The 288,358-nt window shown below is 43.8% G+C and overlaps 1 protein-coding gene across 1 annotated transcript; it reads right to left on the bottom strand.

Moving 5' to 3' along the window:
• Nucleotides 1-184,183: 184,183 nt before the first annotated feature.
• Nucleotides 184,184-188,825, bottom strand: LOC123407439 (protein ALTERED PHOSPHATE STARVATION RESPONSE 1-like). Its single transcript, XM_045100575.1, has 4 exons — nucleotides 187,281-188,825; nucleotides 187,037-187,185; nucleotides 186,246-186,469; nucleotides 184,184-185,553 (listed from the first exon to the last, which is right to left on the bottom strand). The coding sequence occupies exons 1-4, from the start codon at nucleotides 188,569-188,571 to the stop codon at nucleotides 184,803-184,805; spliced, it is 2,415 nt and encodes an 804-aa protein (XP_044956510.1). The 5' UTR covers nucleotides 188,572-188,825; the 3' UTR covers nucleotides 184,184-184,802.
• Nucleotides 188,826-288,358: the final 99,533 nt, after the last annotated feature.

Here is a 288,358-nt window from a genome sequence, read left to right as displayed (position 1 = left end):
GTTTGAGACAATGGTATGACACCGCGAAGAATTATCCTTGGGTTCATGACCAATGCTCGTCTTTGAAGCACAAGTGCCATTTGACAATGGCTAAAGTGAAAGAGTAGATTGATTTATGCATAATGGGGGGAGGGAAAGTTCATTGAGAGAACAACACTCCCCCTATGTCCATGCCTACATCTAGGCCAAGATGGAATGCAAAGTGAGGTACAATATGCCTAGTTTCAATCCACATTACTTGAATCAATGATATTTAGCTCATACCTTAACTCCCAGAAGCTTGCTTCATCTAGAGGCTTAGTGAAAATATCTGCAAGTTGCTCTTCAGTGTTGATGAAGTGAACCTCAATATCACCTAGCTTGATATGTTCACGAATGAAGTGATGAAGAATATCAATATGTTTGGTTTTGCTATGTTGCACTGGGTTGAGGGAAATCTTGATGGCGCTTTGATTGTCACATAGAAGAGGCACTTTGTCACAAGTGACACCATAATCCTTTAAAGTCTGCCTCATCCATAGCAATTGTGCACAACAACTTGCAGCTGCCACATACTCAGCTTCGGTGGATGATAAGGAGACGCAATTCTGCTTCTTTGAAGACCAACTTACCAAAGGGCGACCAAGGAATTGGCATCCTCCAGACGTGGACTTCCTCTCCACACAATCTCCTGCCCAATCTGAGTCAGAATAGCCAACTAGATTGAAGTTTGCTCCTTTGGGATACCAGAGGCCAAAGTTTGGGGTATGAGCCAAATATCGAAAGATTCGCTTAACAGCCATGTAATGACTTTCTTTTGGTGCGGATTGAAACCGTGCACATATCCCTACACTCAACATAATATCCGGTCTAGATGCACAAAGGTAAAGGAGGGATCCAATCATGGAGCGGTATACCTTTTGATCCACTGCTTTACCATTGGGATCACTGTCAAGCTTGCATCTTGTTGGCATGGGGAACTTGACCGGCTTGACATCTTCGAGCTCGAACCGTTTGAGCATGTCTTGTGTGTACTTGGCTTGTTTGATGAATGTCCCTTCTAGACATTGTCTAATCTCGAACCCGAGGAAGAACTTCAACTCTCCCATCATGGACATCTCAAACTTCTCAGTCATTAGTGCAGCAAATTCTTCATTGAATGAAATGTTAGGAGAGCCAAAGATAATATCATCAACATATAGTTGGCATATGAACAAATCCCCTTTAACCCTCTTAGTAAAAAGAGTGGGATCTATCTTCCCAATTTCAAACCCACGATCTTGAAACAACTCAGTAAGATACTCATACCATGCGCATGGGGCTTGTTTAAGGCCATAGAGTGCCTTATTCAGTTTGTACACGTGATTGGGGAGCTTGGGATGTTCGAATCCCGGGGGTTGTTTGACATAGACCAACTCATTCAAAGGACCATTAAGAAAATCACTTTTCACATCCATTTGCTGTAATTTGAAGTTATGATGAGAAGCAAATGCAAGTAACATGCGAATAGATTCTAGACGAGCAACAGGGGCAAAGGTTTCATCGTAGTCGATACCCTCGACTTGGGAGTAGCCTTGAGCCACCAATCTTGCCTTGTTTCGAATCACAATTCCATTGGCATATTGCTTGTTCTTGAATATCCATTTGGTCCCGATGACATTATGTTCCTCCGTTGGCTGAGGCACTAAATCCCAGACTTGGTTGCGCTCGAAGTTGTTAAATTCTTTGTGCATGGCCATAAGCCAATCCTCATCATTGAGCGCTTCCTGTACCTGTTGAGGTTCACAATACGAGACAAACGCGTGATGCTCACAATAATTCCAAAGCTGTTGACGAGTGGATACTCCCCTTTTTAAACTGCCAAGTACATTCTTCATAAGATGTGACTTGACTCTCAGCTTGTTCGCATTTTTGGCTGCTCGACGCTCCAAGAGTTCTTCATTAGATAATGGGGGAGCATTGACTTGTTTCTTTTGCTTGCCCTTGCGTCTTGAGCCGGTTGTTGGAGCTCTAGACGGGAATTGTGAGACAGTCTCCTGATCATCTTGTCCTTCGACTTGAGCAGGTTCACTAGTTTGTTCTTGTATTAGTGGTTGCTCTTGATCTTGATCTTGTGCTTCTACTTGGTCTGAATCTCGGGGTTGCACTTGATCTTGATCATGAACCGGTTCGGAGTCTTGGGGTAGTGCTTGAATATCATGGGACACATCACCATTGTTGGGCAATTGATGTTGACCTTGAGCTTGTTCAATTTGTTGAGAGTCTTCTCTTTGTTCATCGTAAGCGTGTGGGGCTTGTGGGGGTGATGGCTCCACTTGAGTAGAGCATTGTCCTTCTCCTTCGGCCACAAGGGGTTCCTCAATGGGGAGTATTTGACCAATCCCCATTCTTCTTATGGCTTCGGGAGGAATTTCATCACCTACATCACAAAGACCACTTTGCTCCACTTGGGAGCCATTATTTTCATCAAACTCTATATTACACGTCTCCTCAATTAGTCCGGTGGACTTGTTGATGACACGGTAAGCATGAGAGTTTGTAGCATAACGAACAAAGATACCCTTATGTGCTCTAGAATCAAATTTAGCTAATCGTGCTCCTTTCTTGAGAATGAAACACTTACAACCGAATACCTGGAAGTACTTGAGATTGGGTTTGTTTCCAGTTAGAATCTCATAAGGAGTCTTGTTCAAGCCTTTGCGGATGTAGAGCCGATTGGATGCATGACATGCTGTGTTGATGGCCTCTGCCCAGAAGTTATATGGAGATTTGAATTCTGCCATCATTGTTCTTGCACCGTCTATCAAGGTCCGGTTCTTCCTTTCTGCCACACCGTTTTGCTGAGGGGTATATGGTGCAGAATATTGGTGCTCTATTCCCTCATCACCTAGAAACTCATCTAAGGTGTAGTTCTTGAACTCGGTGCCGTTGTCACTCCTAATCATCAAGATCTTTGCTTCATGTTGATGTTGCGCTTCATTAGCAAAGTTGATGACCGTTTGTTGAGTTTCACTCTTCCTTTTAAAGAAATATACCCAGGTATATCTTGAGTAGTCGTCAACAATCACTAAGCAATATTTTCTGCCTCCAAAACTATCAAATGTTGGAGGACCAAAGTGATCCATATGGATAAGTTCCAATGGCCTCTTGGTGTAGATAAGAGTCGTTGGACGATGAGCAGTTTCATGAATCTTTCCTTCAATGCAAGCACTGCAGACACGATCTTTAGCAAAGCTCACATTTGTTAGTCCACGAACATGGTCCCCTGTCAGAAGACTTTGCAAAGATCTCATATTGACATGAGCTAAACGGCGATGCCAAAGCCAGCCCACATCAACTTTAGCCATTAAACATGTCGCAGTCTTAGTGGGTCGCTTTGAGAAGTTCACCACATAAAGACCATTTTCGACATGTCCAACATAGGATACTTTAAGAGTCTTGCTCCTCAGGAGGACCACAGTGTCAATATTAAAGAATGTGGAAAAACCCATAACTGCAAGTTGACGAACCGAAAGTAAATTGTAGGCAAGTGGCTCAACAAGCATGACCTTCTCAATAGATAAATCTTGAGAGACGACCACCTTACCAAATCCCAATACCTTTGAAGAGGATGCATCGGAGAATTGGACATGGGTGGGCATAGATGGAGAAGGATGCACATCCACCACTAAGTCCTTGCTTCCGGTCATATGATTTGTTGCTCCACTATCGAGCAACCATGACACCCCACCGGAAGCAAACTCCTGCAATAGATCAAGGCTTGGTTTTAGGTACCCATTTTTTAATGGGTCCTTTCATGTTAGAGACAAGGGTCTTAGGAACCCAGATAGCCCATTCAATATCTTCATCGTAGGAACCAACAAATCTGGCATAAACATGCCCATCACTAGCACAACATAAAACATAAGAAGAATTGAGTTTGCCGGCTGTGTTAGTAGGAACGGTTTTGCCCTTCTTGGGGTTCCCATAGTCCACCTTGTTCCTGTTCACCTTCTGAGTCCCCTCACCCTTTTTGACGAAGATGTCCATGAGGGTGAGAGATCGTTTGTTCTTGTTCTTCCTTTTACCTTTTGACTTGGAGGTAAGTCCAAGTCCTTCCTTTCCTACAGCACCCTTTTGAGTGCTCAAGAGATCGTTCAGACTCTTCTCACCTTGTATGCATGCCACAAGGCCCTTCTCAAGTTTCTCCTTTAACGTGGCATTTTCCTCCACAAGATGAACATGCTCACAACAGGGGTTAGTTGCACAAGTATTATCAATTAACACAAAGGGAGGACAAGTAGAGATCTCCTTGGTAAGCTTTGCTTGGAGTTGGTCATGAGACTCTTTCAGAGAGAAATGAGCACCTTTCAAGGCTTTGTGGGCCTTTTCAAGTATATCAAACTCCTCTTTGAGTCTGTCATGGCCAACCTCAAGAGCATACTTTTCAGATTTAAGCATGCGAGTAAGAACAACATCATGATCTAGTTGCTTTTGCATTTTAGCGCAGTCATTGTTACATGACTCCTCAAGAGCCAAACGAAGAGTGCGCTCTTCCTCTAGAGCACTAGATAATTCGGCAATTTCATCGGCATAGTCACGACTATGCCCCTGAAGCTCGGAGATGGTCTCCTCATGATACTCAATGAGGTCAGTGGCCTCACCCAGTTGTTCCAAGAGAGCAACAAAGTGCTTCTTGGGTTCTCCCTTAATAGTGCACAGAAACTTATCAAGATCATGCTCATTAAGTTCCCCAACATCACTATCTTCAACACAATTTAACAATGAAGGAGCAGAAGCAATGTTGGTCTTAATGATGGGAGTTACCTGATTGATACCTTTTGCCATGAGGCACTTGGTGATGTGGTTCTCGTTGGGGGCGTTGAAGAGAGACACCTTCTGGGAAGAGGTAGTGGCAATCGCAACAGTTGCCGTTGCCACTGTATCATCATCACCATCATCATCGGAAGGATACTCTTCCAGGGCCACCATCCCTTTTGGGTGAGGTTTCTTCACAAAGTTGTTCTTGATTGGAAATGATTTGGTTTTGTCTTTGCGAATGAGCTTGCCTCCGTTGTCTTCCCTTTTCTCATAGGGACATTCTGCCACGAAGTGACTCACGTTGCCACAGTTATAACATGTCCTTACTCGTTGCTTGGGTTTGAATCCACTCGAGTTGTTCTTGGTGAAGTTGGGCCTTGAGTTCCTTTTATTGCCCCATAATTGCCTTGATGCAGGAGCCATGTGCTCATGATAGGCATACTTTGTGTCTTCAGGGCAGCTCTCCTCTTCCTCATCTTCTTCTTCTTCTTCAAGCATTGCTCTTGCTTTCAACGCAAGGTTGGGTGAAGTTGTCTTTGATCGAACACGAGCAAGAGCATTGTCGGCTGTTTCGTTCATGATTGACATTGCTATGAACTCATCGAACACTTCACTGGAAGACAAGGAGTGGAAGTCTGGCCGCTGACGAATGACAGATGACATGGCTTTGTTGAAAGGCATGATGGCTTTGAGAAACTTGCGCTTGACCATGTATCGTCCACATCCTTACTCCCATGATCCTTTAGTGCCACAACAATAGCAGTCACCCTTCGATAGAGATCACGAGGGTCCTCGTCTTCCTTCATCACAAACTCATTGGCCTTATCAACTATCACTTCATAGTTGGATCGTTGAATGCTTGAGCTTCCCTTGTACAACACCATAATATGCTCCCAACAATCCTTGGCCTCCGAATCGGAAACGGTGGGTTTAACCACTATAGCCGGTTTGGGTGAACTTTTAAATCCCTCAATTAACTCTTTAAGCATGGTCTTGACCTCGTTCGTCAAGGACGTCTTGAGAGCGGCCATAGCCGTATTCAAGTCGTCCCTTGTGACCTAAGTCAAGTCCATGGCCTCGGGTTGCCCATGATTAATTCCCTCTTCGCCTTCCATACTCTTCGGGTGGTTAAACCCTTAATAAAGAGACGTGGCTCTGATACCAATTGAAAGGATAGATATGGTTGGCTAGAGGGGGGGTGAATAGACAACGACCACTTTTTAATTAATCTTAGCACGTTAAGGTAAACACCTACGGGTTCACAAATAATACGACAATGAGGTGAACCCTATAGAAGCTAACAACGAGAGCTATTAAGACAAGTAAGATATAGTCACAAGCATAAGCAAATACAAAGTAAAGGATAGAGATAACCACAAGTGGAACCGATGGAGACGAGGATGTGTTACCGAAGTTCCTTCCCTTTGACAAGAAGTACGTCTCCGTTGGAGCGGTGTGGAGGCACAATGCTCCCCAAAAAGCCACTAGGGCCACCGTATTCTCCTCACGCCCTCGCACGGTGCAAGGTACCGTGATTCCACTATAGGTGCCCTTGAAGGCAGCGACCGAACCTTTACAAACAAGGTTGGGGAAACTCCACACAAAGCTTGGAGGCTCCCAACTAAACCACAAAGCTTCACCACAATGGAATATGGCTTCGAGGTGACCTCAACCGTCTAGGATGCTCAAACACCCAAGAGTAACAAGATTCGCAAGGGATTGGTGGGGGAATCAACTTTTCTCTTGGTGGAAGTGTGGATCTAGGCCTTCTCAACCAATCCCTAAAGAATCAACAAGTTTGATTGGCTAGGGAGAGAGATCGGGCACTTTTGAGCTTGGGGCGCAACAATGGAGCTTAGAGAGGTAAGAGATAGGGTTCCTCAGCTAGAAGAACCCTTTATATAGTGGGGGGAAAATCAGACCGTTTTCCCACTCTCTGCCCGAGCTCCAGCGGTACTACCGCTGGCACTCCAGCGGTACTACCGCTGAGCGGGGGCGGTACTACCGCCGCCTGGCGGTACTACCGCTGGATGCAGCGGTAATACTGCTGGGACTCCAGTGGTACTACCGCTGACACCAGCGGTACTACCGCTGGCCCCTTGGTAGTGAAAAAGCACTACTACCGCCAAGAAAGTCTTCGCAAAAAGGTCTGTCCACGAACTACCGCTAGGTAGGTGGAACAAAGCACCTGGAGCGGTACTACCGCTAGCCAGGGGCGGTACTACTGCCAGCTAGCGGTACTACCGGTGGCTGCAGCGGTACTACCGCTAGCAGTCCAGCGGTACTACCGCTAGAACCAGCGGTACTACCGCTGGGGACCATTTTGCAAAGATGCGAGAAACAAAGTGGCGAGGGCCGCTCCAAAGATAAAGGAAAGGGAGAATGAAGTGTACGTGTGCAAAGATAGATTCCACCCAAACCTTTCCACTACGGATCCCCTCTTAATAGTACGACTTTCCTATGACTCAAATAAAGAGAATCGTAGAGAGCGTCGTGCTTCCGTTCCATGAGAGAGGAGATGTGTCGTCTTGTGCCATTGACGTGTGTTATCTAAAACCTTAACACACACGGTTAGTCCTGTACGGTACTGTCATCAATCACCAAAATTACTTAGGCATAAACTATGCCCCAACACATAGTAATCTAAATTCTTCTTCTGGAGCGGCTCATTATGTCAATTCCTTTTTCTCAAGTGTTCTTATCTTTTCTTTTCCGGAGTTCTAAGTTTTCTCAAGTATATCTTTGTGAGGCTTCATCTAAATCTTGTCAAGGTCATAATCTTATTCTTTTCTACCTTCATATTTGTGGCATCATTCTTTTGTATACGGAGGTCCTTCATGGTGATTCATCAAGATTTCAATTCATTCTGAAGTGTTCTTCAAGATTCTTGTTGGAGAACCTCAAGTATCCTTTCTCTCGCATTTATATGTGCAATTGTTCTTCCTTTATCATTTGAGGTGGTATTATAGCATTCTTGTTAGTGTAGGAGCCTCGAAGGGTTTTCCTTTCAAGAATGAGATAATTAAACGCACCAATTCTTTGATCATGAGATTATTCTTAACTCATGGTTTCTTCATTGAGCTATCTTGGTTTGGATTTCACCTAAAGCTTTTCCTTTGGATTGTGCTATCATGGTGCTTGTCATTAACCCAAGTTCTCGATGCATCCTCTTGGTGTAAGAAGTTTTGATATCTTCGCTTTCAACCATACTTGTTTCTTTTAGTGGTTGGTTGTCACCTCATAGATGTTGAGATGATTTTCATAAGCCCACTACTATCTTGTTCTGTTCGTTGTTGGTTTTTCCAACTAATACGTCAATTCTCTGTCCGAAGGTTCTTCAATTCTATTGTGATGGTAGTTGTCATTCTTTTCTTCATTCTCTTCTTCCGCTTGAGCTAGTTCCTATTCTATTGTTCCGGAGGCATTGTAATGTTGCTCTTTTGGGTCAATCTTGTTGTTCTACCAAGATCATGGTGTTCCCTTGCTCTACTTAGTTGTTTGTTATAAATATTGTCTATTTCTCCTACCTTTTCGAATTTTTTGTCCCATTTTCCTACCGAAGTGCTGCCGAAATTTTCCGTGAATTCTTGCTTCCTTCTCATATCAGTCCTCATCTCTTTGCAACCTTCAAGGATCGTTGGTTTCACTCGTTTGTCAAAGAAGCGACTAAGTTTTACCTCTTGTTCTTTCTCATCCTCTCCCCCTTTCATTATTGGATCTCGGGGCGAGATCCTCTTGTAGTGTAGGAGAGTTGTGACAGCCCGATGCCGACGTTCCAGAAGATTCCCCTTTTCCTTTCCGTTTCCGTCGTGTGGGTATTTTTACTTGTTTCATCATCATGTAGTTGCATCATCGCATCATGCATGGCATCTTGCATCGTCTGTCACGTGTGGTGTTTTGAGTGTTGTGCTTCGAGTGATCACCGAGTCGTAGTGCGATAGTAGCTCCCCCTCTCCCCTCTTATTTCGTTTTTGCGGTTTGCTAAAGATTCCCGTTTTAAACCCCTATTTAAAAGGGATTCGTCCTCTTCTTTTCAAAAAGAAAATCCTTTTATTAAATGTGGGTGCAACCCCTTGGGTTTTCTTTTTTTTCTCCTTTTGTTTTATTGTTAAAAAAACCGTCTCATTTTATTTTCTCTTTTAAAGCGCTTTTATTTTAATCTTTTGTAAAAAGGGTTTAATTTTATTCTTTTGTAAAAAAGGGTTTAATTTTATTCTTCAAAAGATTTTAGTTTTATTTGTTAAAAAAACCCAATCTATTTTTAGAGTTGGGGGTTTATTTTTAAAGGAGCAAAGGCATTTTCTTATTTTCTTATTTATTATTATGTTTTTCCTTTTCTTTGTTAAAAACCTTTTCTTTAGTTAAAACTTTCTGTTTTAAAAGTTAAAAAAACCGATAGGGAGAGGGAGAGGCCTAGCCGGCCAAGGCCCACGCCTCCTCCCCCTGCCCTAGCGACCACCCCAGCCTTGTGGCTCCTCCCCTCATGTCGTCCTCCCGATTCTCTCCCTCTCGTTCTCCCATGCCGCTGCCTCCTCCCTGTTCTCCCACCAGCCTGGAGCTGCTCCGCCTAGCCGTGGCCGCCGTGCTTCCCCCGCCTTCGACCCTACCGCGCAGCCTCGCCGCGTCCCTCGCCGCCATTCCGCCTCACTCCTCACCGCGCGAGCTCGCCTCCATGACTGAGGTGCCGCGAGCCCCATGCCCGTGCCAGCTTGCTGGTCCCCGCCGCCTGTGCCCTCTCGCCGGCCTCGCCCCTCGCGAGCTCGCCATGCCAGAGCCGGCGGCGTTCCCGGCGCCGCCTCCCCGAGATGCGCCGCCACGCTGGTTGCTCGCCTCGTGCCTGCCGGTGCCCGACCTCGCCCCATGCCGATCTCCCGGGTGCTCGCCGATGCTCCGCTGGCCGCCGCTTGCCGCCATTTTATTGCTGCGTGCTGTCTCTGCCTGGTGCTGCCAGCTGAAGCCTGAGCCGATGGTGTTGCTATTTGTTTGTGCTTGCGTTGCCTTGCTATAGCTGCTCCTCCTGCTGGTTGCCGTTGCCGAGTTGCTGCTGTGTTTGCATGCTGCGAGCAGTGCTGTAGGTGTCGACGTGTTGCTGCTGGCTGCCTCTTGCTGCCGTTGCGTGCTGGTGCTGCCACTGCTAGATGCTGTAGATGCTGCTTGCCTGCTTGCATTATGTTGCTGTCGGTTTAACTTGCTAGGCTGCTTGGAGATGCTCTGTGTTGCCTGTTGCTGTGCCGAGCTGCTGCTAGGCTGCCTGTCGCTGCGCCTGTTGCTGTCGCTGAAGAGCCAAAGCCTGCAGCCGTTTTCTGTTGCTGTTACTGCTAGCTGCTTGCCTGCTAGGTGCTGTAGGTTGTAGTTGTTAGCGATGCTGATAGTTGCTTGCTGCTGCTAGGTAGATGCTAGCTGCTGATGATTTCCCTGCTAGTTGTTGTTTGCCGCTGATGCTGAGGCTGCTGTCGCTTGCGCCGTTGATGCTAACTGTAGTTTGCTGCCGGCTGCAGCGTGCTGCTGCTGCAGATGGTCGATTATTGTTGCTTGCTTGCCTGCTAGGTTGTCTGCTTGCGTGCTTGCCATTGCTAGCTACCGTGCATGCTTGTTGTAGCCAGATGTGCTAGTTGTTGTTGCTAGCATTTCTAGTTGTAGCTGCTGCTTGCCTGGCTAGCTAGCTAGTTGCTGTAGATGCTATTACTTGCTTGCGTGTAGCTGTTGCTCTTAGTTGATGCCACTTGTAGCCGTGGCCTCCGTCGCTAGCTTGTGCTGCTGTTTACCGCCGCCGCGTGTGCCATTCCCTCCTTTATGGTTCCGACGAGACCCGAGTACCACGACGACAACTACGTCCTCGACGTCCTCGACGACCCCGGAAACGAGTTCGACTTCCTCGATGTCACCGAAGACCCGTGATCGACTACCGACGCCGAAGACCCGAGAACCACGACGCCGAGCGAACGACTACCGTCGATGAGACCGTGTACGACTACTTCCATGACGACCACGACCTCCACGACGTCCACTTCGACCGAACCGCTCCGATGTGCACGCTCCGAAGGTATACCGATGGGATGTGTTGTGTACCGAACACATGTGATGTATGAGTTGAATGTATGTTGGCGTCGTATGTTGCCCGTTGCACGTGCACCTCTTTTGTAGTGCCTCGACACATGGGAACCCGGTAACCGGGATCACCCCATCTTATTTACAGTTCTCGCATGCGTTCCCAGTACGTTGGCACGATTGCTCGCCGAGTTATCGGGATAGGAACGTTGCCGTGGCTTCGTTTCCGTTTTGCCGCCATGGCTCCCTCTCGCTCGCCGTGGCGACATATGATTCTTTCCCTTCTTGCTGTGATGTTGTAACTCGCATGCATGTCGCATTCATGGCATTTTATCGTGTGTTGCATGCCTCTTGTGCCGTAGCTCCGTTCTATGCTCCGCGTGTTAACCGACTAGGATGCCATGTAGGAACGTCGCTTCTCCCTTGACATGTTAACTACAATTTAGTATTGCCGTGTAAATAATCGGGGGTGAACTAAATAATCAATCGTGGAGTTTCGTCGATATGTAACCCGTTGAATATCGAGCTTCACTTAATGTGTAGTGTTTGTGTGAGGTGAATTTCCATGCCATCCCTTGCATTATGAACTGATCATGCATCATAGTAGGTTGTGCATCATGTTGTGCATCGTGTGATGAATATTTGTGTTGATGTTTGTTTCCGGTTTGCTCCGTTCCGATAGAGTTCCGCAAGCGTGTCGGAATGTGAGGACCTGTTCGACTACGATGGTTTGCCGACTCCACCGAGTTGTTCTTCTTCCAAGCGAGATCTCAGGCAAGATGATCATTTCCCCAGATACCATTACTATCATTGCCATGCTAGTTTATCGCTTCTATCGTTTATGTCTCGTTGCCTACCACCTGTTAAATATCAGCCTCTCAACAATGCCATGATTACCATCAACCTGTTCGACCTAGCAAACCACTGATTGGCTATGTTACGGCTTGCTTAATCCTGTTGTTAGCGTTGTTAGTTGCAGGTGCAGATGCTTCCATGCGAAAGCATGGGTTCCTTGTTATATCACCATATTTTAAATGCTATTTATTTTAATGCACCTATATACTTGGTAAAAGGTGGAAGGCTCGGCCTTTCTAGCCTGGTGTTTTGTTCCACCTTTGCCCCCTTAGTTTCCGGCTACCGGTGTTATGTTCCATAAATGAGCGCTCCTAACACGATCGGGGTTGTTATAGGGACCCCCTTGATAATTCGTTTTAGATTAAGACTGGTCTAGCAAGGCCCAACTTTGGTACTACATTTGCCTAATAACCTAATAATAATGCATAGGGACCCGCCGGCACCCGCGGACTATTTTAATCAACCCCCGGGCCAGTGCTCCTCATGAGTGTTGGTCCAAAACAGAGCACCGTGCGGGGCCACCGTGAGGAAACTCGAGGTTTGGCACCCGTACGCTTCGCTTATCTGTCGTGTCCTGAGAACGAGCTACGCGACTCCTATCGGGATCGTCGACACGTCGGGCGGCCTTGCTGGATTAGTTTTACCTTTGACGGAATATCTTGTGCATCGGGATTCCGGTGATGCTTTGGGTAATCTCAGAGTTGAGGTTTTCCACTAGGGAATCCGACGAGATCGCAAGCTTCGTGATTGAGGATTTCAATGCGGCTTGTGGTAATTTGTGATGGACTAGTTGGAGCACCCCTGCAGGGTTAAATCTTTTCGGAAAGCCGTGCCCGCGGTTATGTGGCAACGTGGAAACTTTGTTTAAGACCGGTTCTAGATAACTCGAAGTTAACTTAATTAAAAACATGCCGACTGTGTGCGTAACCGTGAATGTCTCTTTCGTGAGTTCCTTCTCCGATCGAGGACATGATGGGGTTATGTCTGACGTAGGTAGGTGTTCAGGATCATTCTTTTGATCAACAGTAGTTCACGTCCGCTATGCGTAGATCTTCCCCCTCTTACTTCTTGTACTCGTAAGTTTAGCCACCAAACATATGCTTAGCCGCTGCTGCAACCTGACCACTTAAACATGCCTCACCCATTAAGCTTTGCTAGTCTTGATACCTTTGGAAATGAGATTGTTGAGTCCCCTGTGGCTCACAGATTACTACAACACCAGTTGCAGGCACAGGTAAAGGTTACTTGACGCGAGCGCGTTGATTGTTCAATTGGAGTTGCTTCTTCTTCTTCTTCTTCTTCGATCTAGGATGGGTTCCAGGCCGGCAGCCTGGGATAGCAAGGATGGACGTCGTTCTTCTTTTGTCGTTTGTTTTCGTCCGTAGTCGGACCCTGCTCTTACCCTTGATGTTTATGTAATGTACTGATGTGACTCTGATGTAGCTTGTGGCGAGTGTAAGCCAATTCTTTATATCTCTTCATTTCAGTACATGTACTTGTAACGATATCCATTCTTGCGACACGACAAGATGCGCTTCTATCCCTGACGAGGCCCTCGTGCCAGATTGAGGATAGGGTCGCATCTTGGGCATGACAAGAAGCTATCCCCACTAGTAGTGCTGATCACAACACCTCTATCAAGATGCTGAAAGAAGGTATCTTCCCTAGATTTGGAGTCCCTAGATATCTAATGACCGACGGTGGTTCACACTTCGTTCATGGTGCTTTCCGTAAAACGCTTGCTAAGTACAATGTCAACCATAGAATTGCGTCTCCCTATCACCCTCAGTCCAGTGGTCAAGTAGAGCTAAGTAATAGAGAGATTAAACTGATTCTGCAAAAGACTATCAACATGTCTAGAAAGAATTGGTCTAAGAAGCTCGATGATGTACTGTGGGCTTATAGAACTGCCTATAAGAATCCCATGGGCATGTCTCCATACAAAATGGTGTATGGGAAAGCATGTCACTTACCTCTTGACCTAGAGCATAAAGCTTATTGGGCAATCAAAGAGCTCAACTTTGATTTCAAACTTGCCGGTGAGAAGAGGTTATTTGATATTAGCTCGCTTGATGAGAGGAGAACTCAGGCATATGAGAATGCCACGCTCTTCAAAGAGAAGGTTAAGAGGTGGCATGATAAGAGGATACAAAAGCGTGAGTTTAATGTAGGTGATTATGTCTTGCTATATAACTCTCGTTTAAGATTCTTTGCAGGCAAACTTCTCTCTAAATGTGAAGGTCCCTATGTTGTTGAGGAAGTATATCGTTCCGGTGCTATCAAGATCAACAACACGGAAGGTAATTGTCCGAGAGTGGTAAATGGGCAGAGAATCAATCATTATATCTAAGGTACTCTCATAAATGTTGAAAGCAATATCATCAATACCATAACTCCGGAAGAATACCTAAGGGACATTTATCATCCTGTTTCACACTATGAAAATGAAGAGGTATGTGATTCGGTAAGAATACAGAGTCCAAAACTTTTCCAGTAGGAAATTTTCTCCATTTTGGAATATTTGAAAAATAAAAAAATTGGAAGTAGTCCGGAAAGTGTGCGAGGAGGCGACAAGCCTGCACGGCGCGAGCCCACCCCCTGGCTGCGCCGTGAGGGCTTGTGGCCACCTCGTGCCCCTCCCGGACTTCGTTTTCGTGCAGGGGACTACTTCTGGTCTCGAAAAAAATCATTATATATACTTCCGTTTGGTTTGACCCCTGCATCAAGCAGATTTCCTCTGTTTTTCGTTTCGAGCCTCTTTTCTGCCGCAGATCTAGGTCAAGATGTCTTCTCAGGATTCAGAGGGGGAGAGCTATGTGGCTGATTACCTTGGTAACCCAAGGTCTATGGAGATTTTGATCCTTATGGCTGGACCTCTGATGAGGAAGAAGATTATGATCTGAAAGGGAAGGAACAAACAAGTTCCGATGAAGAGGAGGCTCCTCTACCTCAACGTGGACGCACGCATGTGGAGTTCAAGAAGTAGAGCCTCCCTGACTCAAGGAAGAAGCCTAAGACCTTGTTTATCCCTTCTTGGTTCTTGAAGGAGAGTAAGCAGGAATTATGCCAAAGAGTGTTGAAGCTGGAGGAGGAAAATGATGTTCTGAGGGAGCAGAACTTTATGCTCAAGTGGAAATTAGACAAGCTCAAGACCGCTTCAACAACTCCACCACCATCACCACCAAAGGAAAACAATTGAGCATTGGTATGGGAAATCCCCTTGGCTTTTGCCAAGCTTGGGGGAGTTGCCCCGGTATCGTATCACCATCACATCTTTTGCCTTTACCTTTGTTTTAAGTTTTCCTTTTCAGTTTTCTTTTTCTCTAGTAGTTTAAAAGTCTTAGTGTTTTAGTCTTGAGTTTTGCTTTGTGTCACCCCCGATGTATTCTTGCTCGTGAGCCATATAATAAAGAGTGTCTTAGTTGAAGGGCTTTGCCTCTTGCCATGATCAAAAGAGTGAGAATAGAAGAAAAGATCATGTAATGATCTTATGGGAAGTGATGGCTTCACATATAAAAAGAATGAGGATTGAAACTTGTTGAGGGTAGGCAAACGTAGACCTTGGTCATTGTTGCAATTAATAGTAAGTGATAAAGAAGGAGAGGTTCACATATAAATATATCATCTCTGACACCACCTATGATTGTGAACACTCACCAAACTATTGCATGCCTAAAAGTAGATGTTGGACAAGGAAGACAGCGTAATGGATTGTGTTTGCTTGGCTCTAAACAATGTTATATGATTAGAGATCCCTTAGCATGTGACGATTGCTTCCACCTCACATTAGCCAAACCTCCCGCGCCAAGGAGAGATACTACTTGTGCATCCATAAACTTTCAAACCAGTTTTGCCATGAGTGTCCACCATACCTACCTATGGATTGAATAAGATCCCTCAAGTAAGTTGTCATCGGTGTAAGCAATAAAAATTGCTCTCTAATATGTATGATCTATTAGTGTGTGGAAAATAAGCTTTATACAAACCCTTTGATGAGGAAGACATAAAAGCGACAAACTGCATAATAAAGTTCTTAATCACAGGGGCAATATAAAGTGACGTTCCTCCGCACTAAGAGGACACGCATCCAAACCTCAAAAGCGCATGACAACCTCTGCTTCCCTCTGCGAAGGGCCTATCTTGTACCTTTATTTTTTCCCTTGAAAGAGTCATGGTGATCTTCACCAATTCCTTATTGTGCCATTGTCTTGGCTACCGTCACATGCTTGGGAAAGATTTATATTCATATATCAACTTGGGGGTAAGTATTCATGAATTATTATTGTTGACATTACCCTTGAGGTAAGCAGTTGGGAGGCAAAACTATAAGCCCCTATCTTTCTGTGTGTCCAGCTGAAACTTTGATCTCATGAGTACCACATGAGTTGTAGCAATTGTAGAGAACGAAAGAATGATTGAGTATGTGGATTTGCTTTACAAGCTCTTATTTGACTCTTTCTGATGTTGTGATAAATTGCAATTGCTTCAATGACTAAAGGCTATCTGTTGTTACTTCTCGGAAAGGTTCTTGACCCATGCTTTACTTTGTGAAGGAATTATCACTTTAGCATGAGAGATTATATGTGGTATTGCTGTTCTGTTCTTGATCATGATGCATGCATGTTCGTATCTTGTTTTGTCGACACCTCTCTCCCTAAACGTGTGGACATATTTATTGAGCTCGGCTTTCGCTTGAGGACAAGCGAGATCTAAGCTTGGGGGAGTTGATACGTCCATTTTGCATCATGTTTTCATGTTGATATTTATTGCCTCTTTGGCTGTTATTTCACTTCATGGTACTATTCTTATGCCTTTTCTCTCTTATTTTGCAAGGTTTATATGAAGAGGGAGAATATCGACAACTGGAATTCTGGCCTGAAAGTGGAGCAAAGTTGAGATACCTATTCTACGCAACTCCAAATGCCGTGAAAATCAACGGGGATTTTTTTCCCAATTTATCAAAATTATTGGGTCGAAGAGGTGCCAGAGGGGCACCAGGGGGTGCCACAAGCCTGCACAGCGCGGCCACCCCCCAGGCCGCGCCATGGGGGCTTGTGGGCAGCCCACTAGCCCACTGCCCCCCCTCTTTCGCTATATGGAGGGTTTCGTCGAGGAAAAAATCACAAAGGAGCTTTTTCGTGGTTTCACCGCCGCCACGAGGCGGAACTTGAGCAGAACCAATCAAGAGCTCCGGCAGGACGATCCTGCCGGGGAAACTTGCCTCCCGGAGGGGGAAATCGTCGCCATCGTCATCACCAACACTCCTCTCATCGGAGGGGACTCTTCACCATCAACATCTTCATCAGCACCATCTCATCTCCAAACCCTAGTTCATCACTTGTAACCAATCTCCGTCTCGCGACTCCGATTGGTACTTGTAAGGTTGCTAGTAGTGTTGATTACTCTTTGTAGTTGATGCTAGTTGGGTTATTTGGTGGAATAGTTTATGTTCACATCCTTGATTCTACTCATTACCTCTCTGATCATGATAATGATTATGCTTTGTGAGTAGTTACTTTTGTTCCTGAGGACATGGGATAAGCCATGCTAATAGTAGTCATGTGAATTTGGTATTAGTTCGGTATTTTGATATGTTGTATTTTGTTTTTCCTCTAGTGGTGTTATGTGAATGTCGACTACATAACACTTCACGATTATTTGGGCCTAGAGGAAGGCATTGGGAAGTAGTAAGTAGATGATGGGTTGCTAGAGTGACAGAAGCTTAAACCCTAGTCTATGCGTTGCTTCGTAAGGGGCTGATTTGGATCCACTAGTTTAATGCTATGGTTAGACTTTGTCTTAATTCTTCTTTCGTAGTTGCGGATGCTTGCGAGAGGGGTTAATCATAAGTGGGATGCTTGTCCAAGTAAGGGCAGTACCCAAGCGCCGGTCCACCCACATATCAAACTATCAAAGTAACAAACGCGAATCATATGAACATGATGAAACTAGCATGACAGAAATTCCCGTGTGTCCTCGGGAGCATTTTTCCTCCTATAAGACTTTGTACAGGCTTGTCTCTTGCTACAAAAGGGATTGGGCCACTTTGCTGCACCGTTGCTACTTTTGTTACTTGTTGCTCTCTACGAATCATCTCACCACACAATCACTTGTTACCGACAATTTCAGTGCTTTCAGATATTTCCTTGCTGAAAACCACTTGTCAGATCCTTCTGCTCCTCGTTGGGTTCGACACTCTTACTTATCGAAAGGACTATGATTGATCCCCTATACTTGTGGGTCATCAGTAACTTAGGGTGGTCAGAGCTCCCTTGCGGGCGGCTAACCTCTTTAGTTCATCTACTTGTGGTGGCAACGTTGACAAGCAACCTAGCATATTATTTATGGACTTAATTGGCTCCTTGTTGCCCATCACCGCCTTCATCGTCATCATGCTCCCCGTATACAGCTCCTCCATAAAGCCGTGTTCGGTTCCTCCAAAATTGAAGGGGTTTGGAGGGGATTGGGAAGGATTAAATCCCCTACAAGTCAAATTCCACCTCAATCCCCTCCAATCCTCTTCAATCCCCTCCTCGGTGGGATTAACCGAACAAGCCCTCAAGGTGTAAATCGCCTTCAGCTTCAGGATGCAGTCGTTTTCGAGATTGGCGGCTCGCGAACCTACAAAGGATAAACTGTGACAATTAGTATTTGCAAACTAAATTGTGGCTTTTCTTTTCGAACAAGGGAATTGCTTCTTACCAAAGATGGCTTGGGTCATGTTGGAGACATGATTTTTTAACCCGGAGAGTTCCTGTAGGGCGGCTTCTAGATTTGCCTCGGCTTGTTCCGCCCGCTTGAGGATGGCGGCTTGATCAACATTGGATTTCTTCTCAATTTTTTGGTGGTCGGCTTTCATTTTCTCTATATCATCCAGGGCCAACCGATATTTTTCTTCAGATGCATTCCGAGCATTCTGCGGTTCGGCTAAGTTTTTCTTCAAGTCAGTAAGGGATGACTCGGCCCGGGTCACAGATTCCTGCACACAAATTTTGGGGAGACAAGTTTCAGAACTGTGGCAAGCAACATCCCTGACACTTGGGGGCTAATGTATGATTCTTTTCGAAGTCATACAAAATTCAAGACTCGGCTCATCTTTCAGAAGATGACCCGACCCTTGGGGGCTACAGGTTCAAGTTTTTATCTAATTCAAGACCCGGCTCATCTTTCAAAAGATGACCCGGCCCTTGGGGGCTACAGGTTCAAGTTTTCATCTAATTCAAGACCCGACTCACCTTTCAAAAGATGACCCGGCCCTTGGGGGCTACAGGTTCAAGTTTTTGTCTAATTCAAGACCCGGCTCATCTTTCAAAAGATGACCCGGCCCTTGGGGGGCTAAAGGTTCAAGTTTTTATCTAATTCAAGACCCGGCTCATCTTTCAAAAGATGACCCGACCCTTGGGGGCTACAGGTTGAAGTTTTTCTCTAAATTCAAGACCCGGCTCATCTTTCAAAAGATGACCCGACCCTTGGGGCCTATGGACAGATATGGGTCTACTAGATATTGCAACAAACATAATTCATCAAGCAAGACTAGTCTCCTGGAACGCTAATGGGTGAAAGAACACATAATAAAGGATGTACCTCATGTTTGACTCTCATCATGTTGATAAAGCTCTTCTCCATTTCATAACTCGTCTCCATGCGACTTACAAAGCCAGAGCAGAGTTGCTCAAATTCAAGCTTCTCGTAATCCGGAAGCTTCATCTTAGTGATATCTTGTTCCACGGAAGGATGGGACTATTTTGATGCATGTTTGGATAACACCGCTGTTGCAGGTTTGGAGTAGCCAGTACCAGTAACAATTACAGTATCTGGATCTTCAGTCGCCTTGGAAGAGCTCGGCGGGTTAACATTTTCAGTGGTTTCCTTTAGAGGGCCTGGAGAGTCGATCCGGACGTCAGGAATGTCATCCACAGTATCATCACGAGCCGTCGCTTGGTCTTCATCAAACTCTGGGGCAGAGGTGCGCATGCCTAACACCTCAGTCATCTTAGGAGTAGAAGACAAGTTGCCAGTTTTTCTCTTCTTTGCTTGTGCTCTGAGATGAAGACATCAAAGTTAGAACAAATATCATTATTGGGAAGGAAAAAGGTTAATAAAAGAACTTACCCCTGTACACGAATCATTGGCGGAAGAGCTGACATTACTGAGTCGCCAAATGAAGGAGGAGAGACCTGAAAGAATAAAATTTCGAGGAGTGAACGAGTTGTGAATAACATTTTCTACAACAAGGAGAATGTGCTAACAGCAGTATACCTCACTTGGGTGTTTCCGACCGGTTGTCTTTTCAGGTATCCCGGAAACTAAGTCGCCATAATGGCTTCGAGTTTTACGTTTGGGAGCATACCTCGCCTTCTTCAAAAGGAAATCAGGGTCCAAACAAGCATTTGGGGTGAGACATGGGAACTTTTCCACAAATCCGCCTGGCCGGCCTAGGTGAAGAGGAAGTTGAGTCGAAAGAAATAGAAATTTCCTCGACCACGTCATCTTGGCTCTCATAACCATCGTCCTACGCACAAAGGTATCAGGGCATAAGCATAAGTCGGAACATAATGATGACAAACAAAAGGGTAATTTTTTACCTCTGACTGTTCTTCGCCGGCTCGGGACTCGCCGACGACGGATGACTCCTTGACGGCGGGTTTTCCCTTGCTCTTCTTCTTCTTCTTCTTCGGTGGTGTCTTAGTTGTTTTCTGGACAGCCACCTTTGGCCTTCGAGACCAAAATGCTGATCCTTTCTGGTGGATAGAATCAAATTTCAAACCTGGAACATTGGCACATATGTTGAAAAGGTAAAAGGAGGCGACTTAGAATGTTACCGGTGGAGCCGGGTTGGAGAGGAAGAAAGGCTTGAGCCCGACCTTGGCACAGTTTTCCAAGGACTCGCAGGTTAACTTCTTGATTATGTCGACAATGTCTTGCTCGGTGTCTTGTATGAAAAAAGCATCGGGGATGGTTCTCGCTTCCATCGTACTCGCACATGACACCATCCCGACGACTCAGAGGAAGAATTCTCCACTCCACCCAACAACGGAATAGGTCAACTCCGGTGAGCCCATTATTGGTCAAAGACCTTAGATGGGAGAAGATCGGTTGAATTCCGATTCTTCTTCTTTGGTAAGTTTCTCCGGCAGCTTGAAGTCCATGGGTAAGCGATCTTCTCTATAACCCGGAAGTGGGTTCTCACCGGGAGGAGAAGTGTCACGACAATAAAACCATGACTCGGCCCACCCTTTGGGATGGCTAGGCACGAGGACAGACGGAAACCCATATTCACGGTGCCGCTGGATGTTGACCCCCCCCCCCTCCCGAGTTCCAAGTTGGGCCCGCTGGTAAATTCGGTCTGACGGTTGAGATGGAAGAAGTTCCAAAATAATAGAACTGTGGGCTCTGTCTGCAGATAGGCCTCGCAAAATACTTGGAATTGACAGAGGTTACTGATATAGTTGGGCCCCAGATCCTGAGGGTGAACATTGAGGAAGTGTAGAGCGTCTCTAAAAAACTTTGACCCGGGACGCTTGAAGCCTCGTTCAAGATGATCAACAAAAACAACTACTTCCCCCTCGGCAGGATTGAGAGTCACCTCGCCTGGGGCAGTCCGCCAACCAACAACTTCCTTATGATCAAGATAACCCGCCAAAACATATTTCTCGACAAAGGCGTCAGTAATCTTGGTTGGTAGCCAATTGCATTTCGAGATGCTGACCATGACTACAAGAATAAGGAACAAGGCGACTCATTAAAGACCATAAAACGTGGTAACTCGCCAGTTGGAGATCTACAATATGTCTGTAGGGACATTATGACTCGCCGTTAGGTGACCAAAGGTCTGGATATAAGGTTATTCTAACTTGCCAGTTGAGCGATTTACGGTATGTCTACAAAGGCGTTATGACTCGCCATCGGCAATCAAAGGCGTAGCTATGGTAATGTTCTAACTCGCTGTGGTGGAAGAAGGTGAGTGGTGACTCAGAAAGTATTTTTTTCCTTAGGGATATTCCCGGGAGTAGGATAAACAAGTTTCTAAAAGCAAGCAATTAAAGAGATAATGCTTGACGAAACTGCAAAGACTGCGAACACGAGAATGCGACAGGGATGCCGTATTAATCTATGAAGTACAAGCATCAAAATGGCTGGGAGATGCGGCGATACTACCGTCCTCTACTACTATGGAGGATCTACCGAAAGTATGATTGATGGATCTAAAATAGAAGGGAGATCTTCATTGCATTCCGAAGGTAACCTAGATGAACATGGCGGCGAGGTCTAACCCTAATGAAGGAAAGGTGCTTACCCGAAAGGGAAGGACGATTCCCGGAGGTGGATGCGGAAGATTTGCGGCGGATACTCCGCCTTCGTTCAGCCTGGAGATGTCTGGACCACGATGGCTAGCGACGAAGCTTCGGGAACGGTGAAGAGACAGAGGCGCAGGCACGAGGAAGACGAAGTTGATGGGGAAGACGAAGTGGGGGTAGGTGATGGCGCCCCCACTCCCCCTGCGGTTATTTAAAGGTCGGGCGCTGGAAACGAAACGGCGGGCGCGGGAATCGAGGCGACAGATTGAAGATTCGCAATGATGGAGCGTGAATTTTCGGGATAAGTAAATGACGGTGAGAAAGATACGTTGGGAGGTTACATCATTAAGTCCCGAAATTGGAGGGAAACGGTGATGTCATCAAAAATTGCTTGGCGGCTCAAACAATCCATGATGGAGGGCGGCTTGTTGTTCGTCAAAAGGTGGAGTTAATACGAGTCGCCCCAAAATGAGTGAAAGTTCATTGGCGTGAATAAATTCAAGTCAATCTGGGGCCTAATGTTGGGGATATTACCTATGGTATAACCCGCCCTAATTGGGCATGGTCACTGACGGGGCGACTCATCCTTTGTTAATACAAGCCTTAGCCCAGGGGCCCATGAGTCGGATGGCGGTTCAGGAGTGATGCAGAGGATAGGCCGCCAAGGAGGTTTCCGGTCTTGGAAACCACGGTGACTTGGAGATATGGAAGACCACGACCTGTAGCGTGGTTAGGACTCTTGTAAACCCTAGGGCCTCGACCTGTATATAAAGGTGAATCCCTGGGGAAGATAGGGCAGGTTAGAAATCATTGAGAGCCAGGTCAAGCGAGTTACGACCTCCTTGTAATTGAAACCATCATCAATCTACACAAAGCAAGACGTAGGCTTTTACCTCCACACGAGGGGTCGAACCTGGGTAAATCCGAGTCTCGCTTTCGCTCACCCCTTTGAGTCGCGACCAAGGTGCGATGGCTCCTTCATTAAGTCCTTTCACGAGGACATCTGTCGTGACAAAACCACGACAAGCATGATAGCTCTAGAGCTAAGGTAAGCACGAGCACGCCGAGAAAACACATTGTAGTTTTCGTCGAACGCAGTGGCAGTGCCTTGGAAAAAAGACAACGAGCTTTCGTTTATAGCAGCCAACTGACGCCAGCTGTGCTTCTCTGGCAATGGCTCCAGAAAAGTGTTGATCCTGCCATCTCTAGTGTTATCTAGACGAATGCTTATAACAACTAACCTTCTCCTACAACGGCACCAGAAGAATGCTGATAGCACTCCCCGGCAATGAAACTGGAAGAATGTTGTTGATGGCCCGCCAGCGCGTGGGTTCGCAGCAGGTTTCGAGGGTAGAGTATTCGACCCAAATTTGTTGGTATGCCAGACAGGAGGTGAGAGTATACTCTCAAGTATTAGCAGCTGAATTTGTCAGATTCAACCACACCTGAAAGATTAGTATCAGCAAGCACAATAGTAACAACGAAGTAGTAACAGTGAAGTAACGGGTATCGGCAGTGTAACGAGGAATAGCAGTGGCAAGGAACAACAGTAGTGACAGCAGTAGCAAGTAGCAACAGTAGCAAGCGACAGTAGTAGCAACAATAGCAGCAGAGAAAAACAAGTAACATCAGTAGCAACAGTAGTAGCACCAGAGCAAGACAAGTAACGACAGTAGCAACAGTAGTACAAACTCCTAGGCATTGGGTCGGTGATTTGTTTGGATGATATTCATCATGCAACAGCTATAACACGGAGAGATATGGGGCTAGCTCCCGTTCGTCAATGTGATGTAGGCATGTATTCCGTGTGTCGTCATACGTGCTTAGGGAAAAGAACTTGCATGACATCTATTGTCCATCCCTCCCGTGGCAGCGGGGTCCAAAAGGAAACTACGGGATATTAAGGTTCTCCTTTTAATAAAGAACCGGACCAACCCATTAGCACTTGGTGAACACATGAACTCCTCAAACTATGGTCATCACCGGGAGTGGTTCCGGTTATTGTCACTCCGGGGTTGCCGGATCATAACACATAGTAGGTAACTACAACTTGCAAGATCGGATCAAAAACACACATATATTGGTGACAACATAATAATTTCAGATCTGAAATCATTGCAATCGGGCCCTAGTGAGAAGCATTAAGCATGGCCAAGTAGTAGCAACATCAAATCTCATAACATAGTGGATATTAGGGGTCAATCCCCATCAAAACTAACTCGATTACATGATCTCAGCCTACTCATCACCGCCCAGCGAGCCTACGAGTATATTACTCACGAACGACGAAGAGCTTCATGGAATTGGAGAGGGAAGAAGGTTGATGATCACGATGGCGATGATTTCCCCTCTCCGGAACCCAAGACGGACTCCAGATCTGCCCTCCAGATGAAGAACAGGTGGTGGCGGCGTCTCCGTATCGAAAACGCGATGAAAACTTCTCTTTTTATTTTTTTTCTGGGACGAAAGACAACTTATAAAGCTGGAGTTGGGGGTGGCAGAGGCCTGCGGGCCCCACAAGCCTACCCACCGCCACCAGGGGTGGTGGCGGAGCAGGGGCTTGTGGCCCACTCGCCCACCCCCTCAGGTGGATTCTGGCGTAGGTATTTTTGATATTTTCCAAAACTACTCCCTGTGAATTTTCAGGACGTTTGGAGAACTTTGATTTCTGCACAAAAATAACACCAAGGCAATTCTGCTGAAAACTGCGTCAGTCCAGGTTAGTTCCATTCAAATCATGCAAATTATAGTCCAAAACAAGGGCAAACGAGTTTGGAAAAGTAGATACGTTGGAGACGTATCAACTCCCCCAAGCTTAAAACCTTGCTTGTCCTCAAGCAACTTAGTTGACAAACTGAGAAAGAAAGAAAAACCTTGATAAACTCTGTTTGATCTTGTTGTTGCAACTATGTCTAACTCATAACTAGAATTTCAGCAAGATCACAAGTTAACCACATAAGCAAATGACACAAAGGTCTCACGGTAAACTAATATCAATTGCATAATGAGCTAACGAGCAAATAATAATGAGTTTCAAATACCAACACTTCAATCAAAACAAGCATGAAGCAATATGAATAGGTGGTATCTCGCTAGCTCTTTCTGAGACCGCAAAACATAAATGCAGAGCACTTTCAAAGATCAAGGGCTGACTAAACATTGTAATTCATAGAACCGAAGATCTAATCGTAGTCATACTAAATATCAATCAAAAGCAAAACATAAAAATGACAGAGGTGCTCTCTAATTGGTGCTCATATAAGAGGAGGATGACTCGACAGGAAAATAAATAGACATGCCCTTCGCAGAGGGAAGCATTGATTTGCAGAGGTGCCAGAGCTCAAGCTTTGAAAACAGAGATAATAATTTTGGGTAGCATGCTTTCATTGTCAACACAATGACCAAGAGTTCTCAATATCTTCCATGCTACTCATGCTATAGGCGGTTCCCAAACAGAAAAGTAAAGTTTTAACTCCCCCAACCACCAATCAATCACACTCCTGGCTAGCCGAATCCTCGGGTACCGTCCATACTAACATCAATCCAGGGGGAGTCTTGTTTTACAGTTATGTTTTCAATTTAAGCGTCGAACTGGGCATCCCAAATACCGACCCCTTTCTCGTGAATGACTGTAAATAAACACATGTCGAGGATAACACTCCTAGCATGGAAGATAGCAATAGCCCTCTGTCACCACATGAGTGGTTCGGGCAAGCAAAACAAATTATTTCTTGAAGGTTTAGAGAATGGCACATGCAAATTTACTTGGAACGGCAGGTAGATACCGCAAATAGGTAGATATGGTGGACTCTCATGGAAATTTTTTTGGGTTTATGGAGGTGGATGCACAAGCATTATTCCCGCTTAGTACAAGTGAAGGCTAGCAAAAGACTGGGAAGCGACCAACTAGAGAGCGACAAAAGTCATCAAGACGCGATGAGTTTGACTAATATTGAATGCAAGCATGAACAGGATATATATCACCATGAACACGAACATCATAGAGGCTATGTTGATTTTGTTTCAACTACATGCATGAACTTGCGCCAAGTCAAGCCACTTGAAACATTCAAAGGAGAATACAATCCTATCATACTACATCATAGTCATCTCAAAATCTATGATGGCAATCAAGACAAACCATTATAAGCTCTCAGCTAAATAAGCATGGCATCAGAAACTATGATATCTAAGTTGTCATTGCAAACATGGTTCTCTCACAACAAAGCTAAATCTGGACCGACAAGCTAGTCATATTTACAAAAACAAAATAGATATAGTTCATACCAGCTTTTCAGTCTCAGTCACTTCATCATATATCATCATTGTTTCCTTTCATTTGCACGATCGAACAATGAAAACGATAATAAGCACATTGGACTAAGCTGAATCTGCAGGCAAACACAAAGGAGAAGACAAAATAGTATGGCTCTTTGAAAGCTGAACAAGTAACCATGTAAGAACCACTAAGCATTGTAACCAATATCTTCTACCTTGACCCAAAGAAAAATAAAACTATTTACACGGGAAAGCTCCCAACATGCAAAAAGAAGAAGAAAAAACTTTTTTGGTTTTCTCAAAAGGACACAAAACAAGAAAACAATAAAATGAAAAGAAACTAGCATGGATAATACTGTGGCAAAGTGTAAACACCGGCTAACAAAGTGAAAGCATAAGCATGAATGTAAAGTCGGTGAGAACACGTACTCCCCCAAGCTTAGGCTTTTGGCCTGGCTTGGTCTACTCCCATGGATGATCCTGGCGAAACCCAAAGTCATAATGAGTGTTATACGGGAGTGCTGCAGCCACTGCCTGAATAGCTGCCTCATGAAGTCGAGCAGCAGTCGCCTCCCTCTCATACTCCTCTGCCTCTCCTATTGTTATGTAGTATCTTCGTTTAACCTGAAAGTCAAAGAAAGTAGGAGCAAGAAGGGTAATATGGAAAACACGCTGCCAGTTAAATATCAAGCGGTATAGGAGAGATCCATGATCTCTCTCAAGGAACTGGTAGCGTGTTAGAGCGACACGATCAAGGTAGGCTGTATGGAGAGGAGTGTCTTCTGGACGGATGGTTACTCCAAGAAAATGCTAAGCGTGTAGCATAGACTCCACCAAAGAAATCCCCCTCACTGGCATTTTTATTCAGCCTCCTTGCTATAATGGTTCCCATATTGAAGCTCCTGTCACCTGTTACTGCGCTCTTAAGGGTACTAAGGTCGGAAGCGCATAGGTGACAATGTGCACCCTTGCCGTTAATGCACCTACCTATGAAGAGGGCAAGGTAGTGCAACGTAGGAAAATGGATGCTTCCTATGGTGGCTTGTGTGATATCTCTGGTTTCTCCAACAGTTATACTAGAGACAAAGTCTCTGACAGAAGACTTAGGAGGATCAATAACACTACCTCCATCGGGTATCTTGCAAATCCTATTGAAATCCTCCAGACCCACGGTATAGGATTTATCGTACAAATCAAACAATATGGATGATTCATGCCCAGCTAAAAATTTAAATCTAAGCACGAAAGAGGGAGTGAGCATAGCATACTGTTCACATTAGGGGTCAATCCCCATCAAAACTAACTCGATTACATGATAGATCTCATCCTACTCATCACCGCCCAGCGAACCTACGAGTAGATTACTCACGAACGACGAAGAGCTTCATGGAATTGGAGAGGGAATTAGGTTGATGATGACGATGGCGACAATTTCCCCTCTCCGGAACCCAAGACGGACTCCAGATCTGCCCTCCAGATGAATAACAGGTGGTGGCGGCGGCTCCGTATCGAAAACGCGACGAAAACTTCTCTTTTTATTTTTTTCTGGGACGAAAGACAACTTATAGAGTTGGAGTTGGGGGCGGCAGAGGCCTGTGGGCCCCACAAGCCTGCCCACTGCCACCAGGGGGTGGTGGCGGAGCAGGTGCTTGTGGCCCACTGGCCCACCCCCCTCAGGTGGATTCTGGAGCATGTATTTTTGATATTTTGCAAAACTGCTCCGCGTAAATTTTCAGGACGTTTGGAGAACTTTGATTTCTGCACAAATATAACACCAAGGCAATTCTGCTGAAAACAGTGTCAGTCCAGGTTAGTTCCATTCAAATCATGCAAATTATAATCCAAAACAAGGGCAAAAGAGTTTGGAAAAGTAGATACGTTGGAGACGTATCACCAACCGTGTGGCGGCATCCGTGCACAAGGCATCGATAGTCGCCTCCACGGTGAGGTCCTCCTCCAAGATCTCGGGGTCGGCATGCGTGGCAGTCATCGCTGCCTCATCCACGCGTGCAACCGTGATTTGCTTCTCCGATGCCAAATGCTCCATGAGATCATGGCTATAATGTGTGCACCATAGCTTTCAGCGGCGATTATTTGGAGGATGAGGTGGTGATTTGGATGGAAATTGGCGCGCCGACAATCGGGGCATGTGGGATGGAGAATGTCGGAGAGGGAGAGATCGGGTATTTAGGAGGTGTCGATTACCTGACTAGATGGACGAGGCCGAGCAGCAGGAAGGAGCATCGCCGGCGAGGAGGCGGAGCTGGAAGCAAGCAGTGAAGGTTTGAACTAGGAAAGGAACGAGGAAAAGGGGGGAAATGTGGCTTTTGATTGGTACCGGGGGGTGAAGGAGGTAGATATTTCCTCCGTAGCCCACCTTTTTGTTCGGTGCAATGAAAAATGTCGCTGGAAGTATCACCGGACATAGTTCCTTATTTAGAATAGTGTGAAATATCTGAACATTGCAAAAAAAACATGTACTTTACCCCGTATGTGATGCGCTTGAACGTGCAAATTATTCAAAATAGTTTGTGGTATCTATATATAAAAAACGAAGCATGTGCTATACCCCGTGCCTGATGAGCTTGAACGTGCAAATTTTTGTCTCCAAGCTTCCGACGTAAGATTCGATACTGCATTGCACATAGTTCGTGCCAACAAATTGTGTGCGATGAACTTGAATTTCATTTTTTCAATTGGAAGATGTATGGCGGCAAATTTTGGTCCTAATTTCTTTGGTTACAATGGTCATCCATGTCGTCGCATAATGTAACATCAATTGCTAATTTGGTTACTACAAAAAAGAGCCTACACCACAGCCTACACATACTCTAACATCCTTCACGACGCTCGTTCATTAAGCTGGTTGACCTTAACATTACTCTAACAAAAGAACATCGCTCTAAAAAAAGACTAATTTTCCGCGCGACGCTCGTCGATCTCCGTCGCATCCTTCATGACTAGCTCACGCTCGACGACCACGGGGGAAGGAGCTCCATGGCATCCATCGCCACATACTCCACAAGCATCTCGAAGTACGTTCCTTCCATCTCTTTGGAAAAGACCGCCACGAGCTGGCTGTCGGAGGCCTTGGTCCGGGCATTGACGGCCTTTGTCTTGGCTAGGGAGGCTGCTGATGAATGGGTGGCTACCTAAGCACTCTCGACGATTGCAAACTCTTCGGACTTAGGTTGTCGACCGGTGTCGAAGAAGGCCACTGCTATTTGTGTGGTGCTCGACATGAGATGGGCGTTTGCGGACTCAACATAGGCATGGGAAGCCGCCATCAAGGCTATGGCGGCCGCCGATAAACGGAAATATATTGTGTCGTTCTCGCCATTTGCTATCCCGACCGTGGATGTTGATGCCGCCATCTCAACAGCAGCCGCTCTGTGGGAGATTGCAGCCGAGCTCGGGGATATTGTGAGGGCGTTCATGGCTGATGCGGCCGTGCTTGAGCCGGAGTGGGTCACCGAAGTTGCCTTCATGACGCGGATCCACGTCCCTAGCTTCTGTCGGTTCTGTTTATAGTGGTCTTGGGGAGCAAGTGTGAGTGTCTGGTTGACGCACCGACGGTGGAGTGTAGCCGATGAAGATTTCGGCATAAAACATATATAAGAGGATTGGCCCAAGATATTTTATACCACATCACACACGTTTCATGATCAAGAACTGTTTGCGATATACTTGATTTTCATATTGTTTTTTAATCAAAAAATGAGGTTACATAAGCAATTGAAGGTGTTTGGATTGGAATATTATTTATCTGCAGTGAACGTGCAACTATATGAGTGTCTGTTAAATATGGATTATTCTAGGTTGTATAGGCCTTTTAAAACATTTGAGAGTTTTTAGACATTTCATGTGGATAGTTCAAATATGAACTATAGTTAAGCCCGTGCTAGAGGCACGTGGGTTGGTTGAAAATCATATATGTGTCACTAGATACATGTTTTGGTCCCATGCAAGAAATGGAAATGAATTTCAAACCTCTCAATTTTTGGCTTGGCCGTAGACATTGGGAATCCATGTGTTTGAAATTCCAGTAAATCCAAAATATCATCAGAAAATAATGAAACTTTGCATGGTGTCATGTCATGGATCACGTATGTTGTGGTAAGAAATTCCCAAATTGGCAAAAGTTTTGGCTCAAACCTCTTACAAATCAAAGATTCTCAGTAGAATCCATATGGTTCCGATAGGGAACGTTCACCTATTATGTCTGAAACAACATCCTTTCTCTCTCTTCTTGCCTTGAAGTTATTTCTAGAGTCACCATAGAGAAATATGACTGTCATGCTAAACTATGAATTTTCCAGGGTTTGTTTGGCCTTATTAATGCATTAGTTGAGCTTTCTATACATTTAGTGCATAATACAGATTTGAACTACAATCACAAGGTCCAGCACATGCAAATAGGATGAAAATTCATATACGTTTCCATGGATGCATATTTAGGTTCCACGCAAGAAATAGGAATGAATTTTAAATATCTCAACGTCTTGGCTCGGCCGCAAACATTGGGAAACTTGGTTTTCAAATTCATGCAAATCCAAACCTTGTCGGAAATTCATGAAACTTGGGCATGGTGTCATGACCTTGCCCTATTGTGTGTTGTGGTAAAAAAATTCCAATTTTGGTCAAGTTTTGGCACAAGCCTCATATGAATGAGGATTCTCAGAAGAAGCCATGTGGTTCCTATAGGGAACGTGCACCTTCTATGTGTGTAACAACATCCACGATCTCTTTTCGCCTTGAATTTATTTCTAGAGTAACCATAGAGCAACATGACCGTCATTCTAAACTATGGAATTTCCAGGGTTCGTTTCGCCTTTTTAATACATTAATTGAGTTTTCAGGGCATTTAATGTGCATAATTCAAATTTGAACTACAATCACAAGGTCCGGCGCATGAAAATAGGTTGAAAAATCATATATGTTTCCGTGGATGCATATTTAGGACCCACGCAAGAAATGGGAATGAATGTCAAACATCTCAGTGTCTTGCCTCGCCCACAAGCATTGAGAAATTTCGTTTTTAAATTCGTGTAAATCTAGAACTTGTCAGAAATTCATGAACTTGGGCGTGGTGCTATGACCTTGCCCGGTTGTGTGTTGTGGTAAAAAAATGCTTAATTTTGGACAAGTTTTGGCACAAGCCTCTTACAAACCGTAAATTCTCACAATAAAGCCATTTGGTTCTGATACGGAACGTTCACCTTTTAAGTGTGAAACAACATCCGTTGTCTCTTCTCGCCTTGAATCTATTTGTAGTCTCACCATAGAGCAACATGACTGTCGTGCTAAACAATGGAATTTTCCAGGATTTATTTGGCCTATTTAATACATTAATTGATATTTCTAGCCATTTAATGTGCATAATTCAAATTTGAATTGTAATCACAAGGTCCAATGCATGAAAATTGGTTGAAAAATCATATATGAGTCCCTGGATGCATGTTTAGGTCCGATGCAAGAAATGGGGATGAATTTCAAACAAATCAGTGTATTGGCTCGGCGGGAAACATTGAGAAACTTGGTTTTCCAATTCATGTAAATGCAAGACTCGTCAGAAATTTATGAAAGTTGGTCTGGTGTCATGACAAGGGAACATATATGTCGTGGGAAGAAATTGTCCAACTTGAACATGTTCTGCCACAAAGCCTCTAACAAACTAGAGCTTGTCACAAGAAGCTTTGTGATTTTGATAGGGAACATTATGAATGTCACATTTACGGTTGAAACAACATCCAATGCCTCTTCTCTCCTTTATTTTTTATAGAAACAACATAGAAAAATAGGTGCGAAGTACAAAAATATAAATAAATGAAGGGATCGTCTCACTTTTTAATACACTAATTTAGTTTTCCTTGCATTTAATGCGCATAATTCAAATTTGATCTACAATCACAAGGTCCAATGCATGAAAATGGGTTCAAAAATCATATATGTGTCCTTGGATGGATGTGTTATTTACCACGCTAGAAATAGGAATGAATTTCAAACATCTCACCATCTTGGCTCGGCGGCAAACATAGAGAAAATCAGGTTTTTGAATTTTGATAAATCAAAAACTCGTCATAAATTCATGAAATTTGGCATGGTGTCATGACAAGGCACAACTATGTCGTGGTAAAAAATACCAACCTGGATATGTTCTCGCAGGAGCCTCTTACAAACTGGAGCTTCTCACAATATGCTACGTGGTTTCGATAGGGAACATGCATGTCTCATCTAGTGAAACGGCATCCGGCGCATCTTCTCTCCTTGATTTGTTTTCTGAAAACAACATAAACGAATAGGTGTGTACTGCAAAAATATGAAATTATTAATGGTTCGTCTAGCTTTTTATACACTAATTGTGTTTTATGTGCGTTTAGTGTACATAATTCATGTATTGACCTAGAGTCACAAGGTCTATGTTGGGCAGGGCCTCGTCATATAGCACAAGTATGTTGTGGTATTTTTTGTGTCCACTTTGAGAGAAGGTACAAAATTATTAATAGCCAACAAAGGCATTTTGGAACAAAAAATTGTCACGTTACCATCGCAAACAAGCATATTATTTATAAATCATGGACGTTCTAGTGATCCGTGTTACCATACGTCGCACTCTGTATTGGTTATGAGGTAGCGTGCAAACAGGTGTTTGAGTCCACGGTAGGTGTGCGAGAATTTGTGACATCCTCAACTATTGCTAGAGTAAACCTATGCAAAGGATTCCACATCATCGTGATTGCTATCGTTGATCTCACGTTAGTTCCAACGGTTCGAATTTAAATTTAAAATAAAGTCAAGCGATAAAAGTTTTCAAATGTCAAAATAAAAATGTTTGGGTTTGTCGGATATTACCTAGGAGAACTGTTCTTTAGAAATTATTAATTTGAAGGGGATTTAATTTCACTGAACTAAAATAAATCTAAAACCGTAATAAAGAAAAGAAACCAAAACAGAAAAAAAGAACAAAACCCCCATCCCAAATTGGCCAGCCGGCCCGCCTAATCTACCGAGCAGCCCACCAACCTCACCAGGGGGTATAAGACCCCCCATGAAACCCGAAGCGGTCACCCACTCCCCATTCTCTCCCACCCACGCCGCCACTTCCTCCCCTGGTGCGCTCACGAGAGCCCCACCACCCCTCGCTCTCGTTCCCACCTCCCCATCCCGCGCGAGACCAGCCCCCCTCGCGAGCGCATTCTCTCCCTCCCTCGTTCCTTCCCCCGTCGCCTCCTCCCTCAGCGACCGCGCCGGCCCACCCCACCCTATCGCCCTGGCCCTCCTCGGCCGAACCCTTTCCTCGCGAACCCTTCCCACGGCCGGCCCTTCGGCCGAGGCACCATTGCCGGTCGGCCCTGCTTTCCCTCCAACCCTGCCCCGTTTCCCTCTCAATCCCGATCGAGCCCCTCCACTCCGCTCGATCCTGCGCCGCCCTGTCGGCGCCACTTCACTGCTGCACCGCCTCCCCTCCTCACGCCGCGGCCTCCCCGCCTCCCCGCTCCTTTGCTCGGCTAGAGCCCATGGCTGGGCCGCCCACACTTCCTCGTGGCAGAGCCGCTGCTCCTCCATCGCCGCTGCCGTCCACCACCGACCGACTCCTCCTTCCTCATCACTGCCGGCCGACCTCGCCATGCCACCAGCCCGATCCCCTCGCTCCATCGCGGGATCCACCATCGGACGAGCCCCTCCGGTGGCCCACCTACGGCCTCGTCCGCTCCGGCCTCCTTCGGCCGCCTCGCACGGGCCAGCCCCGCCATCGCCAGGAGCTTCCCCATTGCCCACCTGGCCCTAGCTACCGGCGCCAGACGCCTATCACCTCGCCTTGGCCTCCTCGAGCCTCTGCTACCCCTACAGACGCAAGTGAGCCTTGGGGATTAGCCCCGTAATTTGTTATAAAAAAGCATATGTATGTGAATGTATATAGAGATTTATGTATGTATGTATGTATGTATGTAAGAACGAATGGATGTATGAAAATAAGTGTGAATATATATGTGTGTACAATTGTGTGTGCACGTAGTGTAAGTTTGTGTTCTGCTTTCCAAATGACGTATGTGCCCCCACAACTCCCACCAAATGAAACGTGGGGCCCCTTGTAAAAACTTGCAGAAATAAAATTAAAAATAGTTATATATATATTATTAATAAATTAATTATTGGATTAATTAATTAGTTAAATAGTAATTACTGTTTTGGATATTTAATAATAATAAGTAATAAGTTTTTAGTTAATTGCAATGTTTAAGATTAGGTAAATAAATTACTTAAAATTGTTAACTAAATATGTTGCTAAGATAAATTAAATAGCCTAAACTCACAGCGGGTCCCACTCCTCAATAATTAATTTGATTAAATAATCTATTAACACTAATTAAAAAATTGTCTACGACACACGGGACCCACTAGTTAGTTGACCAGTCAACTCCTGATGTTAGCATGACATCATGCTCATGTCAGAATTCCATTTAATTGAATTAATTAAATCTATTTGTTAATTCCTAATATTAATAAAACTTTGAAAATTAATATAAAATAAACCGTAAGTCAGATCGAAATATTTTCAACATGAAAGTTGATCAGCACAGCGAGACGAACCTGGATACGCTATCTGTTCGCTTGTCACGCGTTCCTAGCATAGCAAATGTGAAACTTTTCCATTGTTTTTATCTGACCGTTAGTAGCCATAGACCCGGGAAATATCATCTGATATTTTCCCTACCCGTCTATGACGGATGTTACTGCGTTAGCTCATGCCTAGACCTGCATATTTCCATGTCATGCTTGGTGTTGCACCTGTTGCTATTATTTATTGTTTCTCCCCCCTCTTTTTATCGGTAGACCCCGACACTGACGTTGCTACCGGGTACATCTACCCTCCCGATGACCAGCCCTTTGCCATGGAGCAACAAGGCAAGCAAACCCCTTTGATCATTCCTATATCGCTTATACTTTCTCCCTCATGCTTGCATTAGAATTTTTCTACTCTTGTAGTTAGCTCCTATATGTGATGCGTAGACTAATTTTGATGAACTACTACTTTCAGTACTGTACTTTTAAACTGTTTAGTATAGGTGGAGCAGTCATCCCCTTTGACCCCTTTGTCCAGTTGCCCCGCTTAATTGTCGAGCCTCGATCCCAGATCGACGAGCCAAATACCGACATAACACTTACACCCCCTTAGTTGTGCGGCATTACAGAGCTACTATCGGGTACCGAGGGTGACACCTCGCGAAGTACTCAGGATGATATCTCTGTAGTACAGCTAGTCGATCGTGGTTATCGAGGGTGATTCCTCCTTCACCACTCCCGACGATGCCTCTGTCATGCAACCCCTCAAGTGTGGGACCCTCGCGGGTGATTCCTCTAGGTCCACCTTGACGGTTAAATCATTCGGAATCCAATGAGGGTGATACCTCGGATTCCCCCCGATGTGACAACCACACAGTTACCCGACCATGTTTGTGGGATGTTTGATGAATAGATGTTAGGCGGGTGGATTCCCACGTGGATGTGTCGATGACTTAATTAAAATGATAATGGATTTGGGTATTTGATCTGGGTTGGTCGGAAGGCCTTATTATGCACTAACCGTCAGCATGGGAAGAATTATGGGTACTCGACATAGTGGTATCAGCCGAAGCTCTTCAGACATCAGCATTGGAGCGGCGCGCGCCCGAGTGGTCCCGAGATGCATCACGCTTGTAATAAGGGGTGCTAGGACTGATATCGGCCGCCCTTGCATCGTGCAGGAGCGCAGAGGGAAAGTGGGCCCATGAACGCTTTGTGCTTAGGAGTTAGACCGGCGGGTTGGCCTCTCTGTTGAGATTAGGTGGGGCTGCGACGTGTCGATATTCCGAGGCCAGGCGTGACCCTGAAAAGTGTGTTTGGCCAGAGTGTTATCGAGCATGACGAGGATTATGTTGTGCACCCCTGCAGGGAAGAAATGAACTATTCGGATAGCCGTGGCCACGGTTACAGGACGACTTGGAGTTGTCCCCTGATCTTATACAACTACAACTGTTACTTAAGTGGAATTGTTGCCCTGGGATTGCTTCCTCGCAGGGAGTCGAGGAAGGATCTCTAGGCGTGACCTCATATTAATACTACTGCAACAATATGACTATTAATTGTGCTACCCCCTGTTCTACTCTCGTCTATTGCTGCAAGACCCCTGGAGGTGCTAGTCTTCGATAGGACTAGACCTTCTCTCTCTATTCTTGCCTTGCTGCAGTCAGTCCACCTATAAAACCCCTTCTTTTATACTGATGCATACTTAGCATAGTTCTGATATAAGTCTTGCGAGTACTTTGGATGAGTACTCACCGTTGCTTTGCTCCCCCTTTGTCCCCTTGATCCGTTGCTCTGACCAGATGGAGCCCAGGAGATGGAGTATCCCGCCAACGACGACTGCTACCCCCAACGGTGCCTACTGCTACATGGAGGCCGCTGAAGACCAGGAGTAGTTAGGAGGCTCCCAGGGAGGAGGCCTCGCCTCATTCGATCGTTGTATCTTTTGTGCTAGCCTTCTCTAAGGCACCCCATGTTTAATGTCTGTACTCAGATATTGTTGCTTCCGCTGACTCGTTTCTTTATCGAGCTTCCGTATTCTAGCCCTCGAGGCCCTTGTCTAGAGTTGTGTCGTGATATCTTCCCGTGAGTCCTTGAGTTTGATCGTACGCATTCGTGTGTATGATTAGCGTATGATTAAATCGAGGGCGTCATAAGTTGGTATCAAAGCCAACTTCCTGTAGGTAGCCCCCTTTCCAACTCCTTGGCCGAAGTTGAGTCTAGTGTTTGAAAAACTTTACTAAAACTAATGATGTGGCTTACTGGCCCACATCTCAATTGGGTGGTATTAGTATCTTTTACTCCTTTTCTATACTCTGGGTTCTACTCTCTCTTATCTTTCGGGTTAAAGATTTTACTAACTCTAACTCTAGGTTCTCGTAAAATACTTCCTCCCGGAGAGCCCCGTATTCCAGACGATGGCTTGATCCGTCAGAAGACTCCGATGATACTCTCCGATGTTTCTCTCAAGAACTTGTGCCCACCGCTCTTGCGATTTCCCTTCCTCCGTCAACCACTATGGATGTCTACATACAAATGTCGTTCATAATTTTTTCTCCAATTGCTCTTGTTTTACGAGATGCAACGAATTATTTTATCAAGGATTCGTCCATCATCAGTTGTCATGGGTTTCAAAAGTTATTCGAATTGCTATTCGGTCATTCAGAATCCTGAGTAGCGTATTGCTCTTGACTTTTCTCACATGCTTGCACTATGGTTAAAATCCATATGTCTAGCCTCATTCCTTAAAATCCTTTGTGATTTTCCTATGATCTTATTGATTTTACATGTGTGTGAATGCACACAATCATCTGTTGTTACTCATAAAGTGTCTTTCTGGCTCAGACGTCCTTCCAGACAGAGCTGGTTCTCGACAAATCAACTTTGGTTGGTTGTCCATCCAAGTCCATTCAACTTACTTGTATTTGATCGGAGCATCTACATCTAATACACCATCCTCGAAATCATCAAATTCCTTTGGTACTTAAGTATCAATATTATTCAGATGTTCTATAATCCGATGCCTTGCATTCTGTCTCCCTCTGATTGAGTACCGATACTCATATCGGTTCCTTTGTGCACCGCCAGACCCATGGTCGGATTATTATCCAATATCACCCTGCACATTCAAAAATTCTTTTGGTATTCTTCCCCTAATACATGATGCCATTGGTAAATTGTGTCTTCTCCCTCTGATAAGTTGTATCCTATACGTGCCTTGGTTAGCCATGCTCTTCAAGCATGTGTTAATTACTCTTAGATTTTGTGGTATATGTTCCTAAGATGCCCTAATGGGTTGAACCTATGCCTTCCTAAACAATATGGTGTGAAGAGTTTTTCATGAGTCTTACTCTACTGGTGTTTTGCCGGATATTCTATCAAAGCTACAACCTGATCAAAGGCGCGGAGTATATGGCAGGTGATGCATTGATCAAGTCAGAGTCGACCTTGAACTTTGTGTTCATGCCCATGGAAACGACATTGATCTTACCATAGAAGCTTCTCGTATCAATAACCATTCATTCTGTGGTTTAATCTGGTATGTGTGATCTTGTCCTTTATGACCGTGGTTCCGACCATGTTGTCCTACCTTGATTTCATTCTCACACAAGTTAAAGTACTTGTCTTCTTCAGATCAACACATCAACCCAAGCCTTAATGTTGATCTACCTTCGAGTATTATCCCACGTATCCCGAGAATATCACAGAGCTACATAACTTCTTGTGAGCTCCTCATCAACTATGATATTTCCATTAATTCCATATTTCCTCGTGTTTTGAGTTACTAGACACTCAAGGATACCGATAGCTGAGTCGAGTATCCATTGCAATCCAACAACTCTTAGTAATATTCTTTGTTTATGAGTTTGTACTCGATCATGTCATTCCAAGCTGTTAAGCTACATCATCATCGTCATGTTGGAGCTTGACCATGCTATCTATGTCCTCCATCCCTAGAGCACATTTCCGACTATGCCTTAAGCTTACATCGGGCTTTCAATATCATGTTGGTTGTCTTGAAAGGCAATCATGATTCGGAGCTAGCGGTCTTATTATGATTCTGACAACCTTTAGCTTCACCATTCCTTTGCTTGATGTCGTCGCTGATCGATTAAATCTTCGGGAAGCTCCTCGACAAATGTGTCGTGATCACCATAAGCATTCTGAGCTTTTGCAGGGTATCGATCGAATGCATGATGAGAAATACCATCCTTGCCCCTCGATGATTTGCGAAATCATCGTCAACCTTATTTCCTTCCCTCCAACACAAACTTGTTCATGTTTTTGTGTTGTCCTTTGAGTTCCTTGCTGATTCAGCTTATGTCACCTTCTACTTTAGAGTATTACCATCTTTTATGTCAAGAATGTCGTGGGGATTGATGCACCTCTTAATAATTCTTGTTATAGTGATACTTCTCACCGTCACCACTCATTTCTTGGTCACCGTATTGTTGTTTTAACCGGAATACCGACAAGTGAACGCTGATGTTTGATTCCAATGCTTCTAACAACCCTATCGCTCTGAAGTTAATGACTGATAGTTTCATCCTTTGTGTGTTGGCGGTTGACTCACCATTCTAGCATTGGTTGTGCTACTCAGTCTGTATTTCCGAGTGCACCCTTCGACCAATGATTTATTGTTGTTGTTTCCTCGAGCATACGTCATTATATTATTTGAGTTGACAAGTGCTATCTCCTTATTCTTATAATTTTGGACATTCATCCCTATCGAAATCTTGGGGGATGGTTACTGAGCCCTTCGGCCACACCCTCAACTTCTCCATGTTTCATAATGAATCTTTTGAAAGCACTATCTTTGTGCCCATGCTCATGAATAATATGTTTGATAGAAGAAGTGTTTTTCCCAAAGTTCATGTGCATTCCTATCAGCATGAATACGAGAAAGTTTTGTTTCACTTCCTCTCTGGTCATCCCAATTCATTCATGCATGTGCGAAGTGCTATATGTTTTGCAGATTTTCTATCTTCACTTCATATAACTTCACTTAGCACCCCAAGCCACTGATTGATTTGATCAAGGAAAAGAAGTTCCTTCATAAGAGCTAATCGAGGCTTACTCAAGGACCTCGATATCCTCGATGAGGGTTCTCAAATCAGAACTCGGTTGCATTGTGTTGTAAGAATTCCACGTGGGCACGAATTTCTTGACGTTGTGTTCATGTGTTTTACAATCCAACTCATGATCCAATACTTGCTTCCGTAGTTCATATCCCGGGAATCTTGCATTATCATCTCGTCTGTTTTTGGTGGTCCCACTTATCTCCTCAAGCATCATGAGACTGAGGTATCCTAACACAAACCAGATCTGAATCTCGGGAAGATATGGTGGTTGGAACATTTTCCAATAATTATAATTTTGGTCTTATGTAACCCGGTATGGTGATGTCTTGCCTAGCACACCGGGTCGAAGGACCTATTTTTATAAATTCTTCCATATGTAAGATTCGCCATTCTTCCATGCGGAAACTATATGACTTGTTTCATAAGTTGTTCCTCATGGATCCTCTTTGTATGCCCATAAGTCCAACCTTTATCTGATGACCATGTCGATGTTACCCCGAAGCACGGATGTGGTACTTCAAATTTCAACAGGAACATTGGAAGCGTCATGCTAAAGTGTTCCCGATCAATTATCCAAACTGTGTGGTATGGGTAAACATCATGGTTCCTCTTGCCTCTTTATCCAAATGGTTATGTACATGATGACCTATCGCGTATACCATACCCTATGTTTTCCTCGGGAATGGTATACTTTAAATTCTTGTGTGTGTGAACACGTTTTCCTTCCCATTGGTCTGTTTGACCTTTCTTGTGGCATAACTTATCTAAACATTTTTAATTCCCTGCTTGGGTAGAAATCCTGGTATACAACTCTGTCAGTAAAACCCTGTTAATATTGTGGATAACATTCCGGTAGCCGCCGGTTGACGAGAGCCTTACCTATTGGTCCGCCTCGTTTCAACGAGTAGGAAAAATGGTTCTATTCGTCCCACGCCCTTGGTACCAACGTTGTTCCCAACGTAACCGACATGCCATCCTCTGACATGTCTTCCTACCAATGTCGTACAATTGTCGCCCCTGTGCCTACTCTGGGCCCACATGGTGGACCCTGATGACTCACAAGTGTAGGGGATATATCATAGTCCTTTCGATAAGTAAGTGTGTCGAACCCAACGAGGAGCAGAAGTATCTGACAAGTGGTTTTCAGCAAGGTAATCTCTGCAAGCACTGAAATTTTCGGTAACAGATAGTTGTGTGATAAGGTGATTCGTAGAAAGTAGCAAGTAACAATAGTAAAAAAGGTGCAGCAAGATGGCCCAATCCCTTTTGTAGCAAGGGACAAGCCTGGACAAACTCTTATAGGAGGTAAAGCGCCCCCGAGGACACATGGGAATTTCTGTCAAGCTAGTTTTCATCATGTTCATATGATTCGCGTTCGCTACTTTGATAGTTTGATATGTGGGTGGACCGGTGCTTGGGTGCTGCCCTTACTTGGACAAACCTACCACTTATGATTAACCCCTGTCGCAAGCATCCGCAACTACGAAAGAAGAATTAAGACAAAGTCTAACCATAGCATTAAACTAGTGGATCCAAATCAGCCCCTTACGAAGCAACACATAAACTAGGGTTTAAGCTTCTGTCACTCTAGCAACCTATCATCTACTTATTACTTCCCAATGCATTCCTCTAGGCCCAAATAATGGTGAAGTGTTATGTAGTCGACGTTCACATAACACGACTAGAGGAAAAACAACATACAACGCATCAAAATATCGAACGAATACCAAATTCACATGACTACTTATAGCATGACTTATCCCATGTCCTTAGGAACAAAAGTAACTACTCACAAAGCATAATTATGTTCATGACCAGAGAGGTATTGAATAGCATCAAGGATCTGAACATATAATCTTACACCGAGTAATCCAACTAGCATCAACTACAAAGTTTAATTAACACTAGTAGCAACCTTACAAGTACCAATCGGAGTCGTGAGACGAGATTGGTTACAAGAGACGAACAAGGGTTTGGAGATGAGATGGTGCTAATGAAGATGTTCATGGTGATGAGTCCCCTCCGATGATAGTAGTGGTGGTGATGACGATGGCGATGATTTCCCCCTCTGAGAGGGAAGTTTCTCCGGCAGGACGACCCTACCGGAGCTCTGGATTGGTTCTGCTCAAGTTCCGCCTCGTGGCGGCGGCGATTCCTCCCGAAAGCCTCCTCTTGATTTTTTCTGGAATGAAACCCTCCTTGTAGCAAAAGAGGGGAGCCAGAGGGCCAACAGGGAGCCCACAAGCCCCGTAGGCGCGGCAAGGGGGTAGGCCGCGCCTAGCAGGCTTGTGGCCTCCTGGTGGCTCCCCTATGGTACTTCTTCCGCCTAGTATTTTTTATAAATTCCAAAATAATTCCTCATTGATTTTCACGGCTTTTGGAGTTCCGCAGAATAGGTATCTCAAACTTGCTCCTTTTTCAGGCCAGAATTCCAGCTGTCGGCATTCTCCCTCTTCATGTAAACCTTGCAAAATAAGAGAGAAAAGGCATAAGTATTGTACCGTGAAGTGTAATAACATCCCATAAAGCGATAAATATCAACATAAAAGCATGATGCAAAATGGACGTATCATACCCAAAACCCAAAGTTCCACAGGATTGAAACCTGACTATCATGTACATCTTTGACTCCAAAGTATCCTTACATTAGGCTTCGTATGAAATTCCAGAGCCACCGTTCAATGGACCGATCACTCTTCAGTTCGGATGTTATCCAACATGCTAAAGATCAAGTCCGCTTTATTCATGAGAATCTGAAGGCTGCTCATTCTCGTCAGAAAAGTCAGTATGACCGTCATCATCAAGATATGGTCTATCAACCTGGCGACGAGACTTATCTTTGTGTCACACCAATGAGAGGTGCACATCGTTTTGGGATCAAGGGAAAGTTATCTCCTCGCTATATTGGTCCTTTCATTGTTCTCGAAAGGCGTGGAAAAGTAGCTTATCAATTGGAACTACCAGCAAACATTTCTCAGGTTCACGATGTATTCCATGTGTCTCAGCTCCGCCGCTGCTTCAAGGATCCTTACTTACTTCGAAGTTGACATATGAATACAGATCTTTCCCTAGCATATGACGTTGGCCAAGATAAAGGCGAAATAAGGGATTGGTGTAGATCATCATGACTCTTTCAAGGGAAAAAACTAAAGGTACAAGATAGGACCTTCGCAGAGGGAAGCATAGGTTGTCATGCGCTTTTGAGGTTTGGATGTGTGTCCTCTTAGTGTGAATGAACGTCACTTTATATTGCCTCCTGTGATAAAGAACTTTATTATGCAGTTTGTCGCTTTTATGTCTTCCTCATCACAGGTTGGTACAAAGCTTATTTTCCACACACTAATAGATCATACATATTTAGGGAGCAATTTTTATTGGTTGCACCGATGACAACTTACTTGAGGGATCTTATTCAATCCATAGGTAGCTATGGTGGACTCTCATGGCAAAACTGGGTTGAAGGTTTATGGATGCACAAGTAGTATCTCTACTTAGTGTGGGAGTTTTGGGTGATATGAGGTGGAATCAATCGTCACATGCTAAGGGATCTCTAGTCATATAACATTGTTCGGAACCAAGCAAACATAATTCATTATGTTGTCTTCCTTGTCCAACATCTACTTCTAAGCATGTAATATTTTAGTGAGTGTTCACAATCATAGATGGTGCCCAAGATGATATATTTATATGTGAACCTCTCTTTCTTTATTACTTCCTATTAATTGCAGCAATGACCAAGGTCTACGTTTGTCCACCCACAATAAGTTTCAATCAACATTATTTTTTTATGTGAAGTCATCACTTCCCATAAGATCATTACATGATCTTTCATGCTTTTGCTCTTTTATCATTCTTTTCTTTTGATCATGGCAGGAAGCAAGGCCCTTAACTAAAACACTCTTTATTATATGTCTCACGAACTCGAATACATTGGGGGTGACACAAAGCAAAACTCAAACCTAAAACCCTAAGAACTTAATTCTACTATAGAAAGATAAAACCAAAAAGATCGAACTAAGAAAAGGTAAAGGCAAAAGATGTGATGATGCTACAATACCGGGGCAACTCCCCCAAGCTTGGCACAAGCCAAGGGGATTGCCCATACCCGTGCTTAGTTGTCTTCCTGGGTTTGATCCTCCGTCTTCCAAGGCATAGGTGCTCCATCATGGAAAGATAATCGAGTCTCCGAAATCCTCAAATCTACAGCCAACTGTATAGATTTAAATCTATATTCATACTCACAGTTTTGGTTCTGCAGGTCATAGATCTAGGCTTGGAGGTGATCAATTCTTTCATAGAGCTTGGAGAGGTGTTTCCCAATGTCATTGGCATCGATCTTGTTCTTGTTGGTGAACTCCGTGATCATCATGTGGTTGGCGTTGAGTCCGAGTTCCACCATCCCTTGGCACTTGAAGACTTGTTGCTCCATAGCTTCGAGCCTCGCCTCCACGCTTCCGGTCTTCTTGGGCCCCTCAACATCACGGATGTGCAACACCCCCTCACGATCTCGATAGATTGAGGGTGTTACAGTACTCCCGCGAGGTAGGGATTGATGACCTCCTCGAAGAACTAGTTCTTCGGAGCTTTTGGGGATGCCATAGCGATCTAGATTTGTCTGCACAACAACTCGAAATGAAAACAGAGGAATTTGTATGATACGAGGGTCAGACCTTTCGGGAGAATATATAATGATTTTTTTCCGACCAGAAGGAGTACTCCACAAGAAAACGGAGTCCGGGAGACACACGAGGTGATCATAAGCCCCCCAGGCACGGCCAGGGGGGTGGCCCGCGCCTGACAGGCTTGTCGCCTCCTCGGGCGCTTTCGAGACTACTTTAAATTTTCCTAATTTTCTTAAAATTCAAAACAGAGAAAAATTCCTACTGGAAAAGTTTTGGAGTTGGTTTACTTACCGAATCACATACCTCTTCGTTTTCGAAGTCTAAAACAGACTGATAAATATCCCTTATGTACTCCTCCGGAGTTATGGTATTGATAATATTGCTTTCAACATTTATGGGAGTACCTGAGATATAATGCTTGATTCTTTGCCCATTTACCACTCTCGGAAAATTATCTTCCGGGTTGTTGATCTTGATGGCACCGGAATGATATACTTCCTCAACAATGTAAGGACCTTCCCATATAGAGAGAAGCTTGCCTGCAAAAAATCTTAAATGAGAATTATATAGCAAGACATGATCACCTACATTGAACTCACGTTTTTGTATCCTTTTATCATGCCGCCTCTTAACCTTTTCTTTAAACAACTTGGAATTTTCATATGCCTGAGCTCTCCATTCATCAAGCAAGCTAATATCAAATAACCTCTTCTCACCAGCAAGTTTGGAATCAAAGTTGAGCTCTTTGATTGCCCAATAAACCTTATGCTCTAGCTCAAGAGGTAAATGACATGCTTTACCGTAAACCATTTTGTACGAAGACATGCCCATGGGATTCTTATAAGCAGTTCTATAAGGCCACAGTGCATCATCGAGCTTCTTAGGCCAATTCTTTCTAGACCTATTGATAGTATTTTGTAGAATTAGTTTAATCTCTCTATTACTTAGCTCTACTTGACCACTGGACGGAGGATGATAGGGAGATGCAATTCTATGATTGACATCGTACTTAGCGAGCGTTTTACGGAAAGCACCATGAATGAAATGTGAACCACCATCAGTCATTAGATATCTAGGGACTCCAAATCTAGGGAAAGTAACTTCCTTAAGCATCCTGATAGAGGTGTTGTGATCAGCACTACTAGTTGGGATAGCTTCTACCCACTTAGTAACGTAATCAACATCAACTAGGATATGAGTATACCCGTTGGATTTTGGAAAAGGTCCCATATAATCAAAACCCCAAACATCAAATGGTTCAATGACAAGTGAATAATTCATAGGCATTTCCTGACGTTTACTGATATTACCTATTCTTTGACATTCGTCACAAGACAAGACAAACTTACAGGCATCCTTGAAGTGAGTGGGCCAATAGAAACATGATTGCAATACCTTGTGTGCAGTTCTATCTCCCGCATGGTGTCCTCCGTAAGCCTCGGAGTGAAACTTCTGTAGGATCTGTCCCTGTTCCTGTTCAGGTACACAACGTCTAATAACACCATCTACTCCTTCCTTATAAAGGTGAGGATCATCCAAAAAGTAATGTCTCAAATCAAATAAGAATTTCTTCTTTTGCTGGTATGTGAAACTAGGTGGTATATATTTGGCAACCATATAATTTGCATAATCAGCATACCACGGTGTACTACATAAAGTATTGATGACATTCAATTGCTCATCAGGAAAGCTATCATCAATAGGTTGTGGGTCATCAAGAACATTCTCCAACCTAGACAAGTTATCTACTACGGGGTTCTCAACACCCTTCCTATCGACAACATGCAAATCAAATTCTCGTAGCAAGAGAACCCATCTGAAAAGTCTAGGTTTAGCGTCTTTCTTTTCCATGAGGTACTTAATAGCAGCGTGATCAGTGTGAATAGTGACTTTGGAATCAACTATGTAAGATCTGAACTTTTCACATGCAAACACGACTGCTAAAAATTCCTTTTCAGTAGTAGCATAGTTTCTTTGGGCACTGTCTAGAGTTTTACTAGCATAGTGAATAACATTCAACTTCTTATCAACGTTTTGTCCTAGAACAGCGCCAACAACATAATCACTAGCATCACACATGATTTCAAAAGGTAAGTTCCAATCAGGTGGTTGAACAATAGGCGTAGTTATGAAGGCCTTTTTAAGTATTTCGAAGGCTTCCTCACAATCATTGTCAAAAAAAAGGAATATCCTTTTGCGAGAGATTGGTAAGAGGCCTAGAAATCTTAGAAAAGTCCTTAATGAACCTTCTATAGAAACCAGCATGACCAAGGAAACTCCTTATACCTTTGATATCTGTAGGGCATGGCATTTTATCGATCGCATCAACCTTAGCCTTATCGACTTCAATACCTCTTTCAGAAATTTTATGTCCTAACACGATGCCTTCATTAACCATAAAGTGGCACTTCTTCCAATTCAAGACAAGATTGGTATCTTTACATCTCTGTAAGACTCGATCAAGGTTGCTGAGGCAATCATCAAAAGAAGACCCGTAAACGGAGAAGTCATCCATGAAAACCTCAACAATCTTTTCACAAAAGTCAGAGAATATAGCCATCATACATCTTTGAAAGGTATCAGGTGCATTACATAAGCCAAAAGGCATACGTCTGTAAGCAAAGGTACCGAAAGGGCAGGTGAAAGTGGTTTTCTCCTGATTAGATTGTGCAACATGTATTTGGGAGAAACCAGAATAACCATTTAGAAAGCAGAAGTGTGTGTGTTTAGACAGTCTTTCTAGCATTTGGTCGATAAAAGGCAAAGGATAATGATCCTTCCTAGTGTCCTTATTCAATTTCCTAAAATCAATCACCATCCTATAGCCAGTAATAATCCTCTGAGGGATCAATTCATCCTTATCATTAGGGACAACGGTAATACTTCCCTTCTTAGGGACGCAATGCACCGGACTTACCCAATCACTATGAGAAACATGATAGATAATACCTGCTTCCAGGAGCTTTAGTATTTCTTTTCTTACTACCTCTTTCATCTTAGGATTTAATCTCCTTTGATGATCGGCAACTGGTTTGGAATCAGGATCGGTTTTAATCTTGTGCCGGCATAGAGTGAGACTAATGCCCTTAAGATCATCAAGAGGATATCCAATAGCAGCACGATGCTTCCTCAGAGTTTTTAGTAGCTTCTTTTATTCATGCTCTGAGAGGCTAGCACTAATAATAACAGGATATATCTCTTTTTCATTAATACAAGCATACTTAAGAGTATCAGGCAACTGTTTAAAATCGAACACAGGATCACCCTTTGGTGGGGGTGGATCTCCAAGCAGTTCAACAGGCAAATTATTCTTAAGGATAGGATGTTGTTCAAACATAACTCTATTTATCTCATTCCTTTCATCCATATGAATATTATTTTCATGCTCAAGCAAGGATTTCTCTAAAGGATCAGTAGGAGGCACATCAATAGAAGCTAGGGCAATAATTTCAACCTTACTAGGCAACTCTTTTTCATGAGGTTGTCTACCAAACTTGGAGAAATTGAACTCATGTGACACACCTCCAAACCAACAGTGACAGTTTGCTTCTCGCAGTCAATATGAGCATTGACAGTATTGAGGAAAGGTCTGCCAAATATGATGGGACAAAAGCTATCTTGTGTGGTAGCAAGAACGAGAAAATCAGCAGGATATTTCGTTTTACCACACAAGACTTCAACATCTCTAACAATTCCCAAAGGGCAGATAGTACCTCTATTGGCAAGCTGAATAGTGACATCAATAGGTTCCATCTCAACAGGTGCAATCTCGTCTTTAATTTCATCATATAAGGATTGAGGTGTTGCACTAACACTAGCACCCACGTCACATAAACCATGATAACAATGACCTCCTATCTTAACAGAAACAACAGGCGTGCCAACAACATGCCTATATTTGTCTCTAGCATGTGGTTTAGCAATTGTAGTAGCATCTTCACAGAAGTGAATATCATGGCCATCAACATTGTTGGACAGGAGATCTTTGATAATAGCAATGCTAGGTTCAACTCTAATTTTCTCAGGGGGTGTAGGTGTTCTAATATATCCCCTACGTATCACAGCTGAAACTTTAGAATGATCCTTTATCCTAACAGGGAAAGGTGGTTTCTCAATGTAAGCACTAGGAACAACAAGATCATTATAAGCGATGACTTTCTCTTCAACTGGATTGGGTTTAACTACATTGACTTCTAAGGGAGGATAATATTTAAACCACTTCTATTTAGGGAGATCAATATGAGCAGCAAGTGATTCACACAATGAAGCTACTATCTTAGAGTCAAGTCCATATTTAGCGCTAAAATCACAAAAAGTATTTGTTTCCAGAAAGGATTTAACGCAATCAAACTTGAAATTCATACGTGACTCCTTACCTTCATCAAACTCCCAATCTTCAGAGTTGCATTAAATTCTTTCCAATAAATTCCATTTGAAGTCAATATCTCTCTTCATAAAAGAACCGCTACAAGAAGTGTCAAGCATGGTGCGATTATCATGAGAAAGCCGAGCATATAAGTTCTGAATGATAATTTCTCTCGAGAGCTCATGGTCGGGGCATGAATCTAACATTGATTTAAGCCTCCCCCAAGCTCGAGCTATACTTTCTCTGTCACAAGGCAAAAAATTATAAATATAATTCCGATCACGATGTACCAAATGCATTGGATAAAACCTTTGATGAAATTCCAATTTTAATCGGTTGTAGTTCCATGATCCAGTATCATCACATAGCCTATACCATGTCAATGCTTTATCCCTCAAATATAAGGGAAATACCTTCTTCTTGACCTCATCTTCGGGCAAACCTGCAAGCTTAAATAAACCACAAACTTCATCTACATAGAGTAGATGCAAGTCGGGATGTGATGTTCCATCTCCTGTAAAAGGATTAGCCAGCAGTTTCTCAAGCATACCTGAAGGAAATTCGTAGAAAATATTTTCAGTAGGTGCAGTAGGTTGAGGAGCAACTCCTTGTGCTTCCGTTCGAGGTGAAGATACCCCGAACAAGCTCCTCAAAGGATTAGTTTCCATAGTAACAAGTGACATTAAATTTCAGCACACTATATAAATGTTTCCTTACCAAATTCCACTTACCAAAGGCACTTCACTCCCCGGCAATGGCGCCATAAAAGAGTCTTGATGACCCACAAGTGTAGGGGATCTATCGTAGTCCCTTCGATAAGTAAGAGTGTCAAACCCAACGAGGAGCAGAAGGATCTGACAAGTGGTTTTCAGCAAGGTAATCTCTGCAAGCACTCAAATTGTCAGTAATAGATAGTTGTGTGATAAGGTGATTCATAGCAAGTAGCAAGTAATAGTAGTAACAAAGGTGCAGAAAGATGGCCCAATCCCTTTTGTAGCAAGGGACAGGCCTGGACAAACTCTTATAGGAGGTAAAGCTCCCCCGAGGACACATGGGAATTTCGGTCAAGCTAGTTTTCATGATGTTCATATGAGTCGCGTTCGCTACTTTGATAGTTTGATATTTGGGTGGACCGGTGCTTGGGTGCTGCCCTTACTTGAAAAAACCTCCCACTTACGATTAACCCCTCTCGCAAGCATCCGCAACTACAAAAGAAGAATTAACACAAAGTCTAACCATAGCATTAAACTAGTGGATCCAAATAAGCCCCTTACAAAGCAACGCATAAACTAGGGTTTAAGCTTGTGTCACTCTAGCAACCCATCATCTACTTATTACTTCCCAATGCCTTCCTCTAGGCCCAAATTATGGTGAAGTGTTATGTAGTCGACGTTGATACGTCTCCATCGTATCTACTTTTCCAAACTCTTTTGCCCTTGTTTTGGACTCTAATTTGCATGATTTGAATGGAACTAACCCGGACTGACGCTGTTTTCAGCAGAATTGCCATGGTGTTGTTTTTGTGCAGAAATGAATGTTCTCGGAACGTCCTGAAAATTTACGGAGAATATTTCTGGAAAATATGAAAAATACCTGCGCAAAGATCCACCGGAGGGGATGGGCCAGTAGGCCACAAGCCCTGTTGCCGTGGCCTCCCCCCTGGCCGCGGCAACCAAGCTTGTGGGGCCCACGTGGCTCTGCCGCCCCCAAACTCAGCTCTATAAATTCACTTTCGCCCAGAAAAAAATCAGAAGAGAAGATTTCGTCACGTTTGCGATACGGAGGCGCCACCACATCCTGTTCTTCATCTGGAGGACAGATCTGGAGTCCGTTTTGGGCTGCGGAGATGGGAAACTGTCGCCATTGTCATCATTAACCTTCTTCCCTCTCCAATTGCATGAAGCTCTTCATCATTCGTGAGTAATATATTAGTAGGCTCGCTGGGCGGTGATGAGTAGGATGAGATCTATCATGTAATCGAGTTAGTTTTGACGAGGATTGATCCCTAGTATCCACTATGTTCTGAGATTGATGTTGCTACTACTTTGCCATGCTTAATGCTTGTCAGTAGGGCCCGAGTGCCATGATTTCAGATCTGAAATTATTATGTTGTCACCAATATATGTGTGTTTTAGATCCGATCTTGCAAGTTGTAGTTACCTACTATGTGTTATGACCCGGCAACCCCGGAGTGACAATAACCGGAACCACTCCCGGTGATGACCATAGTTTGAGGAGTTCATGTGTTCACCAAGTGCTAATGCGTTGTTCTGGTTCTTTATCAAAAGGAGAACCTTAATATCCCGTAGTATCCTTTTGGACCCCGCTGCCACAGGGAGGGATGGACAATAGATGTCATGCAAGTTCTTTTCCTTAAGCACGTATGACTATACACGGAATGCATGCCTACATCACATTGACGAACGGGAGCTAGCCACATATCTGTCCGTGTAATAACTGTTGCGTGATGAATGTCATCCAAACGAATCACCGACCCACTGCCTACGAGTTTGTCCCACTGCTGCTGTTACTACTGTTGCTACTTGCTGCTGTTGTTACTACTGTTGCTACTTGCTGCTGCTGTTACTACTGTTGCTACTTGTTGCTGCTGTTACTACTATTGCTACTTGCTACTCCTGTCACTACTGTTGTTCCTTGCCACTGCTGTTACTCGTTACACTGCTGCTACCTCCTACAATACTTTTCTGGCGCCATTGATACAACCGTTAGAAATAGTCTATCGTGTCAACAGATCGTTTCTCGCACCGTTGCTATCATACTACTTTGCTTGCAGATACTAATCTTTCAGGTGCGGTTGAATCTGACGTATTCAGCTGCTAGTACTTGGGAGTATCCTTTCACTTCCCGTCTGGCGAACCAACAAATTTGGGTTGAATACTCTACCCTCGAAAACTGCCGCGAACCCACACACTGGTGGGACATTGCAAGACAATTACTAATTGTTGAGCAACTGGGAGCAGTTCTGGCTCTGTTGCCGCGGAGGCATCAAGTCAGGCACACGTCAACAACATTCTTATAGTGTCGTTGATGTGGACTGATAGCAAGCATACGTTCACATAACACCACTAGAGGAAAAACAACATACAACGCATCAAAATATTGAACGAATACCAAATTCACATGACTACTTATAGCATGACTTATCCCAGGTCCTCAGGAACAAAAGTAACTACTCACAAAGCATAATTATGTTCATGACCAGAGAGGTATTTATAGCATCAAGAATCTGAACATATAATCTTCCACCGAGTAATCCAACTAGCATCAACTACAAAGAGTAATTAACACTACTAGCAACCTTACAAGTAACAATCGGAGTCGTGAGACGAAGATTGGTTACAAGAGATGAACTAGGGTTTGGAGATGAGATGGTGCTGATGAAGATGTTGATGGTGATGAGTCCCCTCCGATGAGAGGAGTGTTGGTGATGACGATGGCGACGATTTCCCCCTCCGGGAGGGAAGTTTCTCCGGCAGGACGACCCTACCGGAGCTCTAGATTGGTTCTGCTCAAGTTCCGCCTCGTGGCGGCGGCGATTCCTCCCGAAAGCCTCGTCTTGATTTTTTTCTGGAAAGAAACCCACCTTATAGCAAAAGAGGGGAGCCAGAGGGCCAAAAGGGAGGCCACAAGCCCCCTAGGCGCGGCCAGGGGGGTAGGCCGCCCCTAGCAGGCTTGTGGCCTCCTGGTGGCTTCCCTGTGGTACTTCTTCCGCGCAGTATTTTTTACAAATTCCAAAATAATTCCTCGTTGATTTTAACGGCTTTTGGAGTTGCGCAGAATATGTATCTCAAACTTGCTCCTTTTTCAGGCCAGAATTCCAGCTGCCGGCATTCTCCCTCTTCATGTAAACCTTGCAAAATAAGAGAGAAAAGGCATAAGTACTGTACCATGAAGTGTAATAACAGCCCATAAAGAGATAAATATCAACATAAAAGCATGATGCAAAATGGACATATCAGACCCAAAACCCAAAGTTCCACAGGATTGAAACCTGACTATCCTATACATCTTGGGCTCCAAAGTATCCTTTACATTAGGCTTCGTATGAAATTCTAGAGACACCGTTCAATGGACCGATCACTCTTCGGTCTGGATGTTATCCAACATGCTAAAGATCAAGTCCGCTTTATTCATGAGAATTTGAAGGCTGCTCATTCTCGTCAGAAAAGTCAGTATGACCGTCATCATCAAGATATGGTCTATCAACCTGGCGAAGAGACTTATCTTCGTGTCACACCAATGAGAGGTGCACACCGTTTTGTGATCAAGGGCAAGTTAGCTCCTCGCTATATTGGTCCTTTCATTGTTCTTGAAAGGCGTGGAAAAGTAGCTTTTCAATTGGAACTACCGGCGAACCTTTCTCAGGTTCACGATGTATTCCAAGTGTCTCGGCTACGCTGCTGCTTCAAGGATCCTTACTTACTTCCAAGTTGACATATGAATATAGAGGTTTCCCTAGCATATGACGTTAGCCAAGATAAAGGCGAAATAAGGGATTGGTGTAGATCACCATGACTCTTTCAAGGGCAAAAAGTAAAGGTACAAATAGGCCCTTCACAGAGGGAAGCAGAGGTTGTCATGCGCTTTTGAGGTTTGGATGTGTGTCCTCTTAGTGTGAAGGAACGTCACTTTATATTGCCTCCTGTGATAACGAACTTTATTATGGAGTATGTTTTTTATGTCTTCCTCATCACAGGTCCGTACAAAGCTTATTTTCCACACACTAATAGATCATACATATTTAGGAAGCAATTTTTATTGCTTGCACCGATGACAACTTACTTGAGGGATCTTATTCAATCCATAGGTAGGTATGGTGGACTCTCATGGCAAAACTGGGTTGAAGGTTTATGGATGCACAAGTAGTATCTCTACTTAGTGCGAGAGTTTTGGCTGATATGAGGTGGAAGCAATCGTCACATGCTAAGGGATATCTAGTCATATAACATTGTTCAGAACCAAGCAAACATAATTCATTATGTTATCTTCCTTGTCCAACATCTACTTCTAAGCATGTAATAGTTTAGTGAGTGTTCACCATCATAGATGGTGCCCAAGATGATATATTTATATGTGAACCTCTCTTTCTTTATTACTTCCTATTAATTGCAGCAATGACCAAGGTCTACGTTTGTCCACCCACAACAAGTTTCAATCAACATTCTTTTTATATGTGAAGTCATCACTTCCCATAAGATCATTACATGATCTTTCATACTTTTGTTCTTTTATCATTCTTTTCTTTTGATCATGGCACGAAACAAGGCCCTTAACTAGGACACTCTTTATTATATGACTCACGAACTCGAATACATTGGGGGTGACACAAAGCAAAACTCGAACCTAAAACACTAAGAACTTAATTCTACTACAGAAAGATAAAACCAAAAAGGATCGAACTAAGAAAAGGTAAAGGCAAAAGATGTGATGATGATACGATACCGGGGCAACTCCCCCAAGCTTGGAACAAGCCAAGGGGATTGCCCATACCCGTGCTTAGTTGTCTTTTGACTAACGCATTTAAGTCTAACCCACTTCCTATGCATAGGGATTTTGTGAACAAACAACTTATTGGAGAAAGAATCATCTAGCATAGGAAGGCAAAATGAGCAATGCTTCAAAAATTTCAACACATGGAGAGGAAGCTGGATATTATTGCAATATGTAGAAGCATATGATCCTCTCTCATAATAATTTTCAGTAGCATCATGAATGAATTCAACAATATAACCAACACCTAAAGCATTCTTTTCATGATCTACGAGCATACAAATTTTACTACTCTCCACATAAGGAAATTTATTCTCATCAATAGCAGTGGGAGTATCGTAAAAGACTTGAACACTACGAATTGTTTCCACATTAAAAGAGTAATGTTCAGTAAGAGGGTACTCAAGAGTATGACAAGTTTTATCATCCCTCTTGTTTATAGCATAAGTATCATCACAATAATCATCATAGATGGGGGCATGCTTTCATCATAATAATTTTGATCATTCAAAGTGGGGGAACTAAAAAGATCATCTTCATCAAACATAGCATCACCAAGCTTGTGGCTTTGCATATCATTAGCATCATGGGTATTCAAAGAATTCATACTAACAACATTGCAATCATGCTCATCATTCACATATTTTATGCCAAGAATTCTATGTTATTTTTCTTCTAGCACTTGAGCACAATTTTCCTTCCCATCATTTTCACGAAAGACATTCAAAAGATGAAGCATATGAGGCAACCTTAATTCCATTCTTTTTGTAGTTTTCTTTTATAGACTAAACTAGTGATAAAACAAGAAACTAAAAGATTCGATTGCAAGATCTAAAGATATACCTTCAAGCGCTAACCTCCCCGGCAACGGCGCCAGAAAAGAGCTTGATGTCTACTACGCAACGTTCTCCTTGTAGATGTTGTTGGGCCTCCAAGTGCAGAGGTTTGTAGGACAGTAGCAATTTTCCCTCAAGTGGGTGACCTAGGGTTTATCAATCCGTGTGAGGCGTAGGATGAAGATGGTCTCTCTCAAGCAACCCTGCAACCAAATAACAAAGAGTCTCTTGTGTCCCCAACACACCCAATACAATGGTAAATTGTATAGGTGCACTAGTTCGGAAAAGAGATGGTGATACAAGTGAAATATGGATAGTAGATATAGGTTTTTGTAATCTGAAACTACAAAAACAGCAAGGTAACTAATAGTAAAAGTGAGCACGAACGGTATTGCAAAGCGTGGAAACAAGGCCTAGGGTTCATACTTTCAGTAGTGAAGTTCTCTCAACAATGATAACATAATTGGATCATATAACTAGCCCTCCACATGCAACAAAGAGCCACTCCAAAGTCACTAATAGCGGAGAACAAACGAAGAGATTATTGTCGGGTACGAAACCATCACAAAGTTATTCTTTCTGATCGATCTATTGAAGAGTCCATAGTAAAATAACACGAAGCTATTCTTTCCGTTCAATCTATCCTAGAGTTCGTACTAGAATAACACCTTAAGACACATATCAACCAAGAACCTAATGTCACCTAGATACTCCATTGTCACCTCAAGTATCCGTGGGCATGATTATACGAGTGCCCCGAAGTTTCTACCAGAGAGTCAAAACGTGTGCCAACCCATATGCATAGGTGTCAATGTCACGAAACCCGCAAGTTGATCACCAAACCATACATCAAGTACTCACATGAATATCCCATTGTCACCACAGATAGACACGTGCAAGACATACATCAAGTGTTTTTAAAGACTCAATCTGATAAGATAACTCCAAAGGGAAAACTCAATTCATTACAAGAAGGGAGAGGGGGAAGAACATCATAAGATCCAACTATAGTAGCAAAGCCCGCGGTACATCGAGATCAAGACATCTCAAGAACATGAGAGAGATCAAACACATAGCTAGTGGTACATACCCTCAGCCCCGAGGGTGAACTACTCCCTCATTGTCATGGAGATCGCCGGGATGATGAAGATGGCCACCAGAGATGGATTCCCCCTCCGGGAGGGTGCCGGAACGGGCTCCAGATTGGTTTTTGGTGGCCACAGAGGCTTGCGGAGGTGGAACTCCCGATCTAGGTTTCTTTTTGGGGTTTCTGAATTTATAGAAATTTATGGCGGTGGAATTACGTCGGTTGGGCCCACGAGGAGGTCACAAGCCTGCTAGGTGCGGCCTAGGGGGCGTGCCTCCTGGACTTGTGACTCCCTCGTGGCTCTTCTGGCCTTCTTCCAAAGCTTGGTGGGTCTCTTTTTGTCCAAAAAATCCTCGCGAAAGTTTTATTCCATTTCGACTCCGTTCTGAAAAAGGTCAAAAACTCGGAAAAAACAGAAACTGGCACTAGGCACTGAGTTAATTGGTTAGTCCTAAAAAAGATATAAAATAGCATATTCATGCGTATAAAACATCCAAAGTTGACAAGATAATAGCATGGAACCATAAAAAATTATAGATACGTTGGAGACGTATCACCCCCACCCCAAATGGGCCAGCTGATACGTCTCCAACGTATCTATAATTTTTTATGGCTCCATGCTATTATCTTGTCAACTTTGGATGTTTTGTATGCATGAATATGCTATTTTATATATTTTTTGGGACTAACCTATTAACTCAGAGCCAAGTGCCAGTTTCTGTTTTTTCCGTGATTTCGACCTTTTCCAGAGAAGAATATTAAATGGAGTCCAAACGGAATAAAACCTGTGGGATGATTTTTTTTCCATTACAGAAGATACGCAGGGGACTTGAGAACCAAGGCAGAAGACCTCGGCGGAGATCACAGGCCACCTAGCCGCGGCCTGGGGGCGTGCCTGGCGGGCTTGTGGGCCCCACGTGGCTCCTTTGCCCTACCTCTTTCACCTATAAATTCTCTAAAAATCCAAAACCACCAAATATCCACCGACGCAAGCTTTTGTCTCCGCAAGATCCCATCTGGGGACCGTTCTGGTGCCCTACCGGAGGGGGATTCGGACACGGAGGGCTTCTTCATCAAAACCAGTGCCTCTCCGATGATGCGTGAGTAGTTCACCACAGAGCTTCGGGTCCATAGCTAGTAGCTAGATGGCTTCTTCTCTCTCTTGGATCTTCAATACAAAGTTCTCCATGATCTTCATGGAGATCTATCCGATGTAACTTCCTTTTGTGGTGTGTTTGTCGAGATCCGATTAATTGTGGATTTATGATCAAATTATCTATGAATATTATTTGAGTCTCCTCTGATCTCTTATATGCATGATTTCGTATCCTTGTAATTCTCTTCGAGTTGTGGGTTTCATTTGGCCAACTTGATCTATAATTCTTGCAATGGGAGAAGTGCTTGATTTTGGGTTCATATCGTGCGGTGTCCTCAGCTAGTGACAGAAGGGGTAGCGAGGCACGCATCATGTTGTTCCATCAAGGGTAAAAAGATGGGGTTTATATCATATTGCATGAATTTATCCCTCTACATCATGTCATCTTGCTTAAGGCATTACTCTGTTTGTTATGAACTCAATACACTAGATGCATGCTGGATAGCGGTCAATGTGTGGAGTAATAGTAGTAGACGCAGAAAGTATCGGTCTACTTGTCTCGGACGTGATGCCTATATGTATGATCATTGCCTTAGATATCATCATGCCTTTGCGCAATTCTATCAATTGCTCGACAGTAATTCGTTCACCCACCGTAATACTTGCTATCATGAGAGATGCCTCTAGTGAACACTATGGCCCCCGGGTCTACTTCACATCATATTTTAATATCCACAAAATTACTTTGTTTCACTTTTCACCTTTCAGGTCTCATCTTGCAAATAATCGTGAAGGTATTGACTCTCAAACTGAGGGAAATACTTATTGCTACTGTGCTGCATCACCCTTTCCTCTTCAAGGGAAAAACCAACACAAGCTCAATAGGTAGCAAGAAGAATTTCTAGCGCCGTTGCTGGGGAGTATTCAAAGTGAAGCTTATCCAGGTAACTATCGCAAACTCATCTCTTGCATTTACATTATTTTCCTTTTGCCTCTCGTTTTACTCTCCCTCACTTATGAAAAAAAATTACAAACATATTTTCCTTTTCCGTTCGCCCTTTATTTTGCTTGCTTTCCGTTTTCTTGTGCGCTTGTCTGCCTGCTAAGACCTGTATGGCCCAACCAAATGATGATGATGCTTACTATAGAAGGTTGGAAGAGATTGAAACTAGTGTTAAAGGCTTCATGTCTACACAGTTTGATCATAATAGCTACTTTCGTAGAGAACTAAGGGAGCAAAATTATTTTATGGCTTATATGAATAAAGAGGTTGATGATATGGCCAAAGAATTCCTTGCGTTAAATTCTCAATTTGCTCGTCTTGAAAAATTGGTAGGCCAGATTTCTGATAAACAAGCTACCTTATTCAATAAAATGCCTGCTAAACCTGAAATTTGTGATGAGAATCACGAAGATCTTAAAGTGCTTGGTGTGACTCCTATTTAATCCTTGTTTTCTAATCCTAATGATGATGGGTCTGGATATGAATCCACTTTGGTTGAGAAACGCTACAATGATTCAAAGTCTATTTATCTTGATGCTAAAGGCACTGAAAGTGGAGTAGAGGATATCAAAACTTTGAGTAGTGATGAAATTACTACTTTGGATTTCAAGGAATTTAATTATGATAGTTGCTCCTTGATTGAATGTATTTCCTTGATGCAATCCATGCTAAACTCTCCACATGCTTATAGCCAAAATAAGGCCTTTACCGATCATATCGTTGATGCTATGATGAAATCTCTTGAAGAGAAACTTTAGTTGGAGATATCTATTCCTAGAAAACTTCATGATGAGTGGGAACCTACTATCAAAATCAAGATTATAAACTATGAATGCAATGCTTTGTGTGATTTGGGTGCTAGTGGTTCCGCTATTCTAAAGTCTTTATGTGATGTTCTAGGCTTCAATGAGATTGATGAGTGCTCTCTTAATTTGCATCTTGCGGATTCTACTATTAAGAAACCTATGGGAAGGATCAATGATGTTCTTATTATTGCAAATAGGAACTATGTGCCCGTAGATTTCATTGTGCTTGATATTGATTGCAATCCGACATGTCCCATCATTCTTGGTAGACCTTTCCCTAGGACTATTGGTGTTGTTATCGATATGAAGGAAGGGAATATTAGATTTCAATTTCCATTAAAGAAGGGCATGGAACACTTTCCTAGAAAGAAAATAAGTTTGCCTTATGAATCCATGACGAGGGTTCTTATGGTTTGAGCACAAAAGACGACGATACTTGATTCTATCGCCTTATGCCTAGCTAAGGGCGTTAAACAATAGTGCTTGTTGGGAGGCAACCCAATGTATTTATATTTGCTTTTTGCTTTTTGTTTTGTTGTGTCCACACCATCATAATTCTGTTATTATTGTGTTTTTATGTTTCTTTTAGTGTTTGTGCCAAGTAGAACCTTTATGATCAGTTTCGGTGATGGTTGTTTGATCATGCTGAAAAAGACAGAAACTTGGTGCTCCCGAAATTATTTTTATTTCCTATCCAGAAAGAGATTATGAGTTGATTCTTTTTGCTGATGGTTTATATTCAAATTTCCCTAATTTTCATAATCGTTCAGAATTTTTGGGATAAAAGAGGTATAAGAAGTATACAGATTGCTACCGACTGGTCTGTTTTTGACAGATTCTGTTTTTGTTGTGTTGATTGCTTATTTTGATGAAACTATGGATAGTATCGGGGGGGGGGGGGGTACTAGCCATGGAAAAGTGAGAATATAGTAATATAACATAATCTAAATAGAAATCAAGTTTACTATAGTACCTAAAGAGTGCTGGTTTGTTTTCTTATGCTAATGATATCACGAGTTTCTATTTAAGTTTTCTGTTGTGAAGTTTTCAAGTTTTGGGTGATGTTCTCATGGACAATGGGATAAAGAGTGGAAAGAGATTAAGCTTGGGTATGCCCAAGGCATCCCAAGACAAATTCAAGGACACCAAAAAGCCTAAGCTTGGGGATGCCCCGGTAAGGCATCCCCTCTTTCGTCTTCAATCCATCGGTAACGTTACTTGGAGCTATATTTTTATTCACCACATGATATGTGTTTTGCTTGGAGCGTCGTGTATTATAGGAGTCTTTTATTTTTGTTTTGTCACAATCATCCTTGCTGCACACCTTTTTGAGAGGGACATGCACTCATCGTGAATTTTCTAGAATACTCATTGTTCTTCACTTATATCTTTTGAGTTAGGCAATTTAGCTCGCATGTGCTTCACTTATATCTTTTGAGCTAGATAACTCTGCTCTAGTGCTTCACTTAGATATTTTTAGAGCACGGCGGTGTCATATTTTGAAGAAATAAGAACTCTCGATCTTCACTTATATCATTTTGAGAGTGCTCTCTCTAAGTAACTTGGTAATTGGCGTGTGCTATGAAAGTAGTCCTAAAGATGATAGGCATCCAAAGAGGATATATTAAAAACTTCCATATTCAAGTGCATTGATTAGTAAAGAGAAGTTTGATTCCCCACAATTAGTTTTCAGATATGGATATGGTAATATTAGAGTTATGTTAGTAGGGTGTTGTGAATCTAGAAGCACTTGTGTTGAAGTTAGTGATTCCCGTAGCATGCACGTATGGTGAACCGCTATGTTAGGAAGTCGGAGCATAATTGATTTATTGATTGTCATCCTTTGTGTGGCGGTCGGCATCGCGCGATAGTTAAACACTTACCAACCCTTCCCCTAGGAGTATGCGTTTAGCACTTTCTTTCGATTACTAATAAAACTTTCACAATAAGTATATGAGTTCTTCATGACTAATGTGAGTCCATGGTATAGATGCACTTTCCCCTTCCATCATTGCTAGCCTCTCTAGTGTCGTGCAACTTTTGCTGGTGCACAAACCCACCATATACCTTCCTCAAACAGCCACCATACCTACTTATTATGACATTTTCATAGCCATTCTGAGATATATTGCCATGCAACTCCCACTGTTCCGTCTCATGACATGTGCCGTCACTTTCATATTGCCATTGCATGATCGTAAGATAGCCAGCGAGATGTTTCGACGTCATACGCTAAGCTAAATTGTTGCACATCCCGGTACACTGCCGGAGGCATTTCATATACAGTCATCATTGTTCTAAGTATTGAGTTGTAAGTAAATAAAAGTGTGATGATCATAATTATTAGAGCATTGTCCCATGTGAGGAAATAAAAAATAAATAAATAAAGAGGCCAAAGATGCCCACCAAAAAAATGAAAAAAGAGGCCAGAGAGCCCAAACAAAAAAATGAGAGAAAAAGAGAGAAGGGACAATGCAACTATCTTTTTCCAAACTTGTGCTTCAAAATAGCACCATGTTCTTCATGATAGAGAGTCTCTTGTTTTGTCACTCCATATACTAGTGGGAATTTTCATTATATAACTTGGCTTGTATATTCGAATGATGGGCTTCCTAAAATTGCCCTAGGTCTTTGTGAGCAAGCAAGTTGGGTGCACACCCATGATACGTCTCCAACATATCTATAATTTTGGATGGTTTCATGCTATTATCTTGTCAAACTTTGGATGTTTTGTATGCCTTTTATATATTTTTTAGGACTAACTTATTAACTCAGTGCCAAGTGCCAGTTCCTGTTTTTTCGTGTTTTTGACCCTTTTCAGAGGAGAATTTTAAACGGAGTCCAAACGGAATAAAATCCCTGAAAAGATTTTTTCCGAAACAAAAGAAGATCGGGAGACGTGAGAACCAAGGCAGGGGGTCCCCAGGGAGCCCACAAGCCCCCCAGCCCCGGCTAGGGGGGAGGCCGGGCCTCACGGTCTTGTGGCCCCCCTGGACCTCCTCTGCCCTAGGTTTTGCGCCTATATATTCCCTAAAATCCCAGAAAAAATCAGGAGATCATCGAAAATACTTTTCCGCCACCGCAAGCATCTGTCTCCGCAAGATCCCATCTGGGGCACGTTGTGGTGCCCTGCCGGAAGGGGGGATTCGAATACGGAGGGCTTCTTCATCAACACCATGACCTCTCCGATGATGCGTGAGTAGGTCACCATAGACCTACGGGTCCATAGTTAGTAGCTAGATAGCTTCTTCTCTCTCTTGGATCTTGAATACAAAGTTCTCCATGATCTTCATGGCGATCTATCCGATGTAATCTTCTTTTGCGGTGTGTTTGTCGAGATCCGATGAATTGTGGATTTATGATCAGATTATCTATGCATCTTATTTGAGTTTCTTCTGATCTCTCTTATGCAGGATTTCATATCCTTGTTATTCTCTTCGAGTTGTGGGTTTTGCTTGGCCAACTAGATCTATGATTCTTGCAATGGGAGAAGTGCTTGGTTTTGGGTTCATACCGTGCAGTGACCTCACCCAGTGACAGAAGGGGTAGCGAGACACGTATCGTGTTGTTGCCATCAAGGGTAAAAACATGGGGTTTTCATCATTGGTTTGAGATTATCCCTCTACATCATGTCATCTTGCTTAAGGCGTTACTCTGTTCGTCATGAACTCAATACACTAGATGCATGCTGGATAGCGGTCGATGTGTGGAGTAATAGTAGTAGATGCAGAAAGTATCAGTCTACTTGTCTCGGACGTGATGACTATATGTATGATCATTGCCTTAGATATCGTCATGACTTTGCGCAGTTCTATCAATTGCTCAACAGTAATTTGTTCACCCACCGTAATACTTGCTATTTTGAGAGAAGCCTCTACTGAACACTATGGCCCCCGGGTCTACTCCACACTATATTTTCAGCCTTACACTTTTACTTCGTTGCACTTTCCGCCTTCAGATCTCACTTTGCAATCAATCTTGAAGGGATTGACAACCCCTTTAAAGCGTTGGGTGCAAGCTCTTTGTGTTTGTGCACGTACTCCAGACTTGACGAGATTCTCCTACTGGATTGATACCTTGGTTCTCAAACTGAGGGAAATACTTACTGCTCCTGTGCTGCATCGCCCTTTCCTCTTCAAGGGAAAAACCAACGCAAGCCCAAGAGACGACAGAAGGATCTCTCGCACCACTGCCGGGGAAGAACTTTTGTTGCCATAGCAGAAGAATTTCTGGGCCGTTGCCGGGGAGGATCAAGTCAAGAACTCATACAACTAAGTGTAGCAAACTCCTCTCTTGCATTTACTTTTTTGCCTATCGTTTTCCTCTCCCCCACTTCTGAAAAACAAAAATTTACAAAAAAAATCTTCGCCTTTTTCATTTGCCTTTTCGTTCGCCCTTTTCTCTCGCTTGCTTTCTCTTCGCTTGTGTGCTTGCTTGCTTGCCGAAGTCACCATGAATGAAAACACCAAACTTTGTGACTTCTCGAATACTAATAATAATGATTTTATAAATACTCCGATTGCTCCCACCACTAGTGCAGAGTCATACGAAATCAATGCCGCTTTGCTGAATCTTGTTATGAAAGAGTAATTTTCCGGCCTTCCTAGTGAAGATGCCGCATGCCATCTCAATACCTTCATTGAGCTTTGCGATATGAAAAGAAGAAATATGTGTATAATGATGTGATTAAATTGAAGTTTTTTCCTTTCTCGTTGCAAGATCGCGCAAAAACTTGGTTTTCGTCTTTGCCCAAAAATAGTATCGATTCTTGGGATAAGTGCAAAGATGCTTATATATCCAAGTATTTTCTGTTGGCTAAGATTATCTCTCTCCGTAATGATATCATGAATTTTAATCAACTCGGTCATGAACATGTTGCACAATCTTGGTAGAGAATGAAATTGATGATTAGAAATTGTCCCGCTCATGGCTTGAGTCTTTGGATGATTATACAAATCTTTTACGTTGGCTTGAATTTCGCTTCTAGAAATATCTTGGACTCCGCCTCCAGTGGAACGTTCATGGAAATCACATTAGGAGAAGCCACAAAACTCCTACACAATATCATGACGAACTACTCTCAGTGGCACACCGAAAGGTCTCCTACTAGTAAGAAAGTACACGCTATAGAAGAAATTAACTCGTTGAGTGCTAAGATGGATGAGTTAATGAATTTGGTTGCTAGTAGAAGTGCTCCTTTAGATCCTAATGATATGCCCTTGTCTTCCTTGATTGAGAGTAGCAACGCTAGCTTGGATGTTAATTTTGTTGGTAGGAATAATTTTGGCAACAACAATGCTTTTAGAGGAAACTATGTTCCTAGGACTTTTCCTAGTAACTCCTCTAATAACTTTGGCAACTCCTACAACAACACTCATGGAAATTACAATAGATTACCCTCTGATCTAGAGAGTAATATCAAAGAGTTTATCAACTTGCAAAAAAATTCAATGCGTGCATAGAGGAAAAACTACTCAAAATTGACGATTTGGCTAAGAGCGTTGATAGAATGTCTAGTGATATTGATGCTTTGAAAGTTAGATGTGCTCCTCCCAAGATCAATATGGATGAAACTTTGAAAGCTATGCGTGCTTCCATGATTGAGAGCAAAGAAAGGACCGCCCAAATTCGTACTAGACATGAATGGCTTAAAAAGGCGTGTTCTCATGATAAGAATCACAAAGATCTTAAAGTGCTTCGTGTGGCTCCCATTGAATCTTTGTTTTCTTGTGTCAAACTTAATGATGATGGGGCTGGATATGAATCCACTTTGGTTGAAAAGAGCCCCAATGATTCAGAGTCCATCTCTCTTGATACTAAAAGCATTGAAAGTGGAGTAGAAGATATTAAAACTTTAAGTAGTAATGAAATTACTACTTTGGATTTCAAGGAATTGAATTTTGATAATTGCTCCTTGATTGAATGCATTTCCTTGATGCAATCCGTGCTAAACTCTCCACGCGCTTATAGCCAAAACAAGACCTTTACCGATTATATCGTCGAAGCTATGATAAAATCTCTTGAAGAGAAACTTGAATTGGAAATTTCTATCCCTAGAAAGCTTCATGATGAGTGGGAACCTATTATCAAAATCAAAATCAAAAACTATGAATGCAATGCTTTGTGTGATTTTGGTGCTAGTGTTTCCGCGATTCCAAAGTCTTTATGTGATGTTCTGGGTTTTAATGAGCTTGAAGAGTGTTCTCTTAATTTTCTTCTTCGGATTCTACTATCAAGAAACCCATGGGAAGGATCAATGATGTTCTTATTATTGCAAATAGGAACTATGTACCCGCGGATTTCATTGTGCTTGACATTGATTGCAATCCTACTTGCCCTACTATTCTTGGTAGACCTTTCCTAAGGACTATCGGTGCTATCAACGATATGAAGGAAGGGAATATTAGATTTCAATTTCGTTTAAAGAAGGGCATGGAACACTTTCCTAGAAAGAAAATAAGATTGCCCTATGAATCCATGATGAGGGCCACTTATGCTTGAGCACCAAAGACGACGATGTGTGATTCTATCACTTTTATGCCTAGCTAAGGGCGTTAAACAATAGCGCTTGTTGGGAGGCAACCCAATGAATTTATCTTTTTCTTTCTGTTTTGTTGCGTCCACACCATCATAATTCTGTTATGGTTGTGTTTTTTGTGTTTCCTTTTGTGTTTGAGCCAAGCAAAACCTTTATGACTAGTCTTTGTGAGGGTTGTTTGATCCTGCTGGAAAAAGACAGAAACTTTTCGCTCACGAGATGATTTTTCATTTTTATTCAGAAAGAGCTTTTGAGTTGATTCTTTTTGCTGCTGGTTGATATGCCTTTTTCCCAGGCAGTCGTAATTGTTCAGAATTTTGAAGGTACCAGAAGTATACGAAGTATACAGATTGCTACAGACTAGTCTGTTTTTGTTGAGTTGGTTGCTTGTTTTGATGAAACTATGGATAGTATCAGGGGGGTACTAGCCATGGAAAAGTGAGAATACAGTAGCCCAACACCAATATAAATAGAATTCAAGTTTGCTACAGTACCTAAAGAAGTGGTAGTTTGTTTTCTTGTACTAATGTTATCACGAGTTTCTGTTTATGTTTTGTGTTGTGAAGTTTTCAAGTTTTGGGTGATGTTCTCATGGACAAAGAGATAAGGAGTGGAAAGAGCTCAAGCTTGGGGATTCCCAAGGCATCCCCAGCCAAATTCAAGGACACCAAAAAGCCTAAGCTTGGGGATACCCCGGGAAGGCATCCTCTCTTTCGTCTTCAATCCATCGATAACATTACTTGGAGCTATATTTTTATTCACCACATGATATGTGTTTTTCTTGGAGCGCCTTGTATCTTAGGAGTCTTTTCTTTTTGCTGTGTCACAATCATACTTTCTGCACACCTTTTGAGAGAGACATGCACTCATCGTGATTTTGCTAGAATGCTCATCGTGCTTCATTTATATATTTTTGAGCTAGATAATTTTGCTCTATGTGCTTCACTGAGATCTTTTAGAGCATGGGGTGCGTGACTTGGTAGTTGGCTTATGCTATGAAAGTAGTCCCAAAGGTGATAGGTACCCAAAGAGGATACAAAAACCTCCATATTCATGTGCATTGAGTAGAAAGAGAAGTTTTGATTCCTCTCAATTAGTTTTGAGACGTGGATTTGGTAATATTAAGAGTTATGTTTGTAGGGTGTTGTGAATCTAGAAATACTTGTGTTGAAGTTAGTGATTCCGGAGCATGCACGTATGGTGAACCGGTATGTTAGAAAGTTAGAGCATAATTGATCTATTGATTGTTATCCTTTGTGTTGAGGTCGGGATCGCGCGATGGTTAACACCTATCAACCCTTCCCCTAGGAGTATGTGTTTAGCACTTTGTTTCGATTACTAATAAAAACTTTCGCAACAAGTATGTGAGTTCTTCATGACTAATGTGAGTCCATGGTATAGATGCACTTTCAGCTTCCACCATTACTAGCCTCTCTAGTACCGCGCAATTCTCGCTGATGCACAAACCCACCATATGCCTTCCTCAAAACAGCCACCATACCTACCTACTATGGCATTTTCATAGCCATTCTGAGATATATTGCCATGCAACTCCCACCGTTCTGTCTCATGACTTGTGCCGTCACTCTCATATTGCCATTGCATGATCGTAAGATAGCTAGCGAGATGTTTCAACGCCATACGCCAAGCTAGATCGTTGCACATCCCGCTACACTGTTGGAGGCATTTCCTATAGAGTCATCATCGTTCTAAGCTTTGAGCTGTGAGTAAATAAAAGTGAGGAAAAAAAAGATGCCAAAGAGCCCAAATAAAAAAACAGAAAAAAAGAGGCCTAAGAGCCCAAAAAAAGAGAAAAAGAGAGAAGGGACAATGCTACTATCTTTTTCCACACTTGTGCTTCATAATAGCACCATGTTCTTCATGATTGAGAGCTTCTTGCTTTGTCACTACCATATGCTAGTGGGAATCTTTATTATATAACTTGGCTTGTATATTCCTATGATGGGCTTCCTCAAAATTGCCCTAGGTCTTCGTGAGCAAGCAAGTTGGATGCACACCCACTAGTTTTCCTTAAGAGCTTTCACACACTTATAGCTCTAGTGCATCCCTTGCATGGCAATCCCTACTCATTCACATTGATATCTATTAATGGGCATCTCCATAGCCCTTTGATACGCCGAGTCAATGTGACCATCTCCTTTCCACGCTTGTGCTTCATATTAAGCACTTGTGCTTCATATTAAGCACCATGATCTTCATGATTGAGAGTCTATCGTTTTGTCACCACCATATAGCTAGTGGGAAATTTTCATTATATAACTTGGCTTGTATATTGCTATGATGGTCTTCCTCAAAATTTCCCTAGGTCTTCGTGAGCAAGCAAGTTGGATGCACACCCACTAGTTTTCCTTAAGAGCTTTCACATACTCATAGCTCTAGTGCATCTCTTGCATGGCAATCCCTACTCATTCACATTGATATCTATTGATAAGCATCTCCATAGCTCATTTATATGCCTAGTCATGTGAACATCTTCTCCTTTTTGTCTCACAACCTCCACCACTCCATTCCACCTATAGTGCTATAACCATGGCTCACGCTCATGTATTGCGTGAGAGTTGAAAAAGTTTGAGAAAGTAAAGGTGTGAAAACAATTACTTGGCCAATACCGAGGTTGTGCATGATTTAAATTCGTTGTGCAAGGATGATAGAGCATAGCTAGACTATATGATTTTGTAGGGATAACTTTCTTTTGGCCTTGTTATTTTGAAAGTTCATGATTACCTTGCTAGTTTGCTTGAAGTATTATTGTCTCCACGTCAATAGCAAACTATTGTTTTGAATCTAACGGATTTGAACATTCATGTCACATAAGAGGAGTTATAAAGGAAATCTATGCTAGGTAGCATGAAAGCATCAAAAATTCATTCTTTATCACTTCCCTACTCGAGGACGAGCACGAGTTAAGCTTGGGGATGCTTGATACGTCTCCAACTTATCTATAATGTTTGATGGTTTCATGTTGTTATATTGTCAAACTTTGGATGTTTTATGTGCCTTTTATATCTTTTTTGGGACTAGCCTATTAATTCAGTGCCAAGTGCCAGTTCCTGTTCTTTCCGTGTTTTTGACCCTTTTTCAGGCGGAGTCCAAACAAAATAATTCTTTCGCGATGATGTTTTATGGAAAAATCAAAAATACCGGAAGAAAAAGATACCGGAGAGCGGTCCTGATACGTCTCAAATGTATCTATAATTTTTGATGGTTTCATGCTATTATCTTGTCAACTTTGGATGTTTTATATACCTTTTATATCTTTTTTGGGACTAACTTATTAATTCAGTGCCAAGTGCCAGTTCTTGTTTTTCCTGTGTTTTTGACTCTTTTCATATCTGATTTTGGAACGGAGTCCAAATGGAATAAAATCCCCGAAATAAATTTTTCCAGAACAGAAGAAGATCGGGGGACTTGAGGACCAAGGCAGGAGGCCCACAGGGAGCCCACAAGCCCTGACGCCGCGGCCAGGGGGCTGCGGCGACCAGGCTTGTGGCCTCCCTGGCGCTCCCCTGCCCTAGCTCTTTGTCCTATGTATTCCCTAAAATCCCAGAAAAAATCAGGGCATCCACGAAACCACTTTTCCGCCGCCGCAACCTTCCGTTTCCGCGAGATCTCATCTGGAGACCCTTCCCGGTGCCCTGACAGAGGGGACTTTGGAGTTGGAGGGCTTCTACATCAACATCATCGCCTCTCCAATGACTCATGAGTATTCCACTTTAGACCTACGGGTCCGTAGTTAGTAGCTAGGTGTCTTCTTCTCTCTCTTGGATCTTCAATACAAAGTTCTCCATGATCTTCATGGAGATCTATCCGATGTAATCCTCTTTGGCGGTGTGTTTGTCGAGATCCAATGAATTGTGGATTTGTGATCAGATTATCTATGAATTATATTTGAGTCTTTGCTGATTTCTTATTTGCATGATTTGATATCCTTGTAAGTCTCTCCAAGTCTTGGATTTTGTTTGGCCAACTAGATCTATGATTCTTGCAATGGGAGAAGTGCTTGGTTTTGGGTTCATACCGTGCGGTGACCTTTCCCAGTGAAAGAAGGGGCAGCAAGGCACGCATCATGTTGTTGCCATCAAGGGTAACAAGATGGGCTTTTATCATAGATTTGAGATTGTCCATCTACATCATGTCATCTTGCTTAAGGCGTTACTCTGTTCTTTTGAACTCAATACACTAGATGCATGGTGGATAGCGGTCGACGTGTGGTGTAAGAGTAGTAGATGCAGAAAGTATCGGTCTACTTGTTTTGGACGTGATTCCTATAGATATGATCATTGCCATAGATAACGTCATGACTTTGCGCGGTTCTATCAATTTCTCGACAGTAATTCTTTGACCCACCGTCTACTTGCTTTCATGAGAGAAGCCACTAGTGAACACTACGGCCCCCGGGTCTATTCACAACTATCATCTCAGCTTTCACTTTTACTTTGCTTTGTTTACTTTTTGCTTTCAGTTCTCACTTTGCAAACAATCTATAAGGGATTGACAACCCCTTCATAGCGTTGGGTGCAAGCTCTTTGTGTTTGTGAAGGTACTTGTGACTTGACGCGATCCTCCTGCTGGATTGATACCTTGGTTCTCAACCTGAGGGAAATACTTACCGCCGCTGTGCTACATCACCCTTTCCTCTTCAAGGGAACACCAACGCAAGGCTCCAAGGCCGCGGGGGAATCCTTTGCATATTTGCCAAGGAAGTCCCTATAGGCGTAGCCAGGAGCAGAAGGATTCCTGGCGCCGTTGCCAGGGAAGGTCTTTTGTTGTCGTAGCAGGTCCCGAGGAAGCCACAAGCCCTGTAGGCGCGGCCACGCCCCCCCCCCCCCCCCAGGCCGCACCTACCAAGCTTGTGGGCTCCTCAGGGGCCCACTTGATGCAACTCCACCGCCATCTGGTCCTATAAATCCAGAAACCTCCAGAAAGAAACCTAGATCAGGAGTTCCGCCGTCGCAAGCCTCTGTGGCCACCAAAAACCAATCTGGAGCCCGTTCCGGCACCGTGCCGGAGAGGGAATCCATCTCCGGTGGCCATCTTCATCATCCCGGCGATCTCCATGATGAGGTGGGTGTAGTTCACCCTCGGGGCTGAGGGTATGTACCAGTAGCTATGTGTTTGATCTCTCTCTCTCTCTCTCTCGTGTTCTTGAGATGTCTTGAGCTCGATGTACCGTGGGCTTTGCTACTATAGTTGGATCTTCTGATGTTCTTCCCCCTCTCCCTTCTTCTAATGAATTGAGTTTCCCCTTTGGAGTTATCTTATCGGATTGAGTCTTTGAGAACACTTGATGTATGTTTTGCACGTGTCTATCTGTTGTGATCAACTTGCGGGTTCGTGACATTGGGAACCTATGCATATGGGTTGGCACACGTCGATTCATGTGAGTACTTGATGTATGTTTTGGTGATCAACTTGCGGGTTCGTGACATTGGGAACCTATGCACAGGGGTTGGCACACGTTTTGACTCTCTGGTAGAAACTTTGGGGCACTCTTTGAAGTTCTATGTGTTGATTGAATAGATGATTCTGAGATTGTGTGATGCATATCGTATAATCATACCCACAGACACTTGAGGTGACAATGGAGTATCTAGGTGACATTATGGTCTTGGTTGATAAGTATCTTAAGGTGTTATTCTAGTACGAACTCTATGAAAGATTGAAGGGAAAGAATAGCTTTGTGCTATTTTACTACGGACTCTTGAATAGATCGAGCAGAAAGAATAACTTTGTGGTGGTTTCGTACCCGACAATAATCTCTTCTTTTGTTCTCCTCTATTAGTGACTTTGGAGTGACTCTTTGTTGCATGTTGAGGGCTAGTTATATGATCCAATTATGTTATCATTGTTGAGAGAACTTCACTAGTGAAAGTATGAACCCTAGGCCTTGTTTCCACGCATTGCAATATTGTTCGTACTCACTTTTACCTTTTGTTACCTTGCTGTTTTTGTAATTTCAGATTACAAAAACCTATATCTACCATCCTTATTGCACTTGCATCACCATCTCTTCGCCGAACTAGTGCACCTATACAACTTACCATTGTATTGGGTGTGTTGGGGACACAAGAGACTCTTTGTTATTTGGTTGCAGGGTTGCTTGAGAGAGACCATCTTCATCCTACACATCCCACGGATTGATAAACCTTAGGTCACCCACTTGAGGGAAAATTGCTACTGTCCTACAAACCTCTGCACTTGGAGGCCCAACAACGTCTACAAGGAGAAGGTTGCGTAGTAGACATCAGTAGCCCCGAGGATATGGTCTACTACTTCTCTGGAAAAAATTCCCTGCCCATAAGTAGCAATCTGCCTTGCAGGAAATATACAACTTTGCTCAAGCTGAAGAAGAGAGTCTCCCACAAGCTTGGGGGAGGCTCATCCAGCTGCTGAATGCTTTGCCTGATCACCCTCTTGAAAGAATGAAATACTTGATATCTTCTATCATGGACTTATCGATGCTTCCAAAGACCACCTAGATAGTTGTGATGGTTGTGTTTTTAGGGAACGAACTGTAGAACAAGATGAGATTCTACTGAATAACATCTCGTGCAATGAGAATGCTTGGACTATTCCTGAACCACCTCCTAAGCCAACTCCGAAGAAAAGAGGTATTCAATTCCTTAGTCCTGAAGGTATGGAAGAAGCCAAGAAATCTATCCGAGAGAAAGGCATTAAATCTGAAGATGTCAAAAATCTACCACCTATCGAAGAGATCCATGGTCTCGATAATCGGATACAGGTAGTAGAATTAAATTCTCTGCATAGGTTTGATGAGAGTGATATTCCTTTTGATAAACCTGCTAGCTTATGCATGGATGAATTTGATAACTTCGTTGTCAAACAACAAAGTTTCAATGATTATGTTAGCAGACAATTGGAAAAGAATGCTCGTATGCTTAGTCATTTAAGTGCTTGTGTGGACAGAAATGTCAATGATCTTAAACTTCTGAGTAAACATGCCTCTATGGTTACTACTCAGGTAGAAAAAGTACTTAAAGCTCAGCATGACTTGCTCAATGAGTTGAATGACAATTATGTTAGAGTCATTACTAGAGGTGGTAGAATGACCCTGGAACCTTTGTATCATGAGGGTCATCTGAACAGAATTGAACAAGAGTCTCAAGGAGTTAGCACTGACGCACCTAGTCATCCTAGAAAGAAGAAGAAAGATGATAGGGACCTGCATGCTAGCAACCCTGTTGCTGCTACACCTGAGAGTCCAAACGATGCCTCTATCTCTGATGCTGAAAACAATCTGGTGATGAACATGAGCCTAATGATAATATCAATAGAGATATTCATGAAGATGCTCAGCCTAGCAATGAAAAGGATGTGGAGATTGCACCTGATCTTGATAACCCACAACCTAAGACTAAGAGATACGATAAGAATGACTTCGCTGCTAGGAAGCATGGTAAAGAAAGGGAGCCATGGGTTCAGAAACCTATGCCCTTTCCTCCCAAGCCATCCAAGAAAAAGGATGATGAGGATTTTGAGCGCTTCGTTGAAATGATCAGACCAGTCTTTCTGCAGATGCGTCTGACGGATATGCTCAAGATGTCTCTGTATGCTAAGTACATGAAAGATATTGTGACTAATAGGAGGCGGATACCTGATCTTGAGAGCTCCGCCATGCTTGCCAATTACACTTTCAAGGGTGGAACTCCGAAGAAACTAGGTGATCCCGGTGTGGCCACTATACCTTGCTCCATTAAAGGCAACTACGTTAGAACAGCGTTGTGCGACCTTGGAGCCGGTGTTAGTGTTATGCCTCTCTCTATTTATCGTAGACTTGAGCTGGATAAGTTGACACCCACTGAAATCTCTATGCAAATGGCTGACAAATCAACGGCTTTCCCTATCGGCATTTGCGAGGATGTACCTGTTGTGGTTGCTAACACCACTATCTTAACAGACTTTGTTATCTTGGATTTTCCATAGGACAATGCCATGGCTGTCATCCTCGGAAGACCATTTTAAACACTACAGGGGCTGTTATAGATTGCAACAAAGGCAATGTCACTTTCCATGTCAACGGTAATGAGCATACGGTGCCCTTTCTAAAGAAACAATATCGAGTACATTGCATCAATGCTATCGAAAAAACTTCATCGATTCTTATTGGGAGCTTTGAATGCCCTATTCCTCATGTCAAAATGAACTATGATTTGCTTGTTGGGGAGATACACATCCCCATTGAGGTGACCTAATGACTATTCAAAAATTCTCCGTTCTCTTTTGCGATTCGAGAAAGTTTTGTCGAGGGGATTTGATCAACCCCATTGACGGATTTCTTTCGATGACCATGAGATGGATGAATCGAGGAGTCACAAACCTCTGTTCCAAGATTTCACTTTAGGTTGCTTAGAAGAAAAATTATAGATTTAGTTTAGTTTTCCATGTTTTCTATTTTAGCGTCCGGTGGAAAAGTACCCCGAATAAAAGTTCTCCGAACGCTGTGATAATCTAGTATGATTTTTTCTGGAATATTTGAAAAATAGTGGGATAAAGAGTCTGTCTAGGGCCCACACCAGTGGGCCACAAGCCCTAGGGGCGCGAGCACCCCCTGGCCGCGCCACCCAGGCTTGTGGGGCCCACAGGCACCCCCTCCACTCATTCTTGCTCCCATACAGTTCTCCTACCTCTAGAAAAAATCGTTTCGCAGCTCAAACCTGTGTTCTTGCTCCTCTTGCTGGGATTTTCAATCTCTTTGCTCAAATCACCGTTCTCCGAACTGTTTTGGGGAAATTACTCCGCCATTGGTCCAATTAGTTTTTGCTCTAGTGCCTTATACTCCGCGTATTTTTGCTGCCTTGGTGACCATGTTCTTGAGCTTTGTATGCTGATTCTAGCCGGTCCCAAGTAGTTTTGATGCGTAATATGGTCTCTAGGCACTTGTGGGAGTAGTTGCTACAAGTTTAGTTGAACCTTGTTCACCTTTCCTTTGGGTCACTAAAAATTTCAGAAAAGGAAGATGTTCAAGAGAAACTATCATGGTGGTTCCTCAAGCAAGAGAGGTCCCCGTCTTGCAATTCGGGAGCCTGATCCTTACCAACCTAGGGACGCGCAGGTACAACCATGTGAATGGACTTCTGATGAATTTATGATTGAGGCAGGCTTTAAAGATGAGTTTGATGCATTTGTTCGCAACGTGGGACTCGAAGAATTCATCTCCGATAAATGTGAACAGTATGTTGCTCTCACTGCCTCTTTTGTTCGTAGATTCAAATTTTCAGCTGGCCGTGAGCCATCGGTACTGTTTGATCTCTATGATAAATCGTATACCATGGATTTAGAGGATTTCAGTATAATTTACAAAATACCTATTTGTGGTAACCTCAATGATCCTTCTAAATCTTCGGTTAGAGATTTTTGCGGTGGTATTATGGTTGGAGAAACTAGAGACATTACGCAAGCTACCATGGGGAGTATTCATTTTCCTGCCTTGCATTATTTTGCCCTCTTCATAGGCAGATGCATTAATGGCAAGATTGAGCACTGTCACCTTTGCGCACCCGACCTTAGTATCCTTAAGAGCGCAGTAACGGGTGACAAAAGCTTCAACATGGGAGCTATAATAGCAAGGAGAATGAATAAGAATGCTACTGATGGGGATTTCTTTGGTGGGATCTATGCCACTCGCATAGCAAATTTTCTTGGAGTACCCATCCGCACAGGAGATCCCCCGCTCCATACAGCTTTCCTTGACCGCGTCGCTATGACACGCTACCAGTTCCTTGAGAGGGATGATGAATCCCTCCTATGCCGATTGATATTTAACCGGCAGCGTGTTTTCCATATTACCCTTCCTGCTCCTGCTTTCTTTGACTTTCAGGTAAAACAGGGATATTACATAACCAGAGGAGAGGCAGAGGATTATGAGAGGGAGGCGACAGCTGCTCATCTCCGTGAGGCAGCTATTCAGGCAGTGGCTGCAGCGCCCCCGTATAACCCCGATTATAATTTTGGTTTTCGCCAGGACCTTCCTTGGGAGTAGACGAAGTTAGGCCAAAAGCCTAAGCTAGGGGGAGATACTTGTTCTCACCGACTTTACATTCTTTCTTATGCTTTCACTTTGTTAGCCGGTGTTCACACTTTGCCATTGTATCATCCATGTTAGTTTATTTTCTTTGTCTCGTTTTATTTTCGTGTGTCTGTCTAGTTTGAGAAAAACCAAAAAGATTTTCTTTTCTTCTTTTGCTTGTTGGGAGCTTTACCATGTAGATAGTTTTCTTTTTCTTTGGGTCAAGGTAGAAGATATTGGTTACAATGTTTAGTGGCTCTTGCATGCATACCTGTTTAGCTTTCAAAGATCCATAATACTTTGTCTTCTCCTTTGTGTTTGCCTGCAGATTCCAGCGTAGTCCAATGCACGAGCACACTTATTATTGTTCACATCGTTCGGTCGTGCAAGTGAAAGGCAATAATGACGATATATGATGAAGTGACTGAGCCTGGAAAAGCTGGTATGAACTCAGCCTATTTTGTTTTTGTGGATATGACTAGCTCATCATGCCTGATTCAGCTTTGTCGTGAGAGAAACATGTTTGCAATGACAACTTAGAGATCATAGTTGCTTATGCCATGCTTGCTTAGCTAGGAGCTTACAATGGTTTGTCTTGGTTGCCCACATGAATGTTGAGATGCCTATGATGTAGTATGATAGGATGGTGTCCTCCTTTGAATGTTTCAAGTGGCTTGACTTGGCGCTTGATCATGCATGTAGTTCAAACAAAATCAACATAGCCTCTATGATGTTCATGTTCATGGTGATTTATGTCCTACTCATGCTTGCACTCAATGTTAGTTAATCTCAATGCATTTTGATGATTGTTGTCGCTCTCTAGTTGGTCGCTTCACAGTCTTTTGCTGACCTTCACTTGTACTAAGCGGGAATACTGCTTGTACATCCACTCCCATAAACCCAAAGTTGTTCCATATGAGTCCACCATACCTACCTATGTGCGGTATCTACCTGCCGTTCCAAGTAAATTTGCATGTGCCACTCTCTAAATCTTCAAGAAATAATCTGTTTTGCATGCCCGAACCGCTCATGTGGTGACATGGGGCTATTGGTATCTCCCATGCTAGGCGTGTTATCCTCGATATGTGTTTATTCACTATCATTCACGATAAAGGGGCCGGTAATTGGAATTCCCAGTTCCATGCTCAAATCGAAAAGATAATTGCAAACAAAACTCCCCCAGGATTGTTGTTCGTATGGACGGTACCCGAGGATTCGGCTAGCCGTGGAGTGTAATTGATTGGGGGTGGGGGAGTCAAAACTTTACTTTTCTGTTTGGGAACCGCCTATAGCATGTGTAGCGTGGAAGATATTGAGAACTCTTATTCATTGCGTTGACAATGAAAGCATGCCACCCAAAATTATTATCTCTGTTTTCAAAGCTTGAGCTCTGACACCTCTACAAATCAATGCTTCCCTCTGCGAAGGGCCTGTCTATTTATGTTCCTGTTGAGTCATCCTCCTCTTACAAAAGCACCAATTAGAGAGCACCTCTGTCATTTTTATGCTTTGCTTTTAACTGTGTTGAGTGTGACTATGACTGGATCTTCATTGCCTTGAATTACAATGTTTAGTCAGCCCTTGGTCTTCGAAGGTGCTCTTCATTTATGTTTTGCAGTCTCAGAAAGAGCTAGCGAGATACCATCTATTCGTACTACTTCATGTTGTTTTGATTGAAGTGTTGACACTTGAGGCTTGTTATTATTTGCTCGCTAGTTGATTATGCCATTGATATGAGTTTACCGTGAGACCTAGATGTCATTTGCTTATGTGGTTTTCTTGTGATGTTGCTGAAATTCTAGTTGTGAGTTAGACATAGTTGCAACAACAAGATTAAACAGAGTTCGTCAAAGTTTTTCTTTTGTCTCTTTCAGTTTGTCAATTGAATTGCTTGAGGACAAGCAAGGCTTTAAGCTTGGGGGAGTTGATACGTCTCCGTCGTATCTACTTTTCCGAACTCTTTTGCCCTTGTTTTGAACTCTAATTTACATGATTTGAATGGAACTAACCCGGACTGACGCTGTTTTCAGGAGAATTGCCATGGTGTTGTTTTTGTGCACAAATGAAAGTTCTCGGAACGTCCTAAAAATTTACGGAGATTTTTTCTGGAATAAAAGAAAAATACATGCGTAGAGATCCACGTGAGGGGGTGTGCCAGTGGGCCACAAGCCCACACGGCGCGGCCACCCGCCTAGGCCGCGCCATGCAGGCTTGTGGGGCCCACGTGGTACCACCGCCACCAATCTCAGTCCTATATCTTCCGTTTCGCCTGGAAAAAAATCAGAGAGAAGGTTTCATCGCGTTTTGCGATACGGAGGCGCCGCCACATCATGTTCTTCATCTGGAGGGCAGATTTGGAGTCCGTTTCGGGCTCCGGAGAGGGGAAATCGTCGCCATCATCATCATCAACCTTTATCCATCAACAATTCCATGATGGTCTTCATCGTCCGTGAGTAATCTCATCGTAGGCTTGCTGGACGGTGATGAGTTGGATGAGATCTATCATGTAATTGAGTTAGTTCTTGACGGGGATTGATCCCTAGTATCCACTATATTCTAGATTGATGTTGCTACTACTTGGCTATGCTTAATGCTTGTCACTAGGGCCCGAGTGCCATGATTTCATATCTGAACCTATTATGTTGTTGCCAATATATGTGTGGTTTAGATCATATCTTGCAAGTTGTAGTCACCTACTATGTGTTATGACCCGGCAACCAGAGAGTGACAATAGCCGGAACCACTCCCGAAGATGACCATAGTATGAGGAGTTCATGTATTCACCGCGTGTTAATGCGTTGGTCTGGTTCTTTATTAAAAGGACAACCTTAATATCCCGTAGTTTCCATTAGGACCCCGCTGCCACGGGAGGGATGGACAATAGATGTCATGCAATTTCTTTTCCCTAAGCACGTATGACTACATATGGAATACATCCCTACATTAGATTGATGAACAGGAGCTAGTCACATATCTCTTCGTGTTATAGCTGTTACATGATGAATCACATCCATCAAACTCACCCATCACCGGTCCACTGCCTACGAGTCTTTTACTACTGGTTCTCGCTATGTTACTTTGCCTAGGCTTGTCCCTTGCTACAAGAGGGATTGGGCCACTTTGCTGCTGTCACTGTGCTGCTACTGTTGCTACTGCTGTTACTTGTTACTTTGCTGCTGCTACTACTACTGTTCCTTGCTACTCCGTTGTTACTTGTTGCAAGACTTTGTTGGCGTTAACATCCCGTCAACGTGCCTTTTTCTGGCGCCATTGCTGGGAATTGCCAAAGCTTTTTCTGGTGCCGTTGCTATCATACTACCTTGCTACTGATACTTTGCTTGCAGACACTAATCTTTCAGGTGTGGTTGAATTGACAACTCAGCTGCTAATAATTCAGAATATCCTTTAGCTTCCCCTTGTGAGCGAATCAATAAATTTGGGTTGAATACTCTACCCTTGAAAACTGTTGCGATCCCATACGCTTGTAGGACATCAATGACCCACAAGTATAGGGGACCTATCGTAGTCCTTTCGATAAGTAAGAGTGTCGAACCCAACAAGGAGCAGAAGGATCTGACAAGTGGTTTTCAGCAAGGAAGTATCTGCAAGCACTGAAATTATCGGTAACAAGTAGTTGTGTGGTGAGATGATTCGTAGCAAGCAACAAGTAACAAAATTAGCAATGGTGCAGAAAAGTGGCCCAATCCCTTTTGTAGAAAGGGACAAGCCTGGACAAAGTCTTATAGGAGGAAAACGCTCCCGAGGACACACGGGAATTTCTGTCATGCTTGTTTTCATCATGTTCATATGATTCGCGTTCGTTACTTTGATAGTTTGATATGTGGGTGGACCGGCGCTTGGGTACTACCCTTACTTGGACAAGCATCCCACTTATGATTAACCCCTCTCGCAAGCATCCGCAACTACGAAAGAAGAATTAAGACAAAGTATAACCATAGCATTAAACTAGTGGATCCAAATCAGCCCCTTACGAAGCAACGCATAAACTACGGTTTAAGCTTATGTCACTCTAGCAACCCATCATCTACTTACTACTTCCCAATGCCTTCCTCTAGGCCCAAATAATGGTGAAGTGTTATGTAGTCGACTTTCACATAACACCACTAGAGGAAAAACAAAATACAACACATCAAAATATCAAAATATCGAACGAATACCAAATTCACATGACTACTATTAGCATGACTTATCCCATGTCCTCAGGAACAAAAGTAACTACTCACAAAGCATAATCATATTCATGACCAGAGAGGTAATGAGTAGCATCAAGGATCTAAACATAAACTCTTCCACCAAATAATCCAACTAGCATCAACTACAAAGAGTAATTAACACTACTAGCAACCTTACAAGTACCAATCGGAGTCGCGAGACGGAGATTGGTTACAAGTGATGATCTAGGGTTTGGAGATGAGATGGTGCTTATGAAGATGTTGATGGTGATGAGTCCCCTCCGATGAGAGGAGTGTTGGTGATGACGATGGCGACGATTTCCCCCTCCGGGAGGGAAGTTTCCCTGGCAGGATCGTCCTGCCGGAGCTCTAGATTGGTTTTGCTCAAGTTCCGCCATGTGGCGGCGGCGAATCCATGAAAAAGTATCCTCCTGATTTTTTTCCGGACGAAACCCTTCATATAGAAGAAGAGGGGGGCCAGAGGGCCAGCTGGGTGCCCACAAGCCCCCTAGGCGCGGCCAGGGGGCTGGCCGCGCCTAGTAGGCTTGTGGCCACCTGTTGGCGCCCCTCTGGTACTTCTTCGGCCCAGTATTTTTTATAATTCCCGAAAAAATCCTCGTTGATTTTTACTGTGTTTGGAGTTGTGCAGAATAGGTATCTCAACTTCGCTCAATTTTCAGGCCAGAATTCCACCTGCGGGCATTCTCCCTCTTCAAGTAAACCTTGCAAAATAAGAGAGAAAAGGTATAAGTATTGTACTATGAAGTGAAATAATATCCCAAGAAGCGATAAATATCAACATAAAAGCATGATGCAAAATGGACGTATCAATTAGCCCCGTAATTTGTTTAAAAAAAGCATATGTATGTGAATGTATGTAGAGATGTATGTATGTATGTATGTATGTAAGAACGTATGGATGTATTAAAATAAGTGTGAATATATATATATATGTGTACAATTGTGTGTGCGCGTAGTGTAAGTTTGTGTTCTCCTTTCCAAATGACGTATGGGCCCCCACAACTCCCACCAAATGACAGGTGGGCCCCTCGTAAAAACCTGCAAAAATTAAATTAAGAATAGTTATATATATATATATTATATATATATATATATTATTAATACATTAATTTATTGGATTAATTAATTATTTAAATAGTAATTACAGTTTTGGATATTTAATAATAATAATAAATAATAAGTTTTTTGTTAATTGCAATGTGTAAGATTAGGTAAATAAATTACATAAAAGTGTGAGCTAAATGTGTTGCTAAGTTAAATTAAATAGCCTAAAATAACAGCCGGGTCCCACTCCTCACTAATTAATTTGATTAAATAATCAATTAACCCTAATTAAAAAATTATGTTTATGACACATGGGACCCACTCGTTAGTTGACAAGTCAAGTGCTGATGTCAGCATGACATCATGTTGATGTCATAATTGCATTTAATTGAATTAATTAAATCTGCTTTTTTAATTCCTAATATTAATAAAACTTTGAAAATTAATATAAAATAAACCATAATTCAAATAAAAATATTTTCAACACGAACCCGGATACGCTATTCGTTCGTCTATCACGCGTCCCTAGCATAGCAAACGTGGAACTTGTTCATCGTTTTTCATTTGACTGGTAGTAGCCACACACCCGGGAAATATCATCTGATATTTTCCCGACCCGTCTATGACGGATGTTACTTCGTTAGCTCATGCCTAGACCTGCATATTGCCATGTCATGCTTAGTTTTGCAACTGTTGCTGTTATTTATTGTTTCTTCCCCCTCTTCTTACCGGTAGACCCCGAGATTGACGTTGCTGCCGGGTGCTTCTACCCTCCCGACAACTAGCCTTTTGCCACAGAGCAACAAGGCAAGCAAACTCCCTTGATCATTCCTATATTGCATATTCTTTCTCCCTCATGCTTGCATTAGAATTTTGCTACTGTTATAGTTAGCTCCTATATCTGATGCATAGCCTAATTTTGATGAACTGCTACATTCAGTACTGTACTTTTAAATTGTTTAGTATAGGTGGAGCGGTCATCCCCTGTGACACCTTTTTCCAGTTGCCCCGCTTAATTGTCGAGCCTCGATCCCTGATCGACGAGCCAAGAATCGACACAGCACTTACACCCCCCTTAGTTGTGCGGCGCTACACAGCTACTATCGGGTACCGAGGGTGACACCTCGTGAAGTACTCAGGATGATATCTCTGTAGTACAGCTAGTCGGTCGTGGTTATCGAGGGTGACTCCTCCTTCACCACTCCCGACGATGCCTCTGTCGTGCAACCCCTCAAGTGTGGGACCATCGAGGGTGATTCCTCTAGGTCCACCTTGACGGTTACATCATTCGAAATCCAATGAGGGTGATACCTCGGATTTTCCCCGATGTTACAACCACACAGTTACCCGACCATGTTTGTGGGATGCTTGATGAATAGATGTTAGGCGGGTGGATTCCCGCGTGGATGTGTCGATGACTGAATTAAAATGATAATGGATATGGGTATTTGATCTGGGTTGGTCAGAAGGCCTTATTACGCACTAACCGTGTGCGTGGGAAGAATTATGGGTACTCGACGTCATGGTTTCCGCCAAAGCTCTTCAGATGTCAGCAATGGAGCGGCGCGTGCCCAAGTGGTCCCGAGATGCATCGCGCTTGTAATAAGGGGTGCTAGGACTGACATCGGCCGCCCTTGCATCGTGCATGAGCGCAGAGGGAAAGTGGGCCCATGAAACCTTTGTGCTTAGGAGTTAGACCGGCGGGCTGGCTCTTTGTTGAGCTTAGGTGGGGCTGCGACGTGTCGATATTCCGAGGCCGGGCATGACCCAGAAAAGTGTGTCCGTCCAGAGTGTTATTGAGCGTGATGGGGAATATGTTGTGCACCCCTGCAGGGAAGAAATGAACTATTCGGATAGCCGTGTCCATGGTTACAGGACGACTTTGGAGTTGTGCCCTGATCTTAGACAACTACAACTGTTACTTAACTGGAATTGTTGCCCTGGGATTGCTTCCTCGTAGGGAGTCGAGGAAGGATCTCTCAGCGTGACCTCATATTAATATTGCTGCAACAATATGACTATTAATTGTGCTACCCCCTGTTCTACTCTCGTCTATTGTTGCAAGACCCCTGGAGATGCTAGTCTTCGATAGGACTAGTCCTTCTCTCTCTATTTTTGCCTTGCTGCAGTCAGTCCACCTATAAAACCCCTTCTTTGATACTGATGCATACTTAGCATAGTTCTGATATAAGTCTTGCGAGTACTTTGGATGAGTACTCACCGTTGCTTTGCTCCCCCTTTGTCCCCTTGATCCGTTGATGTGACCAGATGATGGAGCCCAGAAGATGGAGTATCCCGCAGACGACGACTGCTACCCCCGACTGTGCCTACTGCTACGTGGTGGCCGCTGAAGACGAGGAGTAGTTAGGAGGCTCCCAGACAGGAGGCCTCTCCTCGGTCTATCGTTGTATCTTTTGTGCTAGCCTTCTCTAAGGCACCCCATTCTTAATGTCTTTACTCAGATATTGTTGCTTCCGTTGACTCATGTGTTTATCGAGCTTCCGTATTCTAGCCCTCGCGGCCCCTGGATTGTAATATGAAGCTTGTATGTTTTATTTGTGTCTAGAGTTGTGTTGTGATATCTTCCCGTGAGTCCTTGAGTTTGATCGTATGCATTTGCGTGTATGATTAGCGTACAATTAAATCGAGAGCGTCACAGAAGTCCTCCACACACTCATTGAGGGGGCATGTCCTTTCACCATCATTCCAAACGTTTCAGATTGAATACATGTATACAAACCGAGGGCAAAGGTTCCTTTTCTACTAAACCAAGCCAAAATTTAGGGCGGAGGATTTTTTTTCATTGTGTCATCGCAAACGGTTGTGTATGATGACCTGTGTGCTTCATACATACAATAAGTTTAGATTTGCATTTGTCCAATTGTGTAAATTGATATTTGTCAAACTGGAAACATTGGCATTTGTAGATCTAGTAAAATTGACATTTAACATTATTGTAACACTGACATTTGTCAAATTTCGTAGGGAAAACATTACTATTATGGTGCAATTTGCAACTAAAATTCAGTACACATAGACTTCATTCATATATTAAGAAGTGGTCTTTGTACAAAACAGTTCAACTCGCCAGCTGAACCGAGCAAACTTTTTCCCAATTGTTGCCAACCACGTACTAAAATAACTAGTTCAACTATGTATACTAGCTAATTTAAAATACGTGGTACAATTCAACCATATCTATAGTTAGATGAACTGAACAAAATAGACCCTAAATACTACTAGTACTATGGAGGGGCTTTACTACTTCTAGCAGCCTCTCGTCTATCGAGCGCATTCAGTAGGAGGCAGAGGAGGAGGAGCCTACCAACGATTTAGAGGAGTCGAATTTGTTGCTTATCGCTGCTGCCCTCCGCTGCTCCTAACACGCCTCCTCAAAGTGGCGGTACTCAGTGTAGATCTCCTCATTTCACTCTATCGCTGCGGCGCCTAATGCGGACATGAAGGCGCTGAGCCTCTTTGCATGCTCGACCTGACCCTCCTCCTCCTCGTGTAGGAAGTAGATCTAACGTGCAAGGCCACTGACGCAAAAGCCAATCGATGGGAATTACCAACGACCTCCTCCTCCGGCCTTCGGGCCACTGTGATGCAGTGGGTGATGGCCCCGGTGGCGGACGGTAGGCTGGGGCCAAGGCGGACAATGCTGTGGTGGCGGCCGAGGCGGCCGCTGGTGGGGTGGAAACAACGCCGGACGAGAATGGGGTGGCAACCAGGGCGGTCACGGACAGCAACTGCATTTGGGCAATAGTGGTGGAGCGTGTGGTGGGTGGCGTGCGCACAACCAACAAGGACGCCACGCGCACTACACGCTTACACACACTCTACCACATATGTGGTGCAACCTCCTAGCTAGAGCTCTCCTCCGTCAGAGTAGCGGAATGGTAGAGCGACGACGACAGACGGGTGCCATTGACGACTGAGGGAGAAGAAAATTAGAGAAGCTACACGGAGAGAGGGGTTGAACCGCTATGCAGAGGCCAGTCTTGTGGGTTTATAAAGCAGGTGGCCAGGCGTTGGGGGTTGTTGGATTTCTGCGAGCCAGTCGGGAAGCTTGCGCGAGAACCTGCGCAGTTGCGCGGGAAAGAGAAGGCCAAAAGAAACACTTGCACGCTACCGAAGCGTGCACTGGAATCCTTGGGAGGCAGCGCGGTGACAAGACGAGACAAAGGAGGGAGAAATGACAAGTACACAAAGAGTTAACAAAAAAATTGTATTATTAAATAGGAAACGACCGTTATGTACGCACCGTCGTGAACTACTCTACGCATGAGTTGGCCCATTGAGGCGGCTGATACCTCCATTTAGCATGATGATTTATTATTGATATTTGTGTTATTCCTGTCCATTATTCCTTATTATCATACAATTCTTATGCCATTTCTCTCTGAATATGCAAGGTACATCACAAAGAGGGAAATGTCTAGAAACTGGAATTCTGGACCGCGAAACCGAGAAAAAGGCAGAAAAGTCGACATCCTCCAAATGACCTAAAATTTCACGGAGATTCCTTCTAAAATATTTAAGAATTACTGGACCAAAAATATACGACAGTGGGACCACATGTTGGCCCCAAGGCAACAGGGCCCTGATGCCTTGTGGCCCTATGTTGGTCCTCTCATGTCCCTCTTCTTCTATATGGTGTGTTTTGACCTAGAAAGAATCATAAGCAACCTTTCGGGATGAAGCACCGCCATCTCGAGGAGGAAACCTGGGCATAGGCCCTTTTGCTCTAAGGTAGAGAGATTCTGTCGAGGAAACTTCACTCGGGAGGGGGAAATCGAAGCCATCATTATCACCAACGCTTCCTCCTTCATGGGAGGACCAATCTTTATCAATATTTTCACCACCACCATTTCATCTCCAACCCTAGTTCATCTCTTGTAATTAATCTTTGTCTTAAAACCTCGGAATGGTACCAGTTGGTTACTACTTGTGTTCATTACATGTTGTAGTTGATGCTTGTTGGATTAATTGGTGAAAGATATTATGTTAAGATCCCTAATTATTATTATTATTACACCTCTGATATTGAACATGTTGATGGGATGTGAGTAGTAACTATTGTTCCTGAGGACATGGGAGAAGTCTTGTTATAAGTAATCATATAAAGTTGGTATTCATTCGATATTTTGATGATATGTATGACGTTACTTCTCTTAGTGGTGTCATGTGAACGTAGACTACATGACACTTTACCATGTTATGGGCCTAAGGGAAGTCATTGTGGATTAACAAGTAGATGATTGGTTGCGAGAGTGACAGAAGCTTAAACCCTAGTTTATCTGTTGCTTCATGAGGTGCTGATTTGGATCCACACATTTAATGCTATGGTTAGATTTAATTTAATTCTTCTTTCGTAGTTGTGGATACTTGCGAGAGAGTGTAATCATAAGTAGGCCGTTTTTTCAAGTAAGAACAACACCTTAGCACCGGTCCACCCACATAACAAATTATCAAAGTAGCAATTGCGAATCAACTCAATATGATGAACATGACTAGAAAAAAATCACATCTGTCATTGGGAGTGCTTGCTTTATATAAAGTACTATCAAGCATGTCCTTTTGTACAAAAAGGATCAGGATACCTTGCCGCACCATTGGTACTATTGCTACTTGTCACTTGTTATAAATTATCTTGCAACAAAACTATCTATCATTGTTACTTACAACACTTGTAGAGAATACCTTGCCGAAAACCGCTTATCATTTCCTTCTGCTCCTCATTGGGTACTTATAGAAAGGACTACGATTGATCCCCTATTCCTGTGGGTCATCAATAATCTTCTCTGGCATCGTTTCCGGGGAGTGAAGCGCCTTCGTTAAGGGGAAATATGTAAGAAAACATTTTTTTATGTGGTGAAATTTACTGTTGCTTGTCACTATGAACGGTCACCCTTTGAGTGGCTTGTTCGGGGCATCTTCGCCTCGAACGGAAGTTGAGGAAGTTTTTCCTCAACCTAATGAAGCTACTGAAAAAATTTATTATGAGATTTCCTTGGGTATGGTAGAGAAACTATTGGCTAATCCTTATAACAGTTCAACTCATTTTGATTACCGTTTGATATATGTCGATGAGATTTGCGGATTGTTTGAGCTTTCAGGTCTACCTGGAGACAAAGTTAAGAAGAAAGTTTTCCCTTTATCTTTGGAGTGAAAAGCACTAATGTGGTACATGCTATTTCATGATATTGGATCATGGGATTGGAATCGCTAGAAGCTGGAACTTCATGAGAAGTTTTACCCTATGCATCTAATTTGTCATGATTAGAATTTTACTTATAATTGTTGGCCTCGTGAAGGAGAGAGTATCCCTCAAGCTTGGGGAAGGATTAAATCTAGTATGCACACTTGCCCTAACCATGATCTCTCAAGAGAATTGATTATACAAAAAATTATGCTCGACTTTCTCACGATGATCAAACATTACTCGATTATTGCGCTACTGGTTTCTATATGAAGGAGACTATTGAATTCAGATGGGATCTTCTTGAAAATATTAAACACAAATCTGAAGATTGGTAACTCGATGAAGGTAATGAGTCAGGTATAAAGCTTAATTTTTATTGTGTTAAATATTTTTTGGAAACTGCTGATTTCCACGAGTTCAGCAATAAATATGGTCTTGACTCTCAGATAGTAGCTACTTTATGTGAATATTTTTCTACCTATGTTGATCTTGCAAAGGACAAGTGGTTGAAATATCATCGTACCATTTAAAAATTACCTCAGGAACCTATTAAAATTAATAACGAATAAATAATTGTTAACCATGTTGATACAATTGTTCCTATTACTTACATTGAGAAATCTCCTTTTCCTCTTAGGATTGGGGAACATGCTAAGGCTACAACTATGGTTAATAAAAGTTATGTTAGGACACCTAAATCTTTTGAACAAATAAATGTTGAGCCTAATGTTGCTACAATTAAAGATCTCCTACTTGATAATATTGATGGCTAGGTTATTTACCTCCGTGATCAAGCTGCTAGGATTGCAAAACATGTTGGAAACAAGCGAGCTGAACTTGATAAACAGAAACCAGTGGTAGACATGCATGTCATCTTAGTTAAAATTGGAGATCATTACTATCATGGCATGTGTGATATTGGTCCTAGTGTTAGTGCTATAACCTTTATACTATATAAACAAATTATGCATGATATAACACCGTGTGAGATTGAAGATATTGATGTCACTATTAAACTTACAAACCGTGATACTATTTCACCACTTGGGATTGTTGAAGATGTTCAAGTCTTGTGTGGAAAAGTCAATTACCCCACTGATTTCTAAGTGCTTGGTTTAGAACACGAGAACTTTTGCTCCATCATATCTGGTAGACCTTTCTTGAATACTATTAACGATCAAATTAATTATGCTACTGAGAAGGTCAAAGTGAGGTTTGGTGATATGTTTCATGAGTTTAATTTATCAAAGTTCAGCAAATAGCCACATGAAAAATAATTGCCTAATAAGGATGAAATAATTGGTCTTGCTTCTATTGTTGTGCCTCCTGCTGATCCACTACAACAATATTTTCTAGACCATAAGAATGATATGCTTCTGAATGAAAGGAATGAAATAGATAAGATATCCTTTGATCAACAACCTATCCTTCAGCACAACCTACCAGTTGATATTTTAGGTGATCCTCCTCTACCCAATGGAGATCCCGTGTTTGAGCTTAAGAAATTACCTGCTACTTTGAAGTATGCTTATCTTGTTGCAAAGAATATAAATCATGTTATTGTTGGTGCTAACCTTTCAGATCATGAGGATAAGGGATTGCTCAAAACTTTAAGGAAGCACAAGGCTATTGTTGTTTATACTCTTGACGATCATAAGGGCATAAGCCCCACCCTACGTCACCACAAGATTAATATGGAACCGGATGCTAAACCTACCGTTGATCATCAACACCATTTCTACCCTAAGATGAAAGAGATGGTAAGAAGAGAAATACTAGAACTTCTCGAGGCACGTATAATTTATCCAAGTGCTAATAGTATATTGGTAAGTCATGTTTAGTGTGTTCCTAAGGAAGGTGGTATAACTGTTGTTCCTAATGATAAAAATGAACTTATTCCATGAAGGATAATAACTGATTATATGATGGTAATTGATTTCAGGAAATTGAATAAATCTACTAGAAAAGATCATTACCTCTTGCATTTTGTTGATAAAATTTTAAAAAGACTATTTGAGCACACACGCTTTTGCTTCCTTGATGGATATTTTGGATTCTCTCAAATACCCGTGTCAAAAGAAAACCAAGAGAAAACTACCTTCACTTGCCCTTTTGGAACTTATGCTTATAAGTGTATGCCTTTTGGTCTATGAAATGCACCTCCTACCTTTCAAAGATGTATGACTGCTATATTCTCTTACTTCTATGAAAAGATTGTTGAGGTTTTCATGGATGATTTTTCCATTTACAAGACTTCTTTTGATGATTTCTTGAGCAACCTTGATCGAGTTTTGGAGAGATGTGAAGAAACTAATCTTGTCTTGAATTGGCAGAGGTGCCACTTTATGGTGAATGAAGGTATAGTACTTGGGCATAAAATTTCCAAACAATGTATTGAGGTAGATAAGGCCAAAGTTGATGTAATAGAGAAAATGCCATGCCCAAAAGATATCGAATGTATAAGAAGTTTCCTCGGTCGTGCTGATTTCTATAGGCATTTCAATAAAGATTTTTAAAGATTTCAAGGCCATTAACTAATATTATTTAGAAATTGTTCCTTTTGTTTTGATGATGATTGTGTAGGAGCCTTTGAAATACTTAAGAAAGCCTTAATCTGTTCACCCATTGTTCAACCACCTGATTGGAACGTACCCTTTGAAATTATGTGTAATGCTAGTTATTATGTTGTTGGTGTTGTTTTAGGGCAAAGAGTAGACAAGAAGTTGAATGCTATTCGTTATGCTATTAAGACCCTAGATACTGCTCAAACAAATTATGCTACTACTGAAAAACAATTTTAGATGTTGAGTTCGCATGTGACAAGTTTAGACCATGCATTGTTGATTTTAAAGTAACTATTTACACCGATCATGCTGCTATTAAATACCTTATGGAAAACAAAGGTGCTAAACCTAGACTTATTAGATGGGTGCTATTACTCCAAGAATTCGACTTGCATATCGTTGATAGGAAGGGAGCTGAAAACCCTATAGGAGGTAACTTGTCTAGGATGGAAAATGATCTTGATGACCCATTACCTATTGATGATAATTTTCCTGATGAGCAACTTCTTGTAATTAACACTTCACGTAGTACTCCTTGGTATGCAGATTATGCTAATAACATTGTTGCTAAATATATTTCGCCTAGCTTCACCTATCCGGAAAAGAAAAAAATTCTTCTATCATTTACGACACTACTTTTGGGATGACCCACATCTTAACAAAGGAGTATATGGTGTTATTAGAGGTTGTATACTTGAGCATGAACAAGAACATATCCTAAGGAAGTGTCATTCCTAGGCCTAAGAAGGACACCATGATGGTGATAGCACTGCACACAAGGTTTGACAATCCAGTTTTTATCAGCCCACTCTTTTTAAAGATACTTTTAATTATGTCCTTTCATGTGATGAATGTCAAATAATTGGTAACATTGGTAAACGTCAAGAAATTCCTGTGAATTATTCACTTGATATTGAACCAATTGATGTCTAGGGCTTAGATTTTATTGGACCTTTTCCTTCCTCTATGGGTATACTCATATTTTAGTTGCTATTGATTATGGTACTAAGTGGGTAGAAGCTATTCCAACTAGTAGGGTTGATCATACCACTTCTATTAGAATACTTAAACACATCATTTTCCCGAGGTTTGGAGTCCCTAGATATTTAATGATTGATGGTGGTTCACATTTTATTCATGGTGCTTTGCGTAAACTCGTAACTAGATATGATGTTAACCGTAGAATTACATCACCTTATCATCCTCAGTCTAGTGACCATGTTGAATTGAGCAAATGAGAAATAGAACTAATATTGCAAAAGACTACCAACTGGTCTAGAAATAATTGGTCAAAGAAATTTATGATGCTTTATGGGCTTATAGAACTGCTTCTAAAAATCCCATGGGAATGTCTCCTTATAAAATGGTTTATGTAAAAGCTTGTCATTTACCTATTGAGTTAGAACATAAAGATTATTCTGCAATTAAAGAACTTAACTATGAATTTAAACTTCTAATGAAAAGAGGTTATTTGATATTAGCTCGCTAGGTGAATGAAGGACATAGGCCTATGAAAATGCAAAGTTATTTAAATAAAAAGTTAAAAGATCGCATGGTAAGAGAATCCAAAAATTAGAATTCAATGTAGGAGATCCAGTGCTTTTGTACAATTCTCATTTCAGATTCTTTGCGGGTAAAATCCTCCTCTCCAAATGGGAAGACCCATATGTTGTCGAAGAGGTCTATCGCTCCGTCTTGATAAAGATCAATAACTTTGAAGGGAAAAAATTTGAGACTGGTAAATGGGCAAAGAATTAAGCATTACATCTCAGGTACACCCATTAATGTTGAAACTAACATCACCCAAGTGATAATACCGGATGAGCACATAAGAGAGACCTTTCGGAACGCTCGGGAAACGTGAAAATGAGGAGGTACGTTAAACGGTAATAAAACCAACTCCAAAAATTCCAAAAAATACGTTCTTTTGGTTTTGGTATTTTATAAAAGTTCCAAGAATAAAAATGAGTTAGGGGGGCGACGAGGAAGCCCCAAGTCAACAAGGCGCCGCCACGGGTGGCCGTGCCTTGATGCCTTGGGGGGGGGGGGGCTCGTGTGCCTCCCACAATATGTTTTCTTCACGAGAACATATTCTTACGTGGAAAAAATCATTATACATACTCCTGACTATTTTGACCACCGCATCGTGAGATTTTCCTCTTTTATTGTTTTGGGCTATTTTTCTAACAAATCTAGATCTCCATGACAACGCCAAACTCCTCCAAGGACAAGTCATTAGAGAAGGTCATCAACTCGTACCTTCCGAAGGTGATAAAACACCCTCGGTCCATTGAGATTCATGAGGGGGGTGCTTCACATGTGTGACGTCGAAGCACCAAAGAAGGAGGGAAGCGAGAAGGCGAGGCTTGCGGCGGTGGAGCTGGAGATCTTCAAGTGCCAAGGGATGGTTAAACGTGGTTTGAGTGCTATATGATCATAGACTTCATCCGGGTGAACAAGATGGACACCAAGAACGTGGGAGAGGCCCTCTTCAAGCTTCAAGAGCGGATTGAAAACCTCAACGCCGAAATCTTTGACCTCCAAAGCCAAAAGTGCGAGTATGAATTGAGGTTTAAGAGGATGTGTGTGGCTGCTTATTTCAGGGTCCCGGAGACAAGGTTTTCTTTCTATTATAGTGAGAAATGACTTGGAGGGCCGAAGATCAAGCTCTCGCATCATCACCATCATCACCCAGGACGAACACATGAGTACATGGGTGTGGGAACCACCCTTAGGTTTTTCCAAGCTTCGGGAGGTGCCCCGATATCGTATCACCAGCACTTTCATCATTACCATCTATCTTAGTTTGATCCTTAGTTGTTTCGTGATTTAGATAAATAAATTTAAGATTTTCTTTTCTTAGAATTTTTTCTTTGAGATCCATCTATCCTTGTAATCGAGTGTGAGAGTTATACAATAAAGATTAGTTGAGTGTGTGTTTTACTTCTGTGCACCCATCATCATAGCATTGCAATAAAAACGAAATATAAAGATCATATTCTTGTGTCATGAGAAGTATAACTTCACACGAAAAAGGGTATAAGTGATAAAAAATGTTGATACTAAACAAACATAGTATTAGTCATTGATGCATCTAAGAAAGATTATGATAGAGGAGATAAGACTCACATATAAATATACTATCTTGGACATCTTTTATGATTGTGAGCCCTTACCAAATATTATATAATGATCAAGTGTTGATGTTGGACATGGAAGACAACATAATGATTATGGTAGTTTACATTCACATAGAAGTTATATGGTTTTGGATCCTTTAACATGTGGTGCTTGCTTTAGATCCTTTTATAGCCCAAAGAAATTTCGTGCTAAGTAGAGATACTAATTTTGCATCCATAACCTTGAAACCCAGTTTTTTGCCATGAGAGTCCACCATACCTAACCATGGATTAAGTAAGATCCTTCAAAAAAGTTGTCATCGGTGCATCAAGGAATAAAAATTGCTCCTACACATGTATGGTCTTTTATTGTAAGGGAAAATAAGCTTTGTATGATCTTGTGATGGCAAAGAAATAAAAGCAACAAACTGCGTAATAAAGTTTGCTATCACAAGGGGGAATATAAATTGACATTCCTTTGCACTAAGAGTTTGCACATCCAAAAAGTTCAAAGTGCATGACAACCTTTGCTTCCCTCTACAAAGGGCCTATCTTTTATCTTCGTGAGATCATTCCCGTGTGTACTCCTCTTCCTACCTATTAACTATAGTGTAAAGCACCATTTGACATCCTCGACTTTTGCTACAGTGATGATTGTAATTAAGCGACAGTGATCCCGCGCTAATGATGCCATGGCACCATGGATTATATCAATGTTCTCATGTTGGTTGAAACCGAATCACAATTCGAAGCTTTGAGATTAAGTCAAACAAGAAAAGATTTCGGTTGCTGAAATGAAAATGTCACGGGAGTTATGAAAATTCTCTAACGAATTATAGAGGTGAATCGAGCGCTTTAGGAATTATTGGTAATCTCAATATATTTAAAAGTGGAGCTTTAAATAAAATAAATAAAAGAAATATAGTGAATGAAAATAAAGAATTAAAGTATATATAATAAATTATAAAAGAAAATTTAATAATAAAAAGAATAATAAAAAGAATTTTAAATAATAATAATAATAATAAAAGGAAAAAGCCCCTCACCCAACTGGGCAAGTTGGCCCAGCCGTCCAAGCTCCCACGAAACCCTAGCGAAACACCCGGCTACCCCCGCTCCCGTGGTCGCCGCTGCCAGGACCGAGCCCCGGCTCACCCTGGCCTCGCTGCCCCACCTAACCACCCCCACCTAACCTCTCTCTCCCCCCCCACCTAATCCCCACGAGGCACCGAGCCCTCTCCCTTGGCCTACCCCTCCCAGGACACCCCACCAACCGACACCTCCTCCCCCTCCCAGATCCCCCCGCACAGCCCCCCAGCAATCCCCCCACAGCCTCCCACCTTGCCTCCCAGATCAGCAGGAGCCCCGCCGACCGGCCCTCCCCTGCAATCCCTGCCGACTGGCCCTCCCCTGTAAGCCCCGTCGGCCTCCCTCCCGTGCACCGCCCCACCGCGGCCCCGGGAGCCCCTCCGTCGGCGGCTCCATCCCGGGGGCCCTCATCACCGGGGCCCCTCTCGGCGACCCTTCGGCCGGCTCCCCCTCGCCGGCATGACCTCACCGGCACCACCACCAGCGTCACCACCGTCACCGCTTCGTCCTACTCCTCGCCGTCACCTCCGCCTCCCGAGAACTCCGGCTTCACCGGGCCCTCTCGTCAACGTCGGTGAGCCCCTCCTCGGGATCTTCCCACCATCTCCTTCCTCGCGCCGTCCAGGTTCTGTTCCGGCAAACGGCGCTCCGTTCCGACGACGTGGTGCTTGCATAGGTGTTGATGGAGATGCTTCTTTTCTCTGTTGCAAGAGAGTCTCTGTTGTTAGCACACAGAGTTAGGAGAGGAGATGAAAAGAAAGAAATAAAAATAAATGATGTATTGCGTATGTATGTATGTATTAGATGTCGTGCGTATTTTGTATGTATGAGATGCACATATGTATGTATTTATGTATGTGGGTATGTGGAGAAATACGTGATGTTTTATTTGCGTAAATATGGGTATGTGGCCTAAAGCCACTTACCGGTGGGGCCAACTCACCCCGGTGTCTATGACAGGGAGGCCCCACACCCTCTTTTAAGAAATGTGAAAATTAAAATATAAAAATAAAAATAATGTTTTTATTAAATAAATAAATAGATATATTATTTAATTAATTATTTGGGTAATTAGAATAATTAGAGTATGACACGTGGGTCCCCCACTAAATTAATCTGATTAATTACTATTTAATCTTAATTAAAAACGTGTGTCTATGACGTTCGGGACCTACTAGTCAGTTGACCAGTCAACTGTTGATGTCAGCATGACATCATGCTGATGTCATAATTGCATTTAATCAATTTAATTAAATCTGTTTTTAATTCCTAATTATTGAATAAAACTTTAAAAATTAATATAAAATAATCCGTAAGTCAGATCAAAATATTTTCAACATGAAAGTTGATCAGCAGAACGAGACGAACCCATATACACGGTCCATTAGTTTGTCACGCGTCTCTAGCATAGCAAACGTGGGACATTTCCAGCATTTTCAGTCTGACCGGTAGTAGCCCGAGACCTGGAAAAATATCGTCAGATATTCTTCCGACCCGTCTGTGACGGATGTTGTTGCGTTAGCTCATGTCTAGCCTGCATCTTGCCATGTCATGCATTGTGTTGCACAGTTGCTATTATTTATTGTTTCTTCCCCCTCTTCTTATCAGTAGACCCCGAGACTGTCGCTGATGTCGGGTACATCTACGACCCTTTCCGATCAATCCTTTGCCGCAGAGCAGCAAGGCAAGCAAACCCCCTTGATCATTGCTATATCGCCTATCTCTTTCTTCCTACTGCTTGCATTAGTATTTTGCTACTGTTGTAGTTAACTCTTATATCTGATGCATACCCTGTTTTTGATGAATTGCTACTTTGAGTCATGTACCTTTAAATTTGCTTAGTATAGGTGGAGCAGTCATCCCTTCTGACCCCGTAGTCCAGTTGCCCCGCTTGATTTCAAATCTCGATCTCTGATCGACGAGCCAGACACGACACCACACATAGACCCCCCTTAGTTGTACGACGCTATAGAGATACTATCGGGTACCGAGGGTGACACCTCGCTAAGTACTCCTGATGATATCTCTGTAGTATAGCTAGTCGGTCGTGGTTATCGAGGGTGATTCCTCTTTCACCATTCCCCACGATGCCTCTCGCGTGCAACCCCTCAAGTGTGGGACCCCCGAGGGTGATTCCTCCAAGCCCACCTGGACGGATACATCGTTCGGAATCCAACGAGGGTGATACCTCGGATTCCCCCCGACGTTACAACCACACTGTTACTCGACCATGTTACTGGGACCATTGGTGATTCGTTGTAAGACGGGTGGATTCCCGCGAGATTGTGTCGTTGGCCTAATTAAAATGTTAATGGATTTGGGTGTTTGACCTGGGTTGGTCGGAGACCTTTTCGCACTAATCGGCTACGCGAGAAGAATTATGGGTACTCGGCGTCGCGGTATCAGCCGAAGCTTTTCAGATGTCAGCAACGTAGTTGCGTGCGACCGAGTGGTCCCGAGATGCATCGCGCTTGTGATTAAGGGATGCTAGGACTGACGTCAGCCGCCCTCGCATCATGCAGGAGCGCGGAGGGGAACTGGGCACATGAACCCTTTGCGCTTAGGATTTAGACCGGCGGGCTGGCCTCTGTGATTAGTCTTAGGTGGGGCTGCGACGTGTCGATATTCCGAGGCCGGGCATGACCCAGAAAAGTGTGTCCGGCGAGAGTGTATCGAGCGTGACGGGACATGTGGTGCACCCTTGCAGGGATGAAAATTAACTATTCGAATAGCCGTGTCCACGGTTATAGGATGACTTGGAGTTGTGCCCTCATCTTATACAACTACAATTGTTACTTATCTGGAATTAGTTGCCTCGGGATTGCTTCCTCGCAGGGAGCCGAGGGAGGATCTCTGGGCATGACCTCACTTTAATATTGCTGCAACAATATGACTACTATTTGTGTTACCCCCCTGTTCTATTCTCGTCTATTGCTGCAAGACCCTGAAGATGCTAGTCTTCGATAGGACTAGGCCTTCTCTCTCTATTCTCGCTTTGCTGCAGTCAGTCCACATATAACCACCCCCCTTCTTTGACATTGATGCATATTTAGAATAGTTCTGATGTAAGACTTGCGAGTACTTTGGATGAGTACTCACCGCTGCTTTGCTCCCCCCTTGTCCCCTTGATCCGTCTGCTGTGACCACATGATGGAGCCCAGGAGATGGAGGCCCCTGCCGACGATGATAGCTACCCCGACGGTGCCTACTACTACGTGGAGGTCGCTGATGATCAGGAGTAGTTAGGAGGTTCCCACGCAGGAGGCCTCGCCTCGTTCGATCGTTGTATCTTTTGTGCTAGCCTTCTCTAAGGCACCCCAATTTTTATGTTTGTACTCGGATATTGTTGCTTCCGCTGACTCGTGTGTTTATCGAGCTTCCGTATTCTAGCCCTCGAGGCCCCTGGCTTGTAATATGAAGCTGATATTGCTTTATTTGTGTCTAGTGTTGTGTTGTGATATCTTCCTGTGAGTCCTTGGGTTTGATCGTACGCATTTGCGTGTATGATTAGCGTATGATTAAACCAAGGGCGTCACAAGTTGGTATCACAGCCGACTGCCTGTAGGTAGACCCTTTCCAACTCCTTGGCTGAAGTTGAGTCTAGTGTTTGAAAAACTTTACTAACATTGATGTTGTGGCTTACGGGCCCACATATCAATTGGGTGGTATTAGTATCTTTTACTCCTTTCCTATACTCTGGGCTCTACTCTCTCTTCTCTTTCGGGTCAAAGATTTTACTAACTCTAACATTAGGTTCTCGTAATCACATCGACCCGGAGCGCTGGACTATCTACTCTTTTCTCCTGAATATATATTACACACACTGTCATTTGACATCCGTCAATCTTATTTTCACATGTGTCCCGCAAGACAGCACGTGCGCCTAACACAGGCCACTGAGACGACTGGGTTCCCGGCCATTTTGGTCGACCTCCTCACCTGGCTGGGATATCGCTGGCATCCCGAGTACACTCTGTTCGAGGATTTCCGCGAGTACAACCAGTACCAGTACCAGGCTGAGGTTCGCATCTTCGACAAGATGAGCGGCGAGATCCTCGAGCGCTACGTCTTCTGTGGTATTGGAGTTTCGTTCGAGATGGTCGTCCATGATGCGGCCGACATCGCTATCACCCGCCTCCGTGGAGCGTACCCTCACCTAGAGGAGAGCCCTTTTAGATACATCCCACATGCTGCTGTTGGGGATGAGACTGGGTCTGATCTCACTGCCTACGCTTCTGACGTTCGGGAGCACAGCGACCGATCCAACGTCACTGTCTTCGCCCCCTACGTGACGCGTCGGTACGACGCGCGGGTTCTGGTGCAGTACACTGAGGCACTGGATCGTGCTTTTCGAGCTCTAACTATGGAGATGTATGTTACGCGCGCACGTCTTTACAACGCGTTGACAGAGCTGCAGCCATCACACTGCCCGAGGGTTCCCCCTACTCGCATCCGCGAGCCGAGCAGGACAGAGCTACCATCAGCTCTCGAGTGGACTGATGTTGGGGGTAGAACCCCTGCACTTGGACCTCAGCTCCTCGACTGGATGTGGTGCCCTCACCAGAGTCACAACGGGACACAGGGTCTTGTCCCTACCTTCTATCACCGCCAGCTACCAGGATTCGTTCGTCCTCTCCGACGTTGATGTAGCCTTATCGCTATATCTGGTTGTGGTACTCTTCCACCACGTGTGTGCGTGCCGCCTAGTGAGTCCAGGTTATCGTCTAATGCGTCCAGGCTATCGCCAAATTTTGAATTTGTAATCGTTAGTGTGTAACCGAACTTATGTATGGGTTTGTATGTCGAACTCAACTACTATGGAGTATCTATCGCATTTTCCTTTCATCATGCTTGATTACTTCATGAATGCGTGCGATGCCTTTGCAATTACTTTAAGCTAAACTACCCCTGTTAAATATTTAACAGGATGGTTAGACCAGCTGGCCGCCCGCGTGCCCCTGCCAACGATGCACCACCCCCGCCTCCTGAGTATATGGCGGGGATGATCCAACAGTTTGAGCTGAACCGCCAGTTTATGCAAGGGCTCATGGATCAGTTCCAAAGGCCGAACATGAACCAACAGCAAGGCGTGACACTGCAAGACTTCTGCCACCTCAACCCTGCGATCTACCGCAGCTCAACTCAGCCTCTTGATGCTGATGACTAGCTCCGTGACATTTCTTATGAGCTAGAATCTGCCAATGCGCCCCTGGCGAGCTATGTCAACTTTGTCGCCTACTTCCTGAAGGGTCCCGCTGCTCAATGGTGGGACAGCCACAGGCGCTCTCAGCCTGATGGAACTATCATCACTTGGGCAGAGTTCAAGGCTGCTTTCCGTGCTCGATACATTCCTCAGGGAATCATGGACCGGAAGAAGCGTGAGTTCCGCAGTCTGGTCCAGGGCAACAAGACTGTCGATGCTTATCAGCGGGAATTTCCGGACTTATCTCGCTATATTGAAGAAGACATTGCAACTGATGCACGCAAACATGAGAAGTTCCGTGAAGGCCTCCACCCTGATATCAAGATGACACTCCTCGTTTAGGACTATGCTGATTTCGCCACCGTGGTGAACAAGGCTATTCAGGTTGAGACTGGTCTGCAGGAATACAAGGATAGCAGCAAGCACAACCGTGACATGGGCTCATCTTCGGGCTCATCTGCACAGAAGCGGAAGATTTGGATTCCCAATAACATGTACCGTGCACCTACTCCTGCTCCGAGGCCGTCTTATGCTGCACCTCGCCTGCCTCTTCCACCACCTAGGTAGCCGAGGCTTCCAGCTCCACCGCCTCGAGTTCCTCCTTCCCGTCCCGAGGACGGGCTGTGCTTCAAGTGTGGCCGACCAGGTCACCGTGCCAGAAACTGCAGGAAGAATCCGAATCAGTTGACACTTCCCTCAACTGGTAGTGGCAACAACCAGAACCGCAACTTCAACGCTAAGCCTGCTTATGTTCGTGGTCAAGCCAACAACATTGATATGGGTCAAGCTCAAGACCAGCCTGCTACCGTGATGGGTACACTCCTCGTTAACTCAGTACCTGCTTCTGTATTGTTTGATACAGGAGCATCGCATTCCTTTATGTCGGAAAATTTTGCATTCATTCATGGCATTAAGTACGAAGAGATGAACGTCCCAATAGTGGTAAGCACCCCCTCGGGCCAATGCCGACCCTCCATGGTCTGCCCCAATGTCCCCATTGAAATTCAAGGATTGGAATTCTTTGCCTCTCCCATGTTATTGACTTCTTCCAACATTGATCTCATACTGGGGATGGACTGGTTGAAAGCTCATACGGCATCGGTCGTTTGTGCAACCAAGACCGTCCACCTCCAACACCGATCAGATGAATTAATAAGCTACCATGCTCATCTCGTCCGAAATGCCGAGGCATGGTTGTATGCTTTGAATGCATTAAATGTGTCGCCTCTTAAAGGGATTGAAAACATTCCAGTGGTCCGAGAATTCCAAGATGTCTTTCCACAAGAACTTCCGGGGATTCCCCCTGCTCGAGCTGTCGAGTTTGTCATTGACTTGGTACCCGGTACAACTCCTATTGCTAAGCGTCCTTATAAAATGCCACCACATGAACTCCTTGAACTTAAGCAAGAAATTGACAACTCGCTTCGTCTAGGTTTCATTCGTCCGAGTTCCTCTGCTTGGGGAGCACCTTTTCTCTTTGTTAAGCAGAAGGATGGGACAAATCATTTGGTTCAAGACTATCGTCCTATCAACCAGGCCACTATTCAAAACAAATATCATTTTCCTCGGATAAATGATTTGTATGATCAACTTATTGGTTCCACCGTCTTCTCTAAGTTTGAATTGAGGTTGGGATACCACCAGATCTGTGTTCGCAAAGAGGATATTCCAAAGACCGCCTTTGTTACTCATTATGGATCATACGAGTACACCATCATGTCCTTCGGCTTAACCAATGCACCGGAAACCTTCTCTCGATTGATGAACTATATATTCACGGACAACCTCGACAAGTTCGTCGTGGTATATGGATGATATTCTGGTATTTTCGAAGAATAAAGAGGAACATGTCGAACATCTTCGTCTTGTACTGGATAAGCTTCGAGAGCATAAACTCTATGCGAAGTATTCCAAATGTGAATTCTGGCTAGACAAAGTGACTTACCTTGGTCATGTGATTTCCAAGGATGGTATTGCAGTCAACCCCGAATGAATTCAAGCTATTCTTGACTGGACTCCCCCGAAGAATGTCAAGCAAGTCAGAAGTTTTCTCGGACTCGCCAGCTATTGCCGTCGATTCATCGAGAACTTCTCCAAGATTGCGAAGCCCTTAACCAACCTGCTTCACAAAGGTGTTAAGTATGAGTGGACTGATAAATGTTAGGAAGGTTTCGAGGCACTCAAGGACAAACTGACATCCGCTCCAGTACTTGCTCCTCCGGATACAAAAAGGGATTTCGTCATATATTGTGACGCTTCTCGTCAAGGAATAGGTTGTGTCCTGATGCAGGATCGCAAGGTGATTTCTTATGCTTCACGTCAACTGCGTGCTCATGAAGAGAACTACCCAATTCATGATCTCGAGCTTTCCGCAGTTATCCATGCACTGAAAGAATGGCGACAATACCTTGTCGGTAATTGCTGTGAAATCTACACCGACCATCAAAGTCTGAAGTACTTGTTCACTCAGCCTGAGCTGAATCTACGTCAACAAAGATGGATGGAGCGTATAGCAGATTTTGACTGTAGTATATCGTATACCCCTGGCAAGGCTAACGTAATGGCTGATGCCTTGAGTCGCAAGTCATACTGCAACCACCTCCAGGTTCATAAGGTTCACGATCGTCTGCAAGAGGAATTCCATAAGCTGAACCTCCATATTGTTCCTCAGGGTTACCTTGTTCCCCTCCTGAAGAGTGTCAAAAGATGAACCTTCGTGTTGTTAATCAGGATTCCCTCAGTAACCTAGTGGTTGAACCAGATCTTGTGAGCTCCATAAAGAATCTGCAAGGCTTTGACGATGATGTCGACAGGATTAAGAGCTATATTGCGAAGGGTAAACCCTCCTTTTTCACTGTTGATGAAGATGGCGCCTTGTACTTCAAGGGTCGCCTATTCGTCCCAAATAAGAAGGAAAATCTCAGGAAGACCGGAGATGTGATGAAAGAAGCTCACGGCACACCATTGTATATTCAGCCGGGTAGTACCAAGATGTACCAAGACATTCGGCAAAGATTCTGGTGGCCCAATATGAAACAAGACATTGCACGCTATGTGGCAGAATGTGATATATGCCGACGTATCAAAGCAGAACATCAAAAGCCTGCTGGAACTCTGCAACCTATCTCTATTCCTGAGTGGAAATTGGACCATGTTGAAATGGACTGTGTCACTAGTTTTCCCAGATCTCAGAAAGGTAATGATGCTATTCTTGTCGTCATTGATCGACGGTCTAAAGTTGCACATTTCCTGGCCGTCAAAGAAACAATTAATGCTAGTCAGCTGGCAGATCTTTATATGTCAAGAGTTGTTTCACTTCAAGGTATTCCGTTGGTAATCAGTTTGGACCGTGGCAGCTTGTTCACTTCAAAATTCTGGGAAAGTTTTCAGAAGGTTATGGGGACTCATCAGTCCTTCAGCACTGCATTTCATCCTCAATCCCAGGGACAAGTTTAAAGAGTCAACCAAATTATCGAGGACATGCTTCGAGCTTGTGTCATTTCTTTCGGTAAGAAATGGGAGGAATCTCTCCCGTATGCCGAGTTCTCTTACAACAATAGCTATCAAGCTAGTCTGAAGATGGCCCCTTTCGAAGTATTGTATGGACGAAGGTGTCGAACTCCTCTGAATTGGTCAGAAACTGGGGAACAATCACTCTTCGGTCCGGATATTATTCAACATGCCGAAGATCAAGTCCGCATTATTCATGAGATTCTGAAGGCTGCTCAGTCTCGTCAGAAGAGTCAGTATGACCGTCATCATCAAGATATGGTCTATCAACCTCGCGAAAAGGCTTATCTTCGTGTCACACCAATGAGAGGTGCACATCGTTTTGGGATCAAAAGCAAGTTAGCTCCTCGCTATATTGGTCCTTTCACTGTTCTCGATAGGCGTGGAAGAGTGGCTTATCAATTGGAACTGTCGACGAACCTTTCTCAGGTTCACGTTGTCTTCCATGTTTCTCAGTTCCATCGCTGCTTCGAGGATCCTATTCGAGCAGTGGATCATGGTATGCTTGAGCTGCAACAAGACCTCTCTTATAAAGAGCATCCGGTCTGCATTCTCGACCAAGCTGAACGTAAAACTCGTCGCGAAGTCACCAAGTTCCTTAAGGTGCAGTGGTCAAATCATTCTGAAGATCAAGCCACTTGGGAACGCGAGGATCATCTTGGTAATGAATACCCCGGGCTCTTTCCTTCTACCTCTTAATTCTCGGGACGAGAATTCTTGTTAGTAGGGGAGAATTGTGACATCCTCGACTTTTGCTACAGTGATGATTGTAATTAAGCGACAGTGATCCCGCGCTAATGATGCCACGTCACCGTGGATTATATCAATGTTCTCATGTTGGTTGAAACCGAATCAAAATTCGAAGCTTTGAGATTAAGTCAAACGAGAAAAGATTTTGGTTGTTGAAATGAAAATGTCACGGGACTTACGAAAATTCTCTAACGAATTATAGAGGTGAATCGGGCGCTATTGCAATTATTGGTAATCCCAATATATTTAAAAGTGGAGGTTTAAATCAAATAAATAAATAAAAAGTGAATGAAAATAGATAAATAAAAGAAAGAATTAAAAGTATATATAATAAATTATAAAAGAAAAATTAATAATAAAAAGAATAATAAAAAGAATTTGAGATAATAATATAAAAAAGGGAAAAAGCCCCTCCCCCAACTAGGCCAAGTTGGCCTAGCCGGAGAGGCCACAAGGAAACCCTAGCGAATCACCCGGCTCCCCCCGCTCCCCTGGCCGCCGCCGCCAGGACCGAGCCCCCGCTCTCCTTGGCCTCGCTGCCCCACATAACCACCTCCACCTAACCTCTCGCTGTCCTCGCACCTAATCCCCATGAGGCACCGAGCCCTCTCCCTCGGCCTACCCCTCCCACGACACCCCACCAACCGACACCTCCTTCTCCTCCCAGATCCCCCCGCACAGCCCCCCAACGATCCCCCCCCACAGCCTCCCACCTCGCCTCCCAGATCGGCAGGAGCCCCGCCGACCGGCCCTCCCCGGCAAGCCCCGCCGACCGGCCCTCTACTGCAAGCCCCGTCGGCCTCCCTCCCCTGCACCGCCCCACCGCGGCCCCGAGAGCCCCTCCGTCGGCGCCTCCATCCCGGGAGGCCTCATCATCGGGGCCCCTCTCAGCGACCCTCCGGCCGGCTCCCCCTCGCCGGCACAACCTCACCGGCACCACCACCACCGTCACCGCTTTGTCCTCCTCCTCGCCGTCACCTCCGCCTCCCGAGAACTCCGGCTTCACCGGGCCCTCTCGTCAACATCGGTGAGCCCCTCCTCGGGCTCCTCCCACCATCTCCTTCCTCGCGCCGTCCCGGTTCCGTTCCGGCAAACGGCGCTCCGTTCCGATGACGTGGTTCTCGCGTAGGTGTTGATGGAGATGCTTCTTTTCTCTCTTGCAATAGAGTATCTCTTGTTAGCAGAGAGAGTTAGGAGAGGAGATGAAAAGAAAGAAATAAAAATAAATGATGTATTGCGTATGTATGTATGTATTAGATGTTGTGTGTATTTTGTATGTATGAGATGCACATATGTATGTATTTATGCATGTGGGTATGTGGAGAAATACATGATGTTTTATTTGCGTAAATATGGGTATGTGGCCTAAAGCCACTTACCGGTGGGGCCAACTCACCCCGCTGTCTATGACAGGGAGGCCCCACACCCTCTTTTAAGAAATGTGAAAATTAAAATAAATAAAAATAATGTTTTTATTAAATAAATAAATAGATATATTATTTAATTAATTATTTTGGTAATTAGAATAATTAGAGTATGACACGTGGGTCCCCCACTAAATTAATCTAATTAATTACTATTTAATCTTAATTAAAAACTTGTGTCTATGACGTTCAGGACCCAGTGGTCAGTTGACCAGTCAACTGTTGGTGTCAGCGTGACACAATGCTGATGTCATAATTGCATTTGATCAATTTAATTAAATATGTTTTTAATTCCTGGTTATCGAATAAAACTTTAGAAATTAATATAAAATAATTCGTAAGTGAGATCAAAATATTTTCGACACGAAAGTTGATCAGCAGAACGAGACGAACCCGGACACACGGTCCATTCGTCTGTCACGCGTCTCTAGCTTAGCAAATGTGGAACATTTCCATCGTTTTCAATGTGACCGGTAGTAGCCCGAGACCCGGAAAAATATTGTCAGATATTCTTCCAACCCGTCTATGACGGATGTTGCTGCGTTAGCTCATGTCAAGCCTGCATCTTGCCATGTCATGCATTGTGTTGCACTGTTCTATTATTTATTGTTTCTTCCCCCTCTTCTTACCGGTAGACCCCGAGACTGACGCTGCTGCCGGGTACATCTACAACCCTGCTGATCAGTCCTTTTCCGCAGAGCAGCAAGGCAAGCAAACCCCCCTTGATCATTCCTATATCGCCTATGTCTTTCTTCCTACTGCTTGCATTAGTATTTTGCTACTGTTGTAGTTAACTCCTATATCTTATGCATAGCCTGTTTTAGATGAACTACTACTTTCAGTCATGTACTTTAAATCTGCTTAGTATAGGTGGAGCAGTCATCCCCTCTGACCCCGTAGTCCAGTTGCCCCGCTTGATTTCAAATCTCGATCTCTGATCGACGAGCCAGACCCGACACCGCACATACACCCCCGTTAGTTGTACGGCGCTACAGAGATACTATCGGGTACCGAGGGTGACACCTCGCTAAGTACTCCTGATGATATCTGCTACGGCAACAAAAGTCCTTCCCTGGCGCTTAGGAATTCTTCTTGTTACTTCTCTGGTTTGCGTTGGTTTTTCCCTTGAAGAGGAAAGGGTGATGCAGCACAGGAGCAGTAAGTATTTCCCTTAGTTTGAGAACCAAGGTATCGATACAGAAGGAGGGCCTCGTCAAGTACAGAGTACCTGCACAAACACAAAAGAGCTTGCACCCAATGCTTCAAAGGGGTTGTCAATCCCTTCAAGATTCTTTGCAAAGTGAGATCTGAAGGCGGAAAGTGCAACGAAGTAAAAAGTGTAAGGCTGAAAATATGGTGTGGAGTAGACCCTGGGGGCCATAGTTCTCAGTAGAGGCTTCTCTCATAATAGCAAATATCACGATGGGTGAACAAATTACTGTCGAGCAATTGATAGAACCGCGCAAAATCATGACGATATCTAAGGCAATGAGCATGCATATAGGCATCACGTCCGAGACAAGTAGACCGATACTTTCTGCATCTACTACTATTACTCCACACATCGACCGCTATCCAGCATGCATCTAGTGTATTGAGTTCATGACGAACAGAGTAACGCTTTAAGCAAGATGACATGATGTAGAGGGATAATCTCAAACCAATGATGAAAACCTCATCTTTTTACCCTTGATGGAAACAACACGATGCGTGCCTCTCTGCCCCTTCTATCACTGGGTGAGGTCACCGCACGGTATGAACCCAAAACCAAGTACTTCTCCCATTGCCAGAATCATAGATCTAGTTGGCCAAACAAAACCCACAACCCGAAGAGAATTACAAGGATATGAAATCATGCATAAGAGAGATCAGAAGAAACTCAAATAAGATTCATAGATAATCTGATCATAAATCCACAATTCATCGGATCTCGACAAACACACCGCAAAAGAAGATTACATCGCATAGATCTCCATGAAGATCATGGAGATCTTTGTATTGAAGATACAAGAGAGAGAGAAAGCCATCTAGCTACTAGCTATGGAACCGTAGGTCTATGGTGAACTACTCACGCATCATCGGAGAGGTCATGGTGTTGATGAAGAAGCCCTCCGTATCCGAAGCCCCCCTCCGGCAGGGCACCAGGACGTGCCCCAGATGGGATCTTGCGGAGACACAAGCTTGCGGCGGCGGAAAAGTGATTACGATGATCTCCTGATTTTTTTCTGGAATTTATGGGATTATATAGGCGAAAGACCTAGGTCGGGGGACCTCCAGGGGGGCAGAAGCCTCGATGGCGCGGCCCCCCTGGCCGCGGGATGGGGGCTTGTGGGGCCCCTGGAGCTCCTCTGGCTTGGCTCCCAAGTTCTACGATCTTCTTCCGTTCCAGAAAAAATCTTTTCGGGGATTTTCTTCCGTTTGGACTCTGTTTCAGAATCTCCTCTGAAAGGGGTCAAAAACATGGAAAAACAGGAACTGACACTTGGCACTGAGTTAATAAGTTAGTCCCAAAAAATATATAAAAGTCATGCAAAACATCCAAAGTTTGACAAGATAATAGCATGAAACCATCAAAAATTATAGATACGTTGGAGACGTATCAAGCATCCCCAAGCTTAACTCCTTCTCGTCCTCGAGTAGGGAAGTGATAAATCATGAATTTTTGATGTGGAATGCTATCTAGCATAGTTCTCCTTTTCAACTTCTTTCATGTGACATGAATGTTCAGATACGTAAGATTCAAAACAATAGTTTCCTATTGACATGAAAACAATAATACTTCAAGCAAACTAACAAAGTAATCATGAACTTTCAAAATAACAAGGGCAAAGAAAGCTATCCCTACAAAATCATATAGTCTGGCTATGCTCCATCATCCTTACACAACTAATGTAAATCATGCAAAATCCCGGTATTGGCCAAGTAATTGTTTTCGGACTCTTATTTTCTCAAACCTTTTATAACTATCACGCAATACATGAGCGCGAGCCATGGATATAGCACTATAGGTGGAATAGAGTGTGGTGGTGGTTGTGAGACAAAAAAGAAGGAGATGGTCACATTGAGTCGGCGTATCAATAGGCTATGGAAATGGCCATGAATAGATATCAATGTGAATAAGTAGGGATTGCCATACAAGAGATGCACTAGAGCTATAAGAATGTGAAAGCTCAAGAGGAAAACTAGTGGGTGTGCATCCACTTGCTTGCTCACGAAGACCTAGGGCAATTTTGAGGAAGCCATCATTGGAATATACAAGCCAAGTTATAAAACGAAGATTCCCACTAGCATATGGTAGTGACAAAGCAAGAAGCTCTCAATAATGAAGAACATGGTGCTAACATGAAGCACAAGTGTGGAAAAAGATAGTAGCATTGTCCCTTCTCTCTTTTTTCATTTGGGCTCTTAGGCCTCTTTTTTTCTTTTCTTTTCTTTTCTCTTTTTTTGTTTTTGGGCTCTTTGACCTCTTCTTTTTTTCCTCACATGGGACAATGCTCTAATAATGATGATCATCACACTTTTATTTACTCACAGCTCAAAGATCACAATGATGATGACTCCATAGGAAATGCCTCCGGCACTGTACCGGGATGTGCAACAATCTAGCATGGCGTATGACGTTGAAACATCTCGCTAGCTATCTTACGATCATGCAATGGCAATATGAGAGTGACGGCACAAGTCATGAGATGGACGGTGGGAGTTGCATGGCAATATATCTCGGAATGGCTATGGAAATGCCATAGTAGGTAGGTATGGTGGCTGTTTTGAGGAAGGAGTTTGGTGGGTTTGTGCACCGGCGAGAATTGTGCGGCACTAGAGAGGCTAGCAATGGTGGGAGGTGAAAGTGCATCTATACCATGGGCTCACATTAGTCATGAAGAACTCACATACTTATTGCGAAAGTTTTTATTAGTAATCGAAACAAAGTGCTAAATGCATACTCCAAGGGGAAGGGTTGGTAGGTGTAAACCATCGCGCGCTCCCGGCCTCAACACAAAGGATGACAATCAATAGATCAATTATGCTCCGACTTCCTAACATAGCGGTTCACCATACGTGCATGCTACGGGAATCACTAACTTCAACACAAGTATTTCTAGATTCACAACACCCTACTAACATAACTCTCAATATTACCGAATCCACGTCTCAAAACTAATTGAGAGGAATCGAAACTTCTCTTTCTACTCAATGCACATTAAGATGGAGGTTTTTGCATCCTCTTTGGGTACCTAGCACATTTGGGACTACTTTCATAACATAAGCCAACTACCAAGTCATGCACCGCCGTGCTCTAAAGATATAAGTGAAGCACAAGAGCAAAAGTATCCATCTCAAAAGATATAAGTGAAGCACTAGATCAAAAGTATCTAGCTCAAAAGATATAAGTGAAGCACTATGAGCATTCCAGCAAAATCACGATGAGTGCATGTCTCTCCCTCTCAAAAAGGTGTGCAACAAGGATGATTGTGACACAACAAAAGGAAAATACTCCTGCGATACAATACGCTCCAAGCAAAAACACATATCATGTGGTGAATAAAAATATAGGTCCAACTAATGTTACCGATGGATTGAAGACGAAAGAGGGGATGCCTTCCTGGGGCATCCCCAAGCTTAGGCTTTTGGTGTCCTTGAATTTGGCTTGGGATTCCTTGGGCATCCCCAAGCTTGAGCTCTTTCACTCCTTATCTCTTTGTCCATGAGAACATCACCCAAAACTTGAAAACTTCACAACACAAAACTTAAACAGAAACTTGTGATAACATTAGTACAAGAAAACAAACTACCACTTCTTTTGGTACTGTAGCAAACTTGAATTCCATCTATATTGATGATGGGCTACTGTATTCTCACTTTTCCATGGCTAGTACCCCCGATACTAACCATAGTTTTATCAAAACAAGCAACCAACTCAACAAAAACAGAATCTGTCAAAAACAAACTAGTATGTAGCAATCTGTATACTTCCTATACTTCTGGTTCCTAAAAAATCTGAAAAATTACTAAGGCCAGGGGAAAAAGCCTATCAACCAGCATAAAAAGAATCAACTCAAAATCTCTTTCTGAATAAAAATGAAAAATCATCTCGTGAGCGAAAAGTTTCTGTCTTTTTCCAGCAGGATCAAAAAACCATTACCAATACTAGTCATAAAGACTTTGCTTGGATCAAACACAAAAAGAAACACAAAAAACACAATCACAACAGAATTGTGAAAGTGTGGATGCAACCAAACAGAAATAAAAAGATAAATTCACTGGGTTGCCTCCCAACAAGCGCTATTGTTTAACGCCCTTAGCTAGGCATAGGAGCGATAGAATCACGTATCGTCATCTTTGGTGCTCAAACCATAAGTGGCCCTCATCATGGATTCATAAGGAAATCTTATTTTATTTCTAGCAAAGTGTTCCATGCCCTTCCTTAAAGGAAATTTAAATCTAATATTCCCTTCCTTCATATCGATGATAGCACCGATAGTCCTTAGAAAAGGTCTAGCAAGAATAATGGGGCATGTAGGATTGCAATCAATGTCAAGCACAATGAAATCCACGGGTACATAGTTCCTATTTGCAACAATAAGAACATTGTTGATCCTTCCCATGGGTTTCTTGACAGTAGAATCAGCAAGATGCAAATTAAGATAACACTCTTCAATCTCATTAAAACCCAAAACATCACATAAAGACTTTGGAATCGCAGAAACACTAGCACCCAAATCACACAAAACATTGCACTCATAGTTTTTGATTTTGATTTTGATGGTAGCTTCCCACTCATCATGAAGCTTTCTAGGGATATAGACTTCCAATTCAAGTTTCTCTTCAAGAGCTTTTATCATAGCTTCGACGATATGACCGGTAAAGGCTTTGTTTTGGCTATAAGCGTGTGGAGAGTTTAACATGGATTGCATCAAAGAAATGCATTCAATCAAGGAGCAACTATCATAATTGAATTCCTTGAAATCTGCGGTAGTAATTTCATTACTACTCAAAGTTTTAACGTCTTCTACTCCACTTTTAATGCTTTTAGCATCAAGGTAGATGGACTCCGAATCATTGGGGCACTTTTCAACCAAAGTGGATTCACATCCAGCCCCATAATTATTAGGTTTGACACAAGAAAACAAAGATTCAATGGGAGTCATACCAAGCACTTTAAGATCTTCGTGATTCCCATCATGAGAACACGCCTTTTTAAGCCATTCATGTCTAGCACGAATTTGGGCGGTTCTTTCTTGGCTCTCAATCATCGAGACATGCATAGCTTTCAAAGTTTCATCCATGTTGATTTTAGGAGGAGCACATCTAACTTTCAAAGCATCAACATCACAAGAAATCCTATCCACGCTCTTAGCCAAATCGTCAATTTTGAGTAGTTTTTCCTCTATGGACGCATTGAAAATATTTTGAGAGTTGATGAACTCATTGATATTACTCTCTAGATCAGAGGGTAATCTATTGTAATTTCCATGAGTATTTTTGTAGGAGTTGCCAAAGTTATTAGAGGAGTTACTAGGAAAAGGCCTAGGAACATAGTTTTCCTCTAAAGGCATTGTTGTTGCCAAAGTTATTGCTACCAACAAAATTAACGTCCAAGCTAGCGTTGCTACTCTCAATTGAAGAAGACAAAGGCATATCATTAGGATCCAAAGGAGCACTTCTACTAGCAACCAAATTCATTAACTCATCCATCTTAGCACGCAACGAGTTAATTTCTTCTATAGCGTGTACCTTCTTACTAGTAAGTGACCTTTCAGTGTGCCACTGAGAGTAGTTCGTCATGATGTTGTCTAAGAGCTTTGTGGCTTCCCCTAACGTGATTTCCATGAACATTCCACCTAAGGCAAAGTCCAAGATATTTCTAGAAGCAAAATTCAAGCCAGCGTAAAAGATTTGAATAATCATCCAAAGACTCAAGCCATGAGCGGGACAATTTCTAATCATTAATTTCATTCTCTCCCAAGCTTGTGCAACATGTTCATGATCAAGTTGCTTGAAATTCATGATATCATTACGGAGAGAGATGATCTTAGCCGGCAGAAATTACTTGGATATATAAGCATCTTTGCACTTATCCCAAGAATCGATACTATTTTTGGGCAAAGAAGAAAACCAAGTTTTTACGCGATCTCGCAACGAGAAAGGAAAAAAGCTTCAATTTAATCACGTCATTATCCACATCTTTTTTCTTTTGCATATCGCAATGCTCAATTAAGGTATTGAGATGGGATGCGGCATCTTCACTAGGAAGGCGAGAGAATTGCTCTTTCATAACAAGATTCAGCAAAGCGGCATTGATTTCCTATGACTCCGCACTAGTGGCGGGAGCAATGGGAGTACTAATAAAATCATTATTACTAGTATTCAAGAAGTCACAAATTTTGGTGTTTTCCTTCATGGTGACTTCAGCAAGCGAGCAAGCACACAAGCAAACAAAGAGCAGGCGAGAAAAAGGGCAAATAAAAAGGGCGAACGAAAAGGGGAACGAAAAGGCGTACGAAAAAGGCAAATTGGTGAAGTGGGGAGAGGAAAACGAGAGGCAACTGGGAAACAAAGTAAATGCAAGAGATGAGTTTGCGACACCTACTTGAATGAGTTCTTGACTCGATCTTCCTCCCCGCAATGGCGCCAGAAATTCTTCTGCTACGGCAACAAAAGTCCTTCCGTGGCGCTTAGGAATTCTTCTTGTTACTTCTCTGGTTTGCATCGGTTTTTCCCTTGAAGAGGAAAGGGTGATACAGCATAGGAGCAGTAAGTATTTCCCTTAGTTTGAGAACCAAGGTATCGATCCAGAAGGAGGGCCTCGTCAAGTCCAGAGTACCTACGCAAACACTAACAAGCTTGCACCCAACGCTTCAAAGGGGTTGTCAATCCGTTCAAGATTGTTTGCAAAGTGAGGTCTGAAGGCGGAAAGTGCAACGAAGTAAAAAGTGTAATACTGAAAATATGGTGTGGAGTAGACCCTGGGGGCCATCGTGTTCACTAGAGGCTTCTCTCATAATAGAAAATATCACGGTGGGTGAACAAATTACTGTCGAGCAATTGATAGAACCGCGCAAAGTCATGACGATATCTAAGGAAATGATCATGCATATAGGCATCACGTCCGAGACAAGTAAACCGATACTTTCTACATCTACTATTACTCCACACATCGACCGCTATCCAGCATGCATCTAGTGTATTAAGTTCATGACGAACAGAGTAATGCTTTAAGCAAGATGACATGATGTAGAGGGATAATCTCAAACAAATGATGAAAACCCCATCTTTTTACCCTTGATGGCAACAACACAATGCGTGCCTCGCTACCCCTTCTGTCACTGGGTGAGGTCACCGCACGGTATGAACCCAAAACCAAGCACCTCTCCCATTGCAAGAATCATAGATCTAGTTGGCCAAACAAAACCCACAACTCGAAGAGAATTACAAGGATATGAAATCATGCATAAGAGAGATCACAAGAAACTCAAATAAGATTCATAGATAATCTAATCATAAATCCACAATTCATCGGATCTCGACAAACACACCGCAAAAGAAGATTACATCGGATAGATCTCAATGAAGATCATGGAGAACTTTGTATTGAAGATCCAAGAGAGAGAAGAAGTCATCTAGCTACTAGCTATGGACCCGTAGGTCTATGGTGAACTACTCACGCATCATCGGAGAGGTCATGGTGTTGATGAAGAAGCCCTCTGTATCTGAATCCCCCTCCGGCAGGGCACCAGAACGTGCCCCAGATGGGATCTTGCGGAGACATAAGCTTGCGGCGGCGGAAATGTGATTGCGATGATCCCCTGATTTTTTCTGGAATTTATGGGATTATATAGGCGAAAGACCTAGGTCAGGGAACCTCCAGGGGGCCCACAAGCTTGGATGGCGCGGTCCCCCCTGGCCGCGGGGTGGGGGCTTGTGGGGCCCCTGGAGCTCCTCTGGCTTGGCTCCCAAGTTCTTCGATCTTCTTCTGTTCCAGAAAAAATCTTTTCGGGGATTTTCTTCCGTTTGGACTCCGTTTCAAAATCTCCTCTGAAAGGGGTCAAAAACAAGGAAAATATAGGAACTCGCACTTGGCACTGAGTTAATAAGTTAGTCCCAAAAAATATATAAAACGCATGCAGAACATCCAAAGTTTGACAAGATAATAGCATGAAACCATCAAAAATTATAGATACGTTGGAGACGTATCAATATCTCTGTAGTATAGCTAGTCGGTTGTGGTTATCGAGGGTGATTCCTCTTTCACCATTCCAGACGATGCCTTTGTCATGCAACCCCTCAAGTGTGGGACTCCCGAGCGTCATTCCTCTAAGCCCACCTTGACGGATACATCGTTCGGAATCCAACGAGGGTGATACCTCGGATTCCCCCCGATGTTACAACCACACAGTTACTCGACCATGTTACTGGGATCATTGGTGATTAGTTGTAAGACGGGTGGATTCCCGTGAGATTATGTCGTTGGCCTAATTAAAATGTTAATGGATTTGGGTGTTTGATCTGGGTTGGTCGGAGACCTTTTCGCACTAACCGGCTACGCGGGGAGAATTATGGGTACTCGGCGTCGCGGTATCAGCCAAAGCTTTCAGATGTTAGCAACGTAGTGGCGCGCGCTCGAGTGGTCCCGAGATGCATCGCGCTTGTGATTAAGAGATGCTAGGACTGACGTCGGCGGCCCTCGCATCGTGCAGGAGCGCGGAGGGGCACTGGGCCCATGAACCCTTTGCGCTTAGGATTTAGACCGACGGGATGGCCTCTCTCATTAGTCTTAGGTGGGGCTGCGACATGTCGATATTCCGAGGCCGGGCATGACCCTGAAAAAGTATGTCCGGCCAGAGTGTTATCGAGCATGATGGGACATGTGGTGCACCCCTGCAGGGATGAAAATTAACTATTCGAATAGCCGTGTGCACGGTTACAGGACGACTTGGTGTTGTGCCCCGATCTTATATAACTACAATTGTTACTTAACTAGAATTAGTTGCCTCAGGATTGCTTCCTCGCAGGGAGTCGAGGGAGGATCTCTGGGCGTGACCTCACTTTAATATTGCTGCAACAATATGACTATTATTTGTGTTACCCCGCCCCCCTGTTCTATTCTCATCTATTGCTGCAAGACCCTGAAGATGCTAGTCTTCCATAGGACTAGGCATTCTCTCTTTATTCTCGCTTTGCTGCAGTCAGTCCACATATAACCACCCCCCTTCTTCGATACTGATCCATATTTAGAATAGTTCTGATGTAAGACTTGCGAGTACTTTGGATGAGTACTTACCGCTGCTTTGCTCCCCCCTTGTCCCCTTGATCTGTATGCTGCGACCAGATGATGGAGCCCAGGAGATGGAGGCCCCCGTCGAAGACGACGGCTACCCCAACAGTGCCTACTACTACGTGGACGCCGCTGATGATCAGGAGTAGTTAGGAGGTTCCAAGGCAGGAGGCCTCGCCCTGTTCGATCGTTGTATCTTTTGTGCCAGCCTTCTCTAAGGCACCCCATGTTTTATGTCTGTACTCAGATATTGTTGCTTCCGCTGACTCGTGTGTTTATCGAGCTTCCGTATTCTAGCCCTCGAGGCCCCTGGCTTGTAATATGAAGCTGATATTGTTTTATTTGTGTCTAGTGTTGTGTTGTGATATCTTCACGTGAGTCCTTGGGTTTGATCATACGCATTTGCATGTATGACTAGCGTACGATTAAACTGAGGGCGTCACACACCATGTATTGATGAAACATCCAGACTTATATATCCAAGTGGATGTAGCTGATCATGATTTATTATTGTTGACATTATACTGGAGGTAAATAAGTTGGGTGGCAAATCATTTAACCCCTATCTTCCTATGTGTCCTATGGAAACATGAGCCCCAAAAATATGTATTGAGCGTGAGCAATCATAGAATATTAAATGATAGTTGAGTACATGAACTTGAAAACTCTTACATAGACTCCTCTGAAATATGGTGAATTATGATTGTCCAATGGCTGAGAACATAGTTTGTTGACTGTCAATAAACTTTATGCTTCTTACTCCAATAGTTGTGAATGGATTGTTACTTGTTTATGAGGAGTTACATGATAAAATACTTGTTGCTATGCTAATATTCATGATGCTCTCATGTTCGTATTATGTTTTTATCGACACCTCTCTCTCAAATCATGTGTTCATAATTTTCGAGTTCGGCTTTCGCTTGAGGACAAGCGAGGTCTAAGCTTGGGGAGTTGATACGTCCATTTTGCATCATGATTTATTATTGATATTTGTGTTATTATTGTTCATTATTCCCTATTATCATTCTATTATTATGTCATTTCTCTTTGAATATGGAAGGTACATAACAAAGAGGGAAATATCCGGAAACTGGAATTCTAGAACACGAAACTGAGAAAAAGGCAGAAAAATCAACACGCTCCAAATGACCTGAAATTTCATGAAGAATTTTTCTAGAATATTTCAGAATTATTGGGAAAAAACATACTAGAGGGGGGCACCAGTTGGCCCCAAGGCAAGATGTCAGGACCCCGATCCTAAGCCATAGGAATCCAGCCTGTAACACATCGCATCCCTTTGTGGTCTCACGCACGGTTAACTCAACGGCTGCAGCCTTACCTTAGCCGGGACCGTTTGCGTCTTTTGACTCACGTATGCGAAGGTGTCGCTAGCAATCCAATGTCAAAGAACCCGGATCGACATGTCTAGTCATAAACCAAAGTGGCAGTACCGCACAAGGACAGGCAAACATGACCCAACAAAGCAGGTGTCGGTCATCAGCGAATGTAGACGAGTCATAGCAAGCTACAAGGACTCCATTACATCGCGTGACATTTCCCCAAAGGGGACAGACACAGCAGCTAAGAAGGACACATGCCGGTCAACCATTGTGTCCGGAGCAGTAGCGAACTACCAAGGCTCGTTGGATCACAAAGGGGCATTTCCTTGTAAGGAGTGCTACTAAAGTTCACGACTAAGTAATCGAACCCCATACATATCAAGTACAACACACGTACGCATGGCATACTGATATGTATAGATACATCGATGGCATCACAACATAACCATAAACATACAACCTTTATTTAAGAGGCTCGGAAGAGCCACACACATAATATTAAACATTAAGGGTCTCACGACCCATAATAGCAGTCATACAATTACAAGCCAGCGGAAGAGTTATAAACTGTCTGGGTACAGACAGGGCAACTAGAAGGCACATGGCCTGACTATACTACACAGCCGACGTAGGGCCAGATCGTAGCTGGGACACCAGCTACTCGTCGTCGTCGATGTCTACGAAGAACCCTCCATTAGGGTCTTAGCAACCTCTGCAACATTTATTAAGCAAACATGAGTACGAAGGTACTCAGCAAGACTTTAGGATGACTAACTACTCATGCAAGGTATCAAAAGGTATTGTGGGGTTTCATGCGGAAAGCCAGCATTTGACTCGTGGCTAGACAACTTGCATTTTTAAATAATTTTTACAACTTGATTTCTCGCACACGAGTCCACTAACACCACAACAATACACTATCGTGGAATCATTCCGTCTCCGTACGGAAATGCCGTCCACGACACTCACGCTTATCTTGGCAATTTTATGAGTAGCCATTGAAGTTATCTATGAACAACATATGTCTCCAAGTAGTCCATATCCGCGGACGCGGCTATTCGAATAGATCATAACCCTGCAGGGGTGTACTTCATCACACACGCTCTCGCCATTTATCGCCATGTGCACGTCATGCACCTCGGCAACCTTCAAGCGGAAGCCCAGCGAGGGAGTCGGCCACGACCGTTAACCACACTAGTACCTAGTCCAGGTTTATCGCCTATCTGAGAGTAACCCGTATGGAAGTCCGGCCGAGGTTTCAGCCACGGCCTCAAACGATGTGCGCAGGGTTCCCAAGCCCACCATCCGGGTGCCACTTGGTACACCATGCCACTGCCTACCGCATCATGGCCCACCTCTCAGGTCAGCACCATGCACGGCCTCCAGCATTACTATAAACACCAGAAACTACTTGCAACTCCTGGACCGAGTACTACGCGATTAATAGGCCGAGCGGGGTCATATTTCAGGAACCAGCATGTGGTAGTATCTATTCTTGGATTACATACACGAAACTCAGTTCCTAAGGACGGTTCCAATGAAACAACCCGCCATGTACTCCTACACAGCCTTTCACCGGTACCTTTACCAAGTCAGGTTCAACACACAACCTTTACTTACCAAACACATTCTCACAATTCTGTTCATCTCCCAGATGACAGACCATACACAACTCTAAGCATAGCATGCATAGCAGGATAAGGCACAACATAGCTCAGGCAACTACCAGGTATGCTAGGTTGCAAGGTTCGGCTATTTACTGTGACAAGGTTAGGTCATGCAAAGGAAGTGGGTTCAACTATCGTGGCAAAAGCAGTTGAAGCATTTGATCCTAATGCAATAGATAAGTGCAGGAGCAAGAACATGGGAATTATCGGGATGATCAAAAGGGTTGCTTGCCTTGTTGCTCACAGGAGGAACGATATCCGTCAGACGGATATTCGGTGGAATCCGGGGTTGCGGAGCCTACCGAAATAAATGGCAACATTCAATAACAATCATATGCAATCAAAATGATGCATGAGCATGGCATGAGAATGCAAGGTGATAAGTTATTATAATCAACATGTATTAGGTTTAGAGTTGATTTGAATCATATTCGGTATCACTTCAAACAGGGTATTCACGGTTACCGATTTAATTGATTCAACCTGATGCTCAGATCAACTTGATGTTATATTGCATGAGATGTCATGTTATGGTACTGATTTGTAACTAGGACAGTGTGTGATCATTGCATTCATAATGAAATTTGAATATTTTTCCAAATTCCATTTAAAAGTAATTATAAGAATTGAATTATTCCTTATTCCACATTTTAGGGTTCTGTAAATTTTTCAAACATGGTTGAAAATAGCATAATCAGAATCCTTGAATTTTTCTGATACTTTTTCATATATAAATTATTTTCATTGGAGTTACAGATTAATTTCTATGATTTTTACAAGTTTTAGCAATTTACTGGAATTATTTCTATACTGGAAATTCTATTTATTGCATCAGGCTGACGTCAGCAGGTCAGCCGACCTGTTCAGGTCAAATCTGACAGGGGGGCCCCACTGGTCAGCCTCTCTGGGACTAATCCCGCGCTGACCAGCCCCTAATTGGGGTTTGACCAGGCGTGGGGCCCTCTGGCAGCGATTGAGGGGAGGGCAATTACGCCCTAATGGTCGGCCACGTCGACGCCCACCAGAGGGTGGTCGCCGGCGACCAAGCCCGCGGCGGAGGGCTCGCCGGAGACGACCTAATCGGCGCTGCACAGCACCAATTTGAACGCGGTTTGCAGCTACAGAACGCTGGTGAAGTGGCCGATCTGGCAGGGGCATCAGGGGAGGCTAGGGTCGCCGGGAGAGGCGCCGGTGACGAGCCGGAGCGGCGGCCGAAGCTCGGCCTTCTACGAGCGATGGCTCTAGGGCACGGGGAGGGCAGCTGGAGGGCTCATCGCACTCCTGGAGGCTCCAGGAGCTCGAATCCTAGCTCGAGCGCGTGGATCAGACACCACAGCGACGGCGACGACATGACTGGCGGCGAGAAGCTCTCGGCCTTGGTGGGGAACGAGGCTACGATGCACGGGAGAGCGTGGGGCGAGAGGGGAAACGACGACGAGCTCACGGCGGTTCCGATTGTGCTGTTGAGGGGCTCGGGGATGCGCCGGAGGGAGCGAATCGACGGGAGAGGTCCGGCGGCCGGAGGTGGAAGACGATGGCGTTGGGGGCGATGCAGAGCTCGGGGAAGCTTCGGCTTCTGCAGAGATGACCAGGGCGACGAGGCGGAGCTAACAGACTACTCGGAGGAGGGTTCCCATGGCTAGAGGTCCTGCGGCTCGAGCTCGAGCTCGGCTCCAATGGCGGCAGCAGGAAGGAGGGCAAGATCCGAGAGGAGGGAGAGAGTTAGCGCTGGGAATGGATAGAGGAGGCCTCGGGGAGCTTATCCCCGGCCTTGCCAGCGCGAGGCGGCGGCCAGGCAGGCGCACAGGTGCGTGGCCGCGCCGGAGGAGGCGGCGGCCACCTCCTGCTCCTACTGGCGCGAGGGAGGGGACGAGCCAGGGAGATGGGCCGGGCCAGGCTAAGCGACAGGTAAGAGTTTCCCATTTTTTTTCTGTTTTTGTTTTTCTGTTTTGCTAACTATTGTTTTGCTATTTATTTCAGCTCCAAAACAAAAAGTAAAAACTATTTTAGACATCCTGAAATATTGTTATAATATTCCCGACCATTTCCAAAGTTTTCAACATTTTTGAAAATTTATAGTTTCTGATTTCAAATTTAAAATTTGAAACCAGTGGCTTTTTGCATTAATTTAAAATGCTTAAAGTGTCAAGAAAATAGTTTTCTCCAATGCTCATTTACTTTCATGATTTATCAGAAAGTTTGAACATTTCTTGAGGCCATTTTGGGTTCATTGATTTCAACTAGTTTGAGATTTTCTTTATTTAAAGTAGTGGCTAGGGTTTTGAGTTTTTCCTTTGCCACTTTCTTGTTCTTGTTGAAAAATTCTTAGATGCAAATGCAAAGAAGACATGAGCACAAGACTAACTTGCTTAAAGTGTCAGGGATGTGACAAAGAGGGTGCGGCCACCCCCTCGTGGCGCCATGATGCCTTGTGCCCCCTACTGGCCCTCTGTCATCCCTCTTCTCCTCTATGGTGTGTTTTGACCTAGAAAAAAATCATAAGCAGCCTTTACGGACAAAGCGTCGCCGTCTTGAGGCGGAAACCTGGGCAAAGGCCGTTTTCTCTTCGGTAGAGAGATTCTGTCGTGAAACTTCCCTCGGAGGGGGATCGAAGCCATCGTCATCACCAACGCTTTCCCATTGTAGGAAGACCAATCTTCATGAACATATTCACCAGCACTATATCATCTCCAACCCTATTTCATCTCTTGTATTCAATCTTTGTCCCAAAACCTCAGTTTAGTACCTGTGGATTACTAGTTGTGTTGATTACATCTTGTAGTTGATGCTTCTTGGATTACTTGGTGGAACATATTATGTTAAAATCCTTAATTATTATTATTACACCTCTAAACGTCAACATATTGTAGGAAGACATTGGAGAAGTCTTGTTATAAGTAATCATATAAAGTTGGTATTCGTACGATATTTTCATGATATGTATGTTGTTACTTCTCTTAGTGGTGTCATTTGAAAGTCGACTACATGACACTTCATCATGTTATGGGACTAAGGAAAGTTATTGTGGAGTAACAAGTAGATGATGGATTGCGAGAGTGGCAGAAGCTTCAACCCCGGTTTATGTGTTCCTTTATGAGGGGCTGATTTGGATCCACATATTTAATGCTATGGTTAGATTTATCTTAATTCTTCTTTCGTAGTTGTGGATGCTTGCGAGAGAGGGTAATCATAAGGTGGTTGTTTTTTCAAGTAAGAACTACACCTTAGAACTGGTCCACCCACATATCAAATTATCAAACTAGAGAACGCGAATCAACTCTATATGATGGACATGACTAGACAGAAATTCCCATGTGTCCTCGGGAGCACTTGATTCATATAAGAGTACTATCAGGCATGTCCTTTGCTACAAAAATGATTGGGCTACCTTGCTACACCTTTTCTACAATTTTTACTTGTCACTTGTTATGAATTATCTTGCTACAAAACTATCTATAACTGTTACTTACAACACTTGCAGAAAATACCTTGCTGAAAACCGCTTATCATTTCCTTATGATCCTCATTGGGTTCGACACTCTTACTTATCGAAAGGACTACGATTGATACCCTATACTTGTGGGTCATCAGCGAGTATGCATGCTCTGTTCGCGTCCATGTGCACACGCTTTGCCAACATCCCCCCACGTTTGGGCCGCCATATGCATGCCGTTGCGCCGCACCCAGCAACACCATGCAGTTATACGTGCGCCACCATGCAGTTAAGCACTGCAAAACTGTCACGCGGATGTGCTGAAATTCCAAGCCATCCGGTGCCCGCCCATTAATTTCGCGAACATTTTCCTTCATCTCTTCTACCTTTCAATCTCGCCTCACAACACAAGAAGCACATCAACTATGACAAACAATAGACAGAGGATGCACATGTCTTAATCGCTGCAACCTTCCTGTGTGCATCCAATGGCGGCCGCCGGTGCCGGGCGGCAGTTCACCATTGTTCTCAAACTAGACACCCACATTATGAAGGCGAACTTTGAAGTGTTGTACACCAATGACTCGGACATTGTGGAGAACTCCATCAACACGTTGGAGCAGCTGCTTGATGAGGATGACAAGTACAAAGTGGTCGGCTTCGATCTCGAGTACACCGGTGATCATGCCGGGCACGATCAGATGGTTGCCATTGACCAGTTATGTGTCTGCCAAACCATGCTCATCTACCACTCCTTCCTGGCTAAAAGACCTTGCGAGCGTTTCTCCAGGTTTCTCAACAGCCCCGACTATATGTTCGCAACGATGGACACCACCAACGATCTCAAGGTGCTCAAGACTTCGGGCTTGTCCTGCGAGAAGCATGTCAACATCCAAGGTCAGTACATGGTCTGGGGCAGCGAGAAGAAGAAGCAGAAGGACTCCCTGGTTGGCCTCCACTTAGCCATCATCAAACCCTACTACAGAGGCATGAAGGTTGTGTGCGAGAAGAACAAGTATGTCTGGCACAAGGCCTGGGTGAACGAACTGGATGAATAACACATCAAGTATGTGGAGAAGGACACGTACACAAGCTATGAGATGTATAGGAGGATCGTTGACATGAGGAATTGCCTCCTCGACGTTCCTCGCAGGTGCGTTGGTTCGTCGTCCAAGCTTAAATGGTGATGTAGCACAATGACGGCAAGTATTTCCCTGAGTTAAGAAACCAAGGTATCAATCTAGTAGGAAGATCCACAAGACTATGTAAGTAGTTCCTGCATACAAATAGCAAATCCTCGCAACCCAACACGTAGATGGTTGTCAATCCCTCGTGGGTAAAGTAAGGATAGATTGATAGATGGAAATAAGAGTGATAGAAAATGGAACGCAACACTATATTTTGGGGTTTTTTGATAATATAGATCTAAAAACAAAAGAGCAAATAAAGTAGAAAATCAAATAGCAAAGTAGAGATTGCAAATAGATGATGTGAAGTAGACCCAGGGGCCGTAGGTTTCACTAGTGGCTTCTCTAGATAAAATAGCAAGCGGAGGGTAGACAATTTACTGTTGGGAAATTGGTAGAAAAGCAAATAATTATGACGATATTCATGACAATGATCATGTATATAGGCATCACGTCCAAGATAAGTAGACCAACTTCTGACTGCATCTACTTCTATTACTCCACACATCCACCGCTATCCAGCATGCATCTCGAGTATTGAGTTTATGGAGAAACGAAGTAATGCCTTAAGAACAATGACATGATGTAAACAAGATCTATTCATGTAGGATTAGACCCCATCGTTTTATCCTTGATAGCAACGATACATGTGTGTCATGTCTTCTGTCATTGAGATTGAGCACCGCAAGATCGATCCCAGAGCACCTCTTCCCATTGCAAGATAAAAGACCAAGTTGGCCAGACAAAAACCAAATAGCCGCGAAGAAATACGAAGCTATAATTATCAAGAATGAATATGTTTCCATAGATCTGATCATAAACTCACAACTCATCGGATCCCAACAAACACACCGCAAAAGAAAGAGTTACATCATATGGATCTTCAAGAGACCATTGTATTGAGAAACAAAACAAGAGAGAAATCCATCTAACTACTGCCTATGGACCAGTGGGTCTGATATGAACTACTCATGCATCATCGGAGGAGAACCAATGAGGATGGTGAACCCCTCCGTGATCGTGTTCCTATTTGAAACACGCTCTAGATTAGATTTGGTGGCTCTCGAACTTGCGGCGGCTGAAAAGATCTTTCATCAACTCATCTAGGTTTTTATGAATATTGGGGGTATTTATAGATCTTAGAGGCGGTGGAGAAGCTTCTAGAGGGGCCCCATGTGACAGTCCGAGACCGACGTTCCAGAAGATTCCCCTTTTATTCCTTGGATCTCGGGTCGAGATCCTCTTGTAGTGTAGGAGAGTTGTGACAGTCCGAGACCGACGCTCCAGAAGATTCCCCTTTTATTACGTTGCTCGTGTGTGATTATTTTTATTTGTCGCATCATCATCGCACCATGCGCATCATCCGCATTGCATCGGCATCCCGTTGCCGCCAGTTTTCAAAACTTGCATCCGTTATTAGTTGTCGGTTCTCTCTGTTCTCATCGTTGACCGTGTTGATCCCGACCACACACGCACGTGCCCGCAACATCGTCAAACCTTGTTTTTAAAAGTGTGTATAAAACTTTCTCTGATTGGGTTGAAACTTGGCGTGCGGTCATATCCTTATTTTGGCACGAGGGCCTCGACAGGGATAGAAGCGCATCTCGTCATTTCGCAAGAACGGATATCGTTACAAGTACATGTACTGAAAGATGAGGATAAAGAGTTGTCTTACACTCACCACAAGCTACACCAGAGTCACATCAGTACAATACATAAATAGCATGAAGAAGAGCAGGGTTCGACTACGGACAAAAATAAGAGAGAAAAGAATGACGTCCATCCTTGCTATCCCAGGCTGTCGGGCTGGAATCCATCCTAGATCGACGAATAGGAAGAAGAAGAAAATCCAAATGAACAATCATCGCGCTGACGTCTTAATATCCTTTACCTGTACCTGCAGCTAGTGTTGTAGTAATCTGTGAGCCACAGGGGACTCAGCAATCTCATTTCCAAAGGTATCAAGACTAGCAAAGCTTAATGGGTGAGGTATGGTTAAGTGGTGAGGCTGCAGCAAGCGACTAAGCATTTATTCCGAGTGGCTAACTTACGAGTACAAGAACAAAGAGGGGGTTGATCTACACATAATGGACGTGAACTACTGATGATCAAATTAATGATCCTTAACACCTACTTACGTCAGACATATCCCCACCGTGTCCTCGATCGGAGAAGGAGCTCACGAAAGAGACAGTCATGGTTACGCACTCAGTTGGCAAGTTTTATTTAAGTTAACTTCAAGTTATCTAGAACCGGATGTTAAACAAAGTTTCCACGTTCCCACATAACCGCGTGCACGGCTTTCCGAAAGATTTAACCCTGCAGGGGTGCTCCAACTAATCCATCACAAACTACCACACGCTACAATGGAATGACCTCGATCTGGGAAACCCGTGGTCTCCTCGGGTTCCTATTGGAAAACCTCAACCTCAAGATAACCCAAAGCATCCTCGAAATCCCTCGCACAAGACGCTCGATAAAGGTAAAACAAGTCCAGCAAGGCCGCCCGACGTGCCGACAATCCCGATAGGACCCGTGTATCTCGTTCTCAGGGCACAATCGGATGAGCGCGGCGTACAGTGGCCTGATAGAAATCACCCGAGTTGCCCCGGGTTGGCCCCGCACACGACTCTATTTTGGACCAGCACCATCAGCACTTGCACTCCCTGTATTATGTTGAATTACTCCTCGGGTAGCGCTAACTCACTAAGTTTTTCAGTATTAACAAAATTATTATGTTGGGCAAGTATAGGACCAATGTTGGGCCTTGCCAGACGAGTTTTATCCCAAAAGGAGAATCTAGGGAGTCCCCATAACATCCCCAAGCATGTTAGCAGCGCTCATTTATGGAACATAACACCGGTAGCCAAAACTAAGGGGGTAAAGGTGGAACAAAACACCAGGCTAGAAAGGCTGAGCCTTCCACCTTTTACCAAGTATGTAGGTGCATTAAATTAAATAGCAATTAATATGGTGATATAACAAGGAACCCATGTTGTCACATGGAAGCAACTGCACCCGCAACTAGCAATACTAACACAATAGTTAAGCAAGCGGTAACATAGCCAAACCGTGGTTTGCTAGGTGGAGAACAGGTTGAAGGTTTTCATGGCAATGTTGAGAGGCTGATATTTAATAGGTGGTAGGCAACGAGACATAGCGATAGAAATGAAACAACTAGCATGGCAATGATAGTAATGGTATCTAGGGAAATGGTCATGTTGCCTGAGATCCCGCTTGGAAGAAGAACGACTCCATGAAGCAAACGAACCGATGTAGTCGAACGGATCCTCACTTTCCGACACGCTTGCAGAACTCTATCGAGACGATGGAAATCGGAAACAAGAATCAACACACGATATTTACCACACGATACACAACACACATGATGCATGAAAGGCTACAGTTATGCAGGGTATGGCATGGCGAATTACAACAATCAACCACTACACATTAAGTGAAGTTCAATATGCAACGAGTTGCATATTGACAAAACTCCACATACGAATTATTTAGTTCTATCCCGATTAGGTACACGGCAATATTAAATGTTGGTTAAACATGGCAAGATGTGAAGTGTAATTAAGCTACCTATCTAGGCATTTTAAATGAGGTCGGAAACGACATATAGCATCTCCGAGATGACCCCACACGTTCAATTAGAATTATGTCCAGATCTGAACTAACACGATTTAATATTTGTTAAACAGCAGAATGAAAATGTTCACGTGATTCTACGCGTCGTTCCAATCAATTTACAGATGGAGAACATCTCCAATGGAGCTACGGTTCAAAAGATACAAACACTTCAAGATATGATGATATGAATGCAATATGTATGCAATGACAGTCACAAGCATCCCAAGACATACAAACAACAAGATAATATGAACCTACACGAGATTATAAACAAGTTTCATATAGGACACGATCAAAACGGAGCAACAGTTCAACAAATACAAGCTACACAAGAAATAGTCATAATCTGCCAAAAAACATCAACATGGCATTTTCTACACCCTAAAACAACAAGCTACATAAATCTAAAATTCTCAAACAAGACATGACGCAATAGTGGTCAAGATGCACTACAAAACCCTACTAATAACATATAGCATGCCATCATGGATCACTAGGAAAAGAACTCACAAAATGGCATCTCACACACAGTTTCACACTTAGTGAAAATATCAGTTTGACAGTGCAGTTTTCGATCTGAAGGCATATTGACAGCAGCAAAACTATATGCTACAGGGCACCGAATGACACGAAAACTTACAGCATGCTAGACAATCTTAAGGACTACAAATAACTCCATTGTACCAACCTCAAAGGAGCCGTAGATCACTAGCAAAACTCATGGCAAGACAGCAACAAAATATAACAGATTTCAAACTTAGAAATATTTCAGCAGCTCCAAATCAGCACTATTTCCTAGCATGTTGGAAACAAGCAAACAACACCTAAACATGGACTTCTATTGCAACAAAAATTAGCAGGGGCTAGCATACATATCCAAGGGCATATCTCTAGTTGACAACTCATTCATATCATGCACGGAATAACTCACACAAAATAAACAAAAGGGCAACATGGCAAAATAACACGCGCACTAACTTGCTCAAAAGCTAAAACTAAATGCACAATTAAATTCTATGGATTTTTATACCCCGAAAACATATATAATATGTGGGGTTCGAACAATAAAACTAGCGCCACACATATATGCGAGAATGTGTCCTAAACACGACATAACAACTATTGACAGCTCCTACATGCAAAAATGCAAGCAACTACTCTAAAATAGATGACAAAGGGCCCGAATAACATGAACATTTTATCTATGGAATTTGAATAATCCGGACGCGCACGAAAATAACTACGCAACAGTTGACCTATTAGGACAACACGCAAATCTAGGCAAACGGCAGGTCAAACCACTCCAAACATGCATGCAAGTTGTAAAATCATAATCTACGCGAAAGTCTACATGAGTTGCATATTTAAATCATCGCGATCCGACGCACGGTTTAATATCTACGGACGATTGAAAATATAGCATTTTTCTGAAAAAGAATAATTCGCGGTAAAATAAGAAAATCTACGCGGGCCGAATCTCCTAACGGGATCAACAGGAACATGCGAGTGCAACTTAATAAAACGCGCGCGGGGGCGGGAGATAGCGGTGCAGAGGGGGCTGCTCACCACGGGCTTGGGCCCAGCTCGAAGAAGAAGGGCCGGCTACGGGCTCGGGCGAGCCCTGGTCGGCTGGGCTGAGGAGAGAGAGGTGGGAGGTGGCGGCTAGGTGGGGTTGGTGGTGCGGAAAACAAGGAAGACCTAGGGTTTGGTGTCTATTTAAAGATAAGTGGCTAGGGTTATTCGAATCCGGCTCCATTTTCGACCACGGGATCGCGGTCGGACGCCATGGACACGGGAATGGCTAGGTGGGGCTGTGCAAACCAAGACGGTTAAGAGAAGAGAGGAGTTTGGTGGCCCGGCACTATATTTTAAAACACCGAAAAAATATCTGGCGATACTCCGATGACGGTGTCGCTACGTACGACCATTCAGGTATCAAACGAACTCCGATTGCGACGAAAATTGGCAGACGGCCTACCTATATCTAAATAAGACCGCATGTTGATACGTCTCCATCGTATCTACTTTTCCAAACTCTTTTGCCCTTGTTTTGGACTCTAATTTGCATGATTTGAATGGAACTAACCTGGACTGATGTTGTTTTCAAGAGAATTTCCTTGGTGTTGTTTTTGTGCAGAAATCAAAGTTCTCCAAACGTCCTGAAAATTTACGGGGAGCATTTTTGGAAAATATGAAAAATATCTGCGCCAAGATCCACCAGAGGGGGTGGGCCAGTGGGCCACAAGCCCTGCCTCCGCTACCCCCCTGGTGGAAGTGGGCAAGCTTGTGGGACCCACACGGCTCTGCCGCCCCCAATCTCAGCTCTATAAGTTCACTTTCGTCCCAGAAAAAATAAAAAGAGAAGATTTCGTCGCGTTTGCAATACGGAGGCACCGCCACAACCTGTTATTCATCTGGAGGGCAGATCTGGAGTCCGTTTTGGGCTCCGGAGAGGGGAAATCATCGCCATCGTCATCATCAACCTTCTTCCCTCTCCAATTCCATGAAGCTCTTCGTCGTTCGTGAGTAATCTATTCGTAGGATCGCTAGGCGGTGATGAGTAGGATGAGATCTATCATGTAATCGAGTTAGTTTTGATGGGGATTGATCCCTAGTATCCACTATGTTCTGAGATTGATGTTGCTACTACTTTTCCATGCTTAGTGCTTGTCACTAGGGCCCGAGTGCCATGATTTCAGATCTGAAATTATTATGTTATCACCAATATACGTGTGTTTTAGTTCCGATCTTGCAAGTTGTAGTTACCTACTATGTGTTATGATCCGGCAACCCCGGAGTGACAATAACCGGAACCACTCCCGGTGATGACCATAGTTTGAGGAGTTCATGTGTTCACCAAGTGCTAATGCATTGGTCCGGTTCTTTATTAAAAGGACAACCTTAATATCCCGTAGTTTCCTTTTGGACCCCGCTGCCACGGGAGGGATAGACAATAGATGTCATGCAAGTTCTTTTCCCTAAGCACGTATGACGACACACGGAATGCATGCCTACATCACATTGACGAACGGGAGCTAGCCACATATCTCTCCGTGTTATAACTGTTGCATGATGAATATCATCCAAAAAAATCACCGACCCATTGCCTACGAGTTTGTCCTACTACTGCTTGTCTTGCTCTGCTGCTGTTACTTGTCTTGCTATGCTGCTACTGTTGTTACTACTGTCGCTTGCTCTGTTGCTACTTGCTACTGCTGTCACTACTGTTGTTCCTTGCCACTGTCGTTACTCGCTACTTTGTTGTTACTACTTTGCTTGCAGATACTGATCTTTCAGGTGTGGCTGAATCTGACATATTCAGCTGCTAATACTTGAGAGTATCCTCTCACCTCCTATAGGCGCACCAACAAATTTGGGTCGAATACTCTACCCTCGAAAACTGCTACGATCCCACGCGCTGGTGGGCCATCAACAACATTCTTCTAGTTTCGATTGCCGGAGAGTGCTAGCAGCATTCTTCTGGTGCCGTTCCAAGGGAAGGCCTGCTGTTACGGAGTCACCATTTTTCTCGCGCCATTGCCGGGGAAGGTCTGCTATTACGGAGTCAACATTTTTCTGGCGCCGTTGCCGGGGAGGTATTGCTATATTCTCTGAGTTACTTGGGATTTATATCTGCTGATCACTATGAAGAATCTGAAGGATCCAAAAACCAAAGTCTTGCTGTCGGGACCCCGATCGTAAGCCATAGGAATCTAGCCTGTGACCCATCGCATCCCTTTGTGGTCTCACGCACGGTTAACTCCACGGCTGCAGCCTTACCTTAGCCGGGACCGTTTGCGTCTTTTGACTCACGTATGCGATTGTGTCGCTAGCATTCCAATGTCAAAGAACCCGGATCGACATGTCTAGTCATAAACCAAAGTGGCAGTTCCGTACAAGGACAGGCATACATGACCCAACAAAGCAGGTGTCGGTCATCAACGAACGTAGACGAGTCGTAGCAAGCTACAAGGACTCCATTACGTCGTGTGACATTTCCCCAAAGGGGACAGACACAGCAGCTAAGAAGGACACATGCCGGTCAACCAATGCATCCGGAGCAGTAGCGAACTACCAAGGCTCGTTGGATCCCAAAGGGGCATTTCCTTGTAAGGGGTGCTACTAAAGTTCACGACTAGGTAATCAAACCCCATACATATCAAGTAAGACACACGTACGCATAGCATACCGATATGTATAGATACATCGATGGCATCACAACATAACCATAGACATACAAGCTTTATTGAAGAGGCTCGGAAGAGCCTCACACATATTATTACACATTAAGGGTCTCACGACCCATAATATCAGTCACACAATACAAGCCAGCGGCAGAGTTATAAGCTGTTTGGGTACAGACAGAGCAACTAGAAGGCACATGGCCTGACTATACTACAGAGCCGACGTAGGGCCAGGTCGTAGCTGGGACACCAGCTACTCGTCGTCGTCGATGTCTACGAAGAACCCTCCATTAGGGTCGTTAGCAACCTCTGCAACATTTATTAAACAAACATGAGTACGAAGGTACTCAGCAAGACTTTAGGATGGCTAACTACTCATGCAAGGTATCAAGAAGGTATTGTGGGGTTTCATGCGGAAAGCCAGCATTTGACTCGTGGCTAGACAACTTGCTTTTTGAAATTAGTTTTGACAACTTGATTTCTCGCACACGAGTCCACTAACACCACAACAATACACTATCGTGGAATCATTCCGTCTCCATACGGAAATGCCGTCCATGACACTCACGCTTATCTTGACAATTTTAGGAGTAGCCATTTAAGTTATCTATGAACAACATATGTCTCCAAGTAGTCCATATCCGCGGACGCGGCTATCCGAATAGATCATAACCCTGTAGGGGTTTACTTCGTCACACACGCTCCCGCCACTTATCGCCATGTGCACGTCATGCACCTCGGCAACCTTCAAGCGGAAGCCCAGCGAGGGAGTCGGCCACGACCGTTAACCACACTAGTACCTAGTCCAGGTTTATCGCCTATCTGAGAGTAACCCGTACGGAAGTCCGGCCGAGGTTTCCGCCACGGCCTCAAACGATGTGCGCAGGGTTCCCAAGCCCACCATTCGGGTGCCACTTGGTACACCGTGCCACTGCCTACCGCATCACGGTCCACCTCTCAGGTCAGCACCATGCACGGCCTCCAGCATTACTATAAACACCAGAAACTACTTGCAACTCCTGGACCGAGTACTAAGCGATTAATAGGCCGAGTGGGGTCATATTTCAGGGCCCAGCATGTGGTAGTATCTAGTCTTGGATTACATACACGGAACTCAGTTCCTAAGGACGATTCCAATGAAACAACCCGCCATGTACTCCTACACAGCCTTTCACCGGTACCTTTACCAAATCAAGTTCAACACACGACCTTTGTTCACCGAACACATTCCACATTTATGTTCATCTCCCAGATGACAGACCATACACAACTCTAAGCATAGCATGCATAGCAGGATAAGGCACATCATAGCTCAAGCAACTACCAGGTATGCTAGGTTGCAAGGTTCGGCTATTTACTGTGACAAGGTTAAGTCATGCAAAGGAAGTGGGTCCAACTATCGTGGCAAAAGCAGTTGAAGCATTTGATCCTAATGCAATGAATAGGTGCAGGAGCAAGAACATAGGAGTTATCGGGATGATCAAAAGGGTTGCTTGCCTTGTTGCTCACAGGAGGAACGATATCCGTCAGACGGATATTCGGTGGAATCCGGGGGTGCGGAGCCTACCGAAATGAACGGCAACATTCAATAACAATCATATGCAATCAAAATGATGCATGAGCAAGGCATGAGAATGCAAGTGATAAGTTATTATAATCAAGATGTTTTAGGTTTAGAGTTGATTTGAATCACATTCGAATAGTAATTCAAACGGGTATTCCCGGATACCGGTTTAATTGATTCGACCTGATGCTCAGATCAACCTAATGTTAAGATGCATGAGATGTCATGTTATGGTACTGATTTACATCTAGGGCAGTGTATGATCATTGCATTTATAAAGAAATTTGGATATTTTTGCAAATTCCATTTATAAAGTGATTAAAAGAATTGAATTATTCCTTATTTCACAATTTAGGGTTCTGTAACTTTTTCAAACATAGATGAAAATAGCATAATCAGTATCCTTGAATTTTTCTGATACTTTTTCATATATAAATTATTTTCATTGGAGTTACAGATTAATTTCTATGATTTTTGCAATTTTTAGCAATTTCCTGAATTAGTTTTAAACTGGAAATTCTATTTATTGCATCAGGCTGATGTCAGCAGGTCAGCCGACCTGTGCAGGTCAAACCTGACAGGGGGGCCCCACTGGTCAGCCTCTCTGGGACTAATCCCGCGCTGACCAGCCCCTAATTGGGGTTTGACCAGGCGTGGGGCCCTCTGTCAGCGACCCAGAGGAGGGCGATTAGGCCCTAATGGTCGGCCACGTCGACGGCCACCGGAGGGTGGTCGCCGGCGACCAAACCCGCGGCGGAGGGCTCGCCGGAGGCGACCTAGACGGCGCTGCACAGCACCAAATCGCACGCGGATAGCAGCTACAGCAAGCTCGCGAAGCGGCTGATCTAGCAGGACCAAGTGGGGAGGCTAAGGTCGCCGGAAGAGGCGTCGGCGACGAGCCGGAGCGGCGACCGAAACTTGGCCGTCGTCGGGGGCTTCGAATCAGGGGGATCCACGCTTAGTTCTTAGCTGCTACGGCATCTACACGTCGTCCTGGAGCTTCTGGTGCTCACGGGAGGACGAGCTGGACATCGGAGGGCTACCGGCGACGAGCGGCAGCGGCGGTGCTCGTCGGCCTCCGGTGAAACTAGGGCTAGAGAAGGGGATCGACGGGGAAAGCTTAGGGGAAACCACCGCATGCTCACAGGGAGTGCAGAGAAGAGCTCAGACGGCTCGGGGAAGGCCTGGGGGCGATGAATCGACGGGAGATGTCCGGCGGCCGGAGGAAGAAGACGACGGCGTTGCGGGCGTTGCAGGGCTCGAGGGGACTTCGGCTTCTGCAGAGACGACCAGGGCGACGAGGCGGATCTAAAGGCGTTCTCGGGGAGGGGTTCCTGTGGCCAGGGCAATGGCCAGCTCGAGCTCGAGCTCGGCTCTAATGGCGGCAGCAGGGAGAAGGAGGGGATCCGGGCGGAGGAGGACAACCGAGGCGGGGAATGGATAGGGGAGGCTCTAGGGAGCTTATCCCCGTCGTCGCCAGCGCGAACCGGCGGCCAGGCAGGCACGCAGGCGCGTGGCCGCGCCGGAGGAGGCGGCGGCCACCTCCTGCTGCCTACTGGCGCGGGGAAGGGGACGAGCGGCGAGGTGGGCTGGGCCTGGCGTGGGCGTCACGTAAGACTTTTCCTTTTTCTTCTGTTTTTGTTTTTCTGTTTTGCTATTTATTGCTTTGCTAATTATTTCAGCTCCAAAACAAAAAGTAAAAACTATTTTAAACCTCCTGAAGTATTTGTTATAATGTCCCCACTCATTTCCAAGACTTTCAACATTTTTGGAAAATTATAGCTTCTGTTTTCAAATTTTTAGATTTGAAACCAGTGGCTTTTGCATTTATTTAAAATGCTTGAAGTGCCAAGGAATTAGTTTTCTCCAATGCTCATTTACTTTCATGATTTATCAGAAAGTTTGAACATTTCTTGAGGCCATTTTGGGTTCATTGATTTTGAACTAGTTTCAAATTTCCTTTAATTGAAATGGTGGCTAGGGTTTTGAGTTTTTCCTTTGCCACTTTGTTGTTTTTGTTAAAACTTCTTAGATGCAAATGCAAAGAAGACATGAGCACAATGCTATCTAGCTTAATGTTTTAGGGATGTGACAACTCACCCCCACTCAAAAGAATCTCGTCCCGAGATTTAGAAGTCGTCGGGAATAACGCAGGATATTCAAGTCGGAGACGACCCTCTCTTTCCCAAGTTGCCTCCTTTTCAGAATGATTTGACCATTGAACTTTAAGAAACTTGAGGTTTCGACGTCGAGTGGTACGCTCAGCTTGATCAAGAATACGCACGGGGTATTCTCGGTAAGAAAGGTTATCTTGGAGACCAAGTGTTTTGTGGTCCACTTCACGGATAGGATCCGAAAAGCAACGCCTGAGTTGCGAGACGTGGAAAACATCATGAACCCTGGAAAGATGCGGAGGAAGTTCCAACTGGTAGGCAACTTCTCCTCGTTTGGCAAGAATGCGGAAAGGTCCAATGTAACAAGGAGCCAACTTGCCCTTGATACCGAAACGATGGGTACCCTTCAAAGGTGTAACCCGAAGATAAGCCTTCTCGTCAACTTCAAAGGTCACAGCCTTATGATGACGATCATATTGGCTCTTTTGACGAGACTGGGCTGTTTTCAACTTTTCACGAATAATGCGAACCTGCTCTTCTGCATCCTGGATCATGTCCGGGCCAAAGAGTTGCCTCTCTCCGGTTTCTGACCAATTAAGAGGTGTTCGACATCTTCGTCCATAGAGAACTTCAAAAGGGGCTTTGCCCAAGCTTGATTGATAACTATTGTTATAAGCGAATTCGGCGAATGGAAGGCACTTCTCCCAATTCATACCGAACGAAATAACACAAGCTCGGAGCATATCTTCTAGGATTTGATTCACTCTTTGTACTTGACCACTTGACTGGGGATAGAAAGCAGTGCTAAAAGATAAGTGAGTCCCCATGGCATTCTGAAAACTTTCCCAGAATCGAGAAGTAAAGATACTTCCACGGTCCGAGTTAATTTCCAGGGAAACACCATGAAGAGACACTATTCGAGAGATATATAACTCTGCTAGCTGGCTAGCTGTTATACTCTCACGAACAGGAAGAAAATGAGCCACTTTGGAAAGACGGTCAATGACCACAAAGATAGCATTATTTCCTTTCTTGGTCTTGGGAAATCCAGTAATGAAATCCATGCTAACTTTATCCCATTTCCATTCAGGAATAGCTAAAGGTTGAAGGGTGCCAGCAGGCCTTTGATGTTCTGCCTTAACTCGACGACAAACGTCGCAGTTAGCAACGAACTCAGCAATTTCTCTCTTCATCCTAGTATACCAGAACCTCTGGCGTAGGTCCTGATACATCTTAGTACTACCGGGATGAATGGTGAGAGGGGAATCATGAGCCTCCTTAAGAATTAACTGCCTTAGATGTGGGTTCTTAGGAACCACTAAACGATTCTGGAAGAATACCACACCTTGATCATTCATGGAAAATTCTTTAGCGTTTCCGCTAAAAATATTCTCCTTGATCCGTGATATACCCTTGTCACGCTTTTGGCCAGCTATAATTTGATCCTTAAGAGTAGGCTTCGCCACCAGGGTAGAAAGGAATCCTTGAGGAACAATATGAAGATTCAACTTCCGAAAGTCCTCATGGAGAAGTGGTTGACCTTGTTGTAGCATCAGATTGTTACAATAAGATTTACGACTTAGTGCATCGGCCATAACATTGGCCTTCCCCGGGGTGTAAGTTATCCCTAAGTCGTAATCCGAGATCAACTCAACCCACCGTCTTTGCCTGAGATTCAAATCTGGCTGGGTGAAGATATATTTCATACTTTGGTGATCAGTGAATATTTCGCAACGATTACCCAGGAGGTAATGTCGCCAGGTTTTTAGTGCATGGACCACAGCTGCAAGCTCAAGGTCATGTGTGGGATAATTATCCTCATGTGGACGCAACTGTCGAGATGCGTATGCGATCACATGACGATCTTGCATGAGAATGCAACCTAATCCTTGTCGCGAGGCATCGCAATAGATAACAAAGTCCTTAGAAAAATCTGGTGGTAGCAACACGGGTGCGGAGGTCAGGAGTCTTTTCAGTTCCTGAAAACTATGCTCACACTGTGGTGTCCACTCGAACTTTTTATCCTTCTTGAGGAGTTCAGTCAGAGGCTTTGCAACCTTGGAGAAATTCTCGACGAAGCGGCGACAATAGCTCGCTAAACCAAGAAAACTCCTAACTTGCTTAACCGATTCAGGTTGAGTCCAATCAAGGACAGCTTGAACTCTCTCGGGATTGACAGCAATACCCTTACCAGAGATTACGTGGCCTAGATAGGTCACTTCTGGTAACCAGAATTCACATTTTGAAAATTTGGCATAAAGGTGATGCTCTCGAAGTTTCATCAATACCAGCCTTAGATGCTCGGCATGTTCTTGTTCATTCTTGGAGTAGATGAGAATATCATCGAGGTATACTACGACGAATTTATCCAAATACTCCATGAAGATTGAATTCATCAGCCGAGAGAATGTGGCTGGGGCATTGGTTAAACCGAAGGACATAACGGTGTACTCATATTGGCCATAACGAGTAACAAAGGCCGTTTTTGGAATGTCCCCGTTCTTAATCTTGATTTGATGGTATCCCAACCTCAAATCCATTTTGGAGAAGACTGAGGATCCAGCGAGCTGATCGTACAGATCGTTGATCCTGGGGAGCGGATACTTGTTCTTTATGGTGACCAGGTTAACTGGTCGGTAATCTACAACCATCCGATCCGTTCCGTCTTTCTTCTTGACGAAGAGGACGGGACAAGCCCAAGGAGAAGAGCTAGGACGAATGAAACCCTTGTTCAAGGCCTCATCTAATTGCTTCTTAAGTTCGGCTAGCTCCAGGGGTGCCATCTTATAAGGTCTTCTGGCTATTGGGACAGTTCCCGGAACAAGATCTATTACAAACTCTACATCTCTGTCAGGTGGAATTCCTGGTAGTTCCTTTGGAAAAACATCCGGGAAGTCACGGACTACCGGAATGTCTTCAAGTTCCGGAAGAGGGTTGGCATTTAGGGAATAGAGTTGGCATTTGGCAACTCGAGTAGAGACATTTACTATCTCACCCGAGGGATGGGTAAGCTGGACATTTCTAGAGTGGGTATCAATCTTGGCATAGTGAGCTGACATCCAGTCCATGCCCAAGATGATATTAATATCCGAAGATTTCAATGCTATCAATGAGGCTAGAAAAACTAGCCTGTCTACTAGAATTTCATTGGCATAGGTTATCCTAGAGGTTTGCCATTTGCTACCAGGGGTTTGGACAACCAATGGGATTGGCATATCACAAAATGACATGTTATGCAACTGTGCATAACTTTCTGAAATGAAGGAATGAGAAGACCCAGTGTCAAAGAGAGCGGACGCTGGGTGATGATTAACAAGAAGCGTACCCAGCATGACGTCGGGATCCTCTGCAGCTTCTTCTGCTGACACATAGTTCACACGGCCACGTGCAGGAGTTGGCTTCACATAAAATGCTTTGCCCGACTTGGCCTGCCCGACAGACTTTCCGGGTTGCTTGGCACCCACATTCTGAGGACACTCACGAGAATAATGCCCTGGTTCCCCACACTTGTAGCATATCACCTGGTTGGCACGTGGTGCAGCATTGCTAGCAGGACCACCATAAGCTTTTGCTGGAGGGTTGGCCTGATTCGTCTGAGGCGCCACGTAGGATGGCCTCGGAGTGTATCTTGGCGGCAGAGAACTGTTTGGAACCCACAGCCTGCGTTTTGGAAACGCGGAACCAGAAGACGAGCCAAAGTCACGGGAGTGCTTCCTTGTGGCTTCGAAGTCAGTATGACCAGTCTCCGCACTGATCGCTTTGTTGACCAGGGCTTGAAAGCTTGCACACTCATGGAGGTGCAGATCTCGACGGAGCTCAGGGCTCAGACCCTTACGGAATCTTGCTTGCTTCTTGGCGTCAGTAGACACCTCCTATGTTGCATAGCGGGCGAGGTTACCGAACTCTCGGCTATAGGCATCCACAGACAACTTGCCCTAAGTGAAGGCACAGAACTCCTCTCTCTTTCTGTCCATCAGGCCCTCTGGAATATGGTGCAGACGAAAAGCTGCACTGAAGTCTGCCCATGTGGCCACTGGTTCAGCGGGACGCATAGCTTCAAAATTCTCCCACCACAGATTGGCGGGTCCCTCCAGGAAATACGTCGCGAAGGTCACCTTGTTGGCTTCAGATACATTTGCCGAGCGAATCTTGCGTGAAATGCTGCATAGCCAGTCATCAGCATCGAGGGGATCGACGGAATGATGAAACTTTGGAGGATTCAGCTTCACAAAGTCATTGAGGGATACTGCAGCATTCCTAGGCTGTCGAGCCGTATTCTGCTCAATACGCTCTAGCAGTCGGTTGGTCTCCCTTTTGTTTCTTTCTGCCTCAAGCATCACTTCTACCAGAGAAGGTGGGTGAGGCAGGTCTTCCTGCGACGCTTGACTACCCTCACCTTGCTCATGGGCTGGGGCACGGTTCAACCTGGTGAACACCATCCTGACAAACAAACTCATAGCTTAGACCAATATCATATCATTACTAGCTATGGATTAAGAATGTACTGAACACACGGAATGCGGAAATGAATATCCGAACAACATGGTAACAAGCAACTGCTATATATACACCATGGTTCATACACACCCTTACATAGTTCAGTACAAACTTACTCGAAGAGCAAACTACTGAAATGGTGGAACTACTCATCAGAGGCTTACAAGCTTCCTATACATTATTTATCTAGGCCTCCGGAATTCGTTTCACATTACTACCATACTCCACAAGTCACACAGGACTGTGAACATACGGCTACTACCATACTATCCTTCCGCTCACAGCTCAGGCATCCGCATAGAACATCTCATAGAGATTACCTCCATGACCTGGAAGCTCAACCTGCGGATCAGGAAACACTCTTGCCTGAGATCCCTGGGATCCATAAGGACACGGATGTGGCCTTGGTCCCCTGGCTGGTGGTAAGAGGGTTCCCCGAAGAGGTGTGACTCCTCCTATAGCTGGCCAGTCAACGTGGGCCGGAAGATGGGTCCTAACAGGGTTCAGCATCTCCATCTCTCCATACCCTGTCTGGACCTCCGGTGCCAGCTGCGTCAAAGCTGTCCATAGGCGGGCACGGGTAGCGTAAAGCTCCATGCGGAGAGCACGAGCATCCCTGTCTCTGTTCTCTAGCATCTCAACAGTGGACTGCAGAAGTGGGTCCTCCATGGAAGAATCAAAATAGACTCCACTGAGGTATCCCTCTTCACCAGACTGAGAGGCCGGAACATAGCAGAACTCTGAATTCTGCAGCAGTGCATGTCTCGCTCTCATAATAGTCAGCATTGAATAGGCAGCATCTTGTACTGCCATGTCAACAGTGACTCCCAACCCATAGGACCAATGGATTGGCTTCTCCGCTCCAGGGTAGTCTGGAAATACCCTAACAGTGCAGATGTACTGGCTCTGGTTGAAGTCTCGGTACTGTTCCTCCACTGTGTACTCGGGGTACCAGCGGTAACCACACACCGACATCATCCTGACCAGCATGGCCGTATGACCTAGTACATCAATGCATCTGGTCAGACGTACCACCTGACGAGAAGGACGGCCAGGCATCTGTAATTAGAGAGTAATGCAGAAGCATTAGAGCTCTGAATGCAAAATTGGGCAGCATAACGGCTGTAAGTGCTCAAAAACAAATTTTCAGACAACCCAAAAATGAAATAGAGTCACCACTCAACTATCAAATTCAACTCTCTGATCATCAAACTTACTTCCTGCTTCCTAGGAATAAAAGAAACCCAATATCTCTCGACCCGTAGTCCTATAATCTACCGATCAAAATCCGAGCCTAGGAGAAGATGAGTAACCTAGTCCTTAATTCCCGCAGAAAAGACGAGGATGACCAGAATAGAATACCTTGAGAAGAGAACAAGAGTGTTACGTTCCCTTCCACAAACAATTCCCTTATATATAACTAAGAAATTCTAGACTCAACTTCGACCAGTTTGGCTTAGTAATCCTACAGTCAGTCAGGCTCTGATACCAACGCTGTCGGGACCCCGATCCTAAGCCATAGGAATCTAGCATGTGACCCATCGCATCCCTTTGTGGTCTCACGCACGGTTAACTCCACGGCTGCAGCCTTACCTTAGCCGGGACCGTTTGCGTCTTTTGACTCACGTATGCGATCGTGTCGCTAGCATTCCAATGTCAAAGAACCCGGATCGACATGTCTAGTCATAAACCAAAGTGGCAGTTCCGTACAAGGACAGGCATACATGACCCAACAAAGCAGGTGTCGGTCATCAACGAACGTAGACGAGTCGTAGCAAGCTACAAGGACTCCATTACATCGTGTGACATTTCCCCAAAGGGGACAGACACAGCAGCTAAGAAGGACACATGCCGGTCAACCAATGCATCCGGAGCAGTAGCGAACTACCAAGGCTCGTTGGATCCCAAAGGGGCATTTCCTTGTAAGGGGTGCTACTAAAGTTCACGACTAGGTAATCGAACCCCATACATATCAAGTAAGACACACGTACGCATAGCATACCGATATGTATAGATACATCGATGGCATCACAACATAACCATAGACATACAAGCTTTATTGAAGAGGCTCGGAAGAGCCTCACACATATTATTACACATTAAGGGTCTCACGACCCATAATATCAGTCACACAATACAAGCCAGCGGCAGAGTTATAAGCTGTTTGGGTACAGACAGAGCAACTAGAAGGCACATGGCCTGACTATACTACAGAGCCGACGTAGGGCCAGGTCGTAGCTGGGACACCAGCTACTCGTCGTCGTCGATGTCTACGAAGAACCCTCCATTAGGGTCGTTAGCAACCTCTGCAACATTTATTAAACAAACATGAGTACGAAGGTACTCAGCAAGACTTTAGGATGGCTAACTACTCATGCAAGGTATCAAGAAGGTATTGTGGGGTTTCATGCGGAAAGCCAGCATTTGACTCGTGGCTAGACAACTTGCTTTTTGAAATTAGTTTTGACAACTTGATTTCTCGCACACGAGTCCACTAACACCACAACAATACACTATCGTGGAATCATTCCGTCTCCATACGGAAATGCCGTCCATGACACTCACGCTTATCTTGACAATTTTAGGAGTAGCCATTTAAGTTATCTATGAACAACATATGTCTCCAAGTAGTCCATATCCGCGGACGCGGCTATCCGAATAGATCATAACCCTGCAGGGGTTTACTTCGTCACACACGCTCCCGCCACTTATCGCCATGTGCACGTCATGCACCTCGGCAACCTTCAAGCGGAAGCCCAGCGAGGGAGTCGGCCACGACCGTTAACCACACTAGTACCTAGTCCAGGTTTATCGCCTATCTGAGAGTAACCCGTACGGAAGTCCGGCCGAGGTTTCCGCCACGGCCTCAAACGATGTGCGCAGGGTTCCCAAGCCCACCATCCGGGTGCCACTTGGTACACCGTGCCACTGCCTACCGCATCACGGTCCACCTCTCAGGTCAGCACCATGCACGGCCTCCAGCATTACTATAAACACCAGAAACTACTTGCAACTCCTGGACCGAGTACTAAGCGATTAATAGGCCGAGCGGGGTCATATTTCAGGGCCCAGCATGTGGTAGTATCTAGTCTTGGATTACATACACGGAACTCAGTTCCTAAGGACGATTCCAATGAAACAACCCGCCATGTACTCCTACACAGCCTTTCACCGGTACCTTTACCAAATCAAGTTCAACACACGACCTTTGTTCACCGAACACATTCCACATTTCTGTTCATCTCCCAGATGACAGACCATACACAACTCTAAGCATAGCATGCATAGCAGGATAAGGCACATCATAGCTCAAGCAACTACCAGGTATGCTAGGTTGCAAGGTTCGGCTATTTACTGTGACAAGGTTAAGTCATGCAAAGGAAGTGGGTCCACCTATCGTGGCAAAAGCAGTTGAAGCATTTGATCCTAATGCAATGAATAGGTGCAGGAGCAAGAACATAGGAGTTATCGGGATGATCAAAAGGGTTGCTTGCCTTGTTGCTCAGAGGAGGAACGATATCCGTCAGACGGATATTCGGTGGAATCCGGGGGTGCGGAGCCTACCGAAATGAACGGCAACATTCAATAACAATCATATGCAATCAAAATGATGCATGAGCAAGGCATGAGAATGCAAGTGATAAGTTATTATAATCAAGATGTTTTAGGTTTAGAGTTGATTTGAATCACATTCGAATAGTAATTCAAACGGGTATTCCCGGATACCGGTTTAATTGATTTGACCTGATGCTCAGATCAACCTAATGTTAACATGCATGAGATGTCATGTTATGGTACTGATTTACATCTAGGGCAGTGTATGATCATTGCATTTATAAAGAAATTTGGATATTTTTGCAAATTCCATTTATAAAGTGATTAAAAGAATTGAATTATTCCTTATTTCACAATTTAGGGTTCTGTAACTTTTTCAAACATAGATGAAAATAGCATAATCAGTATCCTTGAATTTTTCTGATACTTTTTCATATATAAATTATTTTCATTGGAGTTACAGATTAATTTCTATGATTTTTGCAATTTTTAGCAATTTCCTGAATTAGTTTTAAACTGGAAATTCTATTTATTGCATCAGGCTGACGTCAGCAGGTCAGCCGACCTGTGCAGGTCAAACCTGACAGGGGGGCCCCACTGGTCAGCCTCTCTGGGACTAATCCCGCGCTGACCAGCCCCTAATTGGGGTTTGACCAGGTGTGGGGCCCTCTGTCAGCGACCCAGAGCAGGGCGATTAGGCCCTAATGGTCGGCCACGTCGACGGCCACCGGAGGGTGGTCGCCGGCGACCAAACCCGCGGCGGAGGGCTCGCCGGAGGCGACCTAGACGGCGCTGCACAGCACCAAATCGCACGCGGATAGCAGCTACAGCAAGCTCGCGAAGCGGCCGATCTGGCAGGACCAACTGGGGAGGCTAAGGTCGCCGGAAGAGGCGTCGGCGACGAGCCGGAGCGGTGGCCGAAGCTCGGCCGTCGTCGGGGGCTTCGAATCAGGGGGATCCACGCTTAGTTCTTAGCTGCTACGGCATCTACACGTCGTCCTGGAGCTTCTGGTGCTCACGGGAGGACGAGCTGGACATCGGAGGGCTACCGGCGACGAGCGGCAGCGGCGGTGCTCGTCGGCCTCCGGTGAAACTAGGGCTAGAGAAGGGGATCGACGGGGAAAGCTTAGGGGAAACCACCGCATGCTCACAGGGAGTGCAGAGAAGAGCTCAGACGACTTGGGGAAGGCCTGGGGGCGATGAATCGACGGGAGATGTCCGGCGGCCGGAGGAAGAAGACGACGGCGTTGCGGGCGTTGCAGGGCTCGAGGGGACTTCGGCTTCTGCAGAGACGACCAGGGCGACGAGGCGGATCTAAAGGCGTGCTCGGGGAGGGGTTCCTATGGCCAGGGCAACGGCCAGATCGAGCTCGAGCTCGGCTCTAATGGCGGCAGCAGGGAGAAGGAGGGGATCCGGGCGGAGGAGGAGAACCGAGGCGGGGAATGGATAGGGGAGGCTCTGGGGAGCTTATCCCCGTCGTCGCCAGCGCGAACCGGCGGCCAGGCAGGCACGCAGGTGCGTGGCCGCGCCGGAGGAGGCGGCGGCCACCTCCTGCTGCCTACTGGCGCGGGGAAGGGGACGAGCGGCGAGGTGGGCTGGGCCTGGCGTGGGCGTCAGGTAAGACTTTTCCTTTTTCTTCTGTTTTTGTTTTTCTGTTTTGCTATTTATTGCTTTTCTAATTATTTCAGCTCCAAAACAAAAAGTAAAAACTATTTTAAACCTCCTGAAGTATTTGTTATAATGTCCCCACTCATTTCCAAGACTTTCAACATTTTTGGAAAATTATAGCTTTGTTTTTCAAATTTTTAGATTTGAAACCAGTGGCTTTTGCATTTATTTAAAATGCTTGAAGTGCCAAGGAATTAGTTTTCTCCAATGCTCATTTACTTTCATGATTTATCAGAAAGTTTGAACATTTCTTGAGGCCATTTTGGGTTCATTGATTTTGAACTAGTTTGAAATTTCCTTTAATTGAAATGGTGGCTAGGGTTTTGAGTTTTTCCTTTGCCACTTTGTTGTTTTTGTTAAAACTTCTTAGATGCAAATGCAAAGAAGACATGAGCACAATGCTATCTAGCTTAATGTTTTAGGGATGTGACACTTGCCCTCAACTACGAGTGGAGGTAAGGAATTGCCATCTAGCTCTGCACTTGATTCACCTTCAGTTATGAGTAAGTTTGCGACATCACCTCCTGCTAGAAATCTTGATATGTCGTCTGTGCTTGATGATGCTTATGATACTACTGCTAGAGATGCTATGCTTGATACTATGCCTGATGATCCTATGCTTGATACTGCTAGAGATGCTATGCCTGATACTGCTTTGCCTGATATTGCTAGAGATGTTATGCATGATGATACTATGCTTGATACTGCTAGAGATGTCATGTCTGATACTGCTTTGCCTCATATTGCTAGAGATGTTATGCCTTATGATGCTATGCTTGTGACATCCTCGACTTTTGCTACAGTAATTATTGTAATTAAGCTACAATGATCAACCGCTAATGATGCCACATCACCGAGAATTCCCATCTCAGACCCGCGTTGATTCAAGTCTATCCGGATTCAAAATTTGAAAACAAAAGAAAAGTACTTTATAAGTTCATTACAAATATTAAAAGAATATATATAAAAAGGAAAGTATAAAAAATAATAATGATAAAATAAAGTAAAAAAAAGTATTTAAAAAGAAAAATCGAATAGTAAAATAAATAATGAAAGAAACAAAAAAAAGAAATAGAAAAAAGCAACCCCCACCCCCCTAGCCGAGCTGGGCCAAGAGGCCCAACTGTCCAGCTCGTCCAAACCCTAGCGCCCCCCCTGGCGAGGGAGCCCCTGCCTCGCTCCCTCCCCTCCCCTTAGCGCCGCCGCCAGCCCCCTCCCGCTGGTCCCACTCCCCACGCCCCCCACCTCTCGGTCCCCCTTCTCCCGCCCACGAGAGCCCCCCCCCCCCCATGCACCAGACCCCATCTCTCACCCCCACGATCTCCATCTCCCTCCCCTCTCGGCCCCAACCCGAGCCTCCCCACGACCCTCCTCTCCTCCCGTCCCCCCCCCCCTCAGATCCACTCCCTCCCTGGCCGGCGAGCCCTCCGGCCGGCGAGCCCCCCCCCCCCCCCCCCCCGTCAGCACCTCCCCACCCCGACCTCCTCCCTCCGGTGCCCCCCCCCCCTCGGCCCTCCACCCCGCCGGTGAGCCCCTCCCGCTCGGTCCAAGAGGGACCGGACAGGGAGACTCCCTCTCCTCGTCACGCCGGTTGGCCACCTCCGGGAGGCTTCTCCGGCGACCGTCCTCACCGGCATCACCACCGGAACCGCGCCTCACCGTCACCGCCTCGTCCTCCTCCTCACTGTCACCTCCACTTCCCGCGAACTCCGGCTTCATCGGGCCGTCTCGTCAACGTTGGTGAGCCCCTCCTCGGGCTCCTCCCACCGTCGCGTTCCCCTCACCGTCCCGGTTCCGTTCCGGCAAACGGGACCCCGATCCGTCGACGGTAGTGGCCGGTAGGAGGATTTCAAGAATGGGTTCTCCTATGTTGAGTTAGCACAGAGTTGTGTTCTCTGTCTCTCTGTTAACAGAGAGAGAGATGAGAGTGTTGTTGAGTTAAAAGAAAATAAAATAAATGATGTATTAGATGCGTACGAATGTATGTATGTATGAGATGCGATGTACGTATTTGCGTATATGGATATTTGGAGGAATACAATATTTGTATGGTTATGTATTTGTAAATAAAAATGAGTATTTGGCCTAAAGCCACTTACCGGTGGGGCCAACGCACCCGCTGTCTATGATAGGAGGCCCCACGCGATAGATAATATAAATAATAAAAATATATGTTTTTATAAATAAATAAATAGATATAATAATTAATTAATGAGTTAATGAATTAGTTAAATAGATATATAAGTTAATCTGTTAATTAGAATAATTAATTAACATAATTAGAATATGACACGTGGGTCCCCCACTAAATTAATCTGATTAATTAATATTTAATCTTAATAAAAACTTGTGCCTATGACGTTCGGGACCCACTGGTCAGTTGACCAGTCAACTGCTGATGCCAGCCTGACATCGCGATGATGTCATAATAGGATTTTATTAAAATAGTTAAATCTGTTGTTAATCCCTAATTATTTAAAAAAAAACTTTAAAAATTAATATTAAATAATCCGTAAGTCAGATCAAATTAATTTCAACATGAAAGTTGATCAGCAAAACGAGACGAACCCGGATACACGGTCCATTCGTCTGTCATGCGTCCCTAGCATAGCAAACTTGGAACTTTTCCATCGTTTCCACTATAACCGGTAGTAGCCCGAGACCCGGAAAATATCGTCAGATATTCTTCCGACCCGTCTATGACGGATGTTGCTGCGTTAGCTCATGTCTAGCCTGCATCTTTCCATGTCATGCTTTGTGTTGCATCGGTGCTATTATTTATTGTTTCTTCCCCCTCTTCTTACCGGTAGACCCCGAGACTGACGCTGCTGCCGGGTACATCTATGACCCTGCCGATCAGTCTGTTGTCGCAGAGCAGCAAGGCAAGCAAACTCCCCTTGATCATTCCTATATCGCCTATGTCTTTCTTCCTACTGCTTGCATTAGTATTTTGCTACTGTTGTAGTTAGCTCCTATATCTCATGCATAGCCTATTTTTGATGAACTGCTACTTTCAGTCCTGTACTTTAAATATGCTTAGTATAGGTGGAGCAGTCATCCCCTCTGACCCCGTAGCTCAGTTGCCCCGCTTGTTTTCAAACCTCGATCTCTGATCGACGAGCCAGACCCGGCACAGCACATTCACCCCCCCTTCGTTGTACGATGCTACAAAGATACTATCGGGTACCGAGGGTGACACCTCACTAAGTACTCCTGGTGATATCTCTGTAGTATAGCTAGTCGGTCGTGGTTATCGAGGGTGATTCCTCTTTCACCATTTCCGATGACACCTCTGTCGTGCAACCCCTCAAGTGTGGGACCCCCGAGGGTGACTCCTCCAAGCCCATCTTGACGGGTACATCGTTCGGAGTCCAACGAGGGTGATACCTCGGATTCCCCCCGATGTTACGACCACACAGTTACTCGACCATGTTACTGGGATCATTGGTGATTAGTTGTAAGACGGGTGGATTCCCGTGAGACTGTGTTGATGGCCTAATTGAAATGCTAATGGATTTGGGTATTTGATCTGGGTTGGTCGGAGACCTTTTCGCACTAACCGGCTACGCGGGAAGAATTATGGGTACTCGGCGTCGCGGTATCAGCCGAAGCTTTTCAGATGCCAGCAATATAGCGGCGCGCGCCCGAGTGGTCCCGAGATGCATCGCGCTTGTGATTAAGGGATGCTAGGACTAACGTCGGCCGCCCACACCACGTGCAGGAGCGTGAAGGGGAACTGGGCCCACGAACCCTTTGTGCTTAGGATTTAGACCGGCGGGCTGGCCTCTCTGATTAGTCTTAGGTGGGGCTGCGACGTGTCGATATTCCGAGGCCGGGCAGGACCCAGAAAAGTATGTCCGGCCAGAGTGTTATCGAGCGTGACGGGACATGTGGTGCACCCCTGCAGGGATGAACATTAACTATTCGGATAGCCGTGTCCACGGTTACAGGACGACTTGGAGTTGTGCCCCGATCTTTTACAAATACAATTGTTACGTAACTGGAATTAGTTTATCTCGGGATTGCTTCCTCACAGGGAGTCGAGGGAGGATCTTTAGGCGTGACCTCACTTTAATATTGCTGCAACAATATGACTATTAATGTGTTACCCCCCCTGTTCTACTCTCGTCTATTGCTGCAAGACCCTGAAGATGCTAGTCTTCGATAGGACTAGGCCTTCTCTCTCTATTCTCGCATTGCTGCAGTCAGTCCACATATAACCCCCTTCTTTGATACTGATGCATAATTAGAATAGTTCTGATGTAAGACTTGCGAGTATTTTGGATGAGTACTCACCGCTGCTTTGCTCCCCCCTTGTCCCCTTGATCCGTTTGCTGTGACCAGATGATGGATCCCAGGAGATGGAGGTCCCCGCCACCGACGACTGCAACCCCGACGGTGCCTACTACTACGTGGAGGCCGCTGATGATCAGGAGTAGTTAGGAGGTTCCCAGGCAGGAGGCCTCGCCTCGTTCGATCGTTGTATCTTATGTGCTAGCCTTCTCTAAGGCACCCCATGTTTTATGTCTGTACTCAGATATTTGTTGCTTCCGCTGACTCGTGTGTTTATCGAGCTTTCGTATTCTAGCCCTCGAGGCCCCTGGCTTGTAATATGAAGCTGATGTTATTTTATTTGTGTCTAGAGTTGTGTTGTGGTATCTTCCCGTGAGTCCCTGGGTTTGATCGTACGCATTTGCGTGTATGATTAGCGTACGATTAAATCGAGGGCGTCACAATGCTTGATACTGCTAGAGATACTACTTTGTCTGATGTTCCACTAGGGGTGTTCCTTAATGCTCATATTGCTAGAGTTACTGCCAATGCTCGTGATGCTTCTGAAACGGCCGATACTATTGAGATAGAACCTGCTTTTGCTCCTGCTAGATCTAGCTCTCCTAGATATGAATTGCCTGATATACCTGAGGGTTACGTTATGGAGGGAGAGATAGCTGAGGATTTTCTTGCGTGTAAGGATGCCTATGACGCTGAGAAATTACTTCTCAAGTAGAAGGAAAAAATCTCTGAAAGCTAGGATGAAATACGACCCGAAGTTTGCAACTTCACCTATCTTTATCACCGATAAGGATTATGAATTCTCTGTCGATCCTGAGATAATCTCTCTAGTTGAATCTGATCCCTTCCATGGTTATGAGTCTGAGACGCTCGTAGCCCATCTTGCCAAACTACACGATATAGCCACCCTTTTCACTAATGAGGAGAAGTTCCGCCACTACTATATCCTTAAGTTATTTCCTTTCTCTCTAAAGGATGACGCTAAAGCCTGGTTCACCTCTATTGCTCCTGGATGTGTGAGTAGTCCCCAGGATATGGTCTATTACTTCTGTGAGAAATATTTCCCTGTCCATAAGAAGCAAGTTGCCTTGCAGGAAATATACAACTTTGCTCAACTCCAAGAAAAGAGTCTCCCACAATCTTGGGGAGGCTCGTCCAGCTACAAAATGCTTTGCCTGATCACCCTCTTAAGAAGAACGAGATACTTGATATCCTCTATAACGGACTTACCGATGCTTCTAGAGACCACCTAGATAGTTGTGTCGGTTGTGCTTTTAGGGAATGAACTCTAGAACAAGTTGAGACCCTACTGAATAACATCTTGATCAACGATAATGCTTGGACTATTCCCGAACCACCTCCTAAGCCAACTCCGAAGAAAAGAGGTATTCTATTCCTCAGTCCCGAAGATATGCAAGAAGCCAAGAAATCTATGCAAGAGAAAGACATTAGATCTGAAGATGTCAAAAATCTACCACCTATCAAAGATATTCATGGTCTCGATAACCCGATACAGGTAGTAGAAGTGAATTATCTGCGTAGGTTTGATGAGAGTGATATTCCTTTTGACAAACATGCTAGCCTATGCTTTGATGAATTTGACAACTTTGTTGCCAAACAACAGAGTTTCAATGATTATGTTAGCAGACATTTGGAACAAAGTACTCGTATGCTTAGCCATTTAAGTGCTTGTGTAGACAGAAATGTCAATGCTCTGAAGCTTTTGAGTAAACATGCCTCTATGATTACTACTCAGGTAGAACAAGTACATAAAGCTCAGAATGACCTGCTCAATGAATTAAATGACAACTCTGTCAGAGTCATTACTAAAGGAGGCAAAATGACTCAGGAACCTTTGTATACTGAAGGTCATCCTAAGAGAATTGATCAAGATTCTCAAGGAATCAATGCTGATACACCTAGTCATCCTAAGGAGAAGAAGAAGGATGATAGAAACCTACATGCTAGTTCACCAAATACTATCACACCTGAAGAACCAAATGATATTTCTGCGTCTGATGCAGAAACACAATCGGGTGATGAACATGAACTTGGGGACAATATGGACCGTGATGTTCATAATAATGCTCAACCTAGCAATGATGAGGATGTGGAGATTGAACCTTCGGTTAATCCTGATAACCCACAACCTAAGAGATACAATAAGAATGACTTTACTGCTAGGAAGCATGGTAAAGAAAGGGAACCATGGGTTCAGAGATCTATGCCCTTTCCTCCTAAGCCATCCAAGAAAAAGGATGATGAGGATTTTGAGCGTTTCGTTGAGATGATAAGACCCATCTTTCTGCAGATGCGGTTAACTGATATGCTCAAGATGTCTCCGTATGTCAAGTACATGAAAGATATCGTGACTAATAAACAGAAGATACCAGATCTTGAGATCTCCACCATGCTTGCCAACTCCACTTTTAAAGGTGGAACTCCTAAGAAACTTGGTGATCCCGAAGTGCCCACTATACCTTGCTCCATTAAAGGAAACTACATAAGAACTGTCTTATGTGACCTTGGAGCTGGTGTTAGTGTTATGCCTCTCTCTCTTTATTGTAGAGTTGAATTGGGTAAGTTGACACCCACTGAAATTTCTCTACAGATGGCCGACAAATCAACTGCTTTCCCTATCGGCATTTGCGATGATGTGCCTGTTGTGGTTGCTAACACCACTATCTTAACAGACTTTGTTATCTTCGATATTCCCGAAGACGATGCCATGGCTGTCATCCTTGGAAGACCCTTTTTAAACACTGCAGGGGCTGTTATAGATTGCAACAAAGGCAATGTCACTTTCCATGTCAACGGTAATGAGCACACAGTGCACTTTCCGAAGAAACGATATCAAGTACATTGCATCAATGCTATCGAAAAGACTTCATCGATTCTTATTGGGAGCTTTGAATGCCCTATTCCTCGTGTTAAGATGAAGTATGATTTGCTTGTTGGGGAGATACATATCCCCATTGAGGTGACTTAGTGGCCATTTGAAAATTCTCCGTTCTCTCCTGCGATTCGAGAAGGTTTTGTCATGAGGACTTGATCAATCCCATTGACAGATTTCTTTCGATGACCATGAAATGGATGAATCACAGAGTCACATACCTCCGTTTTGAGCTTTCATTTTCTGTTTCTTAGAAGAAAATGATAGAATTAGTGTAGTTTTTCCTGTTTTCTGTTTTAGCGTCCCGGAGAAAAATACCTCGAAAATAAAAGTTCTCCGATGGTCCTGAAAATTTAGTATGATTTTTTCTGGAATTTTTGAAAATTACTAGGCCTGAGAGCTGGCCTGGGGGCCAGACCAGTGGGCCACAAGCCCTGCCACCGCCACCCCCCTGGTGGCGGAGAGCAAGCTTGTGGGGCCCACACGGACCCCCTCCACTCATTCCAGCTCCCGGCCTTTTCTTCCACTTCCAGAAAAAAATTGTTTCGCAGCTCAAACCCGTGTTCCTCTCATTTGGCTGTGATTTTCGATCTCCTTTCTCAAAGCACCATTCTCCGAACCGTTTTGGGGAAATTACTCCTTGGTAAGTGACTCCTCCATTGGTCCAATTACTTTTTGTTCTAGTGCTTTATCCTTCGCGTATTCTTGCTACCTTGGTGACCCTGTTCTTGAGCTTGAAATGTTGATTTTAGCTCGTCCCAAGTAGTTTTAGCGCGTGATACGGTCTCTAGGCACTAGTAGGAGTAGTTGCTACAAGGTGTGGTGGGTCTTCATTCACTTTTCTCTTGAACTTCAAAAATTTCAGCAAAAGGAAATTTTGTTCAGGCGGAAGTTTCATGGTGGTTCCTCAAGTAAGAAGGGTCCTCGTCTTTCTTTTCGGGAGCCTGAACCTTTTCAACTAAGGGACGCACCGGTACAACCATGTGAATGGCCTTCCGATGAGTTCATGATCGAAGCAGGTTTCAAGGATGAGTTTGATACACTTGTCCGCAATGTCGGGTTAGAAGAGTTCCTCTCAGATAAATGTGAACGGTATGCTATGCTCACTGCCTCTTTCGTGCGTAGATTTAAATTTTCAGTTGGTCATGACTCATCCATACTGTTTGATCTGTACGATAAATCCTATACCGTGGATTTCGAGGATTTCAATAGGATTTGCAAGATACCTGATGGGGGTAGTATTAATGATCCTTCTAAGTCTTCGGTCAGAGACTTTGTCTCCAGTATAACTGTTGCAGAAACCAGAGATATCACGCAAGCCACCATAGGAAGCATCCATTTCCCTGCCTTGCACTACTTTGCCCTCTTCATAGCAAGGGTGCACATTGTCACCTATGCGCTTCTGACCTTAGTATCCTTAAGAGTGTAATAACAGGTGACAGGAGCTTCAATATGGGAGCTATAATAGCAAGGAGGCTGAATAAAAATGCCAGTGAGGGGGATTTCTTTGGTGGAGTTTATACTACACGCTTAGCAAATTTTCTTGGAGTATCCATCCGTCCAGAAGACCCTCCTCTACGTACAGCCTACCTTGATCGTGTCGCTCTAACACGCTACCATTTCCTTGAGAGAGATCATGGATCCCTCCTATACTGCTTGATATTTAACCGGCAGCGTGTTTTCCATATTACCCTTCCTTCTCCTGCTTTGTTTGACTTTCAGGTAAAACGAAGATACTACATAACCATAGGAGAGGCACAGGAGTATGAGAGGGAGGCGACGGCTGCTCGACTTCGTGAGACAGCTATTCAGGCAGTGGCTGCAGCACTCCCGTATAACACCCATTATGATTTTGGATTTCGCCAGGACCATCCATGGGAGTAGACCAAGCTAGGCCAAAAGCCTAAGCTTGGGGGAGTACGTGTTCTCACCGACTTTACATTCATGCTTATGCTTTCACTTTGTTAGTCGGTGTTTACACTTTGCCACTTTATTATCCATGCTAGTTTATTTTTGTTTTCTTGTTTTCTTGTTTTGTGTCCTTTTGAGAAAACCAAAAAGATTTTTCTTTCTTCTTTTGCTTGTTGGGAGCTTTCCCATGTAAATAGTTTTCATTTTCTTTGGGTCAAGGTGGAAGATGTTGGTTCCAATGTTTAGTGGTTCTTGCATGCTTACCTGTTTAGCTTTCAAAGAACCATATTACTTTGTCTTCTCCTTTGTGTTTGCCTACAGATTCAGCTTAGTCCAATGCACGAGCACACTTATTATTGTTCACATCATTCGATCGTACAAGTGAAAGGCAATAATGATGATATATGATGAAGTGACTGAGACTGAAAAGCTGGTATGAACTCTATCTATTTTATTTTTGTAAATATGACTAGCTTGTCATCCCAGATTCAGCTTTTTTGTGAGAGAACCATGTTTGCAATGACAACTCAGAGATCATAGTTTCTGATGCCATGCTTATTTAGCAAGGAGCTCATAATGGTTTGTCTTGAATGCCAACATAGATTTTGAAATGACTATGATGTAGTATGATAGGATGGTATTCTCCCTTGAATGTTTCAAGTGGCTTGACTTGGCGCATGTTCATGCATGTAGTTGAAACAAAATCAACATAGCCTCTATGATGTTCGTGTTCATGGTGATTTATATCCTGTTCATGCTTGCATTCAATGTTAGTCAAACTCATTGCATCTTGATGACTGTTGTCGCTCTCTAGTTGGTCGCTTCCCAGTCTTTTGCTATCCTTCACTTGTACTAAGCGGAATACTGCTTGTTCATCCACTTCCATAAACCCAAAAGTTTTTCCATGATAGTCCACCATACCTACCTATTTGCGGTATATTCCTGCCGTTCCAAGTAAATTTGCATGTGCCACTCTCTAAACCTTCAAGAAATAATCTATTTTGCATGCCCGAACCGCTCATGTGGTGACAGGGGGCTATTGGTATCTTCCATGCTAGGAGTGTTATCCTCGACATGTGTTTATTCACTGTCATTCACGAGAAAGGGGCTGGTAATTGGAATGCCCAGTTCCACGCTTAAATCGAAAACTTAACTGTAAAACAAGACTCCCCCAGGATTGATGTTAGTATCGACGGTACCCGAGGATTCGGCTAGCCGTGGAGTGTGATTGATTGGTGGTGGGGGAGTTAAAACTTTACTTTTCTGTTTGGGAACCGCCTATAGCATGAGTAGCATGGAAGATATTGAGAACTCTTGGTCATTTCATTGACAATGAAAGCATGCCACCCAAAATTATTATCTCTGTTTTCAAAGCTTGAGCTCTGGCACCTCTGCAAATCAATGCTTCCCTCTTCAAAGGGCATGTCTATTTATTTTCCTGTTGAGTCATCCTCCTCTTTTATAAGGACAAATTAGAGAGCACCTCTGTCATTTTTATGCTTTGCTTTTGACTGATATTGAGTATGACTATGACTGGATCTTCGTTGCTATGAATTACAATGTTTAGTGAGCCATTGATCTTTGAAAGTGCTCTGTATTTATGTTTTCCGGTCTCAGAAAGAGCTAGCAAGATGCCACCTATTCATATTGCTTCATGCTTGTTTTGATTGAAGTGTTGGTATTTGAAACTCATTATTATTTGCTCGTTAGCTGATTATGCCATTGATATTAGTTTACCGTGAGACCTTTGTGTCATTTACTTATGTGGTTAACTTGTGATCTTGCTGAAATTCTGGTTATGAGTTAGACATAGTTGCAACAATAAGATCAAACAGAGTTTGTCAAAGTTTTTTCTTTCTCTCTCAATTTGTCAACTGAGTTGCTTGAGGACAAGCAAGGTTGTAAGCTTGGGGGAGTTGATACGTCTCCATCGTATCTACTTTTCCAAACTCTTTTGCCCTTGTTTTGGACTCTAATTTGCATGATTTGAATGGAACTAACCTGGACTGACGCTGTTTCCAGCAGAATTGCCTTGGTGTTGTTTTTGTGCAGAAATCAAAGTTCTCCAAACGTCCTGAAAATTTAAGGGGAGCATTTTTGGAAAATATGAAAAATACCTGCGCCAAGATCCACCTGAGGGGGTGGGCCAGTGGGCCACAAGCCCTGCCTCCGCCACCCCCGTGGTGGCGGTGGGCAAGCTTGTGGGGCCCACACGGCTCTGCCGCCCCCAATCTCAACTCTATAAGTTCACTTTCGTCCCAGAAAAAATAAAAAGAGAAGATTTTGTCGCGTTTGTGATACGGAAGCGCCGCCACAACCTGTTCTTCATCTGGAGGGCCGATCTAGAGTCCGTTTTGGGCTCCGGAGAGGGGAAATCGTCGCCATCGTCATCATCAACCTTCTTCCCTCTCCAATTCCATGAATCTCTTCGTCGTTCGTGAGTAATCTATTCGTAGGCTCGGTGGGCGGTGATGAGTAGGATGAGATCTATCATGTAATCGAGTTAGTTTTGATGGGGATTGATCCCTAGTATCCACTATGTTCTGAGATTGATGTTGCTACTACTTTGCCATGCTTAATGCTTGTCACTAGGGCCCGAGTGCCATGATTTCAGATCTGAAATTATTATGTTGTCACCAATATATGTGTGTTTTAGGTCCAATCTTGCAAGTTGTAGTTACCTACTATGTGTTATGATCCGGCAACCCGGGATTGACAATAACCGGAACCACTCCCGGTGATGACCACAGTTTGAGGAGTTCATGTGTTCACCAAGTGCTAATGCGTTGGTCTGGTTCTTTATTAAAAGGAGAACCTTAATATCCCGTAGTTTCCTTTTGGACCCCGCTGCCACGGGAGGGATGGACAATAGATGTCATGCAAGTTCTTTTCCCTAAGCATGTATGACGACACACGGAATGCATGCCTACATCACATTGACGAACAGGAGCTAGCCACATATCTCTCCGTGTTATAACTGTTGCATGATGAATATCATCCAAACAAATCACCGACCCATTGCCTACGAGTTTGTCCTACTGCTGCCTGTCTTGCTCTGCTGCTGTTACTTCTCTTGCTCTGCTGCTACTGCTGTTACTACTGTCGCTTGCTCTGTTGCTACTTGCTACTGCTGTCACTACTGTTGTTCCTTGCCACTGCCGTTACTCGCTACTTTGTTGTTACTACTTTGCTTGCAGATACTAATCTTTCAGGTGTGGCTGAATCTGACATATTCAGCTGCTAATACTTGAGAGTATCCTCTCACCTCCTATAGGCGTACCAACAAATTTGGGTCGAATACTCTACCCTCGAAAACTGCTACGATCCCACGCGCTGGTGGGCCGTCAACAACATTCTTCTAGTTTCGATTGCCGGAGAGTACTAGCAGCATTCTTCTGGTGCCGTTGCAAGGGAAGGTCTGTTGTTACGGAGTCAGCATTTTTCTGCCGCCGTTGCCGGGGAAGGTCTGCTGTTACGGAGTCACACGCCAAGTTTCAACCCAATCAGAGAAAGTTTTATACACACTTTTAAAAATAAGGTTTGACGATGCCACGGGCGCGTGCGTGTGTGGTCAGGCTTGATGTCTACTACACAACCTTCTCCTTGTAGACGTTGTTGGGCCTCCAAGCGCAGAGCTTTGTAGGATAGTAGCAATTTTTCCTCAAGTGGGTGACCTAAGGTTTATCAATCCGCGGGAGGCTTAGGATGAATATGGTCTCTCTCAAGCAACCCTGCAACCAAATAACAAAGAGTCTCTTGTGTCCCCAACACACCCAATACAATGGTAAGTTGTATAGGTGCACTAGTTCGGCGAAGAGATGGTGAAACAAGTGCAATATGGATGGTAGATATAGGTTTTTGTAATCTGAAATTACAAAAACAGCAAGGTAAAAAATGGTAAAAGTGAGCACGAACGGTATTGCAATGCGTGGAAACAAGGCCTAGGGTTCATACTTTCACTAGTGAAGTTCTCTCAACAAAGATAACATAATTGGATCATATAACTAGCCCTCAACATGCAACAAAGAGTCACTCCAAAGTCACTAATAGCGGAGAACAAATGAAGAGATTATTGTCGGGTATGAAACCACCACAAAGTTATTCTTTCTGATCGACCTATTCAAGAGTCTGTACTAGAATAACACCTTAAGATACATATCAACCAAGACCCTAATGTCACCTAGATACTCCATTGTCACCTCAAGTATCCGTGGGCATGATTATACGATATGCATCACACAATCTCATAATCATCTATTCAACCAACACATAGAACTTCAAAGAGTGCCCCAAAGTTTCTACCGGAGAGTCAAAACGTGTGCCAACCCCTATGCATAGGTTCCCAATGTCACGAACCCGCAAGTTGATCACCAAAACATACATCGAGTACTCACATGAATCCACGTGTGCCAACCCATATGCATAGGTTCCCAATTGTCACAAACCCGCAAGTTGATCACAGCAGATAGACACGTGCAAGACATACATCAAGTGTTCTCAAAGACTCAATCCGATAACATAACTTCAAAGGGGAAACTCAAATCATTACAAGAAGGGAGAGGGGGAAGAACATCATATGATCCAACTATAGTAGCAAAGCCCACGGTACATCGACATCAAGACATCTCAAGAACACGAGAGAGAGAGAGCGAGATCAAACACATAGCTAATGGTACATACCCTCAGCCCCGAGGGTGAACTACTCCTTCCTTGTCATGGAGATCGCCGGGAAGATGAAGATGGCCACCAGAGATGAATTCCCCCTCTGGCAGGGTGCCGAAACGGGCTCCAGATTGGTTTTTGGTGGCTACAGAGGCTTGCGACGGCGGAACTCCCGATCTAGGTTTCTTTTTGGAGGTTTCCGTATTTATAAGACCAGATGGCGTCGAGAACAAGTCAGGGGGACCCACGAGGAAGTCACAAGCCCTTGTGGCGCGGCCAGGGGGTGGGGGCGCCCCCCAGGCTTGTGGCTTCCTCGGGACTCTTCTCCGGTATCTTTTTCTTCCAGTATTTTTGATATTTTCCAGAAAAAATCTTTTCGGGGACTTTCTTCCATTTGGACTCCGTTTCAAAATCTCCTCTGAAAGGGGTCAAAAACATTGAAAAAAACAGGAACTGGCACTTGGCACTGAGTTAATAAGTTAGTCCCAAAAAATATATCAAAGGCATGCAAAACATCCAAAGTTTGACAAGATAATAGCATGTAACCATAAAAAATTATAGGTACGTTGGAGACGTATCAGGGCTCAACACGGTCAACAATGAGAATGGAGAGAACCGGCAACTAATAATGGATACAAGTTTTGAAAACTGGCGGCAACGGGATGCCAATGCAATGCGGATGATGCGCATGATGCGATGATGATGCGACAAATAAAAATAATCATACACTAGCAACGGAATAAAAGGGGAATCTTCTCGAGCGTCGGTCTCGGACTGTCACAACTCTCCTACACTACAAGAGGATCTCGACCCGAGATCCAAGGATGAAAGGGGAAGAGGAAGAGAAAGAGCAAGTGGTAAAACTTAGTTGCTTCTGACAAACGAGTGAAACCAATCACTCTTGGGGGTTGCAAAGAAATGAAGAATGATATAAGAAACAAGGTAGAATTCACACAAAATTTCGGCAGCATTTCGGTAGGAAAAGGGGAAAAAATTAGATATAATGGAAAGATCTTGAGGAGATTCACAACATACTAACTAAATTGAACAAGGGAACAAAATGATCTTGAAAAGACAAAATGATAGATTGAAGAGAGCAACATCACAAAGCTTTCATTACAAAGAATAGAAACTAGATCTTGGCAAGAAAAGAAGGAAGAAGAAAATGAGAACTACTACCACAAGAATCTTGAAGAACACCTTGAGAATGAAGAGATCTTGAGCCGCCTAATAGAAAACTTGAATGAGGCACCGGTATAATTGAGAGACGAATGAAGAGACAACAATTGAGAAGAATTTGAGAACGAAAGCTGAAAGCTGAAAGCTGAGAATGACGAAGTCTTCTGAAATGATGGCCATCGGAGGATCAAGAATGAAAACAATTCAGAAAGCACCGGTTAGACAATAAAATTCGGAAGATCCTATCCTTATTTTGGCACGAATTATTCTTTTTCAGAAAAAATACTATGTTTTCAATCATCCGTAGATATTAAACCGTGCGTCGGATCGCGATGACTTAAATAAGCAACTCATGTAGAATTTCGCGTAGATTATGATTTTACAACTTGCATGCATGTTTGGAGTGGTTTGACCTGCCGTTTTCCTAGATTCACATGCTTTCCTAATAGGTGTTGTTTGCTTGTTGCCAACATGCTAGGAAATAGTGCTGATTTGGAGATGCTGAAATATTTCTAAGTGTGAAATCTGTTATATTTTGTTGCTGCCTTGCCATGAGTTTTGCTAGTGATCTACAGCTCCTTTGAGGTTGGTGCAATGGAATTATTTGTAGTCCTTAAGATTCTCTAGCATGCTGTAAGCTTTCATGTCATTCGGTGCCCTGTAGAATATAGTTTTGCTACTATCAATATGACTTCAGATCGAAAACTGCACTGTCAAACTGATATTTTCACTAAGTCTGAAACTATGTGTGAGATGTCATTTTGTGAGTTCTTTTCCTAGTGATCCATGATGCCATGCTATATGTTATTAGTAGGGTTTTTTAGTGCATCTTGACCACTACTGAGTCATGTCTTGTTTGAACATTTTAAATTTAAGTAGCTTGTTGTTTTAGGGTGTAGAAAATGCCATGTTTCGGTTTTTTGGCAGATTATGACTATTTCTTGTGTAGCTTTTATTTCTTGAACTGTTGCTCTGTTTTGATCGTGCCCTATATGAAACTTGTTTAGAATCTCGTGTAGGTTCATATTATCTTGTTGTTTGTATGTTTTGGGATGCTTGTGACTGTCATTGCATACATATTGCATTCATGCCATCATATCTTGCGTTGTTTGTATCTATTCAACTGTACCTCCGTTGGAGATGTTCTCCATGTGTACATTGATTGGAATGACGCGTAGAATCACGTGAACCTATATATTTTGTTGTTTAACAAATATTAAATCGTGTTAGTTCATATCTGGACATAATTCTAATTTAACGTGTGGGGTCATCTCGGAGATGTTATATGTCGTTTCCGACCTCATTTAAAATGCCTAGATAGGTAGCTTAATTATGCTTCACATCTTGCCATGTTTAACAAACAATTAATATTTTCGTGTAACTTATCGGGATAGAACTAAATAATTCATATGTGGAGTTGCTAGCAAACCACTGTTTGGCTATGTTACCGCTTGCTTAACCATGTGTTAGCGTTGCTAGTTGCAGGTGTAGTTACTTCCATGTGACAACATGCGTTCCTTGTTATATAACCATATTAATTGCTATTTAATTTAATGCACCTATGTACTTGGTAAAAGGTGGAAGGCTCGGTCTTTCTAGCCTGGTGTTTTGTTCCACCTTTGCCCCCTTAGTTTCAGCTACCGGTGTTATGTTCCATAAATGAGTGCTCCTAACATGCTTGGGCTTGTTATGGGAACCCCCTAGATTCTCATTTTGGGATAAATCTCGTCTGGCAAGGCCCAACATTGGTACTATATTTGCCCAACATAATAATTTTGTTAATACTGAAAACATAGGGAGTTAGCGCTACCCGAGGAGTAATTCAACATAATACAAGGAGGGCCAGTGTTGATGGTACTGGTCCAAAACAGAGTCGTGTGCGGGGCCAACCCGGGGCAACTCGGGTGATTTCTATCAGGCCACTTTACGCTGCGCTCACCCGATTGTGCCCTGAGAACGAGATACGCGGCTCCTATCGGGATTGTCGGCACGTCGGGCGGCCTTGCTATACTTGTTTTACCTTTATCGAGTGTCTTGTGCGAGGGAATCTGAGGATGCTTTGGGTTATCTCGAGGTTGAGGTTTTCCAATAGGAACCCAAGGAGATCACTGGTTTCCCTGATCGAGGTCATTCCGTCGCAGCGTGTGGTAGTTTGTGATGGACTAGTTGGAGCACCCCTGCAGGGTTAAATCTTTTGGAAAGCCGTGCCCGCGGTTATGTGGCAATGTGGAAACTTTGTTTAACATCCGGTTCTAGATAACTTGAAGTTAACTTAATTAAAACTTGTCAACTGAGTGCCTAACCGTGACTGACTCTTTCATGACCTCCTTCTCCGATCGAGGACACGGTGGGGTTATGTCTAACGTAAGTAGGTGTTCAGGATCATTCATTTGATCATCAGTAGTTCACGTCCGTTATGCGTAGATCATCCCCCTCTTTATTCTTCTACTCGTAAGTTAGCCACCCAAAATAAATGCTTTGTCGCTTGCTCCAGCCTCACCACTTAACCATACCTCACCCATTAAGCTTTGCTAGTCTTGATACCTTTGGAAATGAGATTTTTGAGTCCCCTGTGGCTCACACATTACTACAACACCAGCTGCAGGTACAGGTAAAGGATATTAAGACGTGAGCATGATGATTGTTCCTTTGGAGTTTCTTCTTCTTCCTCTTCGTCGATCTAGGATGGGTTCCAGGCCGACAGCGTAGGATAGCAAGTATGGACGTCGTTCTTTTCTCGTTTGTTTTCGTCCATAGTTGGACCCTGCTCTTCTTCGTGATATTTATGTATTGTACTCATGTGACTCTGATGTAGCTTGTGGCGAGTGTAAGACAATTCCATATACTCTTCTCTTCAGTACATGTACTTGTAACGATATCCATTCTTGCAAAACGACGAGATGCGCTTCTATCCCTGTCGAGGCCCTCGCGCCAAAATAAGGATAGGGTCGCATCTTGGGCGTTACACCCCACTAGACACCTGGTTGCGCTAGGGGCCTCTAGCGCATCGTGGTGTCGAGTGGGCCCCCTAGGCCTTGGCTGTTGCTCATTCTTGACCCCCAAGTTTCTTTCTCATCCAAAATAATCTCCATAAAGTTTCGTGGCAATTGGACCTCATCTGATATGGATTTTCCGCGAAGAAAAAAATTTGCAACTGGGAGTAGGCTCTATGTCAATAGGTTAGTACCAAAAAATGATATAAAATTGCTATAAAATGATTATAAAACATCCAAGAATGGTAACATAATAGTGTGGAACAATCAAAAATTATAGATACGTTGGAGACGTATCAGCATCCCCATGCTTAATTCCTGCTCGTCCTCAAGTAGGTAAATTATAAAAACAGAATTTTTGATTGTGGAATTCTGCCTCACATGTTCATGATATTATTCACTTTATGTACCTGCATAGGGAATCACAAACCTTAACACCAATTTTTTTAATAGATCATAATTACTCATCAACATAACTCACATATTACTATCTTCATATCGCCAAACTATTGCAAATAATCAAGTTTAATATCCAATGATTTTCCTGAAAGTTTTTATTGTATCTTTCTTGTACATGCATCATGTTGAAACTAATTTTTATTTAAATCAAATTTCCGTTGCAAATAACAAGCTCTCAAAAAAATTTAAGTGAAGCACGAGAATACAAGTTTCTTTAAAATTTTCATCTCCCAAAATTATATAAGTGAAGCAAGAGAGGATTTCTCCAAAATTCAGGAACTCTCAAAATAATATAAGTGAAGCATGAGAGTAAATTTCTTCACAATAACAGCACCACCATGCTAAAAAATATATAAGTGAAGTACTTGAGCAATTCCATGGCTCAAAAAATTGAAGTGAAGCATAAAAGCCATTCTAACAGATCATACCATAATTTAGCTCTCTCAAATGGGTGTGTCTAGCAAGGTTTATTATGACAAACTAACCAAAAAATAAATCAAAGACACAAAATATAAAAGACGCTCCAAGCAAAACTCATGATATGTGACGAATAAAAATATAGCTCCAAGTAAAATTATCGATGGTTTCTAGAAGAAAGAGGGGATGCCTTCCCGGGCATCCCCAAGCTTAGCTGCTTGGTTCCCCTTAGATATTTCCTTGAGTTGACATGGGAATCCCCAAGCTTAGGCTTTTATCACTCCTCATTCCATCATCCATCATGATCTCACTCAAAACTTGAAAACTTCAATCACACAAAACTCAACAAAATTTCGTGAGATCCATTAGTATAAGAAAACCAAACTTTACTATAGGTACTGTTGAAAACCCATTCCAATTTTGTTTTTGCATAATATCTAGTGTATTCTATCTTTACCATGGTTTATGCACCCCCAATATAAACCATAGAATCGTTAAAATAAGCACATAACACAAATAAAACAGAATTTGTTCAAAGGAGAACAGTCTGTAAAGGTTCGAAATTTACTTATATTTTTGTAACTAAAAAAATTCTGAAAAATTAGGACAACGTAGGACATTTGTATTTTAATCTTTTGTAAAACATTCAAATAGTTTTGACGTTTTTATTACTTTTAGGATTTTTTCTATTAGACGCAAAAGTTTATGTTTTACAACAGGATTCAAGCAACTAATACCCCATATGATCCCAAAGGCTTTGCTTGGTACAAACACTAAATAAACACAAAAATACAATTATAACAGCAGCATAATTGTGCAAACACTCAAGAACAGAAAACAAAAGTGAAAATAAATTTTATTTATTGGGTTGCCTCCCAACAAGCGTTATTGTTTTACACCCCCTAGCTAGCCATATAGGGTAGATTTAAGTGATGTCATCCTTTGCTATTGATCCATAGGTTGCCCTCATGATTGATTCATATGGTAATTTAATTTTTGTTCTAGGGAAGTGTTCCATGCCCTTTCTTAGTATAAACTGAAATTTAATATTCCCTTCTTTCATAGCAATCACAACTCCTATATTATAGAAGAATGGTCTACCAAGAATTATTGGACAATACAGATTGCACTCAAATAAAAACAATAAAATCTATGGGCACATAATTCCTATTTGCAAGAATAAGAACATTGTTAATTCTTCCCATAGTTTTATTAATAGTAGAATCCGCCAAGTGCAAATTGAAAGAACACTCTTCTATATTGGTAAGACCAAGCACATCACAAAGAGATTTCGGAATTGTGGAAACACTAGTACCCAAATCACATAAAGCATAGGACTCAAAATTCTTGCTTTTGATCTTAATGGTGGGTTCCCATTCATCATGTAATTTTCTAGGAATGGAAACTCTAGCTCTAACTTTTCTTCCAAGGTTTTAGTCACCGCATCCGAAATATGTTTAGTAAAAGCCTTATTTTGTTCATAGGAATTGGGTGAATTTATCATAGATTGCAACATTGAAATACACTCAATCAAGGAGCAGCTATCAAAATTAATTTTTTGCAATCCAAAATAGTGGGTTCATCGCGAGCTAATGTTTTTACCTCTTGAATCCCACTTTTATCAATTTTTTAAATAAGATTTTCACCCTCCAAATCATGGGAACGCCCTCTAACTAAAGTTGACACTTCTTCAGTTCCCTCATCATTAATTTTAACATTACTAAACAGGGAATCAATAGAAGAAACACCAATCTTTTTAATCTCTTCATCATTTTTATCCTCTAAAGATTCGGGCTTAGCTGCCATTTGATTTACTAACGTAGCTTGCACATCAAATATCTTTTCTAGCAGGTTTTCGATAAGAGCATATTGATATTAAAGATTGCAAACTTCTTTACTAACATGATCAAGTTGCTTTGTTATAGCATCAAGCAAAATATAATGTTCCTTAAGTTCTTCGGTAAAAAAATATTTTGCTCAAATTGCATAGTCATGTACTCCTTGGTACCTTTCTCAGTATCTAGCAAAATATTTGGATACAGAACATCATAGTACCTCCTTTGAGGCATCATGTCTACGCAAGCAAGAACACAAGAAAACAAGAATTCCGGCAAGAAAAATGCATGGGAAAGATGGAAAATAAAAAAGGCAAATTTTTTTGAAGTTGGGGAGAGAAAAAACGAGAGGCAAATGGAAAATAATGTAATTGCAAGGAGTTGAGATTTGTATGTAGGAACCTGATAAATCTTGACTTGATCTTCCCCGGCAATGGCGCCAGAAATCTTGATATTCCTCGCAGGTGCCTTCCTTCTCCCTATTATGAGATTATGTTCAGATTGTTATGAGTTATATATTTCATTATCCTTTTATATTATGTTCCTTAGTGATTCATACATGTTCTCCGTTGCTTTTTATTGCTTTGGCCAAGTAGTAGATTGTAACTCCAAGAGGGAGCGTTATGCATGATTGTGGGTTCATGCCCCTCGATATCTAGCTTGAGTGACAGAAACATGAGACTAGGGTGTGCTTGTTGCCAACAGGGAGAAAACAACGGTGCTTGTGACCACGGTTGCAAGGATTGTTTACCTTACACATAGTTCGTTAATGCAGTTGTCCATTGCTTTGAGTTTACACTTTGGGTGGGGCTCGCAACTTCATACCGGAGAGATGTTCTGGATAGATATCTCAAGGTGGATGATTAGTAAGTAGATGCTGATGAATAAACGGTCTACTTGTCTTGGCGTACTGCCCATTACTATAGAACCTCTAACTAAGCATAATTAGCATTGCGGTGCGATCATAATTTTGTCAATTGCCCAACTGTGATTTGTTTACCCAAGCATAGTTGTTTATCGTCTTTTGGGAGAGAGACATCACTAGTGAACATCATCTGACTCCAGCCATATTACCATCATTGTTACACCTCCATCATTTACTGCTTCCATTTACTTTTCCGTTGCAATCACTATTACCTTCCTGCTTGTGTTTTGATCCTTTGCAAACTACAAGGCCAGAGAGATTGAGAACCTTTCTGTACTCGTTGGGAGCAAAGTTATTTGTTGTTTGTGCAGGTTCACATCTTCTACTAGCGCCAGGATGGAAGACACCTACTTGTTGAGCCTAGTAGTCCTTCTCGTTCGATTAACCTTACGGTCTCCGTGTAAGGGAAATCTGCTGCTGACTACATCTCCACCTTCCACTTGGGGTATCCAACGAGGGGCGAGAAGTATATACATCAACTCGTCATCAAGAATCAGCTACGACGCTTTGCTTGGAACTGCACCGGCTTACCGCACCCCCGTTAAGAATAAATATGTATCCGGTTTGTGACTTAGAGTCATCTGGATCAGTGTCGAAGCTTGCATCGACGCAACCCTTTACGATGAGCTCTTCATCACCTCCATAAACGAGAAACATTTCCTTAGTCCTTTTCAGGTACTTTAGAATATTCTTGACCCCCGCACAATGCTCCACTCCTGGATCACTTTGAAACCTGCCTGCCATACTTATGCCAAGGCTGACATCCGGTCTTCTCCCAGGTCCTTCATTGAAAAACTTTTATTCAAGTAATCATTTATGCTTTCCAAAAACTCTACATTGTTACCAATTAGCAATATGTCATCCACATATAATATTAGAAATGCTATAGATCTCCCACTCATTTTCTTGTAAATAAAAGCTTCTCCAAAAACTTGTATAAACCCGAACGCCTTGATCACCTCATCAAAGCGATGATTCCAACTCCGAGATGCCTACACCAGTCCATAAATGGATCGCTGGAGCTTGCATACTTTGTCAGCTTCTCTGGATCGACAAAACCTTTGGGTTGCATCATATACAACTCTTCCTTAAGAAACACGTTAAGGAACACCGTTTTGACATCCATCGACTGGATTTTAGAATCGCAAAATGCAGCTATTGCTAACATGATTCGGACGACTTAAGCATTGCCACGGGTGAGAATGTCTCAACATAGTCAACTCCTTGAACTTGTGAAAAACCATTTGCCACAAGTCGAGCTTTATAAATAGTCACATTACCGTCCGCGTTCGTCTTCTTCTTAAAAATCCATTTGTTCTGAATAGCCTTTCGGCCTTCACGTAATACTTCCAAAGTCCATACTTTGTTTTCATACATAGATCCTATCTCGGATTTCATGACTTCTAACCATCTGTTGGAATCTGGGCCAACCATTGCTTCTCCATAATTCGCAGGCTCATTGTTGTCCAACAATATGATTAACAAGACAGTATTCCCGTACCACTCAGGAGCAGTACGTGCTCTTGTCGACCTGCGAGGTCCGATAGAAAATTGATCCGAAGCTTCATGATCACCATCATTAGCTTCCTCCTCAACTGGTGTTGCCTCGACAGAAATTTCTTTCTGCCCCGCGCCACCATCCTGTTGAAGTAGAGGTTCCACAACCTCATCAAGTTCTATCTTCCTCCGGCTCAATTCTCTCGAGAGAAACTCTTTCTCAAGAAAACCTATGTTCTTAGCGACAAACACTTTGCCCTCAGATTTGAGATAGAAGGTATACCCAACTGTCTCTTTTGGGTAACCTATGAAGACACACTTTTCCGCTTTGGGTTCCAGCTTTTCATGTTGAAGCTTTTTGACATAAGAATCACATCCTCAAACTTTAAGAAACGATAGCTTTGGCTTCTTGCCATACCGAAGCTCATATGGTGTCATCTCAACGGATTTTTATGGTGCCCTATTTAAAGTGAATGCAGCTGTCTCCAGTGCATAGCCCCAAAATGATAAGGCAAATCGGTAAGAGACATCATAGAACGCACCATATCTAATAAAGTACGATTACGACGTTCGGACACACCATTGCGCTGTGGTGTTCCATGCGGTGTCAACTGTGAAACAATTCCACATTGTTTTAAGTGAGCACCAAACTCTCAACTCAGATATTCACCTCCTCGATCAGATTGTAGGAACTTGATCTTCTTGTTACGATGATTTTCAACTTCACTATGAAATTGCTTGAACTTTTCAAACATTTCAGACTTGTGCTTCATCAAGTAGATATAACCATACCTACTCAAATCGTCAGTGAAGTGAGAAAATAACGATATTCGCCGGGCGCCCCTATGCTCATCGGTTTGCACACATCAGTATGTATGATCTCCAACAAGTCACTTGCACGCTCCATTGTTCCGGAGAACGGAGTCTTGGTCATCTTTCCCATGAGACATGGTTTGCATGTGTCAAGTGATTCAAAATCAAGTGACTCCAAAAGTCCATCAGCATGGAGCTTCTTCATGCACTTTACACCACTATGACCAAAGCGGCAGTGCCACAAGAAAGTGGTGCTATCATTATTAACTCTACATCTTTTGGTCTCAATGTTATGGACATGAGTGTCATCACAATCGAGATTCAATATGAACAAACCCCTCACATTGGGTGCATGACCATAAAAGATATTACTCATATAAATAGAACAACCATTATTCTCTGACTTAAATGAGTAACCGTCTCACAATAAATAAGATCCAGATATAATGTTCATGCTCAACGCAGGCACTAAATAACAATTATATAAGTTTATCACTAATCTCTATGGTAACTGAAGTGAGAGCGTGCCAACGGCGATCACATCAACCTTGCAACCATTTCCCACGCACATCGTCACTTCATCCTTCACTAGCCTTCGTTTATTCCGCAGTTCTTATTCTGAGTTGGAAATGTGAGCAACAGAACCGGTATCAAATACCGAGGCACTACTACGAGAGCTGCTGAGGTACACATCAATAACATGTATATCAAATATACCTTGTTTGGCATTGGCCGCCTTCTTATCAGCCAAATACTTGGGGCAGTTTCGCTTCCAGTGACCAGTTCCCTTGCAATAATAACACTCAGTTTCCAGCTTAGGTCCAGCCTTGGGTTTCTTCGTCGGAGGGGCAACAGGTTTTCCACTATTCTTGGAGTTACCCTTCTTTCCTTTGCCATTTTTCTTGAAACTGGTGGTCTTATTGACCATCAACACTTGATGCCCTTTCTAGATTTCTGATTCTGCGACTTTCAGCATCGCAAACAGCTCGGTGAGTGACTTATTCATTCCTTGCATGTTATAGTTCAACACGAAGCTCTTATAGCTAAGTGGTGGTGATTGAAGAACTCGGTCAGTGTTGGCCTCTTGTGGGAGTTCAATCCCCAGCTCGGCTAGACGGTGAGAGTACCCAGACATTCTGAGTATGTGTTCACTGACAAACTCGTTCTCCTCCATTTTGCAAGCATAGAACTCATCGGAGGTCTCATACCTCTCGATCCGGGCATTAATCTCAAAGATAAACTTCAACTCCTTGAACATCTCATATGCTCCATGATGTTCAAAACGTCTTTGAAGTTCCGGTTCTAAACCATAAAAAATTGCACATTGAACCAATGAGTAGTCATCCTAACAGGACTGCCAAGCGTTCAAAACATCTTGGGTCGCCGTAGCGGGTGGTGCATCACCTAGCGCAGCATCAAGGACATATTGCTTTTGCCATCTGTGAGGATAAGCCTCAGATTACGAGCTAGTTAAGAAAGTTGCTTCCACCATCTTTCAGCTTAGCTTTCTCTAGGAACGTATTAAAATTCAGGGTTGCTACTGTGCGAGCCATTGATGTACAACATAAAATTTTGCAAAGATTACTTAGACTATGTTCAAGAAAATTGAGTTTAGATAATCATATTACTAATAAACTCCCACTCGAATAAACACCCCTCTAGTCATTCGAGTGTCGCATGATCCAAATCCACGAACTCAAGTCTGATCATCACATGAGTTGAGATTAGTTTCAATGGTGAACATCTCCATGTTGATCATATCAACTATATGATTCATGCTCGACCTTTCGGTCTCTTGTGTTCTGAGGCCATGGATGTACATGCTAGGCTCGTGAAGTTTAGCCCGAGTGTTCCGTGTGTGCAACTGTTTTTACAGCCGTTGTATGTGAACGTTGAGTCTATCACACCCGATCATCACTTGGTGTCTCGAAACGACGAATTGTCGCAACGGTGCACAGTCGGGGAGAACACAATTTTATCTTGAAATTTTAGTGAGGGGTCACCTTATAATGCTACCGTCGTCCTAAGAAAAATAAGGTGCATAAAAGGATTAACATCACATGCAAATCAAAAAGTGACATGATATGGCCATGAACTTGTGCTTCTTGATCTCCATCACCAAAGCACCGACATGATCTCCATCGTCACCGGCGCCACACCATGATCTCCATCATTGTGCTGCCATCGAGGTTGTCGCGCTATCTATGATGTTACTACTAAATCTACTCCCTAGCAATATAGCAAGAGCATCCGCAAGCACAAAATAAATTTAAAGACAGCCCTATGGCTCCTGTCGGTTGCCGTAGCATCAACGCGCAATTTGATATTTAACTATTACAACATGATCATCTCATACATCCAATATATCATATCATGTCATTGGCCATATCACATCACAAGCATACCCTGCAACAACAAGTTAGATGTCCCCTAATTTGTTGTTGCATGTTTTATGTAGCTGTTATGGCTATCTAGTATGATCGCATCTTACTTACGCAAAGGCACAACGGTGATATGCAAATTGCTATTTAACCTTCTCCAAGGACCGCCTCGGTCAAATCCGATTCAACTAAAGTTGAAGAAACAAACACCCGCCAGTCATCTTTATGCAACAAGTTGCATGTCAGTCGATAAAACCGGTCTCTCGTAAGCGTAGGTGTAAAGTTGGTCTGGGCCGCTTCAATCCAAAAATGCCGCTGAATCAAGAAAAGACTAAGGAGTGCAGCAAATTGAACAACAACGCCCACAAATTCTTTTGTGTTCTACTCAAGATATCATCTACGCATGAACCTAGCTCATGATGCCACTGTTGGGGAACGTTGCATGGGAAACAAAAAATTGCCTACGCACACGAAGGCCTATCATGGTGATGATCATCTACTAGAGGGAGATCGGATCCACATACCCTTGTAGATCGCTAAGCGGGAAGCATTAAGAAACGCGGTTGATGTAGTGGAACGTCTTCGTGATCCAAATCGTCGCCGTCCCACGATCCTACCCGATCTAGCGCCGAACGGACGACACCTCCGCGTTCAGCGCACGTATAGCTCGACGATGATCTCCGCCCTCTTGATCCAGCAAGAGGGGCGGAGAGGTAGATGAGTGATACGTCTCCATCGTATCTACTTTTCCAAACTCTTTTGCCCTTGTTTTGGACTCTAATTTGCATGATTTGAATGGAACTAACCCGGACTGACGTTGTTTTCAGCAGAATTGCCATGATGTTGTTTTTGTGCAGAAATGAAAGTTCTCAAAACGTCCTGAAAATTTACGGAGAATTTTTCTGGAAAATATGAACAATACCTGCGCAAAGATCCACCGGAGGGGATGGGCCAGTGGGCCACAAGCCCTACTGCCGCGGCCACCCCCTGGCCGCGGCAACCAAGCTTGTGGGGCCCACGTGGCTCTGCCGCCCCCAATCTCAGCTCTATAAATTCACTTTCGCCCAGAAAAAAATCAGCAGAGAAGATTTCGTCGCATTTGCGATACGTAGGCACCGCCACATCCTGTTCTTCATCTGGAGGACAGATGTGAAGTCCGTTTTGGGGTCCAGAGACGGGAAATCGTCGCCATCGTCATCAACAACCTTCTTCCCTCTCCAATTCCATGAAGCTCTTCATCATTCGTGAGTAATCTAGTTCTAGGCTCGCTGGGCGGTGATGAGTAGGATGAGATCTATCATGTAATCGAGTTAGTTTTGACGGGGATTGATCCCTAGTATCCACTATGTTCTGAGGTTGATGTTGCTACTACTTTTCCATGCTTAATGCTTGTCACTAGGGCCCGAGTGCCATGATTTCAGATCTGAAATTATTATGTTCTCACCAATATAGGTGTGTTTTAGATCAGATCTTGCAAGTTGTATTTACCTACTATGTGTTATGACCCGGCAACCCCGGAGTGACAATAACCGGAACCACTCCCGGTGATGACCATAGTTTGAGGAGTTCATGTGTTCACCAAGTGCTAATGCGTTGTTCCGATTCTTTATTAAAAGGAGAACCTTAATATCCCGTAGTATCCTTTTGGACCCCGCTGCCACGGGAGGGATGGACAATAGATGTCATGCAAGTTCTTTTCCCTAAGCACGTATGACTACACTCGGAATGCATGCCTACATCACATTGACGAACGGGAGCTAGCCACATATCTCTCCGTGTTATAACTGTTGCATGATGAATATCATCCAAACGAATCACCGACCCATTGCCTACGAGTTTGTCCCACTGCTGTTGTTACTTGTTTTGCTCTGCTGCTGTTACTGTTGTTATTTGCTCTGCTGCTACTTGCTACTGTTGCTACTTGCTACCGCTGTCACTACTGTTGTTCCTTGCCACTGTTGTTACTCGTTACACTCCTGCTACCTGCTACAATTCTGGTTCTCTCTTCGTTGACGGGAAAAGACAATTTCCGTCAACGGGAAACTTCTGGCGCCATTGATACAACCGTTAGAAATAGCCTGCCCTGTCAACAGATCATTTCTGACACCGTTGTGATCATACTACTTTGCTGCTGATACTTTGCTTGCAGATACTAATCTTTCAGGTGTGGTTGAATCTGACATATTCAGCTGTTAATACTCGAGAGTATTCTCTCACCTCCTGACTGGCTTACCAACAAATTTGGGTCGAATACTCTACCCTCGAAAACTGTCGCAAACCCACGCGCTGGTGGGCCATTGCAAGACAATTGCTAATTGTTGAGCAACTGGGAGCAGTTCTGGCTCTGTTGTCGCGAAGGCATCAAGTCAGGGACTCGTCATCAACATTCTTCTAGTGTCATTGCCGGGGACTGCTAAGCAGCATTTTTCTGGCGCCGTTGCCAAGGAGATATTGCTATATTCTCTGAGTCACTTGGGATTTATATCTGCTGATCACTATGAAGAATCTGAAGGATCCAAAAACCAAAGTCTTGCCCTCAACTACAAGGGGAGGTAAGGAATTGCCATCTAGCTCTGATTCACCTTTAGTTATGAGTAAGTTTGCGACATCACCTCCTGCTAGAAATCTTGATATGTCGCCTGTGCTTGATGATGCTTATGATGCTACTACTAGAGATACTATGCTTCATACTGCTAGAGATGTTATGCCTGATACTGCTAGAGATGCTATGCCTGATACTGATTTGCATTATGATGCTAGAGATGCTATTTTCCTGATGATGCTATGCTTGATACTGCTAGAGATACTACTTTGCATGATGTGCCACTAGGGTTATTCCTTGATTCTCATATTGCTAGAGTTACTGCCAATGCTCGTGATGCTTCTGAAACTGTCGATACTATTGAGATAGAACCTGCTTTTGCTCCTGCTAGATCTAGCTCTCCTAGATATGAATTGTCTGATATACCTGAGGGTTACTTTATGGAGGGAGAGATAGCTGAGGATTTTCTTGCGTGTAAGGATACCTATGACACTGAGAAATTACTTCTCAAGTGGAAGGAAAAATCTCTGAAAGCTAGGATGAAATACGACCCGAAGTTTACCACTTCACCTATCTTTATCACCGATAAGGATTATGAATTCTCTGTCAATCCTGAGATAATCTCTCTAGTCGAATCTGATCCTTTCCACGGTTATGAGTCTGAGACGGTCGTAGCCCATCTTACCAAACTACACGATATAGCCACCCTTTTCACTAGTGAGGAGAAGATCTGCCACTGCTATATCCTTAAGATGTTTCCTTTCTCTCTAAAGGATGACGCTAAAGCCTGGTTCACTTCTCTTGCTCCTGGATGTGTGAGTAGTCCCGAGGATATGGTCTATTACTTCTGTGAGAAATATTTCCCTGCCCATAAGAAGCAAGCTGCCTTGCAAGAAATATACAACTTTGCTCAACTCAACGAAGAGAGTCTCCCACAAGCTTGGGGGAGGCTCGTCCAGCTACAGAATGCTTTGCCTGATCATCCTCTTAAGAAGAACGAGATACTTGATATCTTCTATAACGGACTTACCGATGCTTCTAGAGACCACCTAGATAGTTGTGCCGGTTGTGTTTTTAGGGAACGAACCGTAGAACAAGCTGAGACTCTACTGAATAACATCTTGATCAACGATAATGCTTGGACTATTCCCGAACCACCTCCTAAGCCAACTCCTAAGAAAAGAGGTATTCTATTCCTCAGTTCCGAAGATATGCAAGAAGCCAAGAAATCTATGCAAGAGAAAGGCATTAGATCTGAAGATGTCAAAAATCTACCACCTATCGAAGAGATCCATGGTCTCGATAACCCGATCCAGGTAGTAGAAGTAAATTCTCTGCGTAGGTTTGATGAGAGTGATATTCCTTTTGACAAACCTGCTAGCCTATGCTTTGATGAATTTGACAACTTTGTTGCCAAACAACAGAGTTTCAATGATTATGTTAGCAGACATTTGGAACAAAGCACTCGTATGCTTAGTCATTTAAGTGCTTGTGTAGACAGAAATGTCAATGATCTGAAGCTCCTGAGTAAACATGCCTCTATGATTACTACTCAGGTAGAACAAGTACTTCAAGCTCAGAATGACCTGCTCAATGAATTAAATGACAACTCTGTCAGAGTCATTACTAGACGAGGCAAAATGACTCAGGAACCTTTGTATCCTGAAGGTCATCCTAAGAGAATCGATCAAGATTCTCAATGAATTAATGCAGATGCACCCAGTCATCCTAAGGAGAAGAAGAAGGATGATAGAAACCTCCATGTTAGTTCACCAAATATTGTCACACCTGAAGAACCAAATGATATTTCTGCGTCTGATGCAGAAACACAATCTGGTGATGAACATGAACCTGGTGACAATGTGGACATCGATGTTCATAATGATGCTCAACCTAGCAATGATGAGTATATGGAGATTGAACCTACGGTTAATCCGAATAACCCACAACCTAAGAGATACGATAAGAATGACTTCACTGCTAGGAAGCATGGTAAAGAAAGAGAGCCATGGGTTCAGAGACCTATGCCCTTTCCTCCTAAGCCATCCAAGAAAAAGGATGATGAGGATTTTGAGCGCTTTATTGAAATGATAAGACCCGTCTTTCTGCAGATGCGGTTAGTTGATATGCTCAAAATGTCTCCGTATGCCAAGTACATGAAAGATATCGTGACCAATAAACGGAAGATACCAGATCTTCAGATCTCCACCATGCTTGCCAATTACACTTTCAAGGGTCGAACTCCAAAGAAACTTGGTGATCCCGGAGTGCCCACTATACCTTTCTCCATTAAAGGAAACTACGTAAGAACTGCCTTATGTGACCTTGGAGCCGAAGTTAGTGTTATGCCTCTCTCTCTTTATCGTAGACTTGAACTGGATAAGTTGACACCTACTGAAATCTCTCTGCAAATGGCCGACAAATCAACTCCTTTCCCTGTTGGCATTTGCGAGGATGTGCCTGTTGTGGTTGCTAACACCACTATCTTAACAGACTTTGTTATCTTGGATATTCCCGAGGACGATGCCATGGCAGTCATCCTCGGAAGACCCTTTTTAAACACTTCAGGGGCTGTTATAGATTGCAACAAAGGCAATGTCACTTTCCATGTCAACGGTAATGAGCATACCATGCACTTTCCGAAGAAACGATATCAAGTACATTGCATCAATGCTATCGAAAAAACTTCATCGATTCTTATTGGGAGCTTTGAATGCCCTATTCCTCATGTCAAGATGAAGTATGAATTGCTTGTTGGGGAGATTCATATCCCCATTGAGGTGACTTAGTGGCTATTCGAAAATTCTCCGTTCTCTCTTGCGATTCGAGAAAGTTTTGTCATGAGGATTTGATCAACCCCATTGACGGATTTCTTTCGATGACCATGAAATGGATGAATCAAAGAGTCACAAACCTCTGTTTTAAGATTTCACTTTCTGTTGCTTAGAAGAAAAATGATAGGTTTAGTTTAGTTTTTCCTGTTTTCTGTCTTAGCGTCCCGGAGAAAAATACCCTGAAAATAAAAGCTCTCCGATGTCCTGAAAATCTAGTATGATTTTTTCGGGAATTTTTGAAAAATACTGGGACAGAGAGCTGGCCTGGGGGCCACCCTAGAGGGCCACAAGCCCTGTCACCGTGGGCTACCCCCCTGGCCGCGGGGAGCAAGCTTGTGGGGCCCACAGAGGCCCCCTCCACTCATTCCAGCTCCCATCCTCTTCTTCTTCCTCCAGAAAAAATTGTTTCGCAGCTCAAACCCGTGTTCTTGCTCATTTGGCTGTGATTTTCGATCTCCTTGCTCAAAGCATCATTCTCCGAACCGTTTTGGGGAAATTGCTTCTTGGTAAGTGACTCCTCCATTGGTCCAATTAGTTTTTGCTCTAGTGCTTTATCCTTCGCGTATTCTTGCTACCTTGGTGACCCTGTTCATGAGCTTGAAATGTTGATTTTAGCTGGTCCCAAGTAGTTTTAGCGCGTGATACAGTCTCTAGGAACTAGTTGGAGTAGTTGCTACGAGTTGGGTTAATCTTTATTCACTTTTCTTTCGAAGTCTCTAAAAATTTCAGAATTTTTCAGAGCTAGAAAAGGAAAAAGATGAGGAGGTTCTTGAGAGGCTCTTCAAGCCGTAACCCCAAGGGGGACGAGAAGAACCTCCCCAAGTACGTGGTTCCTCGAGTCACGGAAGTTCGAGCTTGCGAGTGGCCAAGTGATGAATTTTTGCGCACCGCCGGGCTTTATGAAGACTTTTATTACTTGGTGGAGAACGCGGGTCTTACCGCGTTCGTTGAAGATAAGTGCTCACAATACCTCCTCCTCACCAATATTTTCGTTCAAAGCTTCAACTTTTATCCGAGGAAGAATCCTCCCATGGTTGAGTTCATGTTGTACCATATCCCCTAGTGCATGACACTAGAGGATTTTTGCAATGCATGCAAATTACCTTATGTTGGGGATATTCGTGATCCTCGTCCACGGGACTTGGAGGATTCCATTGGTACTATTGCTGTTGGGGAGGAGAGAGGAGTGTCTCGCGCTAGAATTGCTAGCATACATTTTCCTATGCTTCGGTATTTATCATTATTTGTGGGAAAATGTTTGATTGGCCGTGGGGAGGCTGGATCACTTAGCTCTCCAGACCTTGCGGTTTTGCACGAAGGCCTTTATAGCACTAAGACTTATAGCCTAGGTGCTATAGTAGCTCAGCGGTTGAACACAAACCGTTCCAAAGGTGTCGTCTATGGAGGTATCTATGCTACTTGTCTTGCTAGACACTTTGAGATACCCATTAGACCTCGTGAGGAAGAAGAGATGCTTCTTCCTGAGAAATATCTGGATTATGACAGCATGGTTCGCCATGATTTTCTGGATAGAGATGCTAGTATACGGATGATTTATAACCTGGTATTTAGTCCGGGTACTCGAGAGACTATTACTTTGCCTGCTCCTTCTTTGTTCGATCTTCATGCAGAAAGGTACACTATTATGCCCTCGGACATCTACGCATATTGGTGCTTAGCCCAACCACAGGTGCCCGTGCCCGAGCCGCCAGTCGAGTACCAGACGCCAGTTTATCAATGGGAGCCAGAGGAGCTCACACAGTAGTGGCATCCACAGTCTGCTCCGGAGTATCCCGGAGCTGGTTATTTCCCGCCTTATGAGTAGACCAAGCTAGGCCAAAAGCCTAAGCTTGGGGGAGTACGTGTTCTCACCTATCTTACATTCATGCTTATGCTTTCACTTTGTTCGTTGGTGTTTACAATTTTCCACTGTATTATCCATGCTAGTTTATTTTTGTTTTCCTGTTTGTGTCCTTTTGAGAAAACCCAAAAATATTTTACTTTCTTCTTTTGCTTGTTGGGAGTTTTCCCGTGTAAATAGTTTTCTTTTTCTTTGGGTCAAGGTAGAAGATATTGGTTACAATGTTTAGTGGCTCTTGCATGCAGACTTGTTTAGCTTTCAAAGAGCCATATTACTTTGTCTTCTCCTTTGTGTTTACCTGCAGATTCAGCTTAGTCCGTTGCGCGAGCACGCTTATTATTGTTCACATCGTTCGATCGTGCAAGTGAAAGGCCATGATGATGATATATGATGAAGTGACTGAGACTGGAAAAGCTGGTATGAACTCTATCTATTTTGTTTTTGTAAATATGACTAGATTGTCATCCCAGATTCAGCTTTGTTGTGAGAGAACCATGTTTGCAATGACAACTTAGTTTCTGATGCCATGCTTATTTAGCTAGGAGCCTATAATGGTTTGTCTTGAATGCCAACGTAGATTTTGAGATGACTATGATGTAGTATGATAGGATGGTATTCTCCTTTGAATGATTCAAGTGGCTTGACTTGGCGCATGTTCATGCATGTAGTTGAAACAAAATGAACATAGCCTCTATGATGTTCGTGTTCATGGTGATTTATATCCTGTTCATGCTTGCATTCCATGTTAGTCAAACTCATTGCATCTTGATGACTGTTGTCGCTCTCTAGTTGGTCGCTTCCCAGTCTTTTGCTAGCCTTCACTTGTACTAAGAGGAATACTGCTTGTGCATCCACTTCCATAAACCCAAAAGTTTTTCCATGAGAGTCCACCATACCTACCTATGTGCGGTATTTACCTGCCGTTCCAAGTAAATTTGCATGTCCATTCTCTAAACCTTCAAGAAATAATCTGTTTTCCATGCCCGGACCGCTCATGTGGTGACAGGGGCTATTGATATCTTCCATGTTAGGTGTGTTATCCTCGACATGTGTTTATTCACTGTCATTCACGAGAAAGGGGCCGGTAATTGGAATGCCCAGTTCCACGCTTAATTCGAAAACATAACTGTAAAACAAGACTCCCCCTGGATTGATGTTAATATGGACGGTACCCGAGGATTCGGCTAGCCGTGGAGTGTGATTGATTGGTGGTGGCGGAGTTAAAACTTTACTTTTCTGTTTGGGAACCGCCTATAGCATGAGTAGCGTGGAAGATATTGAGAACTCTTGGTCATTGCGTTGACAATGAAAGCATGCCACCCAAAATTATTATCTCTCTTTTTAAAGCTTGAGCTCTGGCACCTCTGCAATTCAATGCTTCCCTCTACGAAGGGTCTGTCTATTTATTTTCCTGTTGAGTCATCCTCTTCTTATAAGCACCAATTAGAGAGCACCTCTGTCATTTTTATGCTTTGCTTTTGATTGATATTGAGTATGACTATGACTGGATCTTCGTTGCTATGAATTACAATGTTTAGTCAGCCCTTGATCTTTGAAAGTGCTCTGCATTTATGTTTTGCGGTCTCAGAAAGAGCTAGCGAGATACCACCTATTCATATTGCTTCATGCTTGTTTTGATTGAATTGTTGGTATCTGAAACTCATTATTATTTGCTCGCTAGCTGATTGTGCCATTGATATTAGTTTACCGTGAGACCTTTGAGTCACTTGCTTATGTGGTTAACTTGTGATCTTGCTGAAATTCTGTTAAGAGTTAGACATAGTTGCAACAACAAGATCAAACAGAGTTTTTCAAAGTTTTTTTTCTTTCTCTCTCAGTTTGTCAACTGAGTTGCTTGAGGACAAGCAAGGTTTTAAGCTTGGGGGAGTTTGATACGTCTCCATCGTATCTACTTTTCCAAACTCTTTTGCCCTTGTTTTGGACTCTAGTTTGCATGATTTGGATGGAACTAACCCGGACAGACACTGTTTTTAGCAGAATGAAAGTTCTCGGAACGTCCTGAAAATTTACGGAGAATTTTTCTAGAAAATATGAAAAATACCTGCGCAAAGATCCACCGGAAGGGATGGGCCAGTGGGCCACAAGCCATGTTGCCGCGGCCACCCTCTGGCCGCGGCAACCAAGCTTGTGGGGCCCACGTGGCTCTGTCGCCCCCAATCTCAGCTCTATAAATTCACTTTCGCCTAGCAAAAAATCAGAAGAGAAGATTTCGTCGCGTTTGCGATATGAAGGCGCTGCCACATCCTGTTCTTCATCTGGAGGACAGATCTGGAGTCCGTTTTGGGCTCCGGAGAGGGGAAATTGTCGCCATCGTCATCAACAACCTTCTTCCCTCTCCAATTGCATGAAGCTCTTCATCGTTCGTGAGTAATCTATTCGTAGGCTCGCTGGGCGGTGATGAGTAGGATGAGATCTATCATGCACTCAAGTTAGTTTTGACGGGGATTGATCCCTAGTATCTGCTTAATGCTTGTCACTAGGGCCCGAGTGCCATGATTTCAGATCTGAAATTATTATGTTGTCACCAATATATGTGTGTTTTAGATCCGATCTTGCAAGTTGTAGTTACCTACTATGTGTTATGACCCGGCAACCCCGGAGTGACAATAACCGGAACCACTCCCGGTGATGACCATAGTTTGAGGAGTTCATGTGTTCACCAAGTGCTAATGCGTTGTTCCGATTCTTTATTAAAAGGAGAACCTTAATATCCCGTAGTATCCTTTTGGACCCCGCTGCCACGGGAGGGATGGACAATAGATGTCATGCAAGTTCTTTTCCCTAAGCACGTATGACTACACACGGAATGCATGCCTACATCACATTGATCTCCGTGTTATAACTGTTGCATGATGAATAACTGTTATAACTCCGTGTTATAACTGTTGCATGATGAATATCATCCAAACGAATCACCGACCCATTGCCTATGAGTTTCTCCCACTGCTGTTGTTACTTGTTTTGTTCTGCTGGTGTTACTTGCTACTGTTGCTACTTGCTACCGCTGTCACTATTGTTGTTCCGTGCCACTGTTGTTACTCGTTACACTGCTGCTACATGCTACAATTCTGGTTTGCTCGTCGTTGACGGGAAAAGACAATTTCCGTCAACGGGTAACTTTTGGCGCCATTGATACGACCGTTAGAAATAGTCTGCCGTGTCAACAGATCGTTTCTGACACCGTTGTTATCATACTACTTTGTTGCTGATACTTTGCTTGCAGATACTAATCTTTCAGGTGTGGTTGAATCTGACATATTCAGCTGCTATTACTCGAGAGTATTCTCTCACCTCCTGACTGGCTTACCAACAAATTTGGGTCGAATACTCTACCCTCGAAAACTGTCGCAAACCCACGCGCTGGTGGGCCATTGCAAGACAATTGCTAATTGTTGAGCAACTGGGAGCAGTTCTGGCTCTGTTATCGCGAAGGCATCAAGTCAGGGACTCGTCATCAACATTCTTCTAGTGTCGTTGCCGGGGACTGCTAAGCAATGAGTTCTCCGGCAGCGCGACGCCGTGACGGTGATGGTAGTGGAGCTAGTCCAACAGGGCTTCGCCAAAGCACCATTGAAAACTAGACTAGAGAAGAAACGGATCTAGAGAGAGGGCAGCACGTGGCTGATTATTGTGTCTCAAGAACCCTCAAAACCTCTAGTATATATAGGAGGAGAGGAGAGGAGGCTGCCTTGGCCCCTCCTCCAAGGAGAGGGGTCGGCCGAACCAAAGGAAGAGTCCACCTTCCTTGTGGGAAGGTGGATTACTTTGGGAGGACCCTTCCTTTTAAAAGTCATTTACCCTTTTATCTCTTCTCCTAACCGCATGGGACTTTGAGAGAGGCTTTGCCCAGCCCACCAGGGGCTGGTCCACCTCTTCTCACAGCCCACAAGACTCTTGGGTCGTCACACCCCTCCCGGTGGTCCCCGGCACCCTCCCGGCACTCCCGGTACACTATTAATGAGCCTGTAACCTTTCCGATGACCAAAACAGGACTTTCTATATATCAATCTTTACCTCCGGACCATTCTGGAGCTCCTCGTGACGTCCAGGATCTCATCCGGGACTCCAAACAATCTTCGGTCACCAACTATACCGAAATATCATCGAAACTTAAGTGTGCAGACCCTACGGTTTCGAGAACTATGCAGACATGACCCAGACACTCTCCGGTCAATATACAATAGCGGGACCTGGACGTCCATATTGGATCCTACATATTCTACGAAGATCTTATGAGTTGAACCTCTATGTCAAGGATTCACACAATCCCGTATACCATTCCCTTTGTCCTTCGGTATATTACTTACCCGAGATTCGATCGTCGGTATCGACATACCTATTTCAATCTCGTTACCGGCAAGTCTCTTTACTCGTTCCGTAATACAAGATCCCGTGGCTAACTCTTTAGTCACATTGCTTGCAAGGCTTGTTTGTGATGTTGTATTACCGAGTTGGCCCCGAGATACCTCTCCGTCACACGGAGTGACAAACCCCAGTCTTGATCCATGCTAAGTCAATGGACACCTTCGGAGATACCTGTAGAGCACCTTTATAGTCACCCAGTAATGTTGCGACGTTTGATACACACAAGGCATTCCTCCGGTGTCAGTGAGTTACATGATCTCATGGTCACATGAATGTGTACTTGACATGCAGAAAACAATAGCAACAAAATGACACGATCATATGCTACATTTATAGTTTGGGTCTTGTCCATCACATCATTCTCCTAATGATGTGATCCCATCATCAAGTGACAACACTTGTCTATGACTAGAAAACCCTAACCATCCTTGATCAATAAGCTAGTCAACTAGAGGCTCACTAGGGACATTGTTTTGTCTATACATCCACACATGCATTTATGTTTCCATTCAATACAATTATAGCATGGATAATAAACGATTATCTTGAAACATGAAATATAATAATAACAATTTTATTATTGCCTCTAGGGCATATTTCCAACAGGAGTTTGCAATACCATGGAGGGGAAGGAAAGGAAATGCTTTGCCACAGTTTCCTAATTTATGGATTAACTTCCTAGCCATATTAACAGTAACGCAGGTGGCTTGGATGGTCTTTACCTAGCATAGATGGCAACATAATCTTTGGACTGGTGCACCACCTCCTTCGACAAAGGCACAATGGTCGTCCTATATGATCCTCTTGTTGCTTTTTTGAAAAGGGGGATGTACCCCCGGCCTCTGCATCTGGACGATGCATGCAACCATTTTATTAATTATTCACAAAGACCATACAAGGTAATACATTAGTAAGCCTGAAGCCACCATCTTGGCAACACCGATCGCTACTCATTTCCCCGTGATGAATGGACGTTGAATGTCCGAGTCTAATACTAAACAGACATCACGACAACACCTAAGATCCAATGTCGGATGCCCCATACAAGCCACAATACATCGACTGGGTTACACACCGGTCCGGCGCACTTACAGTGGGCACCACAAATGCATGTTGTAAGGGTCATTACCTCCTTCATCCATCGATCCATCCTCAGATCAGATACTGATGGATCGACCTTGCCAGGTCTCTGTGTCATCGACACCACCATGACGCCAGACATCGTCGCCCTCATGCACGAGCCCATCGCCACCCATCGGATGCCGAGTCTCTACTGTGCCACGCTGCAGAGATCCGCTGCCATCAATGTGTAGGATGAAGCACCGCTCCACCACCTACTAACGCCCAACCACCAAGTTGTCCACATGTTCGTCCAGCCGATGAATGTCTCCAAAGATGATGCCCCCACGGGGGTGACGACGAAGATGTTGCCATCATCTGATCTAACATGCCCCTCAACGCCTCCAACGAGGGCTACGACGCCCACGGCCGTTGCCGTCAGTGGTAGCCTCCTACAGATCTGAGGTTTTCCCCGGAAACAATGGAGCGAGGGACGCCCCCATCATCGCCTCCAACGAGAAAAACGACACCCACGGGCGGCGCCGACAATGGTGGCATCCTCACCCACTTCAGCAGCTTGGCCATCATCTCCTCCTCCACTTGATCCGTCGCCGGGAAGCCACCACGAGGCAACACCCACCGACCAGATCCCTTTGGACCGACGATGAAGACAACCAAAGGTAGAGAAGGTCACATTACTACGTGACCAGCGCCATGGCCACACACACATCGTCCCGAGGCGCCCGCTGAAGATCCACCGTCACAGCCACGCCTTCAAGCCGGGACGGAGGGACGCCCCGCCGCCGCCATCATCCCCCACACGGGCTTTGCTCAACTGGGATCCGGCAACGATAGGAGGGGAGGGGAGGAGGAGGAGATCGGGAGGGATCTGGAGGAGAGGCAGACGAAAGGCGAAGCTGGCCTCGAGACAGTCACGCTCACGCCTCAACCCTCCCTAGTGTTCGTCCTATATGGTCCTACTGTTGTTGCTGGTATGCGTCGTTTTATCTTCTTGTAGTTTTTTTTTGTTTGCTGTGTTTTATCTGTGCATTTTAATTATGCAGAGACCGAATGTTCCTGGTTTGTATCTGCTTGATGCTACATTTTGAGTCAATAAAAATGCCCTTTTTGGAAGAAAAAAAACAGTAACGCAGTGACAAAAAAATAAGAGTAGAAAAAATGTTACAAAGGCTCAACTTATACCATAGCTGGACAAAATTCACAATTACAATTGAAATCATATGAATTTCGATAGAATCTGCAAGCGGTGCCAGGACCTTTGTCTATACTAAAAAGCTCAATCCCTGGATAACTTGGGCACGAAGCTGTAGCAGAGCTCCACAATGAGCACCAAACATGTATCAGGATCATGCATTGGCTAGAGAATACCAAGTTCATACACCGACAATTGTAGGGTTTTCATCATGAATGATAAAAGATCTCTATTCCGATCAGCGCCTTCTATTTCTCCTCGTCTTTGACTCTTTCTTCTTTCCGGCGACAACGCCGTTGACCATTGGCATTGGTATGACAATTGATTAGGAGGAGGAGCAGATGATCATCAAACCCTGAGAGGTTGCAGGTTTGGTAAGAACAGTGGCAATCTGATCGTGAGAACTCATCTTAGCACAAGCTTTTACATCGGCTGCTTAAAACCCAGTGACGATCCCAGAACCCAACAGAGGGAAAAAGACAGTGCAATTTGAATCTGTGATACTGCTGCTATGTGCACCTTTGCTGCTCATCCAAACCACAGGATCGGTTGCCTCTCACCGTACAAGCAAAATCTGAGAATGCCACTAGGAAACTTTGTCAGTCTCTTGGGCAGGCCGAGTTCTCTCTTCTTCACAACGAAGATGGAGATCCTTGTACGCATTTGCGCAGGCGGCGGAGAAGCTCTCCATTGCTTCGAAAAACCTGCTCATGCATGATTGCAAACCCACTTCAGAGGATGGATCACCATCCCGTACAGCCTGTGCAGATAAGGATACGCCGCTCTGGTTCGAAACAAGCACGAGCTTATTATTCTGTGCTTCGAGGGCCTTGCGCATCGACGTTTCATCCCTCTCCATCACTCTAAGCTCCCTGTCCATATCTCTGTTGGCCATCATCCCCTGCCTCCACTCTAACCTGTGCTTCTCCCACAGGTGCAGAACCTGGGAGGCAAAAGCCTGCATGGTGTCTACTACTCCCGTCTCGGGTATCCTCGCGATTCCGGTCGCCCAATCATTACAGATGATGAAAATGGGGGGTGCTCCCAGGCGCCCTGGAGAGAAGGGAGGAGTGCCGTCATCGGTCACTTCAGGCACATAGTCAATCCCCTTCTTCAGCCAGTCATTTATAGTGCCAATGTAGCTCGTTTGTCCATTAACCCATGCAGCAAAACTGGCAACCAAATCCAACAACTCAAGCTCTAGGCGCTTGATTAAGTCGATATGAGCTTCACTGAATCTTGTAGCTGCGACAGTAGAGTCAATGTTTTTAGCTTGGGACATGGCATGGCACTGGATTTTATGGCATTCTGACATGGCATGCCACATTTCCATCAACCTGAAAATGCATCAAAGTTAACATACAAGGTGCCAACATAGAGATGCATGACAACGCCCTCAGTGTCTTAAAAATTAAACTTAATAGTCGAAACAACTTGAAGCTCCAATAAACCTTCCGGGTCAAACACTAGTCAGGCCTTGAAATTATCTCATTGGATCTGACAACTTACCAAGATACCCAAAATTTTAACAAACTGTGGTGCTTCAACAGAGGAAATAATCCGTCTATTTCTAGTGACATGTTTGAAGCCACAGAACCAGAAAGAGAATGGTGCAATTAATTTAATGACCTCCCATTTATGCTTGTTCGTGGATGCCCGGAATGAAAAAAAAATACTCTGTATACTAATAAAGCTGTACTAAATATGTACTCCCTCCGTTCCTAAATATAAGTCTTTTAAGCAATTTCACTAAGGGACTACATACAGAGCAAAATGAGTGAATCTACACTCTAAATTATGTCTATATACATCCGTATGTAGTCCTCTAGTGAAATTTCTAAAAAGACTTATATTATGGAACGGAGGGAGTACTAGAGAGTCATCTAACATATCGGTTGCCTGCAGAGCCAACGCTACATCTACGCCACCTACCATCAATCCACTCGATTCATTAAAAATATGTACGCATTGTGAGCATTCATCTGAAAATTATTGTTATTACTGCCCAAAAGAAATACATATTACATACCCTTGAATCAGCTCATTTGTCTGCGGCCATAATTCTTCATCTCTCAGCTTATTGATCTTCTTTGAAATAGTGTTGACAACCTGAATGGCAACGCTTATTTTTGTCGATAGCTTCCTGGTATAAGTTTCAATTGCCTCAAGTTTATGAGCTTCAGCACCTCTCTCACACAGAACTTTTAGCTCCTCACATTTTTTATCATACAGCACCCTCATCTTCTCCTCGGTCTAGAATAAACAATAGTACATGAGTATAACCAACAGAAGAGAAAATAGATGGAGAGAAATCAAGTACTTTTAACAATGAATGACAATTAAGTAAAATCCTTGTACTGCATGACAAGGAAAGCAAAGGAACGGTGAAGGAAAAGCATTAGAAACATAAACCTCTCAAGCATAAAACAATAAAAACGATGATTGCTTCAGAAGGCAGTTATCTCTCTGAATGGTAAAAATAAAAGGGTTGCGTAAATCATTGAAAAAGAAAACTGAACAGCCTACAACTACTACGAAAATTTATACAAAGCTAAAATGGACTTATTCATAGCATAAGATTCCCAGTTGTCTATAATTGACTACCGGCAATATTTCCGAGAATACTCGACAACTAGTAGCTGACATTCAAGTTTGTTAAACATAGTACGTTACTCAAGAATCCTGCAACTGAGTCAGCTTGGATCATATCAAGCAAGTAGCAAAGCTAATGAATATTCGACGTCACAAGCATAAAGACAGAATTGCACACAAATAACATCACTCAACTAGAAAGTATAAAAGGTAAAGCATGCTGAGAACCTTGAGTTCTTCGAGAAGCTTCTTCTCCCACATGTAGAGCTTCTGCAATGTAGAAGAAAGGTTGCCATGTTCTGTAGCTTTGTCCTCCACAAACTGCAGGAACTCCTCGCCGATTGAAGGCCGCCCACAAATCATCATTGATGAGGATACTACAGACAGAAGCAATTGAGTTGGCCGGAATTCCTATTTCCATCACATGGCCAGCATAAAAATTGAAACTCTGGAGAATGCGTCAGAAATAAACCTTTCAGTGCTGGGCTCTTGTGGTGGTAAGGCATCTTCCCAACTTCGAGCACCTTGGACACATTGGCTGCAGAATTCGCAGCATGCTCGAACTGCGACCTGATCTCCTGTGACACCTCAATATCATCATTGTAGGCCTTCCCGGGAACCGCAGGGGCATCTGAATGATCTTCCACAACACTTTTCTCCACTACATGGACATCATGAACCATAGTGCTACTGCTTGCCTCTGACGACTTGGACTTCCTGTTCGGCTCCTCGCCGACACTGCTCCTCCTTTCGTCCTTGTCGAGCGCAGCTCTGTCGCCTTCACTGTCGTGGTTGCCAATGCTGCGTGCTTCCTTGACGACCACTTCTTCCACCTCCGCGTTGTTCAATTCCGGGTTTCGGCCCCCCTCCTGCGCGACCTTGGAGGTCCGGTTAGGGGTATGGGCCGCCACGGCAGCCGGCTCCTCTCGGTAGTAGCTTTCGACTGACTCAAACGGGTTAAAGAAGTCCCAGCTCGACACCCGCGGCGGCGACGGCGCAGCCCCATCGACGGAGGAGGCTGGCGCCTCGTGGAAGCCGCCGTCGTTGGGGTACCGGTACTGGTAGCCGCCGTAGTAAGAGCCGTGCAGCGGTGTGCCGGAGGCACCATTGCCCGGGTAGTAATGGACGGTGGCATTGGTGGCTTGGGTGCGGTGCTCGTGTGACACAGACGGCGGCGGCGGCTGGCTGCGGGCATAGCTGATGTTGAAGAAACCATGTCCATAGCCGTCCATGTCGGGCCCGTACCCATACGCGGGGCCGGGGACGTGGCTGTAGAGGGGCGGAGCGTATTGAGAATAGTAAGGCGGGGCCACCTGCTGCGGCGGCGGCGGTGGCGCGGGCGGGAGGGGCTGGAGGCATGGGACATGCGGGTGGGCATCGTCGTCTTCGTCGTCGGACGGGAACCTGATGTGCGCGCCGTCGGAGCCGTCTTCGTCGTCCGAGTGGAAGCGTATGTGGCCGCCGTCGTCATCGTCCTTGTTGTTGGGCGCGTCGGCGGCGGGGAGCGGGTCACCCTTCCGGCGCTCGGGGAGGCGCGGCGGTAGGGCGGGGGGCTCGAGCGGCGGCGGCGGCTGCAGCAGGAGGAAGTCGTGCAGCGCGGCGGCGGCGGCGCGCAGCGAGGCGGCGTAGGCGCGGTGGGCGTGGGCGAGGGCGTAGCGGTGGCGAATGGCGTCGGCCAGCAGCGCGGAGCGGTCGCGGCAGAGCGCGACCGCCGCGTCCTGATCCCCACGGCCACGGGGCAGCTTGGAGTGGCCGCACCCCATGGCACCCAGACCCAGGCACCAAGCAAAACAGTTTGAAAACCTCAACGTTGGTGATTGCGGGTGGGGTGGGATAGGGTAGGATCCGGCTACTGCTGCAGATCTAGAGCAGAGCAGGTCGGGCGGGATTCTGCTCCTTTTGGGCAGATAGCGAGCGTGCGTGAGGGGTGCCCCGCCGGGGAGGGAGGCCCCTTGCACAGTCCAGAGGGTGGGAGGCGAGGCGGGACGGGAGGGCGGAAGAGCCGGAGTGGGGGACAGGATAGCCGTACGTGGCGGCGTGGAGGGCTTTTGGCTTTGCTCCGGTGGGGGTGGGGGTGGTGGTGGGAGTGGGACAGTCACGGGCTGGCTCACGGTCGAGTTTTGGAAGGATCCATGCCCACCCCATGCATATGAATCGATCATCATCGATTCATCATGCACGGTGATGACCGGTGAGTTGTGAAAAAAAAAGGAAAAGTTGGCTACTTTTGTGTTTGTCAATCTTGTAGCCTCCGATGGAACATGCGCTGCATGCCAAAGATTCCACGTCAAAAGTGTATATTTTTACGTGTAAATATGTACCGTACTTTTGGCCTTTTTGCACGTGGCACGAGTACCATGCCATGTACTACTGGCCGGCCACTACCATGCGCAAAACTACAAAATGCCACCTTCTTCACCCAATCACGCACCTCTCTCTCTCTCTATCTCTCTGGCATTTTGTTCCCAGGCTAAAAAGGAAACAAGCTAAGAGCAACTTGGTCCTTCCCCTGAAACATAATCTCTGAATTTCTTTGTGAACTTTAATCCCTTAAAAATTGGCAGAATACATAGGTCAACATGGTTTCATACGCACCTACGCAGGGACGGACCCAGAAAAAAAAACTAACATGGGGCAAAAAATGTATGACCATATTCATGAACAAGCAAGGCAAAAGCTTTCATAGCATTCATGTAAACAAAACACAAACATAATTGCTTCATTCTTCACGTGTTAACTATATTCATTGAAAAGTGAAAGAAGACTAAGCATTTGAGACAAAATGAATTACCTCTCATAATATCTTGTTTTGAAGTTGTAAAAGTGAACATTAACACATTGTTCTAACAATCTAACCTACAACCAGCAAGAAAAAACATATTATTAAATTGAGATAGAATGAAAACATTGAAGAAGGGTGGTACTTAAAGAAAGCTTTATCGCATTACCTTTCATTCTATCCCATGATGATTTTTCGTTGTATAGAAACATTTAACTAGCACTTTCTGTAGGAATCCTAGTCTTTTAGATGGATCCCTAGGAAGCTAGACAAATTTTTATACAACATACATGAAGATGAAGTTTGCTAAAAACTAGGAAGTAGTAATAGATGGTATAATTATTATTTTTGAGTCGAATAGATGATATGAATTAAATTGGATTAGCCATTACTTTCTTTTTAGGAGGAACTAGCCATTGCTGGTAACTACAAAATTGCATACTAAAATTAATATGTTACAAAAGAATTGTTTAAACCGACGTAATTAATCAGTTTCGCCATAATTGGTAAAATGTACACATAATTCAATAAGAATAAGTGAATTAGACGACGTACCTTGATGTTAGTTGGGACTAGGGAATTATGGAACGGAGATCTCTGTTTGTTGCTGGAGTAGTGCAAGGCAGCGACTGTACAAGGGACGGGCGATGGCAAGTCCACAATTTGGTGCAGCAAGCCGGCGAGGGCTGCGAGGTGACGATTTCACGGCGACCCGAGAGGCCGGGTCAAGGCTTCCCAAATTTCGTCTCGTGTGTGGCTGCGTGCGCGATCTTTCTCTGAATTCATGATGTGCGTGTGTAAATCTGGCCATTGAATTAATCTAGGCCAACATGCATAGGGTACATGAGGAAGGCATTTGGCGTACACTGAAGGTTGTGTAGCAATTCTTTTTCTTATTATCAAGCTTCTTCTTTAGGATTGGGCCTTTAAAAATAAAGAATTACTAGGTTGAGTGGGGGCGTGGCATTCGTCCAAGTGGGGGCACATCGAACGTACATCAGACCAACTTCAATCGGTTGGAAAAATTGAATGGGGGTAGCTGTCCCCACAGCATATAGGTTACGTCCGCCCCTGCACCCACGTGAATAATAAATTCAAAAAAGTAATATATAAAAATTGGATACTTTTGTGTATTAAATTCGGTCGATCATTTTGATCGCATATGAAGTTTCACTAGTGGGTGGGGCGCACTCATGGTGTGCCGCATGAACGGTGCATGTGCGGTGCTAGGGTTGCAAGTGCGTCTTAGGCCGCTTTTTCTTTAATTGATGCCACACATGCATGTATAACTGAGAACCTTCTTCATCAATGACTTCAAAGCAGGCCAATTCACTAGAGTAGTAATCCAAATTCATAAAGTTGAAAGCAGATCAAATTTGGAAAAATAACAATCAGCTGTGTAGGTGGTTAAACTACGCATTACACATATGCTAACAGGTTCAAAAGAAAGGGGACACGGTTTTGATCATGGAATGCATGTCGCACGTACTATCCAAATGTTGGAAATATGCCCTAGAGGCAATAATAAAGTAGTTATTATTATATATTTCCTTGTTCATGATAATTGTCTATTGTTCATGCTATAATTGTATTAACCGGAAACAGTAATACATGTGTGAATATATAGATCACAATATGTCCCTAGTAAGCCTCTAGTTGGCTAGCTCGTTGATCAACAGATGATCATGGTTTCCTGATCATGGACACTGGATGTCGTTGATAACGGGATCACATCATTAGGAGAATGATGTGATGGACAAGACTCAATCCTAAGCATAACACTAGATCGTGTTCTTCGTCTGCTAAAGCTTTTCTAGTGTCAAGTATCATTTCCTTGGACCATGAGATTGTGCAACTCTCGGATACCGTAGAAGTGCTTTGGGTGTATCAAACGTCACAACGTAACTGGGTGACTATAAAGATGTCTCGGTCATGTCTGCACGTCTCCCAAACCCGTAGGGTCTACACACTTAAGGTGCGATGACGCTAGGGTTATAGGGAAATTGTGTACGTGGTTACCGAAGGTTGTTCGGAGTCCCAGATGATATCCTAGATGCCACGAGGAGCTCCGGAATGGTCCGGAGGTAAAGAATTATATATAGGAAGTGAGATTTTGGACACCGAAAATGTACCTGGCGCGCCACCCCTCCTCTCCCTGCCCTGGCCGCCACCTCCTGACGCCAGATGGGGCTGTCGCCACCCTGAGGGTGGGAACCCTAGAGGTGGCGCACCCTCCTCCCTCTCCTCCTATATATACCCATGAGTTGGGGCTGTTTTGAGACGCACAAACCTCTCTCTCTCGACGCAGCCCTACCTCTCTTCTTCCTCGTCCTCCGCGGTGCTTGGCGAAGCCTTGCCGGAGTTCCACGTAGCTCTACCGCCACCACGCCGTCGTGCTGCCGGAGCTCTCCCTCAACCTCTCCTCCCTACTTGCTGGTTCAAGGTGTTGGAGACGTCACCGGGCTGCACGTGTGTTGAACGTGGAGGTGTCGTGATTCGGCACGTAGATCAGAATCACACCGCGATATGAATCGCTGCGAGTACGACTCCATCAACCGCGTTCTAGTAATGCTTCCGCTTGGCGATATTCAAAGGTATCAAGATGCTCTTCCCCCTTGCTCGTTTGTGGTCTCTCCATAGATAGATCCTTGTATGGCGTAGGAATTTTTTTGAATTTACTACGTTCCCCAACAGTGGCATCCGAGCCAAGATTTTCTATGCGTAGATTCTATGCACGAGTAGAGCACAAAAGGTTTTGGGCGCTGTTTTGTCAATTGCTTGTCGTTACTAGTCTTATATTTTCTGGCGGTATTGTGGGATGAAGCAGCCCGGACCGACTTTACACGTACGCTCACGTGAGACTGGTTCCACCGCCTGACATGCACATGGTGCATAAGGTAGCTAGCGGGTGTCTGACTCTCCCGCTCTAGTCGGATTGGATTCGATGAAAAGGGTCCTTATGAAGGGTAAATAGCTTTGGCATATCAACATTGTGGCAGTCACGTAGGTAAGAAGGCGTTCTTGCTAGAAACCCAAATCAGCCACGTAAAACTTGCAACAACAATTAGAGGACGTATAACTTGTTTTTGCACGGTTTGCTATGTGATGTGATATGGCCAAAGGATGTGATGTTACATGTGTGATGTATGAGATTGATCATGTTCTTGTAATAGGATTCACGACCTGCATGTTGATGAGTACGACAACCGGCTGGAGCCATAGGAGTTGTCTTAATTTATTGTATGAGATGCAACGCCATGTGTTTATTACTTTACTTCATTGCTAACGGTTCGCTATAGTAGTAGAAGTAATAGTTGGTGTGACAACTTCACGGAGACACAATGATGTAGATCATGGTGTCACGCTGGTGACGATGATGATCATGCGATGCCCCGAAGATGAATATCAAAGGAGCAAAGATGATAATGGTCATATCATGTCACTATATGATTGCATGTGATGTTTATCATGTTTTTCATCTTATTGCTTAGAACAATGGTAGCTCAATAATATAATCCCTCATAAAATTTCGAGAAAGTATTTCCCTAAGTGTGCACCCTTGTGAAGGATCATTGTCTCGAAGCACCACGTGACGATCGGGTGTGATAGATTCTAACATTCGCATACAACGGGTGTAAGCCAGTTTACACACGCAAACACTTAGGTTGACTCCACGAGCCTAGCATGTACAGACATGGCCTCGAATACGGGAAACCGAAAGGTCGAACATGAGTCGTATGCTTGATACGATCAGCATGGAGATGCTCACCATTGATGACTAGTCCGTCTCACGTGATGATCGGACACGGGCTAGTCAACATGGATCATGTAACACTTAGATGACTAGAGGGATGTCAATTTAAGTGGGAGTTCATTGCATAATTTGATTAGATGAACTTGATTATCATGAACTTAGTCTAAAAGTTGTCTTTACAAATATTGTAGATCCAATGGCAAACGCACCTGTCAACCTGAATTTCAACACGTTCCTAGAGAAAACAAAGCTGACAGATGATGGCAGCAACTATGCGGATTGGGTCCGTAGCTTAAAGCTCATCCTTATTGCGCCCAAGAAGGCTTATGTCCTTGATGCGGCGCTAGGTGATCTTCCCGCTGCCCCGACAGCCTAGGACGTTCAGAACGCCTGGCATTCGCAGAGTGATGACTACTCTCTGATTGAGCAACACGGGGCTCCAAAGGCGTTTTGAGCAACACAGTGCATATGAGATGTTCCAGGAGCTGAAACTAGTTTTTCAGCGTCATGCCCGGGTCGAGAGATATGAAGTCTCCGACAAGTTCTTTAACTGTAAGATGGAGGAGAACAGTTCTGTCAGTGAGCATATACTCAGAATGTCTGGGTTGCACGGTCGTCTGACTCAGTTTGGAATCGAACTTCCGGATGATGCTGTCATTGACAGAATCCTCCAGTCACTTCCACCTAGCTATAAAAGCTTTGTGATGAACTACAACATGCAAGGGATGGAGAAGACCATTCCCGAGTTGTACTCGATGCTAAAATCTGCAGAGGTAGAAATCAAGAAAGAGCATCAAGTGTTGATGGTCAATAAGACCACTAGTTTCAAGAAAGGCAAGGGTAAGAAGAACTTCAAGAAAGACGACAAAGCTATTGCCACACCCGGTAAGCCAGTTGCCGGGAAGAAGAAAAAGAATGGACCCAAGCCTGAGACTGAGTGCTACTATTGCAAGGGAACCGGTCACTGGAAGCGGAACTGCCCCAAATACTTAGCGGATAAGAAGGCCAGCAACGTCAAAAGTATATATGATATACATGTTATTGATGTGTACCTTACCAGCACTTGTAGTAGCTCCTGGGTATTTGATGTCGGTGTTGTTGCTCACATTTGCAACTCTAAGCAGGAACTGCGGAATAAACGAAGGCTGGCTAAGGACGAGGTGACGATGCGCGTTGGGAATGGTTCCAAGGTCGATGTGATCGTCGTCGGCACGCTACCTCTACATCTACCTTCGGGATTAGTTTTAAACCTTAATAATTGTTATCTAGTACCAGCTTTGAGCATGAACACTGTATCGGGATCTTTCTTAATGCGAGATGGCTACTCATTTAAGTCAGAGAATAATGGTTGTTCTATTTAGATGAGTGATATGTTCTATGGTCATGCCCCGCTGGTCAATGGTTTATTCTTGATGAATCTCGACCGTGATGTTACACATATTCATAGTGCGAGTACCAAAAAATGCAAGGTTGATAATGATAGTCCCACATACTTGTGGCACTGCCGCCTTATTCATATCGGCGTAAAGCACATGAAGAAACTCCATATAGATGGACTTTTGGAGTCACTTGATTTTGAATCATTTGACACATGCGAACCATGACTCATGGGAAAGATGACCAAGACTCCATTCTCTGGAATAATGGAGCGAGCAACCAACTTGTTGGAAATAATACATACCGATGTATGCGGTCCAATGAGCGTTGAAGCTCGTGGTGGCTATCGTTATGTTCTCACCCTCACTAATGATTTAAGTAGATATGGATATGTCTACTTAATGAAGCACAAGTCTAAAAACTTTGAAAAGTTCAAGGAATTTCAGAGTGAGGTGGAGAATCAATGCAACAAGAAAATAAAGTTTCTACGATCTGATCGTGGAGGAGAATATTTGAGTCATGAGTTTGGCACACACCTACGGAAATGTGGAATTGTTTCACAACTCACGCCGCCTGGCATACCGCAGCGTAGCGGTGTGTCTGAACGTCGTAATCGCACTTTATTGGATATGGTACGATCTATGTTGTCTCTTACCGATTTACCGCTATCATTTTGGGGATATGCATTGGAAACGGCAACATTCGCTTTAAATAGGGCACCGTATAAATTCATTGAGACGTCATCGTATGAATTATGGTTTGGAAAGAAACCTAAATTGTCGTTTCTGAAAGTTTGGGACTGTGATGCTTATGTGAAGAAACTTCAACCAGAAAAGCTCAACCCAAAGCGGAGAAATGCGTCTTCATAGGATACCCTAAGGAACCTATTGGGTATACCTTCTACCTTAGATCCGAAGGCAAAGTCTTTGTTGCTAAGAACAGATCCTTTCTAGAGAAAGAGTTTCTCTCGAAAGAAGTAAGTGGGAGGAAAATAGAACTTGATGAGGTCATCGTACCTCCTCTCGAATCAGAGAGTAGCGCAGCGCAGGAAAATGTTTCAGACGCGCCTGCACCGGCTAGAGATGAAATTAATGATGATGATCATGACACTTCGGATCAAGTTGCTATTGAACCTCGAAGGTCGACAAGGGTACGCTCCGAACCAGAGTGGTACGACAACCCTGTCACGGAAATCATGTTGTTAGACAAGAGTGAACCTTCGAACTATGAAGAAGAGATGGTGGGCCTGGATTCCAACAAATGGCTTGATGCCATGAAATCCGAGATAGGATCCACGTATGAGAACAAAGTATGGAATTTGGTGGACTTGCCCGATGATCGGCGAGCCATAGAAAATAAATGGATCTTTAAGAAGAAGACTGACACGGACGGTAATGTGACCATCTACAAAACTCGACTTGTCGCAAAGGGTTTACGACAAATTCAAGGAATTGACTACGATGAGACTTTCTCTCTTGTAGCGAAGCTGAAGTCAGTCCGAATCATGTTAGAAATTGCCGCATTTCATGATTATGAGATTTGGCAAATGGACGTCAAAACAACATTCCTTAATGGATATCTTAAGAAAGAGTTGTATATGATGCAACCAGAAGGTTTTGTTGATCCTAAGAGTGATGCCAAAGTATGCAAGCTCCAGCGCTCCATCTATGGGCTGGTGCAAGCATCTCGGAGTTGGAACATTCACTTTAATGAGGTCATTAAAGCGTTTGGGTTTATACAGGTTTATGGAGAAGCCTGTATTTTCAAGAAAGTGAGTGGGAGCTCTCTAGCGTTTCTCGTACTATATGTGGATGGCATATTGTTGATGGGAAATGATATAGGGTTATTGGAGAGCATAAAGGCCTACTTGAACAAAAGTTTTTCAAGGAAGGACCTTGGAGAAGCTGCATGCATATTAGGCATCAAGATCTATAGAGATAGATCAAGATGCCTCATAGGTCTTTCACAAAGTACATACCTTGACAAGATATTGAAGAAGTTCAATATGGATAAGTCAAAGAAGGGGTTCTTGCCTATATTGCAAGGTATGAGACCGAGCAAGACTCAATGCCCGACCACGGCAGAAGAAAAAGAGAAGATGAGTACCACCCCCTATGCTTCAGCCGTAGGTTCTCTTATGTATGCCATGTTGTGTGCCAGACCTGACGTGAACCTTGCCATAATTTTGGTAGGGAGGTACCAAAGTGATCCTTGTATGGAACACTGGACAGCGGTCAAGAATATCCTTAAGTACATGAAAAGGACTAAGGAGATGTTTCTCATTTATGGAGGTGACGAAGAGCTCGTCGTAAAGGGTTACGCCGATGCTAGCTTCGACACAGATCCGAATGACTCCATGTCACAAACCGGATACATGTATGTTTTGAATCGTGGGGCAGTCGTGCAGCTGCAAGCAAGATGTCGTGGCAGCATCTACATGTGAAGCGGAGTACATAGCTGCTTCGGAAGCAGCTCAAGATGGGATCTGGATGAAGGAGTTCATCACCGACCTTGGAGTGATTCCAAGTGCATCACGCCCGATGACACTCTTTTGTGACAACACTGGAGCTATTGACATAGCCAAGGAGCCCAGATTTCACAGGAAGACCAAGCACATCAAACATCGCTACAACTCCATCCACGACTACGTCGAGAAGGGAGAAATAGATATTTGTAAAGTACATACGGATCTGAATATTGCAGACCCATTGACTAAACCTCTTCGGTGAGCAAAACATGATCAACACCAGAATGATATGGGTGTTCGATTCATCACAATCTAACTAGATTATTGACTCTAGTGCAAGTGGGAGAATGTTGGAAATATGCCCTAGAGGCAATAATAAAGTAGTTATTATTATATTTCCTTGTTCATGCTATAATTGTATTAACCGGAAACAATAATACATGTGTGAATACATAGATCACAATATGTCCCTAGTAAGCCTCTCGTTGGCTAGCTCGTTGATCAACACATGATCATGGTTTCCTGATCATGGACATTGGATGTCGTTGGTAACGGGATCACATCATTAGGAGAATGATGTGATGGACAAGACCCAATCCTAAGCATAGCACTAGATCGTGTTGTTCGTCTGCTAAAGCTTTTCTAATGTCAAGTATCATTTCCTTGGACCGTGAGATTGTTCAACTCCCGGATACCGTAGAAGTGCTTTGGGTGTATCAAACGTCACAACGTAACTGGGTGACTATAAAGATACACTACGGGTATATTCGAAAGTGTGTGTTGAGTTGGTACGAATCAAGACCGGGATTTGTCACTCCGTATGACGGAGAGGTATCTCTGGGCCCACTCGGTAGAACATCATCATAATGAGCTGAATGCGACTAATGAGTTAATCACGGGATGATTTGCTACAAAACGAGTAAAGACTTGCCGGTAACGAGAATGAACAAGGTACAGGGATACCGACGATTGAATCTCGGGCAAGTATCATAGCAATAGACAAAGTTAATTGCATACGGGATTGATTGAATCCTTGACATCGTAGTTCATCCGATGAGATCGTCGTGGAACGTGTGGGAACCAACATGGATATCCAAACCCCGCTGTTGGTTATTGGCCGGAGAGATGTCTCAGTCATGTCTGCACGTCTCCCGAACCCGTAGGGTCTACACACTTAAGGTTCGATGACGCTAGGGTTATAGGGAATTAGTGTACGTGGTTACCGAAGGTTGCTCGGAGTCCCAGATGATATCCAGGACGTCACGAGGAGCTCCGAAATGGTCCGTAGGTAAAGAATTATATATAGGAAGTGAGATTTTGGACACCGGAAACATTTCGGGCATCACCGGTAACGTATCGGCACGTAGATAGGAATCACACCCTGATCTGAATCGCTGCGAGTACGACTCCATCAACCTCGTTCTAGTAACGCTTCCGCTTAGAGATCTTCAAAGGTATGAAGATGCTCTTCCCTCTTGCTCATTGCTGGTCTCTCAACAGATACATCCTTGTATGGCATAGGAATTTTTTTGAATTACTACGTTCCCTAACACCAAATATACATGAACAATTCCTCACAAGAAAAGGCAGAGTTAACGCCTTCGACAAGCTTAAGAAACACACACTACATTGAGTATCTATATATATATATGTGTGTGTGTGTGTGTGTGTGTGGGTGGGTGGGTGGCAATGGCAACAAGCTGTCTAGAGGCGGTGAACTGCAGCTTCTCAAAATAAAGAAGACATTGACGATGACCTGATGAACCATTCCACGACAAGCTTGGCGAGGAAGAGGTTGTCAGCGAGGAGGGTGCTCCCTGAGACCTTGAAGGTGCAACAATCACCAAGGCAGTGGCGAGTAAGCCTCCATCTCATCTCTTTGACGAGATCGGGCGACAGGATCTCAAGCTTCTCCTAGTCTATGACGCCCTCGATTTAATCATACACTAATCTTACACGCAAATGCGTACGATCAAACACAAGGACTCATGGGAAGATATCACAACACAACTCTAGACACAAATAAAACATACAAGCTTCATATTACAAGCCAGGGGCCTCGAGGGCTAGAACACAGAAGCTCGATAAACACACGAGTCAGCGGAAGCAACAAATATCTGAGTACAAACATAAAACGTGGGGTGCCTTAGAGAAGGCTAGCACAAAAGATAGAACGATCGAACGAGGCGAGACCTCCTGCCTGGGAGCCTCCTAACTACTCCTGGCCTTCAGCGTCCTCCACGTAGTAGTAGGCACCGTCGGGGTAGCAGTCGTCATCGGCGGGATACTCCATATCCTGGGCTCCATGATCTTGTTGCAGCAACGGATCAAGGGGACAAGGGGCGAGCAAAGCAACGGTGAGTACTCATCCAAAGTACTCGCAAGACTGACATCAAAACTATGCTAAGTATGCATCAGTATCCAAGGAAGGGTTTATATGTGGACTGACTGCAACAATGCGAGAATAGAGAGAGAAGGCCTAGTCCTATTGAAGACTAGCATCTTTAGGGGTCTTGCAGCAATAGATGAGAGTAGAACAGGTAACACGATTAATAGTCATATTGTTGCAGTACTAATTAATATGAGGTCACGCCCAAAGATTCTCCCTCGACTCCGTGCGAGGAAGCAATCCCGGAGCAACTATTCTAGTTAAGTAACAGTTGTCGTTGTATAAGATCGGGGCACAACTCCAAGTCGTCCTGTAACCGTGGACACGGCTATCCGAATAGTTAATTTTCATCCGTGTAGGGGTGCACCAAGTTTCTCGTCACGCTCAATAACACTCTGGCCGGACACACTTTTCTGGGTCATGCCTGACCTCGGAATATCGACACGTCGCAGCCCCACCTAGACTCAACAAAGAGGCCAGCCCGTCGGTCTAAATCCTAAGCGCGCAGGGGTCATGGGCCCATCACCCTTTGCACTCCTGCATGATGCCTGGGCGGCCGAGGTCAGTCCTAGCACCCCTTATTACAAGCGCGTTGCATATCCGGACCAGTCGGGCGTGCGCCGCTCCATTGCTGACGTCTGAAGAGCTTCGGTTGATACCATGACGCTGAGTACCCATAACTTCTCCCGCGTAGCCGGTTAGTGCGAAAAGGTCTCCGACCAACCCATATCAAATACCCAAATCCATTAACATTTTAATTAACTCATCGACACATCCACGCGGGAATCCACACGCCTAACATTTATTCATCAATGTTCCGAGTAACACGGTCAAGTAACTGTGTGGTTGTAATATCAGGGGGATCCGAGGCATCACCCTCGTTGGATCCCATACGATGTAACCGGCAAGGTGGACTTAGAGGAATCACCCTCGAGGGTCTCACACTTGAGGGGTTGCATGACAGAGTCATCGTCGGGAGTGGTAAAGGAGGAATCACCCTCGATAACCATGACCGACTAGCTGCACTACAGAGATATCATCATGAGTACTTAGCGAGGTGTCACCCTCGGTACCCGATAGTAGCTCTGCAGCGTCGTACAACTAAGGGTGTGTGTGTAAGTGTTGTGTCGGGTCTTGGCTCGTCGATCAGGGATCGAGACTCGACAATAAAGCGGGGCAACTGGACTAAGGGTCAGAGGGGATGGCTGCTCCACCTATACTAAATAGTGTAAAGTGCGGCACTGAAAGTAGCAGTTCATCAAAATTAGGCTATGCATTAGATATAGGAGCTAACTATAACAGTAGAAAAATTCTAAAGCAAGTATGAGGGAGAAAGAGTAGGCGATATAGGGATGATCAAGGGGGTTTGCTTGCCTTGTTGCTCTGCGGCAAAGGGCTGGTCGTCGGGTGGGTAGATGTACTCGGCAGAAGCGTCAGTCTCGGGGTCTACCGGTAAGAAGAGGGGGAAGAAACAATAAATATAACACCGATGCAAACACTAAGCACGACATGTCAAAGCAGGGTTAGGCATGAGCTAACGCAGTGCTATCCGTCATAGACGGATCGGGATAAATATCAGATGATATTTTCCCGGGTCTCTGGCTACTACCGGTCAGACGGAAAACAATGGAAAAGTTCCATGTTTGCTATGCTAGGGACGTGTGAGAGACGAGCGGATAGTGTATCCGGGTTCGTCTCGTTGTGCTGATCAACTTTCATGTTGAGGATATTTTCATATGACTTAGGTTTATTTAATATTAATTTTCAAATATTTAACCAATATTCAGAAATTAAAACAGATTTAATTATATTAGATAATTAGATATGACATCAGCATGATGTCGGCATGACACCAGCAGTCAACAGCCGTGTTGACTGGTCAAACTGATAAGTGGGTCCCATACGTCATAGACACAATTATTATTAGGGTTAATTAATATTTGAATCAAGTTAATTAGTGGGGTGGACCCACCTGTCCTACTGTTGAGGTTATTTAATTAACAGAATTAATTAACAACTTTAATTAATTATTCTATTTGATCTTAAACATTATTTAACTAATTAACACATTAATTAACTAGTCTAATTAATCCTTAATTATCTAATTAATTAATTAACTAAAAAAATAAATAATATAATATTTTTTATTTACTTTATTATTATTATTTATTTACTAAAACACACATATATATAATCCTGATTTTTTTAATTCCTATTTTTTAGTAGTTTAGAGGGGGGGTTCGTGGGCCCCCTCTGCCAGTCACGGTGGAAGGGGAAAAATGCCCCAAAACAATAATCCAAAGGGGGGGGGTAACCCCCCGTGTTACACGAGATGGCCTGGGCCAGCTAGGGCGAGGCCAAGTCCAGGGACGAGCGGGGCAACAGGGGCGCACCGACGCGGGCGGGGTGGTGCCAGCGGCCGACAGTTGCGAGGCCGCGAGCGGCGGCGTGGCGCGCGGTGGCGTGGTGGCCGGAGTTGGGGGAGGAGAGATGGAGGGAGGAGCCCTAATGGAGGGCTCAACGGGCCCGGTGTAGACGAAGTTCCCGTGAGGGGCGGAGGAGGCGGCGTGATCGTGGTGGGAAGGCCGGATCCGATGGCGAAGGAGCTCTAGCATGGGGTGGTCGACCAGATCCGGAGAGGGTCGACGGGGAGGAGGCGGCCGTGGCGAAGGAGGAGCTCGACCGGAAGAGAGGTGGAAGCCGAGGGAGGGCCGGCGGCGGGGTTGGCCTCCCCAACTCGATCCCTCCTGGATCGAGTGGGAGAGGGAGCCGACCGGTGGTGGGTCCGGCGAGGGAAGGGGGGCCGGGCGGGGTGGGTGCTGGTGGTGGTGAGGAGAGCGCTCGTGGGGGAGCGAGCTGGGGAGCTGGCGCTGGGGCGAGGTGGTGAGGAGCTGGGCGAGCCGGCAACATGGGAAGGAAGCGAGGGAACCAGCGCGCTAGGTGGAGCGAGGAAGAGAGGCGAGGTGGAGCGGGGCGACGTGGGGAGGAGCGGGGCTGGCGAGCGCTGTTGCTACGTCAACAAAAGTCCTTCCCCGACAGTGGTGCCAGAGATCCTTCTGTCGTCTCTTGAGCTTCCATTGGTTTTTCCCTTGAAGAGGAAAGGGTGATGCAGCACTGGAGCAGTAAGTATTTCCCTCTCTTTGAGAACCAAGGTATCAATCCAGTAGGAGAATCTCGTCAAGTCCAGAGTACCTGCACAAACACAAAAGAGCTTGCACCCAACGCTATAAAGGGGTTGTCAATCCCTTCAAGATTATTTGCAAAGTGAGATCTAAAGGCGGAAAGTGTAACGAAGTAAAAAAGTGTAAGGCTGAAAATATGGTGTGGAGTAGACCCTGGGGGCCATAGTTTTCACTAGAGGCTTCCCTCAAAATAGCAAATATCATGGTGGGTGAACAAATTACTGTCGAGCAATTGATAGAACCGCGCAAAGTCATGACGATATCTAAGGCAATGATCATACATATAGGCATCACGTCCGAGACAAGTAGACCGATACTTTCTACATCTACTACTATTACTCCACACATCAACCTCTATCCAGCATGCATCTAGTGTATTGAGTTCATGACGAACAGAGTAACGCCTTAAGCAAGATGACATGATGTAGAGGAATAATCTCAAACCAATGATGAAACCCCCATCTTTTTACCCTTGATGGCAACAACACGATACGTGCCTCGCTACCCCTTCTGTCACTGGGTGAGGTCACCGCACGGTATGAACCCAAAACCAAGCACTTCTCCCATTACAAGAATCATAGATCTAGTTGGCCAGACAAAACCCACAACTCGAAGAGAATTACAAGGATATGAAATCATGCATAAGAGAGATCAGAAGAAACTCAAAAAAGATTCATGGATAATCTGATCATAAATCCACAATTCATCGGATCTCGACAAACACACCGCAAAAGAAGATTACATCGGATAGATCTCCATGAAGATCATGGAGAACTTTGTATTGAAGATCCAAGAGAGAGAAGAAGCCATCTAGTTACTAGCTATGGACCCGTAGGTCTATGGTGAACTACTCACGCATCATCGGAGAGGACATGGTGTTGATGAAGAAGCCCTCCGTATCCGAATCCCCCCTCCGTCAGGGCACCAGAACGTGCCCCAGATGGGATCTTGCGGAGACAGAAGCTTGCGGCGGCAGAAAAGTACTTTCGATGATCTCCTAATTTTTTGTGGATTTTGTTTGGGATATATAGGCGCAAACCCTAGGGAAAAGGAGGTCTAGGGGGCCAACAAGCCTGTGGGCCGCGGACTCCCCCTGGCCACGGTGTGAGGGCTTGTGGGGCCCCTGGGCCCCCTGCCTTGGCTCTCAAGTCTCCTTATCTTCTTCCGTTATGGAAAAAAATCTTTTCGGGGATTTTATTCCGTTTGGATTCGGTTTCAAAATCTCTTTTGAAAGGGGTCAAAAACATGGAAAAAACAGGAACTGGCACTTAGCGCTGAGTTAATAAGTTAGTCCCAAAAAATATATAAAAGGCATGCAAAACATCCAAAGTTTGACAAGATAATAGCATGAAACCATCAAAAATTATAGATACGTTGGAGACGTACCATGCATCCCCAAGGTTAACTCTTGTTCGTCCTCGAGTAGGGAAGTGATAAAGGATGAATTTTTGATGTGGAATGCTACCTAGCATAGTTGTCCTTTGCAACTTCTTTCACGTGACATGAATGTTCAGATTTGTAAGATTCGAAACAATAGTTTGCTATTGACATGAAAACAATAATACTTCAAGCAAACTAGCAAAGTAATCATGAACTTTGAAAATAACAAGGCCAAGGAAAGTTATCCCTACAAAATCATATAGTCTGGATATGCTCCATCATCCTCACACAACTAATGTAAATCATGCACAATCCCGGTATTGGCCAAGTAATTGTTTTCACACTCTTACTTTCTCAAACTTTTTATAACTATCACGCAATACATGAGCGTGAGCCATGGATATAGCACTATAGGTGGAATAGAGTGTGGTGGTGGTTGTGAGACAAAAAAGGAGGAGATGGTCACATTGACTCGGCGTATCAAAAGGCTATGGAGATGCCCATTAATAGATATCAATGTGAATGAGTAGGGATTTCCATACAATGGATGCACTAGAGCTATAAGTATGTGAAAGCTCAAAAGGAAAACTAGTGGGTGTGCATCCAACTTGCTTGCTCACGAAGACCTAGGGCAATTTTGAGGAAGCCCATCATTGGAATATACAAGCCAAGTTATATAATGAAGATTCCCACTACCATATGGTAGTGACAAAGCAAGAAGCTCTCAATCATGAAGAACATGCTGCTATTATGAAGCACAAGTGTGGAAAAAGATAGTAGCATTGTCCTTCTCTCTTTTTCTCTCTTTTCCTTTTTTTCATTTGGGCTCTTAGGCCTCTTTTTTTTCCTTTATATATATATATATATATTTTGGGATCTTTGGCCTCTTTTTTTTCCTCACATGGGACAATACTCTAATAACGATGATCATCACACTTTTATTTACTCACAGCTCGAAGCTCAAAATGATGATGACTCTATAGGAAATGCCTCCGGCAGTGTACCGGGATGTGCAACGATCTAGCTTGGCATATGACATTGAAACATCTCTCTAGCTATCTTACGATCATGCAATGGCAATATGAGAGTGATGGCACAAGTCATGAGACAGAACGGTGGGAGTTGCATGGCAATATATCTTAGAATGGCTATGAAAATGCCATAGTAGGTAGGTATGGTGGCTGTTTTGAGGAAGGCATATGGTGGGTTTGTGCACCGGTGAGAATTGCGTGGCACTAGAGAGGCTAGCAATGGTGGAAGGTGAAAGTGAATCTATACCATGAACTCACATTAGTCATGAAGAACTCACATACTTGTTACGAAAGTTTTTATTAGTAATCGAAACAAAGTGCTAAACGCATACTCCTAGGGGAAGGGTTGGTAGGTGTTAACCATCGCGTGATCCCGACCTCAACACAAAGGATGACAATCAATAGATCAATTATGCTCTGACTTCCTAACATAGCGGTTCACCAAACGTGCATGCTACGGGAATCACTAACTTCAACACAAGTATTTCTAGATTCACAACACCCTACTAACATAGCTCTTAATATTTCTAAATCCACGTCTAAAAACTAATTGAGAGGAATCAAGACTTCTCTTTCTACTCAATGCACATGAAGATGGAGGTTTTTGCATCCTATTTGGGTACCTATCACATTTGGGACTACTTTCATAGCATAAGCCAACTACCAAGTCATGCACCGTCGTGATCTAAAAGATATAAGTGAAGCACATAGAGCAAAAGTATCAAGCTCAAAAGATATAAGTGAAGCACTACGAGCCTTCTAGCAAAAATCACGATGAGTGCATGTCTATCTCTCTCAAAAAGGTGTGCAGCAAGGATGATTATGACACAACAAAAATAAAAGACTCCTAAGATACAAGACGCTCCAAGCAAAACACATATCATGTGGTGAATAAAAATATAGCTCCAAGTAATGTTACCGATGGATTGAAGACGAAAGAGGGGATGCCTTCCCGGGGCATCCCCAAGCTTAGGCCTTTTGGTGTCCTTGAATTTGGCTTGGGATGCCTTGGGCATTCCCAAGCTTGACTCTTTCCACTCCTTATCTCTCTGTCCATGAGAGCATCACCCAAAACTTGAAAACTTCACAACACAAAACTTAAACAGAAACTTGTGATAACATTAGCACAAGAAAACAAACTACCACTTCTTTTTGGTACCGTAGCAAACTTGAATTCCATCTATATTGGTGTTGGGCTACTATATTCTCACTTTTCCATTTCTAGTACCCCCGATACTAACCATAGTTTCATCAAAACAACCAACCAACTCAACAAAAACAAAATCTGTCAAAAACAGACCAGTCTGTAGAAATCTGTATACTAGGTATACTTCTGGTACCTCAAAAAATCTGATAAATTACGACAGCCTGGGAAAAAGGCATAACAACCAGCAGCAGAAAGAATCAACTCAAAAGCTCTCTATGAATAAAAATGAAAAATCATCTCATGAGCGAACAGTTTCTGTCTTTTTCCAGCAGGATCAAACAACCATTACCAAGACTAGTCATAAAGGTTTTGCTTGGCTCAAACACAAAAGGAAACACAAAAAACACAATCACAACAGAATCGTGATGGTGTGGACGCAACAAAACAGAAAGAAAAAGATAAGTTCATTGGGTTGCCTCCCAACAAGCGCTATTGTTTAACGCCCTTACCTAGGCATAAAAGCGATAGAATCACGTATCGTCGTCTTTGGTGCTCAAACCATAAGTAGCGTGATCACTTATCATCTTAAGGTTTTCATATTTCTTGCTAGATGATTCACCACTATTTTTGGGAACAAAAACAGACTTGGTGACCTTATTGTGGGCAAATTTTGGAGTATTCTGCACAGCGGCAAAAGCGGAACCCAAGTTGGTTATAACATCCTCTAGTTTGCCAATCCTAACGGAGTCATGACCTTGTTTTTCGATAACTGTGGGTTCCTTCTCCTTTAAATTTTTCAAAACCATACCCACCTTGGATCCGTACAGAGTGATTTGATTGTGGATCTTTTTATCCAAATTCTCAATGAGTTCTATCGTAGCAACTTTATTTTCAATGACGTCCAGCCTACGCATCACATGTTCAAGAGTTAAGGTAGTTCCATTAACCATGAGTGTGGGTGAGCCTACCAAATTTATCACAGCTCCGTTAGAATCAACGGTATGGCTACCCAAGAAATTTCCACCTATGATGGTGTCAAGAATATACATATTCCAAGGAGAAACACCGACATAAAAACTGCAAAGCAGGACGATAGTGGATTGCTTATGAGTATATCTACTCTGAGCATTGCAAATCCTATACCAAGCGTCCTTTAAGTTTTCTTCCTCAATTTGTTTTAAACTGAGAACTTCGCTCTCGGGATTATCATTCGAAGTGGTGGATCTAGCCATGAGGACAGGTAGACTATCCCACACAGATGAACAGAAAACAAGCGAGAAAAAGGGCGAACGAAAAGGGAAACGAAAAAGGCAAATTGTGAAGTGGGGGAGAGGAAAACGAGAGGCAACTGGCAAACAAAGTAAATGCAAGAGATGAGTTTGCGACACCTACTTGGATGAGTTCTTGACTTGATCCTCCCTGGCAACGGCGCCAGAAATCCTTCTGCTACGTCAACAGAAGTCCTTCCCCGATAGTGGTGCGAGAGATCCTTCTGTCGTCTCTTGAGCTTGCGTTGGTTTTTCCCTTGAAGAGGAAAGGGTGATGCAACACAGGAGCAGTAAGTATTTCCCTCAGTTTGAGAACCAAGGTATCAATCCAGTAGGAGAATCTCGTCAAGTCCAGAGTACCTGCACAAACACAAAAGAGCTCGCACCCAACGCTATAAAGGGGTTGTCAATCCCTTCAAGATTGTTTGGAAAGTGAGATCTGAAGGCGAAAAGTGCAACGAAGTAAAAAGTGTAAGGCAGAAAATATGGTGTGGAGTAGACCCTGGGGGCCATAGTTTTCACTAGAGGCTTCTCTCAAAATAGCAAATATCACGGTGGGTGAACAAATTACTGTCAAGCAATTGATAGAACTGTGCAAAGTCATGACGATATCTAAGGCAATGATCATACATATAGGCATCACGTCCTAGACAAGTAAACCGATACTTTCTGCATCTACTACTATTACTCCACACATCGACCGCTATCCAGCATGCATTTAGTGTATTGAGTTCATGACGAACAGAGTAACGCCTTAAGCTAGATGACATGATGTAGAGGGATAATCTCAAACCAATGATGAAAACCCCATCATTTTACCCTTGATGGCAACAACACGATACGTGCCTCGCTACCCCTTCTGTCACTGGGTGAGGTCACTGCACGGTATGAACCCAAAACCAAGCACTTCTCCCATTGCAAGAATCATAGATCTAGTTGGCCAGACAAAACCCACAATTCGAAGAAAATTACAAGGATATGAAATCATCCATAAGAGAGATCAGAAGAAACTCAAATAAGATTCATAGATAATCTGATCATAAATCCACAATTCATCGGATCTCGACAAACACATCGCAAAAGAAGATTACATCGGATAGATCTCCACGAAGATCATGGAGAACTTTCTATTGAAGATCCAAGAGAGAGAAGAAGCCATCTAGTTACTAGCTATGGACCCGTAGGTCTATGGTGAACTACTCACGCATCATCGGAGAGGTCATGGTGTTGATGAAGAAGCCCTCCGTATCCGAATCCCCCCTCCGGCAGGGCACCATAACGTGCCCGAGATGGGATCTTGCGGAGACAGAAGCTTGCGGCGGCGGAAAAGTACTTTTGATGATCTCCTGATTTTTTGTGGAATTTTTGGGGATATATAGGCGCAAACCCTAGGGCAAAGGAGGTTGATACGTCTCAAACGTATCTATAATTTTTGATGGTTTCACGCTATTATCTTGTCTTCTTTGGTTGTTTTATGTACCTTCTATATCATTTTTGGGACTAACTTATTAATTCAGTGCCAAGTGCCAGTTCCTGTTTTTTCCGTGTTTTTGACTCTTTTCAGATCTGATTTTGGAACGGAGTCCAAAGGGAAGAAAAACCCCGAAATGATTTTTTCCGGACGGAAGAAGACCAGGGGCTTTTCGGCCAAGCCAGGTGGGCTCCAGGGAGCCTACAAGCCCCCACTCCGCCACCAGGGGGGAGGCGGCGGTAGGCAGGCTTGTGGCCTCCTTAGCCGCCCCCTGACCTAGGTTTTTGGCCTATAAATTCCCAAATATTCCGCAAAAAATTAGGGGAGCCTCGAAAATACTTTTCCGCCGCCGCAAGCTTCCGTTTCCGCGAGATCTCATCTGGAGACCCTTCCCGGTGCCCTGCCAGAGGGGACTTTGGAGTTGGAGGGCTTCTTCATCATCATCATCGCCCCTCCAATGACTCGTGAGTAGTTCACTTCAGACCTACGGGTCCGTAGTTAGTAACTAGATGGCTTCTTCTCTCTCTTGGATCTTCAATACAAAGTTCTCCATGATCTTCATGGAGATCTATCCGATGTAATCTTCTTTGGCGGTGTGTTTGTCGAGATCCGGTGAATTGTGGATTTGTGATCAGATTATCTATGACATATATTTGAGTCTTTGCTGATTTCTTATATGCATGATTTGATATCCTTGTAAATCTCTCCAATTCTTGGGTTTTGTTTGGACAACTAGATCTATGATTCTTACAATGGGAGAAGTGCTTGGTTTTGGGTTCTACCATGTGGTGACCTTTCCCAGTGATAGTAGGGGCAGCAAGACACACATCAAGTAGTTGCCATCAAGGGTTAAAAGATGGGGTTTTTATCATTGGTTTGAGATTATCCCTCTACATCATGTCATCTTGCTTAAGGCGTTACTCTGATCTTATGGACTTAATACACTAGATGCATGCTGGATAGCGGTCGACGTGTGGATTAATAGTAGTAGATGCAGAAAGTATCGGTCTACTTGTTTTGGACGTGATGCCTATAGATATAATCATTGCACATATATCGTCATGACTTTGCGCAGTTCTATCAATTGCTCGACAGTAATTTTTTCACCCACCGTCTACTTGCTTTCATGAGAGAAGCCACTAGTAAACACTACGGCCCCCGGGTCTATTCACATCCATCGTTTACACCTCCGCTTTTACTTTGCTTTGTTACTTTGTTGCTTTCAGTTCTCACTTGGCAAACAATCTATAAGGGATTGACAACCCCTTCATAGCGTTGGGAGCAAGCTTTTGTGTTTGTGCAGGATCTTGAGATACTCCTCCACTGGATTGATACATTGGTTCTCAAACTAAGGGAAGTACTTACCACCGCTACGCTACATCACCCTTTCCGCTTCGAGGGAACACCAACGCAAGGCTCCAAGGCCACGGGGGAAATCCTTTGCATACTTGCCTAGGAAGTCCCTTAAGGCGTAGCCGCAGTAGAAAGATCAAGCCAAGTATTCTCCTGTCGACGTGCCTATTTATGGCGCCGTTGGAAGGTCTTTTGTTGCAGTAGTAGAAGTATTTCTGGCGCCATTGCCATGGAGGAGAAATCAAGATCTATCCAAGTAGATCTCACAAACTCTTCTCTTGCATTTACTTTTGTTGCCAGTTGCCTCTCGTTTTCCTGTCCCCCACTTCACATTTGCCGTTTTCATTCGCCTTTCGCCTTCGCCGTTTTCTTTTGCCTTTGCCAGTTTTCTTGCTTGCTTGTGTGCTTGTTTGTTTGTTGAAGTCATCATGGCTGAAAACACCAAACTTGGCGACTTCTCGAGCACTAATAATAATGATTTTATTAGTACTCTGATTGCTCACGCCACTAGTGCGGAATCGTATGAAATCAACGCAGCTTTGCTGAATCTTGTTATGAAAGACCAATTCTCTGGCCTTCCTAGTGAAGATGCCGCATCCCATCTCAATACCTTCATTGAGCTTTGCGATATGCAAAAGAAAAGAGATGTGGATAATGACTTGATTAAGTTGAAACTTTTTCCTTTCTCGTTGCGAGATCGCGCAAAAACTTGGTTTTCTTCTTTGCCTAAAAATAGTATCGATTCTTGGGACAAGTGCAAAGATGCCTACATATCCAGGTATTTTCCGCCGGCTAAGATCATCTCCTTACGTAATGATATCATGAATTTCAAGCAACTTGATCATGAACACGTTGCACAATCTTGGGAGCGGATGAAGCTTATGATTAGAAATTGTCCCGCTCATGGTTGAGTTTGTGGATGATTATATCTTTTACGCTGGCTTGAATTTCGCTTCTTGCAATATCTTGGACTCTGCCTCAGGTGGAACATTCATGGAAATCACGTTAGGAGACACTACAAAACTCCTAGACAATATCATGACCAACTACTCTCAGTGGCACACTGAAAGGTCGCCTGCTAGCAAAAAGGTGCACGCTATAGAAGAGATTAACTCGCTTAGTGCTAAGATGGACGAGTTGATGAATTTGGTTGCTAGTAGAAACACTACCGTAGGTCCTAATGACATGCCACTATCTTCTTTGATTGAGAGTAGCAACGCTAGTTTGGACGTGAATTTTGTTGGTAGGAACAATTTTGGCAACAACAATGCTTTTAAACGAAACTATGTTCCTAGGCCTTTTCCTAGTAACTCCTCTAACAATTGTGGAAATTCCTACGACAACACTTATGGAAATCACAACAAATTACCCTATGATTTAGAGAGTAATACCAAAGAGTTCATCAACTCTCAAAAGATTTTCAATGCTTCCATAGAGGAAAAACTACTCAAAATAGACGATTTGGCTAAGAGCGTTGATAAGATGTCTTGTGATATTGATGCTTTGAAAGTTAGATGCGCTCCTCCCAAGGTCAACTTGGATGAAACTTTCAAAGCTATGCGTATCTCCATGAATGAGAGCAAAGAAAGAACTGCCCAAATTCGCGCTAGACATGAATGGTTTAAAAGGGTGCGTTCTAGAGATGCAAATCACGAAGATCTTAAAGTGCTTGGTGTGTCTCCTGTTGAATCTTTGTTTTCGCGTGTCAAACCTACTTATGGAGGGGCTGGATATGAATCCACTTTAGTTGAAAGGCGCCTCAATGATTCGGAGTCCACCTATCTTGATGATAAAGGTGTGGAGAGTGGAGTAGAAGAAGTCAAAATTTTGGGTGGTAATGAAACTCCCACTTTGGATTTCAAGGAATTCAATTATGATAATTGCTACTTGTTTGAATGCATTTCTTTGAGGCAATCCATTGGAAACCCTCCACATGCTTATAGCCAAAGTAAAGCCTTTACCGCGCATTTCGTAGATGCTATGATGAAATCTCTTCAAGAGAAGCTCGAACTAGAAGTCTCTATACCTAGAAAACTTCATGATGAGTGGGAACCTACTATCAAAATCAAGATCAAAAACTATGAGTGCAATGCTTTGTGTGATTTGGGTGCTAGTGTTTCCGCAATTCCAAAGTTTTTATGTGATATTCTTGGTTTTCATGAGATTGAAGAGTGTTCTCTTAATTTACATCTTGCGGATTCTACTGTCAAGAAACCCATGGGGAGGATCGATGATGTTCTTATTGTTGAAAATAAGAACTATGTACCCATGGATTTCAGTGTACTTGACATAGATTGCAATCCTTCATGTCCCATTATTCTTGGTAGACCTTTCCTAAGGACTATTGGTGCTATCATCGATATGAAGGAAGGGAATATTAGATTTCAATTTCCTTTAAATTAAGGGCATGGAGCACTTTCCTAGAAAGAAAATAAGATTGCCTTATGAATCTATGATGAGGGCTACCTATGGTTTGAGCACCAAAGATGACTATACGTGATTTCATCACCTTTCGCCTAGCTAAGGGCGTTAAACAAAAGCTCTTGTTGGGAGGCAACCCAACGAATTTATCCTTTTCTTTTTGTTTTGTGTTTTCCACACTTTCATAATTCTATTATGATTGTGTTTTTGTGTTTATTTTGCGTTTGTGCCAAGCAAAATCGTTATGATTAGTCTTGGGGATGATCGTTTGGTCATGCTGGAAAAGACATAAACTTTCTGCTCACGAAAAGAATTTTCATTTTTTTTATGTAAAAGCTTTTGAGTTGATTCTTTTTTCTGTTGATTTCTACACAAATTCTTCAGACTTTCATACTTGTTCAGAATTTTTGAAGTACCAGAGGTATACGAAATATACAGATTGCTACAGACTGGTCTGCTGTTAACATGTTCTGTTTTTGTTGTGTTGGTTGCTTATTTTGATGAAACTATGGATAGTATCGGGGGGTATTAGCCATGGAAGATTGAAAGTACAGTAACCCAACATCAGCACAAGTAGAATTTAAGTTTGCTACAGTACCTAAGGAAGTGGTGGTTTGCTTTCTTGTACTAATGTTATCACAAGTTTCTGTTTAAGTTTCGTGTTGTGAAGTTTTCAAGTTTTGGGTGAAGTTCTTATGGCCAAAGAGATAAAGAGTGGCAAGAGCTCAAGCTTGGGGATGACCAAGGCACCCCAAGAGATTCAAGGATGCCCTAAAATCCTAAGCTTTGGGATGCCCCGGGAAGGCATCCCCTCTCTCGTCTTCAATCCGTCGGTAACGTTACTTGGGGCTATATTTTTATTCACCACATGTTATGTGTTTTTTGCTTGGAGCGTCTTGTATCGTAGGAGTCTTTTATTTTTTGTTGTGTCACAATCATCCTTGCTGCACACCTAGAGAGAGAGATACATGCACTCACCGTGATTTTGTCAAGCTTCACTTATATCTTTTGGTAGACAATTCAGCTCACATGTGCTTCACGTATATATTTTGAGCTAGATACTTTTGCTCTATGTGCTTCACTTATATCTTTTAGAGCACAACGGTGCGTGGCTTGGTAGTTGATCTATGCTTTGAAAGTTGTCTGGAAAGGGGTAGTGATCCAAAGGGATACAGAAACTTCCACCTTCATGTGCATTGAATAGTTAGAGAAGTTTGATTCATCTCAATTAGTTTTGAGTTGTGGTTATGGTAATATTGAAAGTCATGCTAGTAAGGTGTTGTGGATCTAGAAATACTTGTGTTGAAGTTAGTGATTCCCGTAGCATGCACGTATGGTGAACCGCTATGTGATGAAATCTGAGCATGATTAGTATATTGATTGTCAGCCTTTGCGTCGCGGTCGGGATCGCGCGATGGTTTATACCTGCCAAACCTTCCCCTAGGAGTATGCGTTGAATGCTTTGTTTCGATTACTAATAAAACTTTTGCAACAGGTATATGAGTTCTTCATGACTAATGTTGAGTCCATGGTTTAAATGCACTTTCACCTTCCACCATCACTATCTTCTTAGTGTCGTGCAACTTTCGCTGGTGCACAAAACCCACCATTAGCCTCCCTCAAAACACCCACCATACCTACCTACTATGGCTTTTTCAAAGTCATTCCAAGATATATTGCCACGCAACCACCATGACATGTGCCACCACGTCTACATTGCCATTGCATGATCGTAAGATAGCTAGCATGATGTTTCCATTGATGTCTATGCCATGCTAGATCATTGCCTCGGTACACTACCGAAGGCATTCCATATAGAGTCATAGTTGCTGTAAGTTTTGAGTTGAAAGTGTGATGATCATCATTAATGGAGCATTGTCCCATGTGAGGAAATAAAAGAGGCCAAAGAAGCCCACCAAAATAAAAAAAGAAAGAAAAAAGAGGCCAAAGAGCCCACCAAAAAAAGAGAGAAGGGACAATGCTATCACTTTTTCCACACTTGTGCATATTAAGCACCATGATCTTCATGATTGAGAGTCTCTCGTTTTGTCACCACCATATAGCTAGTGCGAAATTTTCATTATATAACTTGGCTTTTATATTCCAATGATAGGCTTCCTCAAAATTGCCTTAGGTCTTCGTGAGCAAGTAAGTTGGCTGCACACCCACTAGTTTTCTTTAAGAGCTTTCACATACTGGTAGCTCTAGTGCATCATTTGTATGGCAATCCCTACTCATTCACATTGATATCTATTGATGAGCTTCTCCACAGCTCAATGATATGCCTAGTTAATGTGAATATCTTCTCCTTTTTTGTCTTGCAACCTCCACTACATTCCACACCATCTATAGTGCTATAACCATGGCTCACGCTCATATATTGCGTGAGAGTTGAAAAGGTTTGAGAAAGTAAAGGTGTGAAACAATTAATTGGCCAATACCGGGGTTGTGCATGATTTAAATTCGTTGTGCAATGATGATAGAGCATAGCCAGACTATATGCTTTTGTAGGGATAACTTTCTTTTGGCCTTGTTATTTTGAAAGTTCATGATTACTTTGCTATTTTGCTTGAATTATTATTATTTCCACGTCAATAGCAAACTACTGTTTTGAATCTAATGGATCTGAACATTCATGTCACATAAGAGGAATTACAAAGGACACCTATGCTAGGTAGCATGAAAGCATCAAAAATTCATCCTTATCACTTCCCCACTCAAGGACGAGCAGGAGTTAAGCTTGGGGATGCTTGATACGTCTCAAACGTATCTATAATTTTTGATGGTTTGACGCTGTTATCTTGTCTTCTTTGGTTGTTTTATGTACCTTTTATATCTTTTTTGGGACTAACTTATTAATTCAGTGCCAAGTGCCAGTTCCTGTTTTTTCCGTGTTTTTGACTCTTTTCAGATCTGATTTTGGAACGGAGTCCAAACGGAAGAAAAACCCCGAAATGATTTTTGTCCGAATGGAAGAAGACCAGGGGGCTTTTGGGCCAAGCCAGGTGGGCTCCACGGAGCCCACAAGCACCCACTCCGCCACTAGGGGGAGGCGGCGTTGGGCAGGCTTGTGGCCTCGCTGGCCGCCCCCTGACCTAGGTTTTTGGCCTATAAATTCCCAAATAATCCGCAAAAAATTAGGGGAGCCTCAAAAATACTTTTCCGCCACTGCAAGCTTCCATTTCCGCGAGATCTCATCTAGAGACCCTGCCGGAGGGGACTTTGGAGTTGGAGGGCTTCTTCATCATCATCATTGCCCCTCCAATGACTCGTGAGTAGTTCACTTCAGACCTACGGGTCCGTAGTTAGTAACTAGATGGCTTCTTCTCTCTCTTGGATCTTCAATACAAAGTTATCCATGATCTTCATGGAGATCTATCCGATGTAATCTTCTTTGGCGGTGTGTTTGTCGAGATCCAATGAATTGTGGATTTGTGATCAGATTATCTATGATATATATTTGAGTCTTTTCTGATTTCTTATATGCATGATTTGATATCCTTGTAAGTCTCTCCGAGTCTTGGGTTTTGTTTGGCCAACTAGATCTATGATTCTTGCAATGGGAGAAGTGCTTGGTTTTGGGTTCTACCGTGTGGTGACCTTTCCCAGTGACAGTAGGGGCAGCAAGGCTCACATCAAGTAGTTGCCATCAAGGGTAAAAAGATGGGGTTTTTATCATTGGTTTGAGATTATCCCTCTACATCATGTCATCTTGCTTAAGGCGTTACTCTGTTCTTATGGACTTAATACACTAGATGCATGCTGTATAGCGGTCGACGTGTGGAGTAATAGTAGTAGATGCAGAAAGTATCGGTCTACTTGTTTTGGACGTGATGCCTATAGATATAATCATTGCATAGATATCGTCACGACTTTGCGCGGTTCTATCAATTGCTCGACAGTAATTTGTTCACCCACCGTCTACTTGCTTTCATGAGAGAAGCAACTAGTAAACACTACGACCCCCGGGTCTATTCACATCCATCGTTTACACCTCCGCTTTTACTTTGCTTTGTTACTTTGTTGCTTTCAGTTCTCACTTGGCGAACAATCTATAAGGGATTGACAACCCCTTCGTAGCGTTGGGAGCAAGCTTTTGTGTTTGTGTAGGATCTTGAGATACCCCTCCACTGGATTGATACCTTGGTTCTCAAACTGAGGGAAGTACTTACCACCGCTACGCTACATCACCCTTTCCGCTTCAAGGGAACACCAACGCAAGGCTCCAAGGCCACGGGGGAAATCCTTTGCATACTTGCCTAGGAAGTCCCTTAAGGCGTAGCCGCAGCAGAAAGATCAAGCCAAGTATTCTCCAGTCGACGTGCCTATTTCTGGCGCCGTTGGAAGGTCTTTTGTTGCAGTGGCAGAGGTCCAGGGGGCCCACAAGCCTATGGGCCACGACCTCCCCCCCTGGCCGCGGGGTGAGGGCTTGTGGGGCCCCTGGCCCCCCTGCCTTGGCTCTCAAGTCTCCTGATCTTCTTCCGTTATGGAAAAAAATCTTTTCGGGGATTTTATTCCGTTTGGACTCTGTTTCAAAATCTCTTCTGAAAGGGGTCAAAAACATGGAAAAAACATGAACTCGCACTTGGCACTGAGTTAATAAGTTAGTCCCAAAAAATATATAAAAGGCATGCAAAACATCCAAAGTTCGAAAAGATAATAGCACCAAACCATAAAAATTTATAGATACGTTGGAGATGTATCAGCTGCGCGCTGGGTAGCAAGCGAGAGACGAGGGAGGACGAGGGCCTCGTGGGTTCGGGCGAGCGAGAGGTGGGCACGAGGGAGCGAGGGGATTCAGTCCTCGTGTCCAGGGTCTTCTGGCGGCGGGGTGAGGGATGGAGTGGGAAGGGGCTGATTAGGTTTAGGGTTCCTCGGGGGTTTATATACCCCAAGGGATATTAGATGGGCTGGAAATGGGCCGGTTTAGGTGGGGGGGGGTTCCTTTTTTCTACTATTAAACAATGCATGTCTTAAATATTTAGAGGCTCTAAATTATTTCTAAAATACCCGCTCCAATTTTATAAAATCCTAGAGAATATTTGCAACCTATTTCTATTTCCAGTTTCGTAAAACTTTTAAATTCCACTTTTCAAACAAATTAAATTTGCAACGAAATTGAGCGGGGTTTGAACCGATGCGAGTTTAACAAAAGAAATCATGGTGATGTGGCATCATTAGGATGGGATCACTGTAGCTTAATTACATACATTACTGTAGCAAAAGTTGAGGATGTCACACCTGCGCAAGAACGTTCCTCACCAAGAAAGAGTTGATAAGCTTGTCTTGTTACTAACCGAAAAGCTAAAAATAAGAATGAGGCATTCCAAATAGCAAGAAGCATGTGCCATACAACTATCCCAAGTGCGACAACAATGTGATGGAAGTAACAGGAAGTGAAGTGGAGTGTTGTGTCCCCTCCTCGTATCATATTCTCCCAACGCCTCACATAGCAAGTGTGAATATACATTAGTATTTGGAAGAAAACCTGCAATGACAAAGAACAAAAAATTTAACTTCTTCAGCTACCCGTGAATCAAACTTTGCTCCTAGGATGCACAACCTATACAAAATACTATTTTTGTAAGCTACAAACCATTGTGCCGTGAAGCACAATCAACATGATGGACCTACCTCCTAATTTATTGATGGATCATTACTAAGTGACAACCATATCTTCCTTACATTTACACTTGACCGAAAAAATGAAACAAAGTACAGTGTTGTGTGGCGCATTGTATTCACCAAATACAACAAACTATTGTATTCACCACAAGATCATGATGTTTACACTTTATTAATCCATAACAACGGCAATTGAAGTGGATCTTTGAAATTTATACTATAACACCTTGAAATAAAATGAAAGTTCATCCTATTGCATCCATACAAATTGGAGGAAACCTCCTTCTTAGTGGAACTCCTATTTTAGCTGCTTCATGATGAATACCAAAAAACATCCACATTTCCATCATATTCAACAATAATAGTCATGTATAGAGAATAGTATATAGGAGTTGAAAAGATAGAGCATATCTACACTTATCATATTCACACTTTTGGCAATGGATCTTTGAATTAACCTCAAGAAAACTAAAGTGAATTATGAGTGATTCAGAGAAGCAATTTTTCTATGAACTTCTACTTATGGATTGTGAAGACTAAAAGTTGTACAACGAACCGACTGAATAAGATGTATGTATACCGGCGAGGAGGACAAGGTGAAGATTGAGTTGGGGTGTGGAGAAACCACCATTTCCGGCATGATGTCAGGGCCAACCATGGGGGGTGGAGGGGGAAGCCGCCCCGGGCCCCCACCCAGGTACTACATACATAGCTAGCTAGGCGCACAAAGACGAACACGTCTTCATGGGCTTGAAAATATAGACCCATGTAGCTGCTCGGTCCTCAACTCCTCGTCCGATGTAGTAGGTTCGAACGCGCACCTGTTAGGTTTCCAAATTCCCTTCCAAGATGGTCAGATCTGATCCCCAGTTTGTATCTTCAAGAGGATAGCCATCCTTACCCAGCGTCGAACTCTAATCACGAGTCGTTGTTTCACCAGTGAACTCAGCTCTCTAATCACCAGTTCTCCACTCGAGGTGTCATCCATCATAGCCAAGCGTAGATGTACCGATGCACATGGGGAGGTCACGCTAACGGTCCACCCCCATCCTCGGAGCGGTTGATCACACCATCACCAATGCTAATCCCATTTGTCCAAGGTATACCATATTTTCCGTTTTACTATTCCCTATGCTAATTAAGTAATTTTTCTTTGCATACATGAAGGTAGCTTTCGCACGTTCAACTTATGATGTATTTTTTTTCAAAATTGTGTGTATTTGTCGTGTGTAAATTATTACTCCCTTCGTAAACTATTATAAGAGCGTTTAGATCACTAAAGTAGTGATCTAAACGCTCTTATATTAGTTTCAGAGGGAGTACATATCAATATTGGTTGTGGATGGATTTAAATACACACACACGTACAAGAAAAGTGGCCATTCATTGCAATGGATTCAAAATACTCTGATACTCCCCTTGTAAAGAAATCTATGAGTGTTTTCTTATATTTCTTTACAGAGGGAGTACATGTTCAAAAAAACATCTAATTTATTATATATATCACCAAAAATATGGTTAGCTTTTTAAAAATATATGGTAAGTTTCATAAAGTGTATTCCTCTTATTTGTTGGATGATGTGTGGAAGGGTTGTGGTTTGTTTGGGGAGACCAGGGGATTTTCTGCAAATGTTGTGCACGGTAGTTGGGGTCTCTTTTGCAATACCAAGCCTTCCTCGCATGCGTTAAATGCAAACCGGATAGGTACAAATCGGAGATGAAAAATGATGACACATAACTATAGGGGATCTATCGTAGTCCTGTTGATAAGTAAGAGTGTCGAACCCAACGAGGAGCAGAAGAAAATGACAAGCGGTTTTCAGTAAGGTATTCTCTGCAAGCACTGAAATTATCAGTAACAGATAGTTTTGTGAGAAGGTAACTCATAACGGGTAGCAAGTAACAAATGTAACAAAGGTGCAGCCAGGTGGCCCAATCTTTTTTGTATCAAAGGACAAGCCGGGACAAACTCTTATATAAAGCAAAGCGCTCCCAAGGACACACGAGAATTTATGTCAAGCTAGTTTTCATCATGCTCATATGATTCACGTTCGTTACTTTGATAATTTGGTATGTGGGTGCACCGGTGCTTGCGTGCTACCCTTGCTTGGACAAATATCCCACTTATGATTAACCTCTCTCGCAAGCATCCGCAACTACAAAATAAGGATTAAGATAAATCTAACCATAGCATGAAACATGTGGATCCAAATTAGCCCCTTACGAAGGAACGCATAAACTAGGGTTTAAGCTTCTATCATTCTAGCAACCCATTGTCTACTTATTACTTCCCAATGCCTTCCCCTAGGCTCAAATAATGGTGTAGTGTCATGTAGTCGATGTTCACATGACACCACTAGAGGAGAGGCAACATACATCTCATCAAAATATCGAACGAATATCAAATTCACATGATTGCTTATAGCAAGACTTATCACATGTCCTCAGGAACAAACGTAATTACTCACAAAGCATATGCATGTTCATAATCAGAGGAGTATTAATAATCATTAATTATCTGAACGTATGATCTTCCACCAAGTAAACCAACTAGCATCAACTACAAGGAGTAATAAACACTACTAGCAACCAACAGGTACCAATCTAAGGTATTGAGAGAAAGATCGGATACAAGAGATGAACTAGGGTTTGGAGAGGAGATGATGCTGATGAAAATGTTGATGGAGATTGACCCCCTCTTGATGAGAGGATCGTTGGTGATGATGATGGCTTCAATTTCCCCCTTCGGGAGGGAAGTTTCCCCGACAGAATAGCTCTGCCGGAGCTCTAGATTGGTTCTGCCGAAGTTCCACCTTGAGACGGAGGCGCTTCGCCCCGAAAGTTCTGATATGATTTTTTCCAGGTCAAAACCCTTCATATAGCACAAGATTGGCACCGGAGGCCTGCCAGGGGGCCCACAAGCGTACAGGGCGCGCCTAGGGGTAGGTCGCGGCCCCTGGCTTTTGGCCACCTGGTGGGTCCCCTGATGTATTTCTTTCACCCAATATATTTATATATTCCAAAATAATTCTTTGTAAGTTTTCAGGAATTTTGGAGTTGTGCATAATAGGTCTCTCAGATTTGCTCCTTTTCTAGTCCAGAATTCCAGTTGTCGTCATTCTCCCTCTTCATGTAAACATTGTAAAATAAGAGGGAAGAGGCATAAGTATTGTCCCATAATGTGTATTAACAACCCATAATGCAATAAATATAGATATAAAAGCATGATGCAAAATGGACGTATCAACTCCCCCAAGCTTAGACCTCGCTTGTCCTCAAGCAAAAACCAAGATCGATAAATATGCCCACATGTTTAGAGATAGAGGTGTCGATAAAAATAAAATACGGACATGAAGGCATCATGGTTATGTTTAGAACAACAACACATATTGGCATATAATTTCTTATGCTAGAGTAACAATGCATTCACAAGCTAAAATATGAATCAAGAACTCTATTGAGAACTAACAAACTATGATCTTAGTCATTCAACCAATTTTAATTTATCATAACGTAGGAAAGAGTCAATATAAGAGCTTGTAAAGCAAATCCACATACTCAATCATCTTATAGTCTTTCATAATTGAGAACACTCACGCGGTACCTATGAGGTCAAAGCTTCAATCGGGTAGAGAGAAATATAGGGGCTTATAGTTTTGCCTCCCAACTATTTACCTCAAGGGTAATGTCAACAATAATAACTCCTGATCACCCACATCCGAGTGGATATAAATTTAGCAATAATGTAGTTAGCATAATCAGCATGCCAAGGAGCACCGCGCGAAGCATTTATGATAGCTAATTGTTCATCAAGAATGCTATCATCAATAGGTAGTGGGTCATGAAGAACATTCTCTAGTCTAGACAAATTATCTGCTACGGGGTTATCATCACCCTTTCTATCAATAATATGCATATAAAATTCTTGTAGCAGAAGAACCTATCTAATAAGTCTAGGTTTAGCGTCTTTCTTTTCCATAAGGTATATAATAGCAGCATGGTCAGTGTGAACAATTACTTTGGAATCAACAATATAAGGTCTAAACTTATCACAAGCAAACACCACTGCTAAAAATTCCTTTTTCAGTAGTAGCATAGTTAATTTGAACATTGTCTATAGTTTTACTAGCGTAGTGGATGACATTTAATTTCTTATCAACTCTTTGCCCTAGAATAGCACCAACAACATAATCACTCGCATCACACATAATTTCAAAGGGTAGGTTCCAATCAGGTGGTTGCACAACAAGTGCAGTCATCAAGGCTCTCTTAAGAATTTCAAATGCTTCTACACAATCACCATAAAAAACCAATGGAATATCCTTCTGCAAAAGATTTGTGAGAGGCTTAGAAACATTAGAGGAGTCTTTAATAAATCTCCTATAGAAACCAGCATGACAATGAAAACTTCTTATACCTTTGATATCTGTTGGACATGGCATTTTTTCAATAGCATCAACTTTACCTTTATCAACTTCAATACCTCTTTCAGAGATTTTGTGTCCCAGGACAATGCCTTCATTAACCATAAAGTGGCACTTCTCCCAATTCAATACAAGATTAGTTTCTTCATGTCTCTGCAAAACTCGATCAAGGTTGCTCAAGCAATCATCAAAAGAAGTTCCGTAAACGGAAAAATCATCCATGAAAACCTCAACAATCTTTTCACAAAAGTCAAAGAATATAGCCATCATACATCTTTGAAAGGTAGCTAGTGCATTTCATAAACCAAAAGGCATACGTCTATATGCAATGGTACCGAAAGGGCAAGTAAAAGTGGTCTTCTCTTGATCCTATTTTGACACAGGTATTTGAGAGAAACCAGAATAACCGTCTAGAAAGCAAAATTGTGTATGTTTGGATAGTCTTTCTAGCATTTGATCAATATAAGGTAGCGGGTAATTATCTTTCCTAGTAGCCTTATTTAATTTCCTAAAATCAATTACCATTCTATATCTTGTAACAATTCTTTACGGGATCAATTCATTTTTATCATTAGGAACAACGGTAATACCTCCCTTTTTGGGGACACAATGAACGGGACTAACCCATCTACTATCAGCAATAGGATAAATTATACCTGCCTCCAAAATCTTTAGTATTTCATTTCTTACCACTTCCTTTAGTTTAGGATTTAATCATCGTTGGTGATCAAGAACTGGTTTAGCATCTGGCTCCATATTGCTTTTGTGCTGACATAGAGTGGGACTAATGCCCTTAAGATCATATAGAGTATATCCAATAGCAGCATGACAATTCCTCAAAGTTTTCAATAATCTCTTTTCTTCATGCTCTGAAAGGTTAGCACTAATAATAATAGGATATATCTATTTTTCATCAAGATAAGCATATTTCAGAGTATGAGGTAATTGTTTAAGCTCAAACACGGGATCTCCCTTGGATGGAGGAGGATCCCCAAGTATTTCAACACGCGGGTTGTGTTTAAAAATAGGCTGTTGATCAAAGAAAATCTTATCTATTTCATTTCTTTCATTCATATGCATATCATTTTCATGATCTAGCAAATATTGTTCTAAGGGATCAGTAGGAGGCACAACAATAGAAGCGAGACCAATAATTTCATTTTTATTAGGCAATTCTTTGTCATGGGGTTGTCTACGAAATTTAGAGAAATTGAACTCATGAGACACTTCCTCAAAACTTACAGTAACCGTTTCTTTCTCACAATCAATCCTAGCATTAACAGTATTCAAGAAGGGTCTACCGAATATAATGGGGAAAAATCATCTTATGGGGAACCAAGAACAAGAAAATTAGTAGGATGCTTTATTTTCCTACACAAGACTTCAACATCTCTAACAATCCCAATTGGTGCAATGGTATCTCTACTAGCAAGCTTGATGGTAACATCAATTTCTTCTAATTCAGCTGATGCAATATCATTCATAATTTCTTGGTATAAGGTAAAGGGAATTGCACTCACACTAGCACCCACATCACATAAGCCATGATAACAATGATCTCCTATTTTAATAGAAACAACAGGTTCGCCAACAATAGGTCAATGTTTACCTTTAGTATGAGGTCTAGAAATTCTAGCCGCTTCATCACAGAAATGAATGACATGCCCATCAATATTATCAACCAAGAGATCTTTAACCATAGCAATATTAGGTTCAACTTTAATTTGTTCAGGAGGTATAGGTGTTCTAGTACAACTCTTACGAACCACAGTTGAAGCTTTATTATGTTCCTTTATTCTAATAGGAAAGGGTGGTTTCTCAATATAAGCAGTAGGAATAACAGGATCAACATTATAAATAATAGTTTCTTCTTCAACTTTAACTGGTTCAGCCACTTTAACTTCAATGCGAGGATGGTATTTAAACCACTTCTCCTTGGGGAGATCAACATGAGTAGCAAAAGATTCACAGAATGAAGCTACTACCTCATAGTCAAGTCCATATTTAGTGCTAAAATCACGAAAAGCATCGGTGTCCATAAAGGATTTAACACAATCAAACTTAAGGCTTATACCTGACTCATTACCTTCGTCGAGTTCCCAATCTTCAGAGTTGCGTTTAATTATTTCCAATAAGTCCCATTCGAATTCAATATCTTTCTTCATAAAGGAACCAGCACAAGAAGTATCGAGCATGGATTGATCATTATGAGAGAGCCGGGCATATAAATTCTGAATAATAATTTCTCTTGGGAGCTCATGATTGGGGCATGAATACAACATTGACTTAAGCCTCCACCAAGCTTGAGCAATTCTTTCTCCTTCATGAGGCCAAAAATTATATATATAATTCTGATCACGATGGACCATATGCATAGGATAAAACTTCTGATGAAATTCCAATTTCAATCGGTTGTAGTTCCATGATCCAATATCATCACATAGCCTATACCACGTCAACGCCTTCTCCTTCAAATATAAAGGAAATACCTTATTCTTGACATCATCCTCGGGCATACCTGCAAGCTTAAATAATCCACAAACTTCATCCACATAGATTAGATGCAAATCACGATGTAGTGTTCCATCTCCTGCATAAGGATTAGCTAGCAACTTTTCTATCATACTTGAAGGAATTTCATAATAAATATTTTCAGTAGGTGCCGCAGGTTAAGGATCATCTCTTTGTGCTTCTGGTCGGGGTGAAGATATCGCGAACAAGCCCTTCAAAGGATTATTTTCCATAGTGACAAGTGATAGTAAATTTCAGCACAATATATAATTTTATTCCATACCAAGTTCCACTCACCAAAGGCGCTTCACTCCCCGGAAACGGCGCCAGAAAAGAGTCTTGATAAACCACAAGTATAGGGAATATATCATAGTCCTTTTGATAAGTAAGAGTGTCGAACCCAACAAGGAACAGATGGAAATGACAAGCGGTTTTCAGTAAGGTATTCTTTGCAAGCACTGAAATTAAAGGTAATAGATAGTTTTGTGATAAGGTAATTTGTAACGGGTAGCAAGTAACAAATGTAACAAAGGTGCAGCAAGGTGGACCAATCCTTTTTTAGCAAAGGACAAGCCTGGACAAACTCTTATATAAAGCAAAGCGCTCCCGAGGACACATGGGGATTTCTGTCAAGCTAGTTTTCATCATGCTCATATGATTCACGTTCGTTTCTTTGATAATTTGGTATGTGGGTGGACCGGTGCTTTCGTGCTTCCCTTACTTGGATAAACATCCACTTATGATTAACCTCTCTCGCAAGCATCCACAACTACGAAAGAAGAATTAAGATAAATCTAACCTTAGCATGAAACATATGGATCCAAATGGGCCCCTTACAAAGCAACGCATAAAGTAGGGTTTAAGCTTTTGTCACTCTAGCAACCCATCATCTACTTATTACTTCCCAATGCCTTCCCCTAGGCCCAAGCAATGGTGAAGTGTCATGTAGGTCGACGTTCACATGATACCACTAGAGGAGAGACAACATACATCTCATCAAAATATCGAACGAATACCAAATTCACATGATTACTTATAGCAAGACTTATCCCATCTCCTCAGGAACAAACATAATTACTCACAAAGAATATTCATGTTCATAATTAGAGGAGTATTAATAATTATTAAGGATCTGAACATATGATCTTCCACCAAGTAAACCAACTAGCATCAACTACAAGGAGTAATCAACACTACTAGCAACCCCAAGGTACCAATCTAAGGTTTTGAGACAAAGATCGGATACAAGATATGAACTAGGATTTGGATAGGAGATGGTGCCGATGAAGATGTTGATGGATATTGACCCCCTCTCGACGATAGGAACGTTGGTGATGACAATGGCTTGGATTTCTCCCTCGGGAAGGGGAGTTTCCCTGGCAGAATAGCTCCGCAGGAGCTCTAGATTAGTTATGTCGAAGTTCCACCTCGAGAAGGCGGTGCTTCGCCCCGAAAGTTTTGATATGATTTTTTTCAGGTCAAAACCCTTCATATAGCAGAATATGGGCACCGGAGGCCTGGCAGGGGCCCCACAAGCCTGCAGGGTGCGCCCACGGGGGTAGGCTGCGCCCCCTGGCTTGTGGCCACCTGGTGGGTCCCCTGATGTATTTCTTTCGCCCAATATTTTTTATATTTTCCAAAATAATTCTCCGTAAGATTTCAGGACTTTTGGAGTTGTGCAGAATAGGTCTCTCAGATTTTCTCCTTTTGTAGTCCAGAATTCCAGCTGCCGGCATTCTCCCTCTTCATGTAAACCTTGTAAAATAAGAGAGAAAAGGCATAAGGGCCCCTTTGTTTGGGCTACAGATTCCTGAGGATCACTTTGCTATGTATTCCTGAGAATCAGTTGTGGCTGTGGATTCCTGAGAATTAGAATCTGGTTGTTTGTTTACTCTATTGTGTGTCAGCTTTAGGAGTTGTGGCTGTTGTGAAATGTCAGTAACGCCCTCGACTGCTGACTATGATGCTTATATGCAGATTAACTGCATGTTATCTGTTTTGACTTGATAAAGTGTGAATTAGCACAAAAACACAATATATTTCAAATATGCACTAACCATAGTCTTACATACGTACACATATCATCCAAAATATTTACCATTCATCAAAGTCTCATCAAGTAATATGTGAAACTATACTTGATCCGCCATCAATCCATCAACAATCGCCTCACGAGTTGCTTTCATGGTCGCATCATCACCAACCACAATGTTCGATACATGTCCTGTGGGTAGGGGATGTAAATTCCCTAGCATGTAGTTATCATCATGATCACATTTGTCAAACTCCAAGTCTCTCAAATTCCTTTCTCTAATGCAATTATGAAGTGCCATGAATGCAATGATGATTCGAGCTTGCTTCTCAGGAGAGTAACTTGGCATATTTTGTAAAATACGCCATTTCATCTTCAATACACCAAATGAACGCTCAATAGCATTGCGTAGAGATGAATGTGCAAAGTTAAATGTTTCCTTATTTCCATTTGGTGGGAGACCTTCACGAAATTCTGGCACATGGTACTTTTGCCCTTTGTATGGAGCTAAATATCCATCACAATTGGGATAACCCGAGTCAACAAGATAGTACCTCCCTGCATAAAGTAATATTCATGACAACAAGGGATCAACAAGGTAACTAAAATAATATTTTCATGCACATGTAAATGAAGTGGATACCTATAGGTGGATGTGGAAACCTATCTGCATACTTCACCAAAGTATCTCTGGATATCCTTGTGTCATGTGCTGACCCTAGCCATCCCACAACAATAGAAGTGAATCTCATGTCAAAGTCACACACTGCCATGATATTCGGTGTTGGATATCCATGTCGACCAATATGGTTGACGATCTCATCATTTGGTACTATTACAGGAATATGCAACCCATCAATTGCACCTATGAAACCATCAAAGTGAGGTGCAAATCTCGCATCTCGAAGCCTATCATGTACAATTCTTAACTCTGGATCACTTGGTCGAATGATCTCTACAGCCATGTCATCCAAGCATTTCAATACTGCATTGAATTTGTGATGTATAACTTCAGTTGATCTCTTGAAACGATTCTCCACTTGGCTTACGGATTGAGGGTCCCCTACCATCCAAAGAAAGATACCTAATGCTTCTTCCGAACTCATGTTTCTTGTTCCTTTCAAACCATATGTGTGTACAAGTGTATGATGCAATCTATCAAAGCAAGGCTTGTACATCCTGAACATGTTATAGCAATGTTTTGGAGTACTCAAGTTTTTGGTAACCCTGTGTTGTCCGGTCATAATAAGAACTCTTCTCTTCTTTTTCATGAGATACTTCTCACTGTACATGATACCAACAAGTGCAACCATCATGTATTTTCTTTTCCTTTGCCTTCTTGAGGTTGCCATAGCATCAGAATCAGTTTCAGACTCTTCACTATGGCTGCCACTTGTGCTCATCTACATAGAGACAGAAATATAGTCAAACAAGTCTTAAGTGACATAACATAAAGGGAAATATAGTTCAACAAGTCTCAAGCGACATAACATAAAGGGAAATATAGTTCAACAAGTCTCAAGCGACATAACATAAAGGGAAATATAGTTCAACAATAAAGGGAAATATAGTTCAACAAATCTCAAGCGACATAACATAAAGGGAAATATATTCGTTATCACACGTCTAATGTGTAATCCTAGCGCCTATTTCGATCTTCATGCATCCTCCTAAGCCAATTAATCTTCCCTTTGCTAGTCTTCATATTGTTAAAGAAACAACGATTTTCAAACTTTGCAAACTACTTGGTTGCTATGAAGTACTCATCACTTTCTTCATCTGCTCCACATGCGACAACGTCTTCCATTATCTTCTCAATTTGAGTAGCAACACTATTCTTATGTGAGTTCATTGCCACATCTTCACTAATCAAGTGGTCAACCATGCGCTTGAAGTCCGTTTGATAGGGATTCCTTTTACTAGAGGTACCATCTATCTTCAATGGCCCTTTCTTTGACTTCTTGGCTTGGGTAGGATATAGTTATATCTCCTCTGTTTCATCCTCTTCAAGATCAGGCACTTCATGCTCACAACCTGGCATCATAGTACTTTCTCCAGTAACATTGATATTCTCGCACATGATACTCATTTCCTCTAAATTATCTGGACCACATTTACGAAACTGCAAGAAGTCCTTGTTCTCCTAAATAAATAAACCACTCGACACATGTAAACAAACAATTCTAGTGAAATATTAGGTACATAACTATTTGATCTTATGAATATGATTTACTTCACCGACTTTTTTCCACCATTCACCATCACCTATCATTGTGTTTGTTTCATCATTCCAACCTAGGACAGTTGATGTGTTCTTGAGGATCAGCCAGTCTGTTGGGGATATTACCTGCGGTGTAACCCGCCCTAGCTGGGCCGGGTCACTAAAGGGGCGACTCAGTTATTGGTAATACAAGCCTTGGCCCAAGGGGCCCAGGAGCCGGAAGGCGGTTCAGGAGCTATACAGAGGATATACCGCCAAGGAGGTCTCTGGTCTTGGAAAGCACGGTGACTTAGAGATAAGGAAGACCACAATATGTAGCGTGGTTAGGAATCTTGTAAATTCTAGGACCTCATCGAGAGCTAGGTCAGGCGAGTTACGCCCTCCTCGTAATCAAAACCATCATCAATCTACACAAAGCAAGATGTAGGCTTTTACCTCCACACGAGGGGCCGATCCTGGGTAAATCTGAGTCTCGCTTTCGCTCACCCCCTTTGAGTCGCCACCAAGGTGCGATGGCTCCTTCATTAAGTCCTTTCACGAGGACATCTGCCGTGACAAAACCATGACAGTTGGCGCCCACTGTGGTGCTAGCGCACGATGGAGTTGAGTTCTCAAAGGGAGCCCTACCAGGGTCAGAAAGCTATGCGGTCGGCATCATGACGAAGAGCCGCCGTGGAAGGTACTACATCGATAACTCGTTGTGGGGGGGGGGGGCAGAAGCCGATTCAGTCGAATCTGGTTACAGAGTCCCCTTAGGCAAGATGAACATCTTCATCGGCATGATTGGAACACCCGTGCCTGAGCCGGACACCTCCACCGACATCGTCGAGCCGGCTAGGTACGTCCTCCCCATCACACGACAGGACAGGAGAAACCATGTTTTTGTCGGTTTTACGCAGGGAGCCAGCGTACAAGACGAACCGGCAGTCCAGGAGGTCAACCCCATAAATTATGATGGTGAGTCATCCATGGGCGAGACAAATTCAATTCATCCCCTTCACGAAGGACAACTTGGAGGGTTATCACTGGTGATGGACCCCGAGATCCTTGAAAGATCCCGTCGACAAATCGCCATCTACATGGCAGGGGCGGCACAACCTCAGCAAAACCTGACCGGCAACAATGAGACTGGCGGGACGTCGAAAACCCCGGCTCAAGCCATGGTGGACTTAACGTTGGAGGTCACCAGGCTCATGACAATCGATTTGACGGCAGAGAATCAGGAAGCGATCAATGCTGAGCTGGCGAAGCTGCAGGAAGCGATGGCCAAAGCTCAGCGAGACGTGGAAGCGGAAGCCGCCAGGATGGCGAAACAGCAGGCCAGGATCACTGCGGAGACGGAACGGTTGAACACCGAAGGCTGGCGGCTCGAGAGACAATAGTGCACGTCCGATGCTTTTCACCAGAGGAGGCATCACGGGCGCCTCCCGGCTGACTTACATCCAACTCACCTCTTCGACACCCCACGCACTCGTGGGGCGGGACCTGATCGACCTTTGCAAGCCGCTCCAGGGGAGGTCCGGTTCAACCACCTAACCCACCACCGCCTCAACCAATGGATGCCCACGCAACTCGCTTCCATACACCACGAGGTCACTTCTCAAATCCCATGGATAATGTGCTGGCGGCAACCCACCACTTGGAGTCCCTACCGATCTACGGAAACTCCCCGGCCGAGGTGGAGGCAAGAAACTCCATCGAGATGCTGAAGACAACAGTGGTCCAACATGCGCAATACTCACATAACCTTGACTGGTTACACTCCACGCCCCAGGCGAGTCACACCAGGAGTCGCCACGAGGACCAACCCGCAGTGACCAGTGGGCAACGACGTTTGCCTCAGACCAATCCGCTCGAGGTGCGTGATACGCGAGCCCAAGACATTGTGGATGCAGCGCGAGCCGCGCGTCAGATGGAGACGGCAGCCGCGGCGGGTCAGGGCTATTCGGCTTAGGCCGAGACACCTCCCGCACCGCTCGATGCTGGAGGCAGGCACATTGGGGTGGCGTGTCTCATGCCCGCAATGAGCAGATGCCGAAGGATTTCAAAGGACCAAGGAAGGTACCCAATTACACACCAGATCTTGAACCAGGGTCATGGATTGAGAGTTACGAACTTGCGATGGACATGCTCGATGTGAACAAGGCGGTTTGCGCCAAGTATTTCACTATGATGCTCGAAGGAACGGTGCGTGAGTGGTTGAAAAACCTGCCACCTAACTCCATCAACACTTGGGCAGAGTTAAAGGAGAGTTTCATCAAAAAATTCTGAGGGACTTGCAAACGCCCGATGACCATCGTCGACTTACAACACTGCGTTCAGCGACCGGACGAGTTGGCCCATCATTGGACATGGCGAGTTGCGGAGGTCATTCATTTGTCGGACGACATCTCGGCAGCTCAGGCAGTGTTGATTCTGGAGAAAAATTGCCATCACGAGCCTCTGGTGCAGAAGCTGGGGCGACTTAAGCGTAAGGTTCAGGACATGGGCAAGTTGATGGACACCCTCACGAGATACGCCGAGTCAGATGACACCAAGGATCCTGTAGAGGACGATGACAAGGTTAGTGTTGGAGAACGTTGCATGGGAAACAAAAAATTTCCTACGCACACGAAGACCTATCATGGTGATGTCCATGTACGAGAGGAGATTTGGATCTACGTACCCTTGTAGATCGCACAGCAGGAAGCGTTAAGAAACGCGGTTGATGTAGTGGAACGTCTTCACGTCCCTCGAACCGCCCCATGAACTGCCTCGCGATCCGTCCCATGATCCGTCCCGCGATCCGTCCCACGAACCGTCTCGTGATCCGTTGCACGAACTGTCTTGCGATCCATCTCACGATCCGTTTCGATCTAGTGCCGAACGGACGACACCTCCGCGTTCAGCACACGTACAACTCGATGACGATCTCCACCTTCTTGATCTAGCAAGAGGGGTCGGAGAGGTAGAAGAGTTCTCCGGCAGCGTGGCGGCGCTCCGGTGGTGGTGATGATATAATCCTGCAGGGCTCCGCCTGAGCTCCGCAGAAATACGATCTAGAGGAAAAACTGCGTGGTATAGGGTCGAGCAGCACGTGGCAAAGTTGTGTCTCAAAACCCCTCAATACCTCTAGTATATATAGAAGGGAGGGAGGGAGGAGGCAGCCTCAAACCCTGAAGGTTTGGCCAAAATTGGAGGTGCAGGAATCCTACTCCAATCCTACTTAGAGTAGGATTCCACCTTCCCACTTGGAAACTCCTTCCACCTTGTGTTTTTTCCTTCTCAAACCTTATGGGCCTTAGTGGGAATTATTCCAGCCCACTAGGGGCTGGTTTATCTCTTCCCATAGCCCACGAGACCCCTTGGGGCGTGACACCCCTACCGGTGGTCTCCGGCACCCCTCCCGGCACTCTCGGTACACTACCGATGAGCCCGAAACTTTTCCAGTGACCAAAACAGGACTTCCTATATATCAATCTTTACCTCCTGGATCTCATCTAGGACTCCTAAAACTTTCGGTTACCAACACCTATAACTCAACTATACCGAAACGTCACCGAACCTTAAGTGTGCAGACCCTGCGGGTTCGAGAATTATGTAGACATGACCCAAGACATTCCTCGGTCAATATCCAATAGCGGGACCTGGATGCCCATATTGGATCCTACATATTCTCCGAAGATCTTATCGGTTGAACCTCGGTGTCAAGGATTCATATTATCCCGTATGTTATTCCCTTTGTCCTTCGGTATGTTACTTTCCGAAATTTGATCGTCGCTATCCGCATACCTATTTCAATCTCGTTACCGGCAAGTCTCTTTACTCGTTCCATAATACATGATCCCGTGACTTACACTTAGTCACATTGCTTGCAAGGCTTGTGTGTGATGTTGTATTACCGAGTGGGCCCCGAGATACCTCTCCGTCACACGGAGTGACAAATCCCAGTCTTGATCCATACTAACTCAACGAACACCTTCGGAGATACCTGTAGAGCACCTTTATAGTCACCCAGTTATGTTGCGACGTTTGATGCACACAAGGTATTCCTACGGTGCCAGTGAGTTATATGATCTCATGGTCATAGGAACAAATACTTGACACACAGAAAACAATATCACTAAAACGACACGATCAATATGCTGCGTTCATAGTTTGGGTCTTGTCCATCACATGATTCTCCTAATGATGTGATCCCGTTATCAAGTGACAACACTTGCCTATGGCCAGGAAACCTTGACCATCTTTGATCAACGAACTAGTCAACTAGAGGCTCATTAGGGATAGTGTGTTTTCTATGTATCCACACATGTATTTGAGTTTCCAATCAATACAATTATAGCATGGATAATAAATGATTATTATGAACAAGGAAATATAATAATAACTAATTTATTATTGCCTCTAGGGCATATTTCCAACAGTTAGCACTGCCAGGAAGGGCGAGTCGTCAAAGGGTCTCTCCCAGTTTCAAGGACGGGGTAACCACAACCATGGCGGGCAAGGTAAAAGAAGACAACAGGAAGGTCCCATAGATTTCATCGCTAATACCAATACCGGCAACGGAAACCAGCGCAAGAAGAAGCGGGGTTTCAGCGGGAAGAATCCATGCAACTATCATGAAATGCTCAAGGGACCCTGCCCACAGCATGCTACGGCTGAGGGGCCGGCGACCCATTCTTGGGAGGATTGCTATGTGATGCAGGAGTTCCGAGCTGAGGCGCTCAAGAAAGGCCAAGGAGGCGTTCTGGGCCAGCAACAGGAATAGATCGGCGCGCCCGGGTCACGCCAAAGCCCGTTCGGTGGCTTCCCTAACCCGGGTCCACAGGGCGGGTCACAACCTAATAGCGTACAATACCAAGTTCACAACCAACAACAGTATAACCCGCCAGGAGTGTTTCAGCAACCACCCCCACAAGGAGATCTCCAGCGATAGGATGATCGTAGCGGTTTCCAGAATAACCCTAAGCACCTGAACAACGGGAAGTATCATGTGTTCACCACTAGCACCTGCAAACGGGACCAGAAGGTGAAACATAGAACTTTCAGCGTGGCTGAACCGGCGCTCCCCAAGTACCTTCATTGGTCCGAACAACCCATAACCTGGAGTAGGGAGGATCACCCGCCCCGAGTTGATAACCCTGGCGACTTCGTTTTGGTCGTGGCTCCCCAAGTCGGAGGATACACCCTTTCCAAAGTCCTTATGGATGGAGGCAGCATCATTAACATCCTGTACTTCGATACCTTTCGAAGGATGAATCTCTTGGAGAAAGACTTGATGCCGTCATCCACGGTTTTCCACGGCATTGTTCCGGGTAAGTCAGCGTATCCAGTTGGGCGGATTAAACTTAACGTGGCTTTTGGCACAGAGTCCAATTACAGGTGCGAGTCACTCATGTTCGAGGTGGTCAAAATCAAGAGCCCTTACCACGCATTGTGTGGAAGGCCGGCTTACGCGCGTTTCATGGCTCGCCCATGTTATGTTTATCTCAATCTCAATATGCCTGGTCCTAAGGGGCCTATTACGATCAGCGGAGACAGGAAGATAGCCCAAGAGTGCGAAGAAGGAGACGCAACTTATGCCGAGACGGCTTACGCGGCCGAGGAGCTCAAGTTTCACCAAGCCAATGTTGACCCGACAGACATGACGCCACTCAAGAGGCCAACAATTGACTCTGAGCCGCCCGTCAAGTTCAAGCCAACGGATGATACCAAGGTTATAGACTTCACGCCTGGTGACTCAACCAAGCAGTTCACTATTGGGACGGGTTTGGATCCCAAATAGGAAAGCGCGCTCATCGTATTCATCCTTGAGACTCGTGACATCTTTGCGTGGAAACCTTCTGACATGCCAGGTGTACCGAGAGAATTCGCTGATCACCATCTTAATACTGACCCCAAAGTAAAGCCAGTTCGGCAGTACCTTCGTAGGTTTAGTGAGGAACGACGTAAGGCGATTGGAGAGGAAGTCGCCCGGCTTTTGGCCGCAGGGTTCATCATCGAGGTTTTCCATCCTGAATGGTTGGCTAACCCGGTCCTAGTGCTAAAAAAGAACGGCACTTTCCGCATGTGCATCGACTACACCAACCTCAACAGATCATGTCCGAAGGATCCCTTCGCCCTTCCCCGCATTGATCAAATCATTGACTCAACGGCGGGTTGCGAGTGTTTGTGTTTCTTGGATGCTTACTCAGGATACCACCAGATCAATATGGCGGTGGTAGACCCGGAGAAAACGTCCTTCATAACCCCCTTCGGAGCCTTCTGTTACGTGTCTATGCCGTTCGGGCTCAAGAGTGCGGGGCCGACTTATCAGCGTTGCATCCAAAATTGTTTGCATAACCAGATCAGACGTAATGTCCACGCTTATGTTGACGACATTGTAGTCAGATCTCAGAAGAAAGAGTCGCTCTTGGAGGATCTCAAGGAGACTTTTGACAATTTGCGCATGTACCAGATGAGGCTTAACCCCACCAAGTGCGTGTTTGGTGTTCCTGCAGGAAAGTTATTGAGTTTTCTTGTGTCAGAACGCGGCATTGAAGCTAACCCGGACAAAATTGAAGCGATCACTTCGCTAGGAAAGCCGGCCAATATTAACCAAGTCCAACGCATGGCGGGTCGTATCGCTGCTCTAAGTCGCTTTATAAGTCGCCTTGGGGAAAACACCATTCCTCTTTATCAGTTACTCAAAAAAACTTATCGTTTCGTATGGAGGGACGAAGCCAACGAAGCCTTTGAAGCCTTGAAGCGACAACTGGCCAAGACGCCAGTGCTGGCGGCTCCGACGGACAAGGAGCCTATGCTCTTGTACATCGCGGCTAATTCTAAGGCAGTGAGTATGGCAGTGGTTGTCGAGCGGAAGGAAGAAGGGAAGGAATATCCGTTTCAGCGACCAGTATATTTTATCAGCAAAGTCCTGACCCTCTCCAAACAACGCTACCCGCATTGGCAGAAGCTGGTCTTTGGGGTGTTTATGGCGAGTTGGATGCTGAAGCACTACTTCCAAGAGCATCCCATCACGGTAGTCAGTTCTGCCCCCTTGGTGACATTATACAAAATCGAGAAGCAACTGGACGGATTTCTAAGTGGGCCATCGAGTTAGGGCCTCATCACGTGCGATATACTCCCCGTACGACCATTAAATCTCAAGCACTAGTGGATTTCATCAACGACTGGACTGAGTTGCAGATTCCAGAAGATAGGCCAAATCACACATATTGGACCATCTATTTCGATGGATCTAGGCAGTTGGAAGGCTCGGGGGCTGATGTGGTGTTAACTTCGCCTCAGGGTGATAAATTCGGCTACGTCCTCCAGCTCATGTTTCCCTGTACCTACAATGCAGCAGAGTATGAAGCCCCGCTCCACGGGTTGCGACTCGCCAAAGAGATGAACCTCACGCGAGTCAGATGTTTGGGCGACTCAGATCTGGTGGCACAACAAATTTCTGGCACCTGAGATTCTAGAGACCCCTTGATGGCGGCTTACAGGCGAGCTGTGTCGGACGTGGCGGGTCACTTTCATGGTTATCAAGTGGATCACATCGACTGGCGACTCAATGAAGCAGCAAATGCTCTTTCCTGTCTCGGTTCACAGTGTAAGCCGGTTCCTCCCAATGTCTTTTTGGATGTATTACATAAACCTTCGTCGAGGCTACCTTCATAGGAAGATTTGGCGGTGCCAGACCCTAAGTCTCAACTTGTGGCATCTCTTCGTGCCACCCCAGATTGGGCGATTCCCTACATGGCGTATCTCACACGAGGCGAGTTACCCGCGGATGAGTTATTTTCTCGCCAAATCGTCCGCCGGTGCAAATCCATGGTCATACACAACAACGAGTTGCATAAGCGAAGCACTTCAGCGGTATTTCAAAGGTGTGTCTCTTCCGAGGAAGATGTATGATCCTCAATGAAATCCATGCGGGCGACTGTGGTCATCATGCCGGGTCATGCTCCTTGGTTTCTAAAGCCTTTAGGCATGGGTTTTATTGGTTGACGGCTCATGCAGACGCGAAAGAGATAGTTCGCCGATGTGATGGTTGCCAGAAATTTGGACGCCAGATGCATGTGCCGGCTCAGGAGTTACGGATGATTCCAATCACTTGGCCGTTTGTAGTCTGGGGGTTGGACATGGTTGGTACTTTCAAGATGTCGTCCAATAAAAAGACTCACCTACTAGTGCCGGTTGACAAGTTCACTAAGTGTGTTGAAGCAGAACCTGTTAGTAGCTGTGATGCATATACGGCTGTCAAATTCTTGAAAAAGTTGATTTTCCGGTTTGGATACCCTCATAGTATCATTACTGACAATGGTACTAACCTATCGAAGGGCGCAATGCAAGAGTTTTGCGGTCGAGAGCATATCCGGCTTGACGTTTCTGCAGTCGCACATCCCCAGTCTAATGGGCAGGCAGAAAGGGTGAATCAGGAAATACTGCGAGGAATCAAGCCCCGGCTTATGGTACCTTTGGAGCGTACTGATACGTCCATTTTCCATCATGTTTTCATGTTGATATTTATCGCTTCTTTGGCTGTTATTTCACTTCACGGTACTATTCTTATGCCTTTTCTCTCTTATTTTGCAAGGTTTACATGAAGAAGGAGAATACCGGCAACCGGAATTCTGGCCTGAAAGTGGAGCAAAGTTGAGATACCTATTCTGTGCAACTCCAAACGCCATGAAAATCAACGGGGATTTTTTTCCAATTTATCAAAAATACTGGGCCGAAGAAGTGCCAGAGGGGCACCAGGGGGTGCCCATAAGCCTGCACGACGTGGCCACCCCCGCAGGCCGCGCCATGGGGGCTTGTGGGCAGCCCACTGGCCCCCCTCTATTGCTATATAGAGGGTTTCGTCCAGGAAAAAATCAAGGAGGAGCTTTTTCATGGTTTCGCCGCCGCCACGAGGCGGAACTTGAGCAGAACCAATCTAGAGCTCCGGCAGGACGATCCTGCCGGGGAAACTTCCCTCCCGGAGGGGGAAATCTTCGCCATCGTCATCACCAACACTCCTTTCATTGGAGGGGACTCGTCACCATCAACATCTTCATCAGCACCATCTCATCTCCAAACCCTAGTTCATCAGTTGTAACCAATCTCCGTCTCGCGACTCCGATTGGTACTTGTAAGGTTGCTAGTAGTGTTAATTACTCTTTGTAGCTGATGCTAGTTGGATTATTTGGTGGAAGAGTCGATGTTTAGATCCTTGATGCTACTCATTACCTCTCTGGTCATGAATATGATTATGCTTTGTGAGTAGTTACTTTTGTTCCCGAGGACATGGGATAAGTCATGCTAATAGTAGTCATGTGAATTTGGTATTCGTTCGATATTTTGATGTGTTGTATGTTGTTTTTCCTCTAGTGGTGTTATGTGAACGTCGACTACATAACACTTCACCATTATTTGGGCCTAGAGGAAGGCATTGGGAAGTAGTAAGTAGATGATGGGTTGCTAGAGTGACAGAAGCTTAAACCCTAGTTTATGCATTGCTTCGTAAGGGGATGATTTGGATCCACTAGTTTAATGCTATGGTTAGACTTTGTCTTATATCTTCTTTCGTAGTTGCGGATGCTTGCGAGAGGGGTTAATCATAAGTGGGATGCTTGTCCAAGTAAGGGCAGTACCCAAGCGCCTGTCCACCCACATATCAAACTATCAAAGTAACGAACGCGAATCATATGAACATGATGAAACTAGCATGACAGAAATTCCCATGTGTCCTCGGGAGCGTTTTTCCTCCTATAAGACATTGTCCAGGCTTGTCCCTTGATACAAAAGGGATTGGGCCACTTTGCTGCACCGTTGCTACTTTTGTTACTTGTTGCTTGCTACAAATCATCTCACCCCACAATCACTTGTTACCGATAATTTCAGTGTTTGCAGATATTTCCTTGCTGAAAACCACTTGTCAAATCCTTCTGCTCCTTGTTGGGTTCGACACTCTTACTTATCGAAAGGACTACGATTGATCCCCTATACTTGTGGGTCATCACGTACTCCAGGATGTTGGGTGGAAGAGTTTCCCTCAGTATTATGGAGCATCAGGACCACCCCAAACCGCTCCACGGGTTTCACTCCTTTCTTTCTGGTCTATGGGGCAGAGGCGGTGTTGCCAAGTGATATCAGACACGATTCACCGCAAGTCCCCGCCTATGTGGAACATGACAACGAGCTGGCACGACAATATTTTTTCTTGACCGGCTACTGTAGGGAAAACCCCCCACAGCCATTTTCTGTATTGCAACTATGAAAACTGTATGTACAAGAGGTGGCACGACAATATTTGTTGGATGCTTTGGAGGAAGAGCAAGACTTGGCTGCGTCGCGATCGGCGATCTATCAACAGGACTTACGACGCTATCACAACCGCCGTGTCAAGAGATGGACTTTTCAAGAGGGCGACTTAGTGCTCCGGTTGATTCAACACCACACTGGTATGCATAAGTTATCACCTCCATGGGAAGGACCGTTTGTCACCAGCAAGAATCTTCAGAACAGCTCATACTATTTGGTGGATCTTCGCCCTGACCGGCCAACTACAGAGGTTGAGACAACTCGCCCCTGGAACATAGCCCACCTGTGGCCTTACTACACCTCGAGCCATGGGCTCCTTTCTTTTCTGCAAATCTCAGAACTTGTAATCTTTTATTTATAAAGCAATAAATCCGGCACCCACGAACTTCGGGGTCCTTTGCCGTTTCAGCTTCTGGAAAGCATGAGTCTTTATTGTACTATGAGTTGTCCAAGCATGGACGCTATCAGTACCAAAGAGCATAAGTCGCCACGCTGCACTTGTTTCAAAACTGGGTACTGGTAAGCCAAAGAGGACCAAAGATTCCACGTTGCACATTTCAAACATGGGCGCCTTATATGGTTTTGAGAATTAAGTCAGCTTACTTGGGGGCTACTAGTCCCGAAGTCGTTTTGCGGTAAGAGTGTAAAACGCTTCTGCAATCCTATGTTCGACTTTTCCCTAATCATAGGTCACTTGGGGGCTTCCACTCACTAAGTTCAGCCTGGATACCCTCTTGACTAGCGACAAATTACTGCATTACAAATGGTTATACTGGACTATGTGTTGGACAAGTCGCCATATGGACCCATGTACTCTTGGCGAGTCAATCTGCTTTTTGGACCCTGAACTCGCCTTGGTTAAAACATGAAAGGTACTGGCCAGAGCCGCACATGGAAAATAGAGAAACCATTGGTTCACTGAAGCCTGACTCGCGCCTAATCAGCCGGTCTAAAAATTTGGGGGCTATTGCACATGCCTTCTTCAGATAGCACTAGAGTTTTGCAAACTCGTGCTATCCTGTCGTAGCTCATGGAGCTAACAAATGTTTATGACTATCTTCGTGGCACTACCACAAGGCTTCGTAAAACTTTATATGACTCGTCACGACTCACTGAGCCGGCTCCTTGCTTATAACTCGCCATGACTTATTGAGTCAACCTATGGCGTTTTTTCCTTGATAAACAGGTTGAAGAAGCTTTTTATTGTCGACATATGACACTTCTTAAACCACCAAGCACCAAGATTGGTAAAGGCGACTCATGATTCACATAAAGGATAAACTATTCAGCAATGTCAAGCACAAGGCATGGATGGAAGATTATTTCCCTAACAACTATTACATGGCTCACACTGCCATACAGGGTATCATCTCCCGGTCAAAGAAAGATCAAATTGTTTTTCCAGCAATGACTACACTTTGGTTAATCTTAAGCCGCCTCCGGGTCGCCTTGCCTTGAGCTCTCTCCATCTTCAATTTGTAAGTCGCCAAGTTTCCAATTGCACTTGGACAAGGCAACGAATTCATCTTCGTCCTTCAGAAAGACAGATAAGTCCGCTTCAAAATCAAAGGGATTCTTGGGACGGTGATTCCAAACGAAGGAGGAGTCAATTTTTTGTTGTTGTCATCATACGCAGCCTGGTATTTGTTCAGGTTCAAAGTGGCTGCCAGCTGAGTCCCCGCGGTACGAGACTCTTTCACAACCCGGTGGTAATCATCTTCAGTAAACTCCGACTCGTCGTCCTTAAGCTCAGGGTAACCAGCTGCTACTTCCTCTGGCTTGAGTTCAGGGGCATATGCCAGGCACCGGCTTAGGGTGATCAGAGCTCCCTTGCGAGCAGCTGACCTCTTTAGCTCCTCTACTTTCAGCATGCTCCCTGTATACAGCTGCGCCGTAAAGGTGTAAATCGCCTTCAGCTTCAGGATGCAGTCCTCTTGGAGATTGGTGGCTTGTGGACCTACAAAGGATAAACAATGACAATCAGTATTTGCGAAGTAAATTATAACTTCTTTTTCCAAACAAGGGAATTGTTTCTTACCAAAGATGGCTTGGATCATGTTGGCAACATGCTTTTTCAGCCCGAAGAGCTCTTGTAGGGCGGCTTCAAGTTTTGTCTCGGCTTGTTCTGCCCGTTTGAGGAGGGCTGCTTGATCAACATTGGCTTTCTTCTCAAAAAATTTATGGTTGGCTTTCATCTTCTCCATGCGAGGCAGAGCCAACTGATATTTTTCTTCAGGCGCAGTCTGAGCATCCTGCTGTTCGGCTAAGCTTTTCTTCAAGTCAACAAGAGATGACTCGACCTGGGTCACAGATTCGTGGAAACAAATTTTGGGGAGACAAGTTTCAGAACTATTGCAAGCAACATCCCTGACACTTGGGGGCTAATGTATGATTATATTTGAAGTCATAGAAAATTCAAGACTCGGCTCATCTTTCGAAAGATGACCCGGCCCTTGGGGGCTAGAGGTTGAAGTTTTTTCTATTAATTCAAGATCCGGCTCATCTTTCAAAAGATGACCCGACCCTTGGGGGCTACAGGTTGAAGTTATTTCTATTAATTCAAGACCCGACTCATCTTTCAGAAGATGACCCGGCCCTTGGGGGCTACACGTTGAAGTTTTTTCTATTAATTCAAGACCCGACACATCTTTCAAAAGATGACCCGACCCTTGGGGGCTACAGGTTGAAGTTTTTCTATCAATTCAAGAACTGGCTAATCTTTGAAAAGATGAGCTGGCCCTTGGGGACTATGGACAGATATGGGTCTACCAGAGATTGCAATACATATTATTTCATCAAGCAACACTAGTTTCCTGGAAGGCTAATGGGTGGAAGAACGCATAATAAAGGACGTACCTCATGTTTGACTTTCATCATGTGGATCCAGCTCTTATGCATTTCATAACTCGTCTCCAGGCGACTAACGAAGCCAGAGCAGAGTTGGTCAAATTCGAGCTTCTCATAATGGGGAAGCTTCAGCTTAGTCTTGTTCTGTGGAAGGATGGGTTTCTTTTGATGTGTGTTTGGATAACGCCGCCGCTGCAGGTTTGGAGTAGCCAGTACTAGTGATAATCACGGTATCTGGATCTTCAGTCGCCTTAGAAGGGCTCGGTGGGTTAACATTATCAGTGGTTTCCTTTAAAGGGCCTGGAGAGTCGTGCCAGACGTCAGGAATGTCATCCGCGGGATCATCATGAGCCGTCGCTGTCTCCTCATCAAGCCCTGGAGCAGAGGTGCTCACGCCTAACACCTCAGTCGTCTTAGGAGCAGAAGACAAGTCGCCAGTTTTCCTCTTCTTTGCTTGTGCTGTGAGATAAGGACATCAAAGTTAGAACAGATGTCATTATTAGTAAGGGAAAAGGTTAATAAAAGAACTTACCCCTGTACACGAATCATGGGCGGAAGAGCTGACATCACTGAGTCGCCAGCTGAAGGAGGAGAAACCTGTAAGAATAAAACTTCAAAGAGTGAATGAGTTGTGAATCACATTTTTACAAGAAGGAGAGTGTGCTTAAGAGGAGTATACCTCACTTGTGCACTTCCGGCTGGTTGTCTTTTCAGGTAACCCGGAAACTAAGTCGCTAGAGCGACTCCGGATTTTACGTTTGGGACTGTATTTCGCCTTCTTCAAAAGGAAATCAGGGTCCATATAAGCATTTGGGTGAGACATGGGAACTTTTCCACAAATCCGCCTGGCTGGCCTAGGGCAAGAGGAAGTTGAGTCGGAAGAAATAGAAATTACCTCAACCACGTCATCATGGCTCTCATAGCCATCGTCCTACGCATAAAGGTAGCATGCTATAAGTATAAGTCGAAACATAATGATGATAAACAAAAGGGTAAATTTTTACCTCTGACTGTTCTTGGCCGGCTTGGGATTCGCCGACGATGGATGAATCCTTGACGGCGTCTTTACCCTTTGCTCGTCTTCTTCTTATTATTATTCGGTGGAGACTTAGTTGTTTTCTGGGCGGTCACCTTTGGCCTTCGAGACCAAAATGGGCCACCTTTCTGGTGGATAGAATCAAAATTCAAACCTGGATCACTGGCACACATGTTGAAAGAGGTAAAAGGAGGCGACTTAGATTATTACCGATGGAGCCAGGTTGGTGACGCAGAAAGGCTTGAGCCCGACCTTGGCATAATTTTCCATGGACTCACTGGTTAACTTCTTGATTATGTCAGCAATGTCTTTCTCGGCGAGTCTTTTATGATGAAAGCATTGCGGATGGTTCACGCTGCCATCGTATTCACACATCATACCATTCTGGAAACTCAGAGGAAGAATGTTCCACTCCACCCAGCAACGGAATAGGCCAACCCCGGTGAGCCCATTATTGGTCAAAGACCGCAGCTCGGAGAAGATGTGGATGAATTCCGATTCTTCTTCTTCGGTAAGCTTCTCTGGCAGCTTGAAGTCCATGGGTAAGCAATCTTGTCTATAACCCGGAAGTGGGTTCTCACCGGGAGGAGAAGTGTCACGACAATAGAACCAAGACTTGGCCCAGCCTTTGGGATTGCTGGGTAGGAGGACAGACGGGAACCCGCGTTGATGGCGCCATTGGATGTTGACCCCCCAAGTTCCAAGTTTGGCCTGTTGGAAAATTCGGTTTGGCGGTTCAGATGGAAGAAGTTCCAAAATAATGGAATTGTGGGATCTATCTGCAGATATGCCTCGCAAAAAACTTGGAATTGACACAGATTACTGATGGAATTGGGTCCCAGATCCTGAGGGTGAACGTTGAGGAAATGCAGAGCGTCTCTAAAGAACTTTGAACCGGGCGGCTTGAAGCCTCGTTCAAGATGATCAATGAAAATAACTACTTCCCCCTCGGTAGGATTGGGAATACCCTCGCCTGGGGCGGTCCGCTAACCAATGACTTCCTTGTTATCCAGATGATCCGACTTGACAAATTTCTCAACGAAGGTGTCATTAATCTTGGTTGGTAGCCAATCGCATTTTGAGATGCTACCCATGACTACAAAAAAGAACAGGGTTGCTTGTTAAGGACCATAAGACATGGTAACTATCCAGTTGGAGATCTACGATATGTTTGTAAAAGCCATATGACTCGCCATTAGGTGACTAAAAACCTGGATATGAGGGTGTTCTAACTCGCCAGTTGAGCGATTTATGGTATGTCTATGAAGGTGTTATGACTCACCCTTCAATGATCAAAGGCGTAGCTTTGGGGATGTTCTAACTCGTTGTGGTACAAGATGGCGAATGGCGGTTCAGACAAGGTTCTTTCCTTAGGGATATTCCCGGAGTGGGATAAACAAGTTTCTAAAAACAAGCAATGAAATACGGATCTATGGGTGGATCAAATTAAGGAGATAATGCTTAAACAAAGCTGTGAAGACTACGAATGCCCGAAAGTGACAGGGGTATCTCATGAATCTATGCAGTAAAAACATTGAAATGGACAGCAGAGGCGGCGATGCTACCGTGCTTCAAAACTTCGAAGGATCTATTAGGAACATGACGGATGGATCTAAGATAGGAAGAGGATCATCACTACATTCCGAAGCTAACCTAGACTAGACATGGCAGCAAGGTCTAAACCCTAATGGGGGAAGAACGCTTACCTGAGAAAGGAGGACAATCCTCGGAAGAAGATGCGAAAGGTGTGCGGCGGATCTTGCTCCTTCGGTCGGCCTGTAGATGTCCCGGCTGCGATGGCTGGCGGCGAAGCTTCGGCAATGATGGAAGTCGATGGGGAGGCCGAAGTGGGGGTAGGTGACGGTGCCCCCACTCCCCCTGCGGTTATTTAAAAGCCCGGAGCTGGAATCGAGGCAGCGGGCGCGGGAATAGAGGCGACAAACTGAAAATTTGCAATGATGGCGCCTGGATTTTTGAGATAAATAAATGGCGGTGCAAAAGATCCGTTGGGTGGTTGCGTCATTAAGTCCCGAAAATGGAGGGATAAGGTGATGTCATCGAAAACTACTTGGCGGCTCAAAAAATTCATAATGGATGGCGACTTATCGTTCGCCAAAAGATAGGAGTAATATAAGTCGCACCAAAAAAAGAGTGGAAGTTTATTGGCATGAATAAATTCAAGACAATCTGGGGCCTAATGTTGGGGATATTACCTGCCGTGTAACCCGCCCTAGCTGGGATGGGTCACTAAAGGGGCGACTCAGATATTGGTAATACAAGCCTTGGCCCAAGGGGCCCAGGAGCCGGATGGCGGTTCAGGAGCTATACAGAGGATAGACCGCCAAGGAGGTCTCTGGTCTTGGAAAGCACGACGACTTAGAGATAAGGAAGACCATGATATGTAGCATGGCTAGGACTCTTGTAAATCCTAGGACCTCGACCTGTGTATAAAGGCGAGTCCCTGGGGAAGATAGGGCAAGTTAGAAATCATCGAGAGCTAGGTTAGGCGAGTTCGCCCTCCTCGTAATAGAAACCATCATCAATCTACACAAAGTAGGACACAGGATTTTACCTCCACACGAGGGTCCGAACCTGGGTAAATCTGATTCTCGCTTTCGCTCACCCCCTTTGAGTCGCCACCAAGGTGCGATGGCTCCTTCATTAAGTCCTTTCACGAGGACATTTGCCATGACAAAACCATGACACAGTCCCTATACGAAGTCCTCAAACTGCCCCATTTATTTTTGAACTGCAACCTACTGTAAAGTTCTCTGGTCTGCTGTAAGAAACCAACTTCTACATTCTTGTACCAAGCTGGGTTCAAGAATTTTTTAGGCCTATTCCCCTTTAGCTTCTCATTGGCAGCGAGTTTACAAAAAATCGTGGTCATTTCTGAACTCCAATTGGCTTTCGACATCTATAAATACTCAACATGCAAATAATGTTAACAAGATGCATATTCTCTCAATTGGAACAATCCTATGGCACAACACATGCATGCTCATGAAATAAACGACATGAAACAGACCAGGAAATAAACATACGACATGAAAATAATGTTAACAAGATGCATATTCTCTCTTCACCTTGTTCTGATGGGGATGGGGCAGCCGTGCAGCAGGAGCTGGCGACGGGGAGGGCGTAGATGTAGGCTTGGGGGTGACGGGGCCGGAGCTAGAGGCGGGACGGTGGAGGGGCCGACGACAGGGCGGGCGCAACTGAAAGCTTGGGGGCTACGGGGCAGGCGCAGCTGGAGGTGACGGGGCTGGCGACGGGGCATGCACAGCTTGGTGGATGGTGGATGGGCCAGATCCGCACACCGGGGTGGCGACGGGCCCGATGATGACGGTGGCGGCGGAGGCGAAAACCTAGAGAACGAACGAGAGCCTTTGTCCCAAAACGAACGTGAGCTGTTTCGATGGAGAGATGGGTTTGGGCTGCTGTGGCATATCCATCGGAATAACGGTGAGAAGAATGCCAGTATTTGGAATGGGGTAAGTGACAGCTCGGGAATCAGCGAAATCGCTGATTCTGGCTTTCGGCTGCGAGTAGTGCATTTTTAAGGAATCGATTCTATGTAGCTGTGATGCAAATCTGTTGTTTGTTTCAGAACCTGATTCTGGAGGAGCTAGAATCTGGGAATCACTAGCTAAATCCCAAACAAAGGCCACCTAAGTATTGTACCATAATGTGTATTAATAGCACATAATGCAATAAATATTGATATGAAAGCATGATGCAAAATGGATGTATCAACAAATACTCTAGAGATACTGATTATTATTGTTATGATGGTCATAGTAAAAGGCCCCGTCTTTTTGTTTCATCCCGGGCCTCCAAAATCTTAGGACCACCCGTGATGGTTGTTGGCGGACTTGAAGTAGAATGTGGTGGTGAGGGAGCGAGGTTGCGCATACCAAAGGCTCTTCATCTACCAAGTATCCAACAAAGGTACAAGTCATTAAATCAATGAACTAATGCCCCTCCTAAAGATAACTAGATAATTCAACTGCAAATAGATAATTGGAAAATACTCTTCTACTTGAGTTTACCTTATATTATATCTAAAATATAGAAGTAGCATGCTATAACAAAAACATCCGGAAAACAAAATGTTCCCGCAAACAGACAAACAAACAAACACATAATGTAAATGAGCAGATCAGCACATCATGGTACATGGTGGGCTCAGAGGGAAGATCTTTGACGAGAAGCCTGTAAAAGCTATGGCAATGACGATAAAAATGAGAGGATGGGTTATTCAATACCTTTTATTGTGTATGTGTGACTGAAGATGTGTGTTGACAACCATCAAAACAAGGAAGGGTTACCAGTGCCTAACGTATATTAGAGTAATGCCAAGGAAGACATGATAGCGACACCTAGTACACATAAGAAGCAGATCACTATTGTGAAATAAAGACGAATGATATATAGCGGCATTATGATGTTGCTTGCTTCCATCAACTCTTGACTAGATATTTCCAGCATAAAAATAGTCAGAATATGATGGCATAAGAAGGACACCCACTAATAAAAAAACACATTTATTGTAGTCGATTGTATCCTTATTGTTAAGCACATTTAATAGGAATTTCCCAACCATTATTAAAGTTTTAACTAGAAATCTCAAAGGAAAAAACAAAAGAAATCCTGCCTAATAACTAAATTAGTAACCATGTAAGCATACAAAGGAACAATGTTGATCAAAGCAAAAGCAACCTAGAGTGTCCTATAAATTATAACATCAGGTCATAATGCATTTGAGTTGTGGATTTCTATTTACGGTCATGCCATAAGTGTACAACGCGCCCACACAATCAATAAAATATCTAAAAAGTGAAATAGAACTATTTTTTGTTTCTATTAGAAACTAAAACACATGTCCTACGCCCTTCGATTATTTTTAGTTGATCACAAAGCACATTGTCGATTATAGTAGTGCATCTCTAAAAATTCATGGTACTCAATTAATGTCACACTGGCATTGTGTAGATGGAAGAGGAGAAATCAATTCAAAGGCCTTGAAGTACTGCTACAACATAATAGATGAACTGATACGGCATGGTAAAGGTCAGTTTCTCTACCTGATCATAGACTTTGCTCGATCTTGCTTAATCATCACTAACTGACACATGCGTTGCAGGCATACAACCTCATTTCACCATCTACCATTTTGATGTCCCTCGATAAGCCCGAATGGAAGGACGTGGATGTCGTTTATAGTGGGAGTGTGAATAGACGCTTTAAGATAATTATAGTTTATGCTTGAATTAATGTGGAATAAAATTACATTTAATTTGTCAAGTATAAAACCTAAACGAACTAGGCTCATCTATGTGTACCAATAACTTATGCTAAGCAAGATAGACAACTAAATGATAGCAAGATATATAACATGAAACAGTATGGCTATCACAAAGTAAGTGCATAAGTAAAGGGCTCTGTTAAGAGATAATCGAGGTATGCGGAGACGATGAAGTATTCCGAAGTTCACACCCTTGCAGATGCTAATCTCCGTTTGGAGCAGTGTGAAGGCGCAATGCTCTAAAAAATGCCACTAGGTCCATCGTAATATCCTCATGCCCTTGCAAAATGCAAGATTTCATGATTCCACTAAGGGACCCTTGAGGGAGGTCACCGAACGAGTACAATTGGCAACCCTTGGGGGCAGTCATCGAACCCATATGGAAATCATTGGGGAGGTCATCGAACCCGTACAAATTGCTCGAGACAGTCTCCAGAACCTAATTGGAGACCCAGACGCTTGCAAGGAGCTTTACACCAATATGATTGAGTTACACGACACCCAAGAGGCAAAAAGCCCAAGCACCCAAGAGGCACAAACTCTAGGGTGCCCAAACATCCAAGAATAATAAGTTTCTCAACTTTTCACTTCCACGTATCATCATGGAGAACTCAAGCCAATGCAAATAATGCAGTGGCAAGAACACACGAAGTGGTCAGGTCCCTCACTCTTAAATACCACCACCACAACAAAATCTACGAAGGAATATGAGAGGAAGAAGATGGAGAACACTAAGAACTCTAAGGTCTAGATCCATGGGGTTCCCTCACTTAGAGGAGAAAGTCATTAGTGGAGATGTGGATCTAAATCTCCTCTCTCTTTTCCCTCGAGAAGGAGTAAGAATCATTTGAGGGATTGAGAGATAGGAAGCTAACATAAGGTCAACAATGGAGGGAAAACACGAGCTTAAAGGATATATACCATTAGGGAAGAAGGCACCCTTAAATAGGTACCCACGAATCCAACTGTTAGGCCCAATGGTTGTGCTCAACGGTACTACCACTCTGAGAATCGGTGCTACCGCTTAGTGAGGTAGTTTATGTCATTGACTGCGAGTACATGCGTACTAGAGAGGTAGTGTCACACTAAGCGTTACTACCGCTCTACTACCACTCTATTACCATTAATAAAATATATGTGCAACAGAAGGCTCAAAATAATAGGAAGTAGCCATGGTACTAGTATTTGGTAGTAGCACGCGGGCGGTACTATTGTACTACTGTCGTGCTACTACTGTGAAATAAGAGCATGCCTATAGAAGCATTTTCCCAAGCGAGAGTAGCAATGGTAGTCCATAGCGGGAGTACCAGCGGTAGTCAATGGTGAAAGTACCGCATAAGCGGTACTATCGTGGGATAGAGCGGTACTACCATGTGACAGAATGGTACTACCGCTTGGGTGCTGCAAAATAGCCCAAGAAAAATAGATGAAGCAAGTAAGACAAAAATCTCATAATTTTTGCGACTGGACTCCAAAATCAGCAAACTCAAGCTTGTTGGATAAATTAAGAACTAGTAATGGAGAATAAATGCTATTAGGAATAGGAAGAGAACCATCGCAAATATGAACCGACAAAATCTGTAAGACCAAAAATGCAAAGATGATGCATAAAAAAATTCATTTTCGATGAACTTGAGCTTGTCATGATGAAGACCATAAGCTCCAAAACTCACATGGATAAAACCAAACAAGAACCAAGAAAGATGATGCCTAGGATACAATGGTTTGAGCTCTCTACGAACAATATGGTCAAGCTACTCACTAGAGAGCACCCTTGATAGTATGACAAATATCCCTGAAATACGGTCTCCCAACTAACATCATGAGACCAGTAAAATAGAAAACCTATCGATAACAAACATTTTCCTTGCGCATAATCCACTTGAGCTAGGTGATGACGATCTTGACCTTCTCAAGTTGGACCACCTTTCTTGATTGCGCACGCACGGTGAAGACAAATAGATTGTTGCCCTAATCCACTATGAGTGAGCCTCTCTTAGACACATCTTCACATATCCATTATAACGATAATGGACGACAAGCTTCAAGCATGTTTTTTTTCATGATGCTCCACTTGAACTTGCACATCGCAACCTTGATGACGATCACCACTTGATGTCATCCTCCATGAGTTATATGATATCTTCCTTTTGATGCATGCCCATCGAAACATACCTAACCCCACAAAAAACTCTCACATAGACCATAGATTAGTACAAAAAGCATAATGGACAATGCTTGCCATACCATAGGATCACTTGATCCTTCTCGATATATCTTCTACACTTATGTGTTGATCCACTTGAATCACACTTCATACTTAGCCTTGACAAACCTTGTATCTTTCCAGTAGTATGACCAATGTTTGGATAACTCCTTCAATAACACCTTGGTAAACACACAATCTTCTTCTAATAACCTTCAAAACAACAAATGGTCTTCAAGGAATGACAATGGACAAACCCTTAAAAATAACTCAAGGCAACCATTAGTCTATAGGGATTGTCATCAATTACCAAAACAAAACATGGAGGGACCTTGCTATTTCAAGCATGAAAGAGCATTTCTATCTCTTATGGTTTTGATGATTGATGGAAATACCATTTGTGGACTAACCGTGTGCATTGAGCATTTAAGCTATTTATATATATATGGCGCAAGTTTGTTTTATCCCCCTCGATGATAGAAAGAGCGGAGACGGTGTTCTAACATTTCTTTTCAGTTGATTTGAGTCATAGAAAATATGTACTATTAAGAGGGGTCCGCTTTGTTAAGGTATGGGTGGAATCAACACGTACACAATCCCATATGCACCCACTTACCCTTCCCGCAACATGGAGGTCCATCTATTTGTCTAGGGAAATTTTATTGCACCCAAGAGCTAGGGTACCACAGTAGTACCGCTTATACGGTACTTCTGTTCTAGACTACAGTAGTCACCGCCACTTGGTAAAACCTCTGTGTGCAACTTTAAATTACCTCATTTATTTTAGCAGTAGTAGAGATGTAGTAGCGTGATAGTACTGCTTAAGGGTACTTCCGCATGCTACTACTACTTCTAGTACCGCTTGGGAATCTAGGGACGTGCAAGTTTCTATTACCCAAGTCGCTCATACTGTAGTTGGATGGTACTTGAACGATAGTATACTTCTAGTGGTACATCCGATCTAGTACCGCTCCACTACTGTTAGTTCCTATGTTACTGAGATATAGGTAGTACCGCTTAGGTGAGAGGTAGTATGTCTCCAGTACCTTCGCACTCACAGGCAAACGAGTGGAACTACCACACTAAATGGTAGTACTGCTCCGGAGAGCGATAGTGTCGCTTGAGTGTGGGATGTGGGCAGAAAATGGTTGGATTTTCTCGCCACTACATACACAGGTTCTTCTTCCCCAAGACGACGCACCTCTTATAATTAAGCTCCATTGTTGCCCCCAAAGCTCATTTTATTCTCAATATCTCTCCCTAGCCATCAAAACTTGTTGATTCTCTATGGTTTGGAGGAGATGGCCTTGATGTACACTTCCACCAAGAGATATTTGATCCCTCCGCCACTAATACCTTGTGTATCTTGTTACTCCTGGGTGTTTCGGCACCCTAGATGGAAGAGGTCATCTTGTAGCACTACAAGAAATATGTTAATCCATGACAGATACAAACCGTCACATTTGTGTGCAAAACCGTCGTGGTAGGTCGTCCGTGACGGAATACAAATTCATCATGTATATCGCGTCATAATTTAGCAACCATGCACTCCATGATAGATTACAAGAACCGTCACGGATCCATGACGGTTCTTGACTGTCACAATTTACATGTCAAAAGATGTGTTAATCATGCATTCCACGTCATCATATGACATGGAAGCCAACAAGGAACTGACATGGCAGCCCATGTAGTAGTCCGCCCAACTAGAATTCCGGCCCACAAAATTTCAACTCATTCTAAGACCTTCAACCCAACATTAGAATTTTAGCCCGTTAAATTTCATGTCGATCCAAGACACACCAATTTCAACTAAGACCTTCAGCCCATCGCTTTGTTTCGCTTGGAGCCTTGGACCATGGGAACTTTGAGTCCATACCAATTTTTCTGATTATATATGCTCATTGCCTTATAAATAAAAAAGCAAATTGCATAAACATATCATATAAATAAAAGAATATGAAATGAAGAAATACACAACAAAAAACCTTAGAATTACAAATATTTTCCAGATCTGGCCAACTACTCACTCGGACCTCCACTATTTTGCATTCACCACATCAAGCACCACCCAACACTCACGGGGCATCAATCGGAGTTCATAGCCATGACCTTGCTAACCACAGATCTGGCAAAAAATTGTAAAATGATTCTTTTTAATAATCCGCCGGAGAAGCCCTTGTCGACGCGTTCATGGCTGCTGCTCATGTTGGTAGGGGCGGTGTGGGGACGTCTCGTCCAGGCGAGGAAGAGATGATGACGTGACGATGACGATCCCGACAAATTCAAAGGAGGACGATGACTGGTAGGTGAGTTCGGGCGACGCCATGGGTGCTCGGCCTCCAATGCTGCAAAGAGAGGCAGAGAGAGATGAGTAAGGAGAGCAAAGGAGAGAGAGACGACGCAAGGCGGCTCACCCGCATGCTACGGTGGGAGGCGCGGGTGGCGGTGCATCGCGCGGACGGTGGTGCCCGACGGCTGCGAGTTATGGAGTTCCTCAGGCGCGGTTACTGCGAGCTATTGAGTTCATCAGGTGCTCGCGTTCCTTTGACCGTGAGAGGATAAGAATCAGCGGAAGCACAGATAGAGAGTGGAAGAAGTAGGGACCGTTGGATCGGATAGGAATGGACGGTGAAAACCCATGATCCGTGGGAGGTCTGGTTCATCCAATCACAACACAACACGCTGGGAAAAATATTCGGTCCAATAAATATTTCTAGTGTCGATTTTAGAGAAAACATCCCAACGTAATACAATGGTTAAGTTCCGTTAACCCTAAAACATGTTCGAAACTTACATGCTCCTCTATCTATCATTTTATTTTATTTTGCATATTTCTTATTTTTATTTTACAAAATTTACTTCATTCTTGGACATGGATAAATAAAATGGAATCTACTTTTTTCTATTAAATTTGGAGGCAAATATATGAACATATTTTCCAACATGATTTATCATGCTTTTTAGAGTTCGTTTGCATTTCCAAAATTAAAAACAGAACTTCATGTTCGCGGTCGAGTCTTGGTGTTATCATGTTTGAACTTGATTTCCTTTTCTTGTTTAAGGCCAAACCATAGGCACAAAATCACAAATAAAAATTTCAACCTAATTTTACCAACTTTTTCAATCACTTGTAGTTCAAATTTGAATTATATTCGCTAAATCTCTATAAATGCACTTACTGACTTAAATATAGCAAACGGATTCTGACAAAATGTGAGGTTTTGGCATTGATCATGTAATGGTGTATCTTACTGTAGAAAAAAAATCAATGCCAATGGAGGAAGCATCGATTGCTTCACCTTCAAACTAGATCCATTCTCTCTCTAAACCATGTGTCTTCCTTGGAGTCGGTTCGATTTATAAGCAATGTACATCATAAGTTTTGTAAAACTTTCTCAAAATTTTACCACACCATACAGGAATCATATGATGACACCCTGACAACTTTCATGGTCTTCGGAGTTCGTTTTCATTTTCAGATTTAGAACCCCAATTATATTTTTGTATTAAATGAATTTCTAGGAATAATGATTAGTTTTTTCACATTGCATACAATCCTTTTCGGTTCCACATGTTCAACTTCTTCATTTACCTTTTCATTTTTCTTATTCATTTTAATTTTTGGCCCATTTCCCTTTCCCATTAAAAAAATACATGTAATTCATTTTCATTTTATTTTGAAAAAAATACATGTCAACCTTATCTAATAGATGTTGTATATTTTCCTATGCACACTTAACATTTTATTGATACATGTTGAACATTTATCAAGTACATGATTTTCTTTCAAAATACATGTTTGAACGTTTAAAAAATGTAATTTTTATAAAATAAAAGTTGCCAATTGGGAAGGTGCTAACCGTTTAAAGTCATGTCTCACTTTTGAGTTCCATTCATGCGCTATTCTAGTTTTTAATTAAATTAAACTTGTGGCGTACCCCTATAGAATTGTCACATGTATTATTATATTTCGAAAAATGATATTTAAGGAATTATATTATATTTGAGCTAATATCATAGAAAGATGAAAATGTCAAAAGATACGTAGGGATAAGTCAAACTTCTATTTGCAACCTATTAGAAAAAATGATTAAAATATCAAATATGGTAGAAAATTATTACAATTAGGCATGGAACAATGTTATAGATTTAAGATGGGCACAATTTTTTTAAGAGATTTCACCAATGTTTACTATACATTGACGTTAAGTAGTACAATACAATACATCTTGCGCCAAAAAAGCAGTACACTATATAACTATTGTTGTCTTTTAAAAAAAACATATTATTGTCTACGCGTGAGAAGTAATCTAAAAAATAAAAATAAAACTTAGCTCGTTGCACGTAAGAACTTGGCTAGCCTATTTGTTCCATCATGGTGAAGATTCGTGGTGGTGTTGGGAGCCTTCAATTAAGTTGTGGAGATTGCCCCAACCTTATTGGCAAATGTTTGATCGCCGCCTTCAAGGGCACCACTAGTGGAATCAGAACATCTTGCATTGCGCGAGGGAGTGAGGATAATATGATGGCCCTAATGGATTCTTGGGGAGCATTGCACCTCCACACCGCTGGGAGACGTACCTCCCCAAAAAGGAAGGGAACTTTGGTAACACATCCTCCTGACCATCAACTCCACTTGTGGTTATTTCTGTTCTCTACTTTGATTAAGCTATATTGTGTTTTTATATTGTGCGTACTCGTGTTGTTTTTGTTGATCTCATCATATAGGCTTCCACCGAATTGCATTTCTGGACAACCTATTTTATTGTTAACCCTAAATTATTAAAAGATGATAAAAATTAGTAGTTGCCTATTCACCCCTTCCTCTAGTCAACCATATTGATATTTTCAATTGCTACAGAGCCTTCTCACTTTATTAAGGGCTTCACTACCTAAAGAGTATTATTGACAACGGGGATGTGGTCGGGGACACATCTGCGGCAGTGGATTCGACTATGGTTACCCGCGGCATCTTAAACGAGGCTATGGCCGCCCTTAATACAACTATGACCGATGAAGTCAAATCCATGTTAAAAGACCTCCTTGAGGGCATGAAACCTTCCACTAGTCCCAAGGTACTAGTTAATCCTACTTCCTTGGAAACGGATGCCGACACTGCCCAGGAATTGGCCAATAGCTTAAGTCATAGCTCCTCTCAAGGAAGGAATGGGTCGGGCACCCATGTCACGCTTGCCCTTTTCCCAGTCTATGGAGGACCGATGCCTCACCTCATATAAATCCTCATGGCCCGCCTCCTAAGCTTGATTTGGCTAACTTTCTTAATTTGGTTTTTCGTATTAAGTCTCATTTGAACCATAGCTCAACTCAAGTTTGGAGGGTTATCGAACACGACTTTTACCCTCATGATCCAAGCAACATGTCCCCAAGAGAAGAAGTGGTCAATCAACTTAATGCTTCCACTTTGTTCAACCTTCAATCTGGCATGCCTCTAGAAGAGATTTCCCACTTATGCCCTTTCACTATTGCAAATATGTATGGAAACACACCAACACTTTGAACAAGCCAAGCTCGAGCATTCAACGCTCTAACTTTGTTGTCATTCTTCATGAGGCTGATGAGTTTGTGATGAATGATGATGAAGATCCTCGTGAGATTTACCGGAGATTTACCACTCTTGCGATCTCGCTCCGAGATCGTTGGAGCAAGGACACATATGAAAATTGGGTCAAGTGCAAGTTCCTCAAAGCAATCGTTGATACATCTCGAACATATCTACTTTTCCAAATACTTTTGCTCTTGTTTTGGACTCTAATTTGCATGATTTGAATGAAAACAACCCAAGACTCATGCTGTTTGTAGCACAACTACCATGGTGTTATTTTGTGCGAAAATAGAAGTTCCCCGAACTGGATGAAACTTTTTGTGATTTTTCTGAAATATATAAAGAATTCTGGAGTGAAGAACCACCAGAGGGGGACTGTCACTAGGGCACAAGCCATTAGGGCGCGCCCACCCCCTAGGCACATCCTCATGTCTTGTGGGGCCCATGTGGCCCCTCAACCCAAATTCCAGTCCTATAAATTCACATCCTCGAGGAAAAAATAGGAGAGAAGATTTTATCGCATTCTACGAGACAGAGCTGATGGAAATATGTCGTAGGGGAAATAATAAATTAGTTATTATTATATTTCATTGTTCATGATAATCATTTATTATCCATGCTACAATTGTATTGGTCGTAAACTCAAATACATGTGTGGATACACAGGCAACATACTCAAATACTAGCTCGTTGATCAAAGATGGTCAAGGTTTCCTCACCATAGACATGAGTTGTCATTTCATAGCGAGATCACATCATTAGGAGAATGATGTGATGGATGCTACTGCGAAATAGGTGTGTCGACGACACCATGAATCCTTCTGCTACGGCTACGCCTTAAGGGACTTCCTTGGCAAATATGCAAAGGATTTCCCCCGTGGCCTTGGAGCCTTGCGTTGGTGTTCCCTCGAAGCGGAAAGGGTGATGTAGCGCAGCAGTGGTAAGTATTTCCCTCAGTTTGAGAACCAAGATATCGATCCAGTGAAGGAGTATCACAAGAGCCTGCACAAACACAAAAAGCTTGCTCCCAACGCTATGAAGGGGTTGTCAATCCCTTATAGATTGTTTGCCAAGTGAGAACTGAAAGCAACAAAGTAACAAAGCAAAGTAAAAGCGAGAGTGGAAACGATAGGTGTGAATAGACCCGGGGCCGTAGTGTTTGCTAGTGGCTTCTCACATGAAAGCAAGTAGACGGTGGGTGAATAAATTACCGTCGAGCAATTGGTAGAACCATGCAAAGTCGTGACGTCATCTATGTCAATGATTATATCTATAGGCATCACGTCCAAAACAAGTAGACCGATACTTTCTGCATCTACTACTACTACTCCACACGTCGACCGCTATCCAGCATGCATCTAGTGTATTAAGTCCAAAAGAACAGAGTAACGCCTTAAGCAAGATGACATGATGTAGATGGACAATCTCATATCTACGACAGAGCCCACCTTGTTACCCTTGATGGCAACTACACAATGTGTGCCTTGCTGCCCCTACTGTCACTAGGAAAGGTCACCACACGGTAATAACCCAAAACCAAGCACTTCTCCCATTGCAAGAATCATAGATCTAGTTGGCCAAACAAAACCCAAGACTCGGAGAGACTTACAAGGATATCAAATCATGCATATAAGAAATCAGCAAAGACTCAAATATATATCATAGATAATCTGATCAAAAATCCACAATTCATCGGATCTCGACAAACACACCGCCAAAAAAGATTACATCGGATAGATCTCCATGAAGATCATGGAGAACTTTGTATTGAAGATCCAAGAGAGAGAAGAAGCCATCTAGCTACTAACTACGAACCCGTAGGTCTGAAGTGAACTACTCACGAGTCATTGGAGGGGCGATGATGATGATGAAGAAGCCCTCCAATTCCAAAGTGCTCTCCGACAGGGCATCGTGAAGGGTCTCCAGATGAGATCTCGCGGAAACGGAAGCTTGCGGCGGCGGAAAAGTATTTTCGTGGATCCCTTTATTTTTTTTTGATTTCTAGGGAATATATAGGCGGAAGATCTAGGTCAGGGGTGCGCCAGGGAGGCCACAAGCCTGCCCATCGCCGCCCCGTGGTGGCGGAGTGGGGGCTTGTGGGCTCCCTGTAGCCCTCCTGGCTTGGCCCACATGCCCCCTGATCTTCTTTCATTCGGAAAAAAATCATTTCGGGGATTTTATTCCGTTTGGACTCCGTTCCAAAATCAGATCTGAAAAGAGCCAAAAACACAGAAAAGACATGAACTGGCACTTGGCACTGAATTAATAAGTTAGTACCAAAAAAGATATAAAAGGTACATAAAACATCCAAAGATGACAAGATAACAGCATGAAACCATCAAAAATTATAGATACGTTTGAGACGTATCAAGCATCCCCAAGCTTAACTCCTGCTCGTCCTCGAGTAGGGAAGTGATAAAGAATGAATTTTTGATGCTTTCATGCTACCTAGCATAGATGTCCTTTGTAACTACTCTTATGTGACATGAATGTTCAAATCCGTTAGATTCAAAACAATACTTTGCTATTGACGTGGAAACAATAATAATTCAAGCAAACTAGCAAGGTAATCATGATCTTTCAAAATAACAAGGCCAAAAGAAAGTTATCCCTACAAAGGCATATAGTCTGGCTATGCTCTATCATCATTGCACAACGAATTTAAATCATGCACAACCCCGGTATTGGCCAAGTAATTGTTTCACACCTTTACTTTCTCAAACCTTTTCAACTCTCACACAATACATGAGCGTCAACCATGGTTATAGCACTATAGATGGTGTGGAGTGTGGTGGAGGTTGCAAGACAAAACAAGGAGAAGATGGTCACATTAACTAGGCATATCAATGAGCTGTGGAGATGCTCATCAATAGATATCAATCTGAATGAGTAGGGATTGCCATACAAATGATGCACTAGAGCTAAGAGTATGTGAAAGCTCTTAAAGAAAACTAGTGGGTGTGCATCCAACTTGCTTGCTCACGAAGACCTAAGGCAATTTTGAGGACACCTATCATTGGAATATACAAGCCAAGTTATATAATGAAAATTTCCCACTAGCTATATGGTGGTGACAAAATGAGAGACTCTCAATCATGAAGATCATGGTGCTTAATATGCTCAAGTGTGGAAAAAGTGGTAGCATTGTCCCTTCTCTCTTTTTCTCTCTCATATATATATATATATATATATATATATATATATATATATATATATTTGGTGGGCTCTTTGGCCTCTTTTATTTCCTCACATGGGACAATGCTCCATCAATGATGATCATCACACTTTCAACTCAAAATTTAGAGCAACTATGACTCTATATGGAATGCCTTCGGTAGTGTACCGTGGTAATGATCTAGCATGGCATAGACATTAATGGAAACATCATGCTAGCTATCTTACGATCATGCAATGGCAATGTGGACGTGATGGCACATGTCATGGTGGTAGTTGCATGGCAATATATCTCGGAATGACTTTGAAAAAGCCATAGTAGGTAGGTATGGTGGCTGTTTTGAGGGAGGCTAATGGTGGGTTTTGTGCACCGGCGAAAGTTGCACGACACTAAGAAGATAGTGATGGTGGAAGGTGAAAGTGCATCTAAACCATGGACTCAACATTAGTCATGAAGAACTCATGTACTTGTTGCAAAAGTGTTATTAGTAATCGAAACAAAGCATTCACCGCATACTCCTAGGGGAAGGGTTGGTAGGTATAAACCATCGCGCGATCCCGACCGCCACATAAAGGATGAAAATCAATAGACTATCATGCTCAGATTTCATCACATAGCGGTTCACCATACGTTCATGCTACGGGAATCACTAACTTCAACACAAGTATTTCTAGATCGACAACACCTTACTAGCATAACTTCAATATTACCAAAACCACAACTCAAAACTAATTGAGATGAATCAAACTTCTCTAACTATTCAATGCACATGAAGGTGGAAGTTTTCGTATCCCTTTGGATAACTACCCCTTTTGAGACTACTTTCAAAGCATAGATCAACTACCAAGCCACGCACCGCTGTGCTCTAAAAGATATAAGTGACGCACATAGAACAAAAGTATCTAGCTCAAAAGATATAAGTGAAGCACATGTGAGCTGAATTGTCTACCGAAAGATATAAGTGAAGCTCGACAAAATCACGGTGAGTGCATGTCTCTCTATCTAGGTGTGCAGCAAGGATGATTGCGACACAAAAAAAATAAAAGACTCCTACGATACAAGATGCTCCAAGCAAAAACACATAACATGTGGTGAATAAAAATATAGCCCCAAGTAACGTTACCGATGGATTGAAGACGAGAGAGAGGGGATGCCTTCTCGGGGCATCCCCAAGCTTAGGCTTTTACGGCATCCTTGAATCTCTTGGGGTGCTTTGGGCATCCCCACGCTTGATCTCTTGCCACTCTTTATCTCTTTGTCCATAATAACTTCACCCAAAACTTGAAAACTTCACAACACAAAACTTAAACAGAAACTCGTAATAACATTAGTATGAGAAAGCAAACCACCACTTCCTTAGGTACTGTAGCAAACTTAAATTCTACTTATGCTGATGTTGGGTTACTGTATTTTCAATCTTCCATGGCTAATACCCCCGATACTATCCATAGTTTCATCAAAATAAGCAACCACAACAACAAAAAAACAGAATCTGTTAACAGCAGACCAGTCTGTAGCAATCTGTATATTTCGTATACTTTTGGTACTTCAAAAATTCTGAAAAATTACGACAATCTGAAGAATTTGCGTAGAAATCAGCAGCAAAAAGAATCAACTCAAAATCTCTTACAGAAAAAAATGAAAATTCTTTTTGTGAGCAGAAAGTTTCTGTCTTTTCCAGCATGACCAAACGATCATCCCCAAGACTAAGCATAACAGTTTTGCTTGGCACAAACGCAAAAAGAAATAGAAAAAACACAATCATAACCGAATTATGAAAGTGTGGAAAACACAAAACAGAAAGAAAAAGGATAGATTCGTTGGGTTGCCTCCCAACAAGCGCTTTCGTTTAACGCCCTTAGCTAGGCAAAAGGTGATGGAATCACGTATAGTCATCTTTGGTGCTCAAACCAGAAGTAGTGTGATCATTTATCATCTTAAGATCTTCATCTTTATTGTATGACTCACCACTAGCTTTAGGAACAAAAACAGGCTTGACGGTCTTTTTGAGAGTGAGATTTGGAGTATTTTGCACAGCGATAAAAGCGGAACCCAAGTTGGTTATGACATCTTCTAATTTGCCAATTCTAGAAGAATCATTAACTATAAGTTCCTTCTCCCTTCAATTTTTCAAAAAATTTCCCACTTTGGATCCGTACTGAGTAATTAGATTGTGGATCTTTCTATCCAAACCCTCAATAAGTTCAACTGTGGCAATTTTGCTTTCAATAGCGTCAAGCCTTTGCATCACGTGTTCCAAGGTTAAGGTAGTTCCATTAACCATCAGCGGGGGTGAACCTACCAAATTCATGATAGCTCTATAGGAGTCAACAGTATGGCTCCCCAGAAAATTCCCGCCTACAATGGTGTCAAGGATATACCTATTCCAAGGAGAAATCCCAACATAGAAACTGCGAAGGAGGACGGTAGTGGATTGCTTACGAGTAGATCTACTCTGAGCATTGCAAATCCTGTACCAAGCATCCTTTAAATTTTCTTCCTCATTCTGCCTAAAATTGAGAACTTCATTCTCAGGGGTGTCGTTTGGATTGGTGGGTCTAGCCATTGATAGACTATCTCACGCACAAACGAGCAGGAAGAGAGAGTGCAACGGGCAAAAGAAAACGACAAAGGAGAAAGGCAAATGAAATCGGCAAATGTGAAGTGGGGGAGAGGAAAACGAGAGGCAACTGGCAAAAAAAAAGTAAATGCAAGAGATGAGTTTGTGAGACCTACTTGGATATATCTCTCCACCCCGGCAACGGCGCCAGAAATACTTCTGCTACTGCAACAAAAGACCTTCCAACGGCGCCAGAAATAGGTGTGTCGACGACACCAGGAATCCTTCTGCTACGGCTACGCCTTAAGGGACTTCCTAGGCAAATATGCAAAGGATTTCCCCCGTGGCCTTGGAGCCTTGTGTTGATATTCCCTCGAAGCGGAAAGGGTGATTTAGCGCAGCGTTGGTAAGTATTTCCCTCAGTTTGAGAACCAAGGTATCGATCCAGTGAAGGAGTATCACAAGAGCCTGCACAAACAGAAAAAGCTTGCTCCCAACGCTATGAAGGGGTTGTCAATCTCTTACAGATTGTTTGCCAAGTGATAACTGGAAGCAACAAAGTAACAAAGCAAAGTAGAAGCGATACTGGAAACGATATGTGTGAATAGACCCGGGGGCCGTAGTGTTTACTAGTGGCTTCTCTCATGAAAGCAAATAGACGGGGGGTGAACAAATTACTGTCGAGCAATTGATAGAACCACGCAAAGTCGTGACGTCATCTATGGCAATGATTATATCTATATGCATCACGTCCAAAACAAGTAGACCGATACTTTGTGCATCTAATACTATTACTCCACACGTCGACCGCTATCCAGCATGCATCTAGTGTATTAAGTCCAAAAGAACAGAGTAACGCCTTAAGCAAGATGACATGATTTAGATGGACAATCTCATATCTACGACAGAGCCCACCTTGTTACCCTTGATGGCAACTACACGATGTGTGCCTTGCTGCCCCTACTGTCACTAGGAAAGGTCACCACACGGTAAGAACCCAAAACCAAGCACTTCTCCCATTGCAAGAATCATAGATCTAGTTGGCCAAACAAAACCCAAGACTCGGAAAGACTTACAAGGATATCAAATCATGCATATAATAAATCAGCAAAGACTCAAATATATATCATAGATAATCTGATCACAAATCCACAATTCATTGGATCTCGACAAACACGCCGCCAAAGAAGATTACATCGGATAGATCTCCATGAAGATCATGGAGAACTTTGTATTGAAGATCCAAGAGAGAGAAGAAACCATATAGCTACTAACTACGGACCCGTAGGCCTGAAGTGAACTACTCACGAGTCATTGGAGGGGCGATGATGATGATGAAGAAGCCCACCAAATCCAAAGTCCCCTCCGGCAGGGCATCGGGAAGGGTCTCCAGATGAGATGTCGCGGAAACGGAAGCTTGCGGCGGCGGAAAAGTATTTTCGTGGATCCCTTGATTTTTTTTCTAATTTTTAGGGAATATATAGGTGCAAGATCTAGGTCAGTGGGGCGCCAGGGAGGCCACAAGCCTGCCCACCGCTGCCCCCTGGTGGCGGAGTGGGGGCCTGTGGGCTCCCTGTAGCCCTCCTGGCTTGGCCTACAAGCCCCCTGATCTTCTTCCGTTCGGGAAAAAATCATTTCGGGGATTTTATTCCGTTTGGACTCCATTCCAAAATCAGATCTGAAAAGAGCCAAAAACACAGAAAAACAGGATCTCGCACTTGGCACTGAATTAATAAGTTAGTCCCAAAAAAGATATAAAAGGTACATAAAACATCCAAAGATGACAAGATAACATCATGAAACCATCAAAAATTATAGATACGTTTGAGACGTATCAATGGACAAGACCCAAACTATGAACATAACATGTGATCATGTTAGTTTATTGCTACTGTTTTCTGCATGTCAATGTTTCTCTTCCTATGACCATGAGATCTTGCAACTCCCAGACACCGGAGGAATACCTTGTGTGTATCAAACGTCATAACATAACTGGGTGACTATAAAGGTGCTCTACACGTATCTCTGATGGTGTCTATTGGGTTGGCATGGATCAAGACTAGGATTTGTCACTCCGTGTGACGAAGAGGTATCTCGGGGCCCACTCGGTAATACAACATCCCAACAAGGCTTCGAAGCAATGTGACTATGGAGTTAGTTACGGGATCTTGTATTACAGAACGAGTAAAGAGACTTGCCGATAACGAGATTGAACTAGGTATGGAGATACCGACGATCGAATCTCGGGCAAGTAACATACCGATAGACAAAAGGAGTAGTGTACGGGATTGATTTAATCCTTGACATCGTGGTTCAAACGGTAAAGATCTTTGTAGAATATGTAGGAGCCAATATGGACATCTAGGTCCGCTATTGGTTATTGGCCGGAGGGTGTGTTGGTCATGTCTGCATAGTTCTCGAACCTGCAGGGTCTGCACACTTAAGGTTTGGTGATGATTTGGTATTAATGAGTTGTGTGTGCTAGTAACCGAAATTTGTTTGGAGTCCCGGATGAGATCCCGGATATCACGAAGAGCTCCGGAATTGTCTGGAGGTAAAGATTTATATATGGGAATTCATATTTTGGCTACCGAAAATGTTTTGGTTTTTCCTGGTAGTGTAGTAGGAAGCTTCTAGAAAGTTCCGGAAACTTTCAGAGGAGTCTGTAAGTTCAATAAGGGTTCCACCACGTCCCAAGGGTTTGCATGGGCTGAGGGGAGATGCCGTGGCTTTATTGGGCCAAGCGCACAAGTCCCCCAAGGCCCGTGCAGTTGGGAAAGGTGGAAAGTCCACCTTTGTATGGAAGAGAAGGAAGCGGACTAGGATTCCACCTCCTCCCCCCTTGGATGCGCCCTAGGGCTTGGAGGGGCTGTTCCCCATGTCCCTCCACCTATATATAGAGAGGAGGGGTCCCCAAGAGCACACACAAAGACCTTGGCGCCTCTCTCTCTCTCCCTAGATCGTTTTCTCCTCCGTTCACGGTTTCGGTAGCGCTAGGCGTAGCCCTGCCGGGATAGCAGCACCACCACCGCCACCATGCTGTCGTGTTGCCAGAGAACTCATCTACTACTCTGCCATTGCTCGCTGGATCGAGGACGTGGAGACATCATCGAGTTGTACGCGTGCTGAATGCGGAGGTGCCATCCGTTCGGTGCTCTATCGGGAGTTCGTGGGATGGATCGTGATTGGATCGCGAAGACGTACCACGACATCAACCATGTTCTTTAACGCTTCCACTTAGCAATCTACAAGGGTATGTAGATACAATCTCTCCTCTCATAGATGGTCATCCCCATGGATAGATCTTGTGTGCGCGTAGGAATTTTTTGGTTTCTCAAGCGACATTCCCCAACAGTGGCATCATGAGCTAGGTCTATGCGTAGATGACATCTCGAGTAGAACACAAAGGAGTTTGTGGGCCTTGATATTCAGATTGCTTCCCTCCTTAGTCTTTTCTTGATTCGGCGGTATTGTTGGATGAAGCGGCCCGGACCAACATTACTCGTACGCTTACGAGAGACCGATTTTATCGACTAACATGCAACTTGTTGCATAAAGATGACTGGCGGGTGTTTGTTTATCCAACTTTAGTTGAATCGGATTTGACCGAGACGGTCCTCGGAAAAGGTTAAATAGGACTTGCATATCACCGTTGTGGTTTTGCGTAACTAAGATGCGATCATAATAGATACCCATAGCAGCCATGCAAAACATGCAACAACAATTTAGAGGACGTCTAACTTGTTTTTGCACGGTATGCATGTGATGTGATATGGCCAAAGACAAGATACTTTGATATATGAAATGATCATGTTGTAATATTTAAATATCGACTTTGTCGGGAAGACGACACCTATGGGAATCTCTAAGGGTCCCTTGATCGTTCGGCGGAGGGACAGAGGTGGCACCGAGAGCGGAACTAGCAATTAACACCAGCAAGGTTGTTTACCCAGGTTCGGGCCGCTTGGCGCGTAAAACCCTACTCCTGCTTGTTTGTATTGGGTGCTTACTATAGGGTTATTTGCTACAGTAATTAGCTGGTGATCAAAGAGTCTAAACCCCAAAAGGTCCAACCCCTAGAAATGAGCATTGGACCTCCTTTTATAGGCAAAGGGCCCACCAACAATGAGCGAGGGGCCGCGGTCGCCGCGGAGGCCATGGCCGGGGAAGTCGGGATGCTACTCCAGCAACTCCGTCTTCTCCCCCAGCGCCAGCTTCTCCTTCATGGGGCGGGCACTCGGACGGGACAACGCTGGAGTTCGTCGTGGAGATGCACGACGTTCCTCGAGGCCATATGCACCTCCCTCGTCCCTTTGCCAGGGCCATGGAAGCCTCCAAACCTCCCGTCTTGTGGTTGCGGTCGTATGGTTGATCCCATGGCGCTATGCAGGTGCACATGGAGTACCCGAAACGCCGCTCCATGTTGCTTGGGCGGGGCTAGAAAGCCTTCGCCCGCGCCCACAATCTCGATGATGGGCATGTCTTCTGCTTCAAGTTGGCAGAGGATGATATGCTATCCGTCAAGTTTTATGGGCGCTCAGGTGTGCGTCTTGACTGTTGTGAAGAGAGCTCGAGCGACACCGAATGTTCCTCCTCGAGCGATAGCAACGAGGAGGACAGAGGTGGCAGTGGCGCTCTTGGAAGGTCAGGATCTCGGGGCGTCAAGTCGGAGCACAACACCTCGAGCTCTAATTGATCATCAGCCATGCCGCCGAGGCCAGCTCACGCCTCTCCCCCGCACGGCGGGGTTACCTTGTCGGAGCCGGCATCGATGCCTCGTCTTTGAGGAGGCGTGATTGTAGGCTCCGCCTTCTTCATCCCTTCCGGTCGCCCTCTCCTCCAGCCCCGTTCTCCTCTGCGCAGTGCTGGTCCAGGAGGAACCAGCCTGGGTTGCGCCGGGGGCCGTCCCGCTTTTTGTATTCTTAAACTTCTGTCCGACAAGCATGTTCCTCACCAAAAGACAGTATCATAGGTTAGAGTAGTAAAAATCATCCAGGTAATATGTCTGAGTTTGCCTTGAACAGATGAATGAAATGTTGTTTCCTTTGTGTCTAATCCCCCTCTTTGTATGATATATCCTTTGCGTTTTCTGGAAGCTTGCCGGCGTGACTGGTCCTGCCGCTAGTGCTTTGAGGAATGGATCCTTAGCAGTTCGTCGGAGGGGTCATTGCCGGTAAGAATCCTTGCCGCACTCAGTGCAACCATTAGATCATCGAGCGCGGCTCGAGGCGAAACAAGGTGCTGCGTAGCCGCTTGGTCTGTTGAATAGGTTCGAAACAGTGTCAAGGCACTATGTGGCCATTCAAGTCGTTGAACAAGTTCAAAATAGAGCCAAGGTGCACTGATCCTGACAAGGTTCCATCTGCGTGTAGGTTTCTCAAACAATGATTGGGATTTCTAGAAAGGAAACAACCTATCTACTCGAGAATTTAATCTAGAATCTCTATCACTTGTGTGTTGTGCCGCGGCACATCTTCCGCGACGTCTGGATCTTTTGTTGGGGCCTCGGTTCCTCGGCAAGCAGGATGTTATTTTCCCCCGGCAACTTCCCCACCGGCAAGGTTCTCGCCGATAGCCCTTGACTATCGTATAGGAAAGGGGTTGCCGGAGTATAACTCCTTTTTCTCTTTTGCTAGGCCGTGCTGGCGGAGCCCCCGAGCGCATCTTCGACGGCGAGGTGATGCTTACAAACGGGTGACACATCTCCATCATATCTACTTTTCCAAACTCTTTTGCCCTTGTTTTGGACTCTAATTTGCATGATTTGAATGGAACTAACCCGGACTGAAGCTGTTTTCAGCAGAATTGCCATGGTGTTGTTTTTGTGCAGAAATGTAAGTTCTCGGAATGTCCTGAAAATTTACGGAGAATATTTCTAGAAAATATGAAAAATACATGCGCAAAGATCCACCGGAGGGGGTGGTCCAGTGGGCCACAAGCCCTGAAGCCGCCACCCCCTGAACGCCCAATTCCATGAAGCTCTTCATCGTTCGTGAGTAATCTATTCGTAGGCTCGCTGGGCAGTGATGACTAGGATGAGATCTATCATGTAATCGAGTTAGTTTTGACGGGGATTTATCCCTAGTATCCACTATGTTCTGAGATTGATGTTGCTACTACTTTGCCATGCTTAATGCTTGTCACTAGGGCCCGAGTTCCATGAATTCAGATCTGAAATTATTATGTTGTCACCAATATATGTGTGTTTTAGATCCGATATTGCAAGTTGTAGTTACCCACTATGTGTTATGATCCGGCAACCCCGGAGTGACAATAACCGGAACCACTCCCGATGATGACCATAGTTTGAGGAGTTCATGTGTTCACCAAGTGCTAATGCGTTGGTCCGGTTCTTTATTAAAAGGAGAACCTTAATATCATGTAGTATACATTTGGATCCCGCTGCCACGGGAGGGATGGACAATAGATGTCATGCAAGTTCTTTTCCCTAAGCACGTATGACTACACACGGAATGCATGCCTACATCACATTGACGAACGGGAGCTAGCCACATATCTCTCCGTGTTATAACTGTTGTGTGATGAATGTCATCCAACAAATCACCGATCCATTGCCTACGAGTTTGTCCCACTGCTACTGTTACTTGCTTTGTCCTGCTGCTGCCACTATTGTTGCTACTACTGTTACTTGCTTTGTCCTGCTGCTGCTGCCACTACTGTTGCTACTACTGTTACTTGCTGTTGTTGTTACTTGCTACTGTTGCTACTTGCTACTGCTGTCACTACTGTTGTTCCTTGCCACTGCTGTTACTCGTTACCCTGCTGCTACCTGCTACAATACTTTTCTGGCGCCTTTGATACTTCAGTTAGGAATAATCTGCCGTCAACAGATTCTTTCCTAGCACCGTTGCTATCATACTACCTTTGCTGCTTATATCCTGCTTGCAGATACTAATCTTTCAGGTGTGGTTGAACCGACAACTCAACTGCTAATACTGGAGAATATCCTTTCACTCCCATCGTGTCTAACCAACAAATTTTGGTTTAACTCTACACTCAAAAACTACCGCGATCCCACACGCTGGTGGGCCATTGCAAGACAATTGCTAATTGTTGAGCAACTCGAAGCAACGGGGGAAAACGTTTCTGTTGGAGTGTGTTCCTCGTCTTTGGGACCAATGACCCACAAGTGTAGGGGATCTATCGTAGTCCTTTCGATAAGTAAGAGTGCCGAACCCAACGAGGAGCAGAAGGAACTGACTAGTGGTTTCCAGCAAGGTATTCTGTGCACGCACTGAAATTATCGGTAACAGATAGTTGTGTGATAAGATAATTCATAGCAAGTAGCAAGTAACAATAGTAACAAAGGTGCAGCAAGATGGCCCAATCCCTTTTGTAGCAAGGGACAAGCCTGGACAAACTCTTATATGAGGAGAAACGCTCCTCAGGACACATGGAAATTTCTGTCAAGCTAGTTTTCATCATGTTCATATGATTTGCATTCGCTACTTTGATAGTTTGATATGTGGGTGGACCGGTGCTTGGGTGCTGCCCTTACTTGGACAAACATCCCACTTATGATTAACCCCTCTCGCAATCATCTGCAACTATGAAAGAAGAATTAAGACAAAGTCTAACCATAGCATTAAACTAGTGGATCCAAATCAGCCCCTTACGAAGCAACGCATAACCTAAGGTTTAAGCTTCTGTCACTCTAGCAACCCATCATCTACGTATTACTTCCCAATGCCTTCCGCTAGGCCCAAATAATGGTGAAGTGTTATGTAGTCGACGTTCACATAACACCACTAGAGGAAAAACAACATACAATGCATCAAAATATCGAACGAATACCAAATTCACATGACTACTTATGGCAAGACTTATCCCATGTCCTCAGGAACAAAAGTGACTACTCACAAAGCATAATTATGTTCATGATCAGAGAGGTATTGAATAGAATTAAGGATCTCAACATATGATCTTCCACAGAGTAATCCAACTAGCATCAACTACAAAGAGTAATTAACACTACTAGCAACCTTACAAGTACCAATCGGTGTCGTGAGACGGAGATTGGTTAAAAGAGATGAACTAGGGATTGGAGAGGAGATGGTGCTGATGAAGATGTTGATGAAGATGCCTCCCCTCCGACGAGAGGAGTGTTGGTGATGACGATGGCGACGATTTCCCCCTCCGGGAGGGAAGTTTCCCTGACAGGACGACCCTGCCGGAGCTCTAGATTGGTTATGCTCAAGTTCCGCCTCGTGGCGGCGGCGATTATTCCCAAAAGCCTCCTCTTGATTTTTTTATGGAACGAAACCCTCCTTATAGCAAAAGATGGGAGCCAGAGGGGCAACAGGGGGCCCACAAGCCACCTAAGCGCGACCAGGGGGTGGGCTGCGCCTGGCAGGCTTGTGGCCTCCGGGTGGATCCCCTCTGATACTTCTTTCGCCCAGTATTTTTTATAAATTCCAAAATAATTCCTCATTGATTTTCACGCCTTTTGGAGTTGCGCAGAATAGGTATCTCAAACTTGCTCCTTTTTCAGACCAGAATTCCAGCTGCCGGCATTCTCCCTCTTCATGTAAACCTTATAAAATAAGAGAGAAAAGGCATAAGTATTGTACCGTGAAGTGTAATAACCGCCCATAAAGCGATAAATATCAACATAAAAGCATGATGCGAAATGGACGTATCAACTCCCCCAAGCTTAGACCTCGCTTGTCCTCAAGCGGAAGCCGAGATCAATAAATATCCAAACATGTTTAGAGATAGAGGTGTCGACAAAACAAGATACGGACATGCAGGCATCATGATCATAATTAGAACAGCAATATCGTCATATAATCTCTGATGCTAAAGTGATAATTCCTTCACAAAGTAAAGTATGGATCAAGAACCTTAGTGAGAATTAATAACCAATAGCATTTAGTCATTGAAGCAATTGCAATTTATCATAACGTCGGAAAGAGTCAAATAAGAGCTTGTAAAGCTAATCCACATATTCAAGCATCCTTTCGTCTTCTACAATTGCTAATACTCATGTGGTACCCATGAGATCAAAGTTTCAGTTGGACACAGAGAAAGATAGGGGCTTATAGTTTCGCCTCCCAACTACTTACCTCAAGGGTAATGTCAACAATAATAATTCATGGATACTTACTTCCAAGTTGACATATGAATATAGATCTTTCCCTAGCACATGACGTTAGCCAAGATAAAGGCGAAATAAGGAATTGGTGTCGATCACCATGACACTTTTAAGGACAAAAAGTAAAGGTACAACATAGGCCCTTCGCAGAGGGAAGAAGAGGTTGTGATGCGCTTTTCAGGTTTGGATGTGTGACCTCTTAGTGTGAAGGAACGTCACTTTATATTGCCTCCTGTGGTAAAGAACTTTATTATGCAATCCGTCGCTTTTATGTTTTCCTCATCACAGGTTCGTACAAAGCTTATTTTCAACACACTAATAGATCATACATATTTAGGGAGCAATTTTTTTATTGCTTGCACCGATGACAACTTACTTGAGGGATCGTCTTCAATCCAGAGGTAGGTATGGTGGACTCTCATGGCAAAACTGGGTTGAAGGTTTATGGATGCACAAGTAGTATCTCTACTTAGTGCGGAAGTTTTGGCTGATATGAGGTGGAAGCAATCGTGACGTGCTAAGGGATCTCTAGTCATATAACATTGTTTGGAACCAAGCAAACATAATTCATTATGTTGTCTTCCTTGTCCAATATCTACTTCTAGGCATGTAATAGTTTAATGAGTGTTCACAATCATAGATGGTGTCAAAGCTGATATATTTATATGTGAACCTCTCCTTCTTTATCACTTCCTATTAATTGCAACAATGACCAAGGTCTACATTTGTTCACCCACAACAAGTTTCAATCATCATTCTTTTTATACGTGAAGCCATCACTTCCCATAAGATCTTTACATGATCTTTCATGCTTTTGTTCTTTTATCATTCTTTTGTTTAGATCATGGCATGAGGCAAGGCCCTTAACTAAAACACTATTTATTATATGACTCACGAGCTCGAATACATTGGGGGTGACACAACGCAAAACTCAAGCCTAGAACACTAAGAACTTTATTCTACTAGAGAAAGATAAAACAAAAAGGATCGAACTAAGAAAAAGGTAAAGGCAAAAGATGTGATGGTGATACGATACCGGGGCAACTCCCCCAAGCTTGGCACAAGCCAAGGGGATTGCTCATACCAGTGCTTAGTTGTCTTCCTTCGAAGGTGATGGTGGTGGAGTTGTTGCAGAGGTCTTGAAATTGTTTAATTTCCTCTTGAGCACAAAATTCTGCTCCTTCAGATCGTTAATTTCCTCTTCAAGCCTCAACAGCCTTTGGCATAATTCTTGCTTACTCTCCTGCAAAAGACGAGAAGGGATAAACAAAATATTAGGCTTCTTCCTTGAGTCAGGGAGGCTCGACTTCTTGAACTCCACATGTGTGTGTCCAGGTTGGGGTAGAGGAGTCTCCTCTTCATTGGAACTTGTTCCTTCCTTCCCCTTGGGACCATAATCTTCTTCCTCATCAGTGGTCCAACCATAATGATCCAAGTCCCCATAGACCTTGGAGTTAGCAAGGTAATCGGCCAGATAGATCTCCCCCTGTGAATCTTGAGAAGACATCTTGCCCTAAATCTATGGCAGAAATAGGCTCGAAACGAAAACAGAGGATATTAGCGTGATGCGAGGGTTAGACCTTCCGGGAGAATATATAATGAATTTTTCCCGACCAAAAGGAGTACTCCGCAAGAAAACGGAGTCCGGGAGGCACACGAGGTGCCCACAAGCCAACCAGGCACGACCAAGGGGGTAGGCCGTGCGTGGCAAGCTTGTCGCCTCCTCGTGCGCTTTCTGGACTACTTTAAATTTTTCTATTTTTCTAAAAATTCCAAAACGGAGAAAAATTGCTACTAGAAAAGTTTGGAGTCGGCTTACTTACCGAATCACATACCTCTTCGTTTTTGGAGTCTGAAACAGGCTGACAAATATCCCTTATGTACTCCTCCGGAGTTATGGTATTAATAACATTGCTTTCAACATTTATGGGAGTACCTGAGATATAATGCTTGATTCTTTGCTCATTTACCACTCACGGAAAATTACATTCCGTGTTGTTGATCTTGATGGCACCAGAACGATATACTTCCTCAACAATGTAAGGACCTTCCCATTTAGAGAGAAGCTTGCCTGCAAAAAAAATCTTAAAAGAGAATTGTATAGCAAGACATAATCACCTACATGGAACTCATGTTTGTGTATCCTTTTATCATGCCACCTCTTAACTTTTTCTTTGAACAACTTGGCATTTTCATATGCCTGATCTCTCCATTCATCAAGTGAGCTAATATCAAATAACCTCTTCTCACCAACAAGTTTGAAATCAAAGTTGAGCTCTTTGATTTCCCAATAAGCTATGCTCTAGCTCAAGAGGTAAATGACATGCTTTACCGCAAACCATTTTGTACGGAGACATGCCCATGGGATTCTTATAAGCAGTTCTATAAGTCCACACTGCATCATCAAGCTTCTTAGACCAATTCTTTCTAGACCTATTAACAGTCTTTTGCAGAATTAGTTTAATCTCTCTATTGCTTAGCTCTACTTGACCACTGGACTGAGGATGATAGGGAGATGCAACTCTATGGTTGAAATCATACTTAGCAAGCGTTTTATGGAAAGCACCATGAATGAAATGTGAACCACCATCAGTCATCAAATATCTAGGGACTCCAAATCTAGGGAAAATAACTTCTTTAAGCATCCTGATAGAGGTGTTGTGATCAGCACTACTAGTTGGGATAGCTTCTACCCACTTAGTAACGTAATCAACAAAAACTAGGATATGAGTATACCCGTTGGATTTTGGAAAAGGTCCCATATAATCAAAACCCCAAACATCAAATGGTTCAATGATAAGTGAACAATTCATAGGCATTTCCTGACGTTTACTGATATTACCTATTCTTTGACATTCATCACAAGACAAGACAAACTTACGGGCATCCTTGAAGAGAGTAGGCCAATAGAAACCTGATTGCAATACCTTGTGTGTAGTTCTATCTCCCGCATGGTGTCCTCTGTAAGCCTTGGAGTGACACTTCTGTAGGATCTGTCCCTGTTCATGCTCAGGTACACAACGTCTAATAACACCATCTACTCGTTCTTTATAAAGGTGAGGATCATCCCAAAGGTAATGTCTCAAATCAAAGAAGAATTTCTTATTTTGCTGGTATGTGAAACTAGGTGGTATATATTTGGCAAAAATATAATTTGCATAATCAGCATACCACGATGTACTACGTGAAGCATTGATGACATTCAATTGCTCGTTGGGAAAGCTATCATCAATAGGTTGTGGGTCATCAAGAACATTCTCCAACCTAGACAAGTTATCAGCTACGGGGTTCTTAGCACCCTTCCTATCAACAACATGCAAATCAAATTCTTGTAGCAAGAGAACCCATCTGATAAATCTAGGTTTAGCATCTTTCTTTTCCATGAGGTACTTAATAGGAGCATGATCAGTGTGAATAGTAACCTTGGAATGAACAATGTAAGATCTGAACTTTTCACATGCAAACACGACTGCTAAAAATTCCGTAGTAGCATAGTTTCTTTGGGCACTGTCTAGAGTTTTACTAGCATAGTGAATAACATTCAACTTCTTATCAACTCTTTGTCCTAGAACAACACCAACAACATAATCACTAGCATCAGACATAATCTCAAAAGGTAAGTTCCAATCAGGTGGTTGAACAATAGGTGCAGTTATCAAGGCCTTCTTAAGTATTTTGAAGGCTTCCTCACAATCATCGTCAAAAAACGGAATATCCTTTTGCAAGAGATTGGTAAGAGGCCTAGAGATCTTAGAAAAGTCCTTAATGAACCTTCTATAGAAATCAGCATGACCAAGGAAACTTCTTGTACCTTTGATATCTGTAGGGGATGTCATTTTCTCGATCGCATCAACCTTAGCCTCATCGACTTCAATACCTCTTTCACAAATTTTATGTCCTAAGACAATGCCTTCATTAACCATAAAGTGGCACTTCTCCCAATTCAAGACAAGGTTGGTATCTTTACATCTCTGCAAAACTCGATCAAGGTTGCTGAGGCAATCATCAAAAGAAGACCCGTAAACGGAGAAGTCTTCCATGAAAACCTCAACAATATTTTCACAAAAGTCAGAGAATATAGCCATCATACATCTTTGAAAGGTAGAAGGTGCATTACATAAGCCAAAAGGCATACGTCTGTAAGCAAAGGTGCCGAAAGGGCAGGTAAAAGTGGTTTTCTCCTGATCAGATTGTGCAACTGGTATTTGGGAGAAACCAGAATAACCATCTAGAAAGCATAAGTGTGTGTGTTTAGACAATCTTTCTTGCATTTGGTCAATAAAAGGCAAAGGGTAATGATCTTTCCTAGTGGCCTTATTCAATTTCCTAAAATCAATCACCATCCTATAGCCAGTAATAATCCTCTGTGGGATCAATTCATCTTTCTCATTAGGGACAACGGTAATACCTCCCTTCTTAGGGACGCAATGCACCGGACTTACCCAATCACTATGAGCAACATGATAGATAATACCTGCTTCCAGGAGCTTTAGTAGTTCTTTTCTTACTACCTCTTTCATCTTAGGATTTAATCTCCGTTGATGATCGGCAACTGGTTTGGAATCAGGATCGGTTTTAATTTTGTGCTGGCATAGAGTGGGACTAATGCCCTTAATATCATCAGGAGTATATCCAATAGCAGCATGGTGCTTTCTCAGAGTTTTCAATAATTTCTTTTCTTCATGCTCTGAAAGGCTAGCACTAATAATAACAAGATATATCTCTTTTTCATCAAGATAAGCATACTTAAGAGTATCAGGTAGTTGTTTAAGCTCGAACACATGATCACCCTTTGGTGGGGGTGGATCTCCAAGCAGTTCAACAGGCAAGTTATTCTTAAGGATAGGATGTTGTTCAAAGATAACTCTATCTATCTCATTCCTTTCATCCATATGCATATCATTTTCATGCTCAAGCAAATATTGCTCTAAAGGATCAGTAGGAGGCAAAACAATAGAAGCTAGAGAAATAATTTCATCCTTACTAGATAACTCTTTTTCATGAGGTTGTCTACCAAACTTGGAGAGAGTGAACTCATGTGACACACCTTCAAAGCCAACAGTGACAGTTTGCTTCTCACAGTCAATATGAGCATTGACAATATTGAGGGAAGGTCTGCCAAATATGATGGGACAAAAGCTATATTGTGTGGTAGGAAGAACGAGAAAATTAGCAGGATACTTAGTTTTACCACACAAGACTTCAACATCTCTAACAATTCCCAAAGGGCAAATAGTATCTCTATTGGCAAGCTGAATAATGACATAAATAAGTTCCATCTCGACAGGTCTAATCTCATCTTTAATTTCATCATATAAAGATTGAGGTATTGCACTAACACTAGCACCCACATCACATGAACCATGATGACAATGATCTCCTATGTTAACAGAAACAACAGGCGTGCCAACAACATGCATATGTTTGTCTATAGCATGAGGTTTAGCAATTCTAGCAGCATATTCAGAGAAGTGAATATCATGGCCATCAACATTGTCCGCCAGGAGGTCTTTGATAATAGCAATGCTTGGTTCAACTCTAATTTTCTCAGGGGGTGTAGGTGTTCTAATGTAGCCCCTACGTATCACAGTTGAAGCTTTAGAATGATCCTTTATTCTAACAGGGAAAGGTGGTTTCTCAATGTAAGCACTAGGAACAATAGGATCATTATAAGCAATGACTTTCTCTTCAACTGGATTGGGTTTAACTACATTGACTTCTAAGGGAGGATGATATTTAAAGCACTTATCTTTAGGGAGATTAATATAAGCAGCAAATGATTCACATAATGAAGCTACTATCTCAGAGTCAAGTCCATGTTTAGCGCTAAAATCACAAAAAGTATTTGTTTCAACGAAGGATTTAACGCAATCGAACTTAAGATTCATACCTGACTCCTTACCTTAATCAAACTCCCAATCTTCAGATTTGCGTTTAATTCTTTCCAATAAATTCCATTTGAAGTCAATATCTCTCTTTATAAAAGAACCGGTACAAGAAGTGTCAAGCATGGTGCGATTATCATGAGAAAGCCGAGCATAAAAGTTCTGAATAATAATTTCTCTCGGGAGCTCATGGTTGGGGCATGCATATAACATTGATTTAAGCCTCCCCCAATCTTGAGCGATACTTTCTCTATCACGAGGCCAAAAATTATAGATATAATTCCGATCACGATGTACCAAAAGCATAGGATAAAACTTTTGATGAAATTCCAATTTCAATCGGTTGTAGTTCCATGATCCAGTATCATCACATAGCCTATACCATGTCAATGATTTATCCCCCAAAGATAAGGGAAAGACCTTCTTCTTGACCTCATCCTCGGGCAAACCTGCAAGCTTAAATAAACCACAAACTTCATCTACAAAGATTAGATGCAAGTCGGGATGTGATGTTTCATCTCCTGTAAAAGGATTAGCCAACAGTTTCTCTAGCATACCCGAAGGAATGTCATAACAAATATTTTCAGTAGGTGCAACAGGTTGAGGAGCAACTACTTGTGCTTCCGTTCGAGGTGAAGATACACCGAACAAGCTCCTCAAAGGATTAGTTTCCATAGTGACAAGTGACAATAAATTTCAGCACACTATATAAATGTTTCCTTACCAAATTCCACTTACCAAAAGCGCTTCACTCCCTCGCAACGGCGCCCGAAAAGAGTCTTTATGACCCACAAGTGTAGGGGATCTATCATAGTCCTTTCGACAAGTATGAGTGTTGAACCCAACGAGGAGCAGAAGGAACTGACAAGTGGTTTCCAGCAAGGTATTCTCTGCAGGCACTTAAATTATCAGTAACAGATAGTTGTGTGATAAGATGATTCGTAGCAAGTAGCAAGTAACAATAGTAACAAAGGTGAAGAAAGATGGCCCAATCCATTTTGTAGCAAGGGACAAGCCTGGACAAACTCTTATAGGAGGAGAAACGCTCCCGAGGACACATGGGAATTTCTGTCAAGCTAGTTTTCATCATGTTCATATGATTTGCGTTCGCTACTTTGATAGTTTGATATGTGGGTGGACTGGTGCTTGGGTGCTTCCCTTACTTGGACAAACATCCCACTTATGATTAACCCCTCTCGCAAGCATCCACAACAATGAAATAAGAATTAAGACAAAGTCTAACCATAGCATTAAACTAGTGGATCCAAATGAGCCCCTTACGAAGCAACGCATAAACTAGGGTTTAAGCTTCTGTCACTCTAGCAACTCATAATCTACTTATTTCTTCCCAATGCCTTCCTCTAGGCCCAAATAATGGTGAAGTGTTATGTAGTCGACGTTCACATAACACCACTAGAGGAAAAGTAACATACAACGCATCAAAATATCGAACGAATACCAAATTCACATGACTACTTATAGCAAGACTTATCCCATGTCCTCACGAACAAAACTGACTACTCACAAAGCATAATTATGTTCATGATCAGAGAGGTATTGAATAGCATTAAGGATCTGAACATATGATCTTCCATAGAGTAATCTAACTAGCATCAACTACAAAGAGTAATTAACACTACTAGCAACCTTACAAGTACCAATCGGAGTCGCGAGACGGAGATTGGTTACAACAGATGAACTAGGGTTTGGAGATGAGATGGTGCTGATGAAGACGTTGATGGTGATGAGTCCCCTCCAATGAGAGGAGTGTTGGTCATGACGATGGCGACGATTTCCCCCTCCAGGAGGGAAGTTTCCCCGACAGGACGACCCTGTCGAAGCTCTAGATTGGCTATGCTCAAGTTCCGCCTCGTGGCGGCGGCGATTATTCCCAAAAGCCTCCTCTGGATTTTTTTATGGAACGAAACTCTCCTTATAGCAAAAGATGGGAGCCAGAGGGGCAACAGGGGGCCCACAAGCCACTTAGGCGCGGCCAGGGGGTGGGCTGCGCCTGGCAGGCTTGTGGCCTCCTGGTGGCTCCCCTCTGGTACTTCTTCCGCCCAGTATTTTTTATAAATTCCAAAATAATTCCTCATTGATTTTCACGGCTTTTGGAGTTGCGCAGAATAGGTATCTCAAACTTGCTCTTTTTTCAGACCAGAATTCCAGTTGCCGGCATTCTCCCTCTTCATGTAAACCTTATAAAATAAGAGAGAAAAGGCATAAGTATTGTACCGTGAAGTGTAATAACAACCCATAAAGCGATAAATATCAACATAAAAGCATGATGCAAAATGGATGTCACAGGGACCTATTGGCGCATCCTCAACGGCTATGCATCACTCCGTGGAGGTGTGTTAGCTGGAGTATGCGCCGGAGGCTTTGTCGAAGCCCCCAGACACGACCTCGACAGCAACGCACTATCCCGGAGCGGCACATCAGCCTGATGCCATCGAGCTCAGGGTCTCTGCCTCCTTGGCCTGCGCTTGCGCAGGTGTTAGGAGGCCAATAGCGAAGTGGAGCGACCACCGTTGCGTCCCACTTTAGGGAACCACAGCGGTACGCTCAACTTCCAAAGATATGGTGCAGAGCTTGCTCAAATCCGTGAAGAAGCTCTCAGCAGCCTCCCCCTACCTGGCGGGCCAAAGATGTCGGGAAGACAACACCTATGGGAAGCTCTATGGGTCCCTTGATCGTTCGGTGGAGGGAGAGAGGTGGCACCGAGAGAGGAACTAGCGATCAGCACCGGGAAGGTCGTTTACCCAGGTTCGGGCCGCTTGGCGCGTAAAACCCTACTCCTGCTTGTTTGTATTGGGTGATTGTTGTAGGGTTATTTGTTACATTAATTAGCTGGTGATCAAAGATTCTAAACCCCAAAAGGTCCAACCCCTAGAAATGAGCATTGGGCCTCCTTTTATAGGCAAAGGTGTTACCAACAGTGTGCTCACGGGGTGCATAGTGAACATGATTCACCGCTTATCTTTCTACTGTGTTGTCAGGGGCAGTAAATGCCTTGGTAGGCCCCCTTGACCAGCATCAAGGTGCCTTTGACACGTCACAAGTGTATTGACACCTGGGCTTTGTGCTCGCGCATGAGGGATGCACTGGAGCGGTGGCAGTCGGTGGCACTGTGGCAGGAGGGACACGTGGCGGGCGAAGGGAACCTGCCGGCCTGGCGTCCTTGCCTGTGGCCTAACTCATCTTCCCAACGAGGTTGACTTGCCGGGGCCTTTTACATCTTCCCGGCAAGGAGGGCTTGCCGGGGCCTGGGAGTCTTCTCGGCAAGGAGGGCTTGCCGGGGCCTTGTGGGTCTTCCCGGCAAGGAGGGCGTGCCGGGGCCTTGTAGTCTGGGCTGGTTCTTCACACCTTTGGTGGGGTGTGGTCTTGGTGAGCCTGGGGTTTATCTTCCCATCGGTTCTCTTAGTGTACTGCCGCCAACGGTGCTGCTGGTGCCCGTGCACAATTCTAGGGCACAGGAGACCCCAGTCCCTAGTGCAGCGACTGACTTGCACGTAGATGCTACAGGAACCGACATGAACCATAGGGTTGTCTTTAATTATTTTGCGCCTGGTGATGCTTTACTTTATCAGTAGTTCAGTAGCTTTAGTAGTAACAACATAGGTGGCGCGACAACCTCGATGGCATCACAATGATGGAGATCATGGTGTGGCCCCGGTGACGATGGAGATCATGTCGGTGCTTTGGTGATGGAGATCAATAAGCAGAAGTTCATGGCCATATCATGTCACTTATGATTTGCATGTGATGTTAATCCTTTATGCACCTTATTTTGCTTAGGACGACGGTAGCATTATAAGGTGATCCCTCACTTAAATTCCAAGATAAAATTGTGTTCTCCCTGAGTGTGCACCATTGCGACAGTTCGTCGTTTCGGGACACCACATGATGATCGGGTGTGATAGACTCTACGTTCACATACAACGGGTGCAAAATAGTTGCACACGCGGAACACTCGGGTTAAACTTGACGAGCCTAGCATGTGCAGACATGGCCTCGGAGCACATGAGACCCCAAGGCTAGCCCCTCTCCTCCTCCTATATATAAGTCGGTGGTTTAGGGCTTTTTGAGACACAACTTTGCCACGTGCAACTCTAACCTTTTCCACATAGTTTTTACCTCTAGGTCGGATTTCTGCGGATCTCGGGCGGAGCCCTATAGGAGTAGATCATCACCACCACTAGAGTGCCGTCACGCTGCCAGAGAACTCATCTACTTCTCCGATTTGCTTGCTGGATCAAGAAGGCCGAGATCATCGTCGAGCTGTACGTGTGCTGAACACGAAGTTGTCGTCCGTTCGGCGCTAGATCGGGACGGATCGTGGGACAGATCGCGAGACGATTCGTGGGACGGATCGTGGGACGGTTCGAGGGACGGATCGTGAAGACGTTCCACTACATCAACCATGTTTCTTAACGCTTCCCGCTGAGCAATCTACAAGGGTACGTAGATCTAATCTCCTCTCGTAGATGGGCATCACCATGATAGGTCTTCGTGTGTGTAGGAAATTTTTTGTTTCCTATGCAACGTTCCCCAACAGTGGCATCATGAGCTAGGTTCATGCATAGATGTTATCTCGAGTAGAACACAAAAGGTTTTGTGGACGGGCATGTTCGATTTTCTGCCCTCCTTAGTCTTTTCTTGATTCGGCGGTATTGTTGGATTGAAGCGGCCCGGACCGACATAACTTGTACGCTTACGAGAGACTGGTTTCATCGATTGACATGCAACCTCGTTGCATAAAGATGACTGACGGGTGCAGGTTTCTTCAACTTTAGTTGAATTGGTTTTGACCAAGGTGGTCCTTGGAGAGGTTAAATAGAAATTTGCACATCTCCGTTGTGGTTTTTTCTTAAGTAAGATGCGATCATACTAGATACCCATAGCAGCCACGTAAAACATGCAACAACAAATTAGAGGACGTCTAACTTGTTTTTGCACGGTATGCTTGTGATACGATATGGCCAGTGACGTGATGTGATATATTGGATGTATGAGATGATCATGTTGTAATAGTTAATATCGACTTGCACGTTGATGCTAAGGCAACCTAAAGGAGCCATAGGGTTATCTTTAAACTAACGTTTGTGTTTGCAGATGTGTTTACTATAATGCTAGGTCATAGCTTTAGTAGTAATAGCATTGGTAGCATGACAACCTCGATGGCGACACAATGATGGAGATCATGGTGTGGCGCCGGTGATAAGAAGATCATGCCGGTGCTTTGGTGATGGAGATCATGAAGCACGAGATGATGGCCATATCATGTCACTTATGAATTGCATGTGATGTTAATCCTTTTATGCACCTTATTTTGCTTAGAACGACGGTAGCATTATAAGGTGATCTCTCACTAAAATTTAAAGATGAAATAGTGTTCTCCCCGACTGTGCACCGTTGCGACAGTTCGTCATTTCGAGACACCTCGTGATGATCAAGTGTGATAGACTCAACGTTCACATACAACGAGTGCAAAACAGTTGCACACGCGGAACACTCGGGTTAAACTTGACAAGCCTAGCATGTGGAGACATGGCCTCGGAGCACATGAGATCAAAAGGTCGAGCATGAATCGTATAGTTGATATGATTAGCATAGAGATGCTTACCACCGAAGCTATACTCAACTCACATGATGATCGGACTTGAGTTAGTGGATTTGGATCATGTACCACTAAAATGACTAGAGAGATGTACTTTTTGAGTGGGAGTTTATTAAGTAATTTGATTAGTTAAACTCTAATTATCTTGAACATAGTCAAAAGGTCTTTGCGAATTATGATGTAGCTTGCGCTATAGCTCTACTATTTTTATATGTTCCTAGATAAAATTTAGTTGAAAGATGGTAGTAGCAACTTTGTGGACTGAGTCCGTAAAACTGAGGATTGTCCTCATTGTTGCGAAGAAGGCTTATGTCCTTAATGCACCACTCGGTGTGCTGCACCTTGAGCGTCGTCTGTGGATGTTGCGAACATCTGACATACACGTTTTTGTTGACTACATGATAGTTCAGCGCGTAATACTTGATGGCTTAGAAGCAAGGCGCCGAAGACGTTTTGAAAGGTCACGGAACATAAGAGATGTTCTAAGGGATGAAATTGAGATTTCATGCTCGTGCCCTTGTTGAGAGGTATGAGACCTCCGACAAGATTCTTTGTCTACAAAGTAAAGGAGAAAAGCTCAATCGTTGAGCATGTTCTCATATTGTGTGAGTACAACAATCGCTTGAATAAAGTGGGAGTTAATCTTCCAGATGAGATTGTGATGGTTCTCCAAAGTCACTGCCACTAAGCCGCTAGAGCTTCATGATGAACATATCAAGGATAGATATGATGATCCTTGAGCGATTCGCAATGTTTGACATTGCGAAAGTAGAAACCAAAAAGGAGCGTCAATTGTTGATGGTTAGTAAAACCACTAGTTTCAAGAAGGGAAAGGGCTAGAAGGGATACTTCATAAAACGGCAAACCAGTTGCTGCTCTAATGAAGAAACCCAAGATTGAACCCAAACCCGAGACTAAGTGCTTTTGTTATGAGGGGAACAGTCACTGAGGCGGAGCTGCCCTAGATGCTTGGTAGATAAGAAGGCTGGCAATGTCGACAGAAGTATATTTGATATACATGATATTGATGTGTACTTTACTAGTACTCCTAGTAGCACGAGGGTATTGGATACCGGTTCAATTGCTAAGTGATTAGTTAATCAAAATGAAAGCTACGGAATAAACTGAGACTAGCTAAAGGCGAGGTGACGGTATGTGTTGGAAGTGTTTCCAAGGTTGATGTGATCAAAAATCGCACGCTCCCTCTACCATCGGGATTGGTGTTAAACCTAAATAATTGTTATTTGATGTTTGCGTTGAACATGAACATGATTGGATCGTGTTTATTGCAATACGATTTTTCATTTAAAGAGAATAATAGTTATTCTATTTGCTTGAATAATTACCCTCAATGGTTTATTGAATCTCGATCGTAGTGTTACACATGTTCATAATGTTGGTGCCAAAAGATACAAAGTAATAATGATAGTACCACTTACTTGTGGCACTGCCGCTTGAGTCATGTTGGTGTAAAACGCATGAAGAAACTCCATGCAGATGGATTGTTTGGACTCACTTGATTTTGTATCACTTGAGACATGCAAAATCATACCACATGGAACAAGAAAGTAACTTGTTGGATGAAATAATGTGTGCAGTCCAATAAGTGTTGAGGCACGCAGTGGATATCATTATGTTCTTACTTCACTGATGATTTGAGTAGATACACGAGTATTTACTTGATGAATCACAAGTCTGAGATATTGAAAAGTTCAAAGTTATTTCAGAGTGAAGATCGTCGTGACAAGAGGATAAATGTCTACGATATGATCATAGAGATGAATATCTAAGTTGCGAGTTTTGGTGCACAAGTAAGACAATGTGGAAATTGTTTCGCAATTTATGCCACCTGGAACACCATAGTGTGATGGTGTCCGAATGTCATAGCCGCGCCCTATTTGATATGGTGCATACTATGATGTCTCTTATCAAATTACCACTATCGTTTATGGGTTATGCATTAGAGACAACCACATTCACTTTAAATAGGGCACCGCGTATTTCCGTTGAGATGACACAGTATAGGCTATGGTTTGGAGAAACCTAAGCTGTTGTTTCTTAAAAAAATTTGGGCTGCGATGCTTATGTGAAAAAAATTCAGTCTGATAAGCTCAAACCAAAAGCAGATAAATGCATCTTCATAGGATATCCAAAATAGCTGTGTATATCTCCTATCTCAGATCCGAAAGCGAAGTGTTTGTTTCTAGAAACGGGTCCTTTCTCGAGGAAAAGTTTCTGTCGAAAGAATTGAGTGGGAGAGTCGTAGAACTTGATGAGGTTAGTGAACCGTCACTTCAACCAGTGTGTAGCGGGGCGCATGAAGTTGTTCCCGTGGCGCCTGCACCAATTGAAGTAGAAACTGATGATGTTGATCATTGAGCTTCGGATCAATATACTACGAACCTCGTAGGTCGACAAGGTCGCGTGCTACTAACAAAGTGGTACGGTAACCCTGTCTTGGAGGTCATGTTGTTGAACAACAATGAACCTACGAGCTATGGAGAAGCTATAGTGGGCCCGAATTCCGACAAATGGCTGGAGGCCATGAAATCCGAGAGAGGATCCATGTATGAAAACAAAGTGTAGACTTTGGAAGAACTACTTCATGGTCGTATGACTGTTAAGTAAAGATGGATCTTCAAAAGGAAGTCAGACGATGATGGTGAAAAGTCACCATTAAGAAAATCTCGACTTATCGCAAACATGTTTCCGACAAGTTCAAAGAGTTGACTATGATGAGAATTTCTCACTCATAGCAATGCTAAAAGTCTGTTGGAATTATGTTAGCAGTTGCTGCATTATTTATGAAATATTGCACATATGATGTCAAAAAATTGTTTCCTCGACGGTTTCCTTGAGGAAAGGTTGTATGTAATACAACCAGAAGGTTTTGTCGATCCTAAGGATGCTAACAAGTATGCAAGCTCCAGCAATCCTTTTATGGACTGGTGCAAGCATCTCGGAGCTGGAATATACGCTTTGATAAGATGATTAAATATTTTGGGTTTATACAAAGTTTTTTAGAAACTTGTATTTCCAAAGAAGTGAGTGGGAGCCCTATAGAATTTCTGATAAGTATATGTGGTTGATCGAAAGTAATATAGAGTTTCTGTAAAGCATAAAGGGTTGTTTGAAAGGAGTTTTTCAAAGGAAAACCTGGATAGAGCTACTTGAACATTGAGCATCAAGATCTATAGAGATAGATCAAAACTCTTAATAGAACTTTCGATGAAGTGCATGCCTAGACAAGTTTTTGAAGGAGTTCGAAATAGACCAGCAAAGAAGGAGTTCTAGGCTGTGTTGTAAGGTGTGAATTTGAGTAGGACTCAAAGCCTGAGCATGGCAGAAGAAAGAGAAAGGACGAAGGTCGTCCCTTATGCCTTAGCAGTAGGCTCTAAAGTATGCCAAGCTGTGTACCGTACCTGATGTGTGCCTTGCCATTAGTCTGTCAAGGGGTACAAAAGGTGATCCAGGATTGAATCACTAAAACAGCGGTCAAAGTTATCCTTAGTAACTAGTGGACTAAGGAATTTTCTCGATTATGGAGGTGAGTAAAGAGTTCGTCGTAAAGGGTTACGTCGATGCAAGCTTTGACATTAATCCAAATAACTTTGAGTAGTAAAACGGATCCGTATAGTAGAGTAGATTTTTGGAGTATTTCCGAATAGCACGTAGTAGCAGCATCTGTATGATGACATAAAAATTTGTAAATCACACACAGATCTGAAAGATTCAGAACCGTTGACTAAAACCTCTCTCACGAGCAAGACGTGATCAAACCCCAGAACTGTATGGGTGTTGGATTCGTTAAAATCACATGGTGATGTGAACTAGATTATTGACTCTAGTTCAAGTGGGAGACTATTGGAAATATGACCTAGAGGCAATAATAAATTATTTATTATTATATTTCTTTGTTCATGATAATCGTTTATTATCCATGCTATAACTGTATTGAATGAAAACATAGATACATGTGTGGATACATAGACAAAACAATGTCCCTAGCAAGCCTCTAGTTGGCTAGCCAGTTGGTCAAGGATAGTCAATGTTTTCTGGCTATGTGCAAGTGTTGTCACTTGATAAATGGATCACATCATTAGGAGAATCATGTGATGGACTAGACCCAAACTATGAACATAGCATATTGATCGTGTCATTTTATTGCTATTGTTTTCTGTGTGTCAAGTATTTATTCCTATGACCATGAGATCATATAATTCACTGGCACCAGAGGAATACCTTGTGTGTATCAAATGTCGCAATGTAACTGGGTGACTATAAAGATACTCTACAGGTATCTCCGAAGGTGTCTGTTGAGTTATTATGGATCAAGACTGGGATTTGTCACTCCGTGTGACGGAGAGGTATCTCGGGGCCCACTCGGTAATACAACATCACAAACAAGCCTTGCAAGCAATGTCACTAAGTGTAAGTCATGGGATCTTGTATTACGGAACGAGTAAAGAGACTTGCCGATAACAAGATTGAAATAGGTATGCGGATACCGACGATCGAACCTCGAGCAAGTAACTACCGAAGGACAAAGGGAATGACATACGGGATTATATGAATCCTTGGCACTGAGGTTCAACCGATAAGTTCTTCGTAGAATATGTAGGATCCAATATGGGCCTCCAGCTCCCGCTATTGGATATTGACCGAGAAGTGTCCCGGGTCATGTCTGCATAGTTCTGAACCCGCAGGGTCTGCACACTTAAGGTTCGATGATGTTTTAGTATAGTTGAGTTATATGTGTGGTTACCGAATGTTGTTCAGAGTCCCAGATGAGATCACGGACATCACAAGGGTTTCCAGAATGGTCTGGAAATGAAGATTGATATGTAGGATGGTTTCATTTGGTCACCGGAAAGTTTTGGGCATTACCGACAGTGTACCGAGAGTGACGAAGGGGTTCCAGGTGTTTACCGGGAGGGGCCCACCAACCCGGGAGTGAGCCCAAGGCCCTAGGGTTGCACACGAAGTCCTTAGTGGGCTGGTGGAGTCAGCCCAAGAAGGATATGGCGCCACAAGCAAAAATACCAAAGGAAAGAAGGAAAAAAGGAGAGGGAGGTGGGAAGGAAGGAGTGGACTCCTTCCCCACCGAACCGAATTGGGGTTGGAG

Source organism: Hordeum vulgare, chromosome 7H (genome assembly GCF_904849725.1).
Source record: "Hordeum vulgare subsp. vulgare chromosome 7H, MorexV3_pseudomolecules_assembly, whole genome shotgun sequence".
Lineage (NCBI taxonomy): Eukaryota > Viridiplantae > Streptophyta > Magnoliopsida > Poales > Poaceae > Hordeum > Hordeum vulgare.
This window is presented reverse-complemented; position numbering and strand designations above follow the sequence as displayed.

Bases quoted from the DNA above. Each gene is read 5' to 3' on its own strand.
- LOC123407439 (XM_045100575.1), bottom strand. From the start codon at position 188,571: ATGGGGTGCGGCCACTCCAAGCTGCCCCGTGGCCGTGGGGATCAGGAC. The intron at 187,186-187,280 runs GTTTATTTCTGA...TTCTGTCTGTAG, and splicing joins CAAGAGCCCAGCACTGAAAG to TATCCTCATCAATGATGATT. The intron at 186,470-187,036 runs GTTCTCAGCATG...TGTTTATTCTAG, and splicing joins AGCTTCTCGAAGAACTCAAG to ACCGAGGAGAAGATGAGGGT.